Source organism: Pteropus medius, unplaced genomic scaffold, assembly GCF_902729225.1.
Source record: "Pteropus medius unplaced genomic scaffold, Ma_sr-lr_union100, whole genome shotgun sequence".
NCBI lineage: Eukaryota > Metazoa > Chordata > Mammalia > Chiroptera > Pteropodidae > Pteropus > Pteropus medius.
This window is the reverse complement of record NW_024350319.1, coordinates 27156276-27444633: the sequence shown is the minus strand read 5'-3', so window position 1 is coordinate 27444633 and position 288358 is coordinate 27156276. Positions and strand designations below refer to the sequence as shown.

At 33.8% G+C, this 288358-nt stretch overlaps 2 protein-coding genes, 1 long non-coding RNA gene, 1 other non-coding gene and 3 pseudogenes across 12 annotated transcripts in view; 5 read left to right on the top strand and 2 right to left on the bottom strand.

Moving 5' to 3' along the window:
• The first annotated feature begins 12291 nt into the window (after window positions 1-12291).
• LOC120583168 (small nuclear ribonucleoprotein G-like) lies at window positions 12292-12496 on the top strand (annotated as a pseudogene).
• Window positions 12497-50245: 37749 nt separating this feature from the next.
• PPP1R12A (protein phosphatase 1 regulatory subunit 12A) lies at window positions 50246-181318 on the top strand. 7 transcript variants are annotated; one of them, XM_039838909.1, is made up of 26 exons: window positions 50246-50720; window positions 94777-94907; window positions 116596-116714; window positions 124617-124776; window positions 129124-129268; window positions 134863-134937; window positions 135602-135690; window positions 135834-135991; window positions 140940-141061; window positions 147505-147720; window positions 148928-149022; window positions 149794-149898; window positions 150921-151052; window positions 151450-151626; window positions 156044-156134; window positions 157135-157335; window positions 157581-157749; window positions 159364-159485; window positions 161966-162031; window positions 163104-163148; window positions 166683-166699; window positions 167772-167907; window positions 169444-169548; window positions 173568-173615; window positions 176580-176630; window positions 179124-181318. In XM_039838909.1, exons 1-26 carry the CDS (start codon window positions 50484-50486, stop codon window positions 179208-179210), a joined length of 3099 nt encoding a protein of 1032 aa, XP_039694843.1. In that variant the 5' UTR covers window positions 50246-50483; the 3' UTR covers window positions 179211-181318. The 7 variants fall into 7 exon arrangements, with proteins under 7 accessions (XP_039694843.1, XP_039694845.1, XP_039694846.1 ...); XM_039838908.1 differs by having other exon boundaries at window positions 50247-50720; window positions 150885-151052; XM_039838911.1 differs by lacking the exon at window positions 150921-151052.
• LOC120583378 (uncharacterized) lies at window positions 56027-56705 on the bottom strand. Its single transcript, XR_005647786.1, has 2 exons — window positions 56361-56705; window positions 56027-56279 (listed from the first exon to the last, which is right to left on the bottom strand). It is a non-coding gene; the product is annotated as an uncharacterized LOC120583378 (long non-coding RNA).
• Window positions 103796-103915, bottom strand: LOC120583557 (uncharacterized; annotated as a pseudogene).
• TRNAV-UAC (transfer RNA valine (anticodon UAC)) lies at window positions 104034-104106 on the top strand. The gene has a single exon. It is a non-coding gene; the product is annotated as a tRNA-Val (tRNA).
• LOC120583396 (uncharacterized) lies at window positions 127685-127803 on the top strand (annotated as a pseudogene).
• Window positions 181319-230446: 49128 nt separating the features above from the next.
• PAWR (pro-apoptotic WT1 regulator) overlaps window positions 230447-288358 on the top strand; it is a 151019-nt gene continuing 93107 nt past the window's right edge. For all 3 annotated transcript variants that reach the window (XM_039838917.1, XM_039838915.1, XM_039838916.1), the window contains exons 1-3: window positions 230447-230586; window positions 231010-231624; window positions 287809-287940. In XM_039838917.1, the coding sequence (XP_039694851.1) occupies window positions 231103-231624; window positions 287809-287940 (654 nt within the window). In that variant the 5' untranslated portion in view covers window positions 230447-230586; window positions 231010-231102. The remainder of the gene's footprint in view (window positions 230587-231009; window positions 231625-287808; window positions 287941-288358) is intronic.

The window sequence follows — 288358 nt, the reverse complement described above, 5'->3', positions numbered from 1 at the left end:
AATTTGTATCCTGAACCTTCACTTAGTGGGTCCCTAAGAAGCTGCTTTTTGCTGTTTAATTAATTGCCACATCTTTGATGCCATGGTCATGACTGAAGTTTTATTATTTAGCCTCTGACCTGAGAGAACTTGAACACTAACATTCATTGTAAAAGCCTCTTAAAGTCCTACCTCCCTTAGCCTGCATCCGACATCATAATAAATCTTGATTTATTTAAGATTTCTTTGTTTGTGCTTAATCTTATGGAGTCTCTTTTTTCCATGCCAATCCTGGTTTATTAGTTGGCTTCAGGGACACACATACACACACACACACACACACACACACACACACACCATTCAATTAGGCTACCCAAAGGGGCTGTTAACCTCCAGTGGACTTATTCTCTGTGCACCTGCCAGAAGTTCATTTTCAGGAAGACATATTGCCCAAACCAGAAAGAGTTCCATGTCCACACTCCACACTTTCATTTTCATTCTGTAACCAGAAATGTTACCAGACACCTGTGAATACCTAAAACTTTGAAGCACAACCACATATCTCAGTGCAAGATATAACACCAGCTTTCCTTCCCCATCCCAACTTCCCGTTGAGTCTGGAAAGAGCTCTTGGGTTTACATCTTGTACACCAGCACCCACTCGGAAAGTGTACCTTTGGCTCAGCACCTTCTGCAGGTTATCAATGAAAGGATGTTGACCACTGAAGTCTCTTATTCTTGCCATTCGCATCTCTTCAAAAGAAATTTTTAAAGGATCTTATTTGCTTTAAAAATGAATGCAAATAATGTTTTAATCTAATGTTACCTGGTTTCGAATAGTTTTGGTGGGAAGAGGTGTCCTTCTGACTTCACAGTTAGCACCTGCTAATGTACTTTCTCATGCACACTGATATCTGGAAAGCAAGCAATATACTCGAGCTCTTTTCTTCACCACAAAGAAATCTTGTTTGGAAGTTTGGACTTCCAAACACATGCATAGCCTCTCCCATGTATGGCAGGGGTCGGAGAGGGATGGAGTATGTAGGAACTCTGCGCTTTCTACTCAATATTGCTGTGAACACAAAACTGCGCTAAAAAAAATAAAGTCTATTTAAAAAATAGCTATGCCTTTCCAGAGCTCACATAACCCCTTCCAGAACAAGGTCTGGGCACTAGAGGCCCCAGAATTCCCTGCCCCCACTGACCCCGAGTTAATTTCTAGGACCTGCGCCAGCCCTTCCTGGGTCTGTCTTCTGAGGATAAGCATGGTAAGAGTCATGCTTGAGTGAGCTCCTGGAGTGTCCATGTACATCAATGTATGACCCATTGTGGTACTTGATGGAAAGAGGAGAAGCTATAGACCATCTCTCTCTTCCAGAGTCACTTTCCATTGTGAAAGTCTTAGAATTTAAAATTTTTCAACCTCGCCTCCCAGGTTATTGTGAATTTTTTTTGTCAAGATAAGACAGAAAATATTTAATAGTTTGTTTTCTTAATGTATGCCTTTCCAATATTTAAACTCATGATATGGGGGTCAACATCTGTACTCTTGCTCCTGGTCCCATTGATGTTAGAGATAATCCAGTTCTTTCCCTGTATCCCCACCTCCAAGATAACAAGCAATAGGCTCAATCACAGGTGGAGAATGAACTTCAGTCTCTCAGCTTCGACTCTAAATTCTTGGGAGAGAGTCTGACTGGCTTAGGGAAGGAGGGCTGCAACCCCTGGTCCAAACAATGGAGTAATTTGGAAATGAGCATTTCCATAGAAATCTGTCTGTTAGGGGAGGGAGACGTCCTTGTGGTAGAATGGGCAGTTCCTGGAGAAATTTGGCTGGATAGATTCCCCACTGAGTATTCAACTTCACAGCTAAAATAAATGCAAGTTTTATTCCTCTTTTTTCAATGGGACAAATTGGTAGAAAATATGGAAAATCAAAATATTCCAATTAGAAAACAAATTATACCATACTTTTTAAGTTTTTTTCACAATTGGCTTTAGCATGAACAATTAATATGAACTATAATGAAGAGGACATTTCTTTTAAAGAGAAATTAAAGTTTTATTAAAATGATATTCAATCTTCAACCTCACATATATTTTTAAAAGGTGATCGGTGTGCTAATACAAGCCTAATCTTTTTTCCTTATTAGAAAATCAAGCTAGAGTGTTTTTAAAACATTCCATTGACTTATTCTTCCCTATCTCCTTTGTTAAAAAAAAAAAAAAAGTAAACCTAATAAGGTACACAATGTTTCACTAAAAAACACTTGCCAAGCCTTCTAGCTATAACAGAATGAATACAGTTCATAATTGGGATCTCTAACTGTCCTATTTGAAAAAATACAAAGGACTGGAAACTAGTATTTGCTTTGGATACAAGAAAAGCATGTAGAATAACATTGTTTCAGCAAGATTATCTCCATGTGACCGTATGAAATGTGGAAGGAATGAGAAAGTATACTTTCAATGTTTTCTGAAAGAAAGGAAAAGCTTATCAAAAGAAGAAAAAACACAGGCATACATTGTTTCCATATACGTTTCTTCACCTCAAATAACCTAACGTTACTGTTTACAGTTAAACTGAAAGGTCCATCCATTCTACCCAAGTCTGAAGCTTAACCTCCTCTACCCGTTATGCAGACAAAACTTCTGCTGATTTCATTTGGCTTCCATTGACAACATGCAACCATCCAGAAGTCATCAGCAATTCTAAATAAAGGCATTATTTGCTCCAGAGCAACAGAAGGTCCCTAATCCTATATAGAAAGGGCTTATGGGCAGTAATCCAATTACAATGGGCAATAGAAGTGGGGTCTTCACACATTTTTACTTGAGTATATGACAATGAAATTCCTTCAACATATTTAAATCTAAATGTAAAATTTTCTCCCCCGTAAATTTATATAGTAACAAAAGATGCAAATCTAACATATTGTATATTCTGATGTTTTAAAAATAAAATAGTTATAACAGTCTTTTAAATGTATGAGAAAGAATGTAAATAACATGATGATTTGACACCACCATCATTCATTTTAAAATCTTGTAAACAAGTTCTTTAGTAGTTCTTTTTACTCCTTGAATTCTTATTTCCTGTTTACATCCCTCATAAAATTATATAACAATATATTTTGTGTTTTCCATCTCATATCAATCACTTTCAAAATGTTTCTTTGCAATAAAACTATATTGATTGAAATTAAGTGTGTTTTCCCTATAACCACAATGATCTAGATGTTTCATTAAAAGTCTTCTGATTATCATTAGCATTAATCATCAATTGCCAACATCATAGAGTATTATACATTTGCCATATGCTAAGATTAGAAATAGGAGAAAGGTAATAGGCTATTTTTTAGTCATGTTGTAGAAAAATGATTTTGAAAAGAAAGGCAGCAAAGTAGAAGTACAATGACTCTTGACCATGGGGAAATTCTCAGATTGATCAATTTTTAAAAAGAATAAACATGAAAGTTTAATATGTATAAATTGACTCTCATAAAGCTATCTGTACCCAAGAACTCACAAAGAAATCTTGCACCCCAGGCATTGCAGGCTTTGGGTGGAAGACCTTGACTAGATGGATTTACCTGAGGCTACATTTACACAGTAAGTACATTCTTTTTACATAAATTGTTAGTGCTAATTATAAACCATTTGAGGTTTTTTAATGATGCTTTTATTGAACACTAAAGAAAATCAACTTGAAAATGTATTATTATTTTTAATTGGACTCACTTGAGAGGCAGTCAGTAGAGATTAATGAGAAAGTAAAACCAGGCTCTTGCCACTTCTACTGTTTGTAGCACTTTTTATCATTGCTACAGTTTGGCCTGCAGAAGTAAATGGTTCTTTCAATCTTTTCTAAATTACTCAGTGCTTAGTCTACTTGAATTACTGGCCCAGGTGGATAGATCTTCTCTTAGAAAAGTTGTATTTCCTTCTATCTGTGCTTGCAATTGACCCAAGCCCGTCTAAATTTATGTCTTGAAAACTTAGCAGAAAGAATTAGAGAAGCAGCAAATACATCAGCAAATACATTCCAACACCTTCAATTATTTTTTACCTTTTCTCTTTGAGCTGTGGTCTCCATGTGCATTTGGTCCACTTTCCAAGTTATTGTAGATGACAGCTTCTCAAATATTTTCATCTGTATAATAATGGTACCCATCTTTCCAAACTGAAATAGCTCTGCTCTTGTACTCACCACTTGGTCGCTCAACCAATGTCCACTTTTAGGTACCAAATTCAGTATTTTTTAAGATATGGGTTAATTTGCTATAATAAAATGCAGAATAACAGAGGTTTAAACAAAATAGTTTGCTTTCATGTAACAATTCAAGTTCAAGCAGAACTTGGCTGATGTGGCAGCTTCATGGTATTAGGAACCCAGAGTTCATGTTATCCTATTGCTCTGCCATGTTAAGTAGTCGCCCTCATCAGTCTTAGCATCATAGCCACATCTCAGAAGAAAAGAGATGAATGGGAATATTTGCCTCTTCTTTTTATGGACATGATCCAGAAGTTGCACACATTACTTATGTTCATATCACATGGCTATACCTAGTGACAAAGGAGGCTGAAAATGTAATCAGCTGGTAGGTGATCAAGTGCCCCAGCTAAAAATTCAACCACATGGAAAAAGGGAGGAGACTGGATATGAGGGGAAAACTAGTAGAGGCTGCTACAATGTCTATTGGAAAATCTGAGTACATTACCTATTCAATGTCAAAGGGATCATTTGGACGACTACTCTGAGTTGAATGCAATAGCAATAGCTGCCTGCCATTTGATCAGGTCATATGAGATGCCATGTTCAATGACTGTTCTCTGACTAGACTGGCTGAGAATTATCCCTCAAATAATAATTCAAATTGTATGGGATGGCTTTATAGCACATTAAAATAACTATCGAGAACAAATAGATCAATATTTGCTCAAATGAACCATGATTTACTTAAAAGAACAGTGAAGAAAATACACATTTTCCTCACATAAGCTTTTCTTTTTATTAGAATGTTATACCAGGAAGCAACTTTTCTTTCCCTTTCTCTTTCCTTTTCTCTTTCCTTCCATCTTCTCCTTCCTGGGTTAATATTTAATAAGCAGATACAAAGTGCCTTTTTACGCCAGGAACTTTCACATATATGTCATCCTAGTTAAGCCATACAACAGTCATATGAGATATATATTACCCTTAATTTATAAATGAGTAAATTGAGAGTCAGAGAAATTTACTGACTAGCTTAGGATCACATTACTAAGTTACACAACCACATTGTGACAGTGGCTTGCTAGAAACGTTCAAAAAGCCATATGTCTCTGTACCAGCCTAAAACAGGTGATATGCTTATGTAGCTTTTTGTGAGTCAAACACTGCAATCCAATAGATCAGAGAAACTAATTAGTGTCTTTGGTTTGAAAAGCAATTTTAGACCACATGACAGAAACTGCTTGCTGTCACCCAATATAGGTTCATTCCTCTCTTAGTAACAGAACCTCCAATTTAGCTGGGCACAAAGCTATCCCTTGCATCCAAGTATGATCAGTGTAAGCAAAATTTTTTGTATACCATACAAAAGTGTCTTTAAAGGAAAGAAGCATAGTCTCCTTTTTCTTTTACTACTTTTGCAGGATCACATGTAAATATGATATTGGAGCCTATTATGGGTTCAATTGTGCCTCCTCCCTCAAAAAAATATGTTCATGTCCTAACCCCCAACACCTGTGAATAAGACCTTATTTGGAAACAATCTTTGGAGATTAAATCAAGTTAAGATAAGATCATTAGGGCAGGCTTTAATCCAATATGACCGATATACTCATAAGAAGAGGAAACTTTGAAAACCTGTCATGTGATGACAAATTGACAGGCACAAAGAGACAACAGTATAGAGCTATCTGGGAGAAGATAGCCATGGGATGGCAGAGGCAAAAATAGAGTAATACATGTACAACCAAAGGAACACCAAAGAATACCAGCAAAGGGAAGAAGCTAGAAGAGGCAAGTATTCTCCCCTACGTCCTTTAGAGTAAGTACATATTCTTTAATTTCGGCCTTTAGCCTCCAGAACTGTCAGACAATGAGTTTCCGTTGTTGTAAGCCATTCAGTCATGGTACTCTGTTACAGCACTTCTAGGAAGCTAACACAGAGCCTAAGCAATCATCTCAGATCATGAGTCGGCTCATTATGGATGTCAGAACAGCAAGAGAAAAGGGGCTTGGGGCCTAGATGACTTCACAGAGTAGAGTTCTAGACTACCTCTCTGTGGAGTTTTACATGATAGAAAAACAAACTTCAATCTTGAAGCAACTGTTATTTGGAGTTTTTATTATTCATAGATGAACATAATTCTGATATGAACCATATACCTCTCCTTCTAAGAGGTGCTATACATGGATATGGTGCCTAATACTAGCCTTTTTGAATACTCCAGTTCACCATCCATTTTCTCAGTGAAAACAGTTTGGAAAGGTGATAAAGCTAATTATAGATTCTAGCTTTACTAAGCAAGGCAGTAAAATTAAGGTGATTCTTTAGAATTATTGGGAACTGGAGGCAAATGACTCCAAATTTGAAATCATAGATTATTTGAATTTTTTAAACAGTAGGTTTAAAAAAAAAAAAAAGGACTATGGCATCAAATACTTCTAGAACATAATTCCAAATTTACCCCTTAGTGGCGAGCTAAGTGATTTTAAATAAGTTATTTCACATCCCTACTCCTCAGATTTTTCATCTGTAAAACAGATGATAAAAGAGACATGTTAATGAGTTGTTAACCTGAAGACAAAGAGAGTAAGTGAGAAGATGATAATTACCTCATAGGATTGTTGAGGGGATTCAATGGGAAATGCACATAAAGTGCTTAACACAATTCCAGACACATATTAAGCTCCTTCCCATCACAAGATTTTTGCACATGTAGTTAGTTCTATTTCCACGGGTACTCTCTTACTGTCATCTCTGAAAATGTACTCTTTGTCTGACTAATTCACATCAATGTATTAATCTCTGCTCAGAGTTCATCTCTTCAAAAAAATCTTGTCTTGGTCTCCCCTATAACTAAGTCATACATAATTTTATGATTTTTAATTATAGCTCTTAGTAAAATTTGAGCTAGAATAATTATTTGTATTATGTGATTGATTTATGTCTTCCCTTCTAGACTAGCACTACTGAAAGTATGGTTTACTGGCCAGTGCTAGTTTGCAAACTATTTATTATTCATCTTTCAGGAGATAAATGCAGAAACTAAGATTAAGTGTTTAGAAACATGTATAGCAATTTTATATAGTAATTAGGACTTTTATTTTTTATGTTTGATTTTTTATTTTTTTCTAAAAATTTATTTTTATTATAACCTACAAAAGTATATGTCCACAATTGATTTTTTTAAATATTACTGATCTTCATGGAAAAAAACTAAAAAAAAATGATAATAATAAAGACTTCACTATCAATAATTACTTTAAATATAAATGGTTAAATGCTCTAATTAAAAGACATAAAATGGCTGAGTGGATAAAAAAAATAAAAACAAGACCCAACTATTTGCTGTCTTTAAGAAACTCATTTTAAATTTAAGTACACACATAAAGTTAAAGTAAAGACATAGGAAAAGATATCCCATGTAAATGGTAATCGAAAGAGAACAGGGGTGGCTATATTATATAAGACAAAATATATATTTAAGTTAAAAAGTCACAAGAGAGAAAGAAAAACGTTACATAATAATAAAAGGATCAATTCACCAGGAAGATATAACAATTAGAAATATGTATGCACCCAATGTCAGAGCACCTAAATATATATAGCAAACACTGACAGAACTGAAGGGAGAAATAAACAGCAGTTAAACAATCGTAGGAGACTTCAATTCGCCCACTTTCCATAATCAACAGGAATAGCCAGACAAAAGATCAATAAATAAATAGAGGGCTTAAATAACACTATAGAAAAACCAAAATGAAAACACAATACACCAAATGTATGAGATGCCACAAAAGTAATACTAAAAGAGAAGTTTGTAGTGACATATGCCTACATTTAAAAAAAAGAAAAGAAGAAAAAACTCAAATAGACAGCCTACCTTTAATCTCAAGGAACTAGAAAAAGAAGAACAAGCTCAGCCCAAAGTTAACAGACGGAAGGAAATGGCAAAGATAAGAGCAGAAATAAATAAAATAGAAAAGAGAAAAACAATAGGAAAAAAAACAATGGAACTAAGAGTTGGGTTTTTTGAAAATATAAACAAAATTGACAAATGCTTGGCTAGAGAAATTTCAAATATACGTAGAAATGAAAGAAGAGACACTACAACTGATGCCACAGAAATGGAAAGGATTATGATTACTACTAAGAATAATTACATTAGAACAAATTGGATAACTTAGAAGAAATGAATATATTCCTGGAAAAAAAAAACAAACTACCATGACTAAATTATGAGTAAATAGGAAGTATGAATAAATCTAAAACCCATAAAGAGATTGAATCAATAATCAAAAACCTCCCAACAAAGAAAAGCACAGGACTAGATGACTTCACTGATGAATTCTACCAAACATTTAAAGAAGAAATAATGCCAATTTTTCTCTTCCAAAAAACTGAAGTGAAGGGAACCCTTCCAAACTCATTTTAAGAGGCTAGCATTATCTTCATAACAAAGCCAGACAAAAACACTATAGGATTACTACATGCCAATATCCCTGATGAATATAGATGCAAAAATCCTCAACATAATATTAGCAAACCAAATTCAACAGCATATTAAAAGATCATGCACCATAACCAAGTGGAAGTTATTTCTGGAATATAAGAATGTTTCAACATATGAATATCAATTAATGTGACACACAACAGTGATAGAATAGAGAATAACTGAAAGCTTTTCTTTTAAAATCATGAACAAAGCAAGGATACCCATTCTCACCATTTCTACTTAACATAGTACTAGAAGCCCTAGCCTGAGAAATTAGGCAAGAAATGGAAATAAATGCATTCAAATTAGAAGGAAGAAGTAAAATTGTTCCTATGTAAAGACATCATAAATATATATATATATATATGTCCCTAATGACTCCATTAAAGAAAAAGAAGAAACAAATTCAGTTAAGTCACAGGATACAAACTTGACATACAAAAATCAGTTGCATTATATACACTAACAATAAACTATCTGAAAAGAAAATTATGAAATCTATCTCATTTACAATAGCACCAAAAAGAATAAAATAGGAATAAACTTAAGAGGTGAAGACTTACATACTGAGAACTACAAAACATTGAAGAAATAAAACAAGACACAAATAAATGAAAAGACATTCTGTGTTCATTGATTGGAATAATAAATATTGTTAAAATGTCCATGCTGCCCAAAGTGATCTACAGATTCAGTGCAATTTCTATCAATACCCCAATGACTTTTTTTGCCAGAAACAGAAAAAAAATTCTAAAATTTATATGAAACCACAAAAGACCATGAATAGACAAATCAATCTCGAGAAAGAAAAACAAGGCTGTTAGTGGGATCACTTCGTAAATTATATAAATGTCTAACCATTATACTGTAGACCTGAAACTAATATAAAATAATCTTAAATGTAACTCTAATTGAAAACATTTTTTAATAATAATGAGGATGTAAAGTATAGCACAGGGAATGTAGTCAATAATGTATCATAATAACTACATGTGGTATCAGATGGGTACTAGATTTATCAGGGTGATCACTTTGTAATTGTATAAATGTCTAATCACTTTGTTGTACATCTGATACTAATATAATATTGTATGTCCATTGTAATTGAAAAATAAAAAAATATTTTTAAAAAAGAAAAACAAGGCTGGGGCTATCACAATTCATGAATTCAAAATATATTATGATGCTATGGTAATCAAAACAGTGTAGTACAATATCACAGTAACCAAAACATAAAGACAGATATATAGCCAATGCAACAGAGTAGAGACCCCAGAAATAAATCCATGTATATGTGTTAAATTAATCTTCAACAAGGATGCCAAGAATATACAATAGAAAAAAGATAGTCTCTTCAACAAACTGTGGGAAATGCAATTCAAAACCACAATGAGATATCACCACACAAGTCACCATGGCTATCACCAAAAAAAAAAAAAAAAAAAAGCAAGACATGTTAGAGAAGATGTAGAGAAATTGGAACCCTTGCACGTTATTTGTGGGAATACAAAATGGTTCCACTGCTATAGAAAATAATGTGGAGGTTCTTAAAATAATTTAAAATAGAAATACCATATAATCCAGCAATCTCACTTCTGGGTATTAATTCAAAAGAATTGAAATCAGGATCTCTAAAAGATATGAGCACTTTTATGTTCATTGCAGCACTATTCACAATAGCCAAGATGTGGAAACAACCTAAATTTCCATCAACAGATGAATGGATAAGGAAAATGTGGTATACACACACAATGGAATTCTATCCAGCCTTAAAAAAAAAAAAAGGAAATTCTGCAATATACAACAACACAAATGAACCTCGAGGACATTATACTTAGTGAAATAAGCCAGTCACAGAAAGACAAGTGTAGTCATGCTTCTACATAATGGTTCAGTCAACGACAGAACACATATATGATGGTGGTCCCATAAGATTATAACAAAGCTGAAAAATTCCTTCCACCTAGTGAACTTGTAGCCGTCATAATGCTGGAGTGCATTGCTATACTATTTTTTAAATAAATTTAGTGTAGCCTAAGTGTACCATATTTTTAAAGTCTACAGTAGTGTACAGTAATGTCCTAGGCCTTCACATTTACTCACCTCTTACTTACTGAGCCACGTCACTCAGAGTAATTTCCAGTCCTTCAAGCTCTATTTATAGGAAGCGTCATATACAAGTATATCATTTTTTTATCTTTTATATCATATTTTAACTGTAGCTTTTCTATTTAGATATGTTTAGATACTCAAATATTTACCATTGTGTTACAATTGCCTATAATATTCAGTACAATAACATGCAATACAGGTTCATAGCCTGAGAGCAATAGGCTATGTACCACACAGCCTAGGTGAGTAGTAGGTTTCTATAAGTGCAGTCAATGGTGCTCGCACAACAAACTAGACTAACAACATATTTCTCAGAACATATCCCCATTGTTATGGGACACATGACTGTATTAAATACTTCCAGTTATATGAGGTATCTAAAATAATCAAATTCATAGAATCAAAAAGTAGAATGGTGGTTGCCAGGAGCTGAGGAGAGGGGGAAGTGGGGAATTACTAATCAATGGGCATAAAGTTTCAGTCAAGCAATAAGAATAAATTTTAGAGATCTGCTGAACAACATTGTACCTATAGTCAATGATAATAGATTTTACACTTAAATTGTTTAAGAAAGTAGATCTTAAGTGATCTCACAATGAAATAAAATATAAAATACAACTGCCCTTTCAGAAAAGATAGTTCAAGAAGCACCATTCTGCTCCAGAGGTCAGCAAACTTTTCTGTAAAGAGTGAAATAGTAAACATAAGGGCTTTTCAGGTCATAGAGTCTCTTTTGCAACTACATAACTCTGCCCTTTTAGCATGAAAATAGCCATAGACAATCTCTAAATGAATGAACATGGCTATGTTTCAATAATGCTTTCAAAAACAGATGGTGAGCCAGATGTGATCCACAGGCTGTACTTTGCCAACCCCTGCTATAGGCCATAAACTTCCAGGGAGCAGATGTCTCATTTGTTCTATTCTTCATTGTCTCCCCAGCGCCTAAAATATCCCTCATATAACTACGTACTCAATAAATATGTATTGAAGAGATAAATAGTCTATCTGATACAGGTATAGATCTTGCTTGCATTGATATAAAGGTAATATGTCCAGAGTCATCAATGCCATAGATGACCATGATAGGGTGTTAACTATCTCTAGTTAAATGAAATAAGGACCACAGATGTTCCAGGGATCAACCATAGTCTGGGAAGTAAAGGCAATCACTAGTTCCTTGAAAGAATAAAGGAAGAGGATATTGGCACTTGGTAGGGTTTTAAGGAAGTTATGAAAGTTTGGGATGGAAGCTAAAAGGGGCATGCGATAGATCGCTTAGCTGAGGTTGGAGAGCATGAGTGAGAGGTGTCAATGACCCAGAGGGTAGCAGTTCCGTCTAACAAGACCTGGGGCTTAGTGGCCCAGGCAGATTAGCATAGAAGGGAGATGTTGGATATATCCATGTCATCTTCCTCTAAAAACTGCAGGAGTGTAAGGGAGACCTCAATTCCCATTTCGAGACAACTTGAAACTCACTGGGTAGGTATCATGTGCAAAGCTCATTCTCCCTGCTTGAAAAATTTAAGGACAAGAAGTCGTCATTGAAATTAAATAGTAGCAGAAATGTCCAAAAAATATTAAGGGGGATTTGCTCCCTTTTTAAATCCCTTGATAGACGAATGTGTGGAGATCACAGAACATTGGAATGGTGGTAATACAAGGAAATAGTATCACCATGTTGGAAAGAGTATAAATAACAGCTGAGTTCAGCAGAGAAATCAATTTTTTCCACATGTCCGCTCTCCAAAGGATCTGTTTTATTGTGATATAAAAATCAGGTCATATACATTTGTCGTATTAAATTCTTCTATTAAAAAAAAATTTGATGACTGCTAACATCAGGTTCAAAGCCTCTGACTGATATATAAAATTCTTCATCATTTGGTCCCAATTTACCTTTCTAGTCATTTCGTGACAACAGCCATTTTCTCAATATGTATTTTAACTAGAGCCACATCAGCCATTCACTGTTTCCCTCACAACTCAATGCATTTGCTCTAGCTATTCTCTGCCCTGCAATGCCTTTCTTTTCCTCTCCATCCAGCAAATTCTTATCCCCCTTTGAGACCTACACTGTGAAGCCTTCATGGTTCACTTACCCAGATACTTTGTCTCTCATTACACTGCTCTGCCATTACATTAAATTCCAATTATTTGTTTGCATGTTTGCCTTTGTGCTGAGACAGGGAGCTCCTTGAAAGCTAGTTTTAATATTCTGGTGCTTAAACAGAATTGGCAAAAACGCAAATAGCCCATGATGCTGCATTTAAAGCAATTATAGCAGTATTTTGTGCTGCCTTCTTGCTACACTAATTTTCCTAATTTTCCTTTCTGCACTAATCCCTTTCCAGCAGAATCTTCTATTTTGCTCCTCTCAGGTCTAGACACAGGAAAAGACATCACTATGCAAAGTCGATAAGCTTATCTGTAAGAAGGACCAAATAAGTGTTTTGATTTAAAATTATTATATCCAACCCCACAAACACTCTTTAGAGAACTTGTCATTCCCATGTGCATTTTCAGGAAAATGTAACTAGTATGTTTTTATTAGTTAATTTACATTTAACTTATCAACATAATATACTTTCAGTCATTGCACTCCAAATCTAACATATTTCTTTTGGAAGTAGAACAATATTTTTTCTCTATTAACAGGGTGGGTTTTTTTCCATCTGAACTTGGCACATAATAATATTAATTAAACCAAATTTCTAGTTTCTTCAAAATAGAGTTCCCGAATGAACACAATCGAGTTCACAATCTCTGGTTTAGTATCTTCAGGAGATTATAATGGAAACTGACCTTTTCTTTCTTTCTTTCTTTCTTTCTTTCTTTCTTTCTTTCTTTCTTTCTTTCTTTCTTTCTTTCTTTCTTTCTTTTTCTTTCTTTCTTTCTTTCTTCTTTCTTTCTTTCTCTTTCTGTCTGTCTGTCTGTCTGTCTGTCTTTTTCTTTCTTTCTTTCTTTCTTTCTTTCCCTCTTTGTTGTCATATTATAACAGTAATATCACAATGTTTTAATTTTATAATAATAAATACATTTTTAAAGCTATTTAAACCTCATTACAGGGAACACACTCAAAAGTTGTAGCACCAGAATGAAACAGTTTGAATGTTGTAGTTAAATAACCATCCTATGAACTTGGCTTTTTGACATTTCATTTCATAATAAATCTTAAAGAAGTAGACTCATTCTTCCCAAATTTTTCTCACTTAAAACAATTATCAAGGTACAAGTTTTCCTATTGTGAATCAATCTGACCCCTCCAACAAAATAACTGACAAATGATATTAATTTTTAATTGGACATGCTTATTAACAACTATTCCCTGAGCAAGATACTATGTTGGACTTGGGGAAAGATAACAGAAAGTTAGTTTCATAAATCTTGAGAATCCACTAGATCTGATTCAGCTCACAGCAGGGAAATAAAGGAGGAGCTCAGCTCTGAAAACAGACACATCCCTGGGAGTAGGGCAAACATTGGAACCCACAGCCACAGATGCTGGGAGAAGGCCCAGTGAGAAGACAATACTTGGTATTTAAAACCTTATAAAAAACAACAGGGGGGAACCTAGGAAAACAGTTCCCCAAGTGGCCTTTATAAGGAAGTAAGAACACTCCTAACCATGACATGCCTGATGACATAGGTCAGTCCTCCCAGAGTTTTCAGAAAGCTAAGAGAGCTGATAAGTGAACTAAGTCAGCAGTACCGGTGATGTCAGACAATTGATACAATCATAATCTAAATCTCTAAGACCAAGCAAGAGTAATGTAAAGCATCAAATTTTCAGACAAATTACATACAGTGACTCAGGCCCCAGGTATCAAGGCAAGTGTCCCACTATTCGAACAGAGGCACAAAGTCAGAAACCAATGTAGGAGCAAAAATAATGCTGCATCACAGAATCTTCACTGTTATTTCTCACCAATATTGGTCCTAATGGTTATGGTGAGGTTGCATATATTTTGGAGTTCAAGTAAAATTAGCAGTGAGAAAGAAAGTACTGCAAAATCTAACAAAGAGCTGGGAATTGGTCCCTAATCTCATGACTTACACTGCAACAACTGTGAGGAGACAGGGAAGATGGTATCCAAGAGGAAACCTGAGTTACTGTTTTATCAAAGAAAGAGTTGATGAATAGTGAGTCGGAAAAAAAACAAAAGTTGTCCCCTACTGTGAGTTTCAACACAGTGCTGTTGTCTAATAAATCTTAAAAATATATAAATTGGGAAAATAATGGCATGTATTCTGAGAGATTTAAGCTCTAGATACATCCAAAATCATTAATTTCTGTAGCATTCATGTGATTTTAATATATTGGGCAGGATTAACATCTTCACAGTTTGTCGAAAGTTCTAAGTGAACTTTGGACTGATGATTGAGTTTCCTGTGTGAATACAGTAATGAACTTTGCTCTCTTTTAAATTCCCTCTCTCTGGCTTTTGAAAGCTATAAGTATTCCTTCTATACCACAAGGTCATTTCAGCTAATTAGTGACACCAAGAATAAAGAGATAAGGAGATAACAAATGCTAACTTAGATATCAAACTCATGGCCATTGCCCATCTAGACCAGTTGAGAGTGGGTTGATTCTACGACAGCAACCACCAAAGCCTAGGACTATGATCCCAAAATAATTCTCAGCTTCCTTTTACAGTAATTATGGATTTTCACCATTAGCCACTTTTTTCCAAAATTATAGTTTCTTTTCTACCTGTGAGTTGAGACTCATATGTGGGTTATAAAATCATTTCAGTGGGTTGGGACTAGAGTTTTTAATTAAACAGAAAAGAATAAAATAGAACTGAAGAGTACAAAAGATAAGCAAAGAAAAGAAAGGGCATTTTTGTTTTAGTTGTATGTGTGCGCACATGTGTCCACACTAGGTCCCATCATAAAATACACTTTTTCTGTGCATTATAGTTTAAAAAATACAGATACAGACATAGATATGTATATAAAGATATATATGTATATATATATATATACATGCACACATATATATATATAAAAATATATATATATATACATACACACATATTATATATATGAAATAGCTGGCAAACTATCTTGAAAATACTATCACAAACCCCATGAAAAGCATTCTCCACCATAATATTCACGGTCATTTACAAAAATAGAATCATAATAAAAATGACTACCTTTGACAAACCCAGGGATAACTAAAAGTTAAAACAGAGAGAATAGGTTACTTAACATTTGGAAGACAAACTTCAAACTTAAGCTTAACTTCAAAAAACAATTTTCTCATGTTTAAAACAATCGGATGGTTTAAAAAATATCTAAGCTCTCAAAATACTCGATTCTAATCTTCTAATCTAGTCTTTTCTATTCTATTCTATTCTATTCTATTCTATTCTATTCTATTCTATTCTAATTATTCTATTCTATTCTATTCTAATTATTCTATTCTACTCTTTTCTACTCTTCTGCTCTGCCAACCACAAATCTGACTATTGCCATTTACTTTCATCTAATTCTAATGTCAGATACTTTTCGTATGGTATGTTTATGACGTCTTTCTTATTTTAAGAAAGTTTATTTTTCCCACTATAAAATGAATTCCCATTCAACAAAGAAAATGAGAAGAAAAGAAATCACTTTAGGCCTAACATTTAAAGCAAATAGTGAAGATTTTTCTAAGCGGTGTAAATTAGCCAATACTTTCAGAGAGATTTAAACTATAAAATAAAGACATTTAGAGATCACATTATGTAGGATCTCCTGTTTGATTTATTTTATACCTCTGAGTTGTGAAGAATTACACAAATGTACTTCCTGATAAAATGAAGAGCGAATCAGTATAACATCGAGTATTAACCTTTGTGATGGCAGAAATACCCACTAATATTTTGGAGTCGGGGTGAACACTGGAATTCCTTTTAATCAGAGGATCAGCTGCATACTTCTCCTCTGATATCACACCCACTTGTACCGGTCTTCCTTTTTCCCTGCCCAGGCACAGAGTAGAAAGAGATCAGAACAGAATTATTACAGGGAGGTGGTATGACCCTCCACTCCCATTTGCTCAAACTCTAGTTCAAAGATAGAAATGAAATCCAAGCAGGGTGTGGTTACACAGTGACATGTGAGTTTGGCCAGAGCCTGAGCATTGTTATCTCATCTGTTTTACCCACTCCCTGAGCTCTCAAAGTCCTATCTCTGATTCATCCTTTCTCGACCCTCTGAACCTTGAACAGAAAGAGCTAACAATTAGAACTGGATCAGAGTGACAAGTGTCATTAAACCAAGTCCTTACTATGGTCCATAAGGTGCTTCATCATTAGGCCTCTTTCTATCCCTGTGACCTCTTCCTCTTCCTTGCACTGCCCTCCTTGAGGGCCTCAAACACATTCAGCATGCTCCTGCTGCACATGCTCTTCCCTCTGCCTGCAAAGCTTAAGTTTCTGTATGGCCTAATTCAGATCCCTGTTCTATCTCTGGAGCTTAAACTTTCTTGGCCCTATCACTCTGTGTTCCATATAACTTGTCCTATTTTTCTTCACAGCACTGAAGTGTTTAGCCTGATTGCTTCTGCTACAACTATGGGCTTTAGTGTCAGATACACCTGGAATAGAATCCTGTCTCCACACTTGCTCTGACCTTGGGCAAATTATATACTCAAACCATTTAGTCTCCATTTCCTTATTGGTAAGAATGAATTATTGTATAGTTCAAATGGAATTACATGTCAAGTCTCTGAATTCAATGCCCTGTTACACTAGAATGCAAGTTTCATAAGGACAAGGATTTTGTATGTTTGAATCTGTATTTCAATCCCCAGAACAGTACCAAGAATTGGTTTAATAAATATATTTTGAATGAAGGAAAAGAGAGAAGGAAAGAGAAAGACAGGAAGAGAAAGAAAGAAGGTGAGAGGATGATTATGTACTCAGTCAACGTTAATTTATGATCTTGTTATTCACTTTTTTCCACCAAAGTGGCTCTGAAATGCTTCTGTGAAGGAATACATGTATGATAAATGAATACACACCTAACTTTTCCCAACTCATGAGTCCCCACCTTCCCTTTTATCATCTGACTTTTTAAAGTTATTCAATCCTTATTTTTTTCATGACATCTGAAACTAGCAAATAAAGTAAAACATGAGAATCAACATGAGAAAGTGGGATAGCAGTGGTCTAGGTCAGACAGACAGTAGTTGAGACCCAGAGTCTGGTGAGACTTACCATAGTGAGATGGTCTGTATCTCTGGTGGCCCATAACTATGAAGCTTCCCAAACAAGAGAATGAATTCTTTGCATGTTCAGTGGTAGAGACTTTAGAAGACCTGGCAAACAAAGCCAAGAATCAGAGGTATGTGTCAACAGAAGTCCTGGCAGAAGTCCAGGCAGGCATGAAGTCAATGTCAGGGAAATCTAACAGTGGTCATCCAGTCAACTGTGAGCTTCATGAGAGCAGAGACTGTCTCTGATTATTCTCTTCCATATTCACAACACCTAGTCAATTCCTGACATGTGCATCCTGAATGATTATTTGTTGAATGAATAAGTTATGCATATATATTTTTTTCAGTTGAAAGTAACCAGCTCCAACACAAATTCTTTTAAACAACAGCAATAACAAAAATAACATAACTAAAGAGTCCAGGTCTAGATTTGACTTTAGAAGTAGTTGAATGCAAGGCCCAAATATTGTCATCAGGATGTAGTCTCCTCATCGTTTCTTTTGGATGACTTCATTCTCAGACCACCAGCACTTCTCAGGACTAAATGCTCCCCTAGTCTCATCCAGCAGAAAATGGGAGAAGCCTTCCACACACACGAATGAGGGAGGGAAGCATTTTGTGCTGTCTCTGCTTGTTTTGAGCCAATCACGGTGTTAGGGGAATGCAAACTGCTGATTGTCTAAAGCCTCTTAGGTAATAGCATAGAGTCCCTTTCACAGTAACCACCTGTGCTGACAGAGAAGGGGGATACACCAAAGAAAAATCTGGTTAAAGTTATTTCTTGGGAGTGTGAGTGTTGGGCTCCATAAACAACAAACATCCAGATTGAGACAATAGGCTCAGGCATGAGGGTGCCACCCTGAGTCGGAGACCCAAAGATTAGGTTTAGATAAGGCTTCAGTCCCTGGGAGCATTGATGAAAGTAAGGCAGTACTGGAGGACTTAGAGTGCAGATTGGGGTAACCCCAATCTGCAATATGATTAGGAACCATTACTAAAACTAAGGTGAAGGCAAGACCGATGGTGAAATTAAAGTGAGACCAGCCACAAGGCTGATTTGACATTAAACTCTCAAATGTTTCCTTTCAATGAGAACGTGGACAACTTTGGTGAAGCCAAGAAGGTGGTAGCATTTGGTGATTAATTAGAGGATATTGAAGTAGTTAAGAGTTTAGATGTAGAAAGATCAGAGTGATAAGATTTAGAGTGTCACCATGGGGATCCATTATTATTCTCTTACTTTACTAGGTCTTAAATATCTCCCCCAGGACTAACACTACCTTTAAGTATGTTTCAGACTCTTATATTAAAATGCATGTTGGATATGATCTACACAGATGTGCCACAGGTATCCAACTTTAACTTCCCACTTCATCACCCACCTCTCCTTGCCCCCACCAATACAGTACTTTCCTCCAAACCTGGCTCCTCTCCTATGTTGTCAGTCTCGATAGCACCTTCATCTAAGCCAACATTTATCCATCATCTCTCTGTGTCTCTCTGTCTCTCCTTGTCCCTCACTCTCTTGCTTTCTCTGTCTCCTTGTCCCTATATCTCTATTTTTTCCTCCTATCTAATTAATCATCATCTCTACCTCTTATATATTGCGTGACTCCATCCTCTTCCCCCAACCTCAAAAAACTATGGGCCTGATTCAGGCCCTCATCATTTGTGAAAAGTACTGCAACTGCTCCCTAACTTGATTCCCAACTTTGAGATACATTCCTGAGAACCACGGTCTACATAGTACCTAGAGAGGCACCTGTTCCCATAGCATTCTCTGCCTGCTTCCTACCTATCATTTACAATATCACATTGTAATTATGGGTTTATGTGTCAGTCCCTCTGACTAGATACTGAATTTCTCAAACATGGGAGTTTATCTTTGAATCGTCAGTACCTGACATAGTGTCTATCAAAGTGAACCGAATCATCAAGTGTTTATATACTTAAAGGCAAGACTGGACCAATAGATACTTCCAACTCTCTGCTATTCACAAGACCATATGCAAAACATCAATAGCGGGTTGTCTTGGTACCATGTAGAGAGTTTTCCTTGGCACTTATAGTGCTATGTATCAGAAGTTTTCTGAATTAGTAGACAAAATTCTACTTCATACTTTGCTCAGATGACATGATTTGCTTTCATTAGCAAATTGTGGATGCAATGCCTGTGGTTCTGTAATATACATATTATATCTGTGACAATGAAAGAAAACATTCCAAACTTGGGCTGTCTCCCTCAGTTATAGTTACAGATAGCCTACTTTGCATTGTCATTCTGGAGAAAATCCAGAGTATCTTTGGGCATCAATTTGAAAACTTTACCATAAGTCTAACCACATTTAATAATCAATCAAAAACTCCAAGTAGACACAGGAACATAACATTCATACCATGAGCAGACATTGAATTTTCTTCTGAATTTATGCATTAACAGACTAAGTTATATGTAATCATTTTGGCTCATCTACTTAAAAGATGCTTTGATTATGTAAGATATAAAATTTTTAATCATGTTTCTAGGTTACCACATATGTTTATCTTTGTTTTGATGTGATATGACCTGCTTTAACTATTCAGACAAGAGATATTACATAATATGTTCATAGGTATGTGTTTTGTAGTAAAATTACTTAGATAAATATATGAAAGGCTCTGATTCTAATAATGAGATTTTTTCATGTGCCTTTTTGCTCTTCTCTGTAAAATAAAAAAAAAGTTTCTTTGAAAATAAAGAAATTTTATCATTTGAAAGGGGCAAAATTACTTACTGATATTTATATGTTTTGAGATCCTGTAACTAATGTCCCTTCATTTCAAAAAAAATAAGTGTCATATTAGAGAATGATTATCTTGTAACTCTAATGAATAACTTAGAAGTAATACTGATGAATTTGCTCAAGACACGGCCTTAGTGCTATGTGATGAAAAGACTACAAGTGATAGATGCTTTATAAAAACAAGTGATCTAAAGTTTAACCAAAAGGTCAAGAGAAAAAAAAAGCTACGAATTAGAGACAATGTTATTTTCAGAGGTAACCAAATAAGTAAAATGTATTGTCAAGTCATTCTAAAGATTTAAATCTTGGTTCTTTGAAAATAATACACAGCTTTGTGTTTACTTTGTAAAAATTTACTTTGTAAGCTATTTAATGATATATACACTTTATATTTTAATTTTAAGAGCTTACTTAAAAAACGTATACCCTCTAACGCAATAGGAACTTAAGATGATGACAATTTGAAACTATCAATACAAAAAAAAAAACTCATTATTCTTTATTTTTTTCCTCATGCGTCTCTTTAATTCATAAAACAAGCTTATTCATTCAAACAGGCAAGGACTGCCTGTTTCTGTTGATAATCCATATTGTGTTAGAAGTTAAAGATAAGAATTGTAAAGGCAAGATCTCTGTCACTTTCAAATGCCCTGCTCTATTAAGTTCTGGAAACTCTAATCATTTAATGTTTATACATGCTTTACTAGATACTCATCACTAGGCTGAAGATACTATATTAGAGATTTGTCTATAGAGATATGGACGCTGGCCTTTCAGATTTGCAATTGCACAGTGACTTCTACCAATGCATTACAATAAAGTGTGTGTGTGTGTGTGGTGTGTGTGTGTGTGTAATGAGGAGGGAAATTGACAGAGAGAGTGAGGCTGGCCTTTTTTTTCTGCAGTGAGTCAGTGATGTTGGGTGAGTAAAATTAACATTCCTATCTCACTCATTCAGTGGAAAAAAGTTCACGTGCCAACGGGTGTGTATATGTTGATACTGATGAAGCTTTTGCCAAAAATATACAAATTGTATTAGTTTTCTTAATAAATATTCAACAAATATTTAATAGTTGTGAGTCTTTTCCTTATTTTTTTATAATGACATGTGATTATCTACATCTGGCATTCAGGGTTTTATGTGGCAGAGAAAGATGGATCAGAATACCACAATTTAGTTTAAAATGAAAGGTCACAAACTGGTAAATCATAGGGCAAATCTATCTAGTGGATATATTTTGTTTGACAAACACAATGTTTTTTTAAAATTACTTAATCCCCAGCATTAAATGATTGGCAGATTTTATTTTAAAAATCTACAAATCTACATTTGGAGTTTCTCTTGACAATCAAAAGATCTGGAAATACCGTATTGTCATTACTACATAGACTGAGCCAAGTATTGCTACTCTCTTTAGACTGGGTGTGACTCTTCAGTTCAATAATTGTCTCTGAGCTACACACAGACTGCTTTGTCATTCATATTACCTGCCTGGCTCCTGCAGACATTTGAGGTTGCAATCCGTGGTTACCACAGAGTCTAATTTAATTATCCCATAAATCGAATAATCAAAATTTTATTTTCCCTGTTTCCTTCCTATCCCATAGTGGAGGATATTAATACCTTAGCTAAAGTATTCTGTTTATTAGACTTTGTAAGAGTCTGATGATCCTTAAACAAAACAAAATCTTTTTCGGCAGTTGTTACATTTCTGTAAGTTCAGATTTCCATATAATTATTTATCTCTTTACTAAAAAAGCAGTCTTAATGATAGTTGACAAATAGTATTCTCATATACAAAGAATTGCATTATCTCCGCGAAAGTAGCCTAAGATCAAAGACCCAGCCATAAGCTTGTGGAAGTATCTATATATATGTATGGACATTCTGCCTTTTATTTTTTAAAAGTTATTTAAAAAAAATTTTTTGGGGTGTGTTTCCTTAAAGCATCTAGAAGTACTTTGTATTAATTGATGATGGGAAGATATAAAGAAAAATTTCTTTTTTGCCACTGGCCTTCAGAATTATTATTACGTCCACTATAAACTTTTCGTATTTGTTCAAACATTAGATGCAGGGAAAAACTGAGCTTATGAATATAACACCGCACTACCTATATGGTAACTTTAAACTCAGAAACTTTATAGAGTGGTCTGCTGAAAGACAGATATAGCATTCAAGTTTTATCTTCAGTCACTTTCCTAAGGCTGAGTTAGGAACAACATTTTGCAAGGAAACATTGAGGCATCCTTAGCTATTGGTAGTAAATGCAGTCTGCTATGTTTAAAAGTGAAGCATTTAATTTTTGTCTCCTTATAAGGATGCAAGAGATTAACATCTAAACTTTTCTAATATCTCCAAAATCTATTTAATGTGCATTAAAAAAAGCTACATGTATATGTGCTGATATAAATATTTAAATTAACTAATTTTACCAAATGAAACATTTTAAAAGTTATATAACATAAAAATTATAATAGCATTAAGTTAAAAAATTACTAACTTTCCTTGAGAAATTATGTTCTTCATAAAGATAAATTTGCCTGAAGAAAAAAACAAAACAAAACAACTTTTTGTGCCAATGAAAGCTTTGGGAAATAATTTGAGAAACTTACCATTTATTATTTACTACCTCCTACAAAAATGGCACTACCACTCATAGCCTTCAGTTATCTGCCCAGGAATAGAAACAAATGTGTAAATATCTACAACCTTCCCGGCGCCCCATTCCACCTGTGCTTGATGCCTGGGATTGTAAGTGGGATGGAGACTGTGGCCAAGAACAAGAATAATTTATCTAGTCTCTGTAGGAAACTCTAACCAGCTGAGTCAACAAGCTAAGGACAGATAATGCTGTATACACAGACAGTACATAATTTAAATTTTCCCTACGAACTAGATCATCTCAGTTCTCCTACCATCTCTTCCATATTTTCTCAAGGATCTTTATTAGTTAGTTTTTCTCAGTATAAAATAGCCTAGGGTCTTCTTTTTGTACCCTCAGAGTCTGAAAACTCACTTTGTCATCAACCACTTCAGGGGCTGTTCTTTTCTACAAATACATGCCAGGTTAGCCTCCTCGTCATTGGTTAATATGGTTCATCCACTCATACCTACAGACCCTAACTTGGGGACACCCAGAAGTTGGAAAAATTATAAGAAAGTGCCCGTTACAGTTTGTTGTCTAAACCTGTTCTCCTTATGTACCACATTCCCACTCTCAGGACAGATTATGCTTAAACACAAAAAGTTTAAACACAAAAAGTTCTTAAACATATTTCCAGATTTAATAAAGAAACATAGGGAATCTCGTGGACTAAATTGGTTCCATACTAAATTTTAGTATGCATAAGAAATCACCTGGAGGCTTTGTTATGAAAACACAGAATCTTGGGCTCTAACTCCAGAGTTTCTGATTCAGTAAGTCTGAGTTTGGGCCCAGAATTTTGCAATTTTAACCAGTTCCCAGATGATGCTGTTGCTGCAAGTCTAGAAATGACACACTGAGAACTACTAGCTTAGAGCATAAAAGTGCATTGTTATAGAACTATGAAGTTGTATATCTACATGTGCAGTAATCATTTTTCTATCATTAATCTAGTTCTTGTACCCACATATACAAGATAGAAATATTATTTAAGATTTAACATGAATGTAGCAAGACTACAAAATAAATTGATGTCTCCAAAGTATACAATAAAATTTAGTTGATTATTATTAAATGGTAATGATATGTGCTAACTGGTAGGAAAAGCAAATGGCATAGTTTGAATAAAGGGGAAACTGGAGGGTGTTTCTGGGAGCGGCAAGGGTGGAGTTGCCAATGGCAAATATAGGGCAGTTCTGCTCAGAAGCTAGGCTGCCTGGCAGCTCCAAAAACGTGAGCCTGAATTTTCTTCTCTTTAAAACAGGATGTAGCTACTCTGCCATCTCCCCAACTTTCTCCCCTCCAAATCAAGAACCCTTAGCTAAGCTCTCTCCATTCTGCGGAGAAGGAAGGAATCATATGTTTGTTTCTCTGCTATTTCACCTAAGCTTGAATATAATTTAAGAAAGGAGCTTTTCAATGCCATTCATTAAGTCCAAATGTCATAGCAGCGTAACAACATCAACAAGAAATTATCCAGTTAAAAGTCTAAACAACATTTTAAAAATCAATGTTAGGGATTAATTTGCTTTCATTGCAAAGAAGGCAAGTGCACATTCAATAAGAACTTAATGTAGCAAGCAGCAAAGAGGGATTAGTGAAACCGAGCAATCAAAATGGCCATATTTAGACAAGAATAATTTTTTCTTTTATTTAGAGAAAGGTCTCCAATTCTAGGTAGAGTTCAATGTTTCTCAAATTTGAATTGCTTCCTCATGTTTAAATTGGAGTTGTTCTGTATAACAAAAAAATATATTTCTCTATGTTTTAATAAAATGCCCAGACCAGCAGCAAAAGCATGTTACACTCATTAAGGAGTAGGACTTTCAATAAAAACTGAGGGAAGCACCCTGCTTATGTGCCTTCAAAAGGCAAAGGACCTTCGGGCTTCTCTGCTCAAACCCTTAACTAGCTACATACAGAAATTGCCTTTGGCTATTTGACCCACCTTCTGGTGTCATTAACTTGTTCTTTTTTATTCTTTTTCCTATAAACTTGCAATTGGGTCTAAACTCGATTAAATTTAGTTTAAATATTTTTGGCACAAACACTTCATACTGACACTATAATCCTGTGACCACATACCCAGAACCACATAATATATCTTGTCTGTCAGTGACACAAGGTTTGATAGCTATCTTAAGTATCTTAAGTGATTAGGTGTTTCCATTGGAAAGGTAAGGTTTTTTCCCTTCACAATTAAGTAATCTGTGGTGATACTTGGCCACACTACACAAATATCCTCCTCCCTATCATCTTTTCATCTAATTTGTGGCTTTTATTGATGATTTTTCCTTGAATCAATCATTGCATTAACGATTCCAAAGAGTGATTTTTCTCATTTTATTATTTCTTCCATATTAATGAGATGACTTTCTTTTGTAAAAAAAAAAAAAAAAAAACTTTCATACATTAAGTGATTACAACAGACAGTTTCTTATTTATTTCCAGAATAAGGTGTTGACATAATGTCACCTCCAAAGTTGGCAAATGAACCTCAATCTCTCTCTCTCTGTCTGTCCCTCTTTCTCTCTCCTCAGAACACATGGATTTTTATTTACTTGTTTAACATTTTATAATCACTTAGTTATTTTGGGGAATGCTTAATTTGTTATAAATTTGATTAATGGAAGACACACTCATGGACTTATTTCATTCAATGTTTTATAATCATTCGGTTATTCTTTTGGGATGGTCAACTTGTTCCAAATTTGGTCAATGGAAGCTGCTTCAAGCTGTCTCTTACATTTGAGGAATTTCTTGTTTTCTGCCACAAGATATTGCAAGCTCAACTTTTACCTAACTGCCTCAGATTTGAAATAAATTATTTCTTTAAGAAAACTTGGATCCTTTCAGAGAAATGAACAATCAAGATCTAGGCACTACAGAGCTGTCATTATTCCATTGTTTCTAGACCTTTTCAGCAAAGAGAGATGGAACATACATGTATACATTTAAAGTACGAGTTCTTATCAATATTTCCCGTTCAAATTTAGCAATACAGGATTTTTTCTTAACTTCTTTGATTTCATATTCATGTGTCTTTTCTTACACAAATATTGTTCCTGAAACATTTATTTTCCCCTCAAATTATACAATGATTAAAAAATTATAATAGTATTACTACTAACAATAAAATCACTAAGTGATGTTTAAGTTTTCTTTGTAGCTCTTTTGTAGCTCTTTAGTCCTTAGATTATATTGCACTAAGGGTGGATAGAGTATTACATTCAAATTTCACTGGAAATAATTTTTTCCTCTGTGTGATTATGTTAGCAATTTCATATTCAGTTAAGATTTATTTGCAACTATTTTAAATTTTAGAGTGTTTTCTTTTAAAATTAATCCTGTGTTTTTTAATATATAAAGTATTTACATGATTCAAAAATTAAATTTAATATAAAAGCATATTTAGGTTTCTAAGTCTCACATTTTTCCCTTTCTCCTTCACTTCATTCCCAAATCACCCTATGGATAACATTTATTTTAGTTCTTTGTTTATAGTATTTCTTTTTGCAAAAATAAACTAAATATAGGCACCTTGATTTTTTTTCACTTAGATATATATCATGGAGATTTTTCTTATTCTTTTTACAGCTGCATAATAATTAAAATGGAGGTATTCTAGTTTATTAAATTGACTAGTCTCCAGAGTTAATTCCTAGAAGTAGGATTGCTAAGTGAAATGACAAATACAAATGTAATTTATCTGAATAAGATTCCATATTTTTTTAAAGTTTTCCAGAAAACTCTGATAATCAGTCAGGTTTAATAACCAATAACCTACATAACAATAGCCATAGCATACTGTTTTAACAAAGCAGCAAACTTTAATTGAGCCACTACTTTGAGTTGGGCATCATCGGAGAATACATGCATTCACTCAAGAAGCATATATTCTTTGATATACTTGGAATGGGGAAAAGAAGAGCAGGAAGTTGAGGTAGTTCGTGTGAGAGAAACTATATTCTGGTGGTTTTCTGGAAGGGAAGAGAGCAAGAAAAGGAAGCTAAAATAGAGGAAAAGTTTTCGTTATATAAAGGGTAGTGAATGTTGGAATAATTAGCAAAGGGAATGGAAGTAGCTGGATTGGGACGTAAAACCAGAATGTCCTGAAGCCCTGTGGGGGAAGCTGAAGTTGGATGACATACTATAGTGGTAATGATACCAATAGTCACTTTTCTTCAGGATTGCTCTTTCTTTCACCCAGGAAGAAGTATATCTCCACGTTCTGCCTTTTTTTAGCACTGTGCTCCTACTGTTCCTATAGCATTTGTCAATATTTTATTACAGCCATAAAATTTATCTACCCTTACACACTGTGAATTCTCTGTCTTTGTTTTCCCAGCACCTGGCATAGGGTCTGCCAAATAGTAGGCACACAATCAGTTTGTTCAATTGAACTGAATACCTAAATCAAATGATTAATCCTCCTACAGATCGTAATCTGAAAAACAAGCTAATTAAATGCTTGTATCCATGAGAGTATAAAAATGTGTTTTTTGGGGAACCATCGACTTGACAGGCAAAAATTTATGAGTACAATGTCATTAAAAAAGGATAAACTTTAAAGAGCAAATACCTTGTATTATAGATTGCTTAAACCATGTTTATGAAAAGATAAGATTAAAAACAAAGCTTTGTGAACCAAAGTTGCCATGTTGTTGCTCTTTACTGTATGTAGCTGTACTTCCTCATGAGATAATCATCAAATTATGTCAGACTGTCTGTTTCTTGTGTAATTCTAAGGTTAACTAGGGGAAAGAGTTTCAAAAATAAAAATAGGTTCACAATAAAATTCTAGAGCTGTAATCATTCAAAATATTTGTGTCACTTCTCATGACTCATCTAAAAATATTTAAAGCTCTTTATGGATAGTCAACTCTCTTGAAATTTTCAACTCTTCTGTTGACGTGAGAGAGCAAACCAAGTCTAAGCATCTCAGATGTTTATATGTTTATAAACACAAGAGGTGATAGGGTATAATGAAAAGGGTTAATCCAAACCTGCTAATATTAAAAAAGAAAGGTTAGTAAATAATACTTAGGCGGAGTATTCAAGGAGATATTCTGGCAGAAAGAAGGGTAAAGAACATTCTAGGGAGGGAACAATGCCCTATGCAACGAAACCAAACTACTCAAGTAGAAAGGAGGGGTTGATTCTATTTAAAGTCATTGATGAGGCAATATTTGATTGTAGGTGGAATTTCCAAGTGTTTAATATCAGAGGTAGGGGCTATCTCTGGGCTATATCATCTAGGCCATCAGAGCATTAGGCCTGAGACTGGCCCAGAATGTCAGAGGCCTAATCAGCTAGCTCATCTCATTGTCACACTAATTTTTGTTCTATGTTCTATGTGGATTTGAGTGTTAGATGGCCTTTGGCCTAAGTTCATTTAAATTCAATTAGATTAGAAAAATGGTCGATCCCCTTAAACTATAGTTTACTGTAGTTTATTATAGTTTACTATATCATATTCCTCTGCATTGAGGTTAGAAGCCAAAATACTAATTTTGCTTTACTTTTCTGTTGGGTTTTTTTTTTTTTATTCTATATTCCTGCTACAGAGACTTGTTGGAGGAGTGTTAAAGTAGGATTGGGGTATTTGTGTTTGGCCAGAACACCCTAAACATAACGAGATATTAACAGATAATGATTTTTTTTTTTTAATTGGGAAGAATTTTCCTAGGCATTAGTTTGGGCTGTGTAATGTTACTGAAATTCTCTCTTTACAGTTTGTTTCCTCCATCAAACTATTACTTTCTTAAGGATAAAGACATTTTGAGTCTACTTTATATTCCTAGGGTATAACACAGAGCCAAGAACATAGTAAGCACTCAAATGTTTGTTGAGAGAAACTATTTGTCTAGTGCCAGTTGTATAATTAGAATTTCTTTCATTCTTGCAGAATTAAGAACAAAGCTGCGGTGACCTGCTGCTATTTTGAGATGCTGACTATTATGGAAATTTTCCCGACTCGCTTTGTTGGGATAGCCCAACCACAAGAGCTCTAGTCAATGTAAAAAGTGTACCAAGCATATTTAGTAAAATCTTGGGGCAGTGAGTGTAAGGCTATGCGAAGAATACCAAATTGGAAGTTTTCTAATCTTCTGTCTACTGCTGATCCACTATGGGAAAGCCACTTCATTTCTCAGAGGCCTTAATTTCCTCCTCTGTCTATTAAGGGCTTTGTATTAAATTATCTCTAAATTCCCTACCAGGATTGGCATTAAATTCACATTAAATCCATCTCTGTATTCCTAACACAATGCTAGACTTATAATATGAGCTTAATATTTATTAGTTTAATTAGATTGAAGTTGCCCCAGGGTCCCTAATACATTGCTTTATAGTGTTTTAGTTTAAACCTAACATTGTTTTCAATGTTACATTTAAAATTAAATTCTAAATGGTCAGAGAAAAGATTATTTTTCCCCCATTTTTTCTTTATCCAGCTTACATAGAAAAACACTCACACAGTGAGAAAATCACAGTAAGTCAAGCTATACTTTCTAAAATCTGGGTTGAAAAATCTTGCCTTTAATTGTGAGTAAAGAATTCTCTATGAGAATGAGATTTCAGGGGGATAATGTTTTAAATTATTTGTGCAGGTGCCTCAAGAAGTTTCAATAGCACACAACAACTTTCTAGCAATCTAGAAGTGAAAAAGCACTAGTTTTACTTATAATAAAATGTATTCCCTCAGAGAACTTATTTTAGTTTACTTGTAGATATTAAATTAATTTAAAAGTAATATAATTACTTTTATTAAAAATTCTATAATTAATACTTTTTACTAATTCAAGCTTCTTTCTAACAATCAATAAAATTAGTATGGTTTTATATATTTATATTATTACACAAAAGTTATATAAAACTCTATATAAATATGGAATTAATTTTAATGGTGATTAAAATGGTGATATATGGTTAATATGTTGAGACTGAACACTCAGCTCTCAACAACATTAATGAGTACCTGTTGGATGTGGAGCATCATTATAACTATGAGAGAGAAGGACTAATATTTTTTGACTGCTTACCAACAGGCACCTTCCATTATCTCATTAGACTCTCTCATCAACTGTAAAATTATTAATCATCTCCATTTTTAAAATAATGCTTCAAGAAGCTGTTACTTGCCCTAGAGAAAGCAGTAGGATTCCATCCCAAGTTGTCAAGTAGCAAAGCTTATCCATGCTCCTAAACACCATGCTATATTAACTTTATGGTATTAGCTGCCTCATATACTTTTAAGACTTTATAAATTTGTTTGACTACGAGTTCATAAAACAGCTTTTTTTAAAATTCAACTAACTAGAAAGTCACTTAATTAAGGGTAAAAGGTCAATATCTGCTCAAGATCCTTGAGTTACCACAAAAAGATTTAATTCAAATTTACCACTTCCATTAATATGTGATAACCAATGGCAGTTATAAAGAATCACCCTATCATTGGTAGGGAACATAGTTAATGCTTAACATCGTGGCTAATGCCAACCACATGTACAACTGTGGTTTGGTATTTCCGCTTGGCAGATGTTGATATCAAGACTTTAATGGTTATCAGCGTACTAAGTTTATCCAAAACTTTAGACCACAAAGATTCTCAAAAATTTCCTTACTGAACAAACATTTTAAAATACTTGTCAGTGGAGCTATTTTGAAGTACCTCAAAAATATGCTTTTATAATATACCTCTATCTAGCTCAAAGATTAACCATTTCAAATTTGCTGAACAAAATTTTTGTTCCTATAAGCAGTCACATAATCTGATTATCAGTCAGTAAGCAATTAATGATCCCATGCTTGAAGCTCAAACTTCTATTATGCAATTCCATTTCAAAGAATTTTTCTTTAAGAAAGATGAGTCAAAGATGTTCAACTACACATTTTTTGTAATAAAAAAATTGTAAAATGCCCAAAAAATCACCAAAAGAAGATTGATTAAATAAAATACATTACATAGAATGACATTTATATCCTGTAGAACTATATTCATTGACACAGGAAGATATCCATGATACATAGCTAAACAAAAAAGATGGTTATTAAACTCTGTGTGTGAAGTGATCTCGTTTTTTTTTTTTTGCTAAAAATAAACTTTTTCTAAATTATAAAGAGATATTGCTTCACACCTCTTAGAATGGCTATTATCAGAAAGATAAAAAAGAACAAGTGTTGGAGAGGATTGGAGAAAAGTGAAATTTTCATACATTCTTGGTGGGAATGTAAATTAGTGCAGCCAGTATGGAAAAAAGTATGTAGGTTCCTCAAAAAATTAAAAATAGAACTACCATATGACCTAGCAATTCCACTGCTGGTATTCATCCAAAGAAAATGGAAACACTAATTCAAAAAGATATATGCACTTCCATGTTTATTGCAGCATGTTTTACGATAGCCAAGATGAAAACAACCTAAGTGTCCATTAGCAGATGAATGAATTTTAAAAAAATGTGGTACATATATACAATGGAATATTATTCAGCCGTAAAAAAAGAAGGGAATCTTCCCATTTGTGACAACGTGGATGGACCTTGAGGACATTATGCTAGGTGAAATAAGTCAGATAGAGAAATAGAAATACCTTATGATTTCACTTATATGTGAAATGCAAAAAAAAAAAAAATTGAAGCTCATAGATAGAGTGAACAGTTTGGTGGTTGCCAGAGACAGGGCGGAGTTGAAGGGTGAGAAAATGTATGAAAGTACAAACTTCCAGTTATAAAAATGAATAAATAAACCATGGGAATGTAATGTATAGCAGGGTGACTATAGCTAATAATACCATATTGCATATTTGAAGGTTGCTAAGAGAGTAAATCTTAATAGCTCTCTTTAAATGAAAAAAACCTGTAACTGTGTGGTGACAGATGTTAAGGAGACTTATTCTTATGACTGTTTTGTAATATATAAATAACAAATCATAATGTACAATTGAAACTAATACAATGTTATATGTCAATTATATCTCAATAAATATAATGAATAAATAAATGTGTCTGTGTTCGAAGAAAAAGATCTGTAAAATATGTCATAAACCAAATGTTAGCAGATCTCTGAGTAATGGAATTACAAGTGACATTATATTCTTCTTTATACTTTTTATTTCCTGATAATTTTGAAAAGAGAATAAATTAGCTTTATAATTAGAAAACAAAAAATATTCGAAATAACTCTGATAGGCATTTGGGGGAAGTTTAACTTATGGTCTCAGAGAAATAATTGTACTGTTCATGTATGCAGCACATTTGAAAAGAGTCTGTTATGTTTGATACACCAGTTGCAAACTAGAGTATGTCAGTTAATTATAAGCATTTGTCAAGCATGTACAATGTGAGAAACATGATGCTTCACAATGTAGGAGAATAGAAGAAACTGAGTCTGCTTTAAAGGATCTTCGAATAAGCTGGAGGATGAAAACACACCCACATGATCCATTTTTACTATTAACTAGTAAGGAATGTAAAAACTTACTAATTTATGTTCATGGTCAGAAGGAGGTTTGTCTTTTAGGTACTTGTTGAATCAGTTTCGTGCTTGTGCATAAGGTGAGATTGATGCAGACCTCCAATCCTTTTTTATCATTTAAAATTTCTAATTTTAAAAGCCTTGGTGTCTTGGGATCTGTTGAACTCTACCAAAAGTTAAATTTAAGAATTTATGATTTTCCTTCTGCAAAAACGGCAAAAAGCTAACAGACTTTATTTACTATAATTAACTTTTTATTAAAACCATCTGAAAATGTGATATTCCTCTCCTATTGATATTCTTATTGTGATATTCTTATAAGAAAATATGTACATTTTCTTAATGTCCAGAGCTTACAATTTAAGAGTTACAATTTTTTATATTTTACCAAAATATTCACAAACTATGTTCCTACCGTCTTAAGTATCTAAATAAAATTCGATACTTTCTTCACAATTTATTATAATGAATATCAAGTATTACACAAAGATTTGTTCCAGACTATTGAAGAGTTTAAGACGGTTTTTTCTTTCATTGATCGAGTCCACCCTGTAATGTTTTCTCAGTTTTTGTGTCTGCTTTTTGTTACAGATTTCAACCTATATAAACTTTAACTCTTCAGGTGCCACCTGACGCTTGCTGCCAAGAATGTGACTTTAGCAGCAACCCTCCTCTAACTTCTTTTCCTCATTTGCTGCAGGCTAAGAATGAGAACCTGGACAGGAAATGGTAGGAACTCTCTCATACGCAAAGTATATGGGCTCACGGACTTTGAGACTTTACATTAGCTACTCCGAGGCTTTTTTTTTTTTTGTCTTCTAGATACTCAGTGCTGAGGTTTTCATAATCTCCAGATTTCTGAGATGTTTTGTATTTCAGAAAACTTTCATGGGCCTAGGTCTATTAAATTGACTTTAGAATCTTCATAACACTTTAAGTTTGAAGGCAGGCATCCTTCAGAAGAGAAGGGTAATGAAGATACATAAAATAAGTGATGAAAGATGATGCAAAATAGAAAAAAAAAGAGAGATACAAAAGGAAAGAAGGAGGAAAGTGAAGAAAAAAGAAAGTTAAGAAGAGGGAAGGCAGGAAGGAGGGAGGTAGAAGTGAGGGTATTTGGGACAAAGAGAGAGGGAAGGTAAGATGGAAAGAGTTAGAGAGAGGGAAGAAGGAATGCAGAGAGGAGGACAAGAAAAGAGGAGGAGAGAAAATTAAAGCAGTGGGGAAAGGAGGAACTGAGACATGGAGAGAAAAAGAGAGACAGACAGAAGTAGAAAAAGTGATATGGGAGAAAGAAGAAGGCAGAGAAATAGTGGCATAGATAAAGAGTAATAGATCAAAGAGAGAAAAGGAGGGAGAGATATACCATCTGACAACTTTCTAATTCCCAAGAACCTAGATATTCCTCTTGAATATTTTTTCTATGAGATTTATCCTTTCAGATACCCTGTTTTTACTTAAGTATTTTAATTACATTTCAGTTCCTTGCAAATAAAGTCTCTGACTAAAAAAAAAATATTCCTCAATGATCACTTATTTACCATCTTCTAAGTTCTAAAAAATTAAACTCAATGTGAGTCTATGTATTGCAATATCCTTTATCGATTAATATAATTGAACTTAAAATTCCAGCAGATGATATTCCTGGAATATCTAGGTTTGAATATATTTCAGAAAAATAAAATATTAGTGTATTCATTATCTATACAATAAACAACCCCAAAACTTAGCAGCTTAAAACAATAATTAACATTTATTATCTTACAGTGTCTATGGGTCAGGAATTTGGGAGCAGCATAGCTGGATGATTCTGGCTTTAGATCTCTCATTGAGGTTGCATTCAAGACATTAGTCAAAAAACGCTTCACTTAAGCTAAAGGACTCCCTTTCAAAATGGCTCCCTCTCATGGAAAATTTCCTTGCAATGTCAGCATCTCCATAGGACTGTTTGAGTACTCTCACAACATGGCAATTGGCTTCTCCCAGAGCAAGTGATTCCTGAGAGAGCAAGACAGAAACTTTAATGCTTTTATGACCTAGGCTAGGAAGTTCCACTGTCATTTCCTCAATATCCTATTGGTTACACAAGCCAGCCCTTTTCACTGTGGGAGTGAACTACACAGGGGTCTGAACACCAGGAGATGCAAATCACTGGGGCCACCTTGGAGGTATGCTCTCTACCAAACTGAGTTAACTAGTTTGACATCGTTAGCTGAAGTTTAGATGTAAACTTCTAGAAACCTAATGATTAGAATATGAGATCATTTTTGAGAACTTAACTGTTTTATTTCAAAGTTTTAAAAAGGAGAGTACCTAAGCTATATCGAAGGTTATATTAGTAATATTTACTATTTTAACAGGAAAATTATCATCCATATATGAATGTGACTTTATAAATATGGCATAGTTTTTCCTGGCTGTGACATTAACAGTCTTTGAACTTAGATAGTTCCTCTCTTTCTCTCTCTCTCTTTCTCAATGAGGTTTAATTTACCTACAGTAAATTTCATTCTTTTTCATGTTTTTAATTTTTGCCAAATGTATACCATTGTGTAATCATCACCATAATCAAGATATTGAACAACTTCAAAATATATCCTACTCTCTTTTTCTGTTTTCTTTCTTTTCTCTCTTTACCCAGGCAAGAAGAAACATTTATCTTCAGAATTAAGTCAGTAACATACCAGAAATCTTTAAAATAGAAAAAATAACCCTGTTTTAGCGTTCTTCTCTAGAAAAGAGGTAAACAGGGTTGAACTGTGATAGAGAGCTGAAGATAATGGAAGCCAGAGAGAATGCCACAGTAAAAACACCAGAATGGCTATAAAGTACAGGACCAATGCTATTGGGGCAGATTTTCAAGCTTTCGTTTTATGTCTGAACTAATCTGTGCTATATCAATATTTCTTGTACCTGAGGATGTAGAACATTGCAGTGATTTTTATGAAAACAAGCAGAGGAATAGCATTCTTACCCACTCCAAGTTTTGTTATTAACAATCACTAAAAGAAGAATGAAAATTAGCTACCTTAGTAGGTAGAAATATTTTAACTGATTGCTTACTTGGATGTAATTTAGAATAAACATATTACTCATAATTTCAATGTATTTATGTGTCACATATCTATTCACATCTGATATGAGTTATATTTATAACTCATATCCCTCTTAGTACATTTTTCATATCTTCTTTTATAACCGTAAGTGTGAATGAAGCATATACAGATTTCTTTATTCTTAGCTACTCAGATAGCTATGTATAGGCATTAAAAAGGCATGCAAAGAATGTTATAGATATAGAATTTCATCTATAAAAATAAAAAAATAAAATGAGATCAAATTTACAAGGATGAATCTGAGATATGACTAAAATGAAATTAATTTAAGAAATAAATATCAAAGAAATTACATATAGTATACATATAGTGTGTGTATGTATGTGCGTGTACATGTGTATCAAGAGTAAGAAGGATTATAAGTCAAAGGTAAAGATATGTACAATGGATGTAATAATATTAGAGATTTAAATCAAAGTCATATAGTTTGGGAAAACTAGAAGTATCTAAAGCCCAATAGATAAAAGAAGAAAATACTAAGTCACTCTAATGGTAACTGAAAGGAAAATGAAGGGGTTAAACAATGGAAAAAGAGATTAGTATAATCTGTAGAATACTTTTAAAAAATAGAAAACCGACGGAGTTGGAAAAATGTTCAAGCTATGAAATCCAATGTCTATCATATACCTGTCAAAGTAACCAGCTTATAGAAACTATAAATGGCACCTACTCTTTCTGACTCTCTCTCTGCATTATCCTGTCTTAGCCCCTAATTCTTAAACAAACAGGCAAACAATAAACCAATGAACTTAGCATGGCTCATTTTTCAACAACCTTAGTTTTTGCTAGTGATCATCGAGTTCTTCTCAAGTTCCCATTTATTTTATGGTTAATTGTCTTTCCTAGAGTTTTGCTCAGGAATGATGTATGATTGATTGATGTATAGTTACTAGAGATACATGAAAATATATCTGGTGAACTGATCACTCTGAGAAGAAAATTTATTCAATTAACGCAAGAGAATTTATCTATTAGTAAGTGTGGTAAATGAGGATTTTTAGCAAAATTAGATCCTATTATTCATCATCCATTCAGAAATTATCTTACATGCATCCAGTTTTTACACCCCACATATAATCAATCAATCATTAAGCTTTATTGATTTTTGGCCCTTCCTCTCCATCTGTACTATCATTGCCTTAGCTGAGACTGTCTCCAACTGTCACTTCAGTACTATAACGGTCTTTCTTACTCTGATCTACCCAGTGGTTTAGGAGAGTAAATTACTGTCTGGGACAATTTGATGAGTTTGTTCTTCCTCCCTACCCACAGCTCACTGTTGCTCTAGAATTTACAGATTCATTTCTTTATGGCACCCTTTTCCTATGTCCCAGAATCTAACCTCCATATTTCTTCCCAACTGATATTTCTGACCCAAATATCTGATGAATCTGTTTCTCTGCTAACAGCTCTTCAATGGCTCCCCATTGTCTGAAACAAAAGTACTAATTTCCAGTTGCCACAAGGGCCCTGTAAGTGGCATAAGTGACAGGTGAATAAAGCAGATCAGATGGGAACTACTGCAGAGTGGTTACTGCAAAAGTCTGTTAAATTTGAGAAAATGTGGCCAGAACTCCCAATTTTTCAGGAGCAGCTAGAATTCAGATTTGTATGTGAAATTTCTCAATTTTTAAATGTTGAAGACCAATTAAATTTTTAAAAAAAAACACAGCATGAGCCAAACAAACCAATTCTGTAGCCTGTGGGCAATCAGTCAACTTCGACCTGATTGATAGGATAAAATCTAAACTCCTTAGCATGGCCTAAAAGGCTCTTTATGATCCATTTCCTACCTATTTTTCCAACTCTATCTCTTGCCAGTTCTTCCTGCAAAAAAAATGTGTTTCATCAATTGTGAATTAGCTTCACTACCAGAAGTGTAGTTGCATTTGCTTTTGTGTTTGTGCCTCTGTTCCTATGATAGATTGTCCTCTCTTACTCACACTGCATCACTCCCAAACACCTCATCCAATTTCTCTTTGATTAATTACTTCAAGTTTCATCTCCTCCCAGAAGCCATCTATCCCCACCCTTCCCCTCCTTTGTCATTTAGGACAGATGTCTTTACAGTGGGTTCCCAAAACATTAAGTAAATCCCTGTCATTACTTGAAGTAAAGACTCCGAGAGAAGCAAATATATGTGGGGAGCTAAGTTTCCTTTTGAGTTTTTTAGGCTTGGATATTTCTTGTTGGTAGGCAATTGTATAAATAGGTTTGGAACTTAAATGTAGTATCTGGCCTTGACAGGGGATCTGAGAAAAACTTTGTAAAAGAAAAAGATGAGAGGGTTATAAATGAAATCTTGTGAAATAAGATGTAGGCAGAGACAAAGGAATGTCTGAGAGGAGTCTTAAAAATAGTTAGAAACAAACGAAAAAAAGTAGTTAGAAAATTCAGAGGAAAGTGTTATCATGGAAGATGGAGTTTTCAAGAAGGAAGAAGTATTCATCATATCAAATACTGCAAAATATCCATTAAATTTAGCAATAACATGTGGTCATTCTGATAAGACTAGTTTTTAAGGAACGGGGTTTGTGAAACCAAACTAGAGTGAATTAAGAAATAAGTAGAAAACAAGGAAGTGGAAACCATAAATAAAGATTATCCAATTATTCTTTGTGGATTGAAGAATAAACACTAGAATTGTATAAAAGTTAAGAGAGGATGTTTTTGGAAGAGCTTATTGGTTTATTTTTAGTATTTCTCAAAAGGGGAGGTATTGGCATTTTCAGAAGGGTACTTCATTGTGTGGAGAATTCCCTCACATTGCAAGTTAGTTAGCATTCTTGCCACCTCTCTCCCTACTAAATCACAGTAGTGTTTCCAGTCATTTTGACAACCAAAAATACTACAATCCACATTTCAAATACCTCTGGGTATAAAAAACCACAAACCACAATTGGATCTTTTTCTCGCTCAATATTTTAATATGAAAAATTTCAAACAGAAAAGTCAAAAGAATAGTTTAATAAATACTTGAATACCCGGTAGCTTGATTAGGAAATTGTTAACATCTTGCCATTTTGCTTTATTTACTTATGCGTGTGTGTTTGTATTTATTTTTTATTTTGCTGAACCATTTGAAACAAAGTTTCAAAATCATGACACGTTTAAATACATCTCCCTAAATTAAAGACAGATTCCAAATCACAGTATCTAAAAACCAATCCATACACAATTTTTCCCCATAATCAATTATAACTTTTTTCCCAAACCAGAAACTAATCTAAATTTACATGTTTAATTTGGTTATGTTTTTCAATCTCTTTTAATCTAAAACATTCTCACTTGCATATTTTTTACAACTTTAATTTTTTTTTTTTTAAGAAACCAGGCCAATCGTCCTTTAGACTATCCTTTGTGTCTTTCTGATTAAATCCTTATGGTATCATTTAATATCTTCTTCTAGCCCTCTTATTTCTTATAAAATGATATTTGGCCTAAATGGCCTAGTTAGACTCAGCCTATTCATATTTGGCAAAAATATATCATAGATCATGCAAGAGCACATAATGGAGCTAGTCTATTATTCATAGTGCTATATTTGATCATGGAGAAAATGTTGGAAAGCTGAAAGAATACTTTATGATTTTTCTCAATGATAAGGGTAAAAGGGTCAACAAACTTTATCTGTAAAAAGCTAGATGACAAATAATTTAGATATTGCATATACATATAATCTTTCTTATATTCATCTTTACTTAAAACCCTCTAAAGATATAGAAACCATTCTTAGCTCACTGGGAACCAGAGTTGCAGTTGTTTATCTGAAGGTTTTGTTGGGGCTCAAGGATCAGTTTCTAAGAAGGCTTTTTACTTAGCTGGAGCCCTCAGTTCCTCCCTATTAGGTCTCTCCATAAGTTACCTAAATATCTTCACATATGGCAGCCCAAGTTCCACAGGATGAGTGAGTCTAGAGAGTGATAGAACAACTAAGACTGAAGCCACAATGTCTTTGATCACCTAATCTTAGAAGTGACAGATCATGTTTGCTTTCAGTCACACACAATACAGGGACAATATGAGAGGACTGCAAGGGGTATGAATATTATGAGTTTAGAATCATCGGGGGCACTCTTGGAACTGGTTACCACAGTTGTTATAACAATTACTATCTGGGTGTGGTGGCATCAACAGTGTCACCTTATCAGAATTTTTGTATAGTGTGATCTTGACTATATTTGTTATCATCTGCCTTATATTTGTCCCTGCTTATCTTGGGAGTTCATTCTTCAGCCTTCTCACCAATTCTAGAACCGTTCAACATTCTTTCCATAAATATCTTTTCTGATAATGGAAATGTGGTAGGCAGAATTGTAAGATGGCACCCCAAATTTTTGTCCCTGGTGTACATAACATGCACAATCCCCTCATCTCATGTGTGGGGAAGAACTGTGAATATAGTGAATTGCACTCCTGTGGTTAGATTATGTTACATGGAAAAATATGAAGGAATTGAGAGGATGTAATTAATGTCTCAAACCAGTTAATTTTGAGTTAATCTAAAGCAGATCATCCTGCCAGTGGGAATGTAAAGTGGTACACATGCTATGGAGAACAGTATGATTCCTCAAAAAATTGAAAATAGAATTTCCATCTAATCCAATAATTCCACTTCTGAGTATATGCCTAAAGAATTTAAAGCAAGGGCACAGTAAGATATTTGTACACCCATTTTTATAGCAGTATTTTTCCCCGTAGCCAAAGGGTGGGAACATCCTAGCATCCATTGACAGATGGAAAGATAAAATGTGGTATATAGATATGTAAATATATATAATGGATTATTATTCAGTCTTAAAAAGAAAAAAAATTGAGACACATGCTACAATATAGATAAACTTGAGGACATTATGCCAAGTAAAATAAGTCAGTTACAAAATACTGTATGATTCCTCTCCTCTAAGGTACTTAGAACAGTCAAATTCACAGAGACAGAAAGTAGAATGATGGTTTCTGGAAGTGGACTGGGAGGTGGGAGGATGGAGTTATTGTTTAATGGGTACAGAGTTTCAGTTTTTCAAGACAAAGAAAGTTCTGTGGATGAATGGTAGTGATGGTTACATCAATATGAATTTACTTAATGCCATAAACTATACACTTAAAGTGGTTTAAATGGTAAGTTTTATGTTACATATATTTTAACACAAATTTTCTTTAAATTTTAAAAATGTAAAAAAATTTTTTTTTCTTTATGAGGAGATTATCCTAAATGGGACTAAGTTAATAGGGAAAGCTCTTAAAAGAGGGATTGGGCCCTTTCTGGAGGGAGATTCTCTTACTGGCCTGGACACCATGTTGTGAGCAGCTATGGAGGAGGCTACAGGGCAAGGATCTGATAGTAATCTCTAGCTGATAGCCATCAAGAAAATGGGGACCTCAGTACTACAACTACAGGGAATTGAATGTTGCCAACAACCAGTGAGCTTAGAAAAGGACGCCAAGCCTCAATTGAGGATGCCCCTGGCAACATCTCGAATTCGGCCTCAAAAAACCATGAGCTAAAATGTGCCAAATCCTAACCCACAGAAACTGATTAAAAAAAAAAATTTTTTAAGCCACTAAATATAAGTTGTTGCACAACAATAGAAAACTAATACAAATAGGCAGATTCTCTTATTTGTAATCAAGAACCCTGACAGGTCCATGTATCTACTTTTGGCTAGGGAAACTTGATGGATGAGACTCTATACCATGACATAAATAATCTCCTTCCCTTCCAGGAAAACCTATGCATTACTATTAATCGAAGAGGGAAGGTATGCCAGCCAGGCGAAATTCAAAAAATAAAAAATAATAAAAAAAGATGTACGTATGTGTGTATATGTGTATTTAACTTAAAGAAGTTAACTCGTTACCTACATATTATTTTATATCTAATTTTCCCCATTTTTTAGTATTAATTTTTAACTGCAAGTCTTCACTGTCCTAACAGTGGTATTCCAACTCTTCATTTCTTTGTTATCTTTAAGTTATGAGCGCAAGGTAGTTTCTCTGTAAGTTCCAAGGAACTGTGAGGTTATTTAGTCTAGCAAAATTGTTTGATAGAAGCATAATTGGGGACAACCCAGTAGGACATGCCTAATGCTCCAAGAAGCAATTGGAATGGACAAATGAGCAGAGGAAGAAAGTAGCAGGACACACAGTCCTCATCATTCCCTTAGCTTCTCTCTACAACCTCAGCTGTCATTCAAACTTGTTTTCCAAATAGAAAAAAAAGCATTGCCCATTCTAATCTAAATATATGAAGGTTTAGGTGGCTTGTCATCACTGCACTGATGACTTTTCAGTCTTTGAGAATTTTCTGTTAAATTAAATTGGTCATATTTTAAGCCTCATTAGCTAAGATCTTAATTCTTAGTTTATGTCAATGATTGATTGATTAAATCTGCTAATAGCAAGAATGAGTCACAGGATAAATGCTTGAGGAGGAGAGAAATGTTTCAAAGATAAATTAAGCTTTCTTCACTTTCTGTCTATGGCTATCTGAGCTACTCTGAATAATTCTATGTGACCCTTTAAAATCCTTCAATCAGCCCCATCATTTTTATGATAAATATGTCCCTGTGTTTATAAAACCTTCCATGATGAGGTTATTCTCTATTTCTCCAGCTTTGCATCCTGTTGATTTTCTTGATGTTTTGTGCTCTGATACTGTTTAACTATCCCTCTTTCTGTGTTTATACATACAAAATTCCCACTCCTATGCCTCCCTGCCCCCTATCCCTGTGCCCCCTCACACACACACACTCATGTTTACACTCAGCCAATTCCTATTCTTCCTTGAGGATGAGTTCACGTATCATTACCTTCTCAAAGATTTCCTTGACAGGTGAAGCCTATGTGCCCCTCTTCTCTGCTCCTCCCCTAAAGTACACTCTTTGTGCTTCGACAGTATACACAGCTTTATCTATATCCCTTCTCTTACTCTGTGAGATAATATATACATGCAGTGCTAGTAAAAGGAATGGGCACTTAGTAAATTTCATATAAGTATTAACTCTTATCAATGTATTAAAATGATCTATTTCAGTATGTTTCCTCCACTAAAGTGTAAACTCTTTAACCTAAAGGACAACATATTACTCATTTTCTTTAACTTAGTTCTTAAATTATAGTAGGTGATTGAGGAATGTTCATTGAAATGTAAAATAGTAAGGAACTATTATTTATTGAGCCTGTGTCAGGCAGGATTTCTAAAGCAGTTCCTCAGAGATGCCCCTGCTTTAATCCCTGGAAACTGTATATGTGATATCACTCCTATTATCAGCCTTTGTTGTAGGGTCCATTGACCTTAAAATAAGATTATCTAATCTCAGCAATTCTCAAAAATAGACAACTCTCTCAGGTCAGAAACAGAAGGGGAAGTCAGAGAGGGGAAGCAAAGCATGAGGATTTGACACTTGGCTGGCTCTAAAGGTGGAGGGGGCTATGTGAATGAAACAAGGAGAGGCCTCTAGGTGCTGAGAGTGACTTGCAGTTCACTACCAACAAGAAAATGGGGACCTTGGTCCTGCAATTGCAACTTGAATGAGCTCCCAGGAGCCGCCAGATAAGAGCCCAGCCCAGCTGACACCTTGCTTTTGACCTTGTGATACCTTGAGCATAGAACCAGCTGAGCCCAACTGGACTTTTGAGCTAAGAACTGTGAGATAATAAAAGGGTATTGTTATGCTACATGTGTGGTAATTTTTTACAATACCAATAGAAAATGAACTACATGTCAACTATATGCAAGGCTCTTTACATATGTATTCGGACTGAATCTCACTTAAAAATTCATCTTTCCTAATTTTTTATAAAGAACTTAATTTTAACTTTAACACTTTACTAGTAGGGAACTCTACGACAGTCATTCTTGGAGGTCTTTTACCTCTGCTAGGGTTGTATGTTAAGTTTCTGAGATCATACTACACAGTGCTACTGTGGTCATCAGTCATGTTTGCATACTAGCTAATGCTGGAACATTTATCCTAGCCTGCACGATCTCTTCAGGTGTCTTCCTGACATTCAAGTCCTGACTAGGGGCAGATTTATTGTGAAACTTCAGGACATCTTGAATGGGTCCCTTCCAAGGCCCTATACTTGAATATTTTAATTTGTAATTTTATATTTTCTTAAAATATAAAATTTAAAATAAAATTTTAAATTTTCTTTAAAAGGAATCCCCAAACTGTATAAATATCAGGCACAACAAAATCTAGACATCCCCTAAGCTCAGAACTTTATTGATTTAATTAAAGTAATTACTTCTTCTCTATACCACATGCCCCTAACTGCTAATAACTTCAGGCATTGTCTTTTTTCTCTCTCATCCCAACTTTTTTCACTATAAACTGATTTATTCATTTAAAATGTGTTCATTTTCTGTCCCTCCCTACATGTAAGCTTGAGGAGGCTTACTTCATTTGTTTTAGTCATTCTTATATCTCCAGAACCAAGAATAACGAGTGACAAATAATAGCTGTCAAGCAATATCTACTGACTGATCAAACTCATGTCTACCAAACTGCTACATTCCAGGTGTTTTAGTCCATTTGGACTGCTGTAAGAAAAATACCATAAACTGGATAGCTTATAAACAACAAACACTTACTTCTCACAGTTCTGGAGGGTGGGAAGGCTTTTAAGATCAACGCGCCGGCCAATTCAATGTCTTGGTTCACAGATGGTAGTCTTCGCTGTGTCCTCACATGGAGGAAGGAGCCAGGGAACTTTCTGAAGCCTCTTTTAGAAGGACACTAATATAACCTGCCCACTTCGCAAAGGCCCTACCTCCTAATACCATCACCTTGGGGATTAGGATTTCAACATATGAGTTTGGTGGGAACACAAACATTCAAACCATAGCACTGGCCAAGTTTGTGGCACAGCTGTGTTTAGCAAGTGGGAGTCCCTAGTGGGAGTCTTAGGCCTAGGTTCCAGCTTCTCCCATGTAGCATTCAGTCATTCACTCCAAGATCCTGTCACATTCTCAGGACACTTCCAGGGATCATGGGGTGAATCCCCACTGCTCCAGAGACCCAACAACTTCTTTCTCACCCTTTTAGCCTAGGCATCACTTTTTAGTCTCAGTGAAATCCTTCTTTCCCATGGCAGTACCCAAGAATGGCTTTGAAGAACCCCTCTGCTTGGTTCCTCCTTCTCCATCCTAAATAATAGTAACATTACATAAATTAATATTTTTTAAGCTGAGAATAAAAGCAAATGTAGAAAATGTTCCTATTTGTATTGACTTCTAATACTCTGCAAATGTAGTTTCAATAAATTGCCAGCTACCTAGTATACTACAAGCAGATTACTAGCCTAAATTCATTAAATAGAAATTTGGCCATTTCAAGCTAGGAAGGAAAGTGTTTTGAAAGCAACTTCTGCTTTCTTCTCTGCCACAAACATCCCCTGAGGCAAGGAAGCAGAGTTGCGATTCAGTCTGAGGAAAGGAAAACAGGCAAATACAAGAAAACAACAAATTCTCAATTTTATTTTCTTTCTCACATTCATTAATCTTAAAACCACATGAAGCTGATATTATTTGTACCTGCCAAAACTGAGTATAATCATTACCTGTGATACTGTGTCTGCTATCATTGCACGTTTATTCTTACTAGTATCCTATTCTGTCCGTTTTTGTACTCTGGTGTCTGGAGGAATTTAGAAGCTTCTTCTAAGATTTGAGTTGAAAGACATTTGAACGAATCCCTCAGCTAAATGTTTTGTATTCCAAGATGGAGCACATGTACCTAAACTGTCCTTCCAGATGTTGGAGCAACTTTTGTGCTATGGAGGATGACTCTTAGTTGTGAAATTTCTTTCATATTTTTTTCCAGAGCTCACACTTTCATATACATTGGCCTTCCAAAGGCCTGCCTTGATACCCCAAGGTGGGTGTGACACAAAGGCCTTTCCTGTAACCTTTACTACATTAATTATAATAATTATTATACAAGGTAAAGTCAGCCAGTGTTTTCCAAAGTGTGGGACACGTAGACTGATGGTACATGAGGTAATTTTAGATGGATGGGACATTAAAATACCAGTGAAGCTGCCCAGTAGAAAAGCTATTTTCAGTATCTTTTAATCTTCCTGATGATAGTAAGTGGAAAAATATCAGGTTGAAGCTATTATGTCCAACCCTTACTAATCTTCGTTTGATAACAAACAAGCTAGCCTAGGGCTCAGATCCTTGATAGGCTACCTAACTAGAATAACATTGTTTTCATTGCATTTATTTTTAAAGTCTTCTTTTATTTATGTCAATTGGAAATATTTTCTACTTATAAAAGATGTTTCTTTTTAAATCTGTTTTTTAAAAAAATCTATTTAAGTCTTTAAAAGGTTAATTCATAATATTTGCTAAGTAATTACAGAATTTGTGGTTCTTAGATCAGGAAAAATTGTGACAAACTTTGGGAAATACTCAATTAAGCCTTTCCTATTAATGGCCATGTGATCTTCTGACACTGACCATGATATGGGCTGCATGCAGGTCATGTGCATTTCAGGCAAGTTATCTCTTTAGCACTATTCTTGTACTTTGGATTGTTGCCAGACACTTACCTGATTCTGTTTGTAGAGACCAGAGGAGCTTCATGGGAATATCAGCCACAAGTAACTGTGCTAGGGTTAGGTTCTTAGGATGAAGCTAGATGTGGCAGAAAATTTACCATGCAGAGTTAAAAGCAAGCTGAATGTCATAGTAGTAGGAGAAACCATTAGGTCTGGGAAGTGAGGCTGACTTTGTAACTGAGAAGCAAGGTAAGGGGTTAGATGCTATGATCTATAAATTAGGATTGGTCTAAAAGTAGAATCTGAAGCAATTTAGGGTGGTTCAGTGTTAGTTCCAGTCAACAACCTTGGTGGGACCGAGTATTTTATAGTGCAAGCAGATTATAAACTTTTTGTCAGGTGCCTAAAAACAACATTGGAAAGAAATCATTATACGATGGAAGAGAGCCTAATGAAGGAGTAGAGTACAGGAGATAAGACTAAATTGACTTGTTGACTATTCTATTCTCAAGTATTTAAATGTAAATTAGAACCTCAGGTTTGAGTTAGAGATGAGAAGAATTTAAATATATGACTTAAAAGTACTTATCAATATTTTATATACACTTTGTACCTAAATATAATTCCAATTATATTATAAAAGTTAATGAGAAAAAAAGATTCACTGAATAGAAAGTCGGTTTATAGGAAATTTTAGAATATTATATTGTATTGATATATACCTGTTATTATTTTATAAAGATTGTTATGGTCAGCAAAGCAGTGATCTATCAATTAAACAAGCAAAAAAAAAAAAAAAACTCAGACCTCCAAGAGTTCTTAAGTATTTTCTCTATAACATAACAAAGACCAACTTCTTTTTACCTGTAAAAAAGTTTTTTTTACCAAATGGCAACTAACTAATCTTTTACTGAACAAAAGGCTGAAATTTTTATTTTGCTTGGGTTGACTTTAAAATTTTGTTTTCCTTGTCCTATGTTCACATATTGCAATGTAATCCAATAATACATTTTCTAGTTTAGGTTCGGTAATAAATGAAGACAAATAAACCTCCACATTGCATAGGTTGGTACTAAGCAAAGGCTGTAGACACACAAGCTTTTGTATTATATTCTCTAGTTTTGCTAATAATAAACTTGACTGTTAGTGTCATATTATGCTGGACTCTGGGTGATGGTATGACAGAGAGAGCAGGAAAGAAAAGTCTAAGCTTTCTATGTGTGAGCATTTAAAATAAATGTAAGTAAAAATTCTTCAAATTGATCATAATTAACAAATTAATGGTTAGTAGAGGATATGTGTAGTGTAACAAAGCTTTGTAAAAGATATGTGCAGCTCCTGACAAACTCCTGCATGTACTAGCTAAATACACCAATATGATTGATTTGCAGCCACATAGAAAAACAATCAGCAAATTAATAGTTTAACTTGCACTTCTATTTCAAGACTTAATTTGCCTTAAAGGTGCTGAAAAGTATCCTCATATCCCAAGAGGCCATTAGAAAATGAAAATATTTGCATTTCTCAATTTTTTTCTTCTGCTTAAATTTTTAAGTTCACTCAGCTATTAAAGTAATGTGAATGATTGGCTTTGTGTTGTTTTTTTAAACAAAAAGTTTTGCCTGTTTCAGAATTAGCCACAGGTCCTCAGTATCATTAATAATAACATTAAAAAAAAAAAATCCTCTCTAAAAAGCCCAAGCAGGTGGCAGTTTAAGAGTACTTCCAATGAGATGAACATAGAACTTACTGACCCTTAGAGCTGGGGAAGGAAAGCTAAGTTCAGTGAAATTTGCATACATTAAGAGCCCAGGTGGGTTTTTGTTTTCTTTCGGTTTTGAATGGTAGCCTTTGAGAACTGATAATTGTTTGTTTTATTAACAAACTTCTGTTTTATTTATTAATTTTACATCCTGAAGTGCTTGAATCAAAAATATCATGCTTCCCAGCAAACTCTTGCTCAAATGAAAACTTGAGATAACACTCTATATACCACAGCACTTTTAAGAACTACCAAACAGACCATAACACATCCTTACTCTTAAAAGAGTAAGGATAAGCTGCCAGTTTTTCTAGGTAACTGGAGGAGCTGACAAGGCAATCCTCAAATTCCTATCTTTTATTCTAAGAGCTGTATTCTGGAGCTTTTTTAATGAATAGAAATTTTGTATTTAAATGCTAACAGAATTTTTCATCACCTTACACTATTATTATTCAAAGGTCTAATTTTACCATTGGTGCATTTTATGCGTTACATTCACTTTCTATTTCTACAATATTTTCAGAGTTAATATTTTTACCATAACTTGCGGCTTATTACTAGTTCAGAAAATTCAGGTGGTTTCTTGGTCACATTTTACTCAATTATTTTATTTCTCTACATAACAGGCTGCAATGTAGTCTACTGGAGAATAAGAAAAGCTTAATTGTTCGCAGCTGTACCTGCAGTACAGGTACATGTTTGTTAAAGGACTTCTAATCCTGCTGGTTAGTAAAAAAATAAGTCAATTACTTTTCTGGGTACTCAGTTTAGACGGTCTCTAAAATTCCCGTTCAATGGTAAAGTTGCAAAGTATTAATTTTGGCTCTAAATGCTCTGAGAAATAGTGGCTGAAAATAGTGTTTAGAAAAATATCAGTAGAGATTGTAAATAAATGGCTCAAAAGACATTCGTAGTTGTTAACAAATCGTGTGTGTGTGGGGGGGTACGTGTCATACAGACAAAAAGGCCTTTTTTTATGATTATGGTAAATGACAATGTGTTTTTTGAACATGTGACCTCAAAAGGTAGTTTAAATATGTCATTACCCTTATTGTATCAACAGTGAATAGAACAATGGCTGGCTCATACTAAATATTTAATACCGGTTGAATTAATTGTGTAATATTAACATTCCTTTTGAACTCCAGAAGCGACTGGGTCTTTACCCATCCTTAGAAAGCGATGGAGCAGGAACCAGAAATCCCTTAAAAGGTCAGGACCAGTACCAACGCTGAGCTAAGCTCATGGGCAGTACCAGAGAGGCTTAAAGCATTGAAGGAAAAGGAAGAGGACTCAAAATACGCGTGAGAGAGAAAAACAAAAACAAAGCAACAAAAAAACAGCATAAGAGGAAAGACATGTCTACAGTGGAAGTTGGCAGAAAGCCACCGCAATTAGCGCAGGTCAAACCTTGTCACCAGGCAGTAACCTCGGCTGAGATCTGGTTACCACTAAAGCCCTCCGCTACACAGACGCCACTTTTAAAAGGTTCTTATCAACACTGGCGTATTCAAGTTAATCAGTTCCTTAGAAAGAGAAATCACAAACGCCTAATTCACAACCTATCCTCCGTTCCATTCAAATAAGGCAGCCAATGGGAAAATCCTCCCTGAGCAAACGACTCGGCAGAGCTGCGACAGCCCTGGAGGCAGACTGCCCCGTAGAGCCGCCGTACAGCCCGACTCTTGGCCTCCGGAACCTCAGGAACCTTCAGCCGGGCAAGACAACCTTCCTTCCCTGTCTCCGCCCTTCCAGGTTGGTCCCAGCCCCCGCAGCCCCGGCGGCCTGGACCACACCCGCTTCCCTCCGGTAGCCTGTCCGCCCCCGCCACAGTTCGAAGAGCTCTCTTCCTGGGGCGGGCACAGGCCTAGGGCGCATGCGCAGTGGCCCAAGGGCGCCTCCCTGCCCGGATCTCGCGAAGTTACGTTAGATAGGCCGCCGGTGACGGGTGGCCGGTCGGGGGCGGGAGGGCTTCTGTGGTAGAAAGGGAGGTCCGCTCGGCCGGGCGCGCCGCCCCAGTGCTCTGTGGGATACTGGAAGTCTCGTGCGTCTCCTCCCGGTTCCCAGCCCTCTTCTGGCCCGCACTCATAGAAACAGTCACACACCCCCTGCCTCCCCTCTCTTCCCTCTCCGCCTCCCCCTTCCCCCTCGCGATAAGAAGACCCAGCGGCAGGAGAGGGGATGAAGATGGCGGACGCGAAGCAGAAGCGGAACGAGCAGCTGAAGCGCTGGATCGGCTCCGAGACGGACCTCGAGCCTCCGGTGGTGAAGCGCCAGAAGACCAAGGTGAAGTTCGACGATGGCGCTGTCTTCCTGGCTGCTTGTTCCAGCGGCGACACGGACGAGGTCCTCAAGCTGCTGCATCGCGGCGCCGACATCAATTACGCCAATGTGGACGGACTCACTGCCCTGCACCAGGTCTGTGCGCCCGCCGTCTGTTCTCTGACCTGAGGGCCCTCATCGGCCTCCCGCCCTGGACTCCCTTCGGCTCTGGGCCTCCTGAGGCTGGGGGTGGCAGGAGACTCCCTGCTGCAGGATGAGGGGGCGGCTTCCCGCGAAGGAGGGCGGGAGAGAGAACTGGCGGAGGGAGGGATCTGGACTTGAGGCCCCCTTCAGACCTGTTGGTGGAGCTGGGCACCGAGTGGTTTCCGGGGCAGAGGGGAAAAGGGACTGTGGTCGGCTTGGGGCCCCAGGGTCATATGTGGGCATGTACCTGGGATTTAAGGTCGAGACAGGGAGGATTGTAGTATGGTTGTGCCTGGGCCCAGATGTCAGTGATATACTTGGAGGATGGCAGATGCTGAAGAAAATGACCAACAAGGGGTATTAGAGATAGTTGGGCAGATGGACTTTGGCTTATAGGTGGACATTGGATTTGTTGTAGTTTTTAGGAGTTGATTGCAAATGATGATGATGATGATGATGATAATGATAATGTCGATGATAATAGTAATCAACAGCCCTAAACCGAATGCCCTGAGCGGACGATTTCCTGTTTTCTCCTTTATTACTCTTGGTCACTTCGGAGGGGAAAACGGGTGTAATTAGCTGATCTGCACCGGCTGAAAGGGAGGGGATGGGGTAAGGAAGCATTCACTTGTGCCCACCTCCAGACCGGAACATACTAAGGAGTATCTTCCTAGAAGAGTTTGCCGCAGTGTCAGAGATCCTTGAGCCTCAGGTTCTGGAGTCTGCACCGGGGTTGGAAAAAGAAAAATAAATACGGGGCAGTCTTTTCAAAGGCAGTTTACCAGGCTCCGGTTTTTCTTTTGGGGGTGGGAAAATAGAAAACTGGTCGCAGACTTTTCTCAAAATGGATGCTTTGTGCATGTTAAAGTTTTATAGTAGTCTGATTGGGATCTCTCAATGTTAGCCAAATAAGGAGAAACTGTTGGCAATCCAGAGATAATGTTCCTTTGCCTTTAACAGGCCAAAAGCAACACAACCACATAGAGTTCTGTATAAAAAGCAAATTTTAAGTGATGATAATAGGTGACAAGACACAGACTCTTTCCATTTTCTTAGCGGGCAACTTAGAATTGCTACAGAACTTTACAGCAAAGCTTCCTCTTACAATGAAAGAAAGACTTGTACACTATTCTCAAAGCTGCCTTGATGATATGTGGACGATTGTAGCTTTATTTTGATTAATATTGTAAACAAGAACTTGTTTGGGAAGTTGAAACTTAAGATTTTATATTTTATGCATATTCCCTTGCTGCCTTTTTTTAAAGAGAGGTGTGTGGTGGAATTTTCCTTTTTACTGTTTCCTGTTTAGTGAATGCTAATCACTTTAAGTTTTATTTAATTGAATTCTCGTATCAAACTTAGCTAATAGCCTTTGTTTATAGAGTTGTCTGGATGAATTGAAATGACTGACAAATTGCAGGACAAATCTGGAATTCAGAATATGGGACCCAGTAAAAATATAACATGGTCTTTAGATCTTTCTCTATTCCATGAACTGAGAGTCTAATGTATATCAAGCTTTTTATTTGGCTGAGGTTTATTTTAAGGCGTGGTATAACTCTAGATTCTGAAAACATGGTGTTAAGAATGAAAGTTTTGGCATTAAAATGATAATATAATTATATAATTATATAGGATGAATCTTCAAGTTTCTTTCAAATGTAATTTACACATTTAGTATGGAATCGATTCTGAAAGACAGTTATACTTGATACAATTGGATAATGGTTTACATCAATATGTTTTATTAAAATTGTCAAATAGAAATTTAATGTTATTACTGTTGTCTAGGAACCCAGTTGTATGGGCTTGGAGGAAAGGCACATTGCTAATACTTGATATTATTGGCCTAGGTAGAAAGATAAAATATTATCTAATAGGCTTAAAGTTTTTTTTTTCCCTCTCAATTTGGTTATGTTGCAAGAATTATCAGATTTGTCAGTGTCTTCCTGATAACTGAATTCATTAGTTTGGCATTATACAGGTGTGGTCTTTATTGGGTATTTTGTTTTAAGGGACAAGAGCTTAAGTAGACGTTTCCAAATTTATGCGTAATCATTTACATGATATCTTTCTGTAATTTATCTGCACATTCCTTAAATCAGTGAAGCCAAAGTCTTTAAAATATCAAGCATTAATTTATTTTGTTTTCTCCACTCTTATTTCTCCTTTATTAATTTTTGTACTTTTTTCCCCGTTGTGATAGTGAGCACAGCGAGTTTGCCTGGAGCAAATTCAGGACAACAGATAGTGAAAGGTGATAAATAAAACTTTTTAAAAGAATTGCAAGAAAATGTTAAGCTTTTAAGGAATCTCTTGAATGCTGCTTGTTTTAAATACTTCAATTATAAAACCTAAAGTTGACCTCCTGATTTGTTTCCTAGCCCTTGAATAATTTTTTTTTTTTTTTTTTTGCAAATTTAACTCCTAGAAAGGTAATACATCGAACGCCTAAAATGTTTTTACCAGATTATTTGTTAGTCCTTTGGAATATTCATTTACTTTATTGGTTTTGACCAAAGGACTTCACAACACACAAATACGTTTCTTAATCTAATATTTTACTTCCATTTTTAATATAAACAGCTTATATTTACAAGTTTCTGTATTAATGGGTTAAATACATTATCATTAGAAGATAATCAGTTGTCAGTTATTCTTTTTGTATATAAATAAGTCTTCCACGTAGGAGAAAGAACATTGGTTTTTGTCAAATTTCCTATCTTGGTTTCTAGAAATTGTGATATAAACATCTGGTTTTCTAGAACTGAGGTCTAGAGTAGATGTTCAGTTTTACAGTGGGCAATAATCAACTCTGATTTTATAGCTACCTGGTAGAGTTTTATACTATGTGATCTGTATTTCAGTTTATAAAAATTTTAGAAAACAGAGTTTTCTATAGAATGCTTTTGATTCTTACTAATACTTGTGTGCATAAAATGTAGGACTGAGATTTTTTTCAATAATTTTTTGCTTAGCCTTTGATTTTACCTTAAAATCTTATCTACTTCTGTAGGTAAGTGCTGTGGGTAAGTGACTTCCAAGTCAATTTCCAGTTCTACAGAGCTCCAGTCCTTTACTTGCATTTTTCTACTGATGATGAAGTATTGATTTAAAGAGAAATATTTATTATTCAGTATATTGTGATTTTATATTTTAAACTATATATTATAATATAGTAGAGGTCCACCTTCTTTGCCATAGAAGAGCAACTACTGTACTGTATTTACGTTTACCTTTGTGATTTCTTCCAAGGATCTTATTATTCAAACATGAATTTTCATAATTGTGATTCAATTTTATAATCTACTTTTATCACTTCAACCTGAAACTTACCTTTCTTCACCAAATCTACTCTTCCATTGATACCTGTTTCCCTTAAGATAATTAACTCTGGATCAAACTTTAAACATTTTAATTATTATTTCCTCATCCTTGTGTCTACATATATCCAGTCTTGTTCACAATTGCCTTTGTGTCAGTTCTTTTTCTTGCCACTCTCACTATCGACCTAGTTCATACCTTTATTATTTTTATCCCTAGAGTATAATAATAGCTAATTGCTTTCTCCACCTCCTCTCTGTCCAATCCAGCATTCATATTGCTATGGGATTAATCTTTTAAGTATGTCACTCTGTGTCATTCCTCTCCTAAAATTCAGATTTAAAGTATTCCACCATTTAGCTTTTACCTGGTATATCTCCACTGTGTTATTTCCTTTACCCTTTCCTTTTTTATTTCCATGCCTGTGGATATGCTCTTTCCACCAGTAGACCATCCTCAGTAGACCATCCTCTCTCTTCTTTGCCAGTCAAAATCCTAGTCATTCTTCACGATTCAACCTAAGTGCCAGCCAGAAGGGATCTTTTGGTCTTTGAATTCATGTAATACTATGGCCCTGAAGAGACACTCTCTCCTCTGGGGTCCTCAATGTACCTTACATTTTGCTTTTCTGCTGCTATTAAAACGCTTCTTACTGAATAGTGTTTGTAACTTGATCTTTCCTGGACTACTTGAAGGACCCAATTCTTCGAGTTGAGGTTTGGTTTTTTTTTTTTTTTTTTCTATTTCCAGAGCCTGACACACAGTGGGTGCTCACTAAAAGATTTATTGAATTGTATCTTTTGCCTTGTATCATGGATACAAAGTTTTATAGTTATTTGTATGTAATGAGATAGATCTTTAAAACCTTCACATCTCTTGGAGTATTGTTCTTGCACATAGTAGAACTTGTATGTTTATAAAGAAATGAAAAACTCGTGGATCTTCCGTACAGTTTTTTTAATATCTTGAGATTTAAAAAATGCTTAATATTAACCCCCTTCCTATTAAAAATTCCTAAGCCAGTTTAAATCTTGGTTAAGTGATAGAAAAATATTCAGTCAAGTCATTAATTAATTTGCTGCCTCCTTTATAAGGGTATGAACTAAGTTCTGTAGAGGAGTACAGAGTAGAATTAGTTCCATGTTCTGTGCAATTATAATTTAAAAATACTAAAGTTTTCCTTTTAAATCTCAATGCAGACAGACTTTCAGATAAGTTTAGTATTAAATCCTTTGGCCCTTAAAATACAAATTTTATCAACTTCTAAGAGAGCCATTTGAAGCTTCTTTGTAAAAATATGTGACTCTTGTCAGTAAAAGGAATACTTTTCTGCAGTCTTTTCTTAAGTGCTTAATCTTCTCGGCCAATCCGTTTTCACTGAATTGTAATCTGAAATGTAACTCTCTTTTTAAAAAAAGTCTTTTACTACAGCTACTAAAACTGTTTTCCAACTAGAAGGAAAAGAGACTGGAAGCAGCTGATATTGAGTCTGTTAGACAGTAGTGTAATTGATATATATGAAGTATCTGTTTAAAACTGAATATAAAGTTTATAATTGTTTACCCCTTTTTTTGGGTGGGCGGATGTTAATATCTTGAAAGACTATTGGATCACTTATAAATAAAATTAAAATCTGTGTTTAAAAGAATGCAGTTGAAATTATTTTCTCTACATAATTTTCTTTTTAGAAATCTATAATGCTTTATGCTGATGGCTCTTAAAATTTTTATTGAAATCATCCTAAATCCATTTTTTTAAAGAATCCCTCCTAAACAAACAAACAAAACTTCTAACCCAGTACTGGCCCCTCACTTCCTGCAAATAAATGGACAACCCTAGCCATATATGGGATGTACTGGTAGGGCATTAGTGCTCACACTGCTGCTGTTATAATGCCTTTTCTGCAGTTGCTGCCTTTTTGCTTCCTGGCAACAGTTTTGTGGTCTGACTTTGAAGTGTCACAACCAAGACCATCTTTCATGTGCTTCAGCTACAAGTGTGATTGCAAGCTGTGACTGAGCATTTTCTAGTATAGCCAGGTAGAAGCACTAGATGATATAGAGGAAATTTTTTTTTCATCATCCATTTGTTACTATATTTACAAGTACTTTTCTCACATAAGAAAAATACTTGTACTTGAAAAAATCTAGTTAGATGATTTTTGATATATGACTATTTGGGAACCTTTGGTGGGAAAGTTTTTGTATCTCTACCTGCCAAAAATCATCTAGTTAGATGATTTTTGATATATGACTATTTGGGAACCTTTGGTGGGAAAGTTTTTGCATCTCTGCCTGCATTTTTACCCCACTTTTCTTTTGAAAGATTGTTAGGTCCTACATCATGTTGAAAAGAAAGTATTGGCATTTCGGTAAACATCTTTGAAAGTTTTTAAAGACCTCCAGTAGTCATTGGTTAGAATTCTAAGTTGAGATTGAGTATGTAGTAACTATGATTTAGCACAGTTTTATCGAGTGGAATTGGCTGGTGAACATTTGCTGAGGATTTGTTATATGTGAAACACTATGGTAGATGCTTTTGGAACCAATATCTCATTTAATTCTCACAGTGTCCCCTTTCTCTTGATCAAAGTTACCAAGATAATAAACAGCAGAGCTGGGTTTTCACTCAGGTCTATCTGGTTCCAAAGCCCAAACTTAACACTATGCTAGAGGTTTTCACTATAGTCTGAAGAAGAAAGTAGGTATTCTTAAATCTTCTAGTCATTATGGTTGATGATTAATAGTTGGATGTTTCCCCTTGTAAGTCAGCAGAAAATTAAATAAAACACACACGTATGTAATTTCATCCATTTTTGTTTTAACTAGCCAATACTTTTAAGAACTTTTATGGTAATTGAAATACAGTAGTACTATATTTAAATTAATTTCAGAATCTGTCCTAAATTTTAAGAACTGCTAACATTGTATTAGACTAATCATTACATGCAGAATATTTGATCAAATGTTTTGGGACGTTGCAAAGGAAGTTAAAACAGCAACAAAAACTTTTTAGGACATAAAGTTTAATTCTAAACATCTTCATTTTCCTTTTTCCTAATAACAATTTATATTATTGCTTTAGGCATTTTTATATATTCTTTTACAGTAAATGCTTTATACACACACATTCTTAACTCTTTTACTGAAAAGTGATAAATTTTAGGTAATCAGTAATAGTGGAAGGAAGGAGGGAGGGAGGAAGGAAGGATGGAAGGAAAAAAATAGGAAGAAAGGATAACAACTTTCAGCTTGTCACTACCATTTAGCTTAATCTGCAATTTACTTTCTGTACAGAGATTATTGGTATTTATAATTAGGACTTGAGATATTATACAAAATGCTAATAGTTACTTGAATTAACTCCTGAATTAATAAAACCACCTTTTTAATGTTAATCATGTTTAATTTTAATTGGAAGCTTTTTTTTTTTTAGGAGGAATATCCAAATTATAAGAATATTCTGTTCTTTAAACCATTTTGCAAAATTTAGCCAAATAATATTTCAAGTCTTAACTTGGAAAAGGTAATAGAATTTTTTGTCCTTATTAGTAATAAGTGAGAGCACCATTTCAACTGGGCTCTGCTCGTTACCCATCAACTCATTGATTCCCAGAATTTTGTATTTCATGGACCAATAACATGTTTTTTATATTTTTAATGACTAAAAGAGGGTAGCTTAGTTTTTATTTTGCCATGTTAGGACATGAAAAATAACCTGATCACCTTCTATCATTATTTTATAAAGATAAACAATATTTTAATAACAGCAAAAGGATATAGGATGTGGATGTGTCCAAATAAATGACAGTGGAGACTCACATATCAATTTATAATACTGCTGTATTGACAGCAGATGTTCTTGAAGCTCTTTTATGCAAGTAAGAGAGAGTAATTGAGGGTGAACAGATTTCATAACTCTATTCCCTATGTCCTCCTTTCGGGTAGGATATGATAGAGTGCAGGTGGTGTGGCAAGCTAGATCATCAGGATGCACAGTGCCTGGCTCCTGAACACCCAATAAGGAGCAAAAAAGAATTTACCTGCAGAGAGATTCAGGAGATTAGTTAAAACTTTCTTTAGGTGCCACTGGTTTTATATTTATACTTCCTCCATAAGCCTTTTGCACATGTAATTTTCCTCTGGAATGTATTCCCCAGCTTATTTATATTAAGGCTCAGCTCTAAGCACTTAACGTGGACTTGCTTGACCACTGGAGCACACAATCATTCTCTAACTTATTGTTTAAACCCTAAGTTTGGCACTGTATACAACTTGCTATTGTTAGTATCTTTTATCTCTAGACAAAATAGTGAAGTCCTTCAAGTAGTGACTTTGATTCAGTTTTTCTTTAAATCCCATTTGGTACCTGCATTTTCTTTTAGCAGATGTACAGTAGATGTTTGTTGACTAAAAAACAATTGAACACAATGCAGACTGATCTTGTAAAGAGCAGAATCTATAGATAACAAAATGATAACAGTTTGTGTGGGTAAGTTTAACAGAGCTAACATTAAAAATATTCTAATAAAACTTACAACAATAACTTACTTTTATAATACTTATATTGTAAAGGTACCCATTGTTATAGTCAAAATTTGGCAGGATCTTTGATTTATTTTTGAAATGGAATATATTTCTGATTACCAATACAAATAGAAATTTGCTCAGTTTATGTAACATTTAAAAAATGAATTTCCTTAAACAAATCTTTGGGTGTTTATTTAGAAAGGAATCCCTAGCATACTGGCGTTAGACATTAATTCATACTTTATAACAATTTTAATCATTTTTTTTCTCAGTAACATTTTCACTATGGATCTCTGTATGTCAGTATTTACCAACCTTAGTATTTTGGTTGTTTATCTTTTCATTGTTGTGCTGGCTAACCATAAAAAGACAAACTTGAGCTCGGTGTTACTGCCCTAAGTGTGCTTGCTCGACTTGAATGTTCTTTCATGGGTGGAGACATTCCACATTGTCATGTGTTATATAGGCATTTCTGAAATGACATTCAGTAGAAACCATGGAAAGAAATGAGGCATTCCTCAGCTGTCACCTTTTTAGTAATCTACTTAAATGCGTTATGTGCATCGAGTGACTTATTCTGCAAGGAGAGCTTGACTGAATAAAAAGCGTTACTTTAACTGGATTATTAACTATATTTTGAGCTGAAATTACATTTTTTTTTTTGTTTAACATATTCTCTAACAGAAAATCATAGGATTGTAGAAAGTTTGTGTCATTTTCTTGAATACCTGATGGTGCAAAGGAGAAATTTTGTGAGATGTGAATTGATATCTTCTTATAAATTAACCATGTGGGAAAATATATTTTCCTAGATTAACTGTTAACACACACACACACTCACACACACTCTCTCTCTCACACACACACACACACAATTACCTTTACTTTGTATTAAACATACTAAAGTATATACATTTTATTTGCCTTCAGAATTATTTTAGGTACTTATAAACTTATTCTAATATTTATACTTTTGCTTGGAACATTTCTTGAAGTCTTCTATTTGAGCTTCAGCTCAAGAACATTCTTTTGAATATCCTCACTGTTAAGTTTTTGTGTTTTTTTTCTTTCAAAAGAATGTTTTAATTTTGAAAATGATAGTCATTTGGATTCAAGTCTGGTTGATAGGCAGGTCACGGGGTAATGAAACAACTCAAAGTTATAGCTTATAATATGAATGTGGTCTTTTTGTGTGTGTGAATTTTTGTGTTTTCCACAAAAGAATTTGATGCTGCTCTTGCTAGATCATACTGTATTTCATCAAGAGCTATTTTTTTCTCAGAGATATGTTAATTGGTACAGCTTTTCTTAAAAATATAGAATGGATTACATGTTTAGCAATTTCTATATCTTTCCAAGTACATGGAACAATGTGCGTAAAAACTTTGCTAATGTTCAAGGTTTTTTCCTTTCAAAATATCTACCGCTGTTTAACTCTGCCAGCCATCATTTTTACAGTAAAATGTCTTTAAATTTCTGATCTTCTCAGCAATTTTATTTATCTTACATTGTACATGAAAATGCCTAAAGTAATTACTAAGCGTTCAATGCCTTCTACTCTCACTTCTTGTCTTGCCCATCTTCGTTTTAGTTTTTTTTTTCATTTTTTAAAAATTTATTTATTTAAATTAGTTTCAAGTATACAGTACATTGGTTAGACATCTATATAGTTCATAAAATGATCTCCCTAATTGCTCCCTCCCTTCCTTGGCCAGTGTATTAATGTTAACTGCATTCCCTATGCCGTGCTCCCCATCCCCGTTACCGCCTCTCAACTACTAATTTGTACTTCTTTAACCCTTCACTCCATTCTCCCAGCCCCCCAAACCTCTTCCCTCTGTCCATCACTAAATAGTCCACTATATTTGTGAGTTTGTTTTTGATTAGTTTGTTCTTTTTTTTCCTTAGGTTCCTCATATAAGTTAAATCATATGGTATTTATCTTTGTCTGACTTATTTCACTCATCATGATAACCTCTAGGTCCATACATGTCGTTGCAAATGGTAGGATTTCATTTCTTTTAATGGTTGAGTAATATTGCATTGTATATATGAACCATAATTTCTTTATCCAGTCTACTGTTGATGAGCATTTAGATTGCTTCTACATCTTGGCTATTGTAAACTGTGCTGCCATGAATATTATTTTGGTTTTCTTTGGATAAATACCCAGAAGTGCAATTGCTGGGTCCAAAGGTATGTCCATTTTTAATTTTTTTGAGAAGCCTCCATGCTGTTTTCCAAAGCAGCTGTACCAATTTGTAATCCTGCCAACAATATATGAGGGTTCCCTTTTCTCCACACCCTCGCCAACACTTGTTGTTATTTGATTTATTGATGATAGCCATTCTGACAGGTATGAGCTGATATCTCATTGTGGTTTTAATTTACATTTCTCTGATGATTAGCGACCTTGAACTGTTTGTTCATTCCATTTTATTTTATTTTTGCTTATTATTATTTTTTTAATTGAAGAAATGATTTTAATTTTTTTCTTGTCTACCTCTCTCCCCCACTAACCACTAGTCTGTTTTATTATTAAACATGGCTTTCAAATTTGTTTACTGTTTTCCATGTATTTTATAGCAAATAAAAATTTAAGAAAAATAATTAGTTAATTAAAGCATCAAAGAAAATATTAAAAAGTAATTAAATGCTATTCAAATTTTCAGGCCTGGAGATAGCTCCATTTAAAACTTTGGTAAACTCCCTTTAGCTACCTCTGATTTATAATTTTCTATAATTATACTTAATTTTCTGGTTTATAACCTGCATTTTAAATTATATATTTTTAGAAATATTTCTGTGTTCATGAATATTGATTCCACTTTGTGTGTATATGTGCAAGTTCACATGTATGTCTCAAAATTTATTTTCCTAGTAGTTGGAAGATAAATATTTAGTACATTTCTAATTTTTTTTATTTGGTAGATATTATACTATGTATATCTTTGCTCACTTGTGGCATTGTATTGCTAGGATTTTTTCCTTAGAAATTTCACCTGCAATTTTACATGTTTTGCTCAAAATAACATGCTGTTTGAATGCTTGTTTATGCAAAGTACATTTTCAATAAAGTCTAGTATATCTACTATAGAAAACTAACTTTAAAAGTCATCCTGCTGACATACATCTGTTACATTCATAATGTGATATCATTCTTCTCTAAGTCACCCAAAGGAAAATCTGTTTTGTTAATTTATTAATCTGTATAAAATTTGTTTTTAATATATTAAACAGTATTTGTATTTTATAGCTATAGTGCTATTCATTTCAGTTAGTGATTAACTCATTCATGCAACAAATTTATGAATCATATTTATAGTATGCCTGGCACTGTACTAATCTCTAAAACAATGGTCCCTGTCTGCCTGTGGTATACAATCTAGTGGAGGCGGCACTGTAAACAGATAATTACAATTTTAGTAAATGTTAGAATAGAAATGTAGAGTGAAATGAAAATTTTTATTAGGACTTAACCTAGAATGTCAGGAAAGTTCACGTCCTTGAGAAGGTTATGTTTAAGTTATAGGTAACTTAACAGAAATCTGGAGCCCTGCTCCCTCCTTGTTTATCCTCTGGATGCCCCTGTTCAGTTTCCCTTTTGGTCTATTTCTTAAAGAAGAATGTTTCACGATCCTTCTATGTCTTTCTGTTTTTTCTTTTCCAATCATTCATTCTTATAGTTTCAGCTGTTTTCTTTTTATGTGATCTGTTCTCCTTTTTATATAATTCACATCATATTTTTGACATCGCCACTCTTCCATTTACTAAACTAAAATCTTAAGGTCATCCTTTGTTTTCTCTTTCACTTCCCATATATACTCAGTAACTCCCATTACATGTATAACTGAAAAATAAATACTCCCAGATTCATAGTAGTTTTTATATATTCATTTAACAAAATTAAAGGCCTACTCTGTACCGTGACCTATTAAGTGCTAGGTGGAGGGAGGGAATATATTTTAAAGCAAAACGGATATCAACACTGACCTCACAGAGTTTATAGTAAAATGAAATTACTTAGCTATCAGGGAAGTGCAAATCAAAACCATAATGAGGTACCACACTCTACATCCATTAGAATGGCTGTAATAATAAGAGATAATAACTGTTTACTAAAGTATGAGGAAATTAGAACTCTTTTCCACTGCTGGTGGTGGAAAATGTAAAATGGTCCAGCCACTTTCAGAACAGCCTGGCAGTTTCTGAAAAGGTTAAACAGTCTTACCATATAACCCAGCAATTGTACTCCTAGGTGAACAGAGCATATACTCATGAGAATTGAAAACATATATTTACACAAAAACATGTACATTAATATTTATAGCAGCATTTTTCATAATAGCCAAAAAGTGGAAACAGCACAAATGTCATGAATAAAATGTATATTTTGTTACTGGAATATTATTGAGCAATAAAAAGAAACAAAGTATTGACACTTGCTAAGATACAGACTCTTGAAGAGGATATGCTCAGTAAAGGAGACCAGTCACAAAAGACCACATCTTGTATGATTCCATTTATATTAAATGTTTACAATAGGCAAATCTATAGAGACAGAAGATAGATTAATGGTTGCCAAAAGGTGGAGGTGGTGAGAGAAAATGGGGAGTGACTGCTAATAGTATAACATTCCTTTTTATTTTATTTTATTTTTTTAATTCACCAGCAAGTCTTATGTATTTTGCATTGTAAGTTCACCCCCATAGTTAGATTTCTTTCTGTCACCACATATTTTGACTCCTTTTACCCCATATACTTCTCTCCTCTGGTAAGCACTAGTCTGTTGTCCATGTCCATGAGTCTCTGTTTGTCATGTTTGTTTTTTGCTTTTAAGTTTATATAAGTGATATCATGTGGTTTTCAACTTTTTCTGTCTTATTTAGTTTAGCAGGATTATCTCAGGGTCCAACCACGTTGTTGCAAATGGCAATATTTCATCTCTTCTTATAGCTGAGTAATATTCCATTATATATATGTACCACATCTTTATCCAATCATCTAATGTAAGACACTTTGGTTACTTCCATGTCCTGGACACTGTGAACAATCCTTTATGAACGTTGGGGTGCATATATCTTTTCAGATATATAACATTCCTTTTTTAGAGTGATAAAAATGTTCCATAATTGATTGTAGTGATGGTAGCACAACTCTGAATATACTAAAATCCTTTTACTTATACACTTGAAATTGGTTATTATATGATGTATGAATTATGTATGTCAGTAAGCTGTTAATATTTTTTAAAGAATGAAATTACTTACGTGTTGATCGATCTTCACTACTGAAAAATGAGGCACTGGCAGAGGCAGTAATAACCTTCTGCCAGTCCCCCAACTCCAGCCTAGGCTTGGTGTTCGTTACTGTAGTTATGATGACAAAGAAGACAGCCAGACGTTATTCCTGCCCTAAGACAGCTTGCAGTATGGTAGGATGTATACATCAATATACAGGCAGCTATACATTTATGTCAGTTATGTGTAATGATATGTAAAAGTAGTAGTACAGAGTGCTCTGGAAGTTCATGAAGGTGCATCTCACCTAGATTGGAGGAGAGGGAAGGCTTCCTGGAGAACATTGACGTTTGATCTGCTAACAAACGTGGTCATGAGAGAGGAGGGGTATGGGAAACTATTTCAGAGAGAGAGAGAATCGCATATGCAAAGAGCTGGAGGCGAACTGAAGTGTTGAAGGATTTTAATCGGGTTAAATGGGACAGTGAAATTTTCTCTTCAAGAAAAGTCACTTTGGATCCAGTGTGGAGAATGCACTGAAAAGAGGACAAGACCAGAGGCAGGAAGACTGACTAGTTTAGGAAGTTGAGTAATCTAAGAGAATGAACTGGGTGAGTGACAGTGGAGTTGGGAAATAGTAGACTGACTCAAGACGTATTTAAGAAATAGAATTGGTAGGAATTGGAAATGGAATAGCCTAAGGGACTAGTAGTCAGAGATGTATGTGCACTTGGATTGGACAACTAAGTAAATGGAGGTGCTTTTCACTGCATGCATTTATTCATTATATACTTAGTGTGCTTACTATATAGGTCAGGAGCAGAGTTTATTTGAATGGTCATGGGAAGACAGGCAATAAACAAGAAATTACATAATTATGAAGTGTGAAATGTATGCTAAAGGATATATAGGATGCTGAGCCAGCATGGAGGAGGGGTGGCCTAACTATAAATAATGTATCAAAATCTTGTTTGGAGGTTTTTTTGTTTTGTTTTGTCTTAGTCTTAACCTGTTTTCTTAGGTCTTTCTGGTTCTCTGGAAGTGTGAATACCAAATAAAAACAATTTCTGAGGCTACAGAAAACCCACAGGATAAGGATGGCAATGTTAGGGTTTTGGTGAATTATCTAAAAATATATGCAAAATTTTGTGTTTTCTGTACTTTTCAATTTAGACAACTTAATTAAGAACTTTTAAGTATGGCCAAATTTACTTTTAATAATATCGTTTGGAAGGCAGACTGTATATTTTTAGAGGTAATGGGGAAGGGGTGGAGCACAGGCCTGTTGGAGAGGAATAAAAGAGTAGTAGTAGTAGTAACAATCCAATGACTTTTATTGCCTGAAATAATGCACTGTGAAAATAAGGTCATAGGTTAAAATAAGGAGTGAGAGTACATTTTCTCAGTGCATGTTAGATTTTGCTAAAATTGAACAGTTAAAGAATTTATTCAACCATCTCTAATTTCCCTTGGTTTCTAAATTTACTAACTGGTGTCTTCAGGGAATATAAAGGTAAAATATTAGTTGTAATTAAGAAACTTATACCTCGATGTAATTTTTTCTTTTCTCTAGTACATTCTAGAATCTTCTTTTTTTTTTTTTTCCTCGAAATACTACTAGAGTTGCTTTGGGTATTTGACTTTTTTATACATTTTAATGTTTTTTAAAAGTGGCACAGTTAATGAGAAAATTAGTAGTTGTGCAGAAAAGTTGTGTGGTTTATTTTGACCTTGAGCAAGCATAATTAGACTTGTTTTGGTTTAAACAAAACAGGAAATGTTGATTACATATTAAACTCAAAATTAACATGTTATCTTTTTCTCTTTTCATCCCACCCTTGACATTTAAAGCCAGTCTTGGGGTGGTGGTGGACATAATGTGTTTGTTTATGTGTGACATGGACTGATAGTATATAAATTGTTCTTTTTCAAAAACCACTTAAGTGTCAAAAAGTTAGTCGCAAGACAATATTTGTGATATTCATTTTAGGGGCAAAAGTTGTTTGTATAGAAAAAAAAATCTGAGGAAATTACCCCAACTATTAACGGTAGTTATCTCTGGAAGGAAAATATAGTAGATTTTGAATTTTGCCATCCTTGAATCTTTTACAACAAGAAGAAAAAATGATGAAGGTGAATCTGAAATGGAGAATACTGTCTAAATGGCTGCTTCCATCATATATTAAGGATTACATATAGAGACATAGACGTAATTAATGAATTTTAGTCTTTGGCCACTCAGGAAGGCTGCTGTTGTTGGTTACATATTTATGTATTATCCTGCCTTTTCTCTCAACCTTTTGTTTTATAAGGAAAGACTGATTTGGCAATGTGTTGGACACTGTGGGAGAGTTTTTAAAACCAGAAAGTGAATTAGATTTAGTTAGATATATTTTGAAGCTTTTGGCAAGTAGACTATAGAAAATTCAGAGAAAAGATGAGCATAATTCCCCAAAAGGCAGATAATTTTTGAAGGATAAAGGAGTTTTAAAAGATAAAATTTGGATTTCAGAAATTTAAACAATTCCAGTGAAAGGTAGAAATCTAGAAAAAGTAATTTTTTTATTATACAGTGAGCACTTTTGCTTTGTTTTATATGAATATAAAAAGCATTTAATGATTAATATCTGTTTTAAGAATGAATTGAAGAAAAAAAAATGGCCACAAATCTCTGAGAATAGATTTAAGAAAGTTGAAGCTTAGAGTTACATGAATTTTGTAAAAATATTTTTTAAGACAGTGAAAAGAGAGCTTTTAAGAGTTATAAACTAGATCAAGAATAGGAAGAAAGTAACTGATGTCAAGGCATTTAATTTACATGTACATTTGTTCAAAATGGTCTGCTCTAAAGGGCACACAATTCTAATTCCATTATTAAACAGAAAGTTTTAGAAGATTATGTCTTGATCACTAGATACCAGTTTGAGGTTTCTAAAAACAAGTTATGTTGACCTATCCTTACTTCCTTTTTTGACAAGGTTGGTAAATTTAAATGAGAGAAAAGTTGCAAACCAAGTATAGCTTGATTTTTAGTAAAGGACTTATGCAGGCTCTTGTTAGATTTTTGTGGTTAATATGACAAAAATTTGGCATGGATTCTAGCAAGATTAGATGGATTAACCGCAGGATGAACCACTATGTATACGTCAGCCTACTGGTTAATCACTTGGTGTCAACCCAGAGGGAAGACTAAAGTAGTAGTGGTCCTTGTGTTCTTCAATCTTGACCCTATCTTATTGAGCATTTTAGTAGGTAAAACTGTAGAGCTGAGAGAAAACTTCAAAAAACATAAAATAGTAGGTTTTAAGCAATAATATGAAAAGATGAGTATTAATATGAAATTCTGTGTTAAACATTGATGAGTATAGGTTGGTAGAGACCATCTTTGACAAACATGAGAAAAAGTTACTGAAAGTTTTGACAGTGAGCTCAGTATCTGACAATAGTATAATAATTTTAAAACATACTAATTCAATGCAAAACTAAATTAGCCTTTAGCCTAGATTTAAAAAAAAATTCCTCTGTACCGTGAGATTACATCTGTAGAATTGAGTCTAGTTCAGCAGTTTGATATTTGTCTACTGTTTAAACAGGGGGACGGCTTTGTATAAAAATTCTACAGAGAGAAACAAACCTATATTCCAATATTTTTTCTAAAATTATTAACAAATTTACACATAATTGGACACATTCGCAGTTATTCATATGCCCTAAGGACCACCCCCCCAAACCATCAGTTCAACTATTTTCTTTTGAGCCCCTTGAAAAAAGAAGGTAGCCAGTTTTCAAAACCACATGCTTACACTAACCACTAGTAGGAAACTGGTAGAAGGACCTCTTGCATATATTAGTTAAGATTCTTTGTTTAAGTAAGAAAAGCCAATTGGATATAACCCAAATAAAATAATTTACTATAAGATTATAGGTGTCTCATAGAATCTGGGCTTCTGGAATGAATTAGAACTGGGAACTATATGCAGTCCAGGAAGTCCTTTAAGTTTCTCATTACTATTTCTTACAAATCCACTTTATTCTTTTTTATAGCAAACTAAATTTATTTCTCAGTTCAGAAGGCAAAATAGAAGGTCAATAACAATTCCAGAGTGTGTATTCTGGTCTGGGTATCTAGAGAAGTTGATCTCTTTCTGAGTTCTAATTCTAGGAAAGGGACCAGTTGATCTACCTTAGGTTAATTATATATTGTCAAGGTCAACAACAGTGGCTAGTGGGGCTCAGTCTTTCAACAAACATACCTGCTCTAACTGTGTTTCTAATTGTAATGTATTTTGAGGAGATGAGGGAGACAAAGCGAGAATTGAGTTCAGAAAGATGTAAATGTTGATTAGCACATCACAAAAGCAAATAATCAAATGGTAATAAAAATACTATAAGTTATTCAATATCATTTATCAGAGAAATGCAGATTAAGGCCACAATAAAATGTCAGCATATGTCCACCAGAATGGTAATACTGCATGCTGAGAAGGACGTGGAGAAAGTAGAATTCTCATACACTGCTGGTATAAGAAGTATGTGAAATTTCAGATGTATTCAAATATATTAAAAATGTTTTTCTCTTTCTGGGTTGAACATATATAATACAAATGGAAACATTTACTCTGTGAAGTAATACACATTTTAAAGCTAAAAGTTCACAAGAATCTGCTGAGGCTCCTTGTTAAACTGATTCATTATAAAAATATTAGAATTTATGTGTATAGATGCTAGATATTCTGTTATACTGATTAGTTAGTGATTGAACTATCAGTGTTTCATGAATTTAACAAATGTTTGTTGAGTGTCTTGTATATGGCAGGCTTGTTGCTAAAAGCTAGGGTATATCGAGATTAGCAAAAGACCAGAATTTACTCTCATTAATCAAATAATCAATGCAAATTGTGCTAAGTATTTTGAAGGACAAATGTAAAATATATGTCAAATGTATTTAAATAAATAGTACAATATTATAAGGGAGTGAAAGGTTTTGAGACTTCGGATGGCGTCTGTGGAAGTGATTGAACTGAGAACTGAAAGATGAATAGGTGTAACTTGGTAAAGAGTTGGTAGAGGTTGGAGAGGTAGATTCTTAATGGTAGATGGTGAAGAAATACTTTCTGGCCAAAGGAAGTAATATATAAAATATAAAAGCTCTTCCTAAGGAGGGAGAGGGAATAAGTCTCAAAAGAAGAACTAGAAGTGTAATTGGAGCATAGTGAGTAAGGGGAAGAATGGTGTGATCAGAGGTATAGAGAAGTAGATAGAGGTCAGATCTTGGAGAACCTATGAAGCACCGTTAAATCCATTTCATACAAAGAACTCTAGAAATGCATCTGAGACTTGAAGTTGCTTTAATGTTACCAGATGTGCGCCTCTCTCTCTCTCTCTCTCTCTCTCTCTCTCGTCTCTCTCTCTCTCTCTCTCGTCTCTCTCTCGTCTCTCTCTCTTTCTTTCTTTCTCTTTCTTAAGAGAACTGCGTACAGAAAAGATTGGGGTGGGGGAAGGAGTTCTACCAGGAGACCAGTTCCTGAGGCCAATGCAGTAGTTCACATAGAGATCTTTTCTCAGATGGCTTGTCAATTGAACACTGGTATTTTAGAAAATGTTAAAAGGCATGCTAAAGGGGGTGGGGATGAGAAAGAATTCTTTGGTTAGTGTGTTTGAGAGATGATTCATAACACAAAGTTAAGCAAATTTTGCTAGAATTATTCACAATCTTTAAAATGTGCTGAAAGTCATGAGTGAGGTAAGAGTTTAACCCAAGTAACAGAAATGGAATGAGTGTATTTGAGCCTGAAGGAGGTTTAGTTTTAGGAAATGAAGAATAGTCTGTGAAGAAAGGTTGAGAGAATGAAGTCTGAAAGTATGGACTTGATTTATAAATTGGTAAAGAATTCGTAACAAGTGAATGAACTAAGGTCTACTGTAGGAGGAATTATTGATAGTTGTGGAAAATATATAAGGACACAGCAGCTGGGAAGTCATTCTGTAGTTCAGATCAGAGATGAAAATGTTCTTTTGGGTCTCCCTTTGATTTTATTTGATGAAGTATGTTTCCTATTTACCGAAAAAGGTGGTTTTTTGATCAATATTTTATCACTTTAATCTTCAGAATTTTGTGCTTAAGTTACAGATTGATTTGTATTAGATGCTATAAGAATTTAGGAATTGATTGATAAATTTTTTCTGCTTTCCTTCTTCAAGTCAGTGATATTTACTTTCTTAGCCATTAGCTACATTCTGTGTTTTAATAGAATTGCATATATTTAATACTAAATGGACAAATTTTTAAATAATTTGAACTGTTAATATTCATCTTTGTGCTCTGACTAACCCTTGAAATTGTAGGGTTTTTTTAAAAAAAGTTCTGGTAGTGTATTAACTCTAAATGTTTTAGGCATGAAATTCATAGCAGAATAAACCAGATATAAGGCATTTTAATTTTGTGTAGCTCTTATTAGATTATTTAAAAATTTTTAAAGAACAGTAATTCATTGAGATTATATTTTGAAATATACTTTTAATGTTCATTTTAATCAGGTGTCATAGTTATCCCATCCATTCTATTTTACTTGGGTCTTTTAGACTAACTCACATAGGTTTTATCTCCCCGATAAACTTCTTTCTTCTTTGCTACCACCCAAATGGTAAATATGATTAGTTATACTTTAAAAAAATGATTCCTCCTCTTCCTACTGTGAAAATAATATGGCATTTAATAGAGGCTGTGGTTAAGGCATAGAACTTTTATTTCATAACAAGTTTTTGTAACACGTCCACATCTTCAGAGGGATTTATTTCATTGGAATAATAAATAGTAAATACTTATAATAATGTTTATATAATATACTATTTTAGGCAGTTTTATTGCCTAACAACAATAATATGAAGTAAATATTTTTATTCTTATTACCCCATTATACCAATGAAGAAAATAAGATAGTGTTGTGACTAAAGGTCACAACAAAGCTTATAAATTACACAGCTGGGAGTTGAACCTGGGCAGTTTGACTCAATACTGTTCTCTTAAACACTATGGTATAGTCCCTGTGGACTACTTGAATCACCAGATTCTATCTCTATGGTATCCTCAGGAATCCCTGGGACCAAATTATAGCGCAGTAGATAGGCCAGAGCAGATCCCGTAGGTCAGTTATCTTCTGAAGCTGTACCAGTGAAGTGTTCCAAGAAACTTCCTAGATGTAGCCAGGGAACACCACCAAGGTTTAGCTTTGCAAGCTAACATGCTCTACTGTCTCAGGGCTTGCTGTTTATGATTATAGGTGATACTGGACAAGAAAATTAGGACCCTGTTGGATATGGTTAATTTTTATGTTATCAGTCCTTGGTTCTTAAATACCTTTGCCTGAAAAATGTTAACTGAACATATAATGACTAAAATATAACAGAATTAGCAAGTCACAGGTCTTATGTGAGTATTTTATGTTTTCCATTAAGTTCTTTAAAATGTTTTTGTCAGAAGATATTGTGTAAAAAGTTTTATTAAATGCTTCTGTTTCATTTTCAGTTTATGTATATGGGATCTCATACCTGCTTTTCTGCTAGCTTCTGCTCCTGTATTAAGTCATTTTTTCCATTACTAAAAGCTTGTTTGTTTTTATTGGATAATCTGATTCCAAGTTTAGAACTTCTGCGTTTTACAGGACTGTGGATGACAGGGAGATAAAAAACAAAAAGACTGTAAGAAAAGCAGTTCCTAGCTTCGGCAGAAAAGTCAAAGGCATCTGGTTTTTTTCTATTATTAACTGTTCTCTTCCTATTTTGGAATAAAAGTAAAACTAGAACCTAGTTTAGGTATGGTGGTTATCATAGATACTTTAATACTGCAAACAGTATGCTCTTTGAAGTTCTGAAATAATTCAATAAAATTTTGATCATCAACCTGTTTTAAATAGAAGTGCATTTTCAAGAAAGATTCTACTCTAATTACTCTGCAAGACACTGTAAAATTTAGCATTGTTTAAAGAAAGCTTTATATAGGAAAAATGAATTATGAGTTAGTAACCTAACTAAACATTTCCAATCCCAGACAGCAACACATTTATATAAAAAAATCTATTCTTTGGAAATTTACTGTAGCAAACAATCTGATTTCTCCTTAAGCTAATGAGATTACTCCATTTTAAATATTATAAGCTCTTACTGACTTAGTATCATACAGTATAGCCATTTTCAATTTTTAAAGAAAATAGATTTATTTTTATATAGAGTAATGAAATTTGGTTAAGCCCATCAGTAGTGAAAATAGACAGTAGAGTGAACTTTTATTTTTTAACCTGTCCTAAGGAAATATTCTCTACTTAAAATTTTTTGTTTTGTTTTCTTTTTTTTTAATTTGATGACCTTTTTGTTAGCATAGGCTAAGTATCTTTGGACACTTAATTTTCCCCCCCCCAATTTTGAAGGTAATTCTAGAGTTCAGTTTTATCTTTTTAGTTATCTTTGAAAGCCAAAGTTATGTTTATTGTAAATTAAAAATCATGAGCAAATGAGTTCCAGTAAAACTAAGAAAAGGATTAGGTCTTGTCCTAATAATTTCTTACGGTAATTGTGAAATTTATCAAACGATGTTTTAATTTTCTTTTTAATCTTTTTTACAAGGGCTTCTTGTAGATGGCAGCTGCACTCCTTCCTCTCTTAGAAACATACAAAAGAGACTATGGAGAAGAGCCAGAGAATTATTATAACCTATATTTACATACTAATGAAATACATTTTAAAATTTAATTATGCATGGATAAAGAGAATCGTGAGGTAATTTATGAAGTATAGTCAGTTTTATATAAATAATGAAAAATTGATTTTTTTTCTACTGGCATTTGTTAAATGTTCTAACTTTTTAGCTTTTTAGAAAAATTTCAATGGTTATATATCTGCCCTATGAAAACTTGGATAATACTAAGAAAGAAGAAAGAAAAAAAATTAGCATAGTCCCTTCACTCTGTTAATATAATGATGTTTTTTCTTGCAGTCTCTCTACCTTGCATAGGTTTGTTTGTGTGTAGTTTTTATATACTTATTATTGTACTAGAGTTTTTTATCCAACTTACCATATAGCTAATATTTCTTAATTTTTATCATTGAATAATATTCACTTGGATGTTTATAATTTTCTTAATGATTTCAATTCTCTTTCTAGGTTTTCATTATTCATAGCTCACTCATTTATTTATTCGGTCAGCAAATATTTATGGCATGCATGTGCTGGCACTCATATTTTGATGAACATTTTAATGTATAATAATTTTTTCAATGAAAGCGGGATAATTTCTTTAGTACAGATTCTCAGAACTGAATCTTATGTGTCAAAATGAAGCAATATTTTAAACCGCTTATATGCATCATCAAATTGCTCTCAAAAGGTTTCACCAATCTAATTGCCCTTTTGAAATGGGAGTTTGTTTTATTTTAGCTTCATTTTTACTGTACCCATCTCAGTCCCTTTCAGATGATTCAAGATATGGATAATTTTTAGCATTTAAATATAGGTCAATTACATAAATTTTTTAAAATATGTGTAAATGAAATCATTTTTATAATTTTAATGCTTCTACAGAAAATGCTTGATTCAAAATCATAATTTAAAATACATACACAAGAGTTAAAAATCAAGAAAAAACCTAAACATATAAACAAAATAATATGTTTAATAGTAAAGAGAGTTATAATACCAAATAACAAATAATGAGTCAAATTTAACACTGCAAGTAGAGAGAAGGTAGCTGGAAAGAACTCTGGTTCTCAAGTTTAAATCTTGTGTGATTTATTAGCTCTCTGTTAACCCTAACCCCTCTGAGCTTTATTTCTCTTTTGTAAAATGTGGATGATGAAAGCCTGGACAGTAATTGCCAGGAAAGCAGAAAAGAAGATTTGGAATACAGTTATTGTATGCCTCCCCTTTAGAAGAAAAAAGAAAAAGAAAAAAAGATTCTAGAATAGGATATTTGAACAACTTCTGTGTAACTCTAGCTCTCAATTATTGTTACTGTTTAAGTGTATGTTATTAAGCTCTAGTGGTGCTATCTTTAGATTAGTGGGATTTTTCAATTTTTATTTTGCTGGAATGCTTACCCAGAATTTTGCAGAATGGCTTGTAAAAAATTGTTTGAAGGCTTTCAAGTATACCAAGCTGGAAAATAATAGCTATAGTAAAACATGAATAGAATTAGTGGAGAAAGATTATTTTAGTAACATGGCAGCTGGAAGAAAGATTAGCCAAGCCATCTGTGAGTTGAACTGCAGTATAATGTGTTAAAGTGGATTTTCAAATATGAATTTTGCTATTTTAGGTTTTGGAAATGCTTTTGTATTTTTATGTGAACTTTTATGTGTTATTGGTATTCACTTCAGGCAAAGTGAAGATGCTTCATTGTGTTTTGGAAAATTACCATAGTTTCTCACCTTGCTTTCTGCTTTACTTCTACACTATACACACTTTCGTTTGGCCCTTGTAAGCACCTAGAGCTGTATCTTTTCAAAAAGTCGAATGTGGAGCAAATGAAATCTGCAGTTATTTTCAAGTTTATTAAAAATTAATTGCTCAGTAAAATGTTATATTGTAGGGTGGTGTTTAAGAAATGGAGAGCTAGTAAAGTGTGGAGGGAAGAACTTCCACTGTAATGGGCTACTTCATCTCTCTATGCCCTTTCCTCTTCAGAGTCTGTTAAGAAGGATAATAATGTTCTGCAGCTGGGATTTCAGGGGATGAAATGAGATGGTATATGTGAAAGTACGTAGCACAGTCTTTCCTACCAAAGGGAAAGAGAGCTAATATTTGAGGAACTACTCTGTTTCAGACTTTTTGTTAGATGTTGAGGCACAAATAGAAAGTATCTGCCTTTGAGTTTATAGTCTATTTGGGGGAAACAAAATGGAAGTGTCTGAAATGACTTTCGAGCATTTTCTCTCTTTAATTAATGATACCATTTGAAACCATATAAATGGTGTTCTTATTCTAGTCCAGCAGAATTGGGAAGAACTTTTACATAAAAATAATTACTTTCCTGTTTGTAGATGATATACACCGGCAGATTTTCAGGGGGGAAATCTAATGTGTTGGGAGAAAGGTAGAGTTACTGAGTAGAGGGGGAAGTAGGTTAGTTAGTAATAGTTGTGTACTGTGGTTTTACATTTTTTTTTGAAAAGTGAATCCATGATTGTATTTATATTTTATTTTCTCAAAGAATTAATTGTAATAAGCAAAATAGGTAAAAGAAAATGTATATGCATGAAACGAGAAAGTAAGATAGGACTTTCCAAGATACAAATTGTGATATTTAGAATAATACAAACATTTAGATTCTACTTGATTGGTATTTTAGATAGAATCGGTTGAAAATGACTTTGTATGGTAAACAGCATGGAAGCAAGACTTCGTAAAAAAAAAAAAATGTAAGTTACTTTCAGAGTTCAACATTTGTTGTTTATCTCTCTGAAAATTATCTTGTGTATCAGATAAATGTTCAACCAAATTTAATAACTTTAAAATAAGAATCTCACTATATTTTTCAATTTGGGAATCAGATTTCAAAAAATCTGGCATTTGCTAGAAAAATTGGACCAGTTGTGAGGATTAGATGAAATACTGTATAAAAAACAATACAAATAAAAGAGCTTAAGAGGAAATGTCAAATTTTCACCTTAAACATTGGTACTGATATTATCTCTAACACTTGAAGCCCAGAGGAAATGATGTTCTTTGTTAGGGAACGTTTATCATAGACTTGAAATTGAAATCTGCTTCAATTTATATATCTCTCTTAAACAGATTATCGGGTGTATTAAGTAGTTGACACTCTATCCAAGCTGAACATTAGAGAATAAGATCCCAAATCTTTAACAAGACCTAGCAAGATCCTCCTGACTTTTGTAGTCTCTTCCTCCTGTTCATCTATATTCCAGCTACACTTCCTTCAGACCCTTCAATACACTGAGCTGTTACATACCTCCAGCCCCTGTATTGTTTTCCCTTTGCCTGAAACAGCCTCTCCACCTCTTGGCTAACTCCTTATTCATTAAACTTCGTGACTTCCTGAAGGAAGCCTTTGTTGACTCCGTTTTATTCTTCACAAACTTGTCCCTGTTACTACTCGGTTCTTTCATACCTCTTCTCTTAGAGTGTAATTATGCATTTATTATTTGTTTATTTGTCTACCATTGAAGTCTAAGCATTTATCATAGTCCCTGGCTCATTCATACTGAAGGCTCACTAAATAACTGTTGAATGATTAAGTTTTAAAATTCAGTAGCTTATTTTTTAATCTTAGTTTTCACTTTGCCTTTTCTCTTTCTTACCCTGTGTCTTTTTTTGACAAATTCAATTAGTACATAACTTATTCTTACTGCATGGTAATATTTACCTTTAAGGAGGCTATGTAGTTGTCCTGCACATTTTTTTTTTTTTTTTTTTTTTTTTTTTTTTTTTGATAATGACTTCAGAAAGTGAGGAGCAAGTTAAAGAAAGCTTATTACTATTTTGCTGCTTCAAGAGAAATGAAAACATATAGTGACAATAAAAAACAGTATGCAAAATTTTATAGTAACTTTATTTATAATCACTAGGAACTGGAAGACAAATCAAATGTCCATTAGTTGTCATGTCAAGAACCCAAATGTCCTTCAGTTGTCCTTCAATAACAACAGGAATCCTCCTGAACACAATTAATCACTGTAGAGAAAGCTGGCTCCAGAGCATGATTACTACTGATTTTTTCAAGGGCGACCCTTATTTTTCTAGCTCACATGATTATGTATCTTATGTAATCACTTTACCACAAAACATATCTTAACTAGTTCCTGATCTAGAGCCCTCTTGTGTATTGTCCTTGAACTTTTGCATATTTCTGTAACAGTTCTGTAATTTATTTACTTGACTGTATTTCCCACTGAAATATAAGTTCCTTTTGTCTTTGTTGCCCTAGCACATTAGCTAGAAATACTGATTGCTAGACATTCTGACAGTGGTTAATGGTATGAAGAATTCTCTTCACAATGATCCATTTCAAAGACTTCAATCTTGGAGCTTTGAATAGAAGTGAACATTTAGAAATTGTTCTCCCTGATTTATTTGATGTATAGATACACAGGTGAGTAGTTAAATTAAGATTTTTAATAGGTGGACAATCCTTCTATACTATGGTACAGGACATCTCTTTGATTGCTGGTTTGATTTGGTGTATCTGTGGTGGCTATTCAGGAGCCTTCTCCTTTCCTTAAAATTCAGTGGGTATACTTCTGAAGTTGTATACTGCACTGAACTTAAAGAGAATTGCCATTCCAGATTGTGTGAAGATACACTTCTGAAAATATTTTTAAATCCCAGACAGAAACCTACATCTATCTCTGGAAGGAATAAATTGGAGGATAGTTTCCAACCCTTGATTTGTCTGCAGCCTCATTTCACAGATGTGCCTTTGAATTTTTTTTCATGACTTAACCACAACAAGAAGAATAAATAAATTTAATAAGCAGCTTAATTAAACTGATATATATCGTTCCAACATGTGCAAAGCATTCTTCTAGGAACATTATGGGGGGGGAAAGAAGGCTAACAAAATTTGTAACTTCAAGGAGTATATAGTCTAATAGAGGCAAGTCAAGTGCATATATAAATAACATGCAGAACAGGATAAAAGGTATAACCCAGTGCTAACTATATTCATAAAAGAGGATGTTCCACCAATCAGTGGCTAAATGAAAGAAAACTCACATGATCAAGTGTTGGTGACGATGTGGAGCAATTGGAATTCTGGTTGGTGGAGATGTAAATTAGTACAGTTACTTTGGAAAATATTTATCATTTTCTTATAAACATACAACTGCCCAGAAATTCCATACCTAATGTTTACCCAAGAGTAATAAAACATATGGTCTAAAAAGACTTGTGCCAGATGTTCAAAGCAGTTTTATTCTTTATAATTGAAAAGTAGAAAGAGCCTATTTGTTCATCAATAAAGGAATGGATAAGCTACTAGGCAGTTAAAAGGATGAACCCCTAATACCCACAGCTACATGAACGAATCTCATAAACATTTCATTTAAAGAAGTCTTTCACAAAATAAGGATCTACTTTGGGGTTCCACTTAATGAATTTTGGAACACCCACATCTTACTTATGGTGGAAAAATAAAACAGAATAGTGGTTGCCTCTGAATGTGTGTGTGTGTGTGTGTGTGTGTGTGTGTGTGTGTGTGTGGTGAGTGATGGGGGGAGTTGACTAGAAAGGAACAGGAAGGAACTTTATAGTCATGTTCTAAATCTTGATAGGGGTTTGGCTTACACAGGTTTATGCATTGTTAAAACACAGCTAACATACATATAAGATCCCCATATTTCATAGTATGTAAATTTTGCATAATAAAACTAAACAGATATTGAATTCCACTTAATGATACACATGCTGAAGTATTTAGGGAGATAATTTACTAATTATACTGATCTCTATAATTTTACCTTTTTGATACATTTCCAAGTAGCTAGATTAATAGCTGAGTAAAGGAATGACAAGATAGATAGATATGTGTCAAAGCAAGTAGTAACCTATTAATACTAGAATCTAGATGGTGGATACAGAAGCAACATTCTTTAAGATTTGCTGTATGTTTGAACATTTTCATAATAAAGAGTGGAGGAAAAGGAGAATATTACTTGTGGAAGGTAGTATCAGGAAATGTTTTTATGTTTTATGTAGTTTTTAGGATGTAAAAGAATGGAAAGGATTTGGCGGGGGTGGAGGGGCGGGTAGAGGTATAGTTAAAGCATTATAGGAGGAGAGAGTAGCATTAGAAGAAATACCAGGATAAGAATTAGACTAGAGAGGAGTCCAGTTTGGCTAAAGCAATAGAATAAAATATTGAAACATAAACAGAGAAAAATATAAGGCATTTATATAAGAAGTCAATAAGAAAATTTTTTTAGGATGGGTAGGACATTTCTTCCTCTAAACTGAAGGAAAGGAAGAAGTGGAATGTGAAGGTATAAGAACTTTAATGTGGAGTGAGATCCTCAGAAAATTTTATTGACCATTTCAGTTTTCTTGATAGTGTAAGATTGTATAGCTATTTGGTATTTGTCATAAGTGGCATTGTGGAACAGTAGAATTTAATACCTGTGGGATCTTAAGGAGACTGGAGGAGATTGGAGTGGTAAATGTAATGTTATAGGAATTCAGGCAAAAGACATTTAAGAATATTCTGTCAGAATATTAACAGTGATGTTAGGGTGAAGTGATAGCTGACCAAATCAACCTGGTTTCATGATTTTTCTAGCATTGCTTGACAGCATCTGCATAAGAGCACAGAGAGCAAATGGATACTATTCTACTCAGCCCTAGAGATTGGTTATAAGGAATTACAGAGAATTATAAGGAATTCTGGGGTGGTGAATAGATAATTGAAATAGAGAGTAGGTAAGTAAAGCCTGTAAATGTTGAAGAATTGGAAGGGGTCAAGAATCAGGAATTCACAAGGAGGACATCCCCCCAAAAAAGATACAGTCAAAAAGGGAGAAAAAGATGAGAGATGGGGTACTATGCTCTTCTCTGGGAATTTCAGAATTCTGGGATCTTAGAGGTGACACATGGAAGTGGTGGCATTATCCTTCACCTAATCACATAACCCAGAAATTTAGGGGTCTTAAAACTCTTTTTCTCTTAACCTCCATCTCAACAAGAATGTTTTAATTCTTGAGTTTTCATTGTGAAGCTGAACTAAAATATATAAGCATTGAGTAGCTAACATTAATGGGTAGACAGGCAAATGAATGACTTGTCTTACAGTTGAATATTGCTGCTTAGTTTCATTTGCAGGCATTTGCATTTATGTTTGAGTTGGTACCAAATATAATAAATTTAATTGTCATAGACAAATGAGGAAATACTAAGATAAATTTAATGAAATGTCATGGTTGCAGTAGGTGAGGGTCAATTCTCAGACAAATGAGATCAAAGACTGATTTTATAAACTAAAAAAAATGGTGAGTGTATAAATTTGTTTTGATTTATACAGGCACTAAAGTGTGTATAAAGGCCTGGGTTTAAGCTCCTTAAATAGCATGATAAATATTGTTTCAGTCAGTTTTAGGGAAGTCTGGGATTTTTTTTGTTCTTTTTAGAAGGCTCCCCTTTTATTACTCATATTTGACAAATACAGTTGTACAGCGTAAATTTAGTCTACTTAGCGTGGTTTATAAGGCCAATTACAGTCTCTCCCCTCTCATCTCTACTTAATTCTCCCTAATCACCTACCATCCCTTCTTGCAATACCAGTGCTCTCTGTCTGATATACTACTCCCCTCCTCCCTTTTAAGGAAATTGATTAACCCTCACAATTTTTTTATCCTTAAAGACACAGATTAGGTTTCTCGTAGAAGCCCTGACTCCTCCCCAGGCTATTCTGTCTGCTGAGTTCCTATAATATATAGCATTTGCCATACTAAATAAAGATCACCTTATTTCTTGTTTGGCTCCCAGTTAGATAATAGATTTCATAGGGATCTGTATTAATCATGATTCATCGTTTTATGCCCAGCATATTGTATATAATAAATGATAGATGTTCAATAATTGTTAAAAAGTTCTGAATAGTGTAGCAGTGCTGGTGAGGGGAACTAAAGCTCAGAAACAGGTTTTGGTTTTCTGAAAGATGTTTTCTGGAAGAGGAAATATATTGTTATAAAATAGAGCTTTGGGGTTTATCACCAGGTCTTATTTATACATTGTTTCTTATTAACATGAAACAACTGTAACAGAAAAGACTTAAATTTGTATCAGACATGACCATTCCTTTAAGTTTTATACATGGTTGAGTTCTATAAAATGAACTTCTCTTTTTGTGTTCTTTAATTTTCGAGAATTAAGTCACAGAGTAAGTTATTAGTACATTTTATTCTAAAGACATGAGCATACAAAGTTGTAAAATATAAATATGATAAAAGTAAATTATCTCACGTTCTTTGTTCATTTTCTTAGGGTCACCACTGTTTTTTTTCCAAGAGCTCTGAAGTGATCACAAGTTGTGTCACATAATTATTCTTAATCACTCCCATGCAAAGAAAACACTGCCAATTACATTTATTAGTTTCCTTATTTTCAGCAGTTGTAAGTTTTGATGTTACTTGCTTATAGATCAGCCCTCTACATTTTACAGGGCATAATTTCTGTGATTTTTTTTTTCTCATTGGAAACTTTATAATCTAAACAACAAGTAGAAGAAAAGCATTACTCATAAACCTGAAACAGACGTTGCAGAATCCACACACTTAAGCACAAGTATTTTTATTTTACTTGGGAGAAGTCCTCACATAGTTTCTGTGTAATCATATTAGGCGCAATTATTTTTTAATGTTTGGCAAATTAAGAGCTACAAATTAAAATGAAGAATAGAAGGAGGCTATCAGGTAGTTTAAAGAGGTGACAAATGAAAGCAAGATAGAAGGCAGAAAATCTATTTAGAGCAAACATGATTCCCAAAAAGTATTTTAGGTAACATTTTAGCTGCCTAAAACTATTGGCAACAAGGATACTGTTGTACAACATCAGAATTTAATAGTCGATACCATAATTAGTTAATAGAAGTTAAGTTACATTTTTGTACTTATTTAAAATGACAAAGGAATGTGTAACAGACTCTAGGAAAACTTCCATCAAAAGAATTTTTTTTAAAGGAAATTTCGGTGATTAATATTTACTCTGTATTATAACTGTAAATTTGTAATGTTTTACAGGAACACTTTTGAGATTATCTGCAAGAGTATATTTACTTGAAAACTAGATTTTTAAAAATCCTTTCATGGCAGTTAGTACCTGTGTGTTTCATTTATTTTAAGGTTATTAGATTTGACTGTTGTCTAGGCGATTCCATCCACGGGAATCCCAAGGCCTTATATGGTCAAGACTTAGCTTTTAGACTTCAGTGAAATGCAAGGCAACACTCCAAAAAAAGAAAAGGAAAAAAAAAAAACGAACTAGCTGGCTTTCTTTCACTTTGTCTTCAATGCTCTCTTGGCTGCCTTTATTACAAGACAGTAGCTAAATTACTAAGAACCTTATGTGCATTGGAAGTCTGTCTTACTAGTAGAAGGAATTCCTTTTGTGGCAGTAGTTTTATGCTAGAATGCTAATATTATTTTAACAACACATTACATGCTACTGGTTATATAACTTGATTTTTAAAAAAGGAAACTTAGAGGCAGTTCTGGTTTATTTTGTCTCGCTATAAGGGAGAATAGGGGATCATATCTGCATGTGGTGCAATGGGAAGTGTAGGTTTCATTAATGGCAGGTACTGGAGAAAGTGAAATTGAAATTATTTTCTTGGAGTCTCTCCTACCTTGGAACTCCCCCTATCTGGTTAAGAAACACAGGTGAGAAAGGTGTGAACAGAACATTCAAGAGCAGCAGTAATAGTCAAAACAAAAGGCTGCTAAAATAATAACTTGTTTCTACACTGCTATTATCTTTTCAGCTCTAGTCATCTATTTGCTTTGAAGAATGTGATGTGTTTTTTTTTGAGTGATCATGAGTATCACTCATTTGTATATCTAACTCCAGAATAGTTTAATATTTTGTAGGTATTAAATTTCTTATCAGTTAAACATTTTTTCATATAGGAAAAGAGAAGTTATTATTCCCCCTAACATAATAAGATGGCAAAATGTTTTGTAACTTATCCATCCTCCTATGGTAAGTCAGATATGACATGGAAAAATTAATTTCTCTGATATTGTCATCTATATACAGGTGACAAAGAATCAGCAACCTATTCCTGAGTCCTACTAGCGAAGTTAAATCATACTTATAGGTTCCTCCATTCAACATTTGATTACTTTCTATTGTATTCTAGATACTATGTTATGAATACATAATGTAATCCTTACCTTTGAGAGCTCATAGTATAGTGGAGGCAGAAGGAGAAGAAAATGAATGCAGAGTTAGTACTTATGGGTAGGTAATTATAATACAGTGTTTTGAGTGTTAGGACACATGTTCATGGTGTTAACAGAAAATGGAAGAGAGAGTGATTCAACTCTAGCTACATTAACATAGTTTGGGGAAGGCCTTAGAAATTAAGACTTAAGATGGCTAAAAGAAGACTAAATTGAAGAGCAATCTGTAGGGTCCAGCAGTGCCTCAGACATTACTTGGGAGTACTCTTTTGTTTTTCTTCCAGAGAAGTTTTAATGTCCCAAACTACCTTCGTTAATTCTTATGATCAAAAAGAATTGAAATTTTGTTAGGTGACTTTCTCTTCGCAATTGGACTCAACCTTCTTCTTCTGCCTATCTGCTTTTTTTGAGATGGGGCTAAGGATGTGCTTTTCGTGGAGTTCTTAGCACTGAGTTTTTTATATGAAAACCTTTTGTCACATCTACCTCAGCAGAATTTTGTAGCCTTGGTCTTTCTGGCAGAAAGAGCTGTGTGTCAGTCTTTTAGATAGCTGGAGAACTATCCAAAAAAATGAAAATCTCATTTGTCATGTGTCAAGTCAGCCTTGTTAATCATCGAATGTCTAGTTTAGGTAAGCAATAAGAAGATCTTTCAAAAGTTTTCTGGACTTATGCAGTTATTGCTACATGAAATCCACATACTAAGTTTTCTCTCTAAAATAGTAAAATTATAAAATTATTCGTTATTGATTAAATATATCCGAGAGAGAATTGGAAATCACAGTCAATGGTACACACATTTATTATATTACAGATAGATTGTATGTATGGAACAATGGTTACCTCAACTTAGACATAAAATAGATTTTGGTAATAAAAATAAATGTTACTTGACAAGTTCTGCAGTAAAGAAATCTGTTTTATTCCAGTATTTCCTAAATTTACTTGTTTTTAAGAACTTTTTTGTCAAAGATTCTTTTTTTTTTTTAGGCAAGGCAACCCTTAGTTGACCTCACAGATTGCAAGGACCTTGTCAGCTTACTATCCCTTATTTTTCACGCCTGTAACACCTGGTCTTCCTAGGTGGTCTCCCATCCAAGTACTCTAACCAGGCCCGATCCTGCTTAGCTTCCGAGAAAGATTCTTTTATTAACTTTTCTAGTTCAGCAGTTTCGTAGAAAGTTTGAGAAATACTGCAGTAAATTTTTCTTATAAATTGCTTACAAAAGTGCTCCATACTGACAGTTGTTTCAGGAGGCAAATTTAAAATTTAGGTATTCTTATTTCTGCCTTATTTCTCTTTTGACTAGTAGTGATTTATATTTCAAGGCATGTCAAAACTTCATTATCTGTAAATATAAAAGTATTAGCATCTTTTTATAATAATTTGGGAAAAGTGAATAAATGAATGAATTATGCAATACAAAATGACACATATCCCTTTCCTTCAAATGCAAAAGATTATATAAAAGCTGACTTTTTCCCTTCTTGCTATTTATATGACCTTCCTCCATAAAAGGTAAATCTTGAAGGACTATAATAATTTTTGTATTTATTGAGATAGTTCTGATCATTTAGAAGGTTATGCTGTTATACCCTTTTACTCATCAAATAGGAGTACTGGCATATTATCAGTTGATTGTTATTTATTCTGAAGTTGTAACTTCAGATCGTTTCAGGATTTCAAGAAATGAAGGACAGTCCAGTGGTTGAGCTTTGGATTGGTGGAAATGGAGTGATAGGTCTAAATTTAGATAACTAGCTTAAAAGACTAATTGATGACATTTAAGAGGAGATGAAATAAAAGAAAAGACAGATTAGAGGTTAAGTAGAAAAGGGAACATAATGTTTGGAAACATACAAGCTGAAGCATTGAAAACTAATATAAATGCCTCTACGTTCATCAGATATCTAGCAATGTAGCTGTTATTTATTGCTGCATAACAAATTACCCCTAAACTTAAAATAATAAATATTATCTCACATTTTCTGTGGTTCAGGAATTTTGGATGTGACTTAGGTGCTTCTGACTCAAGGTCTCACATGAGATTGCCCTCAAGCTATTGGCTGGGAGTCAGATCTCACTTGAAAGTTTAACTAGGGGGGCTGGAGGTGGGCAGAGATACATTTCAGAGTTCATTCGTGTGGTTATTGGCAGAGCCACATGGGCCTCTCATCTTGACTGCTTCTTGACCTACCAATTGAATTCACCCAGTTTTGTGAGTGATCCAAGAGAGGGCAAGAGAGAGAGTACATACCTAATCCCAAAAGTGATACCTCATCACTTCTACCTCATTCACTTTGTTAGAATCAAGTCATTCAATCTAGCTCACACTCGAGCAGAGGGTTTTACACCATAATGTGACTGCCTTGAGTCTGGGATCTTTGCTATCTTAGAGGTTACCTACCACAAGAAGCAAACTAAAATAAAATAATTTTTGTGGCATTTTCCATACCTTAATTTATATTAATAAATATTTAAAGGTTGGTTCCTATTTACTATGACTTGCTTACTAGGAATTGTTTATTTCTCCCTTTCTTACCGTTTAACAACATACTTAACAGTTATCATCTTTGCTTGTTTGTGTGTTTGTTTTTCCTTTGTTCTCTGTCTGAATGTTTGGTGGCCCTCCTGTTTAGTGACTTGCTTCCTTAATTTCTCCATCAGGGGTCCCAGAAATACGGAGTAGCTTGGTAGTCTAAAATGGAAAATATCTATATGTTTAACATAACCAAATAAAGTTTTTCAATTTCCCCAGGACCCAGAATTATAGATTTTTTTACTTCATCTTTGATACTTTTTGCTGAGGTGTATCTGAATATAGCAGAACTCCCAGGTTCTCAGCCTCTGTTAGACATATCTTTGTCTTTCCTTTCTAAAAAAGATGCAGGAATATAATTCCAATGTTTAGATTGCCTCTTCCCAGCTATTATTTCCCCTATCCATGTCATGGCATGACAAAAAAAAAAAATTTCCTTTCTCTTCAGATTCTGATTTCTCCTCTATTTCTCTCACATCTAGGTTAAATACTCCAATGACATCCATATCATTTATCATACCTTTTGTTATTGTTTAGTTATCTGTCTTTTCTGCTGAATTCTGAGCTCTGTGAGTGCAGACAGAAATCTGCTCTATATCCTTCCACAGTGTATTCCTAGCAACGAGCATAGTATTTGGCTTTAGTGGGCACTCAATACATATTTGTTGAATTCATCAATAATCTATTCTTTATTGGCCACATTTTGCTGAACATTGAAGAAATTTGTCAAGAAACAATTAGATAGCTAACAACTATGTGAATCTTTTGTTTTGGAAAACCATGAGTTTTATTTCCTCATTATAGATAAGCTTTTAGAAAATATCTCAGTGACTTTGAATTCTGTTAATTTTTTGCCATATATTCTTTCAGACTCTTGATTAGGCATATCAGTGGCAAGAACTGTATCTCATAATACATATTCTTGTAACCTGATGGTTTTTTTTTTTAATTGAATTGAATAAAATAGTAAGTAGATGCTTTTATTCCCTTGAAACTAAATTTTCTTGTTAGTAAATATGCATGGATTAAACCCCTCTAGGTCAGTTAGTGACTATGTCTGATAAAAGATCCAACAAGGAAAAGAGCTGCCTGTAGCTGCCTTCTTATCTAACTCCAGAGTTTAGACAGTAAAGAAACCTGGCAAAAGATTTATTTTTCCCAAAAAGATTTCTTCAACCTCTCTCTACTCACATATATTATTATTGCTATATTGCTTATATAAACTGCTTAGTTTTTTTTTTCTTTTTTATCTGCATATCTTAATTTCCTAATTAGATTATAAACATCCCAAGGACAGTACTACATGATCATTTGTTTTAGTTCATTAACAAAAACGTATTGAGTAGCACTGGTAGGTATTATGGGTATATAAGGCAGTTTCCATTCTTAAGGGACTGCATCTAGTTGGAGGAAAAGATGAGAATACATGAAATAATAAAGGTATCAGGTTTCACAGTACTTAGTATAGTTTTATGTACGTATATATACAGGTCATAAATGCCTACTCATTAAGGAGAAGTTAGCATTTTATTTTGATTTAATCTACATATATTTATTATGTACTTGCCATATGCCAGGCAGTGTGCATAAAGGAAACTGATAATATGCTCTCTAGTGCTGGTCCTTGTATCATATCATAAAAATGGTTGGCCCAATCTGCTATACATAGTAGACAATCAATAAAAATTGTGTAAGAGAATGATCCTGAAGTCGATTTTTTATTTTTGTCACTAAGGATTCTAATCTCTAGAGGAAATGCTCTTACCTATCATGTCCCCAAATAAATGTGTGGTCCTCTAGGTTTAACTCAGTACCTTATAGATATTTATCAGTAAAAGAAAAAACAGTGCTGTGTAATAAGAGTAGATAAAGGGTGTACTTTAATCTTTGAATATTTATGGTTTCCAGTTTGGGGAATTCTCATTCAAATAATTAGTACTTGTTGGATAAAGTATGAATATTAAGCAGTGCTTAGATTACTTTTACCCTAGAAACTTTATTTTTTTTTTATTTCAAAAATGTTTTTCATATCTTCTTAGCATGTATATTTGCTGTGTCTAGTTCTTTCAATCCGCAAATATATGTTATGTCTTCTCCTTGTCAGGCATTTTGTCTGCAATATTCTCTATAGGATACTATATATACATTAAATAGCCAGAACTTTTATTAATCCGAATGTAGAATTCCCCATGTTCTTGCCATTGTTATAATCTATTTTGAATTTATTGTTCCATTCATTTTATCATCTGAATATATGATTTATTATGAGAACAGATTTTTATTTTTACATCTAGATTTCCTATATACGTGGTAAGAGTAGAAAGGCAAAAAATTTAATTAAACTTAAATGCAATGCTGAAGTTATTAGCTGTTTTCATAACTAAATATTATAGATGACCTCCTAAGATTATACATGCTCATTTTATTTGCCAGTCTTAATGCAAGACCAGGGTGTTTGTTTTTTATTATTTAGTGTTGGGAGTACTGCTTGGAGTTCTTTGTCGTTTTCCTCATATAAACCATACTCGTAATTCCTCCTTTGACATATCTAAATTTAGTTTTCTTTAAAATAGAACAAAAACTTGCTTGGATATCTTAAATCCAGTTCCTCTTTAATCATACTGACTGACACCTATGTCACCCAGAATGCTTAGGACATGGATGATTTTCTGGTATATCTACAAATTTCTGTTCTCACAAGTTGAACAGAACTGAGTTTTCCTAAGAGTCATAAAGAGATGTTTCAAGGAGGTGGAAATTGATTTAGAGAACTTTTGCATTCAAATTCATTTGTATATCATTTATCAGTAATTAACTGTTACTAATGATTAGGCACAAATTGTAAGCATTTCAACTAATTGACTAAAATCACATTTTCACCTAAGTTGCTATACATTATACAACTAAATCTTTTCTTTAGCTTTACTCTCTTGCATTGTATATAATATATATGAATAAGCTTATGTAAAACTTTTATATATAAAAGTGTTTGAAGGAGGTTTGAAATGTCCAAGATTTTCTAAGTTAAAATTTAATCATCCTCTTAGAAATCATAGGTGGATGGGACTTTCACTAAAAGTAGTACTGGAAGGGATATTTGACAACTCTCTACCATTTAATTTTTTTGTAATTTATAGAGAGATGAAAAAGTACGTCTTGGGTAAGAATATTAAAAAAGGAAAATATAAATGGATGATGTAGAATGTGGATTATGTATTGATATAAACATAACAGAACTTACTATTTGACAGTAAGTGCTAGATCTTTTAATTCATATACTTCTTATAGTAAACTTTTGAGGTGGCTACTGTTATTCTCATTTTCCAGAGCAAACTGTGGCACACAGGATGTTAAGTAATTTACCCAGTGACGCCTGGCCAGTAAATGGCAGAACTGGATTAATCCCAGACAGTCTGGTTCTGGAGACTGTACTTTTAACAAAACCACTTACATGAAAAGGAATATAACAATGTTAGAATACATTTCAAATGCTACTAAATTTGTAATTGTGATTTTACTCAGTCGAATTACATAGGTGCTAAACACATTTGTTTTTATCTCTTCTAGGAATGAAATTTACTGATTTTTTAAGAAACACATGCCTCATCCCGAATCTTTCTTTAAGCCATGGACTCTTGTCTACTTTGAGCGAACATTGTATAGCTCCTTTATTCAACTTTTCGTTATTTGATTTTTCATCTTTTTCTTAAAACATGGGGAACAATGTTTGTCCCCCTTTAAAAGAAAAACATATGTTTTATATACTTGAACTAGTTTATTCAATTAGTTTACAGCTAAAGTTGACAAAACTGCCTGTACTTGGGTTTAAATGACAATACTGTCTTCACATAGCCATTTATTATTGGTAATTCCTCTGAATGTGTATTCAAGAAAAACTTAAACATGTCAAATAAGATTCGGAAGAATATTTGAGTCGTTCTGTTTTTTTCCACATATGGCTTAATAAACTGACCATATTTAGTCAAATATTTAAAGTCAGCACATCATGTGTCTCTTAATGTGCTAGCTTTTGATTCTCTTAGCAACAATATTTTTATGGGTATGCTTTGCCAGTTTCTTGTGTATGCTTTATAAATGTTCTGGAAAATACTTGAACCATTTACATGACAAACTTGAGATTCATATATAATATGTATTTTGTGACATTGTTTTTAGCATTTAATTTATATTAAAACTTAAACATGCAGATTTAACATGCAGATTCAAAAACTTAAAGGAACATGCAGATTTAACATGAACTGTTTCAGTTATTTTTGTAGGTGTTTCTTATACTGAGAAACAGATATTTTAAATCAAAATCAGCAACCATGATTTACTGGGAAATGGCTATTCCTATATGTTAATTTTTTCAAATAGGGTAATCACCTTCTTAAAATGGAAAAACTTTAAAAATTAACTATTCTGAAAAATCTTCATCTTTAACCTCAAAGAATTACTTATAATATAAAGCAAATAAAACTCTGTTCTAAATCCTGCCCACGTTAATCCTCACCATATGCAACTTTGCATTCATACACCAGGAAGTGTTTGTCACTTGTTCATATGTTAAGCTCAGGAGTAGAATCTTCTCCAGGAAAATATTTCTTGGCTACTACCATTCTCCTTAGTTATTTTTTTCCCTTGAACTTCCACACTAAGCAGTGCACAGCTCTATAATTGTATTTATCATATTTCTTTTGATATAATCATCTACTTGTGTATTGTCTCTCTTAATAGATGGTGAACTTGAGAACTTTCTGTTTAACTAAATTAATAAAATACCACAAATGTCATTGTTTTCCAAGTAGAATATATTATCATTTAATCTTAACCCTTTTAATGTTTTCATAATCACTTCTCTACATTCTCTCTGAGTGATCTTAAATCCCATTGTTTTAATTATTATCTTAATGCAGATAATCCCAAATTGATATTTCCATCCCACATTTATTTTCAAAGATCTGCATATTCAGTTGACCACTGTACATGCATGGTTAGATAGTTATACAGACACCTGTTCAGCATATCCAGAGTTAAAATCATCTTTCCCCAACTTGCCCCTTGATCCTGTGGTTTTTATTTCTATGGCTTCTCCCTATCTTTCACGCTTCATATTCAATCTTTAATTAATCTTGCACATTTTCTCCTCTAAATTCTTCTTAATACAGATCCATTCTGAATAACTACAATTGCTGAGTTCGGGCTCTTCCCTTTACATTACATTACTTCCAGTAATCTTTCAGAAATACTTTCTTTACATTACTTCCAGTAATCTTTCTGAAATACTGAACTGATCATGTCACTCCCTCTACTTAAAAACTCTGAATAGATTCACAAACATCATCTTCTTGAAATTCTAAAATGTTTTCTCTTGCTTCCCCCTACTGCTGAATTGAGCCATTGTTCTTGATGGGAGTATAATAGGTTCTTTTGATGTGCGAGAGTAGAAAGATTTAAAACAGTCTATAGCAGCAGTCCTCAACCTTTTTGGCAAGAAGGGACCAGTGCTCCTATGAGAATCTAATGCCTGATAATCTGAGGTGGAGCTGAGGCGGTGATACCAGCTGAATCTTCGCTGTCTTGCCTGCCTGCCGTTCACCTCCTGCCATGTGTCCTGGTTGCTAACAGGCCACTGACTGGTACCAGTCCATGGCCCAGGGGTTGGAAACCCTTGACTTATAGTATCAAATCTAGTCACCTTTGCATTATATTCATATCTTTTACCTGCAGTATGTTCAGACCTTTTACCACCTAACCTTATCCTGTTTTATAATTAACAGATGCTTTATGCCACTGGATGACTTGCTATTTGTTTGTTCTATGCATTTTTTGTAATTATAGTGCATTTGCTCATTGATGTTCCTTCCAGTTAACTTGCTAAATGAATAACTCCCATGTAATCTTCAAAACCTTTCTCAAATATATACTCCTTAATGAGACCTCTGTGGACCATCTTAGTCGCAAGATTTCTTTATATTCCCAGTGATATTTTAGAACTTTATACCTGCTGCTCTTATTCCCTTATATGATCATTGTTATTTATGGACTAGTCTCATATATTATCATGTGATCTTTTCCATCCCGTGTGTTTCTAGTTCCTTGGCCTATATAATATGAAGAGTAGCTAAAGGAATTAGGGATAGTCTACAAAATATGTGAGAATTCTCCACGGAAAAAGTCTTTATAATATTTAAAAGTTTATCAGTTAAAAGTAGGATTCCATTTGACATGTGAAGTTTCAGGAAGGAGGGGACGGAAATTACAGGAAGACGTATTTTAGCATGTACAATTTAGAAAAAGTAGTGCCGTATGCTGGAAGTAATCCATAGTAGGAGTTCAGTAAATGGTAGCCTATCTTTTTTCTTTTTTTTTTTACATTTTAAATTGAGATATAACTTACATACAATAAAGTACATAGCTTTTTAAGTATACAATTCAATAAATTTTTACATATGTGTATGCATAAGTAAAAATCAGAAAAGTAGAGAACATTTCCACTTCTCCAGAAAGTTCCCACATGCTCTCCCCATTATTTTCCCACACATTTAACCATGGCTCTGAGCTTTATTACCAGAGATTAGCTTTGTTTGGAAACTTACAATATATGTCCTTTGTGTCTGCCTTTTTTCACTATTTATATTTATGAGGATCATCCATGTTATTGAAGGTAGTAGTAGTTTGTTCTTTTTGTTCTTTTTTTCTTTGATGTATAGGATTCTATTACATGAATAGACTGTCCCCGCCACACACCCCCCGCCCACACACACATACACATACACCCTACCCCATTTATCAATCTACATAACTTTAGTACATACTATTGAATGCTTTTCTGAAGGGGTTATATGAATTTTAAAACTTTCATTAGCAATTTGATTGTTTCTTCACATGAGTTCTCATTTAAGAATCAATCTTAGAGTTTCTTTTTATGTAAACACTGCCTATTCATGTAAACTTTTGAAAATAAAGGAAAATTTAAAGAAGAAAATAAAAATTATTCAGTCTCACAACCGATGGTAATAACTAAACCTTCATTATATATTTTTCTAGTCTTTTTGTGTACATAATTTTTAGTAGAATTGGACTCATTAGGCTAATTGTTTTTGTATCCTTTTTAAAAAACTTAATATATTCTGAATATGTTCTCATATCCCTTTATAAAGAATCATTTTTTTAGATACATTTATCAAGTAGAGTTTTATGTTTTTAAATTGATGATAAAAATCAGAATGCTGCTTTGTAGCCTGTAGGAATTAAAAGAGGTTGAGAGAAAAGAAGAATAAAACTTAGTATCTTTTCTCAAGAAAAATTATTAAGCTTATGAATAGGTCTATTATTTCAAGCCACTGTGAGTCATTAGCTATCTTAGCATTTTATAAACTACTTACTAATACAATAGAATTTTGGTGTTTCTTCCTTTGATATTAGATAGCTATGGTTTTCAATCTCTCCTACTCTTTCTTTAACCACTGCTCCTTGAAAAAAAAAAACAGTACTTTTCCCAAGCAGTGTATATTTAAAGTTTATATGAATATCACTTATATGTTTTTTTACCCTCAGCTATGTGTAAGGTACTTGTTTGAGCACTTTGCGACCTTGCTTAAAAAATTGTTCTAAGGAGAAGAATGATGAATACATAAGAATGTTCAATGCATTAAGGAATTTTAGCTTCTTCCCTCCACTTGAAAAATAAAGACACCAAAGCCCCCAAAAGATTAAATTACTTGTCCACAAAATTTGTGTCAGTCAGAACTAAAGCCTGGAGCCAAAAGCTATGATTCCATCAGTGCTTTTCCACTTTAGATGTAAGTACTTTATCCTTAGTGGTTTTCTTGACACCAACTTTGTCATTTTCTAAGAAAATGCTACTAATTGTGTCTGTAATAAGTGAAGCAAAGCTGGCTTCATTTACAACAAACACTAAAGTGCCTAGAATGTATGATGTCCAGTTGTAGAGACCGCAGATAGGTGAGAAATACATTGATGAACTAGGAACATCCGTGGAAAGCAGTGGTAAGTGTGGAAAGAGCTTTTTTTTTGGCATCAGAACATCTGTGTTAGAATCTCAGCTCTATTATTTTCTACCTGTGTAGCTTATTTAAGCTACTTAATCTCTTTGAATCTTAGTTTTCTTGTTCATTCATTTTTTGAGCCCCTACCACATGGCAAGAACTGTATTAAGTGCTAGGGATACAGCAAAATTCTTATTCACATGAGGGTTTTCGTGAGGATAATGTATATAAATCAGTAAAATAGATAAAGCACCAATCATACCACTTGACACAAAGTAAGCATTGATAAAAGTTCCTTTATTTACAACAGGCTGAGGTTCTCAAACTTTTTCATCTCAGGACCCCTTTATATCCTTAAAACTTATTAAAAGACCCCAAAAGATTTTTGTTTCTGTAGGTTGTATGTATTAATGTTTACAGTACTAGAGGTTAAAACTGAGAAATTTAAGTATTTATTAATTCACTTTAAAATAGTAATACTTAACCCATGTTAATCAACATTTTTTAATTAAAATAATTATTTTGCTCTTGAAAGCTTGGAATTTATCATGGGCAACAAGTACTGTTGTTTTTCTTGAAATGACAGGCTTACTTTGTTTACTTTTAGGACAATTTCTGCCAGAAATCCAAATTAGACTAACTATAGTTTGTCATTTAAGTAAAAATGATACTGCATGGAAAAAGTGGCTAGTTCAGCTTGCAACTCAATTACACAAGTAGTTTTTGTCAAGGCAGTCATTTATACTGATAAGAAGTGCTTTATGTATACTTCTTTCTTGTTTCACAGAGTATTAAAAAGGTATGTATTTAAGTGTCAACATTTAATAAAATTTATGATTTTTACTGCTTTGTATAAAGGACATCCATAAGTAAAAGTTTCTTTTTTTTTTTTTAAACTGAGTGCATAGTGGTGAAGACAGTGACTATTAGTAGAATTTTGGTTTTGTTATTGTTTTTTGCTACTGTCTTAGTTTGTGCTAAGGCATGAGCAATATTACCACTAGTGCTTTTGCACCCTCAAATGCACACATCAGCACAGTGGAAAGGGGAAATACCATTTTAGTATTATTTTGTAAATAGTTTGACCATGTCAACTCCCTGAAAGGATCTCTCTCCCCTCAATAGACCACATTTTGGGAACCATTGCTATAGAGGATATTATTGGTACTTAATTATAATGTTTTGATTTCATTTTAATGAAATATACTTTTTTTTCCTCATGGGGTTCGCATGAAGAGTCTACTCACATACATTACTGTTGTACAGGTATCTAAGCAAGAACTCTTACAATTAGTTCATTAGCCTGCTGAGTAGTAGTACAATCAAGAGAGCAGCTGACTAATTTACAGAGAATGTTTTATGTTACAAAAGCAGCAAAGTAGGAATTCTATTCTTTTGGTGTATTATTGGGAGTGTTGAATCAAATTTTTTTCTGATCATGCTTTCTTTTGTGTTTTTAGGCTTGCATTGATGACAATGTTGATATGGTGAAGTTTCTGGTAGAAAATGGAGCAAATATTAATCAACCTGATAATGAAGGCTGGATACCGCTACATGCAGCTGCTTCCTGTGGATATCTCGATATTGCAGAGTAAGTCAGTTCTCTATTTACTTTTATCCAAATAAAATGTTAGAGACCTGAGATTTTACAGAAATTGTTGTTAAAGGTAAATGAGTGAACTTTTATATTACTGTAATTCATGAAAATTATTGTTTCCAGGAAAGAGGATGATTCTTAGGAATCCAAATAGTGAGTCTCTTGATAGGAAATCATCTTCCTGTCTCCTCACCCTCTTTGGCTTTTGGTAGTTTGTATCGATATGAGTAATTGTACATATTTCTCCAGTCCCATCTCCTTTACTTCTGAATACACATAGATTGTCAAATGATTCAAGGTTAATATTTAGCAATCTAGTCTATTCTTGTGTAATCATGAATTGTTAGGGGAAAATAACAATAATTACTTTGCTTTAGAGAGAATATGGTACATAGTTCTCCAATTAGTCAGTATATATATGCTTGCTTAGTTTTTTATTAAGATTGTTTTCTAATAATATGTTTTTTAGGAAATTCAGTGAGAAATAGTTATTGTATTCTTAACTACCTTTAATGGATGGCTACTTTCCAAGAAAATTCGATTCTTTAAGCTTTTAACAAGTATAGCTATCCTGACAAAATAATTTTTTTATTAAATTATTTTTTTCTTATTACTATATATCAATACCATAAACAGTTTTGTCTGTTCACATTAAAGGTTTTCAACTAATAAATATTGGATATGGGCCTTCTGTGGATCTTTCTTAGTAAGCCTTCATGGTTTTATTTCTTTGTATATTTCACATTTCCTCATGTATATTGGAGATATAATACTTCATTTTAAACGGAGGCTCGATGTTTGGTGGGCTGGCCTGGGAATCAAAAGATCTAAGTTGAGTTTTATTACAGACACTAACACTAACTGCACTATATATTTTGGTAATTTGTTTCCTCTTTCTGTGCCTTGATTTCTTTTGTGTAAAATGAAGAAGTCTTTTTGCTATTGCAAACCAATAGTAGTTGTTCATAAATATATCATGGTTCTCAAGTTCCTTATTCCTTTCTGTTCTTTTCATGCTCATCATTTTTCTTCTTTAGAAAAAAATAGTGCTAATGTACATTTATCTTTAGCTGTTCTTAAAACTTTGGTAATTAGGGTCTGGAGTCAACTTATGTGGATTATGAAGGCTTTCTCAACCACTCTCAAGGGGTTTTCTCCTGTATAGAATGGGAATAATAATTTCTAGATTTGTCGTGAGGGTTAACTGAGGTAACCCATCAAGCATAGTACTTGGCACATAGGAAATACTCAGTATATATTAACTTTTTATCATTATATCATTTATCTCCACTGGGAAAATGAAAACCCGTCTTTCTTCAGATGTTTAGTCCTTGTGTTTTGTTTTTTTATTCATGCTTCTGAGTTTGAAAACACAATAATAATTGTCTTCAATGATTTCCTATGGAATAATTTCCATAGACTTGATTGATAACCCATTCTGTCACTTGGAATGGTTTTAGCTGCAAGTAAGGGTATCAGATTTAAAAAGACCTAAAGAGTAAGGGCTCTTGTTATACATAATCTGTGTATGTCAAGAAGGGGAACCTTTTCCAGAAAGCCCTCTCTGACTGTGGCTTATTTCCCCTTAAGGGACTTCCATTGGCCTGGCTTGGTCATTTGCCCATGTCTACTTTGGGAAAGGCGAGTATCTGGCATATTCAGTTTTTTATATGCCAATAAACAAGTATGAGTGGGGTGAGCAGTCTGCTGTAGATGTTAATGTATTCAAGTAGAGTAACTACAACTTTTCACATTTGGAAGGTGGGATATGGAATATGTGCAGATCTGTGCAAAAAAGAGATCTTTTTGGCCAAGGTTGACTAGAGTTTTGCTGATTTAACTTTCTACAGGCAGTTAGAATTTATGGCTATGGTGTAACTGAAGTATTTAAATCTATAGTTTCTTTGAACCAAATTAAAATTAGAAAAATGATGATGACCTCCTTTTTACTCTTTCTGCCGCATGAAATTATTTTTTTAAATAATGACAGTGTTTTATAAAAGATAATTTAGTAGATACTAGGTTATTTGTTAAGGTGATCATAGCCCCAAACTCTTCCAAATGCATGATTAATCAGTATTACCTTTTTTAGCAAATAATTTCACTAATGAGTGTGAGAAGTTAATTAAACCCTACTTTCTTGGGCCTTGAAAAATATAGCGTGGAGGCTTGCTTAAAAGATAGGGTGAAGCCTCCCCCAAATCAGAGTATTTGTAGGGTAAAAGGTCTCGTTAATAATGATGTAGAGACAATAGTTATAGAGTAGAATTGATGTAGGAAAATTGGGTCATTCTATTAAGTACTGGAGTTAAATTTGTTGGAAATCCTGTTTCAGCATTCACTAGCTTTGTGCCCTTGGCCAAGCTACTTAGCCTCTATGATTAATATATTTATGAAATAGTGTAATAATTTGAGAATGATCTAGCATCTTCCTAGCTCTTACTTCTCATAATGCTTTCCACATTTTTCACTCTGTCAGTTCAATTCTCCAACATTCCCTGCTGGTTCATATCAATGTGTCTTTTTTCACAGTGGTTTAGTTACCTCATTTCTTTATTGGTCAAGTAAACCTATTAAGGTGCAGTTTGTGTAAGGGTCACTTCTTCCAGAAACCTTTCTGAAGTTTCTGTCTGATTCATCATCGTCTCTAACATATCAGTTGTTTACATGATTCTTGACCAACTGCATTGTGCACAAAATAGTACTTATTCATCCTTTTGGAAATGAGAGCTGAAACAAACAGTGAAACACAGATAGTTTACTCTGAGGATTTAAGGATGATTAGGATACAGTGAGTTCTAAATTTTTTACCTTTATTGGAGATAGTGGAAAAAGAATGTGAGGTTACAGTTTGTAGACACTTAACAGTTTCATATCAGGTCTTTAGCCTATTATAAGCCAAGTAAATAGATAAATGATAACTTCATATTCTGGCTCAATTATCTCACCTTTTCACTGAAATAGTTACCCTCAACCTCTCCCTGCTTTGAATAAGGTAAAAGTCTCAGATCTAAAAATAGAGATTGTTTAATAATGTCCCTTTTCCAGAGTGGATTACAGGAAGTATAAATGAGATGAGTTTGGGAGCATGATGTTCATTAATGTTCAGCATATGCATTATTTTACTAAATAGAGATGAGTCAGGTATTGAAATGTGTGCATTAACATCATTCTCTTCCTTTGGTGTGCTCAATTGGCAGTGTTATGCGCTGAATTGTGTCCCTACAAAATTTACATACTGAAACCTTAACCCTGAGAACCTTGAAATGTTACTGTAGAAATGGAGCCTTTAAAGAGATTTCTAGGATGTGTCCTAATCCAGTCTTACTGATATCCTTATAAGAAGAGGAAATTTGGAAAAAAAGAGACACTAGGGCCATGCACATAGAAAAGACCATGGGAGGACACTGAAAAAAAGCGGTGGTCTCTAGCCCAGGAGAGAAGCCTCAGAAGAAACTAAACTTGTCAACATCTTGATCTTGGACTTCTAACCTCTAGAACTATGAGAATAAATCTCTGTTATTTAAGCACTTAATCTGTGGTGTTTTCTTATGGTAGCACTAGCAAACTAATACAGGCAGTACAGAATTCTTACTGTCACATCAAGGTATTCTTCTCCCAAAATTACAGTGTTGATGTCATTGGACTATGAGTTAAAAGTAAAATTGAATAGTACAACTTTTGGACATACTAGAAAAGCAAATGATTGTGGAACCCAAGAAACCATGAATTCAATTTATTGTTCTAATCTATAACAATTAGTTATAGCTCTCTAACCATAAAGTATAACTAAATTATATATTTAAATTATGTGCAAAGTACTGAAAACCAAGTCCTCTGACTAAAAAATAATTGGATGAAAATGTAAGAGTTATACAATGGCAGCATTTTAAATTTTGTCATTCTTTTTCATTTGTTAGCTAGAATACTTTTGTAAAAGAAACTTCCTCATATTTGGTTGCCCCCTGGTACAAGATTTTTAGGAAAGAGGGTATATTATTTATTCTTTCCCTCTGTATACTGATATTTAAAATAATGATTTAGTTCAGTAGTTAACTTTCAAAAGGATTAATTGTTTTTCTGAGATCTAAGTAACTTTAGGAGCTCTTGTATTAAAACATAATTGATGTGTTTCAATCCATTGCAATTATTATCCTTATTGATTAGCAAATGGTACCATCTTTGGTCATTAAGAGTCTCTTCATGTTGGCTTCTGAGTCCTTGGGACATGACCAAATAAAGTGATCTTTAAAAGCTCCCTTGCTCTTTAGTATTACAGGATGTTCCAGATATCTTTTACATTTTCAGCCCCACGTGTAGACTTGCAATTTTTCCAAGGAGCCCTCTTCCTTGTAATGGCTGCTAGCGTGCTCATTGTTACTGCTAGTCATTGTTTCCAATTCAAATTAAGCACCAAAGTGTTTTCTTTAATCTTATCAATTTTATGTCAATATTTCCTTTCTTCCTCAGGTCATTGCCAGGAACTACAGGATTAAAATAATACATAATTATTAATTTGCTTCATCATATGTTACACATACTTTAGACTACTTATAATGATACTACCAATAACAATATTATTACTGAGAGCAGTTTGAAGTTCTTTTGTTCATTTGATTGGTTGGTGGGTATTTTGGCAGGGGTAAGAGGGAACACTTATTTTTGTCCTTAAGGTAGCCCACTTGGAATATGCCTTCAAATTACTGTGTGTTGAAGTCATTTGAAGTAATTCTTTTTTGTGTGGTTATATGCCACCAACTATGTATGCCATTGGGTTCATTGTTTAATCTGTTTTTTAGAGTTCACTTTCTTTAAGCTTGTTTTATAATTTATATAAAATACCAGGTTCCAATGACAGTTCCTAGTCTGCCACCCTATTTCCTCCGACATTCTATAGATAACTATTTCTTAGTTTTATATTTTACCACTGTATGTTTTTTAATGTATTATTTAAAATAAATATTACTCCTCCTTTATAGGTAAATAGTAGAATGTTATACACATATTTCTTCCCTTTGCTTTTTTCACTTAACAGTCTATTATGGAGATCGCTATATAGTGGAATATATATTTATTTGAATGAGTACAGTTTTAGCCTTGGAATTGTCTTTTCATGTTCTTGCAAATCATAGGAATTTTTATGTTTGGAAAATATTTTGTATTTGAATAAGAAAACTTAAATGACTTGTTTTTATTAACATTTTGGTTATCGATGTGTTCATTATTTTAATATAATCTTTAGTATATTAATTTTGTCACCAAATTTCTTTTTTAGGACTCTGCTACAGTTGTTTAAGGAATGCTTTAATCCTGAGTTGCTTTAGTGTTCGCCATAAAATTTTCCAATAGTAAAGAAAATTAGCCCTGTATTAGGCTAGCATTATGTAGTTTCATAGTACTAGAATGAAATATTGATTAATTAATATATTTAATATAATTTTCTTCTAGTTTTAAAGGTACTGTTGTTGAAGATTTCATGTCATTATAAAATTCTGGTAGGATTACATTCAGTGACATTTTCATGATTTCATTTACAGCAAGGAAAAAGTTTCATTAGCTTTGTCACTTGATCATTAAGAACCAGCTATATAAGGATATGAAAACTTTTAAATACTTGTGGTGGTTTATTTATAGCTCGGCTTTTCTTTGTTATATCTTTTATTCCATAAACATCCAACAGTATCCTCAAGATTTTTCTTGGCTTGCCCTTCAAAATATATCCAGTATTTAACTATTTTTCATCACCTCTTTCATTTCTCCCTGATCCTGGACAATGTTGTTTTTCATGGAATTATTGCAGTTGCAATAATTCTGACCATAACCATCTTCTTCCCACTATCTATTTGCCAAACAGCAGCCCGAGTGATCCTTTTAAAGTAATTGCAACTGGGATAACATCTCATTTTTACTAATAGCCCCTCCAGTGGGTTCACAATGCACTGGGGATGGAAGCCAGAGTTCTGGTGGCCTAGAATGCTATTGTTTGGTCCTTCATCACCTTTCTGACTTCATTTCACCCACTCCAGGCTCTCTCAGTCATATTGGTCCCCTTGCTTAGCCTTTAAACAAACTAGGCATTTTGCTTCATAGTCTGAACCTGTTGATTCCTTTGTCTAGAATTAAATAATGTTATTTTGGTAAAAGAATCAAGAATTCTTATCGATTTAAGAAATATATGAACTTCATCACGCCAGTGGGAAACATAATATTCTTAAGCTCAAGCTCAGGAATCAGATAACTGATTAAATCTTCCCTCTGCCAAATAATTGCTGTTAACTTTGAACAAATTCAGCTTCTCTGAGCCTCTGCTTCCTCATCTGTAAAATGGAAGTGTTAATACTTGTCCCTCCTTTATATGATTATTTCAAAGATTGAATGAAGTAATATGTATAAGACACTTGACACAATATTGGCACATATTTAGTATTCAGTAAATATTAACTCAATTAGTTGTTATTCATAATGCAATATTTGATTATTTTAATGAAAAGAGGATAAGCTCTTGATTCTCCTGGATTATTATAATTTTGTTTTAGGACAAACCTAACTAGATGAGAGGAGCATAGGAGAGTGATGTAGTCATTGGTCATATTTACTTTTGATAAGTGAGTATTTGAGCCCTAAGAAGGGTTGACAAATCCATGAATTTTGGTTTTATTTACATATTTTTATCAAGAATGATACTTTGTTAGTGTAAAGTAGAACTTTTGATTAAAAGTCTCAGAAGATGAAATTACATCTAATGTCTTATGAAAATAGTAAAATTTTGTTTGAGACATACTTACATGTTGCTATAATCACAATGGGGTATATTTGTCTAAAACTATAAAGATAATGTTCTCATATATTCCATTTTTTTAACTTTATGGGAATGTTCACTTTTTTCCAATTTATAATCAGAACTGGAGCCTTATTCTCAACTCATATTCTGTTGTTCTTTTTGTTATAGCACAACTGTCTCCTATAGTAATGTTTCCAGAGAAAAAAATGACTTGGGACCCAACTAGGCACTCTGTGCCAAGAGAGAGTTCTTGGCTTCCCGCAAGAAAGAATTCAAGTGCCAGCTGAATATCAAAGCGAGAGCAATTTATTAAAGAAAAGGGCTACCCCACAGACAGAGCAAGAGGCCACTCCATAGGCAGAGTGGCATTTATCTTATCCAGGTCTGGTTTTTCTTGAGAGTGTAAATAGCATTTTTATTAGGGAGAGGAATATATATAAGTCATGTGGGGCTTTCTGAGAAAGGGGAGGGCTCCCCCTAATAGGTCACCACACCTTTTTCAAATATGGTCTGGGTCAGATCTGTCCTGGTGCTTGGGGGCATGCGATTTAGTATGTTAGCATATAATGAGCCAAGAGGTCATCTTTCGGTCAGTCTTTCTCCCTATTGTAGTGACCCGGTCTGAGCTGGGTCTGAGCTGGTTCTGGTCGCTTCCTCTCATCTCCAGTACATGACTCTTACTTCCTGTTGTAGGGTACCTTGTCCCAGTCTTGTCTTAGTGTTAGGCCTTGTGAGATTTAAAAATGACTACAACACAGTCCATAATCTTCAAGCTTACAGATAGATACATGTAAAGTCAATTAACCAATACAATATAGAATAAATGGACCAAGAGATGTACAAGGAACATTGAGGAAGAACTGATTAATTCTGTGTAGGCCAATCAGAGAAAGATTCTAAAAGCAACATTGTTAAATTAAAAGATGAGCAGAGTTTTTGCCTTTGGGAGTTGTAAGCTCCTTGAGGAAAGTCATGTTATTCATGAATTAGAAATAATATATGTAAATCTCTTCGTTAGGTTCTACTGTATCGAATAATATTTGCCATTTCTTTGTTAAAACTTATTGACCAATTCCCATAAAGTTAAAACTAAACACTGCAGCTAATAGGCTACTTCTACTTCTAATGAGCTCACTCTCTTCGATTTCCACCAATCGAATTGCAAGACTACCAGAAGTTAATTGTGTATGTGTTTAGCCTGTTAATACCTGTGGGACTTGTTGGTGATTATATAATGTAATCAGATAGCCCAAAACTGATGAAACATGTTCAAGAAAGAAAATTGCTATAACTATGCCAAACTCTTTGGAAAGACTAAATAAAGGGAAGGCCTCGAAAATATTATTGCTGTTTAATAAAATGGGGGCAACAACTGAAAGACTGAAAGAAAAAATACCTAGATTGCTTTTCTGTTTACTTCAAGTTTTTCCCTCACTTTAAAGTACTTTGAAGCCTTACACAACACATTATGAGTATGATTATTTCAAGAAAGGCAGCATGTATTTAAGTCATTGGAGACATTCTACAGTATGTTTTATGTTGAAATGTCTTATTTATGTTTATTTCATTTATGTATTATGTTTTATGATTCCATATTTTAATCAGCTTTTCTGGTTAATGAAGCAAATACTGGACTTGATTATATTAGATAAAAGAATTTCTTTGGAGCCATAATTTTTTCCAGGAGAAAACCACTAGTGGAATAAGCAGATAACACTAGGAAGTCTTTATTTATCCCACTTACTATAAATTTACTGTACATTTTAAAATTTTTATTTTTCAATTACAGTTGACATTGAATATTATATTAGTTTCAGGTGTATGACATAGTGATTAGACATTTATATAACTTACAAAGTGATCACCCCAATAAATCTTGTACCCATCTGACACCATACATTGTTATTGCAATATTATTTACTATATTCCTTATGCTATACTTTATATCCCCAAGACTGTTGTGTAACTACCAATATATACTTCTTTTTTTTTTTTTTTTTTTTTTTTTTTTTTTTTAAGGCAAGGCAACCCTTGGTTGACCTCACAGATTGCAAGGATCTTGTCAGCCTACAATCCCTTTCTTATTTATTTATTTTTTTTACACCTACAGCACCTGGTCTTCCTAGGTGGTCTCCCATCCAAGTACTAACCAGGCCCGACCCTGCTTTAGCTTCCAAGATCAGATGAGATCGGGCCTGTTCAGGGTGACATGGCCGTAGATCCAATATGTACTACTTTTTTTTCTTTTCTCCCTCTTTAATTTTCACCCCCCTCCCCCATTCCGCTCCTGAGCTAGGGATGTTGCTGTCTCCCTTTAAGAACTGGACCTCTATGGACATGGCTCCATAGTGTAGCGGTTAGCACGTCTGCTTTACACGCAGAAGGTCCTGGGTTCGCACCCCAGTGGAGCCGCGGTGCATGGTCTACAGCTGTGCCACCCTGAACAAGCCCGATGTGTGATCTCAGAAGCTAAGCAGGATCGGACCTGGTTAGTGCTTGGTTGGGAGACCACCTAGGAAGACCAGGTGCTGTAGGCATAAATAATAATATTAAATTAAAAAAATAAATAAAAAGAACTGGATCTCTGAAGGCGGGGTGTCTCTCCCACATGCATGCACGGGGTTATTATCTGTGGCTCCACCTGGGGAGCGAACCCAAGACCTTCTGCTTGTAAAGCAGACGTGCTAACCACTACACTATGGAGCCATCCCACAATATGTACTTCTTAATTCCTTCTCCTTTTTCACCCACACCCTTAATCCCCCTCCCATCTGGTGACCATCAAAATGTTCTCTATATCTTTACGTTTGTTTCTATTCCTTTATTTTGTTTTTTAGATGCCACACGTAAGTGAAATCTCTGTTTGATTTATTTCACTTAGTGTAATATCTCTAGGTCAATCCATGTTGTTGCAGATGGCAGGGTTTTATTCTATTTTATGGCTGAGTAATATTCCATTGTATATATGTACCACTTCTATATCTATTTATCTGATAATGGACACTTAGGTTACTTTTGTATCCTGGCTATTGTAAATAATGCTGCAATGAACATATCTTCAAATAAGTGTTTTGTGTTTCTTCGAGTAAATACCCAGAAGTGGAATTACTGGGTCTTTCATCTCTTGTTATAGGCCTTTGTTTTAAAGTCTTTTGTCTGGTATAAGTATTGCTACCCCAGCTTTTTTTCTTTCTTTCTTTGCATTTTCATGGAATATTTTTTTGCATTCCTTTACTTTCAGTTGGTGTGTCTTTTGATGTGAAGTGAGTCTCTTGTAGGCAACATATGTAAGGGTCTTGTTTTCTTATCCATTCAGCCACCCTATGTTGTTTGATTGGAGCATTTAATCCATTTATATTTGAAATAATTATTGATCGATGTGTAGTTATTGCCATTTTATTCATTTTTTTCCCTTTTTTTTTTTTTTTAAAGTCCTTTTAACATTTCTTGTAATACTGGCATGGTGGTAATGAACTCTTTAGCTTTATCTTGTCTGGAATGCTCTTTATCTGTTTTTCAATTCTAAATTATAGCCTTGCTGCTTAAAGTAATCTTGAAGGTAGGTCCTTAGTTTCCATCATTTTGAATATTTAATGCCAGTCCTTTCTGGCCTGCAAAGTTTCTGTTGAGAAATCAGCTGACATCTTATGGGATTCCCTTGTGGGTAACTGCTTTCTCTTGCTGCTTTTAAGATTCTCGGTTTGTCTCTCTAACTTTTGACATTTTAATTATGATGTGTCTTGGTGTGAGTTTCTTTGGGTTCATCTTGTTTGAGAGTCTCTGTGCTTCCTGGAATTGTATGTCTATTTCCTTCTCCAGGTTAGAGAAGTTCTCCATCATTATTTCTTCAGTGAGATTTTCAATTCCTTTCATTTCCTTCAATTTCAGTTCCTCTCTCTTCTCTTTCTGGTACTCCATGATGTGAATGTTGATGCACTTGATGTCGTCCCAAAGGCCCCTTAAACTGTCCTCATTTTTTCTTTTTGGATTCTTTGTTCTTGTTGCTGTTCTGAATGGGTGTTTTCTGCTACCTTATCTTCCAAATTGCTGATTCATTCCTTTACTTTATATAATCTGTAGTTGGTTCTCTGTAATGTATTCTTCATTGCAGTTATTGTATTTTTCATTTCTCACTGGTTCTTTTTTATGTTCCCTCTTTGTTGAAGTTCTCACTGAGATCATTGAGCAAACTTATAACCAGTGTTTTGAGCACTGCACATGGTAGTTTGCTAGTCTCCATTTTGTTTACTTCTATTTCTGGAGCTTTGTTCTGTTCTTTCACGTGGGACATGTTTGTCTTCTCATGTTGGCTGCCTCCCTGGATTTTTTTCCTATGTATTAGAGCTGCTGTATCTCCTGATTTGGGTAGAGTGGTTTTATGTAGTAGGTGTCCTGTGTGGCCCAGTGACATGGTCTCCTTGGTCACCTGAGCTGGGTGCTTCACATGTGTTCCTTAATGGATTGTGTGTGCCTTCCTGTTGTAGTTGAGCCTTGATTGCTGTTGGCATGTCAATAAGAGGGTTTGACTTTCGGGCTGATAGGCTGTGAGGACTGGCTGTTAACTACAGTGGAGGAGCTGTTTTCCAGCAGCTGACCCTGTGGAGCAAGATTTGTTTTAGCAGGTTTGTGGTGTCTGCTGAGTCTGCCTTTTGGGTGTGTAGTTTGTGAAGGTGGTTGGGTGCTGCTCTGGTGTGATCTGAAGCAAGCCATTGGGTGTGTTGGTTCTCGAGCCTCTTGGGAGGGGCTCTGGAGCAAGCCAAGGTCAGCCACATGAGCTACAGAGTGATCTGCAGATGGTTACCACTTGTACTGGGCTTGGAGGTGCCTGGGAGAGGTTAAACTGCCAACCAAGGCTGGCTACCACAAGGTCGGATTTGGGGCTGCTTAGCAAGAGGTACGGGGTTATGCCAAGGCCAGATGCTGCTTGTTTGGGGTTTGTGAACCTTTGAGAGATTTTAGGAGAGTCCGTAGCGTCAGCCAAAATAGGCCATTTGTTGGAAAAGCTACTGGAAGTGGCTTGGGTGAGCCTGCAAATTGGGTGGGATGGGGTCTCATGGAATCACGGGGGAACGGGGGAACGATGTTAGGTTGATGGAGACTCACCTACCTTTGTGTGCAGGCTGGGTGAGGGGAGGCTCAACAAAGAAACAGTAGATTCTGCCAGCAGTTCTGCCTGAAAGAAAGCTGTCCCTCTGGCCCTTGCCCAGAAACCAGACAACTCAATTCCTCCCCATATGTCCCTGGCACCTTTTGAGCTGCTTCCCCAACACTGGAGCTTAGAGTGAGTTCCTCATCAAGTTAAGTTCCTGCTTAGGTTCTTTAGAAGGAGCACCTGGGACTCCAGCAGCCCTTCATCTCACTCAGCTACAGTTTTTGCTGGTTTATTAAAATGTTAATGTGTTTGGTTATAGAATACTGCCTCAGACTGGTGGGGTTGTTAAACAATCTACAATATTATCCTTGTAAAATGTGAAAAATTTTATATTTTTAGATGAGTGAAGATTGGATGAGTGGTAGACCTATATATAGTTCTTATTTTATAAATGAGGAAACTGTGTCATAGAGAGAAATCATACACAGGAAAGGACAGAACTAGGATTTTAACCTACACAGTCTAACTTTTCATGTCTGCACTTCTAGCTTCTATACTATTCTGCCTCCCTTTCTAGCCTTTGTAATTGGGAAGATTATGCCATTAAACTTACTAAGGGTTCTAAATAGATTGGGGGAAGCAGAGGAGAGAGTGTAGTGGGATGGGGATTTAGGTAGGCCAAATTTGAGATGCTAATGGAAAGGTGCAATAGAAGCCAGGAATATTTGGGGTATGTTTATAATGGTAGGGATCTCAAGACCCAGAGAACAACACAGGGGTGTTTCCCAGCTTTCCTTTTTGCCTCACAGCTGGAGCTGAAGAAGCTGATAACCCAAAGTACCACAATGGGCACAGATAAAAAACAAAAACAAAAACAAAAAAACCCCACAACAGCCTAATTTATTTGACCAAATACTAGGAGAGGAACACCCTAGAAAGACAGATAACTCTACTCTAGCCATTCACCATAGGAAAAAAAAATCTCAGCTTCATTCACACTCACCAGCAAAGGCCAAGTAGGAAGCATAGACTTCCACCCTTACCACTCTGTAATAAGCACTCCAACACCTGCACTGTAGTGGTATCAGACTAGACTAGATATATAGGGCCAGACAGACTTTTATCTCCATCAGATGGTTAACTAGCTTTCCCCCGCCACTTGCAGTGGAGACCATGTGGGAAGCCTGGACTTCTACCCACACCTGGCAGAAAGGAGGAGCTCTTATTCCTTCCTGCTGGAGTGGTGTCTGAAAGGACCTATTAGAGAGTGATTACTTTCATCACCTCCAAGCAGTAAAGAGTCCTACCTCCCTCCCCTCATAGTGTCAGTGGAGGCTACATGGGGCATACTAGTGAGACACTCATACTTTTCTCAGCTAGGAAGGTATCGGTGAAGGCTTGGTGGGGAGCCAGAAGCAATAAGGAGCTGCCCCATCTCTTGTATCAGTGGAAGCCAAGTGGGGAACCTGGACTTATACCCCCACCTTGTAGTAATGAGATGGCATCTCCCCACCTTCTTCTGGTAGAGCAGGACCAAACAAAGTCAGCTGATAGAGAAGATTTAAGCAAGATCTCAAGTCTTGTAACACTTTACCCAAAATATTCAGATTTCAGTTGAAAATCAATTGTCATACCAAGGAAAATCTCAAATTAACTGAAAGAAGATAATAGAAGCAACATTGCTATGGCAGCAATATTAATCTTAAAATTATCTGACAGATTATAAAGCAGGTATCATAAAAATGCTTCAACAGCAATTGCGAGCATGCTTGAAACAAATGAAAAAATAAAGTCTCATCACAAAAAAGAATAGAAAGTCTATGATGAAATAGAAGATATGAAGACCCAAATTGAAATTTTAGAACTGAAAAGTTAATAACCAAGATAAATAAAAATTAAATGGTTAGGTTCAACAGCAGAATGGAGGGGATAAAAGAATTAGTGAACTGGAAAGTAGAATAATAGAAATTACCAAATTTGAGCAACAAAAGAAATAGACTAAAAATGAACAGAACCTCTGAGGCCCATGGGACTGTCTAAAATTATTTACATTTATTTTATGGTTTTCGTTTCTCAGAGACTTCCAAAAGGAAATAGTATTTATTTCTGAAGTTAATAGTATAACGTTCTACTTACCCATCTTTAAAAGGTTTAGGTAGCTTAGTTTTCATCATTTCTGTCTTATTGTATGTCTTACTGTCTAACTTTCTGGTTTTTAAAAAATGTTTTTATTGTGATTAAAAACACATAATATTAAATTTACTATCTTAACCATTTTTAAGTGCATAGTTCAGTAGTGTTAAGTTTATTCACTGTTGTGCAGCAGAGTTCTAGAATTTTTCATCTTACAGTACTGAAATTCTACCTGCTAAACACTAATTTCCTCACCCCTTTCCCCCCAGCCGTTGGTAACCATTTTTCTATTTTCAGTTTTTATGATTTTGACAACTTTAGATACTTTATATAAGTGTAATCATAAAACATTTGTCTTTTTATGATTGGTTTATTTTGCTAGCATAACGACCTTGAGTTTCTTCTATGTGACGGAATTTCCATTTTTAAGTCTACACTCACTTTCTGAGCTTTAAAAATTTACATTTTGAATACATGAAAAATTCATATATTGGTTAAAATGACTTTGATACTAGTTTTCCTACAGTACATAAGAAACTCAATATTCATTCAATGTGGACATTAAATATATTCAGTTCTTGCTAATGAAGTTACTTTCTCCTTGTCTCTTTAATCACTAGATTCTCAGCTTCTATTTAAAGACAAAATTTTAATTAAAAGATCAGATTTTTTCAATGGAATATTTTCCTTAAACAATTTCTTCTGTAGTTTGATCTTTAACAAAACTCAAAATCCAAGACAATGGAAAGAAAAAGAAACTCAAATCTGTCTTCCAAATTCACTTAACACTGAGTCATTCTAATGCAGGTAAAACCCTGCCTGCTTATTTAATATACTGTATCCAAATTACGACCAATAACTTGGTTAACAACTTTACCCTTTTGTCAGATTTTTAAATAATTTTGTAAAAATCCATTTGGATCCTGTCTTGATTCCGATGTCTACTGATTTATTTATCCAAAATTATTTTTTAACTCAAGGCTGCTAGATTACTATAAATCTCAGTAAACTTGGTCGTTTATCATTTTCCACTTATACAGTTTATAAAGAATGTTATCATTTACTAGGTGGCATCTCCTGTTTTGGCCTTCTTTGTATTGAGGAAATCATTAACCATTGTTAAGGAAATAGAAGCCTGCTCCCTCCCCCCACCTCATCCCCCAATATTCAAAAAGATGCCCATCTAAGAAACAGCACACACTGTCTCACTGTCTTCTGACTCTCAGTTTGGGACTCCTATGAGAAATTGCTGGGGTTTTTTTTTCTTTCCAAGAAATCTTAAATATAGTATATTTTTCCTGATTAGCAGTCATATGAGCTGTTTATAATACTCTAGCTTTTTTTGTTCTGAAGGAAATCTAGCCATCTATTGTCAGTATTTTCACGGTCCCTCAAATTTTATTATTCCAGATAACCTGTATTTTGTTTCACATTATTGTAAACATTACTTTCTAAATGTCATAATTTTACATGATGTGACAATACAATTTTAATTTTATTTTTAGACATTATATGAGGTGACTCATTTGAATTTCACGCGGCCCTGTAAGTCACCTATAAACTAGGCTTCAAATGTTTTAAGTTAATGAACGTCACACAACTGTCCAGGCAGAGATAGGAGCCTAACCCAAAGTCTGCAGACCTTTAATGTTTATGCTTTTTTCACCCACCCAGCCAACATTTGAATGGCTTTTTGAGATTATTCATGGTGGATAAGAATTAATACCATGAGGTTTTATTTATGTTAATATATTTGCAAATAATAATTGTGGAGTGCAGGAGAGGTTTGTGAATTTTATGCATGCATATATATACCTAAACTTTTGGCTCAAGGGTTGCTCCAGGCCCTGATTCCTGCCAGTAATGTTTTGAAATTTTACTCTTGTTAGTTTCTCTTAACATCTTTCCTGTTTATATAAAATTTGGATTGTCCGTATTTTGCTTTGACCCATTTCCTTGTGACTTCTTCCCATATAGCTCCCTCTGCTGTAGGCGCTTTAGCTACATTGAGGTATACCTTTTATTCTTAGTCTTTATAGCCTGTGAATGATTTTGGATACTGTACCTAAGCAAAATAGAAGTGGTTTTATGTGTAAATATCCCTAATTATTTGAGATTTTGCCTAGCAGAATAATTTCACATTCTCTTGGAGCATAGTACAGTTTATTATTCCACTTATATATATATATATTTTTTTTTTTTGCTTCAGATTCATTTATTTATTTGTAGTATGTAAATGTTCTTGTGTAGTTTTGTATTACATTTTTCAAAACAAGCAGAAATTACCTCAATTCAAGTATGACTCTTGTTCGTAAAATTCTCATGAAAATCATAAAAATGAAACATTACTTTGTGCAGGGAAAAATGTTTACATTATTAAATGTAAGAACATCATGCCACAAAAAGTATATGATACACATACAAAATAAACTTGCTGCAGAAAACTTGGATAACAAAAAATTTATTCTCTCCTCACAAAAAATCATAAGTGATAAAATTCCCTCCTAACCCTACCTCTTACAGATAATCACTGTTAACTTTATAGTGTATATTCTTTGTTCTCTCTCTCTCTTTCTGTAAAAGTTATATCTCCATATAAATACATTTAGTTAGATGATAAAGGCCTTAAAGCAAAAAATTAACCAGACTTCATACAACCTTTAAAGTTTAGTAAAATATAAAATACTATAAGGAACATTTTTTTAAGTGCAGTGACAGTATGAAAAAAATATTTGTAACGTCTATTTGTCAGATGTAGAGAATATATTAAATTTTCTATATATCATTAATTAGTACCACCATCCATCACATCATATAAGTCAAGAACTTTAATTTATCCTAGACACCTTTTTCACTTTCATTTCTCATATTCATCTGGTCTCCCAATATCTCTTTGGTATCTCTGGAATTCATCCATTTCCTGCATCAAATTCAAGCTTCCAACATAATTTTCTATACTACTGCTGTAACTAGTTAACAATCTACCTACTTTCATTCTTTCTCCGTTCTAGTTTATTTAATGTATTGCACTAAGTGACCTTTTTGAAACACATATCTGATCATGTAAGCATTTTACAAAAAGAAACACTCAGCAACTTTGTATGTGTGTGTGTGTTGTGTATTGTGTGTGTGTGAAAGAGAGAATGGATATCACAGATAGAAATACAGAGATTGAGCAGTTATTTCAGTTACTCTTAGGAAGATGAACCTGTCTCCTGTCTAGCCATACATATACTTCCTGTCAGAGAGTTTTGGTGCCTTTTGTTCTCTCTTTCTAGAATATACTGTCTTTCCATTATTTTTGTTAGTACCTACATATACTTCAGATAATTTTTACCTGACCTCATTAACTCAAATTATCCTGTTATTCACTCCAAGCTACCACCAAATTCTCTGCCGTAAGACTTGTCATAGCAAGTCATCCAAAGGACCTGTGTGGCTCACTTAGGCCTCTCCATTGGCCTGGTCCACTAATCAGTGTCTGACTGTGCTCTCAGTCCATCACCACAGGGAAGCAGGACAGTTGGGTGGCCTATATGAACCCAATAACAATGGCTATATCAAGGGATCCAGTCTTGTCATCAGGGCCAATGATCCAAGATAACGTGAATCAGCTGAGGCCTGCCTGGGAGGATGTGAAAGAAAAAAGAAGGGCTCTAAGGCCTTGGCTGAAATTGAAGGAAAAATGAATGAGAACATGGAAAGAAAGAACTAGAAAACCATGAGGATAAATTATTTAGTAGAAATGAAAGCTTATCCAGAAAAAAAAGACAAAAAAAGAAACCTGGTAGGTATTCATCTTCTTTATCAAGTTCTGATTCTTTTAGCAGTTTTTGGATTCTGAAGATGAGAAAAACAAGGAAAAAAGAAAAGACCTGCTCACGTAAATCTTCTCAAAGCTCCATGTCAGAAACTGAATCAGACAAGCCAAAGGATGCAACTGAGAAAAAAAAAGGATATTAAAGGACTCAGCAAAAAGAGATATATCCTAATTGTAAACCTTTATCATCTGAGTCCTTATCAGAAGAGGAGGTACAAGCATAAAAGAAGAAAAGCAGTGAAGAACAAGAAAAAACAACAGAAAGAAAAGAAATAGCAAAGCATAGTAAGAAGACAAAGAAGGCTGCGAGTTCAAGTCCTGACTCACTGTAACATTACAAAAAAATCAGGATTCTCTTATAAAGAAAGTATAATGTCTGAGGAAATCTCAACTGTGAAAATTATGACATATTTACTAAAATGCATGAGTTTTCTTGTTTTTAGAATTATTCTTGGACTAATCAGAAGCCACTCAGATGCTTCTGTGTGAAAGGGCCATAATAGTTGCCTGCTGCTTGAACATCTTTTTTTTTTCCTCCCTTTTTCTCTTTCATTTCATAATAACTCTAGGGGGTAGTACACTGCAGTCACTCTAGTGGTTGATATTTGGGAACAATGTTAATATTTTTGACTAGAATTATCTAATGATAAATTAATAGAAAATGATTCTGGGTACATCATTAAGATGTAATCAGAAATGAATAGATGACTCTAACATTTTTGAAATAATTAATTGATATTTTAAAATCCTTACTCTGTGTTTTAATTTTTTCCCCTTGTATACTTTTATTCACCTGGGGAAGGAGCTTTTAAGGTTGAGGGTTGGTTTTCTTTTCTTTTTTTTTAGCAGGTTAGCATGCCTTTTATCTTCACTACCTATTTTTGCAGACACAGTAGCCATGCTTCATAGGAAGATCAGAGCTAGGTATAGCCATCTTGCCCTTTACTAAGCTTAGTGACACCCTTGGACTCTGTCATAAGCTGCTTTGAATGAACCAGAGAAACAGCCTTTTGCAGCACAAGAAAGCCCCAGAAGCTCTGGGATTTACCTCCACTTCAATAATGCTGAATGATTTTTAGCATTAGAATTTGTTTTAACATTGCATTAATTTTAACTACACTTTGGCTTTGGAGAGGAGTCATTTCAAATAGACACTGGTACTTTTTGAAAAACTTGATAGCTATCTAAAATGCATGTTTTATACTGTGAAGATTTAACCCATCAGGAAAATTTCATGTAATAGTCATTTTTTGTGTAAATTTTGTTTGGGCTGTAATGTTTAGCTTTTATTAACATTTTAGTCTTACTGTCTTAAATTTCTTACTGCATTTAATGGCATTCTTGCCAAGCTATTTGGCATGTGAAAAGCAGGTTTTTGATTTTTATTACTCACTTACTTACTTACTTACTTATTTTGTAACAGCTTCACAGTGAAACTGAGACTTACCATATATACAAGTTGAGTGGCAGCCCTGGTATGCTGCTGTGTAGTTGCATAAAGCTGTTGCCAGAATCTTTGTAAATACAATGTTTTAAAAGTTTGTCTTTGTATACTCATAACAAATTTTGACAAGTTAAACTTATTGCTCTTTCTGTGTCATTTCATTAAGATTTTGTGCTTAAGATGAATTATTAGTATTGTTATAAAAGGAATTGATAAATCATTCTTACTTTACATTTTTATATTGTCAGATAACTTGAAATATAATTTGATGTACAAATTTTGCTTGTTATTGAGGGTGTGGTAATTATAGTGGCATATGCACAAAACATTTTGGCATGACTAGGGTCTGAATAAACAGCTATTTTAATTTTTAAAAAAGGACATCATAGTTTTACATTTATTTAGATGATTCATCTTTTGCTAAACTGTAAGCTCTTTAAGGGGAAAGTTCATGTTTGTTTTTGTTTACCGTTGTATTTCTGGCATAGTGCTGAATACATACTAGACACTTGTCTTAGTCAGCTTTGGCTGCTATAACAAAATATAGATGGTGGCTTAAACAACTGGTATTTGTTTCTCACAGTTCTGGAGACTAGAAGTCCAAGATAAAGGTGTTGGCCAATTCCGTATGTGATAAGGGCCCTTTTCTTGTCTTATAGATGACTGTCATCTTACTGTGTCCTCTGGCAGAGAGGTAGTGAGCTCTAGTCGCTTCTATAAGATCTTTGATCCCATCATGCATGCTCCACCCGCTTGACCTCATCTATACCTGATTATCTGCTAATACCATCACTTTGAACGTTAGGGTTTCAACACGAATTTTGGGGAGACACAAACATTCAGTCCATAACAATACCCCATAAGTATTTGTTGAATTAATGAACACATTAGAAATTCAAGCAAAAGATGTAAATAAGAAGTTCGCAAAAGGAGAAAATACAAATGCTAGTAAACATCAGAATATTTTTAACTTCATGTGTAATCAGGAAATAAGTTAAAACAACGATATTTTAAACCCATAATGTTGGGAAGTTTTTAGATTGATGATGTCAGGTATCTGTTTTAGGACATGTCTATTAGTAGGATCGTATTAAATAAAAGTATGATCCAGCCATACAGTGGAATAGTTTCAGCTGTTAGAAGAGGGAAGCATTGAATTATAATACATTTTAAATAATTCCATTAATTTTTGTTTTACCAAAAGAACCTCAAAAAGCGACTGTATATATGTTTATATGCACACATATAACCTTATAGCAAAGGTACTGGAAAGATATTTACCGTACTATTGATAGTGTTTATCTCTGAGAAGGGATCATGATAATAGAACAAGAGGTATAAAGAAGTTCTTTCAATTTCCTTTTTTTAAAACCTCTGTTGACTTTTTTACTGTTTTTATAATGAGAATATTTTGATGTAGTCTGTGAAAAAATACAAAAAAGAGTTAAGTTGGTTAGGGACGTAGATGAGAAAAAAGCCCGTTTTTGCATATCGAAAAGTAAAATCAGAGCATGGTTTAATTCAGAACTTTAAGCAATTTCATATTATTGGAGCCTAAAGTGTGATACAGGAAAGAAGAGTAATGATGCTGAAAAAGAATACAAAACCACATTATTGAGGGTCATGTGTGTTTTCTCCTAGTATGGAACAACCATTCAAAGATTTGTAAGTTGGGAATTGACTCTGGTCATGTTAAATAGGTGATTCTAGGAGATGTTCAGTTGACACAAATGAAAGAGATTGATAACCTTTTTGTATCTGGATCTCTTTGGAAGGTTTGATAAAGCCCGTGGATACTTACTCAGGATTTTTTTTTTTTTTGAATGCCTAAAATACAAAGTAAAATGAAAACAAATTATAATTATATTGGATATCTTTTATCAAAATATTGTAAAAAAATTGTGGTGTAGTTATATATGTACTACTTTAGTAACACGTTAAATAAAAAGACCTAGTTAATGTCAAAATAGTGATGAACATAAATAATACTTGAAGGTATGTACATCAGTTGAATGGTTTTCTGAATTCTATCCATGGACCCCAGGTTAAGAACTGTTGCTTATGGTATGAGACTGGGAACATGGAGATCAGTTAGGAAATCAGTCTACAGGGAGATAATGAAAAATCTGGATGGAGATAGTCTGAAATGATCCTATGAAAGGTTTTCTAATTATTATTTAAAATTATTATTTTGTATTAGTAAATCAATATGTGTACACATTACAGAAAAATTAGGAAATAAATTTTTTAAAAAGAAAACAAGCTCTGTGGTAGTTTTTAAAAACATAGGTAATACATATACTATCTTTGACTTATAATGCTGCTCTTACATAGGAGTTTTCATCATTGACCATGCATTTAGTCTTTTAATAATATCATCATTGCTTAAGTGTCTTACCTTTGATTTTACAGGTTTTTAATTGGTCAGGGAGCACATGTAGGAGCAGTCAACAGTGAAGGAGACACACCTTTAGATATTGCTGAGGAGGAGGCAATGGAAGAACTACTTCAAAATGAAGTTAATCGGCAAGGTAATCTAAAAGCAACCTAAATGGAAAAAAGATGTTTAAAACAGTTTAAGAAAGAATATGATATTTAACTTTTTCAATAAAATAATTGTTGACATTGAAAGACAATCATAATTTGAGTGGGGAAAAATCAACTTGCTTAATGTATGTGCAGTATGTTTCTATTTTTTAAAGTACGATTCTCAACTCTACATCTTGTTAATATTTTTCAAGTTGAAAGTATTATAAGCGGTAAGGTCAGACATAAAATTATATGGTAATAAGAGCTTTGGAGAGAAATAAAACAGGCAAAGGAGATAAATGTATAGAGTAGATACAACACTTGTAAATTTAAATAGATCAATCAAAAAGTCCTTTCTGAAAAGGTGTTATTTAAGTTAAGATCTGAATGAGGTGAGGGAATGAGTTATATGGATCTGAGGAATGGACATTCCAGACAGAGAGAGCAACAAGTGCAAAGATGGGAAGGTACCTGGCTTATTCAGAGATATAATAAACAGACTAGTGCAACTGGAACAGGCAGAAGAAAGAAGAGGCTGGAAAGAGATGAAGTCACAGAGGTAGCAGTGGACCACATTACATAAGGCCTCATGGGCCTTTGGAAGGACTTTGGCTTTTAATCTCAGTGAAATAGGGAGCTATTGGAGGGTTTAAGGTAGAGAGGTTACATAATCTGACTTCAGAAAGGATATCTGTGGTGGATGTTGTGTTAAAAATAGTTTGTAGGAAAGTAAGGGCAGAAGTAGGAGGGTGACCGTGGCAGAAATAGAGTGGTAGAAGACACAGTAATGTGATGAGGTTGGATTTTAGATATATTTTGAAGATTTGGCTGAGAGGATTATTGAGTGATTAAATGCAGGATGTGTAAGAAAGAATGGAGGGAAGATTCTAAGATTTTGGTTTGAGCAATTAGATGGATAAAGTTTCTATTCGAGGGGCAAGTACTGTGGGAAAAGTAGGTTTTGTAGGGAAAGTTAAGGGGGTTACTTTCAAGACATGTTAAGTTTTTTTGCTTTTTAAATATACAAGCAGTTGAATATGTGAGTAGAGAGAGGTACAGGTTGTAGATATAAATTTGGGACATCTCAATTTATAGATGAAAAGTGATTGCTTATGGGTAGAGTTTCTTTTAGGAGTGATGGGTGTTCTAAAACTGATGTACTTGTAGCACAACTCTACAAATTTGCTAAAAACCACTGAATTGTATACTTTAAATGGTATGTAAATTATATCTTGATAAAGCAGTGTGTGTGTGTGTGTGTGTGTGTGTATTTGTATTTCAGCAATTCTTCTTCTGGGTATATACCCCAAAAATGAAGGTTACAAAGAAGTATTTGTACACCCACATTTATAATGACATTATTCACAATAACCAAAAGATGAAGGCCAACCAGGTGTTCATCAATCAGTAGAAGAATGGTTAAACAAAATGTGATATATACATTGAATGGAATTATATTCGGTGTTAAGGAAATTCTGCATGCTACAGCATGAATGAACCTTGATGACATTATAATAAATGAAATAAGCCAGTCACAAAAAGATGAATATTGTATGATTCCACTTATCTGAGATACCTCAGGTAATCAAATTCAGAGAGAGATTATCAGGAGCTGGGAGAAGGTGGGAATGGGGATTTGTTGTTTAATGGATATAGCATTTCAGTTTTGCAAGATGAAAAGAGTTCTGGAGATTAATTACATCAACAATGTAATTGTACTTAACACTACTGAACTATGTACTTAAAAATGGCTATTAAGGTAGTAAATTTTATGTTATGTATTATAATAATTAAAATTTTTAAAATACATAAATAAATTGCTGTGTGTGATTTCTACTATATTTCATGATGGCAGTGATTAAATGGGTTTTATCAGAAGAGAACTGTTTTACTAAAGTTAAAAGTTAAAGGAAAGGTATGGATATTGATTTAGAGGGTAGGCTCCTGCTGAAATGTATTTCATCAGGAGATAGAAGCTAAGCCTATCCCTTGAAAAGAGATTTTTATTTCTGGGGATTAGGAAAATTCATAATGATTACTCGGTTGTTTAAAAAAATCTTTTTTAGGCACTAAAACTAAGAAAATATTTAAATGCCTAAATAAAATTGAGACATTATAACAAGTGGTTGAAGATACGTAGAGCCCAGGAGAAACAGGACACACATTAGAAAAGTAGTCATAAACTGAAGCTTGGATAAGTACACAGAAGAACTTTTAACAGCTATGTTCTAGGCACATATTTTGGAGTAAGGAATCTTCAAGACTTGAGGAAACTAGAAGAATAAATACAAAGCATCACAACCTAGAGAGAATACTTTATCTGCCCATCTTGCCCTGATGAGTGCTCAGATATATAGCCAAATTTCCTGTAAAACAGCAGTTAAATCTTTTTATACTGTCTAATTTTAGTTAGCAATTATTATGAACTAAAAAGGCCTGGAGGTGTTCTGAAAACCTCCTGTCTTTGATTTCTTTGTATATAAAGGAAACTGTTAGCACGATTGGTTTTAATTGTAAAGATTCATTCAGTATTGATTAATGTGCCAGCAAATGTGCTAGGTATTGAAGAAAAAAAAGAACAATCTTTGTTCTTAAGGATTTTACAATGTAGTTGAAGTGGCAAATATAAATAGAGCTTCACAGTGCAGTGTGCTATGTGCTAAATATATGTGCTAAAATATAGATAGGAACAGAATGTTGTAGGAGAACAGAAAAGGCTATGACTAACTGCTTGCCATACTCAGGAAAGGTTTCAGAGTGATGACATTTGAGAAGGAGTTTGCTTGGCAGAGAAGGGAGGTGGTGGACAGAAAAGACATGTCAGGCAGGGCTATCAACATGTGCAGAGGAAAGGAATTGGAGACATAGCATATGTGGAGAATTCATTAGAATTGTAATGGAGATAGAAAATCAGGAGTTAATTAGTAGGAGAAGTGAGGCCTGAAAAGATTAGGCTGGAGCCAGAGGGTGAAGGACATCTATTTTGTAGGCATTAGACAGATGTAAGAAAGATCACAGCAGAAAATTAACCTTATTAGATTTGGTTTTAAGTACTAAAGCTGATGGCAGTTTAGAGGATGAATTAAAAAGGGCGGGGGGGCGGTGCATGGTGACATGTCTTCCTTGAAGAAGGCTCTTAAATGTTAGTCCAGGTGAAAGACGATAAGAGCCAAAAAGATGACATTTAAGATGGAAAAGCAGGGCTGTTTTAAGAAAATATTAAGGTAAAATTTAAACAGTTTGGTGAAGAATTGAATGTGGACATGAACAGATTTAGGAAATATGTGCATTTGTTTTGGGATATATTGATTTTGTGGTCGCTAAAGGATATCTAGATGACAGTGGTCAGTGCACTATTGTAACTTAGAAGGTAACAGGATGGAAAATGTAAATCTGGAAGAATACTACATGAGGAAGAATTGTGAGAAATAGTAAATGAGATGACCTTGGAGCTGAAAAGTGAAGAGATAATACTAATAGTAGCTAACTCTTACTAAAAAGCTGGTTATATACAAGGCGTTGAGCAAAGGGCTTAATGCGCATGATCTCATTTCATTCTCACAACAATTCTAAGAGGTTAATACTACTATTATCCCCATTTTACAGATGAGAAATTTTGACTCTGTGATTTGCCCAAGGTCATACAGGTAGGAAGTGGTGCTGTAGTTCATTCCCAAATAGTGTGACAGATACTTGGGTCCCACACTCTTCATCACTGTACCAGACTGCATTTTATTATGTAATGGAAATACATGAATTTATATAGCATAAATTTATTCCAGAGAAACTAAAAGATAGGGACATCCCTCATAGACTTTAATAATTATAAAAAGAGCAAGCACCCTAAATATATCTTTAATAGTGGTAAGATTTCTCAAATTGTTTATCCTGGTATGAAAGTTATTTAATATTTTTAAAAATCTTTAATCATTCTTTTAGTTACTTCTTATTCTAATATATCTGATGAATAACAAGTTATGTTTAGGTAAATTGCTTTTGAAAGCAGTAATGATTGAACGGTAGCTAAAACTATTTTGGGTTTATATTTTAATGCCATTTTCTTTATTTTGCTTGGGACATAAGTCAATTTTTATATCTCTTAGCTGACCGAATTCCAGCTTAATTTTATTTTTTCTTACCTAAGAAATTTGTCTCCATTTCAGTCTAATATTTACTGTTTTCAATAGTAGTGACAGATGTAAAATAGTCTAATTCCTTTATTATATCATACCCAATTTAGTCTCAATATTTATTGTTTTATTGTTTAAAAACCTTGTGATTATAGTAGGTAAATTAAAGACCAGTGAAATGCATTTTAAGATGTTCTTTGTATGAGATCATAAAGCAAGAAAAGAGAAACAGAATCAGGCTTTTAGATCTGATAATGATAATTAACACCTTGGTGCTTGCTCCTGACCTAAACACTTCACACACATCAATTAATTTAATCCTCATAACAACCCTATAGGATAGATGGTTTCATTACTCCTATCTTACAAATAAAGAAACTGAATATTATCATAGATTAAGTGTGCCTAAGATAATAAAATAATAAGTGGCAGATAGGGATTGAAACCCAGCAGTCTAGTTTCAGTATCTATGTTCTTAACCTATTATACTAATATTCGAGGAAGTTATGGCTTTTTCAAGGTCACTAGCTAGTTAAAGCTCTGGGATTAGAAAGCAAGTATTGTAATATATACTACAATGTGATGAGTTTTGTTTCTGGTTTTAATTTTTAATGAATTAAGCAGGATCTGCAACTCTATAATCAGTAATATTTTTTTAAAAATTTTAAGAATTGAGAGAAGAGCCTTTCTTTTCTAACTAGATTTTCTAAGCATAAGAAATTTCCCTTAAACTTGAGTTGTTTTTATGTAATTCATAGAACAGCATGATTTAGAAGTAAAAGAAGGTAATTGCTTTGTAATTAGATAAAGATAGCATGAAATTAGATAAATCTAGAAGAAGTATATATGTATATGTTTTAAATTTTAAGTCCAGAGTAAATTTAGAATAGTAAAAGTCAAAATGTTTAAGATGATAAAGGCAAAAATGGGGTAAAAATAATAAAGAGGATCATGTTTTAAAAGACAAAGTGAAAGAATAAAGCATAAGAAAATTAAATCAGTCAGAAAAGTCAATTAGAAAAGTTTTTCTTAACGTATTATACAACTTTATAATTTTTTCTTAATAAAATTAGAAGGCATCTTAAATAAGATGGGCTGGTTATCTTTTGGTAGGAAATTTTTAATATATAAAATTACTTTATTATGGAAATGGTAATACTTTTTAAATAAAGATTATAGTAGGTTTTGTTCATTACACATATATAGTGTACATATTTGATTTTATAAAGTTTTTGGGAAATCTTTACTGCAAGTTTCTTTCAGATGTGGTAATGAGATATTATTACAATCTCTAATTTAAAGATGACTTTATCTATACTTGTATAATCTTGAAATTAATTTTTTTTTTCAATTATGCTCTACTCTTTAAAAGTTGAGCTTCAGTTGAACAGTTTAGTTGTGTCTTGAATAATGATAATTTGCTAAGCAGGCAAGATAAGGGTACAGTCCAGGAAGAGGATAATAGCTTGCACAACGGCACACAAGCATGATGTATTTGGGGACCTGTGCAGGGATCTAGATGATTAGAACACTGGGTGATAATAGACGAGAAAGACTAGAGATTAATAAAGCATTGAGACCAAGTTATAAGAGGCTTTGTCTGCTACACTAAAGAACCTGAGCTTTGTCTTATAGGAGATGAGCAACTTATGTAGAAAAGTGAGACATTCATATTTTGATTGGTGTGAGGAATGAATCAGAAGGGACTGAGGCTGAATGAGGCCAATAGTAGTAGTCAAATTGTGAGACTAAGTCATGAACTAAGATGGTAATAGGGGCCATCAAGAAGACGGTCTAGGCATGGCAACTCAAAATCTGGTAATTAAAGGAAGGGATTAAGTATGTCTTCCAGGTTGCTGGGTAAATAGTGGTACCTAGTATTGTATATACAGGACAAGAAGCAAGCAAATTGGGGAAAATTTAATTAAGATTTTAGCATTGATTTGAGTTGCCTATGGCATATTTTTTTATTATATTATTTCTGTAGTCTTAACCTCGAATATCCAACTTGACTACTTGATATCTCCAATTACATGTCTATTAGGGCATCTCAAACTACACATTTTTGATATTGAAAATTTCGTTTTTCAGAATGCTCAGACTAAAAACCTTTGATTCATCTTCGACTTCTTTTTCTCCTATATCCAAACCAACAGCAAATTCTCTTGATGTGCCTTGAAGAATCCAGAATCTAATCTCTTTCCTAACTTCACTGCTACTATCCTGGTTTTAGAACCATCAACTCCTGCCTGGATTATTGCAATAGCCTTCATATTAATACTTCAGTTTCTGTTCTTGACTTTTTAGTTTAAGTGATTCTCCTAAATTAAGTCAAATCCTGCTCATTGTAAATACCCTGGCTCTGTAAACAAAAGAACATTGAAAACAGGCTTCTACTCAGAGCCTGCTAGTACTTCCCTCTGCCTGGAATGTTCTCCGAGATAATAGTATGACTGTCACTCACTTTATTTCTTGCTGTAAATGTCACCTTATCAAGGAACTGTTCTTTACCAGCCCATATGAGATAACACCTCTTTCTTATTACTCTATGTCCTTTTACCCTGCTTTATTTTTCTTCACAGTTGTATCATCTTCTGCCATATAATTTCATTTCTATAGCCATAGCATTTTATAAAGTCCCTGACATATAGTAGGTACTCAGTGCATATTGAATGAATGGATGGATAGATGGATGAATGAATAAAAGAAAAAATCCTGAACAGATAGTTGGGTACATGAATATGAATTATAAGAGAGATCTTAACTTAAGATCTTAACACAATCTGAGATTGTGTTAGAGATCTTAACACAACTGAGGAGATGTGTGTGTTCTTTGTGTGTGTATGATTGTTTTTTACTCATTCATTATTCATTTAGTAAACATTTACTGATCCCTTTTACTTTGTAGCAGGTACTCTTCCACACAGTCAGGATACAAGATAAAAAAGCAGTATCTCTACATTAAATAAGCTCGTAGTCTTCTCAAGTAAGATTCGTAAATAAATGCATTGAGGTATATGCTGTTTATTAAATAGCTAGCAGGGGAAGTCATAGGACAGCGTGAGATCATGAATTTCAGGATTATCTTTTCTATTTTAATTTTTTCCTCAGGATGTTGATTTCTTTGAAGATAAGAACGAGAGTACTCTATTCTTTTTCCAATTCTCCCCACTCTTACTGTGTCAACCTAGCACAGTGCTTATTATTTAATAAGTTCTTTTAAATTAATGAACATTTATAAAACTTACTAAAATTATAAAATTAATATTAATGGTGTGAACAATGTACTATGTTGGAAAAGGAAAGAAGGGTTGGTAGAGAAGTAATCTCTTTTAAGGTCTGGTAAATTTTAGAGGAAGACAGCACCTTCAAGCTGAAGTGTTTAATAAACATTTGTACCTAGTAGGCTAGAGTTCAGAAAACTGGTCAAAGCAGTAGGTAGATATGACTGATATTTTTTTTTAGATTGAGACGATAGACCTAGTGAACTATTCAAATTTTGAAAAACAAAAGAAATAATTAGAAAAGGTAAAAAGAGAGCCAAAATAATATTGTGGGGGCAAAAACTAAATAATCAGTAGAGAAGGCTAATAAAATATTTACATTCTTCCCACATTTCTTCATTTAACCTATATGTATGAGCAACTCAGTTTTCAAAAATAAAATTACACTTTTAATTTTCATTTAAACTTGAAATGTTTTGAATAATTTTATTTCCCATTATAGAAAGCATTTTCTATAAAGAAAAAGTAAAAACTATTTTAATTTTATCAGGGGTTGATATAGAAGCAGCTCGAAAGGAAGAAGAACGAATAATGCTAAGAGATGCAAGACAGTGGCTAAATAGTGGTCATATAAATGATGTCCGGCATGCAAAATCTGGAGGTACAGCACTTCATGTTGCAGCTGCTAAAGGCTATACAGAAGTTTTAAAGTAAGTATTGTTTTTCATAGTTGTTTTCCTACTTTGGTTTATTTCATTGTTCCTTTTCTTAAGATACCTGCAGACATTTTGAAACAGCTTATAAAAATTATTTAATGTCCATTTACAGAAAAAGAGAAAATTACCTTGAATATTATTGCTTTGTGTCTAAAGCTCTTTCATTCACTCTCACATTTCGATTATACTGTTATTTTCTTTAGTGTGTTTTCCAATAAGTTAAATTTAAGTGTCAGACAACCATTACATGTTACCTTCTTAGCTAATAAATTGTTACAGAGTCATTTTGAGGTTCCCAAATTTACTAACTCTGGTTGCTGAGACCAAGAGCAGAGTCATAATTCTGTTTATATATTCCGAGAGCTTGATTGTCAGAATTCTGAGAGCTTGGTTCCTACTGAATATTCATTTACATGTAATTTATCTAAAATACAGTTTCTTTTTACTACATGAGCACTGGGACTCAAGTACTATTAGCATAATAGTAAATATCAAGTCATAAGCAACTTAGACTGTATTGGGCTATATATTGATTATCAAATTTCCTTGGAAGAAAGCTTCTTTATGTCACAATAAATTTTTCTTTTGTTTTTTTACTTATGCAATGCAAAGGTATTGGCAGCTATGTGAAAAGAAATACTTCAGTGCATAACTTGTTATATGTATGTGAAAGGAAATAAGACTGGCCCTCAGCAAAATCTATTGCATCCTTTTGTTCCTCTTGGGCTTCTAGTATCCTGTTCTCATTCTCTCTCATCAATATAAAACAGTGAAGAAATTTAAGTGGGTCAGCTATTCCCAGATTTCCTCCTTTTTTCAACCACTACTCACTTCTATAACTTAAGCTTTCTCCTAGAGGTAGTACGGTTAACTTTTAATTAGTTTCCTTGTCCCCATCTGTTTCTCTCTAAAGTTCTTCAAACTTTCAAACTGCAATAGCAGGTCATGAAATGAACTTAGTCATCAACAGCATTTTTTTTTTTAAAGAAAGAATCAGAAATATCAAAGAGATTTACATATGGTAAAGGTAAATATTGTTACTTAAAACTCTTGTTTCTACAAACATACACACACACATACATATATGTATATATAGTAGATTATGGTGTAAAATAGATCACTAGACTAAAGGAACTTAGTGAGCCATCAACAGCATTTTTTTAAAGAAAGAATAAAAAATATCAAATAGATTTACATATGGCAAAGGTAAATATTGTTTCTTAAAACTCTTGTTTCTACAAACATATACACACACACACACACACACACAGACACACGCACATGTATATATAGTGGATTACAGTGTAAAATAGATCACTAGACTGCTTCTAAATGGGCTTTGTAATTAGGTTATCCAGCCTCTTAAAATCTTTCATTAAGATTCTCAATGAAGGTCAGGATATATGTTAAACTCCTTAATTTTACATGTAAGACCATTTGTCATCTGACTATTGGCTCCTCTTTTAAACTAAGCTGCTACCATTGCTCCTCAGGCATGCATTATTCCAACTATATATATCTTCTTGAAGTTCTGTCATGATGTCTTAATTCTTACTCTTATTTCTATCTGTTGAGCTTCCAAGCCTGTGTCGTTGTAGCTTAGCCATGCTACTGTTTCTTGTTTCTATCTGGATACCTTCATTCACCATCTTTTCAACTTGGAAGCAAATTCCTTTCAATCCTCTGACTCAGTACAGGGTTCTAACGCTATGTAAAACAGCGCTGAACCTCATTCATAATAAGTTGCAGATAAAGCTAATAAATTACCATTTTTCATCTATCATATTGGCAAAGATCAAAATGTTTGGCACACTGTGTTGGCAGAAAAGATACCCTTACATTACTGGTGGAAGTATAAGTGACAATTGAGCAAATTTTGTCAAAGTAACAGTTATTCTTTGGGTTAGCAGTTCTACCTCTGGGAATCTTCTTTTACAGATATTCTCTCTCACATAGGAAGTAAAGTATGTGTTAGCAGCATTGTTTATAATAGGAATAGGAGAATGGTTGAATAAATTATGTATGAGGCATCCTTTCACTTGAATACTCTAGAACAATTAAAACATATAGATAAGAGCACTAGAATGTATTATTAAGTGTGAAAAACATGGAGAGAAGTATACATCATTTGTGTTTATTTAAAACTTTTTAAATTATATTTGCTTTTTATGTGCATAAAATTTCTTTGTAAAGATCCAATCAAAATTAGTAGTATTGTTATCTATGGGGAGGGGAAACGGATTGGCTAAAGTTTGGTGGTGGAAGAGTCCCGCCCCCTGTACTGCCATTTATTCTTTTTTATTTTTGAACTTTGTGAATATATTACTTATAAAAATAAAATATATATGAAATGAAAAATAAATAGAAGATATCATTTTTGATATCACATCAAATATGATCTTCTCACTTACCCCTTCCTCCCTAAATAGAATTAGCCCCTTTCAGTGCTTTTGATCCTTTTCAGTTCTATATTTCCATTGCATCTCCATCACAGAATCTGTCTGTGAGGGTTGATTGTTGTTTTACTTGACTTTTGTCCTCCATTAGAAGCTCCTCGAATATAATAAGTATTGTCTTATACTTTTGTGTATACTTGTATGGCCTGACATGTACAGAGAACAGTATGTTTTTTGGGAGAAGGGAATATATCTACCTTCCTGGCTCTTTCCTCTCCACACAGACTCTGAAGCACTTATAATTTGATGTTCAGAATATTTAATAGTATTATAGTTCATATTTTCTAAAGGGGGATATATTTTTATTATCTTATATCCCAGTCTTATTTCTGTCTCTCACAAAGTTTTCGATAATATATTTTAGTGGACTTTTTTTTTTTTAGCTTAAATCTCTGGGTTTATATGTGTTAGCCTGTTCTTTACAGGCTCTCAAATGTTGGTCTGCAGTCTACGGTCATTCCACCCTGAACAAGCCCAATCCCATCTGATCTCAGAAGCTAAGCAGGGTTGGGCCTGGTTAGTACCTGGATGAGAGACCACCGAGGAAGACCAGGTGCTGTAGGCGTAAAAACTTAAGGGATTGTAAGCTGACAAGGTCCTTGCAATTTGAGAGGTCAATCAAGAGTTACCTTGCCTAAAAAAATAAAATAAAATAAATGTTGGTCTGCAGACAGGTGATAGGCAGTGATGAGAATCATATGAGGGACTTATTAAAAATATAGATGTACAGGGCCCATCTCCTGGTATGCTGCTTAATTCAATAGAACTGGGGTGGAGCTGGGGAATCTTTTTTTTTTTTTTTTTTAAACAAGTTCTTCAGATCGTTCTTTTACGGAGCCAGAATTGGAGACAGCTGCTTTAGATATTGTTAGGAAATAGGGAATCTGTTCTTAAAACATAAATAAATGAAGAGTTATATATTAGCTATCACTACCACCTCCTATAGGTAAAAAGAAGCCCTTCTCAAGCTCAACATCTTGGAAGTAAGGTGAAAGTCACCAGATTTCATGAGTTGTAAAAGTATTTAGTGTTTTGCCCGTGCGTGTGGGGGGTGTGTTTTGGACTTGCTATGCGCATTTTATAGACATATTCTTTGTTCTCTGTGAGCTTAATTTCTAAATTAAATAAAGGTTGATGTCTGTGTGTAGTCAGAAGGGCATACTAATATAATTTTGTACAATTCTTTACTTTGTATTAAAACGTATTCCTATTTTCTAGCTTTGTTGATGATTGAAATATCCGCTATCTACTGCTACTGAAAAGTAGACTTGACCCTTTGGAATGTTTGTTTTGCTTTGTTTTGTTCCTAACAGTCAGATTGTCATTTTCCTAAGAAAATTTCCCTTGGTTGATCATAAAGTTTCATGAAAGCATTCACAAACCAGTTCCTGAACTGTAAGAACAAAAACACTACAAAATAAGCTTGTTTAATCTCAGTATATTTTTAGAATACATTAAGCCTGAGAATGATATATCATATGGACACCTGAAGACATCCCTGCAATAAATCAGTCTAACATACAAATTGATCCAGTAGTTTTTGATCTCACATTGAAAAACTATATAGACTTTCCTCTGAAAATTTTAATTAACAAGTCATAGTAACAAGAATTAATCATGTCACACCAAACCATAAGGACTTATAGTCATTAGGAATTAATTAAAGCTGAATGTATTATTATGGCAGTAACTCAAAATCCCCTTTGCTAGGGTTTTCTGAGAATTATTTTCTTTTCCCTTTATTAATTCATTGAGGAGAGGGGATCTGAGCTATGAAAAGAGAAATATATTGCAAATTTTTGTTAACTCGCATGGTATAAAGCCATTGATTTTTTGCTCATTTCTAGATTTTAATGATTATCTAATTTATTATAATTTATTTTAGACTTTTAATACAGGCTGGCTATGATGTTAATATTAAAGATTACGATGGTTGGACACCGCTTCATGCTGCAGCTCACTGGGGTAAAGAAGAAGCATGTCGAATTTTAGTGGACAATCTGTGCGATATGGAGATGGTCAACAAAGTGGTAGGCCTTTTAAATGTATTTTAAATATCTTAACTTTTAGAAATTCAGTTTTTATCTCAAAAATATTAAAAGAATATAAATTGTATATTTTTATTAAGTTTTATTAACTATACAAAACTATTTTGTTAATTATTTATTGATTCTTATTATCAATTAATTGTTTAAATCTTTTTCAGCTACCTATGAAGCGGTTTTGTCCTTATTCTGCCAAGAAAGAAGTATTACTCTTTCAGTAATTATATTACCATAGTAGATTTGAGTGCTTCTAATTCTCTATAGCTGCTAGTCTTATCAGCTTGCTTATAGTAGCTTTTTAAGTGACATGAATAGCAGTGTCTTATATCAGGTGAGAATTTTAAAAACCATAAGGTTTTGTGCCAAATAAGATTTGAAATAGAACATCTAGTCTCCTAGTTTTGCAGTTGAGAAAAGTTTAGTGAGGTAAACGATATACTTTAATAAAATCCAATTAGAGGGAAGGAGGGAGCAAATGTCATATCAGTGCTTTTCACAAAATCATGAATATATTGAAGTTATCAGATTCCTTATTCAATTAGATTTTTCTCCTCTGCTCCCTTTCAAGTACTATCAGTGTCACCAACATTCTTACTAATTCCTTCCCATTCCATATTGATAGATAAGAATCATCTACCAGTAGTTGTAGAGCTTAAAACATGTTTTTTCTAGTGAGCTTAATTATCTTTAACTTCCATAGAATATCTTATATATGGCATTTCATAGGTTAATGTAGTAAATTACTTAGTAGATGTTTTTAAAATGATCTCATCTTTATTCAAACAGGGACATCTAATTCTGTGGTGTCCATTAAAATGAGTACTGGTGCTGGTTATGCTAATAACTGCAGTTTCTAATTGGGGATTTGCAAAGGAAAGAGATATACGTATGCCCATGATTTTCTCATGGGTACATGGTTGGAGATTGAGGGTAATAGTGCATTCATGTCCTAGTTGCTTACATAAAGAGATAAAGAAGTCCTCTGAACTACTTTGCTCTTTCTTGACTATTTCATATATGTATTTATAAATGTTTTTAAGATATGTGAAGGCAAGAAATCATAGGAAGTTGTTAGAATCTTTAAGAGAATCAAGATAAAAAATGTTTGAGAATGATCCATTTGTTAGTATAGGTTTGCCCTTATATATGAGTATTCAATCTAAATTTTTTTATCAAAACTCTTGATAATTTGCTTTGTTGTTTTTTATCATAAGTTTTCTGTTCTGTAATCAGTATTAGAAGACAAATAAATGTTGATACTGTTTAATTTTCAGTGAAAAACCAGCTAATTTTAGCTTGACAGTTAATATTCCTCTCCTGTGTAGAAATTCCCCCAGCAATTGGGATTTTTATGAAGAAATTAGTGAACGAATACCTGTACCTTCTGCAATCTGTTCTGCATTCCTGTCTCTCTCCCAAATAGAGCCCCCCACAGGCCACTTGTCCACTGACATGTACTGATAATGGTTCATTCAGTGTTAGTGGCCTCTAAATAAGGACCAGAAGATAGAAACTTTTTAATCGAAATGGTTTGCAAACAAGATTATATCACTTCCTACTTTAAACATGTTGTTTGCTAGTGAAACATGCAATATATAGTAGGTATGAGAAAAAATTATTTTATCTTGCTTCTGTTCTATAATTATCTAATTCCTATGCCATATAAATTCATTATGAAGCTCCAGGAGGAAAACTACATATAAAATCATTTTGCTTCACCTTTCGTTTCTATATTACTACAATAGTATTTCCTTGTGCCACCCTATATTTTAATACTTATCCTCTCATTTCATTACTTCGGTACATCTTTATATGATCTTAAAAGAATTGTTCCTCATAATTCCTTAGAATTTTAGTTTTCAACTTGTTTTAGAAGAATGCTATTTTTTTAACAACCCTGTGAAGTTGTTATATGAGTTTTGCAGATTGGGGAACATGATTAGAGAGGTAGAATAATTTACTTAAAGCCCTAATAATTGTTTCTTTTTATTCTGCTAAGTTCTTCTGCATCTTTTCTTAATTTTTGATTTCTCATATTTTATTTTTCCAGATACTCATAAGTTATAAAAATATGATTTTAAAATTTTTATCAAAATATGATTTTTCTTTTAAAATATCAAATATTCAAGATGTCTTTTAATAGCAAAGAGTTAAATATAAGATTCTAAAGGCCCTGGTGGCATAAATATACCCCAATACAAGCTCTTTTTTTTTTTTTTTGAGTACTATATTCTATAGTGATTGAAGATATTTTTATTAGACTTAATTTTATAATTTTGCCTTTGTGAGTTAGGCTATCTCTGTTTTCACTGACTACATTTTAAAATAACATGTCATACTTCATGTTCAGTCCAAACAAATTAGTCTTAATTGATTAAGCCTGCCTATATGCATTTATCTTATCATTTGATACTTTCTTCAGTACTTGTATATTGAAGATTTTTTGCTAAATTTCTTTTTTAAATGTCAAGAAATGTACATAACATACTTTCAGAATATAGATGACTTTTTTACTGATAGAAAACATAATTTGAGGACTGTATATAATTTAATAAACCATATTATGGAAAACTTGAAAGTCTTTTTACGTGAAAATAGAAAAAATGTTCTAAAATTACAGTATTTAGAGATTTTGGTCTCATTTCTTTACCTTATTTACAAACTGTAAAACATTTGCCGTCATTTTAACTCGTTATAAATTATGTGATACATACTTTAAATATAAAGTTATAATTTTATTTTGCTTCTTTAACTTATTAAAATAGTTTTACTAGAATGTACCCAAATATTGTCCCTTTTACAATATTAACTAAGATGCATTTCTAGTTGAAATTTTCTCTACATGCAAGTATTACAGTCATTGGTAGAAAACTCTTTAGCTTCATAGCTGTCATTGTAAAGATTTAAATGAATGACAAAACTGCTTCTGTTATTAATGGGCACAATGAATTTTTTTTCTGATTCTATCTGGGTTTATTCTTATTTTCTATAAAGACAGTGGAGCAATAGAGACCTACATTCTACTCCCACTTACCCTTCACTTACCCACATGACCTTGGACAAATACCATATACTCAGAGCCTGGGTTCCCTCATCTGTACAATGCGAATCATAATAATGCTTGTTCTGACTACTTCACTGGTTGTTATGAAGATGAAGAGAGATCATAGCTACAAAAGCAATTTAGTTAGAATAAGTGAGGAAAGAAGAATGAAGAGACTATGAAGTTAAACAGTGGTTCTACTGTGGCTCTGGTAATTTAAAAATGTATTGAATTGATTTTTTTTAAGCAGTAATTTTTTAAAGATAGTTTTCTTAATTGGTAGAGTTATTTTTTCATACCTCAATATTGAGCCCTCCTCACTTGCTTCCTGGTTGCTTTGAGTGACTGCTTATATTCCCTATTTCATTAGTACCCCATTATTGAAGGGATAAGTAGCCTTATAGTAGTTAAGAATCAGGTAATGTTTATAATTTTACAGTTGGTTAGCTTCATAACTGTCCTATCAATTGTTTAAGGAGCATGGTTAAGTTACTGAGTTAAGTTGAAGGGTGTACTTTTTTGAAATTAGAAACTCTTCTGTGTATAGCCTACATTTTACTCTAGTTTTTATTTTCTATCAGCTGCTGTTTGCAAAGTAGACTCATTTTTCAAGGGAGAAAGTGAAAAGAAAGGTTAGTAAGGCGATCCAATTTCTTATTCTTATAAAGGAAAATTCCTTGGTTACTGAAATAACCTACCATTACCTTTAATTGCTGCTCACATTTTATTATAGTTCAAAAAAATGTTCAAGATGTGGTATTTCATTTATATGGGTTGATAAATGCTTAATTTAATACTTAAAAAGAAGCCTGTGAGATATTTCCAAATAATAACATATTCTTGAACACAGTTTGCTTAACAAGTGTAGCATATATAACATTGTAGAATCATACAAAGAGAATATGATAGAGCAAAACTGGGATTAACATGTATTGCTGATCTAAAAGTCACCTTCGGATTTTGAGCCACTTATTTTGTTTCAGAGCCCTTTGTTCTTCAGAAATTTAATTCTTAGCATTTAATACTTAAGGTGGAAATGGGGGTGGGGAAGTTTATTAAAACTGAAACTTTGGATTGAACGGGGAAGGATGATAGATTGCCTCAAGTTCTTACTGGGAAGACTTTGTAATAAGAAAAGGCAGATATAAAAGTGTTTTTGAATCTTTAAAATTTAAATACATACATTCTCCTATCTTGATAAAGCAGCATATTATGTATTTTCAAGATATATGTTAGAGACCATATCTTTTATAAACAGACAATGGAAAAGCTAGTTCGAATATGGAGTAGTGTTAGGAAATTTAACTCCTAAGTAGATGTCACCATCTTGATATTGGTATAGAATCGAGGGTGGTAGTTTTGTTTGTTTTTAAATGGAAGAATTTGTGTGATTTTAGAAGTCATTATTATTTCCCCCTCTGACTTTGCTATGGATGTGGGACTCCTCTTATGAAAGAAATTTGAATTTTCTTTCAGAATGATTTCTAATTGTGAACTTTTGAGTATTCTGGAAACTTGTAACAGTAAGGTTATTATAAAGGCTAATGCAAGCAACAGGAAAAATCCTTACTATGTTTGGTCAACAGCTCTTTGAAATTTGCTTTTCCACAATGAATAAAAATAGATTGACAGATGTTCATCTGGACTACTTTTTGAAACTAAGCCATACCTATGGCTGGCTGAACTTTAAGCAGTTTAGAAATAAATATTTTTATTTTATTACTCTACTAAGAATTTAGTTAATTTTTATGGAGGTATCAAAAAGAAATAAAGCCTCAATAGCTAAACATGGACTTAACCATGTGACCCAGTAATTTCACTCATAGCTATACACCTAAGGTAATGAAACTTGTACATGAATGTTCATAACAGTATTTTTCATTATATATAGCTAGAAAGCAAAAGCAAATGTTTATCAACTACCAAATAGATAGTAAATGTGGTATGTCATGCAATGGCGTATTCAGCAATAAAAATAAATGAAGTAGTGATACATACCACAACATGGATGAGCCTTAAAAACATTATGCAAAGTGAAAAAAGCCAGTCACTAAGGATCACATATTGTATGATTTCATTTATATGAACTGCCCAGAATAGGAAAATTCATACTAACAGAAAATATATTAGTGTTTGCCTCAGTCGAGGGGAGATGAGAAAGTGGGGAAGTGACTGGTAATGGGTATGTCAGTTTTTTAGGGGGTGATGAAAATGTTCTAAAATTGATTGTGTCATGGTTGTAAAACTCTGAATATACTAAAAACTATTGACTTGTATACTTTAAATGGGTGATTGCATGGTATGTGAATTACATCTAAATAAAGCTGTAACCAAAAAAATTGAAGGAGAGTGATCAGCTGCTTCTCACTCACATGGATTTCTCTTACATCTCCTTCAAGTCTTACATACTATGTTTTATAGCTGCCATAAAAAAAAATGTTATCTAACTTCTTCCTATATAATCATTAGAATCATCAAAGACGTTTTATAATATACTGACTTTTTACTATCACCACTTCCCTTGTTTCCTACCTAGGGCCAGACAGCCTTTGATGTAGCAGATGAAGACATTTTAGGATATTTAGAAGAATTGCAAAAGAAACAAAATCTGGTATGTTTGATGGCTATCTAAAAATTATATTAGTGAATTCTCTTAATAGCTTTGGATTTCAGACAGTTTTAAAAAGTATTCTTGTGATGTTTTGTACTTTTTGGTTCTAAGTTATTCCTGGGAATAAAACTAAATGACAATGAAAATAAAAGAGTAGTGGTGCTATTTTTGTCTTTCTGTTGCTTATCCACATTTCTCTAACCTCCTGTTCACAACATGAATATTTCTATAATATGTATGTTTTCAAGAAAAACATGTTTTTATAATTGCATGAGAAAGTTCACTTAGAAAATAGAAACTATAAAAATCTCAGATTTCTCAAATAGCAGGCCCTAGATAAGAAAGGAGTAATGAAACTAGGAAACAGATTTTTAAGTAAAATGTTATCAGATATCCTAAGTGGTGATTAGACCCTGAATTTTTCTGTGAACTAAAGTCTGAGGGATCTAAAAAAAATCCAATTTAATCCTTCATGGAGCTTTTTAACTTTCTCCTTTTTTTTTCTTTATCCAAGTTCTTTTCAAGTGCAAATTAAATCTTTTATTTGTTGTATTTTGTTTTTGTTTAGTTTTTAGAAAACCACTTTATTACTTTAAATTCTGTATTTTGCTTATTAATATTATTTTAATAGTATTCTATTTTTCTTTACATAACTTTTATAAAGCTCCATAGTGAAAAACGGGAAAAGAAGTCTCCGCTAATTGAATCAACAGCCAATATGGAAAATAATCAATCACAGAAGACCTTTAAAAAGTAAGTAAAATTTTAGGTTTTGTTCTTGTTAAAAATGAGTTGGCATGATGGCCACAGACATGATTGTTAGATTTTGTGGATCTGGGAAAAAGTTTGACTTTTTGTATATATATAATCATTTGAAAGCTATTTTCCTTTCATAGCAAAGAGACATTGATTATTGAGCCAGAGAAAAATGCATCCCGTATTGAATCTCTGGAACAAGAAAAGGTCGATGATGAAGAAGAAGGAAAGAAAGATGAATCTAGCTGCTCTAGTGAAGAAGATGAGGAAGATGACTCAGAATCAGAAGCTGAAACAGGTAAAATTTGAAAGATAAAGGGATTTTCAATGACATTTGATTCAGTGTAAAGTAAGATGAGACCAGGTTTTAATTTTGAAACTTTTCGGACTGATTGTGCTAATAGGTCGGATATGTACCAAGTCAGTAAATTACCTTTCAGGGAGTATTTAAAAACATAAGTATAGTTGTGATTTTATTGTTCTCTAATTACCTGGAGACTCTTGTTCATCCTCTGTGTTTTTCTGACCTATGTTTTTAAGTTAGGTGAAGAGGCTTATAAGTCTCCCATGAGATGGTACAGATAGGGTGTAAATGGGTTTCCAGTAGTTCAAGAAAGTTCTTGCTACTTTCTGAGGCCCAAAAGTCTGGGAAACTGCTCCTAGTAGCATCCTGAATATTACCTAAGAAACAGTAAAATTTTAGGAAGTTGGGAATAACTCAAGATACTTTCCTCTGGGGGCATAGAAAATTTGCTTTGAGAAATTTTAAAAACAGAAATGTGTAATATAATAAACATTTATATATTCCAAATACCAAGACCTAACAGCTGTTGACATTTAGCTGTATTTGCTTTAAATTTTTCTTTTAATAAAATTAGAACATTACAGTTGTCTTCTTTAACCATGAGCCCTAGTCTGCTTCCTTTTCCTTTCTTCCCAGAGACAATCACCATCATGAATTTTTTCTGTAATCTTTTAGTCCATTTTTATACTCTTATCTTATGTACATCAGAAGTAATACATAGTAATTATAAGGTGGTTTTGTATTTTTATTTTTATACCCTAGGAGTTGTTACGCAACTTGCTTTTTTTTACTCAGAAGTTTTTTAAAAATTTGTTCATACGTATCTATATCTACATAACTTATACCTTTAGTTGCTATATAGTATTCATTAAAAACATCCATTTCCCTTCTGATAAATATTTACCTTTTTCCCAGTTTTTTGTTGTTGCAAATAATGCTGCAACAATCATTTGTGTGATTACCTCTTTGTGTGTACATGCAAGAGATTCTGTAATAGCTATACTTTAAAACTGAATTATTAGTTACATTTTCAGTTTTTATAGATGCTGCCAAATTGCTTTACAAAGTTACTATAACAATTTTCATTCTTTTCCTTTTTATTATCAAGGATATTTATGCATTTTTTTCCTCTTGCTCACATGTTTTTATAGATTTTGTTTACCAAATTAATTTTATTAATGAACATTTATTATCTTATCCTGTATCAGTTAATCACTCAAAACTTCTGAACAGCATGCAATTCCAGTATTGCCATCTTTGAGTTCTATAACCTGGCATTTTAACATAACTTTATCAGAAAAAAAATATACCATTTCCATTAAATTTTTTGTTCAGTGAAAAAATTGTTATCAATATCAGAACCAGTTCGGTGGTCATTGGTTAACACAAATGCAGCTCTGGAATTTCTTGGACTTCCTATATCTCCTCTACAAACAACAAAAGTTTTGAATCATTTTACTTTTATGCACTGAGCAAAATATTTCATAAGAAAATGTGAGAAGCTAACATTTACTAAATAAACACATGTTAAGGAACATACTGTTATTTCTGTTTTCCATTAAAAAAAAAAAAAGATGTTGCTAAACAGATATAGGCTAGCTTTGTTTCCTGGTAACGTGTTTGAGATTCCTATGTTTACTTGAAGCTTGCTAATCTGACAAGTAACTAATTATTTTTTGGGAATACACATAGAGTTTTTGAGCTATATAAATGGCTAGATTTAGTTACTTAGGACTTTAATTTTTTTATTTATTGCTGTCACATTGCTGGTCAGGTAAGTCAGTATATCTTTTGCTTTGGTGAGACAGTAATGTGGGTAAAATTGTAAGCTAAAGCAACAGGTAGTCATTAATATTATAATTTATTTGTATAACATGCTAATTAAAATATTTCTAATTATAAAAGCAATTTATATGAGAATCAGCATACACAGTGTTTAAGTACACAGATTGATTCATGCATATAATTGTAGATGTGGGTAATTTAATCTTAGATTGATGATAATACCTGCTTTATGTGGATAGTATATAACAATTATAAGTGTTAGCTTTTGTATAATAATTGTATAATATTAAACTCTACTAATTTAAATATGCTCAATATATATCCTTACCTAATTAAGGCACTTTAATTAAGTTCGTGCTGTTTCCCTTGTTTATTTTACTAAAACGGAAAGGTAAAATGATTATCATTGAAATTTAAATTGACTCAGATATTTTTGCCCATATTTAAAGTTTTTTTTTTGTATGTAGTTAATCTCCTCTCTGTGAGACATGCCTTGGCCCCAGCCTGTAGTAAAAAATATAATTACAAATCAGATAATTCACTTGTGCACAAGATAGCCAGTTCTAGAATACCCAGATCTCCTAACTCATGTGTCAAGTCTTTTATTTCTTGTATACAGTAGTAAGAATTCGAGAATTGGAAATTGAAGCATCTCACAGAGATTTCTGAGATTTTGTTATCTAATTTTTTTCTTAATTGGCTCTTTTTATACAATCCACTGTTCAATGATAGGCACTGGGGAGCTATTTAAAACAAAGAAAAAACTTCAGATTTAGACCAGTTGTGCTCCTGACCTCTTTTGGTTGAAATTTCCTTCTTGTAAAATGAGAAATAAAATATAGATAGAACCAGTTACCATCAAATTGCATTGTATTAGTTCCTTGTTTGGAGTTTAAGCATACCAATCACTCTCTGCTTAGTTTCTCACTGATCTAACTTTAAATGTTCCTCTGAAGCATTGTACTATGATAATTTTGTTCTTCCTGTTGCTAGTAGTCAGTCGTGCCAGGAAAATTTGACTCTGTCTTAAGAATTAATCCATGTAAATGTTGTGTGGTTCCTTCTCTCTCACTCTTTTAATATCAACAAGGCTTTATCATACTTTATTTGGCAAGCTTGAGAAAGCAGCCGTTTCCCTGTAGAGCTACAGCTTTATTTGACAATTTCTAAGCTGTTTCTTTTTTCTACGTTTTGTAAAGTTATTTCCTTGGGAAACTATTTGACATAAAATAACTGTTTTGCTGAATTTTCTTTTATAAAGTTTTGTATCAGTGTTCTTTTCATAAATCAGATTTAAATAGGAACTTAACCAAAAATTTAATTTCCTTTCAAAATTATAAATTTGAGAGGTAGTAGAGAGAATGAAAAGAAGGAGATATATTTTTGCTTTCAAGTTTTTTTCCCTCTTGGACTTGAAATTGTCATTCTTCACTGAAATCAAATGGATAGAAGGGCTTCAACAGTATTGATAATGTTTATTTAAGTTCGATGGTGGCACATGGGGTTTGTTTCATTATTATTCTTAAACCAAACAAATGTTTACATACATGCGTATACACTCCTTGGTGTGTAGGATGCACTAATAAAAAACATTTTTAAATCAAGAGAAAATAGGAAGAAAGGAGAATATAAAATGAAAGAAAATCTGTTGAATTTCGTCTTGTTTTTTTATTTACTAGACTGTATGCTCTGTGCAGTTAAGATATTTTGTCTTTTCATTGGTTGATGCATCCTCAGTACCTATGACAGTACCTGAAGTATGGATACGCTTAATAAATATTTATTGAATTACTCTCTCTGTCTAGTTAGGTGTCTCGTTTTTCAGGAAGATGGTCTAATTAGATTACATATGATTTGAATTTAACTGTGCTGAATAGGCTAGCTTCTGTTGAAGGAAAAGAGGTATTATTTAACAATGAGAATAAAATTTATTAGACTGAGTCTAGTTCATTCAGTTTATTCGAAAAGCTAAGGTTATAGTGATTTTTAAGTATCCCAGTTTGACCTTGTCCTGTGGTATAGTTTGAGATAGTGTTCTTTTCACCTATTAACATCTTATGGATGTTTTCTTAGTCACAAATAGAACTGAATGAATCATTGCAAATTTAGATTGTTAGTAGGATATTTATAGTTACTCTAAAGATAAGAATATTTTAATATTGTCTACTTATAAAGTATAGTAGCATACAATAATGATAACTTAAGATGGAAGATTTCTTTGGAAAACTAACCTAAAGGAGGGAGAGAAGTAATATTTTGAAATGAGTATTTTATAGAGCTTTAAAACAGTATATTTCTTCCTCAAAGTATAGAAGGATACCTGTCTTGCCCCATTTTGAAACCAAGGGAATACTTTAAAACTAAATAAAATGAGCTTTGGCCATTTGGAAAGTAAGCTTTTCTAGTTCATTTATAAATTACAGTTAATTTAAAAATTTACATTTTTAGTGACCATTTTGTTAAAAGATAATCTGATTTATGTATTTGAACAGTCTTTGAATTTTTTCTAGCATCAGATTAATTTTTCTAATACTTTTAAAAATCTTTCTAAGTGATTCATTACTAGTTGGAAATTGTCTTGATACAATATGAAAAGAGATTTAACCTAATTCAGCTAATGTTTATGTCCATTTAACTTACAGATTTTTTAGGGGCGAAAAGGCATACTCTTTGTGACATTGAAGCATACTGTTTAACGGGAATATTGACAAAAAGCACTTTTAGATTCCCTGTAATAAAGAGGAGCCGTCAGTTTTAGATAAGCAACATAAGTTGTTTATTCATTAGAAAATTACATAGCTCTTGTAAATTGTTAAGTAACATTGTATTCATGCATTCAAGTTTTAAATATTAATTTTAAAGATTTTAAAATTTTCCATAGTGTTTAAAGTACAAAAGTCAGATTCTATTTGTGCTTTTTATTCTTAGAAGCTTTGTTGTGTTTCTTCATATTATTTACTTCAACATATATATTGAGACATTTTTAGAAACTCCTTAAAAATTCACTTGTTAAAAAGGGTAATAGTGATAAAAGAATTTGATTTAACAAAACCTTAAACAAAGGTAGACTATAAAGTAATATTTTCCCAGTCATTGAAACTGAGTTAATATAGAATCCTGATTCTTAATGTTCTTTTTTTTTTTTTTATTAAAATAGATAAGACAAAACCCATGGCTTCTGTAACTAATGCCAATACTTCTAGTACACAAGCAGCTCCCGTAGCTGTTACAACACCTGTGTCATCTGGTCAGGCAACACCTACATCACCTATTAAAAAGGTAAGCTAAAACTATGTTGGCTGAAGATACATATATTCTGTTTAAGAACCATTTTAGTTAAAGCATTAAATTCTAAATTTTTATAGCTTATTCCAAAAATATTTATGGTTTTAGAATAAGAATATATTTTCCTTTCTTTAATTTGACTGAGATTTCCTTTGAACCATATTATATTTTTTAAATACTTTTTGCAATTTTACAGTTGATAGAAATAAATGGCATAGGGATTACATTTTTTATATGAAAACCGATCATCATGGTAGTTTTTAATTCTGTTGTACTTTTGAGAAACACAAATTTCATTTCTTTTATCTCTGTTAAGGTGCATTTCGACAATTTCACATGAGCAAAGGCTAAACACAAAAAGTGCTACCACAAGTCAATGAGAGAACTAGAATTCAAATTTTCCAATTCAATACAAAGCACTAGTAGGAGCATGATCTCAGAAGACAAACCGGAGATTAGCTCCTGAACCCATTACTTAGAAGTAGTTATGACTTTGAGTGAGTTACTATCTTTCTGGCTGTCAAAAATAAATAAATAAAAGATAAAACAAAAACAATAAACAAAGAGAGAAAGTAGTTGACCTTGTAAACTTTGGTTGACAAGGCCTGGCTAGTGACTGACTTTCCCCAGATTTTAATTTCATTTCTTCCTCTTCTCCTTTACTGTGTTCTCCATTTGCTCTCTGTCCTTCTTACTTCCCTTTCTCTACCAAACAGTACTTTCCAACCAATGTGTTGATCTTTTTAAAGACTTTCTTTTCCTTGCTACTCCAGAACATATACTTCTATTAATCCAAATGAAAGATTAAGGATTCTGTTTTGGTTTTTTTACTTATCTTTTTTAAAACTTATCTCTTTTTAAAAGCTCTTTTCACTAGCCCTTACTTATCTTTAATGAGCACACTCATTTCCCTCTCTATACACACGCACACACTTTTTCAGAACCAGTTAAAAATTAGTTGCAGTCAGTATAACACTTGACCTCTAAATACTTCAGTATTTGTTTCCTAAATACAAAGTCATTATCTTTCACTCCCACACTAAAATTATCATACTTAGGAAATTTAACTTTGATGTCATACTGTTATCTCTTCAACTTAGGAAATTTAATTTCGATGTAATACTATTATCTCTTCACTAATGTATAGACCACACTTAAGATTTTCCCAGTTGCCCTCCCAATAATGTCTTTCAAACTCCTTGTTTTTTTAAATCAAGTGTCCACTCAGGGATTGCAGTTTGTTTAGTCGTCATATCTCTGCCTTGGAACTTTTTATTTTGTTGCTTGTCTGACGTTATTTGGTTTGCATGGGTTTGAGGACTGATTTTAAATTCCTGTAGTGTTTCTATCACAGTGTCAGCCTTGCTAATATTTGGATTTGGCTCCAACTGGTCAAAATGTAAATCTTTTAAAATCATAAACTAGAGATTGTTTTTTTAAATCCATACTGTTAGAAATAATCCTTCTCTAAAACTTTTCCTGAGGAATAAGAATAATGTGAATTCTTAGTAGTAAAAATGTGTGGATTTTACTAGTACAATTTGAATATCAGGAAACTATATGAATGAGTTATCTTACTTTCTGTATTCTAAAACTGAGGGCTTCTTGAATTCAGTTAGAACCCATGTTTATATGATCATAATTACATGTGCTTTAAAATAAAATTCTCCAGAAGCAACCTGTCCTGCAGAAGTTTTAAGACAGTTATTGCCATAACTGGTGTCACCATGAGCTGTTTAACTGTAGTTTTATTTAATTCTAGAACCCCTGTTTACTTTTTCAATGAACACTTTTATCTCTTCTGATTTTTTTATCTGTTGGAACTATAGGATTATCAAAAGTTTCCAAAAGCTCCAACCTCTTGGAATAGCTGGTCACGAAACTGTCGTTCTTTTGAGTATTTAGCTAAGCAATCTCTTCCCTACCATAGTCAGATAATTACAATAGACATCTTATAATCAATTACATTTTTCTCAAGCGTAGCCTCAGATTTATGGTAATTTATTTCTCAGTTTATGCCAGCTGTCCTAACTGAAAGCAGATACTTAATAACTGTTAGATTAGTGAGCTAATAGCCTCTTATAAAATTCTTACTCAGAATTACTTCTGATTCTGTAATTAAATTGATCTAATGACAACTGTTTCTATAATTTACATATTTAGAAATTGCAATTCTCAATTTCAAAACTTACTTAGATTATATTGTTTCAGTCTTTGTTTTTAAGGTTTTGTAGCCCAGTTTTATTCAAAGCAGTGAAGTCATGGTGTATAAAAAATTTGAAGTGTTATTTTAATGGATAGAGCAATATTATCAATATTATTGTTTTTTAATTTTGTTTCAGTATTTTTCCTGTAACTTAGAGACCAGACATGCAAATTGCCTTACATAAATCGTTCATTTGTAAGTGCATCTTAGATTTTGCAGTTAAGAGTTCTATTTTTTGATTCCTACTCACTACTCTGCTTCTAATATTTACAATTATCTTAAGTTCTCTAGCTTCTTCCACTAGTGTGCACATGCACACACACACACACACACACACACACACACACACTTATGGCAAGGAATAGATCACAGAACAGGAGCTCTGAAACAGTATTAAATATCACGTAAATTCTATAATAACTCAGGGTGTCTGCAGAGGAATGGATATATTTAAGTGATCTTCCCTTAAGTCCTCAATTCCAGCTAAAAATAAAGAACTATTTCTGTAGTAATGAAATCAGGCCTATTATTTGTGGAGATGTTAGCTATAAAACCATCAGTTTGATTGTATTATTTAAATTTTTAACTGAAAATAAGTTTATATAATTCTGTAGTCAAAATAAATACTGTTGGGATCTCCAAAGATGATTACCTACTCTAGTGTATGCACATAAATTCCAATAAGTATAAACCATTTTTTCTTTACTAGATGGTAACAATTAGAATGTTCTTGGAATTAAGTGTTTTAGTTAATTGACTCCAATTATTAAGCATAATAATAATTTAATAAAAGACTACTCTATGTTGTTGGTATATGAAATATGCTGATAAAATGTACAAATGTAGAATGATTGTTTAAAAATGAAAGAAATCGTATTTAATTTGATATAATGGAATTAGAACATTTGAGATAGATCTTGAAGAATGATAGATCTTGAGGTAGTATTTCAACTAAACAGAGGGAAGGAAGGTTTTGTACAGTTTGTTGAAAGGGAGAGAAGAAAACACTGTGAGCCAGGTAGAAATAATATAGAGTATTTTGCGTGAAAAATGAGTTGTTTAGTTTGATCAATGTATAAGGTACATATACAAAACAAAGCAAGAAAAGTAGAGCCAAATTGAAGAATGTCTTCATTTCTAAGATAACATTTTTATAATTTGACATATAGTAGAGAATTATACAGGATGGTTGAACAAGGCCATGAGAGAATTATTCTTTATAAAATATCTGACAGCAAGTACAGGTGTATTTGAAGGCGAGAGACTGACCGAGAGGTTTATTAGAAAATCATTGAAGTTGCCCAGGATGATAAGAGTATAAACTAGAGAAGTGGCAGTCGTCTTATAAACGAAAGGAGGAGATTTAGAGACTTTATAGGTAGATGGTGAAGGTGACAGAGAAGTCTAACATGACTTAGAAGTTTCAGAAATAGGAGACTGAAGAGATTATTGATGCCATTAATAGAAATGGGGAACTAAAAGTTGATTTGGAAATAAAGGTGTTTTTGATTTTAGTCATGTTGAGTTCCAGGTTCCAATTATTGTTCTAGTAGTCCATTCTAAGGATAAATAGAAATTCAGGACTTGGAATTTAGGACTTAGAGTGAGTTAGAGAGTAACAAATTTGAGAATAAGCTGAATACAGTTAACATTTGGCCTGAGGAAGTAGAGAAGACCCTACTCCAAACTCTTGGGAAAAGGGAGTGGAAAGAGAAAATGGGAGATCTGAGAATATTCTCGGAGTGCTCATGTTGCAGGACTATGACAGAAACAACAAAAAGACCAAGAAGGGGGTTGATCAGAAGAGTAAGAAGTCAAAATAGTTCTCTGTTATAAAAGCCAAAAGAAGTGTTTCAAGGAGAAAGTATAGTTGAGTATTTCAGAGAGGTTCATTTATACGCCAAATAAAACTGAAGATGCTTTTAAACAAATAAACCGGAACTTAAATGCAAATTCATGTTAGATAAAGTGGAAGTATATCCATTATATTGTATAGTGCAACAAATGTTCATTTCAAAATTGATAACACTGCCCTATTTTTCTCAGCTCTAACAGTAATAGTATTTCATTGGGTTGTTGTATGGATTAAACAAGATAACCCATGTGAAGCACTTTACTTAGGACCTGGAACCAATAAACATTTGTTACTAATTAAATATTACCTTTTCTTACAACATTCAGTAAATGTTACTGCTATATGACTATTTTATCATAGAGGAATAACATTTGTTTCCAGTTTGGGGAGATTTCAGGGCTGGAATTGGCAACCATGGCCTGTGGGTCAGAGCTGACCCACATACCTGTTTTTGTACAGCGCACAAGAGAGAATACTTTTTAAATTTTTAGTGGTGGTGGGGAGGGAATCAAAAGAAGACAATTTTGTGACACAAATTCAAATTCCAGTATTCCTAAATAAATTTTTATTGGAACACAGCCACATTTATTCACTTACGTATTACCTATGGTTGCATTTGTGCTGCAGCAGCATAGATGAGTTACAACAGAGACCCTGTGGTCTCAAAGCCTAAAATTTACAGTCTGGCACTTTACGGAAATGTTTGCCAGTCCCCGTTCTAGAATACTATGATTTTAAACTCAGAAATTGATAACTAGTCACTTCAGTGTCTACAGAAGTTCCTGAGCTTTTCTCAGTCAACAGAGCCCCTAGTGTTTTACTAATCTTTTTCACAGTGCCACTTGCCCAAAAGAAATACCTATTTGTTTCATTTCTGAAGTAGGTAAGTGCAAATAAGTTAATAGCAGTTTGTACAGTGTCCAACAGATGTCACTGTGCTCTCAGAACTTTAAATGAGATATCCCTCATAGCGCCCCTGTGGTTCTGTTCTGGCGCCTTGGAATGCCTCAGTGCACATTTTGGAAACTAAGAAATGCTGTACATCATGTGTCTATTTTCAATCCTATTGATAGGAATTAATTACTGGAAGTTACCAGAGGTATGTTAATAACAGTTTTGTCTATAAAGTAGCCCTCCGATATATGGTTGCTTTAACAAGCTCTACTAAGCTGCTAATAATAGCAGACTTTGGCATTAAATATGAAAGAAAGTTTTTTTTTTTTTAAGTATTCATATCCCAGGCTTGTAGCAGCTAGTCAGTAACTATAGTCACCCACTTATATTTAACTGTGGTTGAATATTTAAATGCTATAAGTTAAGTCGATGAAGTGAACTAGTTACAGATAACAAATGTTTCACTTTTAGGGCTGTTTGAAGGAAAGTCCTGGAAATGAAATAAATATTTGTATAAAAAAATAGTTTTTAGTTGAAATGCTTAATGTTTGGTGGAAAAATCAAACAGTAAATATGATTATGATATTAAAAATATTATTGAAATAAATGTTATAATTAGAAAATATATCTGTTTTCATTTTTGTTGGTTATGCTGGATTTAAAAATGTTTAACCAATTATATAAAGGAATAAAAGCAAAATTCACGTGCTTTGTTCATTCACATGCTATATTATCTGCTCTACAGACCTTTTAACTGCTTTAGATAAAAGTTTCTCTATTAGAGTCTTTCAGATTCTCTCATGCTGAAAATGGAACTTGCTCCCAGTGACTTTTAAAGATTGGATTATTACCCAATCATTTCGATTTATTATAAAATTCTTTTAAAAAAGGAAAAAATGTGTTTTGCTCATGAAACTTCCTTTTCTGTTTTCATACTTTCAATCTTTATCTCTTTACCTGTCTCATTTTAATTGGCTTTAGTATGATTTCATTGCTCCTACCATGCCTGTGGTGGAATCTGTAGATCCTGCATCATGGAGGCAGGGCTTGCGCAAAACTGGCATTGTTCTTGTGCCCAATAAGGGTGAAAAATCCATGGTGAGGCATTTCTATGTGCAAGGATTTATATTAGGTTACAATATAACAAGTTTAATATGAATATTGGTTCCAAAGATGCATGGTTTTAAGTCCTTATGGTGTGCTCATTTCTGTTCTCTATCTGCATCGTAATTTTTCTGTGTGATATAAAGTGTGGAGTGTGCTTTGTTAAATCTAACTTCTGGAAAGGTAGTTCATGCCTTTTTCAGTTTTATACCTTTACACTTTGACTAAGACATTAACCTACTTAGTAAAAGTGTTTCTTCTGAAATTATTAACTATAATTTTAGATGTTTTATCTGTGAACTTATTATTCGCAGTTTAAGGACTGATCGATCAGTGTTGATAATTCTTTTTTCTTTTTCTTAAAAATAAAATATAAAGTTTCCAACCTCAGCTACAAAAATTTCTTCCAAAGAAGAAGAGAGAAAAGATGAGTCTCCTGCATCTTGGAGGTTAGGACTTAGAAAGACTGGCAGTTATGGTGCACTTGCAGAAATCACAGCATCTAAAGAGGCTCAGAAAGAAAAAGACACTGCAGGTGTTATGCGTTCAGCTTCAAGTCCTAGACTTTCCTCCTCTTTGGATAATAAAGAAAAGGTAATCTATTTCACAGTCTGGGTTCTATAAAAACTAATGATTTGTTTTCCAGGAATGTCAAATCTGGTGGCTTTTCTATTTGTCATTAGATCTATGTTTCAACTTGAACTACATGACAATACAAGTGTACCTGCCTTAAACAAATATCTATGTGGAATTGGAAGGATCTGACTATACTCAATTAAAGAAACAGTTTATCTTACTTTGAAATTTACAATAAAATTTATCAAAGAGCAAGCTTATTTGTTTATTAGGAAAGTTTTCCAAAGTTTAGAAGTACATTTCTTCTAGAATATGATTATACTCATTGGTTACACTTATCCAGTATCTTCTCATTTCTTTACCCGATATTTCATCTCTTATATCAAAAGCAACTTTGTCTTAATGAGTAAATAACTATTATATTTTGAAAGGCAATATTAAATTTTGTCAAATAGAATGTACCACAGTTCATTCAGTGTTATTTATATAGCTGATTGTTAATTTTCTACTGCATTTATCGATGCTTGGACATTTTTTTCCATATAGTTTTTTCCTCTATTTAGGAGTATTTCTTTTATCAGAAATTCAGAAATAGAATTTCTCATCAAGTAAGTTTAATATTTTTTATTTTGTATCAGTTTATTGCCCAGTTGTTTCTAACTACTTGATGCCAGTATAGTAGGAACAGATCAGATGCCATTGTCACTACATTCTCAACCAGATTTAGATAAATATAATTTAAATAACTTTTGTTTTGAATGTTTTAATGATATATATATTAAAGAGTAGAATATTAAGGCAGTAAATACCTTATATAACATAAGCGATTATGACTTTTTATTGAACTATATTTGAGACCTTATTTCTCTGAAATAAATAAGGATATTTTACCTTATGATACTAATACTATGAATAATCTGTTACAGAAGTTATAGAAAAAGTCATTAAACTGTAGAGGAATTTTTCTTCCCTATGTTAAAATATTATCTAATTCTAGATAAAAGGAGAAATAAAAGTAATTCATACAAACTGTCCTTTAGTGGTTATAGTACTTGACTGTTGATAGACATTAATTTTTTAGAGTTTGGCTAGAAACTGTGGAAATTCTATAAAGTAAACTGTGATGGCTATGTCATTATTCATTGTTGGATACTCTTAAATATTCTTAGCAGCACCTGTAAGTATCACAGATTTATTTTCACTCATTTTTTTTTCTGTTGTGTAGGAGAAAGATAGTAAAGGAACTAGGCTTGCATACGTTACACCTACAATACCAAGACGACTAGCCAGTACATCTGACATTGAAGAGAAAGAAAACAGGTGGATTCATTATGATTTGCTTTGTTTTTACTACGAAATCTTTATTATCTAGCATGAGAGTTAAAGCATGAGCATTGTTGGAATTATGTGAGATATGGATTGCAGAAAGAGATGGAGGGTATTACTGATAGAACACCAAGTACTCCTGAGGAGGTTCTGGCTTGGTATGTTCGTGAAATAGCAAAAAGAGGCATAGTGATTAGAACAGAGTGAGGGGACAGTGGTGGAAAATGAGGTCGCAAACTAGTACATGTTCTCTAAATATTTGGAACATATAGATAAGGAAAAAGAAGAAGGGGGAAAAGGGTGTTAATTTAGTTTCTTCCTGTTTTTCGGCACATAGAGTATGAGAGCTTTTTAATGCAGTTATCATTGTGTTATAACATCCAGTTTTGTATCTCGACTTTTTTATCTGACATCTCATACGTAGTTTATATGCTAATAATATATATTTTCAGTAAACATTGTTTTTCATTAGTACATAGTGTCCATAGAGTAGGTTTGCTGAGGTTAAAGTAACCATTTCCCCTCCTCAAACTATGGAAATTTAAATTGTCTAACAGTTCGCAATCATGAACAAAACTTCTGTAAACATCTTAATTTTCTCCCTTTAATTAGGTTTATACCTTAGGGACAGAATCCTAGAAATGGAATTACTTCTTACTAAGTATCTCAAAGGGACTTTTCTAGTTTCTGCACCTACTAATGTTTATTAATGTACAGTTTTCTTACAAATTATCTACCAGAATCTGAAGGATATTTTTTTTACAGAGATTCTTCAAGTTTGCGAACAAGTAGTTCTTATACAAGAAGAAAATGGGAAGATGATTTCAAAAGGAATAGCTCAATTAATGAAGGATCAACTTATCATAAAAGGTAATAATATAATTCTTAAGTAACTTTTATGTATTTTATAAAAATGAGGCTTTTCTAAAATATATATTTAAAGATGGATGAAAATTTGCTCCAACTAATGCCTTCCTAATATATTACAGTCAGTCCCCACATAACGTCTTCATTAGGTTGCATGACGTTAAACGAAATGATGTATAACAAAACTAATTTTAATGTAGGCTGATTGGTATAAACTAGAATTAAGTGCCTACAGCATCTCATCAATGTGATAATGAAACTGTGTTGAGCAAAACGTTATTTGAGGACCTGCTGTATATATATTTAATTAATTTTTTGAGATATAATGAAATATCTTTTATATTGTGGCATATTAAAAAGGAAATCCTTATATAGTTGACTAGAGCATTTGAAATAGATTAGTGTCTTAATTGATCTGGTCATCACTGGTGACCTGGAAAATTTTCACTTGTCTTAGAGCTAAGTAAATGCCTTGAATTAGAATGTTGGTGATATCATATGGAGGGGAGGGGAGGCTGTAAATTATTTATCTGCTAAAAACAACCAAAAAAGAGTAAAAGATGAACAAATATAATATAAGCATGGGTCATTCCTAGGGATGTGACCCATTGCTGAAACAATTTTCTTCCAAAATTTCAAAGTCTTAGCTTTCCCCAAGTAAAACCAAACCGAAGTGTTTTTCTCAGACCCAGCCTGTCATAACCATATGATCTGGAACAGTTCTAGAAGTGTAAAATGTCAGATCAGATCATCTTTGAGTCTTGTTGAGGTAGAGGGGGGAGGCAGTAAAATGATACACTACCAAATTAGTGAAATTATCTAAACTCTAGCAAGTTGTAGGTGCAACTCTTGGTGCTGGAGCTGGTGGTGTATTTAGGAACACAGTTTTTTAGATTTTTCCTAGCCTTGTGAATCTGTATAATGTATAGACATTAACTATAAAATACACATACAAACACATCCTATATAGATATGACTCTTTTCTTTAGTTACTCCTTTGGTAGAAGACAAGATGATTTGATTAGTTCTAGTGTTCCAAGCACCACATCAACACCAACAGTTACCTCTGCAGCTGGGCTTCAGAAAAGCCTGCTTTCCAGCACAAGCACTACTACAAAGATTACAACGGGTTCTTCCTCAGCAGGCACACAAAGCAGGTGAGTCACAGATACATTTTGTGTTCAGGCCTACTGTGCGCTTATGTATGTGCATGCGTTTTTGTTTAGAAGATTGTGGGGCTCTGGATTTTTTCATTTACCTTGTTAAAATTATTTACAAGCAAAAATTGGTTCCAAAAAGAGGCAGTTATGCATGTCTGGGGAAAAAAATTAAGTTCCTAAATTATAAACTTTACTTGAATTAGACTGCTTAAAATATAAATTTCTCACTTTGACAGCTCTGGGTGAGCTTCTTGGTGCATAGTTGAAATATGCCTTGCCTTGTGTTTTAAAAAAATCCATCCCTGTAGTCACATGTTTTCAGCTGCTAGAAAGTGCTTTCATTGTTTAGCTGTTTTCCTTTTCTCTTTTTGTGTTGCTGCTTATGATGCTATAGTACCTCAAATCGTTTGTGGGCTGAGGATAGTACTGAGAAAGAAAAGGACAGTGTTCCTACGGCAGTGACCATTCCTGTTGCTCCAACTGTTGTAAATGCTGCAGCCTCTACCACAACCCTGACTACAACTACTGCTGGCACTGTCTCCTCCACATCAGAGGTCAGGGAGAGACGCAGGTGTGTAAAGGTCCTAATAGGACTCCCAATATATCTTGCCCAGTGATAAAAGTTGTTTGTTTTGTTTTGTTTTTTAATCTTGTGAAGTTGGTGACCATCTCTCCAATAGGTTAATGAAAGAAATTATCTGTAAAGATTCTCTTGGTGAAGAAAGGCTTCTGGTGCATATTTGTAAGCCAAATAATTCTAACTATGTTGATACACTTAGTTTTAATTCTGGTACATAGAAGGCACTTATTAAATTTTTTTAAGGATCTACGAATTTATTTTGTGTGCTTTAATATATTTATGAGCATCGCTTACTTCTTTTTATTTTTCTCAGTTATATGGAATCATAGATGTGAAAAGGAACTTACCTATTATCTTTTGTGATGTCCTTGATTTACAGAAAGAAACTGAGATCCAGAGATATTAAATGACTTTTCCACATTTATATAATTAGTATGAGAACTAAGGCAAGGCCCAAGATTATATCATCTATACTCCCTATCTTTGAATTTTGTTTTTCCTCTTGAGAAAGAAGAAAACCTTAGAAAGCTAAATGGAACCTTTTAAAATATTTTATTCTTGCAACATTAAATTAGCTACATAACTGATATTTTCCTCACTAAAATACCAAATTAACTTGGTTTTACTTCTGGCACTTAGTTTTCATAAACAGATAATCTTACATCCTTTGTCTCTGGTGCTTCGCACAGTGCATCCTTACGGTAGTATCTTTAGAGTAATATTTGTGGTAAATATATGAAAAGTAACAAACTTAAATATTTCCTTTCCTGTCATTACATCTCTAGTTTCTGCCAACATATTTACATTTTATCTCATTATAGTGAAATATAGTGATAACACAACTACAAGCAGTTCGAATTTTTTAATTTGAATACCAGTGTAGGTTGTATCATATTTGAATTTAAGTCAGGTTTTTGAAGTGTCTCAATAAGACCATACAGCCAAAGGAAATTAGAAGAGTATAGGCATCCATCATTCTCAAATGTGTGAAAACAAATTTGAGGGTTTTGCTTTTATGGAGCAGAGGAGGTTTGGGTTGAAGGGGAGAAAGAGTCAGCAGTCCTTGTTTTTTCCCTCCTTGTTCTGCGTTAATCCTAAATTTAGAGTTCTCTCTGGATCAGAATTTCTTCTGTAAAATGAAGTTTTTGATTTATATAATTTCTTACTTTCAGAATCCTGTTTATCTCTAGGATTCCACACTTTTTAAAATTTTCCAGTGACAGTCTAATGAAGGTCACCCCAGAATCATGTGTTGTTTCAGAACAAATTATGATTCTTAATCTTAGCTTTTTTAAAAAATTTTTTATGTTATTGGAGAGAGTTGAATTTCAACTTTTTAGAATTAATCTTAAAAGACATTAAAGATGGAAAATTAATTTTTGGAGATATAAGGACTGCAGATTCTAGTAACATAAGAAACAAAATATATTTATTGAGATTGTTCCTGGTCTCTATTAGAGAAATTTTGTTTGTCTTACTTTGTTCATTGATGTTTGCAGTAATATTAATGTTTGTGCTTTGTTCTATGTCAAATATTTGTTTGCAATTTTGACTACATTGTTGGCCTCTTTTGTTTGTCTTTTAATTAAATTTCATTAATTTTTTGAAATGTGTGTGGTTGAAAATTTGCCGCCAAAATGTTTTAAGAATATACTGTGGCTGACAAAAGTCAATACATTTATGACATTTTAGGTACCCTTACATATGTGTACTTTTGGATATTATGTAAAGTTGCCATGCACGCTATTAAATTCCACCATATTTTAGAATTTTCCTGTTTTTGTTGATCAGGATTGGATGAGGAATCCTGTTTTTGTTAAGATTTCCAGTGGATTAATTGAGGGTTAGGGAAAAGGAAGGAGAAGCTAGCTTTAAATAGATGGAGCATGATAACAAATTTTTTCATTGTTTTAATGAAAAAATTAAAACGAAGTATTTCTAATTCTCCACAGTCTTTAAACTGCAAGGCAATACTTTACCAATAACTAACTACTCTCTTCCACCATTCTCTCTTGGCTCAGCTAGCTCCCATTTATCTTCCTTCTGAAAGGAAAAAAGCTGAATGAGAAACAAGGATTGGTATTCAGGTTTTTAAAGATGTAATATGATTGACTAGCCACATATAAACATTATAAGTTTATATGAATATTTCAACCAATAAATGTCAGTAGAATAAATATATATATGGAATAATTGCATTTATTGGGAGGAAAAAAACCTTAATTTAAGAATATCCTTTGGGTTGCTCAGAAAATAGCAAGCAATCTAAAACTACTAAAAGACTAGTAGAGAGTAAACTTATATATTCTATGTAGTTATAAGAGATCTAATATGACAATATGATATAATAATGATTAAGGCAGCAATGGAATTTGGTATATTCTAGTGTCTTTTTCATGATCAGCTCTTTGGAATTAAAAATACATAAAATATATAAATTAATTTTCTTCTTTACATCCTATTCTTCGAGGTCTGCTCTCTATAGGTACTCCAAGGATGGAGAGAGGAACTGAATATCAGATAGGGACTATCAAATATAGGAAATAAATGTGTTAGAAATTGATAGGCTAGGTTTGTATGCTAGTGTGGGACAAATGTTTTAAGGAAACTTTTAATGAACAGATTTTATAACTTTTAACTATTAATTTTTATCCCCCTAACCTGCATATATTAAAGCAGATATGATAAATAGATTTATTAACTTTCATGGCAGCTTGAAGTTGTATTGAAAAAGAATCTAAGCTCCTTGGAAGAGAATGTGATGGTCAATTAGTGCTATCTGCCATAGAGGTAAAAGGGAAGAATAGCAATGCAGGTTTCCCTGTTCTAAATTAAATATGAAATTTTTAATTAAATACATAGTAGAAGTTAGATTTCAATAGTCCGTTGTCATGCTTACTTTTAGAGCAGCTCATGAAATGCTGAAGTGATGTGCAGCCGTATGGGCTCTTACAAACTTTTTGTTTAACCAGATTTGCTCTCACATTTAGGTTTTATCCCCTTTTATTATTTTCTTCTCATCTGATAGAAGTCCAAAAAACATAAATTGCATAGGGTCAGTAGATGCATAAATAAGTGTTAAATGAATGGATAAAAAAAACTAGCCATGGTCTCATATTTTCCCAGCTGATGCCTGATGGAGCATTTTTCCACATTTAGTAGGTTTATCACCAAAGGAAAGAATTAATACTTAATTGATTTTGGAAAATGCTGGGTTTAACACAGTTAAACCAGTTTCTTCCCTCAGTACTTCTCAGACCCTTTAATATGTTTATTTTCATGGAGAAGGTAAGAATGTATAGCATTTTCCAAATTAAAAAACCACCTTCGATAACAAGCTCTTCATATTCCAGAGCTAATGTTTCTTAAACTAATAACAAATTTATTGGTTCTTCTTCTCCTTTTATATTACTCGCTGCAGAAAAATCATTCGCATTGTTATAAAAATAGAAAGAATCTGTTATATCTAAATAAAAACTTAAAGCTCTAGAGAGTTGATATATGGAATGAAAATTATAAAACAGAGCCCTGCAATATAAAAAAAAAAAACTTTCCAAGTAATAGTGATCATAGGAGGGAAGTTTTCTTCTTGCATTGTAGGGCTAAGTCTTATCTTTGCCTGTTCAACCCTTTAATTAATTATTTAACTCTTAACATAGATTGCATACTTTTGAAATTATGCATGTCCTAAGACAGGATGGAAAATAGGCTTAGATTTATAAGATGAAATTTAGTGAAGATAAATGCCAAGTCCCTTCTTCATATCAGGAAATGAATTGCCCAAGAGTAATGCTGATTTTAAAGCAGTTCATGTATAAAACCACTTGAATTTTCAGAGAACTCAAAGTGTGAACAAGAGTATAATATCTGCCAAAAACATCAGTAAATGCACAATGACAAGAATACGGGAAATCCTGCTTAACTGGTCATCCTTACCATTGTACCATAAAAAGACATAGACAGTCTAGAGTTTAGCCAAATAACTTTGTATATGATCTAGGATGGTGTTTCAGGGAATCAAAAATGGAGCTAAGAGGAACGGCATTACATGATTTTAAAAAGAAAAAAGTAGTTAGGGCCTTTTGAGCCAGGCTTCTCTTGCTCAGGCCTGTTTCCACGACTGGAAGTGTACTTTCCCTTTTAATAAAGTGTTTCTTTTCTGCTATTAAAAAAAAAAAAAAAAATTAAGGAAGAACTTGAAAACTGTGATATGTTAGTATGATTAGTTTTATTTAATCTAACAAATTATCAGGGTTCATTCCTGAATTTCAGAGTGAGTGTACCCATTTTCTGAAAACTTTCTCAAAACCCATTAAAATGCTAAATGTCTATTTTACTCACACACATTCATACGTAATTACATTCACAAATATTGTATCTCCGGCTAACGTTTTATTTATTACTGTAGATCATACCTCACTCCTGTTAGAGATGAAGAGTCTGAATCCCAAAGAAAAGCAAGATCTAGACAAGCAAGACAGTCTAGAAGATCAACACAGGTATATTTAATGTGTATAATATATGAAACTTCAAAATAAATTACCTTTCCCTGTTCACTTTTCAGTGAAAATATTGTTGTTAGTACATAATGCGAGTAAATCTTTAAAGAAAAAAGGTTGCTTTTAGTACTCCTCCCACAGCCTTTTTTATATGGTACACTGTTAACATTTCACCTCATATGCCTTGTACTTCTTTGAGTATTAATTTTTTATTCCTAATGTGTCTGGCACTGTATTTGATAAGTATTAAAACAAATTAGTCATATATGATATCTAATAATTATTAAAGAATTCTATGCCTTTTTAGAGTTGGGTAGAATAGTTCTATTAGGTGTATCAAACAGCTACTATGCAAGTATGAGAAAAATGTCACTCAGACTAGTTGTCTCCTTACCTGTTCCTTGCCATTCTAATTATATCCTATGTATCCTTTTGTGCCTTTGCTTTCTTCCAGTTGAGGACTACCAAAGTCCAGATTCACCTGTTTGATCCTTACCATTACTCATAAATCAAGCTGAACCATTTGTTAGGGTCTTAATATATTTTTTCTGTCTTTGTACCTTTACTTCCTGAAATTCAACCTGTTCTTCAAGGCTTAACCTGCAAAGTTATTTCTTTACTGAAATCTCTCTGTGCATATACATACATAAAAACATAAATACATATAAATTTAATATATAAACAATGTAATTTTGGCTCTTTTGCTGAACTTTTTGGAAATATCTATATTCATATGGTACTTCTGTCATTTTGTATGCTGTTTTGTTAATTACTCGAATATAGAGATAATTTCTTACACATATTTTTTATCTTTCCCACTACCTATTATTGTTTGCTTCTTCATAGAATGTGACTAAGTAGAAATTGTTTCAATTTGCAAACCAATTCCAAACATGCATATTTGACTTTTAATACATTCATACTTATCTACTTATAAAATATCCTTTTGAAATGAGCTTTAATGCCTCTCGTAATTACATTTATCTTTTTTTGTGTGCAGGGGGTAACATTGACTGATCTCCAGGAAGCTGAGAAAACAATAGGAAGAAGTCGTTCTACCCGAACCAGAGAACAAGAAAATGAAGAAAAAGAAAAAGAGGAAAAAGAAAAGCAAGATAAAGAGAAGCAAGAAGAAAAGAAAGAGTCAGAAACATCTAGAGAAGATGAATATAAACAGAAATACTCCAGAACATATGATGAGGTAATAATATACCAATGACGGTTAGGTCAAATGGTAGGAATAGTTCTTGTAATTTTCAAAATACAAGAGAGATTTGTATAATAGCAAACCATATACAAAATACCCAAAAGAACTTTAACTAGAAATCTCAATTATTTTGACATGATTAGAACAGTACTTTTCAATTGAAATGAATTTAAGTGTTCTCTGTGTTTTTTAAATTGTGGTTAATATTTCAGGTGGGTTTTAATTCTAACATTTTACAGACTTATCAGCGTTACAGATCAGTATCAACTTCAAGTTCAACCACTCCATCCTCTTCACTTTCTACCATGAGCAGTTCACTCTATGCTTCAAGTCAAATAAACAGGCCAAATAGTCTTGTAGGTATAACTTCTGCTTACTCAAGAGGATTAACAAAAGAAAATGAAAGAGGTAAGAAAATCAAATTTCAAAAACACATTGTTTCCTTCAAATAATCCTTTAAATTGGTTTTTCCTAACATATTTCAACAGAAAAGAAACAACATTCTAAACTGGGAGTCATTCTACCTAAATGACATGATCATTAAGAATGAGAAAAGTAGAAAATAAAAATAGAAAATTGTATGATCTGGTATTGATGTGCATATATATCTGTATAACCTAAGGTGTCACAAAAATATTTGTCTTTGATGATACGCTTAATATTAGCTTAATAACCTAAGGCATCACAAAAATCTTTATGTCTACCAATATTAGAAAAGTTAACTATACAAGAAAATTATTCCTAATTATAGGCATTTTATGTTTTAAAATCAAAATCTCATAGTATTAGTCATGATGATAGCACTAATCATGTAGGATAAACTTCAGAAAATTAAATTTTTCCCAATTTCCACCTGACTTTTCTTTTGTTGCTCATTGAGATATTTCAGTTCTTTAATCCACTGAGAAAGGCCCACATAATGTTTATAAAAATTTTGAGCCAACATTTAAAATTAGAGATATTTGCATAAAAGTTCAGATTTCCATCTTCTGTTGAATAGATGGAAGATTCGGCATCACTGGATCTGAATTCTCACATGTCATCAGTTGGCTGGAGCCAAGTACTAAGAGCTCACCACCCCCTTGGAGTAGAGCCCTCCTTGCCCATTTTATACATTTATATTACCTGGCTTGCCACTATAGGCATTACAGTTTGAGATTTTTGCTCTAATTCCAAAAATAACTTAAAAAACCCCTCTTAATACTATAATTTGGAGCTATCTTTTGCAGTGCTTCTTTGCTGATGTCACAGGGAGCCTTTTAAAAATTATTTTAACATTACTTTGTTTTATATATGTTACTCTTTAAACCATAGTCAAAGGCCTTAATATTCTTCTAGTATATAAGTCTGAAGTCATTTTAACTGTCTCAGGAAGAAACAAATTTTATGACTAATATTTTTATAACATCCAATTTTTTTACTTGAAGAAATGATTTAAATTTTAAATTTAAATATTTAAAGATAAATATTTTTTTTCTAGAAAAAAATGGATTTGCTCTTAGATCCTAGCTAATGGAAATGAAATGAATGCTGTATTTATTCTGCAGAATGAGGACTGGGAATAATAGTAGAAGCAGAAACTGATAAATTTATATGATACCTACTAGTGTTCCATAATTAAGAACCATTTGTTTTCTTGAAGTGATAATTTTGAGTATAGTAACTGTTTCTCTATCAGATGGTAATAAGTGGAACCTATTCTCTTCTTAGGATTCAATTATTTTCTATTCAGTAAATATTATTAAGTGTGTCTTTTGAGCAAAACTTTTGTTTTAGACACTAGGAAAATGAAGTAATTAAAATTAGTTCTAGTCTTGATCCTCAAGAACATACCCGATGAGAGCTACAGACACGTGTTTAAACCAAGTGTTATTAGGGGCACTAAGAGGGGCAAAACTTAATAATGATTAGAGAATTTTAGAAGGTTTCAAAAGAAGGTTAACTTAGAATTGTTTTTACATTGCCTTGCAAAATACCGTCAAGATATATTGCTACTATGTGGTGCATTTGAATCCTTAACAGAAGGAGAAAAGAGAGAAGAGGAAAAAGAAGGAGAAGATAAATCACAACCTAAATCAATCAGAGAACGACGGCGACCAAGAGAGAAAAGAAGATCTACAGGAGTTTCATTCTGGACACAAGATGTGAGAACCTATTAAAATATAACTTCTTGATAGTATGCTTAATGTTTTCAAAAGTACATACTAATAATTTCTTATACGCCTCAGGTTATATATTTTTTAGATCATCACTGTGTTTTGAGTCAAATTATTAATTAAAAAGAGTTCTTTATAAAGGATAGTTAACAACTAACTACTTCAATTTTTGGTATTAAAAGCAGGAGCTTTGTCCTAATTTTGGAATAAAAATAATGGCTGCAGCTCAGTATACATATATTGATTATTGTATAATAACTAAACTCCCTTACCTTAGAAATTCTTGAAAGGATACTTAATCCCATTTTCATGAATATTATTTTAAAATATACATAATAATTATTTCCATCTCAAGTGATACTGGTTAGAAGCAGTGCTTTACTTACAAAATTATAACAATTACTCCTATAGAATTTAATTTTTTACCTGATCCCTGATCGTGTGCCTGGCATTGCTATTCATACACAGGAGAACATTGTTAACGTGAAATTTATACTGTTTCAATACAGCATATAACTACAGAAGGACAAACATAATTTGTTTCATTTAATCTCTTGATTTTTTTCCATTTTTTTCTTTTAATCTTTAATATAGAAAACTTCAACCATACAAAAGTAACAGAAAAGTAGACCCCACTTCAGGCATTCATTATTTAAGCTAAATCTCTACCACTACTCCAATTTCCATATTACTTTGAAGAAAATCTTATATCATTTTTTCTGTAAAATTTTCAGTATATATTTTTAAGAGATAAGGACTTATTTTTTAATTATTAAAATTTGATTTAAAAAAATAGTATGTGTTATCAGATAATAAATGGTCAGAATATCATGATTACATTTATTATTAAATAACAACACTAAATTCTTAATATTGAATATTCAGTCAGTTTTACTATCCACTTAATTCGTACATGCTGTAAATGATTTGTTGTTGTAGTTTTATACTTTGTTGGTTTGATTAGGACCCAAATAAGGACCATACATTATGATTAATTATTTCTTTAAAGTCTCTTTTAAAATCAGTAAGTTTCTCCCTCTGTTCCACTTTTTGTTTCTTAAAATTATTTTCTAATGAACTGGATAAGTTCTCATATCCCGGAAGTATAGTTTAACGCATTCATGTAGTTTTTCTATTTCCTATCACTTGACAGTTGCAGATACAAAATCGATCAGATTCTGGTTCAGTATTCTTTTGGCAAGGTATTTTTGTTTCTCCATCAGGAAGTACATGATGTATGGTTAATTTTTTTGATTGCCTAGTAACATTTTAATAACTAAAATAAAACCAGTCTTAGTACTCAAACAGTAACTCAGTATTTAAAATTATCTTCTTAATAACTCATATATTAGGAGTTTCATAGGCAAAGCTGTATCTATTACAGTATAGTATTTCTTTTTCCCCAGTTTTATTCAGACCAAGTCTCCCTTTAAAACTCTACTGTCTGGAGTTGTACACTTAACCAGCATTATAAGGATTATTCTTGAAATCCATATTAGCAAAACTCATCTTTTTAATTTGAGCCTGCATTGAATTGCATTCTAATGAGCCATCAAAGCACAGATGTCCTTTCCCCTTCATAGCTGCATGTTTGAACCTATATCATACAAAATACAAAAGAACCAAGGGCTCTGTGAAAGAAAAAGCGATGCATATTAGGCAGCTTTTTCCTGTTATATTATTAGATTCTCTTTTATTTGCTGTTACTATTTTTCAGGACCGCTGAGCTTCCTGCTTTTTTTTATCTTCAGTTCCTGTATTCTCCCATTAAACTGCAGTGTGTACACTCAGTTCATGATGTGGTATTAATATATTTATTATTTGAATACAGATTTCCCTTTTTTTTTCCTTTCAAACCGTTAGGGCTTATTTAATTGTTCAAGGCCCTGTAACAGGATATTCCCATAGTCTAGAATCTAGGCTTTTAGTGTGCTGAGACTTTGGTTTTCTATTTGGTGTGCTGTAAACTCCCAAGAAATTTTAGATGGACAGACTACCTAAACGTAATAGGGCTATTGCATAAATCTTGCTAAGTGTATAGAATCTAGCTTTTCTTACTTAAAATATTGAATTTCCTATTTTTGCTGCCTCATTATAATTGAGCAGGTAAATAGTACTTACATTGATAAAGTACCGGCAATATCATTACAATATAAAATGGCATGTCTTCTTTCTCATGCTAGGTCTCCAGCTTCCTTACCCTAACCTATTTCCTAGTTCAGTTGTTAGGTAGATGGTCTTTCTTCACCATATGTGCTAACCTAGTTCGATGTACCATGCAAATAAAATAGGCTTCCTTCAGTTAGGGTAGGAAAATTTCCACTTAAAAATCAGTTTTTCTTTTTGATCGATTTGGTGTAAATTTTTCTCAAGGGTCATTTTAAATTAGAAAAGCCCTTAAATATTAAAATATCAACTGTTTGACATTTATCTTAACTTTTCTAAAATAAATTGACAATCTATTTTAGAGCGATGAAAATGAACAAGAACAACAATCAGATACAGAAGAGGGATCCAATAAGAAGGAAACTCAGGTAAAAAGCTATATTTTTTGTATTTAGACGTATTCATATTTCTTAAGGATTACTTTTTACCTATGTATATATTTATTCATGCAAGACAGTTACTACACACTGTACCTGAGTGCTGGGGATAGACTTAACAGTGGTTCTCTGGAATCAGAGATGGAGGGATCAGAAAGGGGCACAAACAAGATTGTAGAGGTCGTAGAGGTGTTCCAAATCTTGATTGTAGTGGTAGATTTGTAGATATACACAACTGTCAAAACTCATCAAACTGTACTGTAAATGGATGTAGTTTATTGTATGTAAATGGATGTAGTTTATTGTATGTAAATTAATCTTCAAAGTTGAAAAACAGAAAAAAAGAGTAATACCCTTTACCAAAGAAACTATCTAAAAGATATCCAGAAGTAGTAGATGTTAGTTTTGTTAAATGAAAGAGTTTTGTGCTGGAGAAGACAATAGGCCTTTTTAATTTTCTTTATATTTGTTTAGAAATTTAGTGTCTCTGAAACACTTTTACATTCATTAACACATCTAATCTTTTCAACAATCTTCTGAAAAGAGCTCTTTTCGCCCTCCTCAATACTGATGAAGAAACTAAGGCAAGTTTCAAAACTTAAAGTTGCAGTATTTGCAAATGGTGAAAAGTCCCACTAGCTTCCCCCTAATTCAGTATTGAGTGAGTTCTAATCTTATAGACTCAGTACTTTATAGCCTGAAATGGCATTCTGCTCATTTCTTCATTTTGAACTGGAGTTCCTAAATAGAGTTAATATATCCTTTAGTCATCAAGGATCTGTAATAATGCTAAGTGACCAGACATTGGTTACCTGTGCCAGGTGACTGTGGATATTACTTTTAGGGCCAGGTTTGCCTGTTTTGACCCAAATGGTACTTTTATTTTATCTTTAGGTGGCCAGACAGATTGAGAAATTAATTACTTCAACAAGTAAATTATTTGCAGGGCTAAAGCTTTGTCACTTTTAAACCCTTTGCCTAGCAATCATCAAAACTTTTCAAATGTACCTATGTCTCTGGTTTATAATATTCTATAAACCTGTCCATCATCTTTCTTTCCCAGTGGTACCCTATGAAGTCTCATCTTTCAAAGAAAAATAATGGACAGGTAAACAAGAGGGAGGGAATTAGTAAACCATCCCCAACTGATGCTTCTCACTGCCTTATCACACACAGATGCCACATCCCAGGAGGCTGGGGTGGGGGTGGAGCTGTGACTTTGAAACATATTGATATACATTGTGTTTAAATTTTACCGTTAAAATTATACATGAGATACATTAAGGTTGAGTAGAACATTGTTTTCTAAGAAGAAAATTTTCTTAATACCAGCCAATTTAAATAGTTTTTGTTCATTTTAAATAGAGAGTTGTTTAGATCTTGCTTTGTGCTAGTATTCTTTCAGTTATAAGTAACAGAAAACAACTCAAACTGGATTAAACAAAGAATTTATTGTACTCCAGTTATATTACACAACCCTCTATGTCAGCTTTATCCTCAGGCTGGTTTACCTCATACGGCTGAGATTATTATAATTGGCTTAGGTCAGACAAGGCCCACCACCGAGGTGTTGCAGCCATTGTGCTACTAATGCGGCTACATACCATCTCACCTAAACCTAATGACTGCTGCACCAGGAAGTTAAGACACTAACCCACAGTGTCTGTCTTCTACAGTTGACTAGTAAAGTGCTTCTACCCAACAACTGTGCTGCTCTCTCTTGAAAATGTGTAGCAGTAGCCCTTACTTTTATGTGAAAAAGTATGAGCATTAAAATTCTTCTGTGCATTTTCTGAAATAGTGTTATTATTACCTCAAAATTGTGTTTGATAACAAAACTGCTGTTGAGTTTATAGAATCTAAGTTGACCACATTGAAAAGTGATTTTCTGGCATGTGCTTTTTTGCTTCAAAGAAAAGTAAATTGTCAGATACCTAAAAGTTCTTGAAAATTCTGAACAGCATGTGAAACTCAAGCAGTCTACCTTCAGGATATAAGTTAAAAGAAAATTGATAAATTTTATCACAGAAAATTTGAATTATTGTTTATTCAAAAATGGTGCTTCCGTCATGTGGGTTATTATGATTTGCTTTCATTAAGCCACTGGGTGGTAAAACCATCTAAAAGACATTAGTAATTAATCAAGAATTTAAGTATGACACCAAAGCAAGAAACTATAAAGAAAAGATTAACAGATTTGATTATTTAAATATATTAAGCTAGAATGTGATAGAAGATACCCTTATTAAAATTGAGACACATTTTTGCTCAGTAAAAGTAAATAATCTTAGCTTTCTTTTATAACATTTAAAAGACTAGTATTTGTACTATTTAAGACAGTAAAAAATAAATGAGGTAATACATAAAATTTGTTCATTTACAAAAGAAGAAATATAAAGGTCCAATAAGCTTGAAAATGCATTTAATCTCAATAATAACCAAAGACATAACAATACAAAAGTGAAATTGGCAAAGATTAATAATGTCCAGATTTGGAATAGTTAGTATTAATGTAGGCATTTTCCTATAAGATTTTGAAACTATAATAATTTCATACTTTTGGAGATTAGCAATACAAATCAGAAGCTTTGCTAAAACATTCAGGCCTTTTAGCTTAGCAATTCCACTTCTAGAAATTTATTCCCAAGTAAATGACTGAGGTATATAAAGATAAATCTATAAGAGATTCATAGCAGCATGGTTCTTAAAGCAAAATATTGAAAACACCCTAATGTCTATTGGTAGGGAATCGATTAAATAAAATATATTTGCATGGATAGATAGTATATGTATTTACATAGCTATGTGTACAAAAAGTGGTAACAGTGGTTATCTAGGGAATTGGAGGGATGGGGAATTATAGAGGAATTTTTTATATTATAAGCTTATGATACTGTAATCAGAAAAATTAAAAGAATACTTTTACCTTGAAAAAAGACATTTTGAAACACAATGAGCAAGGACATTATGCTAAGTAAAATAAGCCGTTCACGAAAATCACATACTGTTTGATTCCACTTATCTGAGATATCTAAAGTATTCAGACTCATAGAAACAGTAGAGTTGTGGTTACCAGGGGTTGGGAGGAGGAGGCTATATGGAGATATTCAGTGGGTGTAGACTTTCGGTTTTGCAAGATGAAAAGTTGTAGAGATCTGTTGCACAACAATGTGAATGGAGTTAACACTGCTGAACTCTACTCTCAAAAGTGGTTTAGATGTTAAATTTTGTTACATATTTTTTACCATAATTTAAAAATATTTTTTAAATAACACCATAATTTTTAAAGACAAAGAAATAGAATTCGAGTGATTTCTGTGACTGCTTAGAGTTTTTATTTATCTTAAATTTTAAATCACTGAACTAAAGTTCAAACTATGAGAAGAGATTGTGATGTTTTTGTTTGATATGTACACATTTTAGTTCAGGCATAGATATTTTCCTGAATTTGAATATCTTTTGTTTCTGCTCCCTTTTTGAGATATAATTAACATATTTCATTATATTAATTTCAGGTGTACAAAATAACGATTCGATATTTGTATATATTAGGAAAGTTTTTTACAGTTTTTTTCTTGTGATGAGAACTTTCAAGGTCTACTAATTTAGTAGTTTATGAATTTGAATATCTTGAAAATTAAAATTTAACTAAAAATTGTTAATTTTTATAAAACTATAGAATAAGTCAATAATAAAGCTAGATTAAAAAATAGGAAACATGCAAAATTGGTTTTGCAAAGGAAATTTAAAGAGACTTTAGTAAGACATTTTTAGTCTGAATTAGACTTCAAACAGTCCCTAAGGAACCAAATAATTTTACAATGCAATCGAAGATAAATAAAATGGGAAATACAAATAGCTAAATTCAGAAATTTAACACACCATTTCTGAAGAGTTACTTTACTGAAAATTACTGATTCAGTGAGTGTTTCAACAGAAAGAGAAACAACTAAAGATGACCACCAAAAAAAACTACTTTGACCCCCAGTGAGACTATTTTTATCCTATTAATTATTTTACCACTTGGATAAGAAAAGTTATTGGAACTTTAATACAGCATACCACTAGTGTAGGAAAATTAATCATAATTTTCTCTCCCCTAATTTCTAAACTTTAGAGTATGTATAGCTGGATTTCCAAGAAAGTAAATTTTAAACAAAATGTGTGTATACTGTTGTATATAAAATACCATAGGTATTCATTTGTTTGTCTCACGCTGTTGCCTCAAAAATAGATAAAATGATGAAAATAGTTGCTTTGAGATGTCACATAGTAAACTTGACATTTCTTAATGTAAATACTTTTTCCTGTTGAATGGGTATAAGTAATGAATATGTGTCTTAGTCTCCAATTTTTTTTTCTTAATTAAAAAATACTGTATGATGGCACTTGTAGGAATTCACAAAAGATGACCTTAAATTGCTAAATGTAATTGTATGGAATTGTGAATGTAAAAATATATAGTGACTCTGTGTTCTAGAATGTCTAAGAATAACCATATTAAAGTTGAAAGTATATAGTAAATAGATGATAAATAGTGTGAAAACAGTATTGATGTTATGTTAAATATACTGATTAATCAATAAATTACTTTAATGAGAGCATAAAAATTTAGTATGCCTATGTTTGTTTTTCTTTTCAGACGGATTCTATTTCTAGGTATGTTTTACCTCTTACTGACCACCTTCTAATTTTTATCCTTTCTAACAATATGGTGCTAAATTTTTATGGATTTTGTAAGTTGATGAAATATTTTGAGTAATAAAAATCTATCGATATTTAGATGACCGAGTAACTGTTATTACTTTCTCTGTCAAAGACTGTACTTCTAGTTCAGTAGTCACAGTAAGTCACTTAGATTAAATCTTTACTACAGTGACAAATTTTCTTGTTTTCCTAAGCTTCCTAAGTTATTTCAGCAATGACTATCTCATTATTAATATCAGAGGCTGATGAAACCCACCAGATATTTTATTAGGTATTCAGAATCTTTTTTGCTTTAAATAAAAGAAAGCCAGTGAAGACACTGGGAAGTGTTACCTAGCTCAAATTGTTGATCTTTTGAGAAATCTTTTATAATATCCTTGAATCTAATCTCCGTTCCATTTCTTACCCATAAGTGTTAACTAACGCCTTATAAAATCAAGAACAAATTTTTAAATACTGATGATTTATTGAATTGAAATATAGAGGCAGTAGCGTTTATCAGAAAAGGTAAACCCAAATTTAGAACCAGATAAGAAGAGAATTCACATTTACAAATGAGATATGTTTTTCTTGTTTAGGAGAAACCTATTATCTATACACTGTAGTTAGATAGACTACAGTTCAAATAAAAAATGTTACTAATTTTAAAGTACAATTATATATGACTTAAGAAAAAGAGCTATCAATTAAACTATTATACACCATCACTTGAAGTCATGTTCTGATTTCAAAGATGTTAAAATGTGAAAAAAAAGTACAATTAAAATTTTTGAAATAATTTATCATTTTGCGAAATAAATTTTGACTTAGATACAGAAATATTGAATCTCTTCCTCAAGTAATAGAAATGAGTAATATTAAAAATAACTTTCCATTTATTATATGTATTACAAAAGTTAATTAGGTAACAGAGGAGGGAGAATGTTACTATTTGGAATATTAAGTTAATATATAATAGGATGCATGTTAATGTAAGTTGTGAAAGCCCATAATAAAGATTTTGACTTAAACTCATCTTTTGAAGATATGAAACCTGTTCCACATCAGCTAGTGATCGGTATGATTCCTTGCTGGGTCGCTCTGGATCATATGGTTACTTAGAAGAAAGAAAACCTTACAGTAGCAGGCTAGAAAAGGATGACTCCACTGACTTTAAAAAGGTACTTGGGTTATTTAGTTATATTTAATTAAAAATAATCTGTTTAAATATACATGTTGAGATATTCCTAGAAACTCATAATGAAATCAGCATCTTAAAATAACTTGCTTTAATTTTGCTTTAGGAATTAATGATAAGTAGAATATAAATAGCTGTTTATTTTGTTGGTTGATTTTTTTTAAAAAGGGGGGAGGTACCCAAGACTTTATTTCACATGTGATGTCTCAAACCAGTACTGTGATACTATGATTGAGCTAAAAAGGGGCATTTAGGCAAAGAGAGGTTTTGTTAATAGGACGCAGCCAAAGATTATGGCTTTTCCTAGGAGAATACAGTTTTTTCTAGGTAACTGAAAAACTTGTGGTAGCTCAGCTGCTGTTAATGATTAAGGACAGAAGTGATTGAGAAACGGAAGCTGAACAATCTAGGATTCTCACTGTTAACGATTCTTCATATTGTGAGCTTAGAATAAACCTGATGAAGTTTGTTGGAAGAAAAAAAGACTTGTGGAATTTGTACATGTCCCCAGGTATTTGACAGCTATTTGAATTATCCACTTGCTTACGAGCCCAATGAGCTATAGAAGGAAGGTAGAGGGTCAGTTTACATTATGAATAAGATTTAGTCACTGAACTGTACTAAATAGTGAGTGAGCTTCCACTCATGGGCAATGGTAATGGAGATATTGTCCTTGCTTTTATGGGCATCTTCCATGTAGTGAGAGAGACAGACATTATCATACAATCATACTAATGAATGTATACTTTAAAAATTGAAAGTTATCTATCCTCTAACAGTTTTATAAAGTGTGCAACAAAGTTATATAACATTTTATAAAGTAATGAAACGGGTGGTTAATGGAATGGTTGGCATATGGAAATTGTGAGGTGGTCATTTTGGAAAGTTTACTCTTGCTACTGTACATAAAACAGGTTAGATGGAGGTCAGGAGAACAATTCTAGTATTGGAATAGTCTATATGAGAGTTGATTATAGCCGTCTATGGTGGTGGTAGTAGAGATGAGGGAAAAAGAAGTAGTAGATTCAGGTGTTATGAGTGTTCAAGAAATATTTCACTTTCCTTTTAACTTTAGTACATATAAGTATAATTATTAATGCAATTGGTACTCCATCTTACTGTTAGAGATTCAAGAGGGAATGATAGGCAAAAAAGTTCACAGACTAATTGAAGATCACAGTGGCTCTTTAGCTCTAGCTATCGCTGCTTGCAGATTTGTGATCCCTCTCTATCAGATAACTGAACTTTTATTAATGGAAACTGAAAAGTCAGATTTTTCAGAGAAGTATTTAAATTTTAAATACTGGCACTAATTTTTAAGAGTTTATGTGGAACAAACACCTGCATAATCAAAAATTTCTGCCTTGCAACCAAAAAGCATTAAAATATATTTTTAATGTATCCTTTAGTAACCCATATATTACATTATCTGTTTTAATACTGCAAAGAAATCAGTAGGAAATCTTAAAATATTAAGAGAGCAAGAAAGTAATTTGATCCTCTCCCTTTATTTTTATAGCTTTATGAACAAATTCTAGCTGAAAATGAAAAGCTGAAAGCACAGCTACATGATACAAATATGGAACTGACGGATCTTAAATTGCAGTTGGAAAAGGCCACCCAGGTTTGTACCTTTTTCTCTTTGTTACTCTAAAGGTAATGGCTGTGATTTATTCTATCTAAAAGATTGCATTGAAATGTTCTCTAGTGTTTTAAATATAAGTTTGGTTACTGATGATAGCTTATTAGTAAGAAGGAAACAAGATAACACAGTTTACTGATAACTTTTTCCTAAAGTAAATTAAAAATATAGAAGTATAGCCTCACAGTGGAAAGACAAAGTATTTTTTAAGCCTTTTAATACCTATGTTGTGGTACACGAAGGATTTAAATGCTTATTTCCAGCATACCAAATGTCACAGGCATTAAAAGCATCTATACAGAATCTTCTTAAAGTTATAAAATTTCTTTATAATTTTTATTCACTATGAATATTTCTTGTTCAAAAAAGTGATTTAATAATAGTAATGCTGTAAAAAAGATAATTTTAGTCATCACTACTTTTACCTTCAGTGCAACAGCTTAGAGGTGATAATTTTAGACAAGAAAATTGGGATAGCAAAATAGAACTCAGTCACCTTGTACATTTGATCCAGGATGTGTATGATCTAGGAATTGTTTCCCAAGCTCTTTTTCCATGGAACATTAGTTCTGGGAGACAGTAATAGGCACATTCCCGCCTCCTTTTCCTCCTGCGTCCATATCAAAAAAAAACAAAAAAACAAAAAACCCTACTTTGCGATCTAAGAAACTTTGGAAATACTATATATTCTACATCTCGGAGGTTTCATAGGATCTGTTTATATGTTAAAGGCTCTAAGAGTCTTATAATTTTTAAGAAAACAAGCTTGTTTAAATTTAGCACATGACCTTTTAGCATAAACACATTTCTGCAGTACAGCTCTTGGAATCCAGTTCGAAGGCACTGATCTAAAATGTCATCTCCAGGTCTAGAAATGATACTGCATACTTTTCTACGTTGAACTTATAGTTGTTATCAGGTCCCTTTTTGTTGTTGTTAACCACTATTATGTTGTGAAGCAATTGTCTATGCACAGTGGAAGCTGTACTAAAATTCCTGGGGTCAGGCTAACCTTTTGAGATTATGAAGTCTCTTCAGATTTTATTAGTTAATGAGAGTTTACTTGTAAAGATACACAGAACGAACAGAACAAACTCATAGATACAAGTAATAGTATGGTGGTTACCAGAGGAGAAGGGTAGTGAGGCGGGAGAGGGTAAAGGAGGTCAAATATATGCTGATGGAAGGAGACTAGACTTGGGGTGGTGAGCGCACAATGCAATATACAGATGATGTATTATAGAATTGTACACTTGAAATTCATAATGTTAACCAACGTCACTCCAATAAATTTAATTTTAAAAATGGAAATAAAAAGATACACAAAGAAGAACAAGAACACATTTCATAGTGAGATGTCACAAAAACTGGGAATGTCATTCATGTTAAAACTTGCTGGCTTATCCCAAGGCTTCATGGTAAACTGGAATGTCATCATCCTTCAGGTTGCGTTAGTAGCTTAGTGACCCTCCACACATAAAAATATTATAACTAGGTCTCTGAAAATAGCTTTAGCTCTAGAGATTTGGTAATAATGTTTTCTAAATACAAATGTCCATTGCTCTCTAGTGTCCTGTCATAATGGCGACGTGGCTAATCGTCGGCTAATTGTTTCCACTACTTACTGCCTTCTCTGTTTTTCTTTGCTCTTCTGCCTAAACTGTTGTCATCCAATTCTTCCTGTCTCTCATATAATCTGTACAAGAGAGGAGAACTGATAGAATTAGCCAATTAATTATAAGCATGGTACAGTCCTGTTAGTGACCATTTCATGGAACCCTGAATAACTTATAGCAAGCTGCCTTTGGGTCATAAACAAATTTCTGATCTATCAACTGTAGCCAGAGAAACAAATGACTAGATTAAAAAATACGACAGTTTCTGCCTTCACAGACATTGAATAATCATGCCCAATGTACTGAATTAATTATGGGAAAGGTAATAATATAAGAGATTGAGTAAATATTCAAAGTTAATATCTTCATTGGAAAAACTATGTAAATGTTATTTTAAAAATTTAGGGTACACATAAAAATAAAACCTATAAACATTAAACTTTTTGTTCAACTTAAGACTATCTTGTGCATTTAGTCTACTGAGAGTCTTTCACTTGGGGTTTTTTTTAAAGCATTGCTTCCATAACTATTCATGAATGTGCATAGATGAGGGAATTTTGATAGTTGCATGGAATTTTTCCAAGGGAACTATCATCCTACTATGAATTAATCTTGAAGTTTAGGTGTACTTGATAGTATTTAGCCAAGTGACTCTAGAATCCTTGATTCCTACCTATCTCCATGTGTAGTCTTCAAGGGAGAGAAATAGGCTAATTTACCAGAAACTGGTTTGATGACTGATTATTTTTGTCACATGTTAATTCACCAGATTTACTAATTGTGATTTTAACATGTTTTAACTAGAATATTTACAAAAAATGTTAATTAAAGTTGATTATTTTTAAATTAAGAAATTGGTAGGTTTATTATAAATTTGCTAAAATGTTCCCATATGGAATAAAATCTCTAATAAAATACCAATTTTTTATATAAAATTTATTTAACTTATATGTGATGGCATTGTCCCAGCTATTTCTGATTTCTTTCATGTGCTTTTGAATGTAATTTTAAAACTTTTTAGTCTTTTAAGTGTTTTTAGGATTCATTTATATACCCTCAAGTAGTATACTAGCCTTTGTTTTACTTTTCTAGCAGTTAAAATATAGATTTAAATTTAAAAACATCAAAAAGAAATCAGAATTAACTGAAAGTCTCATCATATTACAAATTTCTAATTTCATTTATAACAATAAGCAACTGAAATACATCAACTTTTATTTTTTCAGAAAGAGTAAGCACAAAGACAAAACCATTTAAAACAACAGGAAAAAAGTGAGGATACTTGGCCATGATTAGATCTTTAAATTTTATATACCATAACCATAAAAAAGAAATTGTGGAAACAGGATTAAAAGTTAACTTGGTTACAAGTCCTAATGATACTAAAACATGAATGTCTAAATGGTTGACAGAAGAGAAAATTATATAAAGAAATGTTTTATAAATTGCCACATTAAACAGTGAAGTTGTGCTTAGTCGATAATGAAAAAAACATTTCTTTAAGCATATTTGGCAGTTAATAGTCATAAAAGAGCACTCTTATTAAAGTTGTCAAAAACCATTTTCGGTAAATTGGTTATTCAGCAAATTGGCTTTTGGGGAATGAGTCATGTGATGAATTCAGTTTCAGCAAATTGACCAGGAATCCCAAAGAAAGGTTCAGTGTTAATGACTAAGATACCACTTGTTTTTAACTGAGCCTGTGCACAACATCCAGATGCAGAGCTCTCTGGTATTTGGTGCAACATGTGGCTTAAGAGCCCAAGGGTCTTCTTCCAAATGTCAACATGTTATTTACTTTGAGTCTGTTGCATTGTACAAGAAGCAAGAGAAAATAAGAGACTTGAGCTCACCAGAAGAAGAAAAGCTACATAACTTGGATTTCTTACAAGTGCCAGTAGGTAGAACCTTCTTCTCAATTCTGGGGCATGGATGAATGAAAAAGCAAAGAGAGAGACAGAGACAGAGAGATTTATTGGTCTGCCTGCATGGATACAGAGAAACTCAACCTGGTCATAATCACATTTCATATTAGCCACTCCACCTGGTGGTCTAGGAAAGGAAAGAGCTTGAGTATAGGAGGGAAAACTAGGGTGTTCTGGGATTTGTTCCACAGTATTCACGCATCCTTACCCCTAGCAAAACTATGTAAAGACCTGAGGAAAAGTGATACGTACACTGTGAGAGCTGTGACCATTCTATTTCTAAGTATTTAACTCTTTATTATTTCAGTACGAACCCTGTTTTCTCTTTTCTTTACTCACACCTGTGTATTACTCTACTTGAGTGGTGTGATTTCTTTGAACACCACTCGAAGAGAGTTACTATGGGCCCCCCCATTTCTATTGTACTTATATCTCTTATATCTTTCTTACTTTCTTACAGAGACAAGAAAGATTTGCTGATAGGTCACAATTGGAAATGGAAAAAAGGGTAAGTGTCCATCTTATTGAATAACAAATCATTGTTTACCTTTATTGTTCTGTGTAAGTAATGGTAGGTTTTTCTTAGTTTTTATGGATGGTAGTTTTAGTTTAAATTAATACTTATTAATTTAATTAGAATGTTTTCTAGCTTAGCTTCTATGGGATCTATCTAGATGTGAAATTGCCTTGTTAAGTAAGACTTACTTTACCATATTATTCTTTTAATGGATTAAAAAATATCTTGCCTTGATTCTGAAATATACACATTGTGATAGTGACTGATATTTTTGAAATGCCTTTTATCTCTTTGATTTTCTGTGGTGATATACTTAAAACATTTTAATCATATATACATTTAGTTTAATTCTTTGCAAAATTAAAATACTTCCATTCTTGAAATAGTTTTTAAAGTTTCAAATTTTCAAATTCTTTTTTAAGTTAATTTAATAATAATTTAATTTTGAGTTTAAATATTTAACTTAGACTATTTTAAACCAAAAAAGTTGATTACAAGAAAATCCTTTTACCATTTCATGTCTCTCTACAACTTTTTATCTGCTATGATATATTCACTTGTTTTTCTCTTCGTTTATTATTGTTATTGCTCAGGGCCATAGGAATAACTCTACAAGTTTAGTCTGAGCAGTTGAAAATGTGTAAATGATCAAAAGTTAAAGAAGTACTCTAAAGAGTATCTGCATGCAAGTAAGCAGTGGCTAGATGGGCAAGGTTTCAACCAGAGAAGAAATTACATCCTGGGCAGCTATGATTTCTAGATCAAAGAATAAATAATCCTGAGACATGATATAAAAGCACTTTCTTCTATTCTATTTTAAAAAACAGCCAATTTACTCTTCTGACAAAAAAAGAGATAAATGATAAAAAAAAAAAATAGAGCGTGTAAATAAACAAATACAGTCTGTTAATGCCTGTTTCATTTAGCAAGTTGTACCTTATGATTTTGACAAGTTTTAAAAATTATTCTTGGCCATTGAAAAAGCTGTTGTATAATTAATAATTACTAAAAATTTAGACTCGCTTATTTTATAAAATTTAATATTGATTATTATATCCTTTCACAGTATAACTTACTGAATTTTATATCTCAGATATGCAGAAACAGTAAAAATTATTCCTCTATCCATACTAATGATTGAGATGAAAGACATAGATACAGACTATATAGTTAATCAAAATACTCATTTTTGAGGCAGTCACATTTTTAAGAATATTTAATTCTTCTTGTGAAAACAGTATATGTTTATTACAAAAATTTTAGCAAAAGAATACAGTCATCTGGAATCCCATCATGAGAGGTAACTGACATTTTGATGTCTGTCCCATTTTATCTAGGCTTCAGCACACACGATACATGTTTTTGTATTCTGACATTCTTACCTGACCTTCTCTTTTTTCTGTCAAATGCAGATAAATTACAAAGTACCTAATCCACTCTCAATTTAACATACATTGTTAATCATAGTATTAATGATAACTGCTAACATTTATTCAATACTCTTACCAGACGGGTACCGGGCTAAGCACTTTACATGCTTTTCTCTTAACCATATTTTTTAGTGTTAATAAGTTTGTCATACGTAAGAAATTACTTGTACCTTTACATGCATTTTCTCTTAACCATATTCTTTAACGTTAAAAAGTTTATCTGTTAAACATAAGAAGTTGCAACTTTACAGTTGTCAAGTCAGCAACCAGGCAGTTTGGTAGTATCCCTGTGTTGCTTTATCACTAAGTAGTTAAAAATCTTGAAAGCACCTAATAAAATTGAAGATGATGGGACAGTTACCTGTCAGTGGGATAAAAATGTGTTATTTTTGATATTTCACAGTTATGAGGATTAAATATGACACTAATGCCATACTATTTTGAGAAGTGCAGTGGTTTTTATGAATTTGTCATTTTTAATAAAATGATTAATAATTTTGCTATATAATTAACTAGGAGAAAGTTCTGTTTATAGAAAATAACATTTTTGTCTGTAATAATGTTGAAACATGCTGATAATAGAATAACATGGTACTTATAAGATTATTATTAGGATTCCATATTTTTTTTAAATCACATACTCTAAAGACATTAACATTTATAGTAAAAGTACTGCTTTACTAAATATGAACATTAATTATTAATCTGGGAAAGAATCTCTTGGAAATAGTTTCAGTGTGATTAAACTAAATTTAAATGGTTTGTATCTGAAAGGTGACCGGCAAGAGTCAGTATCTTCTGGGCGGTATGACCTAACCAAAGTTTTACAGCACATTAATTACTGCTGCTTGCTTTTTGCATAACACCCTAGAATGCTTATTACTCAAGGGAAAATAAAATAGTGCACTGCAATAATGTATGTTGCCTTTGCCTGACACTCTTTGAAGTAAGGTGGTTTAAAATAAAATATACACTGCATTTGTTTCTTCATTAGATTCACTGCATTAATGCTACACAGTATCAACCTAAATATTTGGATAAGTAATGGCTAGTAAACATTGTAGATAGAAAAGATGAACTTGTTTTAAGTCGTATTGAAATTTTAAAGTACATATCTTTTAGGCATGTTTGCGTCTTGCTTTTCTGCTTCTATCACTAGAATAATTGCATCTTTGTGTGTTTTTTTTTTCTTTTCTCTACAATCCTCAGTCTACAGTGTTGGTTTATTCTATCCTTAAGTTTTATGTGAACTAAAAAAAAAAAATAGTTTAAAGATGTTATGTAATGTCTCACCACGAAGTCAAAGCTTTAAAGAAAGAGCTTATAGAAAATGTTGGAAATAATGATCTTTATATTTTTTTTCTCAAATTTTGGAAAGCTCTTTACATATCACTGGCATCACATCCTTTTCTACACTGCTCCTGATTTGATTTTTAATCCTAAAATGGCACTGTTTCACAATTTAGAAGAACATTTAAGAATATAATAATTATATAATTAATATTGGTACCTTAAATTGATCTAGGAACGAAGAGCTCTAGAAAGAAGAATATCTGAAATGGAAGAAGAGCTCAAAGTAAGTAAACCTATGAGAGATAGTGCTGTTTATGAACTCACATCTTACAGTACTGTTATAGATGTTATGATTACATTAATTGTTCTCAAAGCTGTTTGTGCAATTTGTGATTTATCTATATCTGTGCTTCTCTTTCCTCCTAAATCCAGGGCTGGGAGAGTATTTAAAACTCAAATCTTATGTTAATTTTTATGACACTTTTGATGTTCAGGTATAGAACAGATTAGACAATAAAAACCGTAAGATTTGGAATTTTTTATTCTTTACATCCCACATAACACTGTTTTTTTTGGAGAATGAATCATGAAAAAAGATCAATATAAAAATATTCTCCTTGGAAAATAGAGGACATAGGAGTAGTAGACAGGCAGAGCTGTATTTTATCACACTGTACATTACCTGTGGAAATACCTATTTCTTTTGAATGTTGGGAGGAACATCCTTTGCAGGAAAAAAAATAGCATTGTTAATTGATTAACCCTTATCACATTGTCTTGCATGAAGTATCTGTCAAATTATGAATTAAGGAACTAATGCATAGGAAATTGTGTCCTTAAAATTAGAATTTTGAGATTTAAATGTTTTGTTATTGAATTATTTGGTTACTTATTCGAACATTGTTATTGACTGGCTTTGGAGACAGATTTTTTTGGATTTTGTTTATGTTTTCTCTGATATGGAATTTTGGGACTACCCTGTTTACTTTTGTAAATCTCATGGAATATTCTTTTAAGATTTAATTTTTTTCTTATATTTGTTATCTGTGCTTCTTTATATTTTTATTGTACTCTTTTTCATTTTCTTATTTTTTATTTTCTATTTCTCTATGTTCTGATTCCTGCAGAACCTGCACCAAATAAAGCAAGTGCAAACTCTGAGAGAGTTAAATGAACGACTGCTGACTGAGAATAGGGCCTTGACAAGAGTGGTAGCCAAGCGCTCAGGGTTCTGTAGGAAACTGCAGTCTGTGAACCTATAATTTATAGTTTCATCATTTCTTCCTGGTAGAGCCAGGCAGGTGTTTTTGTATTAGTAAGCGTGTCTTGAGTTCACTTTTACAAATTAATGCCATTTTGTCTGGAGCTTATCATTATAACTTTAATTATGCATGGCTTCTCAGAATGTTAGAAAGTGTCACTAATTGTATAATGAGACTGATAAACTACAAAAAATTAGGAAATGATTTAGGAATTTAAATAAAAGACTTGTTAGTACTTTTGCAAAGCTTGTATACATTTTTTGGCTCTACAAACATTTTAGGGCTTAAAAGTATGGCTATTATATTTTAAATTCTTTACTAGAAAGAAAGTGGAGCATAAATAATATAAAATGTATTTTGCATATAATAAACGTTGAAGCTGAAGATTAAGCATGTTACCTGTTTTTCAAAATAATGTCATTTTTAGTCAGAGCCATCTTAATATTCACTTAGTTCTCTTACAGAAGTATCTTAATACATAAACTTTAGATTAGTGTATTTTGTGTCCATATAGTCTGAACACAAGTAATAGGTCATTGGATCTACATAAAATTAGACTCTTTATAAATATTTTGCTTAAGAAGTAGTTTTAAAAGTAGAAGTTTTGTTTTTATTTAATTTGATAATTTAGTACATTTTGAAAGCTAAAGAAGAGGACTAAATATTTGGAAAGTAAATTTTAATGTCCAAAATTAGCTATTTCATTTCCTAGCAAATCTGGCAGAGCACATGTAATTTAAATTATTCTTAGTGGAAAATCCAGTTAACTTAGAAAATTTTTACCCTCTCTTTCAGTTCATCTGTAAAACAGAAAATTAATTTGCTTTGTTTTGAGGATGTGAGGGTGTGTTTTTCTGTTAGCTCCAAATACCGATTATTTTCTCTGTGCTTGAATATTTTCGTAAATACAGCCTTATTACTTTGGCTTATAAATTATTTATTCTAATAGTAATAATTGCTTCATTACCACTTAATGAGCGCCTATTATTGGATCAGACATTGTACTAGGCACTTAAACTTAATACTGTAGGTGAATCCTTTAAGGAATATTAATAATTTAGAACAAGTCTAACTCCCTCAGAATTTCCCCAAATAGACCAATTTTTTTGTGAAATTATGTAAGTATTATGGTTTGAGGTCTGACATAAAGCAAAGGCCTTGGATTAGCTACTGACAGGAACTCATAAAGGAGCTCCCTTTAAGCTCTCTTTTATCCTAACAAAACAGGCTTCATTTTCTTGGCTGTTCTAATATGGTGTGCTTATAAGTCATAATATCAAGTGATTTAGTACATTTCAGTTGATAACTTTGGGAGAATAAACCTTTCATTCCATCATTTATTAAACTAATTAGCTTTAAATTGGGGGCTTCCTGATATATGTTTTAGCCACTAGAAATATATATAACCGACAAAGCTTTTTCATGTGTCTTGTGGTGAAAATATAACATTTATTAAGAGTAAATATTTTATCTTTTTATTGAAGCAAAACTTTTTCTTTATTTTTCACCTATAGATGTTACCAGACCTGAAAGCAGACAACCAGAGGCTAAAGGATGAAAACGGGGCCTTGATCAGAGTTATAAGCAAACTTTCCAAATAAAAAAAAAAAAGGCAGCAAGTAATGGAATTGCACATATTAGTAACCCAGTGGACCATAATTGACAGTCACTGGAAATGTGGGAAGAATCCTTGGAGACTGTCATTTTCGGATATCCTGCCAAATGCCCTCTTATCTAGGAGTTTTGTTTTGTTTAATTTTCTGGGTTTTTCCCCCCCTAGTATCAAGACCATTGTTTCATGTTAATGCAGCTGCTGAAGAAGATTTTTTTTTTTTAATGACTGAGAAAACTTGTTTACAGCTCCAGCATATGAGGAAAGTGTTCAAGGCCAGATATGCCTCAGATATTTAACCCGTAAGCCTTAGTTGTACATAAATACTTTTGTGTCAACAGAAACTTTCAGCTCTCACAGAAGACAGTTATTCAACATTTTTTGATGTGCCACATTTTCCAGTTTTTCGATATTTAAAATTTTTTTTGCTTTACATCTAAGTTTGGGTTTGTATGTTTTTCCTTCTAACTCTTCATGTGGCAGACTCTTCTATGTTTTCACAGCTTTCTCATTTACATAAAAAAACACTTGGTTTTCTGAGGTCATTGTCGTGTATTAGTCTAATGCTGTGTTGTCTCCCACCTGGAACTGAATTGCTTGGTGGAACATTTGCTTTCACTGTTTGTGCAATATGCATTTATTTCTTATATGAATGCTTTAAAGTCAATTGAGATTAGGTTCTTTTAAGTCCTACTTTCTGCCTTCATTTGTCACTTTTTTGTTTTTGTTTGTTTTTTACTATTGTAGTATAAGAAGTTAGACTCTATAATCTTCACATTCATTTTAGCAGGTACTGAGTGATGCTGTATATATAAATAAGTGTATTGTTTTGATTTTTAAACCACCACATGGCATGCTTGACTATTTTCTTATTTCAAATGTCTGTTAATGGAAAGTAGGCTACTCCATAATAGTGTTAAAAACAAAATTTGCTAACAATGTGATATAAAGACTTTAAAAGTAACACATTATGTGGAGCCCTATCTTTATAAAAGTTTTCTACTGTAAAGTGCTTTTATTTTCAGTTTTCATTTGATAGTATTCAACTATAATTAAAGTTGCATAAGAAAATTGCTTCACATTTCACGTACCTATATTTATCTGAGTGCTGTCTAAAACTGTTGTGCTAGCCAAAGTGATGCTATGAAATCATTTTCAGACTTAACCCGTGAATTAATGTTAAATGCACTGTTATTGCCATGTGAAGAGGCATTGACTTTAATACCACCATCATGTTCAGACCATTTTATACATTTCAGTGGCCTTTTTAAAAAAAAAAAAAAAAAAAGTAAAACCAAGTACATAGTGAAGATGGCTTTTATTTGGACAAATAGCTTTTATATTTTCATTAAACCGTGCAAAAAATATTACATCTTTCTGGCACATAACTGTCTCCTTAACCACTGAACAGTTCAGCCATTTGAATAAATTGTACATTGTAAAGCTTATAGTAGCTAATTGTATTATTGATTGTATTGTATACTATATTAAATGTGAATTTGTACCCCTTCATTTTAAAAGGTCATTGTGTTCTACTGCCTATTTTAGATTACTTTGGGGTTGGGAAAAGGTGTTTTGGTAAGCAGGATTTCAAGTCCTCTCTTTCGATTGGTTTTATGACGATATAAGGTTATGCTCTTACTACCAAGCTCAGGATTCTTGATTTTTAAAGGTACAAGGATAGTGGTGGGAATTTTATTTTTGGTTATATTTGAACTGTATGAATGGTGGGTCTGAATATAGAGAATTTCCATGGTCTTACGTGGACAAAAAATATACAGATAATTGATCGGTTTGAGTGACTGCAACATGTTCTGGTTGCACAACAGTTAGGCATGCTGAGGATTATACTTGTGAAGTTCGGATGCCTGTGAAGAATGATTAAATACATGTTTCTAATATTTTAGTGTTTTGTATTTAGGTTATTTATTCTTTGTATCTAAAACTGAACAGCTACTGTGCTATATTGATTTTATTGGTAGTATTGAGCAGACCTTGTTTCTGCATGAAACTAGTTGCAAAACCCACTATTTTGGAAATAAAAATGTATTTTGACATATACAAATAAAATGAATAAAACTATTTTAAATGTGTGAACTTTTACTGAAGACATTTTAAATTTTGTTCTGAGATATTTAAATTCTGCATGGGTATTTTTTCACTAATTGCTTTACTTTGATTCCAATTTGAATAATTTTTGAAATTGTAATATTGTGATAATTTGCACAACATTGTACATGCACATCTGTAAATGCAATCTTAATTGCCATATTTATGCAATCTGTGTACCAACTTGGACAAATGTTTATATATTTTACATAAAGCTGTCTGTGTGCAGAATCTGAGAACTAGTTTTTTTATGATAAGTGGGTAAAAAATAATGCTAACAGTGAGTTTCAAGATAGTAGCTTTGTAGTGCAAGATTCATTTGCATAAACATTCGATGGTTTCCAAATTAAACCTGTGCTTTTTCTTAGCTGCAAACACAGGCTTGGGGATACATATAAAGATAATATTCCATTGAAATGTAAAATATTAGGTCATTTCCAACCTAGATTTGTCCAAGGTTCAACCCCATCTACTAACACTGTAACTAGATAAGAGGCACTTTCTGTTGGGGACTTTGATCTAGCACTGTGTTTAAATTCATGCAATAACTAAATTCTCTTCTTTCTACTACCCATTACTTGCCTTGTACTTGATCACAGAACAATAGATATTACTGTTGTTTACCCTCTATAAAAAAAGAATTTCACATGCAAATACTTTAAAGCCGAATTAAAGGCAAGTTACAGAACTGTCTAGAAGAGATTCCTATAAAAAGTAAAGTAGATAGTCATTAATCCATTAGGCTACTTTATTATCTTGCTTAAAGGTTTATTACCACTTAGTCTTTCTTACCTAATCTGAAAGTTTTAACTCCCAATGTCAACATTGCGTCTGTTGTAAAAAGAAAATATCCAAACTAGTTTTCTCCAAACTAGAGCCACGTATTTTCCACAGGATATAATAGCCTTGTTGGTTGTCCTTTACTTTGTCATAAGCAGAACACAGAGCAAACTCATAACAGTTATAAACGATCCATTAGTCATATCTTGCAAATGAAAACCTTTGATTCCAAATATGAAAGATGGCTGATAAGCAGTCTTTTCTGTGATGTCCTTGTGTCTTGGACATGCATGTTCAACAGAGATAATATACGCTTGAGAGTTGCTGTCCGAAAGGATTGGGTTTAGAATGAAATATTTATTTTCCTATTTTATTATATATATAAATAACTACATTTCTTGACTTTAATTTGCAAAGGTTCTTTTGGGTTAATTGCTATGTAAATAGTGTTTTTTTCTCTGAAGCAGGTGGCATAAAGTGTCATATTGCTGATCCATGCCTACTAAATGATTAGATAACAAAGTAATAAATTTCAAATAAAAACATAGGCATCAGAAGTTTAAGGTTCTATAATAAGGTAACATAAATAACTATGTTATTGTCATTTTGTTAACTCACAGATATGACCTCACCCAAAAGAAAGCACTTAAAATAGGCCTCTGTAAGACAACAGTAAGACTCCCTCACTTGTTATTGTATAATTCTTAGGGCCAGAGCACTGCCGAGCAGATGCACCTTATCTTCACTTGCTTTAAGCAAGTACAGTGCAGGAGAAGCTCCACATAAAAATGAGATAACTTGGCAGTCTAAATAGTACATTAGTGTACTCCATTCTTCTATAATTGTGGATATGTCAAAGTGTATTGTTTTTACAAGTTTTAAGAGCATTTTAGCAAACAAAATTTGGATCACAATTTTGTGGGATCCATAGAGTACCTTTGCAAAATCTCTGGATTGCTGATTTTTTTAACAGTTGACATGTTGGAAAGAGCTTTGGATTCAGACAGATTTAGATGTAAATCTCAGCTTCACCACTTTATAAATGTGATATTGCTTGCTCAAATTACATAACCATTCATGCTTAATTTCTTCCGGTAAATGACATCTGTATAAAATGCCTTGAATAGTTCTTGGAGCTTAGTGGATAGATGCTCAAATGCAATTATTATTGCTTCGAAAAAATTAATTTGTGACTTTAAAAGTACTAATTTACTTTTTCAACATAATTTTTTTCTGGGACCATTTGATAAATGTTGATAACTGGTAATTCCAAAGAATCTTGTAGTGTTAAAAAACTTAATAGTACTGTTTCTTCTTAAAATATATTAAAGCAAAATGTTGGAATAATTTACACAGTTAACAAACGCTAATTTTTTTTACACTGAGATCAGTAAGTGGGGAAGATACAAGAGGTAGTTTTCAGTTGACATCCTTCAACCACTGGGAAGAAGGAAAAAGTATACCCCTGTAACTATGTCACATCTAATGGGTTCCAAGGATACTAACTCTACTCGTATGACTCTAATCCATTTATGGACGGAGCCCCGTTGCTGTTAGCAAAGAGGGAGAGGAGAGTTTATAGGTGTAGCATACAAAATGCATTTGCCATAGAAATCGTTTGCTTACTGTTAATAATTGCTGTTCAATATATCTTGTTTTCTTTAAAATTTATAGTTGTTGGAATGTCAGGATTATCACTAATTTTGGAGCTTTTAAAGTTTACATCATGTTTCTCATATCTTGTCATCTGGGCCATTTATCAGCTTTCAGATTAGGCTCACCTTGTTATATAATGGTCTTCTGCATAAGTTTTATAATCTTTTTTTTTTTGTCTGAAATTACAGTCCTGCCCATTTCACTCTTACTCCATGCTAGACTGTACCTCTAGTATCTAGTACTTGCTTTACTGTGACCAGAAGTAGGAAAACCGGGGGAAAGGGAGCTGAATTTTTAAGCTTTTTTTTTTCAATTGCACTCAGCTATGGGCTCCTTGAAAGGTCTTGAATCTTTGTTCTCTTCAGTTAGCACAGCACCTGGTACATAGTAGTTGTTACTGAATGTTTTTAAAAGGAAAGGGTAAGTCCGAACAATTAAGTTGTGAGTCGTACATATTGTAGAAGAACAAGTTTTGACTGGCATCTAGATTTTTAAAAACGTATTTTAAGCTGTTAAACATTCTGGTTCCTGCAGACTTTGTCTCTGTCAGTCAGTTCTTGTTAGCACTTAACATGCCAGACACTTGGCCCATGTGGTGGGGATACACCCAGAAGCAAAACAAGGAAAAATAAAATCCCTGCCTTGGGGAGGGTATATTCAAATAGTGGAAACATTGAAAATAATTAGACTATTTTAGACGATACTAGGGACTGTGGAAAAAATAGAGCAGGATAAGACTTTGAGAATAAGCGGAGAGCTAGTCAGAGAAGGCCTCACTGAGAAAGGAACATTTGAGTCAAAAGTGGAAGAAGGGGAAGGCAAAAACTGCAGATATCTGGGAGAAGAGCATTTCCAGGCAGAGGGAGCAACAAAAGCAGAGGCCTTGAAGAGCAGATGTTCTCTAGTACTTGACAAACAATAAGGCTAATGTGGTTATAGCCAAGTGAGAGAACAGCAGAGAAGGTGGGAGAGGCGACAGCTGGAGGAAGGTTTAGACGTTTATTGACCAACCATATACAAGAATTTCTTGGAAGTGATGGACTTGCTCCTTCAAGAACCCTACTATTTTTACCTATAAATATTATTTTTTTATGAGATAAGAATTGGGTTATCAATTGAAGAGAGTAATTATACTAGAAAACCTGGGCTAAGTTCCCTAAGGGGAAACATTTAAATGCAAGACATTTACAAAGACTCCTGACAACAAAGAAATGGAAAAATTGACTATTACAAACATCATTACTATATTAAAGAAGCGCATTGGTTCATTGGGCAAAATAAACACTTTAGATTGAGTTTCAGAAAAGAAATTTTCTCATTGATTTTACCATCGAGCAATACACCTAATATACATTATTTTCATTTGTCTCTACTTTTTTTGGTAGTATTTCTCTTCAGATGCTGATTTCTTATTTGTGCTTTCAAAAGCAAATTCTAAAATATAAGGTGTGCTTCCATAAATGTTATGGTGTAGTTCCCAGAGGAATCAGAGTACAATAATCCAAGTGTGTAGTATTCTCCATCTTTTCTTGCCCTAACAATGTACCAGGAATGGTTAGCTTAATCATTCCTCTACAAAAGTGGTTCTCTAATTTGAATCACCTGGAGAGCTTATTCAAACATAGTTTGTGCCCTACCTCCTATTTCTAATTCAGTATTTAAGAGCTGCAGTGAGGCCAGTGAATTTGCATTTCTAGCAACTTTCCAGATGATGATGATACTGCTGATCCAGGGACCATATTTTGAGACATACTGCAATATCAGTTGTTCATCTTTTGAGTAGAAATAGAGAATTCAAAAGAAACTCCTTGTGAAAACCTAAATGTTGGTAGAGTATCCTAAATTAATAGCTAAAAGGAGACCATATAGACATCAAACTTTGAGTAACACCAATGATAGTTAAAAGATCATGTATCTAATACCACATAGACTCTGGTTGGGGGAAGGGACACATGCAGACAAATCGATTCCAATTTACCAGAAAATAAGAAAAAAAAAAAAAGGATTTCTTCATGTGAGACAAGCAGCTCAATGACAGGGAAAAAAAAGTAGCCAATCCCCTTCTTGCTAGAGAGAGAAAAAGCCTAAACTCCAGGTGTGAGAAGGCCAAGTGTCCTAAAATTTACAATCAGGAAAGTCTGCATAACTATCTTCTTACCTCTGAGGCTTAAGCTACCTGCATTCCATGCAGTGCATTATCAACACTGCACGGCATCCTTTAGGGACTCTACTACAACTAAAACATGCATCCATTTTTGTTACGTAGTCTAAGTGGCTAGATATACCAGGGCTACTACTTAACTATAAACCCTTGGATTAGGGGAAGATGCACTTAACCAGTTTGCACACATTTTCAAATTGTCATCCTGGGACCAACAATATCAACATCACCTGGGAATTTGTTAAAAAAGCAAATTCTTGGTCCCCATCTCAGACCTACTGAATCAGAAACTGAAAAATGGGGCCAGATGTACCCGTGTGTGTGTGTGTGTGTGTGTGTGTGTGTGTGTTTTAACAATGAAATTTTATTGACAGATGAGAACAATACATTTTGGAGGAGAGGAAAAATATTTCCTTCCAGTCACATAAAGGACTAAGGTTTAGAATATGAATTTAATTTTTCATATTATCTTTGGGCTGATTTGACATATTCATTTTAAGATTCTGACCACTTGATCCACAAGAAAACTGGTAAAAATATGAAATGTGCTTTTTGGAAAATGCATTGCCTGAAGACATGAAAGACTTTAATTAGCTAGAGCAAGTTTGCAAACATTCCTTGTTAGAACTACTCTGCCATCTTGACCAGAACCTGCCCCCAGCAGTGTTTTGCAACAAGCCCTTCAAAGAAACGTGATGCAAGATAAAATTTGAGAACTACTGGTTTCAAATCTAGATCACCTGGGCTGAAATTGAACTAAATGTTTATATATGTATACATAATATTTTTTTCCCCTTAAAGAAATGGAGAGTGAAAAAGAATTGTCAGTGAGGTGTGAAAAATTTCTAGGTGTGTCAGGAATGTAGTGCCTTTTCCACTCAACCTGAAAAATACTAGAGAAAATTTTACTCTTGAAACTGGATTGGGGAGATTCATAATCAGATGAATTAATCTGAAGTGAGCAGATTCACCACAAGGTAAGTCCAATGAAATTTAAAATCAATGGTATATAGAAGGTAAACAACAAAAGACAAACCCAGTTCAATGCCTAACTGTAAAATACTCTATAGGCCTAGCAGAAAAATGTCAGTTCCAGTAATAAATACTATTTACCATAGCCACTATTGTTCTATACATTATGTGGTATAATAAGTACAAGTATAAATAAATATAAGATGTAAGTATAGTATGAGTATAAAACAAAAAAAGCAGAAAATAATATTTTCAAACTTACCAAGAGACAAAACAATTAACAGAACCAGAGTTAGAGATGGCATTGAAACTAATAGGAAATCTAAAATCATTATGAGAGTATATCTCATTTTTTAAAACAACCAAGAAAAACTTTATTTGTAATAATAGTAATAATATAAAATCATCATGGGTAACGTTATTCTACAGTAGGAAATGCGGGGAATGAATAGACAAGGAAATTCAGCACATACAGAAACTAAGAAAGTCAAAAAGAAATGATAAAAAGAAAAAAAATAATAACAAAAAGAATGCCTCCTAAAGACATCAGATTTGACACAGCCAAGGAAAAAAGAATAAAGTTGACAGTAAATAAATATTACCCAAACTAAAGCTCAAAAAGAAAAAAAAAATTTGAGGAAAAGAAAAACACAAGATCTGTGAGACAGACAATATCATACGGCCTATTATGTGTGTAATTTGAATCCCAGAAAGAGAAGAGACTTAAAATGAGAGAAGAAATGTTTGAAGAGATAGTTGTCGAGAATTTTCCAAAAATTATAAAACATAAAACCACAGTTGTAAAAAGCTGAGAGTGCCAAAAGGATTAAAAAAAACAACAACAAAAAACGATGCATTGTATTCAAACTGCTGAAACCAAAAGATAAAGAGGAAATCTTGTAGGTAATCAAAGGGGAAAAAAGATACATACAGAACAAAGATGAAACTAATAGACCCCTCGGAAACTATGCAAGCCGAACAAAAGTGAAGTGACATCTTTAAAGTGCTAAAGGAAAAAACATGGCTCTGATTTCTATGCACAGCAAAACCGTCTTTGAAAAATGAAGGAAAAAAGTTTTTCCAGACAAAAACTGGGAAAATTCAATAGGCAATCTACACTACAAAAAATTTTTAAAGAAGTCTCGAGGTAGAAGTGGTAGGATATCAGTCACTAACTTGGATCTCCACAAAGAAATGAAGATTTGAGGAAGTACTTAAAATGTAAGTAAATATAAAGAACATTTTTATATATTTAATGGTTCTTAAAATAATTGATGAAATAAAAAATAGGAACAATATATTGAGGGTTTATAACATGTAAAAGTAAAATATGACAACAATAGCACAGTAGATGGAAGGGAAAAATTGAGAGCATATGTCAATGTAAGATTGTTCAGACTACACGTGTTGGTTAAAATGTGGTTTAATATGCTCTCAATTCTGAGTTGAACTTAGGATAAGTGCAGATTTAATTTTCACCTGAAATAAATAAGCTTGTTCACATACGTAAGGAGTTGAAAACTACAGCAAAATATGCATTACTTTCCTATGAATTAGAGGATATTCTTTTTTTACAGAAATCTAGAACTTGCCTAGGGGCAGATCAGTAAATCTCATCTGAGTGTACAGACTGCAGCTCACAAATTCTGAGCAGATTTAGAGAAAAGGACCATCCCCAAGTCATACTGTGTTGGAAGGGAAGGAAAATACTGTTTAGTTTTGCTCTGCAGTTCTTCTAGGTGATTTCAATAAAATTGGACATTTGATGATATCCCACTTCACTTTCAAACTCAAGCAGTAGTGGAAACATTTCAAACTGTCTTTTTTGCAATGTGACTTTTCCAAAGATGCAATTTCTCTTGAAATCCAAGAATCTTGTCACTTGATATCAAAATTTTTTCTATAGGGTCTTACAGAGATTTGTTCAATTGGTTCATGTGATTAAAAAATGTCTGCTAAGTAGGCCCATTTCTGCAACCCTTCTTTATTTCAAAGCACTGAGTAAACTCTAGCCCTCTATTATCTTGCAAGTACTCCTCTATAAGTCTCTTTTAAGCTCACACACCCAATTGAGAACTCTTCCTCTGATAAACCCCTGGGTTTCTGCATGTGACAAGAAACATATGCACTCTTTGTCCAGATTTTCACACAACTTTAAAAAACATGTTTGAGTAAATCAGTCTTTATTTAATAAAATTAACCATATTTATAACATCTTTCCAAATTTCTAAATTGCATCTCTTAAGAGTTTTTGACACAGCATCTCCCTGTGAAGAAAACAGTGTGTTGTGACAATAGCAACATCTGGATCTTCTTTTTTCTCTTTTTTAACAAGAGGTTGCAGCCAGGCATTGATAAGACATCATCAGTCCAGAAGCCAACAGAGTTCCTTTAAGACAGATCTTTTGTTTCCAGATATGAAAAGAAAACTTTAACATATCCTGGCCTTTGCTTGTTTCAGGCATCTCATGAAATCACAATCTCTAATGAAACTCCTAAGCAACATCTTGCAGAAACCTAGGTTCCATGAAACCTCAGTCTAGAAACTCTGATTTAGGGATTGCAATGTTCATCCTTAAATTATCATAGTCCACTACTAGTTACTATTATAGCACTTCATATAAAATGGAAGAACTTTGCAACAATCTATCCCATTTGCCACCCTTCACTCCTTATGCTATTGCTATCATACGTTTTACATCTATTTATTTATAAATACCACAAGACTTAGCATTTTTATTATAACATCCTTTAAGAGAGAAAAAATGTCAGCATGATAGCCAGAATGATGGCTCCCCAAATATGCCCATGTCCTAATCCTCAGAATTTGTGAATATGTTAGGTTATATGGCAAATAAGACCTTCGGTAGCAGGTGGACTTTAAAATGCTCATCAGTTGACTGTAAGATAGAGATATTATCTTGGATTATCCAACTGGCTCCAATATAATTATGAGGAACACTAAAATGGAAAAAAGGAGGCAGAAGAGTACCAACAGAAATGGCAGCATGAGCAGGATGCAACTTGACATCATTGCTGAATTTGAAGGTGGAGAAATGGGGCCACAAGCCAAGGAATGCATGTAACCTCTACAAGCTGAAAAAAGCAAGGAAACTGATTCTACTCTAAAGCCCTCAGAAGGAACATAGCCCTCTTCATACCTTAATTTTAGCCCAGCAAAACCCACTTCAGACTTTTGACCTCCAGAGTTATCTTTTTCTTTTTTTCTTTCTTTTTTTCAATTTCCTCATCTGTACAGGGTTATTATCTTAATAATAATAAATTTGTCTTGTTTTACTACTAATCTTGTTGTGATTTCCTTTGGTTGTTTTTAAGACTTTTCTCTTTATTTTTGGTTTTCAGCAGTTTGGTAGTACAAAGGTATGGTTTTCTTTGTATTTCTACTCCAAGGAGTTTTCTGAAATTTTTGGAACTATAAGTTGATATTTTCACCAAATTTGAGAAATTATCAGCTTTTTTTCTTTTCCTCCAAATATTTCTTTTTCCCCATTGCATTATTTCTCTCTTCTTCTCTGGGATTCCAATTACATGCATGTTAGGCTGCTTGATATTGTCCAACAACTTATTAAGGCTCTGTTCATTTTTCTTCATCCTTTTTCTCTTTGTTCTTCAGTTTGTATATTCCCTGTTGATCTCTGAGCTCACTGACCTTTTTACCATCTTTAATCTGGTGTTAGTCCTCTCTGGAGACTTTTTCATTTCAGATATTCTACTTTTCAGTTCTAGAATTTCATTTTTTAATTTTTTTGAAAAATAGCTTTCATTTTTCTCCTGAAATTCCTCCATCTGTTCATTTACTATGACTGTTTTTTTTCCTGGAAGTCTTTGAAAAAATTTATAATAACTGCTTTAAAGTCCTTGTCAGCTAATTCTAACGGATTTATCATCCTTAGGGTCTATTACTACTGATGACTTTTTCTCTTGATCTTGAGTCACATTTTTCTATTTCTTTACATGTTAAATATTTTTATCCTGGACATTTTAGATAATAATGTCCATAAACATGAATTTATCTTCCTCAGAAGAGTTCTGATTTCCATTCTAGCAGGCAGCTAAGTTACTAATGACTTTGAACTTGTGTAAGCTTACTTTTTATATTTTTAAGATGGATCTATTTCAATTTTATTCTTAGTCTTAGAGCAAAACTTTAGTCCTAGGAAATAATCTTTACTCCAAAAGTGTGGCCCCTCTCTAGTTTTGATTGAAAGTTTAGAGTGTTTACTAAGTCCCTGTGACTTGGTAGGCACTACGGTCTGAATGTTTGTGTCCTCCTAAAATTTGTATGATTTAATCCTAACATCCAATGTTATAGTGTTAGGAAATGGGGCCTTTGGGAAGTGATTAGGTCATGGGGGTGGAGCTCTCATGGATGGAATTAATGCTTTTACAAAAGAGATCCCTGCAGAGCTCCTTAGCACTTCCACCATGTGAGGATCCAATGAGAAGTCTGTGACCTGGAAGACGGCCTTCATCTGACCATGCTGGCATCTTCATCTTAGACTTTCAGCCTCCAGAACTGTGAGAAATAAATTACTATTACTTATAAGCCACCTAGCCTGTGATATTTTGTTATAATAGCCCAAATGAACTGAGAATGTAGATAAGACTCAAAATCCATAATCTGTCTCTTCCCTGGTAAGCAACAACCCAAACTTCTCCTCAGTGTTTTCTAACTGTTGCTTTCCAGGGCTATTTTTGAGACCAGGCATGTGCAATTAAGAAGTCATTCAAGGATTAGAAGGAAGTTTGAACTTAGATTTTGGGACTCCCATCCTGTAGCTCTTACTTCCAGACTCTTTCCTCAGTTTTCAGTTGTTCTGGCAGCTCGCACCTCTGTCCTTTGGTACCTCAACCCTCAAGACTTTAGCTTAAGTTCTAGCTAACCTCTACTGAACTCATGGAATACTGTCAGGGCTTAATCTGTTTAAACATGGATCTCACCAAGAGTAGTTCCCTTTTATCCTGAGATTGAGTCCTCTCCAGTTTTTTTTTTAAAGGATAGAATTGGCATAGAGTGAGAAAGTAGGAAGTGTATAATATTTTCTGTAATGTGGCATTTCTTTTTAAAATTAAACATTTTCTTAATTTTTACTTTTTCAATTAGAGTCGACATTCAATATTATTTTATATTAGTTTCGAGTGATTAGACATTTATGTAATTACGAAGTGATCCCTCTGATTAGTACCCACCTGGCACTATACATAGTTATTACAATATTATTGACTATATTCCCTGTGCTGTACTTTACATTCCCATGACTGTTTTGTAACTACCAATTTGTATTTAATCCCTTCACCTTTTTCACCCAGCCCTCTAACTCTCTCCCAAAAATTAAACATTTTTTATGGAAGGAGTTTACGTGAAATGAGAGGCAACTCGGGTATTAGGAAGTGCATAAATTAAAGGTGTGTTTGTGTGAAGAGCATGAGTCATCTTTGAATTAGCTGTTGGATGAGAGCAGATGGTTTTGCAAGGGTGGAGAAGTGTAAAGAAACTAAGAAACTACCATTATACAAAAGTAATTAGTGTCAACTCATTGCCAAATGCCTGTTGGATTACCTTCTGTAGAAGAAGAATAACTAAATCTGTCATAGGGAACCTCAAATATTTTATTTAAAACCTACAACTTAATATTACATAAACTAATGAATAAATATATATACAACTAATATATATGCCTTTGGATGCAAATCAGAAAGGGATATAGAAAAAGGAAAACAACTAATTTGTAGAGTAATGAAATTCGGGAGATTTTTAAGTCAGTCCATTTCAATTTTTTTTCCTCCCAGGGACGGACATAATGGTGTGTTCACATTTCCATGGAAGTCCTAGATGGTGGCCTCGGGCACACACAGGACACACCGGAGATTAGGAGAAATCTCTTTCAGCCTTCAGTAAGACACTTCCCTACCCCATCCCTTTTTCTCTCCCACTCAGGAAAGTAAAGTATATTAGAATTCAAGTAAGTGAAAACATTATCAGAAAAACATTATCATATTCTGCTCTGACTTATCAAATAATTAGAAAACATTCCTTTAACAGATATTTACTGAATGCCTACCATGTGCAATGTACTGATTCTTTCAATTATTATTGCAAATTATTGATTACACAGTTTATGACTAGTTTACATGAGGCACCCATGTAAAGCAACAAATTAAAAAATCCCCATTTTAAATAATTATATTGTCAGAAATGTGGACGAGAAGGGGTTCTATAGAAAGTAACCTCGCAGGGTGATTTGATCAAAAATTCCTAACTAGGCAGCTCATTGTGTGTAGTCACACCCCAAGCATGTAACTTCTTTAGTAAAAGGCTTATCTTTGCCCTAAGCAAGCCCTGTCCGTTGTTTCTGTGCATCTAAATTAACACCTTTGAAATGCCTCTTTTCAGAAGCACCCCCTCAAGAGAGCACAAAATCTTGTTAACTATCCTGTAATCCAATCCCCACCTTGCTTTCTCCCACTTTCATAGAATCTTCCTTAGTTCCCTCCTTAACTCCAAATGCATAAAAGAAGTTGCAAACTGCCATCCTGGGAAGCATTTGAGATCTTCCTTTCTGGCAATCGTCATCAGTATTTCATGTGCATTACTTTCTCTTGGCTCTGAGTACTAACCTTCCTGCCTGGTTTATCCTGCATACTTTTATCACTTAATATTTTCCTCCTATAATGTAACCTCCATAAGGGCAGCAACTTTGTTTTATTCACTGCTCTATTGGCACATAATAGGTGTTCAATAAACATTTGCAGCTTTAAGGTGTTAGTTTACTGGGTCAGAGAGACATATACCCACAATTTTAGGTTTAGAGTGACCAGTGCCATATGTGATATGGAGATGAAGCTTGGAGATTGAGAGGAAGGAGATATCAGTTCCCTCTGGGGAGAATGGAGAAGGCTTCCTGGAGGAGATGGCCTCTGAGTTTGTCCTGAAAGGACATACGGCATTTGGATGTGCAGAGATTATGAGGAGGAATTTCAGGAGGAGGGAGCATGTGAGCAAAGACACAAGAACAGAGACAGATGGGGTGTGTAGGAGGAGCAGTAGGCACATTTAATAGGATAAGACAAAGAGTGCTTTAAGAGGTGATGGGAAGTCAAATCGAACAGATGAGTGGAGGTCAGGCTAAGAGGTTTTGAATGCCAGGGGGATAAGCTGGTACCTGCTCTAGAAGTCTCTGAAAACGTTTTAACACCAGAATGATAAGAACTAGACTTGAGGAGGTATGATTTATCGGTGCTGTGTGGGAGATCAGGGCTTGGCAACTCCAGTCAGCTCTTCAGATCCCACCCACTGCCTGTTTATGTATGCGTGGTGTGAGAGCAAAGGGTATTTACATTTTTAAAGAGTTGAATTAAAAAGCAAAAGAAGAGTTACGCTTCGTGACATTCGAAAATTTAAATGTTGGTGCCCATAAATTAAGTTTTGAAATCTGGCAATAGAGTTTCCAGAGGAAAAAAGGTAAGTCCAAATTCCTTAAGCTTGTTTTCAAGGGCCTCCTTTTGTAAGCTGGCTACCAAATCTTATCACTTCTTCCTTTCCCACTTTAACCCTCTAAGAAGTCCTATCCCATGCTAGTCCTAAAACATGGATTCCACTCATTAGAAGGGTCATTTCCCTCTCTATCTACCTAGCCACATTCCAACACCCCTTCCATGTTCTGCTCACATCCCATTCTCAATGTGAAGACTTGCCATTACCTTCAGCCCACACATCTTGTTTCTCTCTTCTATAAGACTGAGAATCTGTTTCACTCAGCACTATAACCACTGGTCTTTTTCTTATAGGTCCTCACATTCTTATTTAACTGCCTTGAATGTCTACGCCTTGTCTCCCCACCTGGAACGTAAGTATCTGGAAGACTGAGAACTTAAGGCTCCAGCCATATCAAACTTCTTTGGTTTCTTCACTCTTCCTTTCGCACCTCGTTCTGAGATACTCTTCAACGTTCCCCTTTTATTTGGCTAACTCACCTATCAGGTTTCAGCTTGAACATCTTTTCCTTAATTAAGCTTGCATCTATTAGAAAAGAGTGCCTACTCTAATCCCTCATACAAAACGCTCATCACACCTCACTCTAACTCCCCCTACTTGCCACTAAGCTCTGTGAGAGTAAACCTGTCTTCTTCATTGCCGTATTCCCAGCACCTAGCTCAGCACCTAGCTCAGCACCTGGCCATAATAAATACCCAATAAATATTGTTGACTTAAGGAGTCACCCATTGATTTCTTTTGTTTCTCTCTCATGTGTAATAATGTATTACCTATATGTGAGGTATTAAATATATTCATATTTAAAGAAGGAAAAGACAATGAGAATTTCTAGAGGCTCCATTTGTAAGCCCAGAGATTAGTAAACAGGTAACAAACTAATGAGACAGTGTCCTGCAGAGTGATTGGACATGGTATTCAAAGCCTTCCATCAGCTGACCCCTTGCCCTCTCCTTTCCTTCCCCAAATAAGCCATTGAGACCTAGCGTGTATGAGGCATGGAGGATACAGTGATAAACAAAATGAAGTCCTTCTCCTCAGTGACTTAACTTATAGCCTAGTGGGGGAGACAGAATATTGACAAAGGATATAATAGTGGATAGCAATGAGTACTATAAAGAAAAATCGAAATAGAAGAAGTGTATAGTAATTGGCTGTGGGGTGACTTCCAGATGAAGTGGACAAGGAAAGCATCTCTGAAGAGGAGATGTTTGATCAGAGACCTAAGGGAAGTGACAGATGGAGCCATATGCATCTCTGACAGGAAAATGATATTAGCAGAGGGAACTGCAAAGGCAAATCCTGAGGCAGAGATGGATTTAGAATGATTGAGGAAGAGAAAGGAGACGGTGAGCCAGAGCAGAACTAGCCAAGGCAAAGAGTGGTAAGAAATAAGGAGAGAGGGTTTAGGGGGCAGAAAACGGGGCTTCTTGAACCAGAGTAAGGCCCCAGGATTTTATTCTGAGTGTGATGGGAAATTTTTGAGCACCAAAGTAACATAATCCATCTTTTCTTTCAGCATTGACTAAGCATCTGCTATATACCGGGCACTGTGCAGGGCCTACTTCTTAGATCACACTTTGATTCCTCCTCCCCCCACCCCATGCTCTATCCATGCTAGCATGTTTGCACTCTCAAACAGGCCTCAGACTTTCCATGCTTTTGCCCCATGACCTAGCTTGTTTCTTTGCAGATGTCAAGACTTAGCTAAAACAGGGCTCCTTTTGTGAAGCCTGGTTTTCTTTGGGCTCCCACAGCACCACTTTCTGCCCTGCCACAATAGTTATAAGTGGACTTGAGTTCCATCAGTTCCTGCTACCAGTCCATGTCAGCAGCACATCCTTTTTTTTTGTCTAAGGCCTGAAATGAGTAATTTCTTCCCTTTGCACTTACACAAATTGAATCCATTTTAGAGGCTATTTTAAGAATAAAAGAACAACATGTATGATATGCTAGGAGGTAAAACTGGCTCCATAACAACAACAACAACAAAAGATACTCATTGAATCTAACAAAATATCATAGTAATATCTTATTTATGACACTTTTTTTTTTGTCTTTCATCAAAATTAATAAAAAGATTTAGTGAACATCATAGAATTGCAGAGTTGGAACTGATCTTGTAGACTTTTAGTCTGCCTCTCCTCATCAGGCCAGTGAATTCTTGGGCAAATAGGCTAGGAAGTCACAGAGGCAAAACTGAATGAAGAGCAAGAGTGGAGGAGAATGGGTGCTAGGAACTCACAATCACAGATGTGAAAAAGCCCTCTCCATGCTCACACCTTCAGAGCCTCCTTGCACACCAGTGATTGGAACTGTGGAGCTCACCACTACACATGTCCTCTTTACATCTGCATCTGAGCATTTGGAGCAACATTCAGAAGCTCTTATACTTACTTCCATACTTCCTCCACTGAGATAGGAAGAGAGGAAGGAGTGGAAGACTACGCTAAAGGCAAGTTCTAAAGACTGCTCAGAATAGTTAATGTACTTCTAAGTGTTTCTCCTGCTGACTTGGCTAAAATTACGCATAAAGAACACAGGCAAATTCAACACCCCCTACCCCTAGTACTGTGAGACACATCCAAAACTGAGTGAACAAATGAATGATTGAATAACTAAGTAAAATAATATTAGATGTAAATAAAAACAATAATATAAAATTTAAAAAGCAAAGAATAATAGTGCAGGGTTTTAATTTTTAAAATGATCTAGTTGGAAAAAATAAGGAGATAAAATGCATTTAGCACTTAATAAGGAAAATGTTAAGCAAGATTTCAAATGGCAAAGCTACATAAATAGTCATGCTTAAGGACTATTTCTTACACATAATTATTACTCAAAGTTTTAAAGTTTATCTAAATTTTCCATTATAATTTTACTTTAAATATTGCCAGATTTTTTAAAAAGGGCTGAACTTGCCCTTTATCAATATACCAACTTCTTTTTTTCTTTCGTTAAGTTCACCAGTAAACCACTGAGTTGAGATCAGATATGTCTATACACACAACTTCTTAATGTGACAGTGGGTGAGTATTAAGCAGCTGTTGAGGATCCCTCATACAGACAGGTCAGTAGTGACATTTTGTCAGTTGCAGAATGTTTATGTTCTGGGTTTTGGACACTAATAACACTGGAAGGGGTAGTGAGTTGAATAAAATCCTTAAAAATCATAATCTGTATTCATTTGTACATCTTTGCAAATATTAATAGAAGCAAGAGTATTTTCTCAAATCTCAGTACAAAAGTCTCTTTAGACACCACTAAAATTTCACATTTGGTTCATACTGATCCTAAAAATAGAAGTGCTCTTTTTGTAACCTACAGACTTATTATTCCTTTATTCTTTAAAAAATTTTATATTAGCTCCAAACCACGAAATTAGCGACCTCGAGTTAAAATGGAACAAGTGAGTTTCACTATCTCATAATTATTAGATTTAAAAACATGTATCCGTAGACACAAATCTTCTTGTTATAATTATGGATATTAATAGATTCTTAGGGCATTAAGAATTTTATATGAAACTTATTAAAAACAGCTCATGATTTCTTTGCCAGTGCAAGTCTGTGCTGCCAATGAAACCAAAGACCATGGGAAAGAAGTTTGAATACTTTGCTGATTGCTTTACTAATATTGTCTGGTATGCTTAAAGCAAAAGAAATTAACATTTCTTGATCACCTACTGTGTGCCAAGCATTCATAAACACCTTACCCTACACACTATATCTATCTACTTACCTATCATCCATCTATCTATCTATCTATCTATCTATCTATCTATCTATCTATCTATCTATCATCTATCATCTATCATTTATCTATCATCTATATCTATCATCTATCTATGATTTAATCCTCACAATGACCGTAAGAAGCAGGATTTTTCCCAGTTTATCGAGGAAGAGACTGAAGTCCCGAGCTCAGGGCCTACATAAGCATTGAAGCCAGGATCTGAACAATATCTGATTCAACATCATTCTACTTCAAGAAGTCAATATAAAAGGCCTCATATACTTTTCCTTCAAAATCTATTTTGTTCCTACCTGTCTCCAATACTCAGCCTGAACTGTTTAACTGGAAAATCTGAGGGTATTTCAATAGTGTTCAGATTTATTTTAAAGGAGAAAATAACTTCAATTTGTCAGTGGGTAACTTACATAAAGCACTTAATATTGCCTGACATAACTAATGATTGCTACCCATGAACTTCATCCCTGAATGTAATCCTTGGAAACGAGCTATATTTGCTTGATATTTTCTTAATAAATCTCTATTTGAATTGGCAGTGTGATAATATATCTATAGTCAATGGCTAAAAATTTTAATTATTAAAATAAATCTAGAACAACAAAAAGCATAATATACATAGGTTGAAACTTTTAGATGGGCACTTGAACTTGTTTTTCCAAATTTCTCCTGTTAAACCTTTTCACCTCTCTCAAGCATTATCTCAGACTTTTTTTTTTTTCCGAGTGGTGCCTCACCTCTGTTTCTAAAACCTTATTGCTTCTCTTTTTGTCACTGGTGACTTTCCTCCGAGTGGCCGCTTTTATATCTTGCTATTCTTGGATTCATTCAGGTTCCCTCCACAAACTTAACACAAACTTAACACAAACTTCCCTTATCCTTGCCTACCAAATATTTTTTGTGTACTTGAATATTTAGTCATCATTGCTATAATTGTTCTGAAAAAAGTTTTGATAAGTGAGCAAACAAATCATTTTATGATTCACTCCTCTAGTGACCCCTCATAAAAGAAAGAAAATTGTTATATGGTAAAAATATAGAAGTAATTAAGCATTTTAAGTATTCAATAGCTGTTGAGATGGGTTTGCTCTGCTCAAATAATTGCTTTGATGTTAGGAGAAGGATTATACCTGTTAAGTATAAGTTTTCATGGAAAGAAATATATGTTCATTAGACAACTTCAGAGTTAAAACTCTTTTAATGGTTAAGTTGTACGCTTAATTCTAATTGTAGTCCTTATGCCATTAGTCTTTAACGTGGTCACAAGGTTATTTTTACACGGAGTAATACTCGATTTAATAAAAAGTCTAAATAGCACACTTTTTAAAAAAGAATATGTTAGTACTTTTGAGTTCCTACCATAACCTGTCTATTAGTTTTACGGGAATCCTAAGGATCTGGATAAAGTAAAAATTCACTATTCTGATTTAAAAATTAGTTGCAACTAACAATTAATTTGGGCTTGAAATAATTCATCTAAGTTTAATTTGCTTTATCAAGAAGAAATTTTTAATTAGCAGAAATTAATTTTATAGCTAAACCAAAAATGAGCCTCTTCTTTTGTATTCTGAAGAGCATTTTCACCTAGCACATAGAAATAAATTGGCTAGATAGTTGACAATGACTTTTAGTATATTAGTTGAAAAAGCCTTAACAAAAGAGGGGATTCTAAAATGTCTTCTGAGCTACTGCTACAATATTTATCACTTGAACCACTAGGTGGCAGTAACAAGCTTTTTTCCAAATAAGTACTCTAAATGATGTTAAGTTAAAGACTCCGAATTCCATCCACCTATAAACAATATCCAATACTACCGCTACCAACAAGTCTACAAATTCGGCCCACCTGTTTAAGGAAGAGTGTATAAAGTTATGGCTGTAGACAACAATAACTTTTTTACTTTCATGGTTTACCAGCTGCTTAAGAAGCTGTTTGCGTTTGCATTGTTGACAAAAATATTGAGAAATCAATCAAAATACAAGACACCATGATTTAGTGAAAAAACAAAAACAAAACACTGAACTGAGGGTCAATAGTTCCAGTTCTATTTTCAGCTCCACCACCAATTATCTTTGCATCTCAAGTAAGTCACTAAATCTCTCTGGTCACCAGACTCCTAGTCAGTAAAACGAAAGATTGGGGTTAGGGTGGTTAAGTTACCTTAAGTTAAAATTTTTTTTTTCTCCTACAAAATCCCTCAAAATTTTAGTATGGAAAACAAATGAAAGCAAGATTGAGGGGTGAGGAGGGTGAAGTGGAATGTTAGAAGGAGAAGGATGTGCGGGATGTACTTTCTGCTCTATTTCCCATTACTTTCCACAATGGCCAACCCATGGTTTCTATGGTTTAGAAAATAATAATTTGGAAATCAATGAAATAGAAAATTACTAAGGTACCTCTTTGTTCCCAAAGTCTGATTCCAAGTATGTAGTTATGTGCAAATTCTTAAACGTTGTCCCTTTATTTGCCAATTCCAGGATATAGTGCAGATATTATTTCCTCCATTTTACAAATGAGTAAACTGAGGCTGAGTAATTTAATGACTTTCTAGAAATCACCTGAACATAGGATCAGACTCTAAAACTTCTGGTCTTTGTGTGTGTGTAATTAAACTTTTTATTTTTAAAAAAAGTTATAGATTCATATCCAGTTAGAAAAAATAACACAGAGAAATCCCATGTACTATTTATCCAGTTTCCCCCAATGGTAACGTTATGCAGAGTTATAGTACCATATCACAACCAGAATATCGACATTAAGACAGTACAGAACAATTACAACTCAACAAGAATAACTGTGTTTTGCTATTATAGCTACACACTCTTCCCTCCTACCCCTACTCCCTCCTTAGCACCCCACCTCCAGGAACCACTAATTTGTTCTCCATTTCTTTAATTTTTTCATTCCAAAAATGTTGCATAAATGGAATCACATAGTATGTAAACCTTATAGGATTTACATTCTCATTCATCATAATTCTCTGTAGATTTATCCAGATCGTTCCATGTATCAAGCATTCATTGATATGGCTATACCACAGATTTTTTTTTTAATTTTACTTAGTTTCAAGTAAACAGTACATTGGTTAGACATCTATATAGTAGTAAAATGATCCCTCCAAATGCTCCCTCCTTCCCCTGACCCTCCACCTAGCCAACGTATTAATGCTAACTGCATTCCCTGTGCCGTGCTTCCCATCACCGCGACCATCCATCAGCTACTAATTTGTACTTCTTTAACCCTTCACCCTATTCTCTTAGCCCCCCAAATCCCCTACCCCTTTGTCCCTCACCAAATTGTCCACTGTATTTGTGAGTCTGTTTTTGATTAGTTTGTTTTTTTTATTCCTTAGAATCCACATATAAGTGAAATCATATAGTGTTTATCTTTCTCTGTCTGACTTAAATACCTTCTAGGTCCATCAAAGTGATATCTTTTTCCATCCCCTTCCTCTTCATATGTAGAGGTCTTGTTTTCTTATCCTTTCAGCCACTCTATCTTTTCCATTTAAGGTACGTATTGATAGGAATGTAGTTGTTACCATTCTTTACTCCTGTTTTTGATACATGTCTTTTCTTCTTAAAGAAGTCCCTCCAACTTTTCCTGTAATACCGGCTTGGTGGTGATTAATTCTTTTAGCTTATTTTTGTCTGGGAAGCTCTTTATCTGTCCTTCAACTCTAAACGATAGCTTTGCCAGATAAATTATTCTTGGTTGTAGATCCTGGGTCTTCATCCTGTCAAATATTTTGTGCCAAGTCCTTCCGTCCTGCATAGTTTCTTTTAAGAAATCAGCTGCCAGTCTTATGGGTGTCACCTTATAAGTAATTATTTGTTTTTCTCTTGCTGCTTTTAATATTTTTTCTTTGTATTTAAACTTTGGCATTTTAATTGCTATGTGTCTTGGTGTGGGCCTCTTTGGATCCCTGATTTTTGGAATTCTCTGAACTTCCTGGGGTTTTATGTCCATTTCCTTCACCAGGTTAGGGAATTTTCCATCATTATTTCTTCAAACAGCTGTTCGACATCTTGATTTTCTTCTGTTATGCCGATCAGATGGATATTCGGAGCCTTAATAGTGTCCCATATCCTCTTTAAATTATTTTAAATTATCTTGGCATCTTTTTTCTTGCCATTCTGATTGAGTGTCCTGATTGGCTTTCCTGTCCTCTAGATAGGGCATTTGATCCTCTTCTTTATTTACTTTGTGTATTCCTTTGTTTATTCCATTTAATATACTTCTTATCTCATTTAGTGTGTTCTCCATTTCAGAGTGGTTCCCTTTTATAATTTCCATTTCCATTTTTATGTTTTTTATCTCTTTGTTAGAGTTCTCTACACTTCCCAAAAGTACATTGAGCATCTTCATAACCAGTGTTTTGAACTCTGCATGTGTTAGATTACTTGACTCCATGATACCTGGATCTCTGTTCTGTTCTCTCATATGGTTTCTGCTTCTTTGTCTTCCCATTCTGGCTGCCTTTCCGTGTCTGTTTCTATGGACTAAGGAAAGCTCTTAAGTCTCTCAGTCTTATTAGTGTGGATTTGTGAAGTAGGTGTCCAGTGGCACAGTCCTGAGAGGGATTCAGCTGCAGGCCAAACCGTGCCCCTCCGGAGCCACCTGTTAAGATTCAGCAAGCATCCACACATGCTGTGTTTATAGTTGCCTCAAAGGTCACACCAGAAACCAAGGCCAGCTGCCTCTTCCAGTGTGAGTCTCAGCAAGGAGCACCTGACTCGCTGAGGACACACCTGGATGTGGCTTGAGTGTGGCCGCCAGTTGGGGGAGGTGGGGTTTCATGGGATCCTCTGGGTGGAGCGACCTCTGTTTTCCAGTTTGATGATGTCAGGGCTATGGCAGTGCTGTGTCCGCCCACTGGTAGGGGGAAGGTTCAACAGGGAACAATGGATACCACCAGCACTTCTGTATTGAGGGAGTCTCACCTCGGCTCTCACTCTGACAATGTCTCCCTGTAAGTCCCTGGTCCCCCCCGCGCAGCTGAATTGGCACTGGCGCTCAGAGCGAGCAGATCTGTCACTGAGAAAATTCACATTGGACACAGCCCCGTCAGGAGGCTTCTGCTGCTACCGCAGCCTCTGTCTCACTCAGCCGCTCCAGACTCGGCAGCCCCACGTCCTCGCCCCATCCTACCTTCTGCCATTGCAAGATGCTTTCTTGGATTTTTCCCTAGTTGTATGGCTTGTTCATCCCAGGTGATTTTTCCTTGCTACTGCTCCTTGTTTCCATCACAACTTTGATTTGGTTGCCAGAGGGATGAACAGAGCCTCTATCATCTACGCCATTTCCCCCAACCCCTACCACAGATTTTTAACTGTTCACCTATTGGAGAACATCTGGGTTGTTTTCAGTTTTTGGCTCTTACAAGTAAAGCTGCTATAAGCATTTGTGTATGGTCTTTGTGTGAACATAAGTTTTCATTTCTCTGGAATAAAGGCTCAGGAGTACTATAGTTGAATCATTATGTAGTTGCATATTTAGTTTTTAAAGAAACTGCTGAACTATTTTCCAGAACAGGTAGATTGTTATACATTCCTACCAGCAGTGTAGGAGTAATACCGTGTCTTGTCATCCTCACCAGTATTTGGTATTTTCACTCCTTTTTAAAATAATTTTAGCCCTTCTGATAGATGTGTGGTGATATGTAATTGTGGTTTTAATTTGCATTTCCCTCAAGGCTAATGATGCTAAATATATTTTCATGTGCTTATTTATATGTTCTTTTTAGTGAAATGTCTCATCATGTCTTGTTCATTTTCTAATTGAGTTCTGAGAGTTCTTTATGTATTTAAACACTAGTCTTTATCTTTTCATCCTCTTAACAAGATCTTTCACAAAGTATAGTTTTTAATTTTGATGAAGTCCAATTTATTAATTTTTCTTTTTATGTATCATGCTTTTAGTGTCAAGTCTAAGAATTCTTTGTCTCTAGATTTCAAAGATTTTCTACTGTTTTTTTCTAAAAGTTTTATAATTTCTTAATTTACATTTATGTACGTGATCTATTTTGAGTTTTAATTAATGTTCAGTTGCTTCAGCACCATTTTTTAAAAAGGCAGTCTTTCTTCCATTGAATTGCATTTGTAATTTTGTCAAAAATCAGATAGGCATATTTATGTGAGTCTATTTCTAGGCTCTTTATTCTATCCCATTGATTAATGTCTCTGTCTTTCCACTGATAACACACTGTCTTGATTAATGAAGTATATAAAAAAATTTGAAATTGGATAGATTGATTCCTTGTGCTTCATTCTTCTTTTCCAAAATTATTTTAACTATTCTACTTCCTTTGCCTTTCTATGTAAATTTTAGAATAATCTTGTTTATACCTACAGATATCTTACTGGGATTTTGATAGGAATTGCATTAAATTTATATGTCAAATCAGAGAAATTTTACATCTTTACTATGTTGAGTCATCCAAATAATGAACATGGTAGGTCTCTCCATTTATTTAGACTTATTTTTATTTTACCAGTGTTTTGTAATTTTCAGTATAGAAGTCCTGTAAACTTACACCTAAGTATTTTAATTTTTTGAGTGATTGTAAATGGTAATGCGTTTTTAACATGTTGATATCTATGGTAACTGCTATTATATAAAAACATAATTAATTTTAATATGCTTATTTTGTATCTTGTGGCCTTGATGAACTCACTTATTAGTTATAGAAGTTTTTTTATAGATCCCTTCGAATTTTCTATGTAGACAATTGTCATCTGCAAATAGGGACAGTTTTTATTTATTTCTTCTCGATCTGTTTGCCTTTTATTTCCTTTTCTTGCTTTATTTTACTGGCTAGAACTTTTAGCACAATGGTGAATAAGAGTGGTGAGAGTAGACATCCTTTCTTTATTCCAGATCTTAGAGAGAAAGCATTAGCATTCACATTAAGTGTAATGTTATCTGTAGGGTTTTTGTAGGCACCCTTGATAAAATTAAGCAAGTTCTCCTCTATTTATATTTTTCTGAGCATTTTTATCATTAGTGTTGAATTTTGTAATTTGTTGAGGGTCTTTGCATCTATATTCATGAAGGATCTTGATTTGTGGTTATCGCGTGTGTGTGTGTGCGTGTGTGTGTGTGTACGTGCATGTGAGCTGTCTTTTTCTGGTTTGGGCATTAAGGTAATAGTAGCCTCATAAAATGAATTAAAAATCAGTCCTATTATTATCTGGAAGAGATAAAAGCTTATGTGTAATTTGGTGTTAGTTCTTCTAGTAGTTGGTACCTATTTTTTGTTTGTTTTTCCCATTCAGTTTGAGATTTTCCTGGTTCTTGGCAAGGTGAATTTTAGTTGAAATGGGGGATATTTTAGGTATTATTTTATGATGCTCTGAATCTTATTTAATCCTTCTATTTTAGCTCAGTTCCACTCTAGCAGGGGAAGAATTGGTAATGAGAATGCTGCCTTATTATTTCCAGGTGGGGTAGATGTCCAGTACTCAGCCTCTGCTGACAGCTCAGGTAGGAGTGTGGGTTCTAGCCTCCCACTGGACCTCCACTGATATCTCTTTGGCTGGGAGACAGGAGTGCCTCATTACTGCTCTCCATGTGGCTTCTGTTGACACTAAGGTGGGGTGGGAGAATGGCCTTATAACCATTATCTCTGGGCAGTGGTGAAAGTTCTGTCTTTCCACTGGGCATGTCCTGACACAACTATGATGGGGAGTAGGAAGGAATCTGCATGACTGACAGGTGGGAGTGGAAGTTTAGGCTCTTTACATGGTTTATACTGTCACTGTGGAGTATAGAGGTGGTGTGCTCACCTTTTCCTAATAGGGGTAAAAATTCCAGGTTCCTCAGCCTTCTGACACCACACTGTTGGGGCAATTGGAGTGCTTCATTTCATCCTGAAGAGATTGGAGATCTAGGTTTTCCATTTGACCTTTCTGACGTAGGCAGGGGTGGGGAGAGTTTTTGTCTGTGGTGTTTGGCTGGAGCAGAGTGGTTATTGTCTCAAAGTTTTCTGTCTTGCTAAGCTGCCACTTTCCTAGTCCTTTGGTTAAATAGAACAGGGTTTTTGTCTTGGGTTTTGTTTTTGTTTTTTTAGGGTGTAAGCTTCTCTAGCACCCACTCCAGGATTTATGAGGCAAAAAGAAAACCCAGAGAATTTGCCATTCCATGGGGATCCCAAGGTCCCCACCTAGTCTGCCATCTTCTATCCACCTTTCAGAATCTATTTGTTTTGTATATAATGTGCAGAGTTTTAAGTTGTATTTAATGGGAGAAGTAGGGAAAAGTATATTTACTCCATCTTCCAAGAAGTAGAATTCTCATTTATGATATTTTTATCTCATGCTTTGAGGCAATAATCTCTACCCTACCATAGAAAAGGATAATAAAAGTATCTCAAATCATGCAATTAGTGTCAACATAAATATTAATAAAGAGGTGAAGGTTTTACTCCTGACTATGTCACTTACCTTTATGTTCTTCAGTTTCTCTATGGGAAGATGATGTAGAGAAACAAGCATTGTTATGTAATTGAATGTGATGTGAGATATGCCAGCATTATGAATCACAAGACAATGAAATATTTTACGTGGCTTCAAAGCTCTTGAGCCTCAGGGAAAAATACATTCCTGGTCAATGAAGTGTTATGAGGTTGTGTATCAACTCTACCTTTTTAAGTTATATAAAAGCACTTTTCCTATAACCATTAATGTTGTCCTTTCCATTAATCAAATGCATCACGATGATATGATCTTTCAATTCATTCTTCTTCTCTTTGAACATATGGATCCCTAGGAGTATCTTTCTGAACAAACACCTGTCATAATTATGTAAAGACTCAATCTGAGCTAATTTTTTCTTGTTCATATTCTATCTGCTTATCTCCCAAATTTTCTGAGTCAATTTCAACAAATGTTGTTGGTCTTTCTTCCTTGCCTTTTAAATTATATCACTTAGAAGAACATTCTAGTTGGGAGATATTTTCTTTGAGTTGAAGCCTGTGAATCACAACACCACTTTGTCAGAGCTATGTAGAGATTTAAGAAAGGGAAATGGAGAATGAACTGTCTCTTCAGATATATGGCACCTTCTTTATTAGGCTTCTCTTAATCATTTTGTTGCCTTCCCTTCATTGTACAGATCAAGAAAACATGTCTTTGTTTACTGAAAGTTCAAGTAGTATTTTTGTTTCTTTCTTTTTAAAAAATATTTTTGTTACATAGAACTTTACAACTATGATTTTATGCTACATTAAGTAATTTTTAATGTTTTTATATGGTACTTATTTTGAAATTACAAAATTGTTCATCCATTTAAATTATATAAACTGAGAGCAGCTGTGGTTTTTTAAAAATTCTAATTCACTTTAAAAAAAATTAACTTGGTAATGACTATTACAAAATATTCATGGATGTTAGTAAAATAAACATCTTATCCTCTTTTTTGAATTGGTTAATTTTAGGAAACTAAGAGGATATATTTGAACTACATTCAAGTCAATGTAGTTAATTATTATTAATAGTAATAGCTACAACTCATTAAGCACTTAATGCCTTCTCTATTGAGGATTTTATATAAATAAGTTCATTTACTTTTCACAACAACCACATTCGCCTATTTTACAGATGAAAATGATGATGCTTATAAAAGGTAAATTCTCCCAAAGACAATTTAGATCTGTTTGACCCCAAAGACTGATCTCTTCTAGTAAATCTATAAAAATAATCAAGAACTCCAAATTCTTATTTGCCCTCATATAAATTGACTGCTAACTTCATGGTTTCCCATCTGATTGATGAAGACTAATAAAAATAATATCATCCACCTAGCAGAAAGTTGGTTTCTACTAAGGCACAGTTCTAAGATTACTACAATTTTATTCCATTTCATCTACTCAAAAATCCAATAAAGTAAGTATTATTATTTTTCCCTTTTACACGTGAAGAAACAGAAGCAAAAGAAATTAAGTGACTTGACCAAGATCACACAGTAAGTGGTACAAGCAGGATTCAATTAAAGAAAGTCTGACTTTGAAATTCACATCTTAACCAATATGCTATATAGCCCCTGGCTGATTCCGATACCAAAGGCCTGTGTTCATTTTTGCTGAGTCCTTCAAAGCATTAACAAGTAATGGACATATTCTTTACTTTCAGAAGTAATTATTCTTCATTTTCTTTTCCTTTTGCTATTAGGTTAAACCATATGAAATTGATAATAATTCAACCATTTACAAAATGGCAATTTCATATAAACATGGGATTTTTCTTTATCTAACTTTTCCCTTCCATGGCTTCTTGATACCCTTATATTCTCTTATTGTTCAATCCTTTCACAACTCTGTAGACCATGTGACTAGAATACCACATAAGAATAAGAAATTTGGGTCTCACCTTCCCTATAATACAGGCTTATAGGCTTCTGATGGCTACCTTTCGAAATCCTACTTTGTACATTTAATGTGATATTTATGTTGTAATAACATAGGTCAACAGGGATACTAGTCACGATTTTAGTGGTTTAGTGACTAATGAGTGTGCTTTCCCCTGTTATTTATTCAGGTTTGAAAGAAACAAGCCCAAGGCAAAAATAAAGTTGGAAAATATTTTCAAAGTAAGTTTCTCCTTTCAACATTTTTTAATCAACATGTTTTAAGTACCCACAAGTTACTGGCATTCTATGAAGCACTGGTGTGTAGAAAGATGTAAACTGGGACTGGGGGTGGGGGGAATTATCATCTGGACCCCAGAAGAATTTAAAGGATGTTTTATATACTTAACTATTAAGCTTTCTTTGCAATTTTCTGGTTTCTGAGATCTGTCCTTGAAGGAAAGTTATGCAGAAAAATATGCCAGGGGCTATTACTCTTTCATCTTATTGTTGACTAACACTGCAAATTACCGATTATAATTTTTTTGAAATGGTGGTTGATAGTTCACAAAATAAAGTTCTAATGATGAGCCATACAGATCCACTGATTGTAAATCCAGATTCCTTTTCCTGAATACAGAGGTGGCTGACAAAAGGCACTCCAAGTTCTGTGGTCAACGAAGTTGCTTGGCTTCACAAACATTGATTCAGGTAACACTGGAGACACAAAGGGTTCATATGTCAGGGTTTCATTATCCTCCAGGGTCTCATGCAACACAGGGGGCACAGTGGGGCAAGAGCGTCAAGGCCAAGCTTTTTCTTTGATCCCGACTCTCTCTTCAAAGTTCCATTGATGGATATTTTATAACTTTTAGATCTCATATTATTTATTAAGGCTTGCTGTTTTTCAGTTTCACATCATTTACTTATTCATTTGGCAACCATTTGCTAAGGGCCTGATCGTGTGCCAGGGCCAATGCTAAATGTTGAAGACATAAACATGGATATAATATGGTTGTTGACCTTGAGGGGCTCATAATCCAGAAGTTACATTTATTATATTTATTATAAAATATGATAAAGATTAAAGTAGGGACTTGTGAGTCAACTGCTACAGGAGACTAGCACTTAGCTTCTTTGAGAGTAGGCACAGAGGCATCAAAGGGAGTTTTCTGAGGAGGTGACATTTGAGCTGATTCATGAAGTGTTTTCAAGGCAGAAAAGGGAGCAGGGGAAGCCACTACAAAAGGAGAAAATAACATTTTCATATGTTGGTTGGTTTGTATGTACTTGAATCTACTTGAAGAGGCAGTAGAGACAAGATTCCAAAGTATGTTTAAATTATGCTAAGGAGATTAGACTTTACCCTGAAGCAGACTAGAGGGGAGGAAAAAAAGATTTTAATCTAATCGAATAGTGTAATCATTAGATTTATATTTTGGAATATCATTCTGTTTTTATTGTGGAGAATGGCTTAGTGGTTAAAGGAAGTCATCCAAGAGAGAATAATATAAGAGTTTCTCAAAATGGGAGATAGGGCAGGAATTTAAGATATTTGAGAAGGAGAAACTCTGGGGATGGTTACTGATAGAATGTGAGAGTTGAGAGAGGATAGCCTATATATATGACCTGCAGGTTTCTGACTAGATGGATGACGATAACAAATCATATTTAATTAAATCTAAGAAGCACATTTTTTTCCACATTTAAACAGTGCTGAAATTGAGACCCATCTTATATTTGATGGCATATCTACTTAATTTTTTAAGTAGCTTTTTTTTTCTTTCTCAGTGATACAATAAATTATGGTGCATCACCACATGATGACACCTTAGATTTCGAATAAGATTAAGAATACAAGAGGGAGATCAGATTTGAGCAGGAGGGCTAAGAGGAAGAAAGTCATTGCCTATGAGAGATGAGGGGTATGGTGCTTTTAACCATCATCCATTATTTTATTATTTAAAACAAAACCACATTCCATGCTTGATTATTCAAGGCAGATGAAATATTCAACTCCAGTATCTGGACATTGGGGGATGAGGTCAGGCTGATGCTGTGCAGGTTCAGTATCGCCTGGAAAGCTGGGTTTATACAGAAGGCTGAAGCAATCTGCTATGTTTTTTCACTGACTTATCTTTTGTCAAATTGGGCATCCGACATTGTTAGGTGTCAATTATCAACAAAAGCTCTTAATATAAATGAATATCTCCATATTTTCAATCTTATATAGTACTTCAGCAGCACAAAATGTTTTAATTTATCTTCTGTTCTAAAAAAAATAAATAAGCACAATCCTATCAGTGGAAACAACAGTCAAAATGGTCTGCTGTAATGCCCTAAACAGCCTTCACACTTCTATTAATGTCCTTCTACAGTATGTTTACCACATATCTACCAGCATGGTCATTTAAAAATGAAATTTCATGTCATTTCTCTGCTCAAAACTCTCTAGTGTTTCTCATCACCCTTAGAATAAAATCCAAACTTACCTCAGACTATAAGGTCCTGTGCAATCCAATCTGACCTGGTCTTCCACTCTTCTTCCTTACAACCCTCTATTCAGACCCACCCTCATGCTGTACCCTGCAACACCACCAAATTTTTCCCACCTCAGGACCTGTGTCCTTGTTCTCTCTGCCAGGACTGTCTTTCCTTCAGATCTTCTTATAGTTTCTCCCTTCATTCAAGTCCTGTCAAATGTCACTGACCCAGGCAGATGATGCCTCAACACCTAACTGAAAACATCCAATGTCCTACACTGCCATTATCTTTTCCTTTAGTCAACATCATTTATCTTCATTGCCCTTACCACAACCTGAAATTATAGATTTAATTGTTCACACCAATAAAATGTAAAATACAAAAAAAAAAAAAAAAAAAAAAAAAAGGACAATTTTATCCTGAAGTTGGGCCTGGCACTTAGTAAGTGTAAAATTTAAAAAAAAATTTTTTTTTCATTAAATAAATGCTGTAATCTTCAATATCTGAACTAAATGTCGCTGTACTAAATAAGAATCTGTGTTGCCCTCACCATTTACACGGTGGCAGCACTTTCTCAATGAAGTAGTCAAATATCCTTGTGCATAGATCTCTGTGCTTTATATTTGGATTCTAAGACCCTTGCCTCAGCTGATTAAACCAGAGACTGGGTCACAAGAACTAAAGACAAATATCTTCAGGCTTACTTCTCAAAAATGTGGTCCACAGTCCTATGAGTGTGTGAGAAATGCAGGATCTCAGATCTACTGAATTAGAATCTGCATTTTAACAAGATCCCTGGGTGATCGGTATGAGCATTAAAATTTGAGAAGCATTGATCAATAGCATTGTTTCTCAGATTGCAGACTTATGAAATCAGTATAGTAAGTCACAACTGGCAAGTTTTAAATGAACAGAGTAGAATGGGGTAGAATAGGATAGATTAAGAACAAAATATCAGAGTGTAAAACATGTAGATTGCTTAAGTTTTCTTTTAAGAAACTCTAAATATACGTATGAATAAGATCACAATGTAAAATGTATTTATTACTGTGGATTGTTGTTAAAATGCTTAAAAGCTGCTGATCTATAGGATAACCAGGAACTTGAGGTGAAAATTAAACCATGGAGAAGAGTGATACTATAGTGTGACAATTGAATCAGTCAGATCTCCTAGAGTTTAGAGAATTAAACCAAAGGGTTTTTTTGACAAACCTTTTCCAGATGATTAAAATTTTCCTAGTTTTACCTTATTACATGTAGAGTAGTATATAAATTATTCAACTCCATACTTCTACTATTGCACTTTGAAAAAAATCAGAGACTAAAACCCCTAAAAGTCAGCCATTTGGGGCTTTAGAAATGTCCTTACCTCAATATACAAGCTGTTAATCAGTAACAGATTTAGAGGGTTACAAGTGCCTTCTGGGCATCTTAAAAGGAAAATTAAAAGTAAAGTAGCAGAAGATAGAGTAAACTTTAACTATAATGATTGATGAAGTCTCAGTACAAATCCAATCATTAGCAATCCGTAAACATTTTTATAGTAACATGACATTTTGAAACTATCTACATTCATCATTCTTTTTTTAAGTTTGCAAATTTTATTTTTATTTTGTTGTTGTTGATAATTTTTTTTACATTTAAAAAAATTTATTTATTTTAATTAGTTTCAAGCATACAGTACATTGATTAGACATCTATATAGTTCATAAAATAATCCCCCCAATTGCTCCCTCCCTCCCCTGGCCCTCCACCTAGCCATCATATTAATGCTAACTGCATTCCCTCTGCCGTGCTCCCCATCCCCGTGACCATTTATCAACTACTAATTTGTACTTCTTTGACCCTTCACCCTATTCTCCCAGCCCCACAAACCACCTCCCCTCTGATCATCACCAGATTGTCCACTATATTCGTGAGTCTGTTTTTGATTAGTTTGTTCTTTTTATTCCTTAGATTCCGCATATAAGTGAAATCATATAGTATTTACCTTTCTCTGTCTGTCTTAAATACCTTCTAGGTCCATCAAAGCAATATCTTTTTTTCCATTCCCTTCCTTTTACTCTGTGTGTGTCTTTTAATCCGAAGTGAATCTCTTATAGGTAACATGTAGGGGTCTTGTTTTCCTTTCCATTCATCCACTGTACCTTTTAGTTGGAGCACTTAATTCTTTTCCATTCGAGGTACTTATTGATAGGAATGTAGGTTGTTACGATTCTTTATTCCTGTTTTCGATACATGTCTTTTCTTAAAGAAGTCCTTTGAACATTTCCTGTAATACTGGCTTGGTGGTGATTAATTCCTTTAGCTTATTTTTGTCTGGGAAGCTCTTTATCTGTCCTTCAACTCTAAACGATAGCTTTGCTGGATAAAGTATACTTGGTCATGGGTCCTGGATCTTCATCACATTGAATATTTTGTGCCAAGTCCTTCTGTCCTGCATAGTTTCTTTCGAGAAATCAGCTACCAGTCTTATGGATGTTCTTTTATAGGTAACTATCTGCTTTTCTCTTGCTGCTTTTAATATTCTTTCTTCGTATTTAAACTTTGGAATTTTTAATTATGATGTGTCTTGGTGACGGCCTCTTTGGATCTATGTTTTTTTGGGATTTTCTGAGCTTCCTAGGGTTTTATGTCCATTTCTTAAACCAGGTTAGGAAAGTTTTCCATCATTATCTCTTCAAATAGCTGTTCAACATCTTGTTTTCCTTCAGGTACACTGATCAGGTGAATATTTTGACCCTTAATAGTGTCCCATATACTCCTTAAATTATTTATATAGTCTTGGCATCTTTTTTCTTGCCATTCTGATTGAATGTCCTGATTGGCTTTCTTGTCCTCTAGACAGGGCATTTGATCCTCTTCTTTATTTACTTTGTGTATTCCTTTGTTTATTCCATTTAATATACTTCTCATCTCATTTAGTGTGTTCTCCATTTCAGAGTGGTTCCCTTTTATAATTTCCATTTCCATTTTTATGTTTTTTATCTCTTCGTTAGAGTTCTCTACACTTCCCAAAAGTACATTGAGCATCTTCATAACCAGTGTTTTGAACTCTGCATGTGTTAGATTACTTGACTCCATGATACCTGGATCTCTGTTCTGTTCTCTCATATGGTTTCTGCTTCTTTGTCTTCCCATTCTGGCTGCCTTTCCGTGTCTGTTTCTATGGACTAAGGAAAGCTCTTAAGTCTCTCAGTCTTATTAGTGTGGATTTGTGAAGTAGGTGTCCAGTGGCACAGTCCTGAGAGGGATTCAGCTGCAGGCCAAACCGTGCCCCTCCGGAGCCACCTGTTAAGATTCAGCAAGCATCCACACATGCTGTGTTTATAGTTGCCTCAAAGGTCACACCAGAAACCAAGGCCAGCTGCCTCTTCCAGTGTGAGTCTCAGCAAGGAGCACCTGACTCGCTGAGGACACACCTGGATGTGGCTTGAGTGTGGCCGCCAGTTGGGGGAGGTGGGGTTTCAGGGAATCCTCTGGGTGGAGCGACCTCTGTTTTCCAGTTTGATGATGTCAGGGCTATGGTAGTGCTGCGTCTGCCCACTGGGAGGGTGTAGGGCTTAACGGGGAACAATGGATACTGCCGGCACTTCCCTACAAAGCCAGTCTTGCTAGGCCCTCATTCTGACAATGTCTCCCTGTAAGTCCCTGATGCCCCCTGTGCACAGCCGAATCAGCACTGGTGCTCAGAGCAAGCAGGTCCATTACCACGAAAATCTGCTCTTGGATGCAGCCCCTTTAAGAGGCGTCTGCCGCTGAGGCAGCCTCCATCCCACTCAGCTGCTGGAGACCTGGCAGCCCCACATCCTCCATCCTACCTTCTGCCATTGCAGGGTGCTTTCTTGGACTTCTCCCTAGTTGTATGGCTTGTTCATATAGACCCCAGGTGATTTTTCCTTGCTGCTGCTCCTTGTTTCTATCACAACTTTGATTCGGTCGCCAGAGGGATGAATAGAGCCTTTATCATCTATGCCATTTTTCTAGGTCTCATCATTCTTTTTAAAAGCTGATGCACATGTCAGAGCAACTAAAATCTTTCCTTTGTTCAACAGACATTGCAACAGATTGCTAATATAAAACCACACAGGGTACACTAATTACCTAACACTCGCTCATTCGACAATTTTTTTAACATCTGTTATATTTCATGCATTGTGGAGAATAAAGATGAAAGCCTTTGCACAATCTCAATGCAATTTTTCTAGACAGGAAAACTTGAGTATTGATAGATTAGACAAAAAGGGGCCACATTTTTTTATGTTTGAGAGAAAAAGAGTCTCTAAATTAAGGTCAAGTTTCGACTAATTAGAAGCTGATGAGTTAGCTTACTACTAGGTTATTTGGACCTCATACTTACTTCCTGTTCTTTTTGTTTGGCAGTTTCATATCTCTTAAAGAATGAGCAATTTTAGAGCAAGTCATTGAAACTTCTATCAATTAAGTGTCCTTTTGGGGCATTTTGCCTCTGTATTGTAACTCTTGGAGAGATTAATTTCAGACAGACCTATATATATAATTTTAGAACAGTGGTAGTATAAGGGAAAAAAATGAGATAAAGAATGATTAGCAACTCCACTGCCATCTTTGTCTCTCTCAGTTTTCTAAATATCCTTATGATAAATCCCCATCTCTAGAAAGAACCTATGCATAAATCTTTCACTTTCAAAAAGTTTGATTTCTGGTGAACACCCCAAATTTTTATGATTAAAAACTTATGAAGGGAGAATTCTGCTTCTAGCTAGGATGAAGAAACTTGTATTTACAGTAGCATTTTCATTAATATCAGGAATAAGTTAAAGGTCTTCTTTATCAACACTATTATTTAGCCAAAATAATTAAATAACAAACACAAATAAAAATTGGATAAAATAAGCATAATTATCATTATTTGCTGATGTTATGATTGTGTGTTCATAAAAAGCAAGAGAATCAAATGAAAAACTACTAGAAACAATAAGGGAATTCAAAATCCGTATGTGGAAATTAAAGACTTTTATATAACCAGTTAGAAAGAAAAAACTGAAAAAAGTAAAATATAAGGAATGTGTAAAAGATTTGTATGAAGAACACTAAAACACTACTACTACTACGGGATACAAAAAAAACAGACATGCCAAACAGCGCCAAGCTATTCAAGAAGTTTCAGCATGACAAAGATGTCAATTCTCTCTAAATTAACCTATAGATTTAGTGTAATCCACTCCCAAAAAACCAAGATGATTTATTTTGGAACTAGACTAAAGTTCAAATGAAAAACGAGCAAATAAAAAGAGCCAGGGACAGTCTTAAAAAATAAGAAAAATAAGATACATTTTTCTGTCAAATAGTGAAACATTTTATAAGCTAAAACATTTTTAAAATATGGTACTGATGCATGTATAGAACAGTGCTTGATACATATAGTACACATTTGTAGAATAAATCAACGGATTTGATAGAAAATCCAAATTGGACACAAATGCTTATTGGAATTTGGCATGTGAAAAAGTGGGATTTAAAAATCATGGAGAAAAGAGAAATTATTCCATAAATGGTGTTAGGATAACTGGGTAATCAGTTGGAAAAAAGAATTGGAACCATGCCTCACACATTACACTGACTGAATTCCAAATAAGTAAAATCTTTAAACGTTTAAAAACAAACTGTTAAGGCGTTAGAAGAAAACACAAGGAATTTTAAAAAACAATTTCTGAAGCCATATGAAAGATGGTTTAATTAGGCTATATAATAATAAAATTTTTCTGCATCACAAAAGCCATTCATTATTAACACAGTCAAAAGAGAACTGACAAATTGGGTAAAATATTTGTTACCCGCAACCCAAAGAGGATGTAAATTCTTTGCTAAGTAAATTCTTTACTAAGAAGAATTTCTACAAATCAGAAATGAAACAAAACAATCCCCCCAGCACACACATAATAGAAAAATTGGCAAAGGATATGAACAGTTTACAAGAAATAAAAATTGCCTTTAAACACATGAGGAGACACTCAACTTCAATCATAAAAAGTGAAATGCAAATTAGACTTGTAATAAGATTTCATGGTTTACTCATAAGATAGGTAAACATCACAAATTTTGACAACACACTATTGAGAAAGAGGTGGCCCTCATTCATTGCTGAAAGGACTGCAAATTGGTACTCTTCACAGAATAACTTGACAACATCTATTAAAATAGCATAAACTCTTTGAAATGGCGGTGTCACTAGCAATTTAACCTACAGATATACTCTTAGATGTGTCAAATGACATATGGGCAAAAATTGCATCACTGTAATAGCGATATATTAGAAACAATGTAAATGTCCATCTGTCGGGGATTGATTAAACAAATTATGGCATATTCATCAGATAGAATGCTACTGGACCAGTAAGTAACAAGGCCTTAATCAACTCTTTCTCTCTCTCTCTCTCTCTCTCTTTTCCTTTAGATCCCTGAAGCTCTCTAACTTTTACCCTCTCAAGGTGCAATAGTATTCTATTCTTTGCGTAAAAAGTTACGTACTTACATACATATACATACATGCATACACATGCATTCATAGCCACACGTGTGTGCATGCATATATGTGCTTGCCTATCCAGAGATTTTTCTGTAAGAATATTCAGGTAGCTGGTGCCAGTGGTCGTCCCTGGGAGAATAGTGCAGGACTGTGCAGTTGGCTGTCACAGGTAAAAGGGAAACTTGATTTTGTACTTGCCCTTATAGCTTTTAATATTTTTTTATAAACCTGCATTGTGTAATCAAAAACTAATTTTTTTAAATCACTGATTTAAAGAATGACCAGAGGAAAACAGAAGCTTCTGAAAAAGACAGAGACTAGCCAGAGGCACAAGAGGCAAACACCAAGAGTCTGGTATTCCATGGGTAAGAGGGAAGGGGTTTCAGGGAGGTGGGAAAGTTCTGCTTCTTTGGCCCTGAAGAGCTCAATAGCCTCATCCCCATGTCTGCATCCTCATCAATTTATCTTTGTCTCCACTCCTAGCACTAGGGGAATCATCTTCTCCATTTACTGTAGGCACTTTACATTTCTGCACTTTTGCATAAGTGGTTCCATCTACTAGAATGCACTTTTCTCTCTTGTCTACTTAAAAAATCTCCTATTTACTCTTGGTAAAGCTATCTCTTTCCTCAGTCTGTGCTTCCACAGCAATTTGTTCTTATGTCTATTTAGAACTAAATATCATAATTTTGGTCACATCTTTTTACACTGATATTCTTTTATGGTATCTGTTTTTGCTTACATATGCATTTACACACCTGCAAGCTCCTTGAGGGCAAGAGCTGTCATTTATTTACCTTTGCACTCCATTGCTTAGACAGTAATTTGTATGGAACAAGCCCGACACACAGTAGGTACATGCCCCAAATGTTCACTGAGTGAATATCGTAATCTCTCCATGTAGTTTATATATTGATTTTAAAATTGGGAGCAAGTTCTATTGGAAGATCAGGAACTAGAATTCTATTGAGTGACCTTAGAAAATGTTAGTCATTAGTACACTAAAATTACAGTAGAATGTCCACCAAAAAATTTGCCCTGAGAGAATTAAACTTTAAAAAAAATCAATAAATAGGTTTTACAGATAAACAAATTCATCTGAAAGAGGTCTGACCAATAAAACATGACCATAACCAGATTAAAATAATTGGCATACACAAAGAAAGAATGTGTCCATCAGTAGCAGAATTAGCAACCTCTTCAGCAAACAAGAGTCAGAATGCAAAAGTCCTGGGGAGAGCCATTCAGCTCTGTCTAGTTTGTCAGGACTCCTTATTTGTAGAGCTGAATGTCTCAGGCTCTCTTAGCAGAGCAGAGGCCAATAAACCACTGGATTCCTCTAATTAACCCCTCTTCCTTTTCCATATTTACCAAGTAAACTTCCAGTTATGCTTTCACTTCCAGTAGGTCTGCCTTCTTGGAGAACACATGCTGCTCATGACTTTAACGTTCCGGTGTTTTTGACCTTCCTATTTTTCATTATAAATCAGTGAGTTTTCTGGCTCTTAGACATCAGACAAGTGGGCTACATTAATGTGACTGTGTCCCTGCGACATTAATATGCTCTTCAATTGCAGATAGAATCAGAGTTCTGAATCTGCAAAGCTGAGGATCAAAGGCTGGCTATGGTACAGACACCAAGGAACATTTCCCCACCCTGAACTGCCCCACCTCCTAAGTAAAGGCTTGGGGGACACTTTAATTCCAGGACAACCCTAGGACAGCCATCTTGCCTGTGTGCCATCTGACAAATATTCATGCATAGAGCACCTGCTGTATGCTGGACACTATGATGCAAAGACAGAGAGGGAAGGGGGTCCTCAGAGATCCCAAGTTATGTGGCTTTTCTAGTCCAATTGTTCTAAGAATCATCTTTGGTGAGGTATATATTGCTGAAGTTTTCCGTAGGCTAAAAAGGATAATGAATGCAGTTTTAATTTTAAAGTCACCTGAGCAGAAGTAACATTCAAAAGAATTCTATGTTGCTTTGGAGTATTAGACATTTCTGCTTGTGGAGAAACTAACAAGACTTTCTAAAAAAAAGGCTTTCTCAATGGGCTTCAGGCCACAGAAAGTTCCTCCTCATTGGAAAGCTTTCATTGTTGCTTGCATTCCATGTTCACTTTCTGAAATGGTGGCTGAGCTATAGAATTGGTAAGATTTCTTTTAGCAGCATCCATGATGCTCTATGTAGGACCTTGAATCAAAATATTTATTCTAGTCTCAAGGCCAAAAATATCTACGATGTAACAAAACTGTGAATAAACTCCTACTTAAATTGTTCTGAGCAAGTTTCATCTCTCTCTGTCTCTCTCTCTCTCTCTCTCTCTCTCTCTCTCTTGCTCTCTCGCTTTTAAGCACACATACAACTATGTATGAAATTCAATCACATACTTTAAGATTTGTTCTTTGGTTTTCAGACAAGAAAAAGCTGAAAAGAGTTTATCACAACCAAAGCAGTATTACAAAAAATATTAGAGACTTCTTTAAGAAGAAGAAAAATAAAAACACGAATAAGAAAATATTGCCAAGAATAAAATTCTCACTGACAAAGGCAAAAACATAATAAAAGCAGTGGATCAACCAATACTAAAGCTAACACAAAGGATAAAAGGCAAAAGTAGGAAAAGCATGTGTAATTATGACAGTAAATTAAGGTATGCACACAAACATACAAATGAAAGAAATAAAAAAATAATTATAAAAACATAAGTGCGGAAAGAGTGAAGAAAACTGGTAGTGACCTTAGAATGTGTTAGTATCCATCAACTTAAAATAGACTGCTATAAACATAGCTTGGTGTATATGAAGCACATAGTAACCACAAACCAAAAATCTACAAGAGGTATTTAAGAAATAAAGAGAAAGGGATCCCAACAACACTACAGAAAGTCATCAACATACAAGAGAAGAAAACAAGAGACTAAGAAAGGAACTGAGAACTATGAAAATCATCAGAAAACAATTAATGAAATGGCAAAAACTACATACCTATCAATAATAACTTTAAATGTAAATGGATTAAATGCTCCAATCAAAAGATGAATGGTTAAAGATGTGGAACACATACATAGGGGAATGCTACTTGGCCATAAAAAGAATGAAACCATATTGTTTGCGATGACATGGATGGACCTAGAGGGTATTATGCTAAGTGAAGTAAATCAGACAGAGAAAGACAAATACCATATGATTTCATTTAAATGTGGAATCTAAGAAAAGCAAAATAAATGTACAAACAAAGCAGAAACAAAAACAGATAGTTGCCAGATTGGGGGTTGCGGGGGTCGGGGGGACTAGATGAAAAAGGTAAAGGGATTAAGAAGTACAAAATAGTCACAAAGATATAAAGTACAGTTTAAGGAAAATAGTCAATAATATTGTAATAACTATACATGGTATCAGGTAGGTGCAAGACTTATCGAGGGGATCGCTTTGTACCATATATAAATGTCTAACTACTATGTTGTACACTTGAAACTAATATTGAATGTGAATTGTAATTGAAAAATAGAAAGAGAAGAAAAGATTTGTTCTTTGGAAAGTCAGTGGACTGTGTGTAATAGAGAAGAGCCTACTACTCTGATCTCTTTTCTAGTCAAAATTTCTTGAAAAAGTTGAGGTCAGGACTGGGTTATGATTAAGTCAAGGACTTTCTCAGCAGTAGACAAGACTCCTTTCAGTGTTTCTGGCACAGACCAACTCCTGTTGATGCTGAGAACGAGTCATGACATCACATGCAGCATCTTCAGCAAAGCAGCAACACCAGGCATGTTACTGAGCTTCTAAAGTGCTCCACCTGTGCCCAGAGAACCAAAGCGTTCTGTCTACACAAAGTTCTCTTCGATGAAGACATTTTTTTTTACCATTTGGAAAGTCGCAATGGCTTGTCAAGTTTCCAAAGGGGGATCAGAAAAATTGGGATACTTATTCAATGGCACCAGTGTACAAATAAAGACTGATAGTGAATAGCTGGTAATAATGAGAGGCATCGCCTGTTTCATCCAGTTCTTTGCCTTTGAAGGGAAGTGGTTTAGCAGTTTACGGATCTGTTTCCAGATATTAGGAGAAAGATCAGTGATACTAAAGGGGATAGTACCTTTTGAAATTGGGATGGCTTCAGTTTTCTGCCTTTGCTCCAAGCCATAAATCAACTCAGATATTTTCAGGGTGCATAGATTCACTAAGTTTTCTACAATTTTGTGTCCTTTTTTGTCTGAACAACAACAACAACAACAACAACACATTTTAAAGTTGCCCCAAAACATATTTGTAAAAGTTGCAGCCTTTAACAATCAAACCTTTTCTTATAAAATGATTCATACAAACCCAGGCATTTTCCTTTTAATTCTAGCATATTTCAAACATATAAAAGCACAGAAAATAATATAGCAAAGAGTATAGGTATCCCTCACACCCCCAAATTTAACAAATGTTAAATATTTTGCAACATTTATCTTAAATCTCTTTCTTTTTAAAGAAATAAAACATAAATAACAGCAACATTACAGCTTCTATATCTTTTTCTCCAACTGTCCCCAGGTTAATAAGGTGAATTTGGTGTGTTTATTTTACAAAAGTATGTATATGTAAAAAATATGTTATTGTATACTTTAGAAATTTACATGAATAGTATCACACTTTACATATATATTTGAAACTTTTTTATGTTTCTGAGATGTTATAAATGTTCCATTGTACTAATAAACTATAATTTATATATCCACTCTACTGCTAACTACAGGTAGTTATTCCATTATTTTGCTATTAAAATCAGTGCTGTGATAAATATTTATGTCCGTGCATCCCTGTGTACATATCAGAGTTCCTGTAGGGTAGATATGGAAAAGTGCAGTTGCTGGCTTGTCAGGAAATCACATCTACTTAAGCAGGTAAAAGGGGAAACACTGTTCCTCAACTCTCAACACTTGTGACACCAAATGCTGAGAGGTGGGAAGGTTCTGATACTAAACAATTTTCCAGCTCTCTGGACACCAACTGGATTTCAATCATAACACTAATTAACCTGAGTTAGCATAGACCCCACCAGTTAAAGGCTTAGTCCCACAAGATTACAACAGTGACTAAAGATAACTCTTCCAAGAATTTTGACTGAACATGAACACAGAAATAGAACATTTACCAGACTGGACTCCGGGGTCAAGGGAAGCATTTTTCTTCAAGAGAGTCTGGTAGTCAGGATAATGGCCTCCAAAGAGTCCTAGGCACGAATCCCTGGAAATTGTGAATCTATTAAGCTATATGGCAAAGGCCATGATACCAAACCTGGATTTAATACCTAACCTAATTGCAGTTTGGACCTTCTCCAGAAATGTAATCTTAACCATTCTAGAATTTTTTGGTCAGCATCAATGAGATAATCTGTCACCTGGGCTCTCTACATTCCCTAAAAGAAGAGGCAATCTGCAAGAAGATATCGGGGACTAAAAATAATCCTTCTTTTTCTTTTGCTAATAGCTTCCTTGTTCCACCCTTATTTTCTATAGAAATCTTCCATTTTGAACAAATCCTTGGAGCACTCTTCTGGTTGCTAGAGGGAATGCTGCGTGATTCATGAATTGCTTAACAAAGCCAATTAGATCTTCAAATTTACTCACTTGAATTTTTTATTATCATTATTTAATGGTAATCATAAGAATACTCAAAAGTGGAAAAGGGAGGCAGAAGAGAGAATTATAGGGATTTGTGACTATGGAAGAAAGGCACAGAGAGATGTGACTTTGCTTGTTTTGAAGATGGGAGAAGAAGACCATGAGCTGAAGAATGTGGGTGGCCTCTAGAGGCTGAAAAAAAAATGAAGAAATGGAATCTCCCTGAGACCTTCCAGAAAGGAATGCAGCCTTGCTGGTCTTTTGATTTTAGCCAGTGAGACCTGTGTAGGACTTCTGTCTACCAAACTGTAAGATGATAAAGTTGTATTGTTTAGGATGCTAACTCTGTGGAATTTTTTTTACAGCAATAAATAGAAAACTAATACAGAGGGCATTACTAGAGTTCATTTGTATGCTGAAGGAAATGAATTCATAGAGAAGAAGAAATTGATTATGCACAAGAGGAGAACACAATTGTAGGAGCAAAACTCTTGAAAGGGGAAAGATACAAATGATAAGACTGCCTTTGAGAGGAGTAGAGAACTTCATCTAAAAGTAAGAAGGTGGAGAGCAGGTCCAGACATCAGAAAGTGGGTAAAGTCATTTTAGGAAGATGAAGTGCTCCATTCTGATGGGTCCTACTTAGTCATTGAAGTATGCAGGCAAGTTTATCAACTGAGAGTGAGGTCAAAATGAGGAGGTGCTAGGGACTTAAAGGACTAATGTGAACTAGTTATTTTGGAGCACAGGAGGGTATGAGTATAAGGACTGCAGGATTGCCACACAGTATAGACTGCCCAGTTGAGACAATGACCATGCATTTAAAGTAGGGTTAGGAAGCATGTCATTTTGTTTTTACCTAACCTCATTCAGATAAGCACTGCAGGCACAGAGGCTAACAACGATCAACTTTAGAAGATAAGTTGAGTAAGGAAGTTAGGATATGAAAACAATAATAGGTAATGGAAAATTGGCAGGATCAATAGATCAAAAATGGTTAGACTGGGGATACCGGAGTAAGTGTGCTGGAGAGGTAGGAGATAGTGGCTGGAAAGCGGGATGTTTAAACTGAAATTTTGGAAGTGCTTTGACTGGTGATAACAAAGTCAAGAGATTAACCATGGAAATGCCTGACTGAAGAGGGTAAAGACGAAATGGTTATTGGAAGTGAGAAAATCAAGTATATGAGATGCCAGGAGATTGGATAGATTATCTTTGTATATGTTATCACTAAGAACTGACAAAAATAGGAGAAAACAATTAGCCAGAAATTAAGGTCCTCCCTGAGTCGAAGTGACTGGGAGGTTGGTTGACAGCAACATGCAGGTTTTCTTGTAGAGGGTGGCAAGTCTAAGAGTATGAAAGCCAGTCTGTAGAAAATCTTTCCAATCGTCAGATGTGTAAAATAAGCAGAGAATTCTATTTTCATTGACAGGTAGTCAAAACAGAAGTTCTTTCCTATCAGGAATATATTCAATAATACAAGCTATACAATTACAAATGCCCACTACATTATTTTCTTTTTTGATGGGATAGTACCAAATAAAATTTATCAGCACTCCTGTATTTGTGGTGCACAAATCTATATTTTGTACAACAAATAGAGGAAAAATATGTATGTGAAGTCAAATATTTTATGCATCAATAAATAATAATAAAATCAATTACAAAAAATGCAGATAAAATAGCATTATAGAAACATATCAGAGAGTAAATTAATGACTAATTTGGTTGTTTTTCTAGATTTTTATGATGTATGTGGCATTTTTCAGTTTGTAAAAATTTATAATTTTTAAAATTTCTTTTTCATTCTAAATATTTAATTTCTTATCTATTCTTTTTCTTAAAGAAGATTGTATAAATTTCAGGCACCACAAAAGCTAGAACTTTCCTTGATAGGCCACACATCTGGCCTAAGTTTACCAGCAGTCAACTGAAAAAGGGAAAACTCACTAGCTATATAACGCATAGTTTTATTATGGTTAAAAAAATAGTAACAAAAGGTAAATATAACTATTTTTAATATTAACAGCAGATATTTTTTCTTAGATTTTTAATAGGAACATTACATAACACAATGGGCCGGCCACATCTTCAAAAACAGCCTGCAGAAAATACAAACACATTTTAGAGAGCTTTCTAACAGTGTCTATCAATAGGAGCTTATGATGTCATTCAATGAGGAGGGAAATGAGATGTAGAGGTCTCTACTAATCTGGCCTCATCATGGATTAGATTTCAAAGTATCTGAAAATCTGCAAAATTGATGGATTAGACTTCCTGTTAAACATAACAGACTGAATACACACATTTATCTCTACTTCCTTAAGTAATCTCACTAAAACAAAAGTAAAATGATAAACCAGCAACAATATAGAGCATAGGAGATGAGAAGAAAATTTTGGAAGATGAAAGATGAGAAACAGACTTTAGCAGAGCAGAGAAAGATGAATTCTAATGACCCACAGGAGACAAAGTCAATAAAAAGTAATCCTTTTTATCCTGGAGAACCCTAAAGAAAGCCCAGAGATTGAAGGCAGCAGTATATACCTCTGAAAGAAAGCAAGCATGGGGTGAAAACAGAAGGATTAGTTGAAAATCTACATAATGAAAAGGTAGATTCTCAAGTCTACTCTTCAAGGCTCTTCAAGGCTCAGGAGCAAGGAGGCTGTCTCTCCTGATCCTGGCAGAGGACTGTAAGTTCACACTCTGCAGATGTTGAATCACAAATGTAATGAACCTGAGAACACCAGGCATATTGAGCTTACGGACTCAATGAAACCTACATGTTGAGTAGTGAGACCCCTTCAGACCCCTTCCCTATATGGCTCCCGAAACAGTCGATAAGTGGTAACACAAGCAGGAACATAGTTTCTCTCAGGGAAATTGATCTGGCCAAGAAAAAAGCCTCATAGATGTTGACATTTGACACGTGTCTCCACAAAATGCCTGGGTCCAACTACCAGCCCCCTAAATAGGAACCAACAGTCAACAAACTTTGCCTTTTCACAGAAGAGCATCCAATCAGCTTTTATGTGCTTCAATCTCAGATATGAATTGACAGGAGACCAATGAGAAAATACTCTAACATGAAAGATGAAGACTGAACCAACCAACCAAAACCAAAATCAAAACCAAACCAAAACAACAAAACAAAACAAAACAAAAAAAACAGAAAGAAAGAAACATAGGCAACAGACACAGTGCAGGACCAGCAGAAGAAAAGCTGAATTTCTGTAGGGAGAGAAAAGATGAATCTGCGACACAAGAATATGGAAAAAAGCATTTAGAGAATAAGAAACATCTTAGAAAACAATGGTGGCAAAAACAGAAAATTCAATAGAAAGATTGGCATAGAAGGTGGAGGAAATTTCACTGAAAGTACAATAACATGCCAAAGAGATGGAAACTAGGAGAGAAAAAATTAAAAAAACTATTGAAGAACTCTTAGAAGTCCAATATCTATTTAAAAGAAGTTCCAGAAAGAGAGAAGAACAACAACAACAACAACAAAACAAAAAATGGGAAGGAAGAATTATCAAAGCCTTAGGCTAAGGAAATTTCCCAACCGAAGGGCAGATAGCAGATTGAAAGGGTCCACTAATGCCTAATGTAATAATGGGAAAAAGACCAAATCAGGGTAAATCTTCAAGATATTTCAAAGGATCTGAGTAAGAAGATCCAAAAACTTCCAGAGAGAGAAAATACGAAGGAATCAGAATGTCATTGGTTTTTCTCAACAGCAACTCCGGAAACTAGAAGACAATTTAGTGATGTGTTCAAAATTATGAAGGGAAATGATACTCAACCTAGAGATCTATGCTCCACCAAACTATTAATCAAGTGCAGAGATGAAATAAAAATGTTTTCCAACCTGCAATGTCTCCAAGAATGTGTAATCCTATTTCCAGAAGATACTTAGGATGTACTCCACTAAAATGAGGGGTAAAAACAAGGAAGTCAGACAATATGGGATTCAGGAAAGAGGTCTGCATAAAATGGTTCCCAGGATGTTAGGGAAGCTTAGTCCCAGGATGACGACAGAGCAACATGCCTTAAAATCAATCCAACTAGAGCAAAGGATGGAGGGCTCTAGGAGAGATGTATCTAAGGGAAACAGAAATAGAACTGATAGACTATCTGCTGTGACTAACGTTGAGAGGAGAAAAGTTTGAGTGTAAATTTGTGACTGGTATATAGAAAAATAAGCCAATGATAAGAAAAAAAATATGCAAGTTTTAGCTGTGGAAAAAATAGTTGTGCAAAAAGAAAAAAGTTGTTGGAAAAAAAAAAACAAAATAAATGTAATCATAGTACACTGCATGGCTCAGCTGTGAAGAATATTTGCACAGTCATAACACTATGAACGTTTAATATTTATTCCATAAAAAAATCACGATATATAGTGGGAGTTTAGGAGTAAGAAAAGTGTATGTGTAGTTAGTGTAAGAGACCTAATATTCTTCTGTATTAGGAATTAAGTAAAGGATGTCTAAAAATGGAAAAATCAAGAAGTAGAATAGTAGATAAGAACATTTAAAAAATAAATATGAAGATCAATGTCAGCTAGAAAGTTAAGAGTTCAAAGTTCTGGGGAGGGTTTTGGGAGTGGAAAGAGTAGATTCCGGTCTTTTGCTATGGTCCTAGCAAACTAAAGTATTTAACTTTTAAAACTGTGTTACATTATTATTTTATTTTAAAAGGTGAATTGCACATGTTCCAGAAATATTTCCACAGAAGGCAAAATGGCTGTTTCTCAATATCCTATTAATTATTTCAACACATCCACTACCTGGAGAACATTAAGATTTAACATTTAGAATAAAATTCACTCTGTCATAGTAACATGAATCTCTTTATTAGCATCGTCATATTTTTCTTTATTATTAAGGGCAAGCGGATCACCAAAATTAGTTTTAGGCTAGCTCAGAGCTTCTCAACTGGGGAAGATTTTGTCCTCTGGAGAACATTTGGCAAAGTCACAACTGGGAGTTGGAGGACGATACTGGCATCCAGTAGGCAGAAGCCAAAGATGCTGCTAAACATCCCACAACACACGGGACAACTCCCAAACAAAGAATTATCTAGTCCCAAATGTCAATAATGATACAGTCGAGAAACCAGGCTCCAAGTCTCTGAGGATTATTTCATCAGAATGCTATACATAAAGATTGATGACATGCAAACGTTTTGCAATTTAGGACTGACTCAGCTAAATATCTTGGTGCAATGTTGGAAGCAGTCTGTCTTTGAAATATATCTTTGGGACTATTGAGAATGGTAAGGTAAAGACAAAGGTATAATAAATGATAACAATAATAATATATAGCGCTTTGTACCTCAATAATCTCTTTCATCCATGGTTCCTAAGGCACTTTATAGACTAATAATAACTACTCTGGTACTCACATATTACCTTTTATCTAAGGATCTCAGGCACTTTCACAACACTCTCACAATGTAGGAAGTATTATTATCCCTCATTTTATATGTAAGTAAACAGAGGCACAAAAGTTAAGCAACTTACTCAAAGACACACAAGTCAATAACAGCCAAAATTTCTGACTCAGAGCCCATTAATACTAAGTGAACTGGTCTAAGAGATGCAGTGACAAATTTATGTGGCATATGTGTTATCCTAGTTCACTCATACTGTTTTCAAGTTCATATTGTTTTCAAGTTCAGTACCTTTTTTTTTTTGCTTAACACTCCTCAAACCCCCTATCCCCCACATCTGAGAGAACTAGGACACTGCTTAATATTCTAATAAAAGGGACTATATTTACTGAGCACCTTCCTGGAACCAAACACACTTAACATGCTGTATTGATTCTTATAACAGCTTAACAATATATGCTGTTATTGCTGATTTTTTAGTAAAGAAAGCTGAGATTTAGAGAATTTAAATAACATGCCCAAGCTCTCAGCTGCTTATGCTTGTATCCAGGCAGACTACATCCTCTTCCCACTATATCCTGCAGCCCCTCCAAGCATGTTAATGTGAATCTGTTTAATGCCCAACCCTCCCTCTCCCCACGTAAAACTCAATCTGTAATTGAGGAATTTCAGGTGGTGCACCCAGGGTGGTACCAACTAGGCTCAGCTTTTTAAATCCATTCCCAAGGAAGGTCTTTAATTTTCGAAGGATTTTTCCAAAGCTCTCTCCCCTCTACAAATATGTGCGCCCCAACAGCCAGACCAAAGACCAGAAGTGTGTGACTTTCCCTCTGAGAAATAAATAGCAAGTGAATCACTTTCTTCTGTTCTCATTTCTGTCTCAGGCACACACTGACTGCTCACCCACCATGTACCACCTGGGCAAAATAGGAATACTAAGTAGGAAGAAAGATTTGTTAGGTAAGAGTGTGACTCAGGGCTTGCCTGCTTTTCACAAACGGTGACCTGACATTTGTACTCTACGACAATGATGCGTCCTGGCATTGCTGGGATATAGTGAGGTCAGTCTCCTCAGGATCCTATCAGCGGTAGCCCACCTTGATCCAGAAATCTTAGATGTCTTGCATCTGAGGATAAGATTTGCCCTATGGCGCATTAAGGATGGAAAAGTAGAGACAATCACCACCCCAGCTCATAGCATATCAGCATCAATGCAACTTTAGTACTTCGGCTAGGGAGCTTTGCTGCTCAATTCATTATCTGCAAAGAGAAGGTGTAGATATAGGGGTATGAAGAAAAATCCAAACAGGACTGAGATCGCCAACACAATACATTGTCGAAATACTTTTAATTTTATCCTGTAAGCCTAAGAATAGTAAACCCTTGATAATTCTTTGTCAATTTAAGCCTTTCCTTTTAGGGAACTCTTTACAGGAGACTACAAACTTTTCTTAGGAGGGTGCTAGGTTTGTTTCAATTCCTTCTGTTCTCTACCTGCCACCCTAGTACACCTGAAAAGGGGCAGCGACGAGCAAAAGAGACGCGCGAGTGTCTTCCCATCCTGGCTAGTCAGGCCCTGTTTGAATCATCACAAGTTGATTGCACTTTTCCCCTCTGCCGGCAACATTCGAGACTTTCCCTCGAAGAATTTGTCTTGTACTTAAAAGGAAGAGTGGTGGGAGAAGGGAGAGGCGGAGAAGAGGAACGGGGTGAAGGGCGTGGAGGGCCGATCCCGCCCCGAGTTGGAGGCGCCGAGAGGCCGGACGCCGCGGGGCTGCGAGCCCAGGAATGTGCCGTGCGGCCAGCGGGCTGGCCGCGGCGCCGCGCACCTGAGCGCCGGGGGGCGGGGCGGCGGCGGGCACGACCCCCCCACCGCGCGCCGCGCCCCTCCCCGCCGTCTCGGCCCTTTCCGCCCGCGCTTCGGCCCCGCTCGGCGCCCCTCCCGCCCCCCGCTCCCTCCTGCGTAGCCCCGGCGCGCCGCGAGCTGCGGACAGTGACTTGGCGGCGGCTGCTCCCGCGCGGCCGCTTCGGCTCACCTAGGCACCCGCTACCAGTCCCGCACCCCGCGCCCCTCTCAGGTAAGGGGCTGCCCGCGCCGCCGGCGCCCCCGGCTCTCCCCGACCCGGCTGGACAGCTGGTGTCTGCGCGTCCCCCTCCTCCGCGGGCCTCGCCGCGTTATGGTGGTGGCGGTGGCGGGGACCCAGGGCCGGCCACGGCCGGAGCGAGGGGCCGCAGGTGCGACGCGCCGACAGGTGGCGGAGTCTGCCCCTGCTCGCGGGACAGACGGCCGCGGGCGCGGACCCCGGCGGGGATGGGGACAGCTCCTTCCTCCTGCCCTCGGGGGCGGCGGTCGTCCGGCCCGCCGCGTCGGCGCGTGGGAGAAAGTGCAGGTCGCGGGCTCGGCAGCCGCCTGCTGGTGGGGACCGGTGGGAGGGGGCCCCGTGGGGCGCGGCGACGGGCGGACCCTTTCCTTCCCCGCCCCCTTTTGTGTGTCCCCGCAGACCGCCCCCGCGCCTGGGGCTCGTTCCTGTCCTCGGGGCCGCGGGAGCCGGGTCGAGCGGCCAGAGGGGGAGCCGGCCGGCCCCGCTGGGAACATGGCGACCGGCGGCTACCGGCCCGGCGGCGGCGGCGGCAGCACCACCGACTTCCTGGAGGAGTGGAAGGCGAAGCGCGAGAAGCTGCGCGCCAAGCAGAACCCCCCGGGCCCGGCCGCCCCGAGCGCGGGCGGTAGCGACGCAGCCGCCAAGCCCCAGCCGGGGGCTTCGGGCACCTCGGCGGCCGCCGCGGCCAACGAGCTCAACAACAACGTCGCGGGCGGCGCGGCCGCACCTGCCGCCCCCGGGGGCGTGAACTGCGCCGTGGGCCCGGCGGCGCTGACCCGGGCGGCCCCCGGCCCGCGGCGCCTGGAGGACGAGCCCCTTGCGGGGGCCGCCGCCGCCGTCGCCGCCGCTTCGGGGGCGCCGCCGGCGCGGGGCGACGAGGGGGAGCGGGACGGCGCGCCGGAGAAGAGCAAGAGCTCGGGCCCCAGCGCCAGGAAAGGCAAGGGACAGATCGAGAAGAGGAAGCTGCGGGAGAAGCGGCGCTCCACCGGGGTGGTCAACATCCCTGCCGCCGAGGTGAGCCGGGCGCGGGCCGCGGCCGAACTTGGGGTGGGGGTGGGGGGCTGCCGCCTCCCCGTGCCTCTCTCCCGGGAGCTGCGGGTCTCCTGGGCCGAGTTTGCCCACTCTGGCTCGTACCGCGCTAGGCTTTCGCTGAGTTAGGCGCAGAGTGATGGAGTTTTACTCTGAACAAATGCTATCTGGGAAGTTCCCGAAGCCCGCAGCAGGACACGTGCTTTTCAGGCTTCCTGGCTAAGGTCTCAGACCCAGGAGCCTTTTCTTAACAGTGGCGGAAAGACAGCTCCTGGCTCCAGAACGTGCTCACCTAGACTTTTTTTTTTTTAATGCTTGATCAGTTAGAAAAATTGATTAATGGTGATGAAGACATACCCTGTTTGGTTTCCCACGTGTTCGTCTCAAGTTAGCAGATTGTTTATCTTCTCTTCTCTCTTAACAGTGTTTAATAACACCTGTAAAGGAAACGTGGCTTTGGCGGCGTCCAAGACAGCTCTATCTTTCAATGAACCCACGTCAAGTATATATGGGAATATATGCACTATTTCATGTATAAACCAGCTTTCGGATATAGCAGTGCCCAAAACAAACAAACACACCCACCCACCCACACACACACACTTTTTTCTGAGTGATATTTAGGACAATAGGAACGCTGTAGCAACCCACAAATCTTTTTATTAAGACGGTTTCTTCTCATATTTAAGTATTTGGCTCTATTTATTCTGGAAAACGTTTGTGGTAGGGTTGGATTTTTGTTTTGTTTGTTTTTGAGCAGTATCAAAACGTACGGAGGCAGCAGCATCTTTCTATTAAAGTGACTGGTGAAACGTTTTTACTTAGTTTATAATTATCACTCTCTACCCTCAACAAAACAAAACAATCCTAAACAAGTTTTGGTTACTTTAACAGTAGCTCACTGGTTTTGGGAAGTGATTCAACAACCTTGTTCCAGAGTAGTTGCATCTTTTTCTCATTAGCTCTTTATATTTTACTTTTTTTTTCTTTTTTTAAAGTCCTGGCCTTCAATTTATTCAACTTTGACACCAAGTAAATAATAAGGATCGACTAACTTTAATTGTGGTTCAAATAAAAAGTACTGGCATAAGTTAGGGTGTATATAAGATATACCCAAATTTTTAAGTTTTAATATGATTTCCATACCTGGAAAATCGATTTGTTTTTGAAGGGTAGATTTTTATATGTTTCAGAGAGATTTTTATCAGTCAGCAAAACTGTCCTCCGTGGTTTGCTACTTGCACAAAAGATCTGTTGTTCATTAAATTGCTTTTAAAGGAATTCGTAAGAGTGGTAACCAAATTTCTAGGGTTTTTTTTGTTGTTGTTGTTGTTAAAAATATGAAGATTAAGGGGAAATTGAAGGCCAGGCTTCTTTGGGAAAGCTACATTCCTCATCTTTATTTTTAAAAGTAGCTGATGGTCCAAATAAAAGAATTTGTCATTTTCAGTTTTTCCCTCATTGTTCATTTGACAGGAGTCTTATTTTGGGAAATATTTTGGCAGATGTTAAACTTTATTTGTCTGGCTGCTTGCTGCTTGTGCTAAAATTGTTACTTCTCAAATACCTTTTTTTTAGACAAGGGTAATGTTTACTGGAGGAAATAAGTATGGTGTGTCTTGTGAGATCCTAAGAAACATCCTTTGTTAATACTTTGGGTAAGGGAACACAGTGCTGAGAATGTAGATGGCTCCCCACTACAATTGAGTCTAATACTCTGGAATGTTTTTCGTTTGGGTGTTGGCAACTCCTAAATTTAATCTTCCTTGAAAACAAACAACCCAGGGTACCATTTTTTGTCCGTGGAATTTGAACCTTTTTTATTGAATAGGGAATTGAGGACTGCTTTCTTTTTGTGGTAACTATGGCTCTATCTGTTTCGTGCTGTAGTATCCAACAAAACATGGTAATGTTTTATCACAGTATCTAATTAGCAGGCATAGTTCTTGAGTGCTTCCTACCATATTTTCAGTTTAAAAACATCTTAAGTCTTTTAGATTATTTTAGTAGTGCTAAAATATATGACTCAAGACTTCGAACCATTGGATATGAACCATTTTCATATCTTTAGGTTGTTGCTTTTTTAGAATTGTGTGCCATTCATTTCTTGTAGTTTCAATATCAAGAATGCCAATTGCTTTGTAGTTTCTCATTTAGTACTACTTAGCACTCCTGTTTTAAAGAGTCAGGCTATTTTACAAAATTTTTAGTTATGAAAATATAAAAAGAGAAAATCACCAATCTTAATATTCAAAAACTGACTCATATAATGTTGAGTAAGATTCTCTTATTTTCAGACCTTACTCCCAAACAAATTTATATTAGATTAGCATGTAATTTGTATGCAAAGAGCCTGTTTTAGTGATTGGGAAACAGTTTCTTCAAGAAGTGTTTATTAAACATGTGTGTGACACATTTGTTGTGACTTTTATTAACTTATTTTACTAACTACAGAGTATTATAAAATTGTTGTAAAGGTACCTGACAGCAGCTAAAGATACCAGAAGCAAGTGGAAGTTAGTTTTAGGAAGGAAGGAAGGTCAAAAACTGAAAGTGGTAGATGAGAGTAGAATACTGGGTGGATACTATGTGTCATGACTGTAATAAAAAGTGCAAATATACAGATACCAGTTAGTGAGATAAACTTTAGTTCTCATTTACTAAGAGATTTTTTAAAAAGCTTTTTTCTAAATTATTATATTTTTCTTTTCTTGGGGGGGAATGGGGGGAGGTAATAGCCTGAATTGGATAATTTGGATGTGATATACTGCCTGACAATAATTTTCATATGTGTTTATTAGGTCAGTCAAATGTTTATTACTTGTTTCCTAAGTACTGTGGGTAAAGCAAGAAGAATAAGGAGCAAGACTGTAATCTAGGAAGGCGAAGGCATAATTACATGAAAAAACTTAAGAAGTGAGTTAACAGTCTAAAAGCCATCCTAATGTAGCATATAACTGTTTATTAGAAATGTGTGTTTAAAGGGAAGAGATGATTGGGCTGAGGCTATTGAGGCTGAGGGTCTTGAGCTAAGACTTAGAATTTCATACCTATATATTCACACATACATGCGTAAATACCTGTTTGTATAGTATTTTAAATGTCAGTGCAATGGTTCTTAACTGTGGCAGCACATGAATATATGTGAGGATTTAAAAACAATATTCCACCATGCCGATTCCTTGCTATCTTTCTCTCTGACCCTCTTAAGATTTAGTGGGTGTGGGATGGATCCCAAGCAATAATATTTTGATAAGCTCCCCATGTGATTTTAATGTGAGTCAGGTTTAAGAACTATTGGGCTGCAGTCTGGGGATACAGAAATGAATAGGACACAGGCCTTGCTCACAAGGGCCTCTCGAGATATAGGCAATTATGGTAAGTACAGTATTAAGTACACCTTATTTTCTGAGCAAGATACCTAACTTGAAGAGGAGGATAGTTGAAGAAGTCTTCCTAGATAGTTATACACCCCTGTTTTCAGAGTGCTTGTGAAGTTATTGCCATTGAGTAGGTTTGCATAAATGGGTTAACAGAGACAGTTACCATAGAAAATATCATCTAATAGGTAGAACTCAAGTGACACTGAGGTTTTGATTTAAATAGAAAAGTTAACATTGAAACTCACTGTTTGACTAGAGTACTTTATGTGTGCTTATAGTAATCTTATGTTTTAGTTATAATTATGCTTTTATCCTTGTTTCCAGAGGAGAAAATGGAGGCTTAGAGAGTTTTAAATGACTCAACATCACATGGAAAGTAAATAAGTGATAAAGCAATATTTTGAATTTTTTTTAATGTATGTATGCATCTGGGAAAAGGGCAGTTTTAAAGAATTATTCTACCTTTCATTATTTAGCTTATTTCTCTAGATTTTTTTCTGTAAGTTTTTAATAGAGGTTATCTTAAATCATTTAAAGATTTGAATGGGGAAAACAGTGGAAGTATGGAATTGAATAGAAACTTAAGGTCAAATTTGTAGGCTTAGAGATTGCTTTGACTTTCTAATATATAGCTTGCTTGGCAAAATTTTGAACACCAGGCCATCAGTAAATATAAATTTATTTTTGGCTAGCAGTCAGAAAATGTCGATCCTTGATTTTATTTAAGTGATATGTTGTTTTTCTATCAAGATGAGGTTTTAATATCTACTCCATAGTTTGAAGGAGCATTTGATATGTAGAAAGCATTTTTAAGTGAGCACAAGTCATAATTATTCAGCATATTTACCGAACATTGTATAGGACAAGTTCCACTTAGTAAACCTTATAAATCCAGGTAGATTAAGAAATGCCTTTTGGTATGCCCATTTTATTCCAGACTGTCTACCTTTCTTTGTGATGAGTCAGGAGAGGAACTGATAGTGACTCAGAGTTGGGGAAAATTGGATTTGTGAATAGGGTAAATATTAGCATAAATACTGAGGCCACTTAAGGAGTTATTAAGCCAGACTTTCCTAAATGTTTGAGCTCATTAATAAAGTAAATTGAAATTTTAATATTACCATGATTCGTAATGAATTGTCTAAGCTGAGATGCTTTTTTGCATAAAAATAATGATTGTTTAGATGACATTTATGATGTACTTAAGAGCCAGGCACTGTTCTAAGCACTTTATATAATATTGATGCATTTAGTTCTTGCTACAACCCTATGGAGAAATGGGACAGAGAGGGTAAGTTGCTTGCCTGAGGTCGTATATGTGGTAAGAAGCAGAGTAGAGATTGTCCGCCTTCAAAGCCTAATGCTTAATAACCACTTTATTATATTTATTGTATTATATTACATACTATATACCTAATTTAAAAAATGCAAAGATTATTTTAGTAGCAAAATATAGGATGCTAGTAATTGCTATAGAATTTGAAAATAGCCCTGTTATAAAAGGCACATGAAGTGGGACTTTATTAAAAAAATTTGAGAGCAAATAAACATATAAACGGTGGCATTAAAATTCTTATTTAAAATCATTATTAAGTTAGTGGCCCTATCTGTGCTCTTTATTATTTCTACATCGATTTTTAGCACCCGTGATGTAGGCCAGAAAGTAATTATGCTATTTAATAGTAATGCTGATATTATGTCTTAGAAGTTTAAAATTATTCACAAATACTGAGTTTGAAGTTTTCTAAGTGCTTTTTCCTTTTTAAAAAGTGAGATGTAATTCACATAGTATAAAATTCACTCTTCTGAAGTGTTCATTGGTTTTTAGTATATTCACAAAGTTGTGTTCTAAGTGCTTTCATATCTTCATCTTAATTTTCCATTATGTCCCTAGAACCTGAGGTACCTAAATTTTAGCTTCTCTTTCAGAAAAGTGCAACAGTTTTCAAACCATGAGAAGCTGTTCAAATAATTTAATCAGCATTTCCTGCATTTCACAGAGAAAATGAAATTATAGTAGAATCTCCTTAGTTTTAAGCTTAAAACTTGGTCACCTACTACCATTTGTTTGTACTGGAAGTTAATATAAGGTATTTAATTTAAATGAATGTAGTATTTTCAGTTTATTTAAAATTTTATGTATCTTTCATGGAGATCCACAAAGCTCTACCATCTAAACATTTGGGAACTGTGATTCAGAGTACAGATGGAGTTTTAGACCATTTGCGACCTTAGTATGTTTTTTTAAATCAGTGTCCTAAAAGTTGTGGCTAGGTGGGGTGGGGGACCTGTACCAGTATTTACTTAAATACTTGTTTACTTACAATGTTGATTTCTGGGTTCATCTCATTCTAGGGTTGGGGAGGGGTTATTTGAGACTGTATTTTATGTTCTTGAGTGATTCTTGCACACACTAAATTTGGGGAAGAACTGACTTATAGGCCTTGTACTGGTTTACTGATATCTCAAGTGAAATTGAGATATACTTATTGTCTAACAGGACTGTTACATGAATCAAATGAAATATTTGTGACATGTTCTAAAAATTCCCAAATGATGATTTATTATATAGGTTACATTGATAGCTGGTTGTTGATGTCTGATAGAAACTTCTTATTTGGGATGTTAAGCATTCTCATTGTTTTCCTTCTAATTAAAAACTTTATTGATATAATAGAGACAATTTGAGGTACTTGGAAGTTCAAAGTACCTTGTCAACATTTATGTAATGTCATATATTTAGTGCAAAATGTTGTGTCTGCCTTGCTTCTTGTCCAGAATTTGTTAGCCTAGACAATTGAAAAAAGCCTCTAACATTAATGTATAATATGAACTATATTGTCACTCATTTTTTGTTTTTACATATCTTTAAGGGAAGATGTATAATTATATTTATAAATATTTTCTAATTAACAATTCAAACTCTTAAAATAAGTTTTGTCCATCTTATAATCTTAAGTGCAAGAGCTTTTTCATATATATATATTATTATTTTTTTTTTTACTTTTTTTTTTTTTACTTTCACATTAGACTGAGTCCTTGACTAGCCAGATGATTCTTAACATGTTTGTTTGTTGCTGAGGCAACTTTCACTTTGAATCCCAGGCATTCATGTTTATAGCCATATACATACTGGTATAGAATTAAGCCTTAGCCATCTATTACATTTTCCTTAGGTTACTTAAAAATACACAAGGCACCATGTTTTAATTAAATCGTAAGAATATTTAATTTCTAAGACCTGCAGAATTATGTACTTCAAAGGTAAAAACAGGAAGTTCAAAACTTATGATGTGAGTTGGCTAGTATTTATTCTGTGATAGTCTTTAGAAATTTTTTTTACCAGTTTTTTATGGGTCACAATGCAGGGTTTTTAAAATAATTTTATTTTTCAGTTACAGTTCACCAATATTATATTAGTTTTAGGGTGTACACCGTAGTGATTACACATTTATATAACTTATGACGTGATCACCCTGCTAAGTCTAGTTCTCATCTGACACCATACATGGTTATTACAATATTATCGACTATACTCCCTATGTTGAACTTTATATTCCCATGACTATATTTATAATTGACAATTTGTATGTCTTAATCCCTTCCCCTTTTTCACTCCTCTTCCAAAACCCCCTCCCATCTGGCAACCATCAAAATCTTCTTTGTGAGCATATTTATCCATTTGTCTATTGATTGGACCCAGGTTGCTTTCATATCTTGGTGATCGTAAATAATGCTGCAGTGAACATAGAGGTGCATATATCTTTTTGAATTGGTGATTTGGATTTCTTTGGATAAATACCCAGAAGAAGAATTATTGAGTCATGTGTAGTAGTTTTGTTTTTAACTTTTTTGAGGAACCTTCCTTATACTCTTTTCCATAGTGGCTGCACCAGTTTACAATCCTTCCAGCAGTGCACAAGGACTGCCTTTTCTCCACATCCTCGCCTATACTTGTTTACTGATTTATTAATGATAGCCATTCTGACAGGTGTGAGGTGATATTTCATTGTGGTTTTGATTTGCATTTCCCTGATGATTAGTGATGTTGAACATCTTTTTATATGTCTATTGGCTATCTGTATGTCCTCTTTGGAGAAATATCTGTTTAGGTCCTCTGCCCATTTTTTTAATCAGATTTTTTTTTTTTTTTTTTTTTTTTGGTGTTATACGAGTTTATATAGTTTAGCCATTAACCCCTTATCACATGTATCATTGGCGAATATATTTTCCCATTTAGTAGGTTGTCTTCATTTTGTTGATGGTTTCCATCATTGTGCAAAAACTTTTTAGTTTGATATAGTCCTATTTGTTTATTTTTTATTTTGTTTCTCTTGCCCAGGAAGACATACCCAAAAAACTATTGCTAACATCAATATTAGAGAATTTACTGCCTCTTTTAGGAGTTTTATGGTTACAGGTCTTAAATTTAAGCCTTTAATCCATTTTGAGTTTGTTCTTGTATATTGTGTAATAAAGTGGTCTATTTAGGTTTTTTTTCCACATGTATCTGTCCAGTTATTCCAGCACCATTTATTGAAGAGACCGTCTTTACCCTGTTGTATATTCTTGCCTCCTTTGTCATAGATTAATTAATTGACCATATAGGCATGGGTTTATTTCTGGGCTCTCTATTCCATTGATCTATGTGTCTGTTTTTAATGCCAGTACCATACCGTTTTGATTACCATAGCCTTGTAGTATAGTTTGATATCAGATAGGCTAATACCTCCAACTTTATTCTTCTTTCTCAAGACTTCTTTGGCTATTTGGGGTCTTTTGTGGTTCCAAATAAATTTTAGGATTCTTTGTTCTAGTTCTGTGAAAAATGTCTTAGTATTTTAATAGGGCTTGCATTGAATCTGTAGATTGCTTTGTATAGTATGACATTTTAGTGATGTTAATTCTTCCTATCCATGTGCATGGTATGGCCTTCCATTTATTTGTATCTTCAATTTTTTCAATGTCTTATAGTTTCCTGAGTACAGGTCTTTTACCCACTTGGTTAAAATTATTCCTAGGTATTTTATTCTTTTTGATGCAATTGTAAATGAGATTATTTTCTTAATTTTTCTTTCTGAAAGTTTGTTTTTGATATATAAAGATACAACCGATATCTGAATATTAATTTTTACCTGCTGTTTTACTGAATTCATTTATTAGTTGTAATAGTTTTTTGGTAGAGTCTTTAGGGGTGTCTATATCTAGGATATGTCATCTATAAATAATGATAATTTTACTTCTTTTTTTACAATTTGGATGCTTTTTGTTTATTTTTATTGTCTGGTTGCTGGACTTCCAATACTGTGTTGAATGAAGGTGGTTAAAGTGGACATCCCGATCTTAAAGGAAAAGTTTTGAGCTTTTCACCCTCAAGTACGATGTTAGCTGTAGGCCTTTGTTACATTGACATATGTTCCTCCTGTCCCTGCTTTGCTGAGAGTGTTTATTATAAATGGATGTTGGATTTTGTCAAATGCTTTTTCTGCATCTATTGATATGATCAAATGATTTTTATCCTTCATTTTGTTTATGTGGTGTGTCACATTGATTTGTGGATATTAAACCAGCCTTGCATCTCAGGAATAAGTCCCACTTGATCATGGCGTATAATCTTTTTAATGGATTGCTGAATTCATTTTGCTAATTTTTGTTGAGGATTTTTGTATTTATGTTTGGTAAAGATATTGGCCTAGAATTCTCTTTTTCATAGTATCTTTGTCTGGTTTTAGTATCCATAGTGCTGGCTTCGTAAAATGAGTTTGGGAGCACTTTCAGTTTTTTGAAGTAGTTTGAGAAGGATAGATATTAATTCTTCTTTGAATGTTTGGCAAAATTTGCCTGTGCAGCCATCTGGTCCAGGACTTATTCGTTGGAATTTTTTTTGATTGCTAATTTGATTTTGTTAGTAATTACCTGTCTGTTCAGATTTTCTATTTCTTCCTGATTTAGTCTTGGAAACTTGTATGTTTCTAGCAATTTATCTATTTCTTCCAGGTTGTCCAATTAGTTGGCATATAATTGTTCATAGTATTTTATTATAGTCCTTTACATTTCTTTGGTGTTGATTGTCACCTCTTTCATTTCTGATTTTATTTGAGTCCTGTTTTTTTCTTGATGAGTCTGGCTGAAGGTTTATCAATTTTGTTTATCTTTTCAAAGAACTAGCTCTTGATTTCATTGATGTTTTGTGTTTTTTATTTATTTCTACTCTGATTTTCATTATATCTTTCTATTCACATTGGGCTTTGTTCTTCTTTTTTTAGTTCCTTTAGGTGTAAGGTTAGATTGTTTATTTGAGATTTTTCTTGTTTCTTGAGGTAGGCCTATATTGCAGTTAATTTCCCTCTTAGTACTGTTTTAGCTGTGTCCCATAGCCTTTGGATCATTGTGTTTTCATTTTCATTTGTCACAAGGTATCTTTTGATTTCTTCCTTGATCTTGTTAACCTCTTCATTGTTTAGTAGCATATTATTTAGCCTCCATGTGTTTGTGTGTTTTTTAATTTTCTTATACTTGATTTCTCTTTTCATATTATTGTGATTAAAGAAGATGTTTGATATGATTTCAGTCTTCTTAAATTTATTGAGATTTGTTTTGTGCCCTTAATATGGTCTGTCCTGGAAAATTTTCCATGCGCACTTGAAAGGAATGTATATTCTACTGCTTTTGGGTGAGATATCCTGAAAATGTCAATTAAGTCCATTTGGTCTAATGTGTCACTTAAGGCCACTGTCGTTTTTCTGTCTGGATGATCTATCTATTGATCTCAATGGGGTGTTAAAGTCCCCTACTATTATTTTCTTACTATCACTCTTTCCCTTTATGTCTGTCAATATTTGCTTTATATATTTAAGTGGACTTACATTGGGTGTGTAGATATTTGCAGGAGTTACATCCTCTGGATGGATTATCCCTTGATCATTATGAAACACCATTCCTTTTCTCTTGTTATAGTCTTTGTTATAAAGTCTATTTTGTCATATATATAAGTTGCTGCTCTAATTTCTTCCCCCATTTCCATTTGCAGGAATATTTTTTCCGTAGATATTCACTCTGTGTTTGAGTCTGAAGTGGGTCTCTCATAAGCAGCATATATACAGGTCTCTTTACACACACACACACAGAGCCACACTGTCTTTTAATTGGAGCATTTAGTCCATTTACATTTAATATTGACAGGTATGTAGTTACTGCCATTTTATTTTCGTACTTCTCTGTTCCTTTCTTATTCTCTTGCTTTCTCTTTTATGTTCATGATTTTCTATAGAGTTATATTTGGATTCCCTTCTCTTTATTTTTTTAAATCTTATAGATTTTTGTTTTGTGGTTACCATTTGCTTCACATATACCAAGCTGTGTTTATGACAGTTTATTTTAATTTGATGGTCACTTAAATTCGAACATATTCTAAGATCACTACAATTTTTACTCATTCCCTTCACATTTATGTTTTTGTCATAATTGTTTACTTTTGTGTGTGTGTGTATCCTTTTATTGTTGTGGTTACACATCATCTTCCTACTTTTGTCTTTTAAGCTTTATGTTAGCTTTATAGTTGTTTGATTCACTGTTTTTACTGTTTGCTTTTGTAATGGAGCATTTTTTCTTTTCAGTAATTTCTTATTCATATTTTTGATGTTTTCATTTTAAAGAACTCTCTTTACCATTTCTTGTTAAACTAGTTTAGTAGCGAACTCCTTTGGCTTTTTCTTGTCTGGGAAACTATTTCTCCTTCAATTCTAAATGTTAGCCTTGCTGAGTAGAGCAATCTTGGTTGTAGATCTTTACCTTTCATCACTTTGATTATATTTTGATCTGCAAAGTTTCTGTTGAGAAAAATCAGCTGACAGTCTTATGGGAGCTCTCTTGTATGTAACCAACTGCTTTTCTTTTGCTGCTTATAAGATTCTTTCTTTGTCTTTAACCTTTGGCATTTTAATCATGATATATCTTGGTATGGGCTTCTTTGGGTTTACCTTGTTTGGGACTCTGCGCTTCCTGGATTTGTATGTCTGTTTTCTTTGCCAGTTTAGGGAAGTTTTCTGTCATTATTTCTTCAAAGAGGTTTTCAATCCCTTGCTCTCTTTCTTCTCTTTTTGGTACCCCTGTGATATGAATGTTGTTACACTTGGTATTGTCCCAGAGGTCCCTTAAACTATGCTCATTTTTTTTTAATTCTGATTGGGTGTTTTCCGCTACCTTGCCTTCCAGATTGCTGATTCGATCCTCTGCTTCATCTAATTTGCTGTTAATTCCTTCTGATATATTCTTCATTTCGGTTATTGTTTGTTTTTGACTGGTTATTTTTTTTTATGTTTTCTTTTTGTTGAAGTTCGTACTGAGTCCTTCCGTTTTTCCCCCAAGTTCACTAAACATCTGTATAACCAGTCTTTTGAATTCTGTATCTGGTAGATTGCTTGTCTCCATTTCATTTAGTTCTTCTGGAGTTTTGTCCCATTCTTTCATTAGAGACAGGTTTCTTTGTTTCCTCATATTTGCTAACTCCCTTTGTTTGTTTCTACGTATTAGGTAGATTTGCTACGTATTCTGGTCTTGACAGAGTGGTGTTATGTAGAAAGTGCCCTATGGACCAATTGGCACAGTCTTGTTTGTCACATGTGCTAGTGCTCCAGGGGGTGTCCCTTGTGTGAGTTGTATTCTGAAAGTGAGTATTTTTGGGGGATTTTGCTGAAATGAACAGAATGGGAGAACCTTTATCATATAGATTTCAATTCTGTGGCAGCTAAAAATTTGTTTGCAAACTCTTTATGTAAATTCTAGGGGACCAACTGATAACACAAATAAAAATAATAAAATACAGTTTGAAATACAGAATGAAAACATCTTTTGTAATAAAATTAACTTCAAAAGTTACCATTTAACGTAACATTGTGGGCATTAAGAACTAATAATCTTATTTGAGAAATTTGCTGGGTACATAAAGTATGGAATTATTTTCTATTACTTTTGGAATTTTTTGCAGAATATTTTTAGTATTTAAAAAGAGTGGAAATCTCAATTATGAAGAATAGAAGGAACGTTCAGAAGATGGTTCTTGAGAAGTGTGAATTAAAAGTGAAGTTATAATTGCTGAAACTCTCCAAGTTACTTTAGGTTTCAGATTCTTGACAAGACCTTTTGGTATCCTATAATGCAAACCAAAGGTGATCCAAACCAAATTTTTACAATCTTTTTTTTTTCTTCCTGCTGTTAGTTTTTTAAAAAGTAATACTTTCATTGTAGTTCTCTTATGGAAATATATGAGAACATAAACTTATCGCCTGTTATATGTATTAATATTTGTTTCTAATTCTTTTTCTATGTATCTACATAAAAATGGGAACCACATTATACAGATTTGTGTATTTAGTTTTTCAACATAGATATTTTTATAGTTTAGTCTTACTTCAAAAACAAGGATGGATTTTTTTTTTTATGGTAAAATACCATAACAAAATTTATGAATAAGAGACACATTGTTGTGCAACCATCATCAGTGTCTAGCCTATAACGCTTTTCATCTTATAAAACTGAAACTCTATACCTATTAAGTATTAACTCCATTCTACTATCCCACCAGCCCTTGGCAACCACCATTATGCTTTCTGTTTTTACGGATGGTTATGTTTGTGCTATTTGCTATTGAAATACTTAAGCATTACTTGATTGGGAAAGGACTCTACTGCTTCTTTGCCCTATTTATGTAGCTTTCTGATTGGTAGATAAGTAAGTTGTCTTAAGATAAACAGCTATTTAGTTTCTTTTCACGTATTGTGTATCCTGAAACCTTCTTCAAGAAAAGTGTTTGAGTCATTCAAAATATCTCGTAGAGCCTTCAGATAATTGTGAAGGATACACAGGTTTTGTTTTGTTTTGTTTTGTTTTGTTTTTAATCTCCTCTGTAGCCTTTGATTTTGGTGGAAAATTGGTCATCTGAGCTGCAATAATTTTAAGTATGTGTAAGCTGTAACTCAGCATAGAAGTTCCCAAAACTCATCATAGCATGCAAAATCACACAATAAAAACCACAGGGCATATGGAAAAATGGAATTAAGGGGAATAAAACTTTGTTAGTGACATGTAAAAAGATAGAAACCTAATAAAGACTAGCGCAACTTTATACATGTTAAATTGTAAAGAAATATGTGAGTACTGTAATAAATATGACCCTTTTCCTTGCAGAAGACCTAAAGTTTGCTTATAAATAAGTGTCAAGAGTTACAACTTGCAAAGTGGTAGAAGAAGGGTTATCCGAAATTGGACGGAAAGTGCAACACCAGTTGTGAATGTGTGTGGCTCATAACACATGAAATGAACTGAGCTACATGGCAGATGTTTGAAGTGTGTGCATTTTGTGTATTTCTATGTGGCTGGGTCGTGTTTTCTGTGCTTAACTAGTGTTTCTTGCAGTTGGGCATGTGCAAATGCAAGATTTGTCTTATGCTCAATGTGCTCGATGCTAACATCGGTTGCATTGGAACAATCCAACTTTCTCAACAAATGTTTCAGTGTTACAAATATGTATACCCATACGTATATTTGTCTACAAGTGCACATCCACATCCATCTATCCAAAATATGTAAAACAGTGGCTTGCAAAGATCAAGTCAAGTAATGAAATGGAAAAAGGACTAGGGAGCAGAGAGTGACTAGAAATGAGAATATTCTTCATTTAAGGGTATACTAATACTGATTGCTAGGGTAGTGGCAGTACAAAAAAAAAGGAATGGATGGATTTGAGAGGTATTTCGTTTGTATTAGAAAATTATATAACGGGATGTTTTGAGCCGGAAATGTCTTTAGAAATCATCTAGTCCATTATAAAAAAGAATTAACTTGATTTTCCCAAACTACTTTTATCCTGAAACTTAAGTTGTATTTCATGTTCAGCCTTCTTACCTCTGGCTGAGTGTAACATTTTCTCTATCTCCCTCCCAGGGCTAACTACCCTGATTCCTACCTGAAATCTTGCTTATTTTATTCTTTCTTCTTAAATACTCAGCCTGGTAGTTCATCTTGCCATGAAGTATTCCCTTAGTTGTGCTTCACCTTCAGCTTAATTTTTCTTAATTGCTCATTTCAAAGGCATTGTTTTCACCTGGTGACTCCCATCTCACTGATAAGTTTCTACTCTGTTTCCTTTCCAAGGTTGCTTTTGACCTCCTAATTGTCAAATGTGAAAATATGTTTTCTATTTTCATTGTTTGACCTCTGTACCATTTGCCCTTCTGACTCCTTTCACTTGGATGCTACATCATTTTTGTTAGATTCTTTTTTTGGTTGGTTTTATTCAGAAACATTTGAGTGCCTGTTAAGTGCCCCAGGCTCAGTGCTAGATGATACAATGATGAATTACAAACCCACCAGTCTTTAAGCAACTTGATGTCTTAGTTAAGGTTGGTATAATAGAAAACCATAAACTGGGTGGTTTATAAACAGAAATTTATTTCTCACAGTTCTGGAGGCTGAAAAGTCCAGGATCCAGATGGCAGCAGAATTGATGTCTGGGGACGGTTCTCATCCTCTTCCACTCTGTGTCCTCACATGGTGGAAGAGGTGAGAGATCTCTGAGGTCTTATTTGTCAGGTCACTAATCCCATTCATGAGGGCTCCACCCTCATGACCTAGTATCTCAAGGGCCTGACCTTCTAATACTATCACATTGGGGGTTAGGATCTCAACATAGGAATTTGGGGGAAATATTTGTATTTGGTCCATAATAGATAGATCATTAGAATTTGGTGTAATAAGAGCTATGATGGAGAAAAGAACGAAGTACTGAACTAACTCAGAAAAGGAGTTACATAAAGGAATCAAGGAAGGCTTTACGTAAGATGAAGTGGTATTAAGCCCTGGGTCTTGACTGATAAAAGTATTTGCCAAGTGGAGACAGAGACACAGTAACATTCTAGGTAGAGCGAATAGCATGTGTGAAAGCTTAGAGCCAGGAAATAATAGTATTTTATTGCATGCCAACTGTTTGCCAAGCTCTGTGCTGGGGGCTTTCCATGCCTTAGTTCTTATAGTCACATTAACTCACGAGGTAGATTTTGTTTTTGTTTTTGTTTTTTTATTTATCATTTTATAGGATGAGGAAGTTGAGCCTCAGGGAAGTTGTAACTTGCCCAAGGGCCATACTGGCAGAACTTGGATTTGACTCCAGATTTGTTTGGGTGCCAATGCCCATACATTGGTTATCATTGTTGGAAAGAGGGAGGGATATATTGTAACAGGAAACTTTGATGTGCAGAGAATTTATAGTGGGAGATGAATGGAGAACAGCTAAAGAGAAATGATGTGGACCAATTGGGACAGATCTGAATGTAATGCCAAAGAATTCAGACTTTATTCTGCTGTCCTTTGTTAAGCTTGTTGGCTGGGCATTTCCTTCCTCTGTTCATACTTGTTTATACAATAACTCTGACAGCTTCTGAAATGAAAAAGTTTTGCCTGCCTAATTTGAAATCATTAAGAGGATGTTCTTGTTCAGAGATAGCTATCTATTGAATAATAGTAAATAATACAAAATCCGATAAATAATATACATACAGTAGAATAAGTAAATGTGAATTTTCACATGGGTTAAAAAGAAATGAGAGAATAGGCTCTAAACAAAGTCGTACCAAGTGATTCTTTATATTACAAAATAATTCTGTACTGAAGATAGATTTGGGAATGACTTTTTTGGAAGAACAGGATGAAATGGAGATGGGGGCTCTGGTGATACAAAATTGTCAGGTTCTGTTCTGTGTGTAATCATGGAGAAGTTTATAGCTTACTATATTCTCTGAGTTTAGACTTTGTCCTGTACTTGAAAACAGGTATTATTCCATTTCTAGATTCTTTCAGTTCACGTTGGAATACAGATACTTGGAATACAGGTGCTAAAGGATGGGCATTGTCTTTGAATTGTTTTTCACATATTCGTTCAACTTCTCCAGATGTTCCCTTCCTCCCTCCCTTCCTCTGTTATCCTAGAGGAGGTCAAGTACTTCTCCAAACATGTTTTAGAAATAATATTTGTTTATTTTTCGATGATAAAAAGGTAATGCTTTCTTGTGGAAAATTTGAAATGAAGCAGCAAAAACAGGATTGTGCAAAGATCAGCTATAAATTATTATCAGTTGGAATACATTCCATTTTTATTTTTATGCATTGAGATTGTATGTACATTTTTACAACCTATCATTAAACTTGACATTATATCATGAATATTATTCCTTTTAAACTTTTTTGAAAGCAGAGCTGTTAATTACTGCATATTTTTGTTTCATAAACATAATTTCCATTATGCAAAGATAACTGTTATTTTGTAGTTTTGGTATACAATTCTTGAGGATAGTTTCATGCAGACACATAAAATAAGTATATTTATATAATTCAGTTATCCTGCAAATACTTTTTTATCATATCTTATGAATATCTTTATATTTCAGTAAATATATAGTTGTATTGTTATTCTTAATGGTTACAGAATCTTTCATAATTTGGATGTTCCAATAAAGCTACAATACATTTACTAGCTTCTTAGTGTATATTACATGTTAGATACTGAACTAGGCCTTTTGGGCATTTGAGTTGCTATATCTGTTCTGTTACCAGTACTGTCAGGATTTGGATGAATTCTCATTCATGGTTTTGTCCTTGAGCAATTTATAATCTAATTTGAAAAAAATAAGATTATATAAGACAAATTTGAGCCATTAAAATGTATAATAAAGTGTTAAGTGTTATGCTGTACTGTTAGTATAGAGAAGTGAGAGCTCCCTAGAGGACTGAATGGTCCAGAAAGTTTTGTGGAGGGAATGTGAGCTTTGAGTTGATATTGAAGGACTGATAAGAAATGGACAGGTGAAAAGGAAAGTTGTATTTCAGACTGAGAGAGCAGAGTGGGCAGTGGTACAAAGGTGAGAGTTAGCAACCTGATTGGAATAGGGTTTATATTAGAAAATAATTGTAATAGGTGAAATTGGGGAGCATAATTGTGAAGGACTTTAAAAAGTCAGCTGAAGATTTGTAATGTCAGCCTATAGGAGAACTTGAGCAGGATATATTTATACTTTGTGAAATCAGGATTTTAATAGGATCACCTATTGGGCACTGATGTGCAGAATAGGTTAGAGGAAGAACAGAGGCAAGGATGAGTTGGGAGGTTGTCATACACCAGTTGGGAAGACATTATATGTGAAATAATTAGGACACTGTAGCAGAATATAGTTCATTAGCATGTTCTCAGTTTTATGTCTTGTTTAATTGATTGTTGGTATCTTCAATTGGAATGATTACAGGAGTTTATTATTTGAGCGATATGATGATTTCAAAGGTCAGAAATCACTTATATATACTACAGCTGGCTTCTAGAATATTTTATTATTTTGATTATGGGTGAAGGATATCTTTCAGGATACACAAGGCATATTAATAAAAAAACATTTGCATGCTTACTGGGTCTGGCACTATTTTAAGTTCTTTATGGGTATCAATGCATTAAAATTTTAGAAAAACTCTAGGGAGGTGTCAGTGCTCGTCTTACTTTACAGATTAGGAAAGTAAGGCATGGAGAGCATAAACCATACTGAATTTCTAGTTTGAGGAATTAGTTGCCAGCTTTACCCTTGCCTCTCTTATTTCCCCTGTGCTTCTAACTTCACAGTGGGAACCCAGTACCACATTTTCTTGATGATTGTAGCTTCATAGTAAGTCTTGAATTTGGTGGTGGCAGTCTTCCAACTTTGTTCTTCTCTTTCAATGTTGTGTTGGCTATTTTGGGTCTTTAGCCTTTCTACGTAAATTTTAGAATATGTTTGTCAATATCTTTAAAATAACTTCCTAGGATTTTGATTAGGCTTTCATTGAATCCATAGATCATTTTGGGAACAACTGACATCTTGACAATGAGTTTTCTTAACCATGAACAGGGACTATCTCTCCATTTATTTAGTTCTTTGATATATTTCTTCAAAGTTTTATAGCCTTCCTCACATCAATGTTTCATATATTTTGTTAAATTTATACCTAAGTATTTCACATTTTGGGGTGGTAATGTAAATATATTGTGTTCTTAATTTCAAATTCCACTTCATTGCTTGTACATAGGAAAATGATTTCTTTTTTTTTTTTTTAAATCGTGTATTCTACAACCTTGCTGTAATTGCCTTTTAGTTCTGGGAGTTGTTTTGTTTTATTTTGATTCTTTCGTGTTTTCTAACGGATGATCATGTTGTCTGTGAACAAGGTTTTACTTCTTCCTTCCCAATCCGTATATATTTTATTTCCTTATTGTATTAACTAGGACATCAGTTTCATATAAGTTTAAATTTCCTGATTCTGTGGTAATCTTTGAGAATACAATTTTAAAAACAAAGACCCCTTTATAATTTAGTAACTTTCCCTGCATTTTTCTTTTAATTCTTCTTACATTTTATTAATTAGTTCTTTTAAACTTTTTGTTGTTTTTAAAACTATTTACATTGTTAAGATGGGGGAAAAATAATAAAAATTTGTTCTGGTGCTAGAAATGAAAGTGTGTTTAACAGCTTCCTTTTTTTCCTTTTTCAATCAAATGCTTATCTTTATTTTTTTTGTGTGCACCCATAGGTTAAAAATTGATGTTTTTCCCTTAGAGAAGTAACCCAAAAAAACAAAGAAAACCGTTATCCATATAGAGTAACTTACTTAACAGCTTCACTATATTTTTACATTTATTGTTTGATTTTTTTTTTAAAGAACAGTTGAGAGTTACTCAAGTACGGTATTTGCTAGAGTTGCTTCTTTTGGAATACTTGAAAATGAAGCATAAATTAAGATGAATATTAGATGGGGAGATGTTATTTAAATATATTTTTTAGTTACTTAAGTTCTGTGGATATGATGACTGTATTTCCCAACCCAATAATCAGTTTATAAGATCTGATGATAAGATAGGATATTTGAAATATGGATGGAGGATCCTGGGAGAATTGACATGGCTCTACTCTATGATAAAGCATACCCATTCTCGCCGTGCAAGGGAAGTTCTGAGTGAGGCCTCTTTGATTCGTAAATCTATTATCAATTTACTTTAAAATTCTATTAAGATGATTGTGCAAGAAATTCTCAAATTTTACATCCTTAATCTTTACATAGCCTTCATTGGATGGAGAATCCTATGTAAAGCTCAAACCAATAATTTTAGTCTTTCAACATCTCTAGGACTGAAGACTTCGAAACCAAACTGTGAAGAATAATCAAAGTCTTTGCTGTGTATTCGAAATAGGAAAAGACAGGAGTGAATTATTTTAAAATGCACTCCTTCCATCCTTCTCCTAACTTTGTTTTGAACTTTTCCTTCATTTCAGTGTCTGGGCCAGAGCACACAATCAGAAATAAGAGAGGGGGGTGAGGGAGAGACAGAGAGACAGAGAGAGACAGAGACTGTGTGTGTGTATGTGTGAGAGCATACTGGTTTTTCTGTTGGGATGAAACTAATTCTAGTGTGAAGTCCCAATTTATTGTCCTGATTCCTCTCCTTATATTTGACCTATCTATAATCTTCTTTTCTTACCAGCTGTGTTTTGTTTTTGTCTTAATATTCTTGGAGGTAAAGAGTTCAGAAGTAAGATGCTGAAATAACCAAAGATACACTTCTCAAGACCGCCTTATGAAGTAAAAACAACACATTACGAGTTACCGTAATTGAAGGAAAATGGTTATAATACTCTTTGGCTTAAGAGGAAATCAGTCAACTTACCTATGAAACATCTAACATGAAACATTAAAAAATAACAACCTTTATTATAGAAAAATCAAAAGAACTAAGGTAAACCAAATAGTATAATGAACCCTAGGTATAAATGTATTACTTGGTTTCAATAATTATCAACTGTAACCAATCTTATTTCATTTATTTTCCCCAATCCCCATTATTTTGAGGCAGTCTTAGAATCTTATCATTTTACTTTTAAATAGTATAAAATTTATAAAAAATAAGGAATATTTTAATAATGACAATGCCACTGTTACATGTAAATAATATTTCCTTATTAAATATCCAGTGTTCAGATTTCCATGATTGTCTCATACATAGTTTTTCTGTTTTGCCCAATAAAGTCCATACACTGCAATTACTTGTTGTCTTTTAACTTTCTTTTAATCTTCACATTCTAATTTTTTTTGCAATTTATTTGTTGAATAAAACTGATTGTTTGTCCTACACTCTGGATTTTGCTGATTGCATCCCAGTGATGTATTTAATATGTAACCCTCTGAACCTTGTATTTCCTGTAAATTGGTAGATTTTCATTTAAATTAAAAGTTTGATCAGGTTAATGTTCAGTTTTGGTGGATGGGCAAGAATTCCTCATAGGTGGTATTTTGTACTTCCATTAGGAGGAAGAAATGTCTGGCCAGCTCTCTTTCTGTGATGTTAGCAGTTATTGATGAATTGCCTAAGTCAACCATCCCAAAACTTTTTAGTCTCAGGACGTCTTTATATTCTTGAAAATTATTGAGTTTTTGTTTATTTTAAATATTGTATCTATTGGTGTTTATTTACCTTACTAGAAATTAAAATTAAGAAACTTTAGAAATTTATTATTTATTTAAAAATTATAATAAACTCAGTGTATGTTTACATAAATAACATTTTTGTGAAAACTATTTTTCCAAACAAAAGCTTAGTGAAAGTGTTGCATTTTTTTTTTACATTTTTGTAAGTCTCTTTATTGTCCAGCTTGACAGAAGACAACAGGTTGATTCTGCTATCTGCTTTATCATTTGGTTTGTTACAGTATCACATCATGTAGCCTCTGGAAACTTTATGTACCCTCATGAAAGCATGGAGGGGAAAAAAAGCAGGTAACTTCTTAGTATTATTGCAAAATAATTTTGACTATGCAGATTCTCTGAAAGGGTTTTTGGGACTGACAGTGGTGCCCAGAACATGCTTTGAGCACTGCTGGTCTAGATCCATTTTATTAGGGGTTGCAAAATGGTGATATTCTATTATTACTTGTAATTTATTAGCTAGAATATTTATAAAGAGAACTTTTCCTTCCTTAACTGTTTTAGTTACCTTGAGATATGGTTTGTACAAATAAGGTAAGCTAAATGCTTGATTCTTTCCCTTTAGGGAGATAGAAGCTTTACTGCATTTGTTTTACCACGTGAGATAGGCCCACAAAGACCCCTTTGTGCTGACTGAAACCACTTCCAACTAGAGGCTTCTACAAAGAAAAAGAAGCTTTTTGCTAATACATTTGAGTTGTCTTCTTTAATTATTAAGATGCAGTTTGTATCTCACAGGTTACTTATTTTAATAGTATATCAAATAACATTATAATCTCTTTAAGATGCTGTTGAGTCTAAAAAGAATTGGAAGCTTCCAAGTTATCTGATGCTTTTACCTGTCTCTACTCCCTTATAGAAATGTAAAGATTAACTTGATAATGTTTGCAAATAGTTTAAATCTTTTGTATATTATGAGATATATTACTGTTAATTCTGTAGAAGGAAAAATATAGGCTCTGTTATGGGATGTTAAGTTTTGCTGCAGTTTGATTTTAGAAAACTGAACTGTCTAATCTACTTCCAGAATTGCTTCCAAAACTTGAGTACTCTTGAAGCAAGACTGGAAGTTGTAACCTGTCATAAATGATAAAACCCAGAGACTAAAACTTGGAATGGAATGAAGTCTGGAGAGAGGAGATATGTGTCAGAGTAGTATAAGCAATAGATTAATTGGGCATAATAAAATTTCAAGTCGTGTTCTTAAACAAATGAAAGGAGGGAGTCGTCTTAATTCCTTACTTGTGTATACTTGAGATGAAATGTGGAATCAGTTTTCCTGTACTTAATAATTTTTATTTTAATTGACTTTTGGAATTTTTATGATACAATAGAAATATGTTGAGACGAGTTTATTGAGCCAACTATCTATAGATCTTAAAATATTTGGCAGTTTAAATAGTTATTTAATGGGAGTTAGAAGTGAGAAGGATGTGAGTTGAAGGATGGAAGGAAGCTGAACCAAATAGAATAATCTGTGAGCAAAATAAATCTTTTCCAGTTAGACTTAATCTCTTGTTGTTTTTGGACCTGATGAAAATTATTTTGGAGATCAGAATTTAATAGCATAGCTATGGTTTGAAGCATAGTTATGGTTTGAAGGTATCTGTTTTGGTTTTGTATTTGTAGACTATAAAAACAATAAAAAATAATTTTTAAATTTATAAAATTTCTTTTAAAAATATTACATTTTTCAAGACTCTTATGAGTAACCACCCTCATTCCATGGAAGCATATCTTAATTTTGAAAGTAAATTAATTTTTTTATTGTTTTAATCTGTTTTTTAAATAATTATTGGGGGTTATATATCAAACCTTCACAGTCGAACCCTAAAATATAAGCATTGTTGATTTTTGCAAAAATATTTGGTGAACTGCCCCATCTTCCTGGAAATTGAAGAGGAGTTGTCTCCTTGTAAATGATGAATGCAATGACTGAATATTCACTACAAAGTCAAATTTTTTTCTTGGTTTACTTTTGGTAGTAAATACATATTGACTGTGCTTACACAATTATCAGTATTGTTTCCAATTCCGTTTTTTTAAAAAGTATAAAATTTTGAGCTTTAAGAAAAAAAGTGTTTATTTTGACCTTGAAATAATATGGTATCACATTTAGGATCTCCTTTTTAACGTTATATTTAAAAATATTGACTTTCTAAAAAACAGTTTATGACCGAGCTAATGCCACTGATTTGAAAACAAACAAAAATATACTTTCAGGGCATGTTTCAGTACCGATGAGTGTGAAAACTTGGTAATTGTAGTTTATGGTAATTAATAATCTAAAATCATGACATGATCATGATCCTAAAGGGCCAAAATTTAGAGAAGATTTCTAAGAAATAAAAAAAAGAAACCCTTTGTTTTGAGCATTTAATTTATTATATACTTGTTTTTAATTGAGGGAAGGTTTTGCAGAGATGTAGGTGAAAGAAGAGGATCATTCTGATCCCCCCGCTCTTTTTTTTAAATCTCCAAATCTTTTTGATTACTAAAACCTCACTTCAGGAAAAAAAAAAGGTGGTAGTTGCAGCTCCAATCCTTTAAGTGACTATTTTAAGGAGATTTGCTTTGTTTTTACGAAAATGATTTATGAAAAGTAGATAAAATAGTTCTAAATTTCTCACTAGGTCAAGTTATTTTTAATGGCCAATTTTTGTTTAGAACATAAAATGAGCTATTACAGGCTGCTGTAGACTGAATATTTGTGTCCCCCTCCACCCAATTCATGTGTTGAAACCTAATCTCTAATATGATAGTATTTGGAGGTGTGGGGGGTCTTTGGGAAGTGATTAGGTCATGAAGGTAGAGCTCTCTTGAATGGGATTAACATCCTTATAAAACAGGTTCTAGTGAGTGCTCTTGCCCCTTCCATCATGTGAGGAGAGCAAAGAGACTTCAGTTAGTGAACCAGGAAGTGAGCTCTCACCAGGTATCCTGTCTGCCAGCACCTTGGTCATGGACTTCCTAGTCTCCAGGACTGTGCGAAATGAATTGCTGTTGCTTATAAACCACCTAGTCCATGATATCTTGTTTTAACAGCCTGAAGGACTAAGACATGAGCTATCATTCGCTTTGGCAATTTCATATTTGCCAATGCTTAGTACTTTTCTGGAATGTGTCTTGCATATGCTTTGGATTTATTTTTGTTGTTTATTACATTATGAACACAAAGCATAGTTAATTATGCATTCTTCAGTTAGGATGTTAACATAAATCATTACATATAGTATACTTTTATTTGTCTTATATAGGTTGCTGCATTAGAAGTTCATACTAGGCTATTTAAAACAAATGTTATTAAACTTTAGTTGCCAAAGAATCACAAAAAGAGATTGGTAAGTCTAGGATAAGGACCCATGAATTTGTATTTTAAGATCTCACTCGATAATTCTGATAAAAGTGGACCATCAAAAATACTTCTGAGAAATGTTGATTTGTGGAATTTATTAATAGCTTCATATAAGCTAAACCAGATTATTCAGGTTTGGTTTATTTTTCTTGACTTTCATTTTAAAAATCTTATTTTTTTCTTAGATTTTTTAGAGTTATTAAACTCAATATTTGGCATGTGAAGGTGGAGTAAGGAAGCACTGAGAAAATGCTGTTTAAAAAATGCTAATCACTAATCAAGGAAGTAATGGAAATGATACTATGTTGTCATTTTAAGTAAAAATAGCTACCACTTTCTGAGAATTCTTACGTGGCAGATAATTTGAGTAAGCACTTTTCATTTATTCGATCCCAAATCTAAAGATAGGTGGGTAAATCTCCATTTTACTAATGAGAAACCTGTGTACCAGCTCAACTTTATACAACTAATAATTACTATCATGCTAAGATTGAAATCCAGGTTTATCTCCTTCCCAAATATCCTTAATAATTAACAATATTCAATAAAAATCAAGAATATAGAGTAAAAGTTATAATTAATAATTCTTAATAATTAACATTAAATTAATAATTTGTATAATGGGCAGATGGTGAGTGGGTAGGCGTTTAGTAATGTGAGGCTTGCCCCCTTGATGTTGCCATGGATCTTTACCCTGTGTTTATTTTTAACTTGGGGTATGGAGATTTTCTGAAATTTTTGTTGGTGCCCTGCCCATTTTTCCTCTCTCTCTTATGGTCTTAAGTGTTAATTCACACATTTTAGAACTATTTCTATATGTATCTTCTGTTCTGTCCTCTAGGAATAGACTTGATGGTAATGGGTGCCATTTTATGACTTAACAATTTACAGATACATGAATGGATTTTATGTGATGTGGTTTAAACCTTCATGGGTCTTTTAGTCTGGAATCCATAACTGGACTCCTACTTTGGTCTTCATGTGTGAATGATACTTTGCCTTGCAGAGGGGATAAAGGGAAGCAAACTGAACTGAATTCTAGTTCAACTTGGCAATGTGGTTCATTAGTGAATGGGCCAGAATGAAGATGTGAATAGAAGAGATTAGTAATCCCAGGCTATCTATCTGTATATGTTACATGCTTTTGAGTTGGCTCTGATTCCCGGCAACCCTGTGAATAAGTTATGTTCACAGTGTCCTGTCTTCAACAGTCTTGCTCAGCTCCTGTAGATGCATGCTTCTGACTACCTGGTCTTGGTCTTATATGTCATTTTACTCTTTTCCTGCTACCTTCTGTTTTTTTTTTTTCTTCAGCATTATTGTATTTTCCAAAGAATCCTTCCTTCTCATGATGTAGAACATCATGAAGTAGGACAGCTTCTGTTTTGTTATCTTTGCTTCTAGCAATGTTTCGGGCTTAATTTATTCTAGAACTCACTTGTTTGTCTTTCTAGAGGTCCAAGGTATCTATAGAGCTCTTCTCCAGCACTGTATTTTAAATGAATCATTTTTTTTCTTTTTAACCTTTTTCAGTGTCTGACTTTAACACCCATACATAGTTGGGAATATGAGGATGTAGATGATTTTAGCTTTGGTCTCTAATGACACATCTTTGCTCTTGATGATATTTCTTAATTCCATTGCTGGCCTACTGAGTCCCGCTTTCTCTTGATTTCTTGACTGCAGTCACCATTTGAATTGATGACCAAACCAAGGAAAGCAAAACCTTTAACAGGCTCTCTACATTCCCCCACATGGAGATACATTAGAAAGTCACAGCCTAAGAATTAAAAGACTTTTGACTTTTTTGTAGCTCTGTAATTCAGGTAACATTTCCCGCATTACAATAGGGCTTTCTTTAATGTTTTTTTTAAATTTATTTTTTGAATTTATTTTTTTTATGGTGACACTGGTTAACGAAGTCCAGTAAGTTTCAGGTGTGCAATTTTACAGTAAGGCGCATATATATTGCGTTGTGTGTTCACCTCCCATAGTCAGGTTTCTTTCTGTCACTACATATTTGACCCTTTTTAACTTTTTTGAGAAGACTTTTAGTTTGAGAATTTCTTCTTGTATTTTTTTCAAGTGGCAACATTTGGGTTATTGTTTGAGGTGCTTTTATTTATTTTTAGTTTTATTACTTTTCCATTTTACTTTCTGAATGTGACTAACCGGGCTGTAACCCTTCTATATAATAATTCCCTGAACATTCTATATAGTAATTCTCTGAGCCATCCTTAAGATATGGCACTAACTGATCATATTATCTTTTACTGGCGACACATGGGCTTTTCATAGATGCTTACCAAATAAGTATGGGGATGGAGAACATGGGGAAGGCTTTGGTTTAACGTACATAATAATGCAAAAGCAGAATCAAACTTCGTAGTTATCAAATTTCCCAATTTAATAGGGCTTTAAAGTATTACTAAAATAATTTTTTTAGGCAGTAAGAAAACTTTTATAACTAAAAGTGAAATAATATCTTAAATATAATACATAATTTTAATTTTTAAAAGAGTTACATGCCCATGATAAAATTTCAAGTGATACAGGCAACCATTGTTATTTTTGTGTGTACCTTCCAGAGAGATTCTCTACTTTTACCAAACGATATATATAGCTGTCCCCAGAGATTCTTTCAAGGCTGATAATGAACACTATAATGAATTTGAAATCTTTTGTCAGTAAGTTTTCTGGTTAGAAATATTATGGTTAAAAGTTTGAAATGTAAGTTTTTAGGGACAGATTTCTTTTGTTAACTATAAGTATATATTTACTATTTATATTCTTTCATTTGTTCTTTATTTTTATTTTTTATTTGTTTTTTGGTTCTTTTTTTTTAAAGTACAGTGAAATGCTTTTTGCCATCCTACTGGGTAGGCTGAGTCTGGATTTTAGGGAAGCTCTCTGGCCTGGAGGTAACAAGTTAGAGCTAGCCAGTCTGTCGATGGCAGTGGTTCTCAAACTTCAGCTCATGTCATTATCACTGGGAGGGCTTGTTATGACACATGTTGCTGGGTTTCACCCGAACAGGTTCTAATTCTATAGGTTTGGGTTAGTTTAGTGTCTAGGAATTTGCATATCTAACATATTCTCAGGTGATGCTAATGCTACACATTTTGAGAAATAATGATCTGTGCTGTTTAAACCATGTGAAAGTAGATAGATTACCTAGGGAGGGCAGCTTAGACATAAAAGCTGAGTCGTGTGGCCTGAGCACACTTAGTTGATGGAGGTAAGGGGTGAGGTGAGTTCCTGGTCAGGAGGGGAAAAGTTCAGGTAGGCAAATAAATTTGGTGCTCTCTTGGAAGTTTCAAAATCCACACAAACATGGTAAAGGATTTAAGAGATTTCTGAGAAAAGAATTATGAGTTTTAAAGAAAAGTTCTGTATTTTTGCCTTTTGCGCAAGAAGGAAAGGGTTGCAGTAGAGTCTGTTTCATTTCTAGGTTGGCCAGGAAGGTGGGTGTGGTTATGGAAATGGGGGAGGTATTGGCTGTTTCCAAAAGGAAAATTACCTGGATTTATGACAGAATGTGGAATCAGCAACATCGTGGCGTTTCCTAATTTTAAAGTCAATTTGCCCATGTTTGAATTCCAGCTATGTTTGAGAATTAGTGATTGATCCTCTTCTTTATATTTTTAAAGATGAATGTTAGACACAGTAGGTATTTGATTAATGAATTTTCATTTTCACCAAATAGTCTTTTTTGGTTTCTAGATTGTTGATGTACCACGGAATCTTTTTAATTTTGCTAGTGTACAGATTTATACTTTTTGTATTTGTTATGTTGTATTATTCATGTCTCTTTGCATTTAATTTCACAGTTTTACTCAGGTATACAATAAAAGGAGAGGAAGTAAATAAAGGCCTCTTTTAATTGCTTTAGCAGATTAGGTAGGCATGAATGTTAAGAATTTGTAGCCTTCAGATCAGTGAAACTTAAGTCACCATATAGGAGGGTAGCCACTATCAAGGTGACTATTGAGTACCTGAAATGTGGCTAGTCTGAGTTGAAATATGCTGTAAGTATAAAATACTGGATTTTGAATACTTAGCATGAAACAATATTAATAGTAAATTATTAAACATATTTTATATGAATTATATATTGAAATGGTACTTTTGGTCTATTGGGTTAAATAAAATATATTATTAAAATTAAATTTTTCTGTTTTTTACTTGTTTTCATGTGGCTATTAGAACATTTAAAGTTACATGTGTGGCTTACAGTGTGTTTCCATTGGACAATATGGATTTGAGGGGAAGAAAAAAATCACATTAGCGACATCCAACTTTTGATACTCTGCCATTTGTCAGTGGACGAAAAAGCTTTGGAAGAGGTGAACTAAATAGTGAATCATATACTGTTATAAAAAGATCTGTTATCTTTAAATGGCTAGGCAGTAGCAGTTTACATGGTATTCTAAAGATATAGTGGTAGAGGATCTTCTATAAATGATAATTATAAAAATGACTTGTTACATGAGCCTCTTTCCCCAGAACATGAGTCATAGTTCTTTTTTTAAAATCAGACTTTAATACTAATTTATATAGATAGTACTCGATGAAGAAAATGCACAAGCAGTCTGATTTGATCATATTGACCTCATTTTTGGTAATTACAGAAAAAGGTTTAATCTTATGCCACTTAGAGGTTTATTATACAAATCAGTGCTTATCAAACTGCCACCAAATGACCCCTGGGCAGAAGAGGCTATAGTTCTGTAGCCCAGTGGGCCTAGGTTATAGTAGTCCAGTTGTCCAGTTCTTTGAAGTCTGTTGTTCTGCCACCACCACTACTTTTCTGCCAACTTTTGTGTCTGATAAACCAGTTGATAAAGAAGAGTGGATCTTTTCTTTCCATGTCTCAGCCCTCCTACCCTCACCCCTTAATCTTCTTTTGAACAATTTGTAAAACTGCTTTGGGAGGGGGGGTTCTGTAGTCTTTTAAATCCAAATATTTTCATTTGTTTTAATATCAGAAAAGAAAAATGGAAACAGGATGGGCCACAGACAAAATCCTTTCTAAATATCACAGAAAATAATTTTAAAAAACTTTTGATGTTCTGTCTTGGTCATTTTTAAGATAATGTGTAGTCTCAAGCTGCTATAGCTTATTTTCCTCTTAGTATAAGAGTGCGGTAAATATTCTGAGTGATTGCGGATAGAAATATGCATGATTGTAAAATAGAATTTACTGCTAAAAGGTTTTTTTTTTTTTTTTTAACACTTCAGTCTTATTTAGGGATGGAAAGGTCTGGACAATATGTGAACTAGAGCATTTTCTCCAGTCATGTATTACTACTGTACAAATGGGGATGAAGTTATTAAGATGAGGGCAGTGTTTTTAATGACAAGAACAAATGAAGCCTGTCCATATTTGTACTTCGCTTTATTTGGCCTTCTTCACTTGACTTATTTTATCCAATATTTGAAATGCCCCATTGTAAAATTAACAGAGATTTTTAGATTAATTTTAGATTAAAAAAAATGTGTGTTGAGTCAAGAGACTTAAATAGAATTTATTTCATAACTTTTAAAAAATGTTGGAATACTTAGTAAGTTGAATCTGTAAACATTTGAAAGAAGTAATTAAACAACTAATTTTTGGTATTTGTTTTGAAAGATGACTGGTTTATTCTTTTGGAATTTTAGTGTTATAAAACAAATCTGCATTTGTTTTAGAAATATTGTTCACTAAATTTACTAAATTGTTATGTGTACTGATGATATGCATCTGTATGTAAACATAAATTTTTATTTTGACACAGGACAGAAGATTTTGTTCTGCTTGGTTGTCTGATAGAAAAACAAATAACCCTATTACTCATTAAAAAAGAAAAATTGGAAGAATTTCAAGTATTTAGTTTCCTATTAAATGTAGATGGGAAGATAGACGTCTCTGCTGGAGTTTTCCTCATGTGTAAGGTTTATTATACAAATCAGTGCTTATCAAACTGTCACCAAATGAGTGTGTATTAATAACTCTTAGCTTGATTCTGATTTAATTTCCTTTAAAGACTCAATTAATGACAGTTAGTTACTGTTATTTATGTTGAATATAGCTTATTAGTTAGGAGGGTGCCATTGCCAGATGCAAGAATCTGTAGACATCTAGGATTCACATTTTTCTTAACTGTCAAACCTAAAATAAAAATTTCACTGTATTTCTTAGTCTTCCGAGTTAAAGTGACACAAATTATTGGATAAAGAATAACTCTTGGTGCATTTTCTCCTATACCATGTTGCCTGCCTCGTAATCTTCCTCTCTTTTGTACATAGAGTGTTTTTTAGACCTTATCTTACATTTGACACTGTAAATTGCTCTTTTCTTGAAAGACTCTCTGAAAGAAAACTCCTTTTCCTTTGCTTCAGTGATGCCACACTCCCCAGATTTCTCCTCTAATTCTTTGATCACTCCACAATCTCTATGCTTTATAACTTCTTTAAATGGTGATATTCTTCATGGTCCTATCCTAGACCTTCTGAATCTATATATGATTCCTCAGGAATCTCAATCACTTCCATAGCTTCAGTTTCCATGTGTATTTTATTGTTTATTTTATTGAGATATAATTGATATACAATAAATGCAGAAATTTGAAGTGTGCAATTTGACATTATGTATACACCCATGAAACCATCACTACAATCAAGATATTGAATATATTCATCACTCTCAAAAGTTTACTCATACTCCTTTGTAATTTCACCCCCATCCAAGGCAACCACTGATCTGCTTTCTGTCACAATAGATTATTTGGCATTTTCTAGAATTTTATGTAAGTATAAGCATATACAGTATGGACTCTTCTAAAAATCTGGCTTCATTTAGCTTGGTTGCGTGCTTGTATCAGATGGTTCTCTCCCCAGCTTTGGGGTGCTTCTGCATGTATATGCACCGGTCGATATTTAGTTTAAATCTAGAGAAGGTTATCCTTTCACATCTCTAGAGATTTCTGTGTGGTTCCTTGCTCTTCATAATTCTTCCTTGCAAATTTTAGCTATGTTGGCCTTCTGGTACTTCACATCTATTTCTTTAGGGAGATTGCTGGGCTCTGTTGAGGATCTTTCTTCCTGTGCTGCTGTCTGGAAACTCTTCCCCAGAGAAAAATTGTAGATAGAGCTCACCTTGTTAGTTTCTGTCTTTCAGGGGTCTTTGCGTGCTGCCTTACGTTCATTGTCTGAAAACCATTAGATATTTGATCTATTTTTTGTTGTTCTTGTTTCAGGCAGGAAGGTAAATCTGGTCCCTATTACTCCTGCTTGGCCTGAAGTGGATGTCATTACTGTTAATTCATGATAATCTATTTAATAAATTGTGACTATTTCCTCTTGAATTTGAGACTTGTGTGCCAGACTGGCAACTGAATGTTTCTGCTTATTTCCTAAAAATTTATAATCTTTTCCTGCTAAACTTTATTGTTCTGGTGTTCCCTAACTTGTGAGTAGTACAACCTAGTCTTCCAAGTTACTGATATCAGTGTTCTGAATTCATGTATCTTTATTTCCCTGCTCCACCTTCATATCACATCCATTCAGCACATGTTGTCAACTTTAGTTCCTAGATACTACTCAGATTCATCTACAACTGCTAGTTCAGGACACCAGTAGTGCTCACTTGGATCCCTGCAGTGGCTTCTCATTAGTTTATGTGCTTCCATTGTATTTTTTTGTCTTACAATCAGAGCTAGATTTCAAAACATAAATCTATTCATACAGTTTTTCTGTTGGAAAAGGAGTTAGGAAAATTCCAAAATCTTTAAGATAGTTTAAAAAATTCTTATATTTTGGCTTTCACTCATTCTGCCCCCATCATTCTTAATGTCTCAGATCCTTTATCCTTCACATTCTGGACTTTAGAAATACATACAGTCCCTGGCCTATGATAGTTTGATTAAACGATCTTTCAAATTTACAGTGGTGCAAAAGGATACGCGTTCAGTAAAAACCATATTTTGAATTTTGAATTTTGCTCTTTTCCCCAGGCTAGCAGTACGATACTGTCTCGTGATGCTGGACCGTGAGCTTCAGGTCCCAGTCAGCCACGAGATCATGAGGATAAACAACTGATAATCTACAGTGTATTTCGTTGCCAGGGCTTTTTGGATATTGTGTTCTGAGCATGTTTAAAGTAGGATAGGGTAAGCAACTGTGTTTGGTAGGTTAGATGTATAAATGCATTTTCGACCTACAGTATTTTCAATTTATGGTAGATTTATTGGGATGTAATCCCATCATAAGTTGAGCATCTGTACTGGATACTGGCTTCCTCAAATGGGACATGCTCTTCCTCACCTTCATACCTTCACATTACTACTGTCCTCTGCCCATGAAGGGATTCCATCCCAAATGTGCCCATCTGTTTTAAATGTTACTTAGGAAATCTTCCTCAATCCCAGATCTGGGTTACATATCTCCATTAGTATTCTATTTTAATTACTTGTCTCTTTCATGTACTGGACAGTATGCTTCATGGGGATGAAGTTTTGTGTGTTTTTGTTAATATTTGTATTGGCTTCGCTGACAAGTCTGCTGACACATGTGAATATTCTGAATTGAAGACCATATACATGAACATCTGACTGCTGAGAAAAAGGAATCAAGAGCAAAAACTCGAAATCCCTGTTTTTGAGAACTTGTTCCTGAGTTGTTAGACTATGTGGACAGAGGCTGAGCTGTTTCTTCTCAGAATCTTAGAAATGCAGTATCTCAGGCCTCAGTTAAGACTTACTGAGTTAGAATCTGCATTTTCAACTTAATACCACCAGAATTAGGCCTTTTGAGCAGTTTTTGATAAGAGGGGAAGCAAACTCTCCCAGATTGATTTTAGGAAGGAGGAATACATTGCTTTTGCACAGAGGGACAGATCTATCTTTTGAGCCATCGTGTTAGAATTGATGCAAAGCTTTGTCTGTTACGTGAGAGTGTATCTCCTCTTTTCAATATAGTGATCATGGATACTACATTATAATAATAATTATTATCATTGGTCATATTATAACCATTGGATTGATTAGTTCGTGCCTTTTCCCCTTATACACACATTTTGCTGGTGCTTTAATGGGACGGTATTTGTAATTAAGATAAAATTTGAATGCAGCCACATTTAACCAAACATATTATTTATGCAATGGGGCTGCCATTGTGAGTAGACTTCCATCCATTATTCTAATCACTTCTGTTGTGCCAATACGGATGCTATTTCCCTGAGTCGCAGGACTGGAGTATTCTTCCAGTATTATCACAAGGATCTTTGGATTTTCCCCATAGCTATTCTTTAAGGACTGTCAATTCATTTTTGTAATCTTTTCATCTTATTCTTTTAGGTTTGCAGCTGCTGTTTTAACATATTTGGCTACTTGAATTAAGTTGACCTGACAGTTTGGCTCTTATAGGAAGATTGCATATCATTCATATAGTACCTGTAGTAGTACTTAATTTTCTATAATTTACACTATAAAATAAGGATCAATTAGAGCAATTTGTGAATTTTTAGGCCTAAACTTAAAAGTGGACAATTAAATGTGTGGATATTGTCTACAATTAAAATAATTTGTCAGATTAACTTTCTTTTTTAAAAAAAAGAAATTGAAATTTTAAAATAGGGTGAATTTATTTTTAATAAGCACTGCTGTATATTCAAGTGAAAAGTATTTAAGGAGATTGAAATTTCAATTACAAAAATTATTCTGCTTTCTAGTAGAGAACTTCTGTTCTTCAAAAATAGATCAGTTAAAAGTTTTTAAATGATGCAGTTGACATAGGATTTCCTGCAGTTGTAATATTTAATTTAGTCCGTTTTTGCTAAAAGTAGAAATGTGATTTCTATTATTGCAATGTTGTAGACAGAAAAAGCTAGCACAATAATATGTAGAAAACTACCAAAAGATAATTTTATTTAAAATTTTATATTATTATTATTTTTATTAATGATGGAGAACATAAACATGAAAACTCATGACAGGCATTTTAAATTCTTCAGAAAAGAAACTCTTTGTCAAATCCTAAATCTAATTCTTCGCTTTTAAGCCAGGTTTCATTCCCTCACAAACTAATGTTAAATCCTTCCAGGAATGCACAGTGTCCCTGCCAAAGGTTTTCACATGGTGATTGATGAAAAGATTTGCTGCAGAATGTGCATTCTTTGTAAATACATTTTAGGAACAGGTTAATATAAAGGTTGGAAAATGAAGTGCATGATTGTCCATATTTTTCTTATTTTATGATTGAACTCTTTCCAAAGAGCTTTTGAAAACACATTCCCTAAGGAATCGTGAATCTGACGCTTTTTCATATAAAAGATTTAAAATGCCTTGTATTGAAACCCTTTCTTTAATTAACTGAAATCCTCACATTCATCAGATTGTGGTCTATATTACAAGGTATATTTAACCAATAAGTATCTTTGTATTTCTTAGTAAATTAAATATTTAACTTCCACTAATGCTGTTAAGTGTTTCAGGGTCTTGGCAGTTAAGAGCTTGTTTTTATCTTTCCTTCTTCCTTTTTTATTAATTGTGGTAAAATATACATAACATAAAAGTTGCCAGTTTATCATAAAATGTACAGTTCGGTGGCATTAAGTACATTTACATTGTTGTGCAGCCACTTTTTCATATTCTCACATTGAAACTCAAACAGTAACTCATCATTTCCCGTTCCTCCCCACCCCACACTCCTAGCTACTACCATTCTACTTTCTGTCTATAAATTAGACTACTTTAGGTACTTCATAGTGGTGGAATCATACTATATTTGTCCTTTTATTACTGGCTTATTTCTTTTAGCATGATGTCTTCAAAGGTTCTTCCATGTCAGTAACGTGTCAGAATTTCCTTATTAAGGCTGATTAATATTTTATTGTGTGTGTAAATCCATTCATTAGTCTGATGACATTGGGTTGTTTGCTTTTCTTTCCTTTTATAGCATAAATTTTAAGTACTAATTGTATCAGTCCCTTCTAGTATTTTACAAATGGTTCAGAAATCCCCTGTAGAAGGGACCAAGAACTTTAAGTCTTGAGATTATTTTTTTTCCTCCTTGATTTTCTCACTGTTACTTGAGTCTTTGTTTTCTTAGTCCAGCCTGGATAGGTGAATAGCCTGATCCTCTGTCCAAATCTAAATTGAGATACCACACGAGGCAGCTATATTGAGAGATTGAGCTGAGATAGAGAAGACTAAAGTCTGGGATCCAGGATGCAGGCTTGTAAGGAAAAGCTACATGCAAATTATGTCCCATAATTTCTTTAAGCAGTTCTCTCCTTTGGTTGTAATTTGCTTTTCTTTGAGATTATACATGTTTACACTTATTTACTGAGTGTTTATATTTCTTTTCTGAATTACCTGTTCATGTTTATGGTGTATATTAATTTCAGTCACTTAAAGTAAAAGTTTAAGTGTGAAGGAAAAAAATATTTTAAATTTCAGAAATGTAATATTTTGCTTTATTTAAAAATTTGTTTATGTAATATGATTATGCTTTATGCATTTCCCAGGCACCTAGTTTTTTTTGTTCGATACTCTAGCATCCAAGTAGATTTACTGATTGCAGATACAGAATGTTAGTGTGTGTTTGATATCATCATACTGACCTTATTCACACTGCTGTGCTATAATACAATGAAGGATTGCTATGACATTAAAGTTATAGATTGGTTCTCTCAAGTTGTTCTTCCCAAGGAATATAAAAATAAGGTTTTTGTCATACTTCAACTTGAGAACTAACATCTAAGCCCGTTGACTAATTCAACTAAACCTTGACTGTGGGTATGGACTGAGTTGAAAACACAGTAAAATGGAATGGATATTGATAGTGTTTAAAGTATTAGTTCAGTCCTTGAGTTTTATTTGAAGGGATAATTGAGACAAGGATCTCCCATTGCTCTATGTAATGAGATTTTTAAAGTTAAATTGTGATTGGCTTTCAGTTAGGGAATAATGTTCATCAAGAGCCAGTGGTATTTACCAACTGTGCCTGTGAAAACATTCCTTTTTACCCTCAGATGCTCAGCCTTCTGTTTTCCAAGTGACATTATTATAGCCCTTTAGTAGTCAGAAAAATTAAAAGCACATTTTAAAAGCATGAATAGCAGAGCCTTCAGTTTCACAAAATTACTACTTTTTATGATAATGCAAATACAGGATTTCTGAAAACTTAGTGAATTTAAGTTTAACTGTTAATCAGTCTTTGACATTTTAAGGACCCAAATGGTAGAAGTATAAAGCGTATGACTATTTTTGGTTTTATTGGGCTGCTTAATAACTTCTGATTTTGTTACATTGAAATACGGAAATATGACCATTTAAGAAATTTTGGGCATTCTTTTTGCTATAACTCTTTATTGGCTGAAACAGCAATGTAATTAAGTTTTCAGCTAAAATAAAGTGAACAGTATGAATATATTCTATCAAACTGAAGGTTTTTCTGGGTACAGTACCTTCTTGGAATGCTAGATGGAATATAATTTATTAGTCATTTGTTTATCTATTATACTTTAATCATTTACTTATGGATTTTTATAAGGATTCTCGAGTGTTAGGAATGTTAGAAAACTATATTGGGAAATTGTGATACTTAGTTGTTGTCGTAACTTCCTCTTAAATAGACTTTTCACTATTCCTCCAGATTTTGCCTGACCCTTTCCCTTGTTTTTAGGGGCTTCTGGTACTTTCAGTTGCTAAGCCTTTTCTCCATTCCTTAGTATACTCCCCCCTCCCCTCCTTCTTTGGCTAATGTAGATTTCAGCTTTTTCTGCTCTGAAAAATCAGCAGTTGTCCATCTGCTTTCTATATTCCATTTAGCTGCCATCTCCCATTCCTTTGCCTCAGGTTTTTATTTTTTATTTTTATTTTTGTCTTTATAGGCTAATATCTTTTTAACATTTCTTCATTGTCATTTTAGTGGAAGGGAACTGAGAATAAATATATTAATTATATTACTCTGTCCTCATTTGCTAACAATGTCTTGCATGTAAATATTTGAAGGAATGATATATCCATTAGGTTGTGTAACAAATAATGTCTTATAATTGTAAAAGTATAATTTCACTTGAGTATCACTAAATGTGGTTATATAAAATTAATTTTTTTATGGTTGAGGAGTCTGGGACTCAAGAGGTAGGGATTTGCTTAAGGTTGTATGGTAGCAGAACCTAACTGCAACCCATATGTATGAAGAGCTTGTCACTGAAAAGCTGCTCCCTCTTTGAATTGCTGTAACAAGATCAGTATTAAGCTGGCTTCCTGGGCATTCAGATTATACTAAGAAATAGAATAGGTGGGATAATGATGATATCGATATTTCAGGATGTGACTCTGAAACTTTTTAGAGTTCCATATAATATTAATATTGTTACCACTAATATTGTGTATGTTGTTATCAAGACTTTGTGTTAATTTGCTGAAGAATTTTGGTTTTTATCATAAAGATACTAGTTGTTTTTTGGAAGATGATTTTGTTCAAGCCCCAAATAAAGACAGAGGAGTATTTTCCCCTGGAAAGAGCTGCAGAGGAAATAGACTCTAAGCAAGAGCTGGACCTCATTTAATGCAAGAGGGAGGAGGGGGTGGAGAATGTTCTTTGAAATGGTGAGGACTTCGGACATTTGTATAGAGAGTACATTAGAGCTTACACTCTAATGTTTACCTATGGTCCTTTGATGATAATATAAACTAAAGTTACAGTTAATGTTTCATTAAGTTTAGTGACAGCCCCATTGGCATTTCAGCTTATTACACTCATATTGAAAGGTTCCCAAACTTTCTCAACTCACCACACACTTTGTGTGCCAGTTCATTTTTTCACGATATCCTTAGATCTAAAGAAACACCAAATAATTTTATTTACTTAGTAAGCAGTTTGAATAAATAATTCATATGCATTTTTTGACTTTCTTCTTTGAATAGATATTTTTATTTCCTTCTTAAGTAAAAAAAGTTTTTTAATGGGATATATGTGTCTCTTGGGTACTACATAACAAACCTTGGAATCAGATTGGAACTTCTACCACCATTTCCTATTCCACGTTGATTGGGGTTTTTTGGCCTTTTTTTTTTTTTTTTAAATAGTTACAGAGACTTAGTTTTGCAAGGATATAGGGTGTAAAAAAGAATACAGCAGGATCTAATTTTGAAACTGAACTACTTTGAGCTAGTGGTTTATGAGTGTTCTACAGATAGATGTCAGAAATTACTTGTTTTCCTTGGAGGAGCCTTCGAGTTCACGGCACCTTGGTACACTATTTGAGAACCATCATTCTTTTTAAAGAATTATTAGAGATGGAATGTGTACACTCAGATCTATTTGAAATCTGCAAGAATTTTAGATCCTAATTTTAGTATAGACCTCAAGTAATGTGTTTTTTTTTTTATCCGTGTTTTTAGTCTTTAAATTGACAATCTATTTACAAACAAAATAAAAATATAAAGCTTCCTCTCTTTGTTCATAGACTTTAAAAACTGAATAATTAATGTAGGTAAATGTTTTCTTTTTAACTTTCTGAAGAAAGGCACTATTTACTAGTTATTTGATAAAGGAAATAGGAAAACAACTACAGTATAGGGAAATGGAATTTTTGTTACCTAGTGTCCTTTTGAAATCTTTCACATCAGTGGTTTAGACAATAGTAAATGTGTTCTGAATACTGAAGGAAGGTATGTAAATGAATACTTTGTGCTTGTAAATTGTTAGGCATATAATTTGATCTGAACTATGTAATGGGAAAGGCATATTATTATCATTCTTTAAAAGGCTTTGAAAAGTATTCTACACAAGGCATTTTTCAGTAAATGTCAGAATTAAGACAAAACGAACTTACCATTTTATGTAGGTATTTTGTTTTTACCCCATTATGAAAGTCTTGTTCACTTCTTCTGACACATGACATCAGGAACTTTGGATCCTTTTAAAATGAACTAAAACTCAGTGATATTAGATTTTGGCAATTCAAACAAATCTTAAATTTCAATTACAAGGAAAAGAGACCACATAGTAAGCACATTTGTACTGAAGGAATGTTTTCCTTTCTAACTATATTGTGTTAATGATCATTAATTCAGGTGTGTCAGATCAAATAGTGTTAATTATCCCACCGTTTGCTTTCATACTAAATTGTCTAAGTTTATAGAGAAGCATGGACACAAAATCGACTAGTAGACCAAAAATGGTCCACTTTTGTTCATGTATCTATTATTCATTTACAATGCCATCGAAATATTTTTCATATGGTTAAGACCCCAACAAACATTTAGATATTGCTTTACTTTTGCTGTGTACATTCTGATATTCCTTGACAGTTGAAAAATAGCAGGTAACCATTTATGAATATTATTTTCATGTATCTCTAGCTTACTCTGTGCTTCTCCTTTTCTCTTTGTAGATTGGAGCCACAAAAATGATAAACCCTGAATGAGCTAACTACTCAGTAGATTTTTTTTTTTAATATCTAGGGTTTAGAGAAGGTATTATTTGTAAATGCTATTTTATGAAAGTTATTTTTTGTGGGGGAAGGAGATAAAATTTTGTAAAGATTTCTTGTTGAAACAGCAGAATCAGCTTGTTTCAGTAACCAACTTTTGAACTAATAGACTTCTTGAGAATATGTAGGCCCCATAAGCTTTGAAAATTTTTAAACTGTGTTTGTTTTTGCTTTCAAATAGCATTTAAATGTTCATTCACAGGCAGCTGGACATTTCATTGGTAAGATTTTCTTGCTTTCTACTTTTATGAGTTGTGACATGAAGCTAAGAACTAGCTGAAGTCTGTGTTCTTCAACTTGCTATGTGTATCTTTACATTTTCTTGAATGTTAATTATTTCTGTTCAAGTAATCTGCAGGGTACCAACTTAAAAGCAGATAAGAGTTAAGAATACTGTACCCGAAATTGATAAGTATCTAACTTAATTTCTTCCTTCTTTCTCTATCTCTAGTATTTATTGAGCAACTACTGTATGCTAGGCACTTTGAAGTGCTAGTGAGTCAAAGGTAAATAGTAGTTCTAATTCTTAATATAAAGAATTACGTGCAAAATTTGCCTGAAAGTAAGATTTGCCTTTATAATGTAAAATGTGAGTTGATTCTAGTATAAGAATATAGCAATAACTAAAAATAAGGACACTTTCTTGAGCATTAAACAGCTTTTAAAAATCCCATCTCAAATGACGAGCTGGTTTTTTTTTTTTTTTGAAGTTATTGATCCTAATGTAGAAATGACTTTGTATTGAATACTATTAACCTCAGTAGTAGCTTACTTTAATCAATATGATGTTTTGTATTCTTGGAATGTTTTCCACTAGGGTCAGCTATTATATGTGGTTATGGATTGAATTTTGTACACCCTTTCCCCCAAAATTAATTTGTTGAAGCCCTAACTCCCAATATGACTATATTTGGAGGTAAGACCTTTAAGGAGATAATTAACGTTAGATGAGATCCTAAGAGTGGGGCACTAATTTCAATATGCCTGCATGCACATGGAGAAAAGGCCATGTGAGGATACAGTGAAAGGCAACTGTCGCAAACCAAGGAGAGAGGCTTCAGTAGAAACCAAATCTGCTGACACCTTGATCTTGGACTTCCAGCCTCCAGAACTGCAAGAAAATAAATTTTTGTTGTGTAAGCTACTCAGTCCGTGGTGTTTTGTTTTGGCAACCCCAGCAAACAAATGTATATGCCCTAACCTAGGCATGTGTTTGGTAAAACAATTTCTCATGTCGTATTGAAGTTTTCTACAACTAAAATTTAAAACCTCAATCTTAGGTTGTTCTCAGTTCTTTAATTTCTTCCAAATATGTAGATTCCCAGAATGATATAGCAAATTTAAAGAAAGGCTAATTTTCTTTTACATGGTCTCATCTGTTGAGCAACCATATGTTGAAGGGACCCTTGACAAGTGATTGTAATTCACTGACTTCCACTTTTTTTTTCTTTCATTCACTTTTTATTTAAGGTATGTTTTAAAATTATAGTTTATTATAGTTTGGTAGAATTTTCTTTCTCAGTGACATAAAATAATGGTATGTTTTCAATCTGGCATCTTAGATTCAGTAAAATATATTTTCCCCTTTATACTGCCCCCCCCCATTAGCCTTAAAAGCTTAATTGTTTCCAAATTTGTAAAGTAGGGATAATAATAGTATCTATCTCATAGGGTTGTTGTGATGATTTTAAAAGAGTTATGCTCTGAAAAGCACTTAGAACAGTGCCTGGCACATAAATGCTATAGAATTGTTAGCTGTTAATTATTTTTATATTTGAGTTAACATGAGTAGTGTTTGCTCTAAAAAAATTTTTTTTTTAAACTATCAGTTGACTGACTACCTTTGTATAATCAAAAAAAACCCTGAGAATTAAGGGCTCAAATACAGTTTAATGCTATCTAATGAAAGTTAAAGTAAAATGAACCTACTATTAAATGATGGGTGTTTTACGGTAATTAGACAAAATGGAGATTACATTTTTGGTTCTTTTTTTTTTAACTTTCTTTGTTGTCTAGCCATTGCCAGTACAATTTAGTTATCCTCCCCCAACCTCAGACTCTCAAATGCACATATATGTACTCATAAGCTCTCATCCAAGACCCCTACCCATCAAACTGTTCTAGGATCGAGTTCCTTCATACTGTGTCCCTGTTCTCCCAACTAATCAGTTTTCTCTTAGATTCTTTCCCTTTATTCTCGAGATGTGTCTATCCAAAGTATTAGCTTGGCAGACTCTCCTTTGGTTGTACAGGTTGGATTTGCTGACTTGGGTTGCACTATGATCGCAAGCCTAGGATAGAAAAAGAAGGTACAGCAAATAGGACTGAATCCTTGAGTCTTTGGGCTGATGGAAGAGAAGTAGAGGATTTAGGACTAGGGGTGTGCTAAGGAAAGACCCTTGGTATGTGAGGAACATGCTAAGTTAAAGTAGATTAATTTCTCACTAAGTTGTTCATTCATTTACTTTATATTAAATACCTATAGTGTGCCAGCCTCTGTGCTAAGTGCTAGCTTCCAGTCAAGATCAGTTTTGTTTTATGTAGATATGAAATTTTAATTTTTTTGTGAGAGGAACTGTTCTTAAAAATGAATATAGATCGGTATGAATGATATATGTGTTATTTTCAGATTGACTATGAGATATAGGGGAAAGGATGTATATAGAGGACAAAGATGTTTAAACAGACATATAAACATTCTTGAGAGGGACTAGAAGGAAAAAGAAGACTGAAGATGAACTTTACAGACACTAAACCAAAAAAGTTAGGTCCTCTGTAGAACTTCTACAGAGCTTTGTGCTGTGCTTGTGGACACTTAGCAAAACTGACTCTCAACCTATTCTTCTCTAGAATCCTGTTTCCTATAACTTTCCCTTATTTAGTAATTTCTTTTCAATAGTATTGACCAAATGATGTTCTCTACTGAATCTGGCCAAAGGAGACAAACTGTTTGGTGGTTTTGTTTTTCTAAGCATAAAAGGGATTCCAGGATAATTTCTCAGTTCCAGAGAAGTTAGTGCTCATTACTTTTGTTCAAGTATGTATATAAATTATTCTGTCATTGTGTTTATCCAAATATTTCTGAATTCTCAGAAAAAGTATATAGCATTGGAGAAAATTCAACGTGTGATAGATGCCTTCTGTTCTATACTCTTCTCTTCCCCTGCCTCCCAAAATCTTAGTAGGTAGGTAGACTATAGGAAATTCTGTGTTTTTATAAACAAACAGTCCTGCAAAAATTAGTAAGACGTAACTTATTAAAAGTTTCAGGGTTTTTGCCTGCAATCCTTGTAGACTAGACTACATTCAGATCATCTAAATTTATTAATCACTGCTTTTCATTATTTTTGGGGAAGGGTTTGAGATTGAGAGTAATCCATATTAATTACTTAAGACAAAAGTTTTGCCTTGTTCCGTGCTGAAGGAAAAGGGGCTTTACTGCATAGTGTTTCTTAAATCATGCTGTATTTTTAAGAGTTCTTAAAAATTCTGTTTCTCAGAATCTGTAGTGAAATTGATTGGGATAAAATAGGAAGTAGGTACCAGAAGTTATTTCTGTGTACATGAGGATTTTACTAATTGTACTTTTAAGCAGAAGGAATATTTCTGAAAAAGTGAATAAATTTGGTGTTAAAATTGTTTAAAATTTTTATAATGGTTTTAGGAAATACTAAGGGAATATACATTTGTATTAAGTTCACATTGTGTAAGTATTACTGATAAAAAAAAAAGACACAAACAGTACTGGATTAGGTTTCTGCCTATGGGATCCTTAAAATCTAATTAAGTAGATAGGATTTGCAAATGTGGAAGAAGGGAACAATGATATGTAGTATGTAAATAAGAACTAGAGTTAAAAATTAGGAAATTGAAAATGTATAATCTTATTTTTTACGTTTCAAATAATCAGACAAAATTTCATTTGATATTCAATAAATACAACATGCCTACTACATGGAAGAATTAATTGGATACTTGTGTTTGGATAAGCATAGAGAATTAAGAAGGTGAATCCAGTTGAAACAGCGTTGACCCAGTCTATAGTAGTACCTATGTGAGAGAATTAAATGAAATAATCCAAATAAAGTATTAGAATAATGCCTAGTACATAGTGTCTAGTAAAAGTTAGCTATTACTATTATTAGTATGTTTATGTATACATTTGAATATTCTTTGATGGAAGTTATACTATTTACTAAGTGCTTTGTGCATCACTGTTCTTAGCTTTTTGCATACATTTAATTATTATAGTTTAATGGGGGCACACTATTGTTGTTAGCTCCATTTTACAGATGAGAAAAACTGAAGTATAGAGGGGCTAAGTATATTGCCCAAACATCTAGGAAGTTGAAGAACTATCATGGGATTAGATTGAATCATTGGGTATAGCTAAAGAAAGATGGTGAATACTGGATTGTTTAAATTTGATAGTAGTTATATGTTAAATATATATTTTTGGGATTGTTTTCATTGATTATTCATATCATTGCTTTTTTAGGCATATAATCAATAATTTGTGAGCTGTAGAGCTGAAGGGTGTGTTTTATTTTTCTGACCTGAGCACTGTGCTTAAGAGCCATCATTGACACAGTTAAAATAGAATATATTTTACATTCTTGTCTCTCTTTTGATAGTTCTTTCTGAGGATAGTTTCTTTCTTTATATTAGTGCTTAGTTTGTTTCCCTAGCATTGCTTGTCTGACTCATGTTGAGGAATTTTTATGTTACAAATACTCAGGCCTACTACTCCCAACTACTAAGCATAAAAACAAGTCTAATTAGGTTGAAACTTGGGTTGTAGATAATAAAAGAAAGTATATAACATAAAACCGGTAAGAATTTTCACCTAAAATTAGTATCATCCTGAAGTGTTTCTTACTAAGGTTAGTAACTTAAGAGGGGGGAAAAAAAAAAACCCAGATGAAAAATGATATTAACAAAGTTAATTCAAGTATAATTGCATAATTAATATCCTGCTGGTCAAGACTTGCTTCTGAGTTACCTGTTTGAACAATAAGGGACATGGGAAGACCCTCCTCCACACTTATTTCAAAAATAGACAACTTGCTGAAAATATTGATGAGTAAGTTTTCATAGTAGGATTGGACTCACAGCAATAATGAGCTTTAAATTATAAACAGCTGATATTACAGGTTGGTGCCATTTTGAAGTCTTAGCATTTTCATTCTTAGCTAGTCTCTCAGCACTTATCTGGAAATCCTTTACATTTCAATTACTTTGATACTTCTTACAATATTTATTTTAAACTTAATCTGCCTCACACCCATTACCTTATCCTAAACTTTTACCCATGACTGTCAGAAGTGCACAATTATTTCTCAGAGAAACTACAGAACTCTCAGTACTCTGTTTTTGTTTGCCTTTATCTAACTTATCTCCATTTATAGCCATCTTAAGAGCCTCCCTGCAGTGTTAGTAAGAGGTTTAGCCTTTGATCTGTACCTTGGTCCTTCCTTTCCTCTTGTATATCCCATAAATATTTCAAATGCTCAACACCAAACTCATTTCCCTTCTTTGAAAATTTTCTTTGTACATGAATGACATTATGAACTAGAAAACTAGGAATCTCTGTTACTCTGCTACCTTACTTCATTTGGCCTTCCCAGTCCAGTCAGATTCCACCTCTGTTTGCTATGTCTATCCACAGTCCATATCAGCTTTCATTTCCTTGGTTCTCATTGCAAACCTGTATAACAACAACTCATTATGTGGGTAGAACTGTTGTTCCCATTTTGCGAGGTCACATAACCAATAAATGTCAGTATTTTTCTCCAAATAATTTATACGTTAATTTAAATGTATTGAAATAATTATTCTACCAGGAGAAAACATTGGTTGAGAGTGGCCAAGAGAGCTTTAAAAATGAATAATAATGAATGGAACTGCTAGATATTACTAAATATACTGTTAACTTACAATGACAAAAATAATGTGATGTGGGTATTAATATAGATAAATCAGTGGGACAGAATAGAGTGCTAAAAACATAGCCATAAATAAAAATATCTAATGAAGATAGAATTTTGAGTTGGTGGTCAGGAAATGGGTTGCTTAGAACCCTGGATATGAAACATAGAGGGGGACGCTGAACTCTTCTGAGAGTCATTACTCATGTAACCCACTTTCAGTGTTGCTTTTCTGGCTTTTTCCATGTATATGCCTAGAACAGTGGCTTATTATTAAAAAAAAAAGTCATTAGATTCCAACCTCACTATACAACAAATTGAATATGAAATGAGTTAAAAAGTTAAAAATGAGGTAGTAAAAATTAGAAAGGATATGTTTATTCTTAAAGTAGAAAACATTTTCTTAAAACCACAGGGAGAAAATCTCAAACGGAAAATTTAAACAATTAAAAGGTGAACTAGAAAAAAAAATTGACTATATGATAGACAAAGGTTACCATCTTATTATATAAAGAACCTTTAAAAAACTAAGTAAATGAATAAACCAGTGTAAGAGTTGAGAGAAGACATCATCAGTGAAAATACATAAATACATAAAGCCAATACAAATGTAACACTAGTTCATCCTGCTAACTAGGATTCAGTGAAGCCCTAATATGTTTAAAGAGAATTGAAAAAGGAGGATGGGGCAACCTTCTTGAAGGAAAATTTGGCAGCGTATTTAAAGATCATTAAAAAAATAGAGATGTATGTAAAAAGTTATTTAGTCTATGTCCCCTACACAGACATGATTAAATAAACCATCCTGAATTCTTAATCCGACATCGCACTATGCTGCGACTAAAATTTAGAGATGATACAAATTGATCTCAAAACAGGATGTCTACAATTATCTGAATTTAAAAGAAAAAAAAGTTCTAGCAGAAGGCTTTTTACCGAAGCAGTAACAGTTATTTATTTTAAGATTAAGGACTATTTCTTATTTTTTCTCTATCTTAAAGATTTTTGTAATGTACATTAATTTTGTAATTAGAAAATTGTCACTTTCTGTTGAAATAAAAGGTATCCAACTATAGTTTTTAAATTATTATTGTTTGTTGATGTGGCCAAGAGTGCTGCCTTTCTAATCATGCATGTTACTATTTAGAGAACTTAACACTGCTTAGACCCGAGACTTGGTAGGATCCCTGTGCAAGGTGGCATGGTTGGATCTGAACATGGTTGAGTCATATCTGATAGTATTGGTTTACAGAATTTTAATGGTGGGGGAAGGTGCTTTAAAATTGTGGAAGAATGAAATTGTTTCATTTCCTGTCTTTGGAGGTTATATTTTTGGATTCTTTATAAATACAATTTCTTTTTTTTCTAAAATGCTAACTTTGTTGCAGGCTCAGCTTTTGAACCCATGAAATCAAAGTGTTTCTATTAGTGTGTTATGAAGCTGTTAGAAAGCATAAGAAATTCAGTATGATAGATAAAATTGGTTGCTAATTTACAAAGTTAATCAAGGTATTTAATAAATTAGTTTTGGGGATTCATATAGTTTAATTTACTTCACTTAATTCCCAAACTTTCTAGTTTAAGGCTCTCTCAGTCAAGCAGAGAGAGAGAGAGAGAGAGAGAGAGAGAGAGTGTGTGTGTGTGTGTGTGTGTATCTCTCTCTCTCTCTCTCTCTCTCTCTGTAGCCTTTTAAAATCATTGTAATATAGGTATGTGTGGCTTTTTTCAGCTACCTAATAAGAGGAGAGAGGTCATTTGTTTATTTTGCTTAGTTCTTTTCATACAGAGATGCTTATTAATTTGATCTTATTTCAGTTTTCTTTTTGTAGGAAAGTTTCTTTTTAACCATTTCAAAATAAACCTCTTAGTTTAGGAGCAGGCAGGGAAGGTAAGGAAAAGCTAGATAGAGGTTGAGTGATGACAGAGTGGTATATGCTAGAGAAGGGAATAATGGAGGATGAAAGAAGGTATGACCAGATTACCAGAGAGGGAGAGGCAGATGAAGAAGCAGCAGTATTGATAGAATTGATGTGGTCTCACTGAAGAAAACGAGTGGCATCTACCTTAACTCTCCTTAATGCCTTTCATGGATATAGTAACTTTCATTTTGGAAAGCACAGGCACTTATACACATTCATGGTTTGTAATTGTGTAATCCCAAATACAGACTTTTTAATGGTTTTATGAACTGTTGTCACTATTGTTTGGAGATGAATGAATTTTTTCATTCATTTTTAGGACATCACTTATGAAGGAGAATAAATGTGAAAAAAGGGAAAGGAATGTGAAGCAATATGTAGCAGAATTCTTCTAAGAACTGAGATAGTATATATACCACAGTTTATTCTGTCAAAATATCAAAAGATCAAAACTTGGCTTAAGCATTTATTTTATTAAAAATTAATAATTTTAATTTCTTTGAATTAAAGTATTCATAAAAGTTGTGTTTAATTCAGTATGTATAGTTTTATTATTTTTAAAGAGCTTATTTGAGCCTCAGTATACATAGTTTTACATAAATAATAGTTGTGAGTAATGCTTATGCATTTTGCTTAGGTGTACCCTTGCTGTCCAAGAATTCTTATTAATATAAGTCAAAAGTCCTATGGAATATGCTCTTCTCCATATATTAGAAGCATTTCAAAATGTTAATATAAATTGTGTTTAAAGTAGAGAAATGGTATGTTTGATTGCTTTTACTGAACTGAATTATGTGGAATTCTGGTTTATAATATCAATAGGGAAAAGCTACCATGAAATGGATCCTTTTCAGTTAGTTTAGTCTATGAAGTTATTAAATTTTTGATATATTAAAAACCTTTGAGCTATAGTGATAGAAATTTTAGTAGAAGGAAATTACTAATAAAATTTCCAAGTCAAGTTTATTTTTTGCATATTTCACATATATATCACCCTAAGCATAGTTTTTCAAAAGCAGTATGTTATCTCTCATTTGTTCAAGAAATTAAATGACAATTGGCTGTACTCCTTAGCCTCAGTGTCCTTTGTAATCTGATCCAGTCGTCTAGTCTCTCCACTGTACACCCCAGCACTTAGTTCAGCAAATATTTATTGAATATGTATGATAGAGGCCATGTTTTGTAATAAAAATATGGTATACTATAGTAATGTTGGTATTGTTATGTACAGTCTCTCACCTCAACTCAAGATCTTAGAGTTATAAAAACATAGTACAGTGGCTTTCAAACTTTTTTTAGAGTGATAAAAATGTGCTTTATTAGTGACTCAAATACTATGAATGGTTTTACTGTTAGTGACATCCTCCAAAATGTTGAGCAACTTTTAAAACATAAGATTACTAACAACCAAAATATTGTATTCCCTGGATCTACAGGGTGTTGTCTTCCTGGAAAAGTCTGTGTATATTTTAAATCCCTGTAAACACCTCTTTCTGTATTTTAGAGGTATAATGTGTTTAGGCTCAGATAATTATAAATTTTTAATCTGCATGACTAGTCAGTATTACATTCTACATTTAAATGGGATGTGGGTCAGTTCTTTCTTAGAAGGACTAATTTTTCATATTGCGAAATACCTGTTCCACACTTGTAATCTATAAACTGGTAGTATCCTTTGGTCCTCAGTATGACCAAAAATACCTTCCAAAATTCCATCTCTCGTGGACTGAATTAGAACCATTGGGTTAGAGCATTGTGGCCAAAGGAGAAATTTGCTCCCTACACCGGGCCAGGCCCTAAAGGTATAAAGCAAATAAGAAATAAATAGCGTCCATGTGAGAGAGGTTCAGGGGAAAGAGCTTTCTCAAGGAGCCAACTGAGTTTCATTTTGCTGCTGAGGAGAGCAAAAAATTAATTAGCAGGAATTCCAGAGAGCACAATAGAATGATTTGGAAGCGAGAGGAGACACACAGGATTGAATCAGATTAGGGAATTTACAGAGCAATGTGGAAATGAGAGTCTGCAGTGATGGATGAAACTTGGGAAAGCTTGGTTTGTTGTCAGTGACTAAGTAAACATGGAAAAGAGACCTGATAGAATTCCTTTAGAAAGTCCCTTTTAAAAAAGTAAAAATGTTGACATACACAGAACTGCAAAGTAGATGAACCCTTACATAACTGTCATCCAGCTACAATAATCACCAATTCGTGGCCACTCTTTTTCTTGCAATTCCCAGTAATTCCATGTTCTACAGAGTGGCCCAGTACACTCCGATAATAGCTCACCGGTATTTTCTATTCTTTTCTTTTCTCTCTCTTTCTCTGTCTTTTTAAAATAATTCAGTGCACTAAATGGATTTCTTGACTGGCGAATAGGTTACACCTGGCAGTTAGAAAATTGATTTTAGGGTTTGTAGTTAAACTGCTTAGGTTACAGTTCTGAGTGTACCCCTTAATAACGTTGTGTTCTTAAGCTTATTACCTAATTCTTATCCTCAGATTCCTCTCTATGAAGTAGTACACAATCACCTTAGTAAGGTTTTTATGAGAATTATGTGAAATAATATATGTTAGTGCTTAACAGTGCCTTACACACATAGAAAATATTCAGTTAATAGTAGATACTATTACCATTGTAAGTGACAGAGCTGGGATTTAAGTCTAGGTCTCTTTGATTCCAAAATCTGAGTTCTTAGCTCGTAATTTTCTAATCTAACATACACTTTACAGACAATTATAAAGAAAAAAATAAAAACCAATCTAGAGATAATGTATATTTTTCTATTCATACATAGTTTTTTTCACTCTGTATCAAATTGCAAACATTTCCCATTTCTTTGAAAACAATTTTCAAATAATATTCCACCATATTGTTCCCTAGAGTCAGAGTGTTATGCTACTTAGAATAAAATATTTATCTAGTTCTAGTTTTTTAGTCAATGCACAGTAAAACTTAATTACTATTTTAAAAACTTTATTATGGGAATTTCAGTCATATGCAAAAGAATGGTGTGATGAAGTCCCTATGTACCTATCCTTCAGCTTCAACTATTAATTACTGACCAATTTTATCTATACTACCACACTTACCCATTCTGTCTCGTGCTTTGTTGAAGCAAATCTCAAATGATGTTTTATCTCATCCTTTTTTTTTTCACTCCCTCTTTAATCCTCCTGCCCCCACTTCCACCCCTGACCTATGGATGTCATTTCCCCTTAAGGGCTGGATCTCTGAAGGCGGGGCATCTCCTTCCACACACTCACAGTGCACTGGGGGTGGGGAGAGGGGGCTGGCGCACCTGGGATATGGTCCGTGGCTCCACCTGGGGTGCAAACCCAGGACCTTCTGTGTGTAAAGCAGACGTGCTAACCACTGCACTATGGAGCCACCCCTATCTCATTCTTAAATATTTCAGTATATAGCTCTAAAAGATAAAGAATATTTTTAAAACAGAACTGTATCACTGTCACACGTTATAAAGTTAAAAATAATTTCTTAACCTCAAGCTCCTGAGACTTAAATTCATCATGTATTCATTGTTCAAACTCTTATGTGATATTTTTAAAAGTAATTTAAAAATAGTTTCTTTGAATAAGAATTCAAATGAGATCAATATATTGGTATTGGTATGTTTATCCTTTGAGTTTCAGATTTATGAGCTGCCCCCCCCCATTGCAGTTTATTCATTGTAGAAACTGTTGTGCAGAGGCTTCTGTATGATGGAGAGCTAAAAATGTTTTTTAATATTTTTAAAACGTTGTTGGAAAAAAGGGCACAATACCTTATGTAGCCTCAGAAGACTATAATATGTGCTCCTTGGTCTTGTACAGTTTTCTGATCCGTGCTTAGAATTTTCCGTAATTTGAATTTTCATGATTGCATCTCCATGGTGGTGTTTAATGTGTTCTTCTGTCTCTTTTATTTCCTATAATTAATATTTGCGTCTCAAGGTCTAATCAGATTTAGGTTCAGTCTTTTTTTTTTTAAACTCATTTTGTTCATTACCTCTACTATATTTCTTTTCCTGTAAGTCATATTTATTAAGGTGTCATTTATATACAATAATATACTGTTTTAAGAGGGCAATTTGATGAAGTTTGGCAAATATACACAACTGGGTAAACCACTGTGAGAATCAGGATATAGACCATTTCTGTCACTCCTTCTGCCCCATCCCCCACACACATACACCCAACTCCTGACAACCATCGATTTACTTTCTGTCATTGATTTTACTTTCTCTAGAATTTTATAGAAGTGGACTCATGGTATATAGTCTTTATTTTCTGGTGTCTTTCATGTAGCATAATGCTTTTGAGATTCACCCATTTTGTTACTGAGTAGTATTCCACTGCATAGCTGTACCAATATTTGTTAAATTTTTCAACAGCTAATGGACATTTGGACTATTTCCAGTTTTGGGCTTATGGAAAGAAAGTTTTTTTTTTTTTGGTTCAGGTTTCATTTCTCTAAGAATAGAATTGCTAGGTCATATGGTATGTATACATATTTAAATTTATAAGAAACTTCTGAACTGTTTCCTACATGACTGTACCATTTTCAGTTCCCACTAGCAATATAGGAGATATTCAGTTGTTTCAAATCCTCATTGACAGTTGGTATTGTAAGTCTTTATTCTGGTAGTATGTAGTGATAGCCCATTATGCTTTCAATTCGTATTTCCCTAATAACTAATGATATTGAGCCTCTTTTCATATATTATTTCTTTATCCCTTTTGTGGAATGTCTTCAAATTTTTGCTTATTTTTAATGTGCTGAAATATATCCTGATATGTGGTATGTGGAATAAATCTAATTTCATTTTTTTACTACAGCTTTCCAGTGATCTCCAAACCACAAGCTAAAACTTCCTCTTTTTCCACTGATGTGAATTTTTACATCACTTTTATTCTTAACTTAAATTTGTCTCTGTATTTGGATCTTTCTGAATTTTCTATCCTATTCCTATGAATCACAGTTTTTTGAGTCCTAATTAATTACAGTTTTATAAAGATATCCTAATTTTCTTTTTACTGGATTATTTTGTCAGATCTGTAGCAATGATCTGTATAATTTTTTAAGAACATGTTTTAGTTTCTTTTTTTTTCAGTATCAGTAACTGTTACCAATGAAAATCATACTTTTTTGTTGTTGTTAGGGGGTTTTGTTTGCTAAAATATTGGTACTCTCAAATGCGACTTTGGGAAAAGTGAAGAGCTTGATGAAATCAGCGATGCTTTTTATCTCTTCTGTTTAAAAGACGTTATTTCACGAAATCTGACTTTTTAATTTCAATTTCAAATCATTGTTAACCCTGTTCTCATGCAGCTTTCTGTCTAATCCATATTAAAAACAGAGGATAACTTTTACATGTTTACATTTACCTAGAAATGAGAGCTGTGAAGAGAGGGGATTCAGTCACGCATTATTGACATACTATAAAATCAGTATCTATTTTCTTTTCGTCTTTTTTCTCCAAAATAAATATCTTATAATTCATAGAAAGAAACTTTGAAAAACATTTAGGGTTCTTTTTGGTTCTGTTTTGCTAGCACTTACTTGAAAACAACTCTCTCTCAAGGATACTAGTCAGCTGTGTGCTGAAGAGAATTATTAATCTTGACGATAAATAGAAGTAGAACATGTCTTTACCTACCTTTGTCTATTAACCGAGTTCTTTTTTGCTTTCATTCTTTTCTTATTTCTTACCATTTCTACCAAAGTGTTCATCTAGGTATATATTTATCACTGTTATATAAGATAGCTTAGAGAATTTGTAGGGTGCTTGTTGCTAAAAGAACTCTCTTGGTTGGTAGAAGAACTTAGGAGGAAAGTCATGATTCATTAAGTAATCCCTATTCTAAAAGCTGTTCTGGAATGTAATATGCACAGTCCACAGAGATATATGTATGATGAATAGGTTCCTAGGTCAGTGGGTAACGGTGTTGCCATGGGAAAAAACATTCAGAATTTTAACTTGGGGTGCCACAATCCATCTTTCTGATTTGTTTCATCTTGGTAACTCATTCATTCATTTTATCAAACATTTACTGAAGACTTTTTTCTTTTTATTTATTTTTTTAATGTACTGGTATGGGAGTTTATATTTATTGAGGGAGTGGGAGGAGGGGAGTAGGTTAGTGTTTCATGAAGGGCTGGATTTCAGAAAATGAAAACAAAGATAAATAACGTCCCAGTGCTTAGGGAGTTTCTGGCTACCTGTCTTAACTTTTACTTTCTATTTGTACTACACTGACTTAAGAATTCTAGCTTTATGCTACTGACGTTAGATGCTGTGGTCAGAGATTTTTGCAGTCCACATACTGGCGAATGAGAGATGATTGCTTTCACAGAGTAGAAGACTAGAGATGAAACCACTCTTTATTCTTTCCAGATCTTATACTCTTGTTTCTCAGCCCCCACGTTTAAATGGTTGACTCTTGTCTCAGTAATATATATTGAAGAATTCCTTTTTAATTCTCTTTTCTGTTCTAGGACCTCCTTCATACTGTTTTCATTATTGTGGTTTCATACATTTTAATATTAATTAAAGTGAGTGTTCTGTCTTTATTTTTTAAAAGTAATTTTTTTAGATATCTTATGTATTATTTGTCCAGATGATCCACCTGGTTGGCATTTTTATTCAGTTTATAAATTGATTTACAGATTATTGACACATCACAATATTTTTTCTCAGTTGAACAATAGGTTATAATTCATATTCATTCCCTAGTAAAGTTTTATAGTTTTTAAATAAAGTTTTTTAGTTTTTTAAATGGTTACTATTAAAGTTATATAATCTAACTGGCTATTGATGTTACTTTAGGAAGCTATTTTTGCATACTTATTGAAAAATTATTTTAGGGAACTCTAATGAATTCCAAAATATTTTTAGGTTATTTTCTTAACAAATATTATACTTGAAATGATGGAATTTTGCCTTCGTTCTAATGCCAAAATCTCTTATTTTTCTTATCTGGTTTTATCAGATGGCCTTTCCAGAGTGATGTTCCCATTAGGCTATAAATTTCATGTGTGTGGTGTATATTTTGATCATGTTTTACTTACATTACAGAGAACTGTAGCACTATAACATCTTTCCATGTTATGTAGTGAAAAGTCCAGACTTCTCAAGCTGTTTATTATTTATGTTTCTTTGTGGTAAGAGCATATGCCTTTCCAGTCCTCACCTTTATCAAAAACTGTGAAGGAGCTGAAAGCTTATCTTGCTTACAGGCTACATTTTAGCCTGCTCTAGTTTCATGGATCCTGGCAGAAGATGCTGGTCTCCTGGGTCAGAGTCAAAGACTGTGTATTGCTCACAGCAATTGCAGTAGGCACAGGATCATCATTTTTCTTGTACCAGTTACCCAAGCCCCATTTCCCACAGGGTTGCATGACTAGGGCCAGCTGACACCACTACACAGTTTTGTTATAGGAGAGGACCCTGAACATTTTCTGGAATCTCAGCCTGCTTGTTTTTTTAATTTCACCCTTTTCCTTCTTTCCCTGGATTTCCTCTTCACATCATCCTAATTTAAGACTTCATCTCTGATAGATGCTTTCTTCCTTCTTCCCCCATTATGGACCTTGTGTCTTCGAGGGTGCTGCTTATCTACTATGATCCTTCTACTCCAGTAACTCTTGTTTTCTATAGTGTCCTCAGTCATTTTTTTCTCTTTGTATAGTTTGTAAATTCTGTTGTCTTTCTTGCCATTCTGTGTTTTGGCCAGTGTCTTAGTGTTTGCATACTGCTTGTAGAGATATTATTTATTTATTGTCTCTCACAGATCCCTTTAGGGCAGTGTATTGGTTAAGAATGTGTTCAGTTATAAGGAATGGGTAACCAACCCATTTCACAGTGGGGGTAATGGATAGAGTGGATAGAGTGTTTCTTTTTATGGGTTTTTTTTCCCCCATGTAAAAAGTCTGTAGATAGATAATGCTGGTGTTGAGTCAGCTTTTTAACAACACCCTTTCCTGTAAGTTTTTCCATGTGCTCTTCTCATCATGTGAAGTTTGTATTTTCTGTATCTGCAGTTCCAAATTATCCTCATCCTTGAAATTAAAAGCTCTTCTATAGAGTCTTTGTAGAAGACTTACTCCCCAGGTGAGAAAACTTCCTGTATATGCTCATAGGTACTACTAAACTAGACAATGGCCTTTATCATTAAATTTTATTTATATATCTGTGTCTTCCCATTAGGCTATAAATTTCATGTGTGTGGTGTATCTTTTGTTACCCTCCAAAAAATGCTTTGTTTAAGGTAGACACAGTCTATTTACTTGTTGAGTGAATGATAAAGAATGAGTGAACTTACCTTTAAGGAAACTTGGAAAAAAGATACGTTGGCAGGGATGTGAATGTGCAGGTTTGGGTGCAGATAATTTAATTTGTAGGAATTAAATGTACATATTGTTGAAAGAAACCACCTTATTGTGTAAATTAGTTTCTGAAAGGACAGATATTTCTTTAATGCTATCTTAACATATTATCAAATGTTCTCTTAATATTATGTGGCAATAAAATGGAAATTATGCTTTCTTTCAGTGCTTGGATGAATATGAAGATGATGAAGCAGGGCAGAAAGAGCGGAAACGAGAAGATGCAGTTACACAACAGAATACAATGCAGAATGAAGCTGTCAGCTTATTAGATCCAGGCAGTTCTTATCTGCTTCAAGTAGGTATTTACAAATACTGGATGTCATCATCTATTTTAACTATAATTTTAAAGTTACCGTTAATCATTCTTCTAGTCTTATTTTGGTTGCATCAGCTCCATTTAAATATTTTCAGTGGATTTAACCACTGATTTTTCTTATATCTGAATACTTTTGACTTAAGCAGTATTTGGTCTTTTTTTCCTGATCAATGAATATTTGCTGACTGACTGAATAATAAGTAAGTATAACAGTATTAATTGTAAAAACAACCAAGAAAAATAATTACCTCCTTGCCCTTAAAAAAGTAAGAGTAAGTTTAAGGTTCTGATCTAGGTTGATATTTGTATTAGAAAACATAGCAAGTAGAGTTGAACAGAAAGGTTCTAAAAAGTCACATTTTTAAACATAATAATAAAAAGCATTATCACGAATTTC

Bases quoted from the DNA above. Each gene is read 5' to 3' on its own strand.
- PPP1R12A (XM_039838908.1), top strand. From the start codon at position 50,484: ATGAAGATGGCGGACGCGAAGCAGAAGCGGAACGAGCAGCTGAAGCGC. The intron at 135,992-140,939 runs GTAAAATTTGAA...TTATTAAAATAG, and splicing joins AGAATCAGAAGCTGAAACAG to ATAAGACAAAACCCATGGCT. The intron at 149,023-149,793 runs GTGGATTCATTA...TTTTTTTTACAG, and splicing joins ATTGAAGAGAAAGAAAACAG to AGATTCTTCAAGTTTGCGAA.